The sequence below is a fragment of the Argiope bruennichi genome, chromosome 11, assembly GCF_947563725.1.
Source record: "Argiope bruennichi chromosome 11, qqArgBrue1.1, whole genome shotgun sequence".
In the NCBI taxonomy this organism is placed as follows: Eukaryota; Metazoa; Arthropoda; class Arachnida; order Araneae; family Araneidae; genus Argiope; species Argiope bruennichi.
In genome coordinates, this window is record NC_079161.1 from 25,158,836 (window position 1) to 25,379,802 (window position 220,967).

The window sequence follows — 220,967 nt, forward strand, 5'->3', positions numbered from 1 at the left end:
ATGTTTATATTAGCAGACATATGCTTGGAATCAGCATGACGGAACGGAACATTTCATGAAATAGCGTGAAATACAGTAGAACGTCGGTGTTGCCAAATGTGACGTCATTTCGCTGCTCTTGCAGAATTTTTGTTACACTGTATAGGTAAAAAAGAAAAGAATACAGGAAAAAAAATATTCAAGCTAAAATAACATTGGGATGGTAATTAGAACTGCCATGAAGAATTGGGCTCCAACTATTAGACGCTGATTGGCTGAATCTTAGTTTAGCAGTTTTTACGTTTCTCTCAAACGAATTATAGAGTTTTGTATTGTAATAATCAAAGAATTTGAGCTCGAGATTATGACTAATCTCCAATCGTTAGAAATTCGAAATTGAATTCGAAAAACACATTTTTGGTATTATGACTGTCTGATTGCCCTTCCGTCTGTCTGAATGCCTGTGATAATGGTAACTCAAAAACGCTTTGAGCTAGATGAATGAAATTTGGCATGTCGTATTTCTATTAAGTTTGTATATTTCTGTCAAATTCGGAGCAAAATCTTTCAGAAGAAATCTATCTGTCATGATAATCGATTATAAGTTAACAAGGGTACAAAGTAAAGCGAGCTAGATGGATAAAATTTGGTTAACAGATTTAAAATCCAGACACCTCTCAAATGTTGACCCAGATCCAACGAGGGATTGACCGTCTGTCAGTCTGTACTTTCAGAAACATGTAAACGCGATCATTCAAAGACGCAATGATTTAAATATCAAATTTGGTATGGGACTTTGTGATTGCAGGTGAAAGTTTTGTGTCACATCATTGTTCCAATTGGTTGAGAAAAAATGCGTCTAAAGCACAAATTCGATTTTCGGCTACTATTAACCGCATGCCAGGGATTCATCTCCAAGGATCACTAGGTCAGTAAAAAGACCAAATTCACCTCAAAGGCTACTAAGACGCAATGATTTAAATATCAAATTTGGTATGGGATTTTGTGACTACAGGTGAAAGTTTTGTATCAAATCATTGTTCCAATTGGTTGAGAAAAAATGCGTCTAAAGCACAAATTCGATTTTCGGCTACTATTAACCGCATGCCAGGGATTCATCTCCAAGGATCACTAGGTCAGTAAAAAGACCAAATTCACCTCAAAGGCTAATAAGACGCAATGATTTAAATATCAAATTTGGTATGGGATTTTGTGACTACAGGTGAAAGTTTTGTATCAAATCATTGTTCCAATTGGTTGAGAAAAAATGCGTCTAAAGCACAATTTCGATTTTCGGCTACTATTAACCGCATGCCAGGGATTCATCTCCAAGGATCACTAGGTCAGTAAAAAGACCAAATTCACCTCAAAGGCTAATAAGACGCAATGATTTAAATATCAAATTTGGTATGGGATTTTGTGACTACAGGTGAAAGTTTTGTGTCAAATCATTGTTCCAATTGGTTGAGAAAAAATGCGTCTAAAGCACAAATTCGATTTTCGGCTACTATTAACCGCATGCCAGGGATTCATCTCCAAGGATCACTAGGTCAGTAAAAAGACCAAATTCACCTCAAAGGCTAATAAGACGCAATGATTTAAATATCAAATTTGGTATGGGATTTTGTGACTACAGGTGAAAGTTTTGTGTCAAATCATTGTTCCAATTGGTTGAGAAAAAATGCGTCTAAAGCACAATTTCGATTTTCGGCTACTATTAACCGCATGCCAGGGATTCATCTCCAAGGATCACTAGGTCAGTAAAAAGACCAAATTCACCTCAAAGGCTAATAAGACGCAATGATTTAAATATCAAATTTGGTATGGGATTTGGTGACTACAGGTGAAAGTTTTGTGTCAAATCATTGTTTGTTTGTTTCTTATGGCACTTGCCACTGACAAGCCCACTGTTACAAAGACAGCGATTTAAGCCTGAGGGGGAACGTCTCTTATTTTTTATAGCAGCGCCAACTGGGGCCAAGAGTACGACTTTGCCACTCACGCATCACTCATTCGTTTGCACAACCCTTTTTTACAGGAGGGCACATTCACACATCTCACAGATAGAACAACAGAAGAACAACCAAGCCCAAACCGGGACTCGAACCCGGGACGCCCAGACCACGGGGAAGAGGCGCTACCCCTATGCCAGGACGCCGGCGTGTCAAATTATTGTTCCAATTGGTTGAGAAAAAATGCGTCTAAAGCACAAATTCGATTTTCGGCTACTATTAACCGCATGCCAGGGATTCATCTCCAAGGATCACTAGGTAGATTCAGTAAAACGACCAAATTCACCTCAAAGGCTAATATTTTATAACTTTTGACCCGACAGCCAAGCAAAGTGTTCTCTGCCTTACACAGAGCCCATATTTTTTTGCGGGGGTAGGGACTAATACCTATTTTAGAGAATAGGCCAAAACGCTTTGAAGAGGCCACTCCCGCTGGCTTTTGTAAGTTTAAAATTTACAATGGCAGATGATCATTATTAGTTCCTTTTTGCAAGTTTGCTAGCCGTCGTTCTGGCATAGGGATAGCGCGTCTTCCCCGTGACCTGGGCGTCCTGGGTTCGAGTCCCTGTTTGGGCATGGTTGTTCTTCAACTGTTCTATCTGTGAGATGTGTGAATGTGCTCTCATGTAAAAAGAGGTTGTGCAAGCGAATGAGTGATGCGTGAGTAGCAAAATCGTACTCTTGGCCCTAGCTGGCGCTATTATAAAAACAAAAGACGTCCCACCGCCAGCTTAAATCGCTGTCTTCGTAACAGCGGGCTTGACCATGGCAAGTGCCATAAAAAACAACAAACAAAAACTGATTTGCCAAGATTATTGCGCGCGAAAATTCCAATATAATATTTTATACGTCTCTTACGCTTAAGAATTCTAAGTTTTGTAAAAATTTAAAATTTTGTAAGGAATTCGACTTGGAAAAAACTTGCGTTAGTTCTTTTGGTACATGTATCCTATTTGACTTTTTAATTAAATTATGAGCTCTAATCTCAAATGAGAAATGATTTAATATCCAACAAGTGAATGGATTTTTTTTAACTGAGGACCAACAAACTCATTAAATATGTAAGGATAATAAGTAAAATTCATTTCGTTGCACAGTTTTTCATTTGAAACCGTATATGCTGCATAACTTCGTAATATCTTTGAAAATTTAATTTATTGATACAATAAAATTTTCTGTGCCGCGCAATCAGAAACAAAATTCTAACTTAATGTCTTCATACATCCAATTATATTATTAAAAAAAAAAAAGCAGCCGCCGTCCTGGCATAAGGGTAGCGCGTCTTCCCCGTGATCTGGGCGTCCCGGTTTGGGCATGGTTGTTCTGTCTGTGAGATGTGCCCGTCTGTAAAATGGGGTTGTGCAAGCGAATGAGTGATGCGTGAGTAGCAAAGTCGTACTCTTGGCCCTAGTTGGCGCTACTATAAAAACAAGAGACGCTCTCCCACCGGCTTAAATCGCTGTCTTCGTAACAGCGGACTTGTCAGTGGCAAGTGCTGTAAGAAGCAACAACAAGAACAAAAAAGTAACGGATTAGAAATTATCAAATATTTTAAAAAATCATCACTGCTTGCTTCTGATGTCATACACGTTCTATGATAATCCAAATTAAAAACTAGAAGGACTGGTCTTCCAGAAACTTTCTCGCATTCTTTATAATAAGGATGTCATCCGTCTCTGCCACTCATTGTGAACATTGGCTGAAGCGATTTAACGTTATGAACCCTCAGTTTCATTTTCACTTAATAGAACTGTATGCTTGTAGTATAATAAAGAAAATCGGAATTTGTGATTTTCTCCTATATGAAATATAAAAAAAGACCCCCCCCCCTCCTCTGATTTCGAAAAATTCCCTTTTAGCATTATGATTGACTCTGACAAAGATAACTGAAAAAACTTTGAGTTAAGTTAGAGAGGATGAAATTGGATATATGACGTTATAGAAAATTTTCAAATTTCTATCCAATTTAAAATATAATCCATCCAAAAGAAGTTTGTCGATCTGTCTGTTTAAATAGAGTTGAACTCTCTAATTTCCAGACGTGAAAGGCAAGATAAGTAAAATTTTGTGTAGAGGTTTAGTATCTAAAATGTAGCCTTTTTTCAAGTTTCGAATCAATTCAGACAAATGGTTGACCGGCTGTCAAAATCAAATTTTGGTTATAATTGGTAAAATCAAAGACGTCCAAAGTGCATATTTACACGATAGATTCGGTAAAGATTCTAGAATCAAGCCAACAATCTATATTTCATGACTAACGCTCATCGATGCCACGGAAGGCCCTCGCTGTCGTGTGGCCCAAGATCTATAATTTTATGCGGGAAGGGGAGATAGAGACCTTTATTGCAGAAGATGGGAGAAGGTTTCAGGAGATCACTGTCGCTAGTGTAAAAACTGTTGGCGAACAAAATTACGAAAGATAGTACTTTGGAATTTACATGGGTTTTCCTGCAGTTTCCCCTGATTTTTAAGAACAATATTTGGTGATGAATCGCTTAAGTGCAATTAATACACAAGTGCCAGAAAATCGAATATATATTTTAAACACTCATTCCTTAATCGATTGATGATGGTGATGTCGTGTCCGCGTTACCACGGAAAGGGGGTGCAGTAGCTTCTGAGGGTAAAAACCCTGAGCACCCGAGGGCAGAAATCTGACTTCTAGCTCATATGAAGATTACACACACAGATTCGCTTGCATAACCCCTTTTTATAGGGGGCACATTCACACACCTCACAGAAAGAACACAGCCTTGATCGATTAAAACGAAAATTAGCCATAAAGTACAATCGTAAGTAATTGTATGTCGCAAAATTTGATCCATTTAAATTTGCATTTTTGAGTTATCGTGGATACATGCTTGCGACAGTACAGATTGACAACTTTTTGTCATATTTGGCTCACAATTTGATACGTATCTGTACTTTAAATGCTAAAAACTGTGTAACAATTTACATCTAAGTTGTTGTGTCTTTGAAATATTGCATTTACATAATTGGAAAAATACAGACCGACAAACGGTCAACTTCTTGATGGAGTTAATTCAATCTGTGTGTCAAATTTTATCAATTCAGCTCTTTGCATTTTGTAATCATAGTATTCATTAGTATTGATAGACAGACAGACTTCCTGTGAATGGATTTCGTTCAAAACCTAATTAGAAATCTACAAATTTTACATAAAACTTTGATATTGTTACGAAATTTCCGGGGTTCGTTTGGATAGTGGGATAGTGGATATATGCTGTGGAGAACACTCAATCAGCAGGTGGCAGTAGAAAAGGAAACAACGGCGTTTATTTACACGAAGACACACAGGACAGCACAAAGACGACAACTATATACAGCACAGAAGACGATTATCTTCAGCCGAGACGTGCAGCTTACAACAGTATACACAGCAGCTCTACTCCGTCGCTGCTCCGCTAGTCCCTGGAAGACGAGTCCTTCGCCGTCGCTTCCGACTACTCTTCGACTCCACTGGTCCACGACTCAATTCACCACTGGTTCACAACTCCTCTGCTCTGCTCTGCCGCTTCCGACTTCTCCTCAATTCACCACTGCTCGGCAGCTGCGGGTGCTTCCTTTTATAGGTCTCAGGAGGCAGAGCTAGAAGCCTCTCAACCAATCAGGGACGTTCGAGGCGTATATCCGTTCCTACTGGACGGATTGGGAAAATTCTCGATGTTTCGGGTATAATCTATTTTGGCGCCAAAGTCACCAAATTCGTCGCCAAGTCGCCAAATGGTCGCCAAGTTTGTCGGCAAGCTCTGGGACATCCCATGGAACCAACTATGCTGGAAAGCCGCATCGCAGATTCGTAACAATATATATATTTTTTTCGTTTGTCTCAGGGTGATCTGAAATGTGGAGATTCGTCAAAATCTCGAAATTTTTGTTGGGAATTACAATACTTTCTATTAGTATATAAAACATATCAGATTTTAAAATTTGTTAATAAACTGGGAAAAAAAGGAATTCACATATGCAATAGATTTTACCAGACGCTGGAATCTATTTCTAATAAAATATCTACAAATTTGCTAGCTTTTTTACTATTTTGTGTGCGAAGTATAAGGAAAGTATAATAATCATCTAGCAAATTCTAACTCCAGATTTTGATAAATCCCCAAGTTCTAGACCTCTCTGAGATCGAAAAACACATCTTTGGAAAATGTCCGTCAGTTCGTCTGTCTGTGACAAAGGTAACTCAAAAACATTTTGAATGAGACGGATGAAATTTGGAATACAGTTTTTATACCAAATTTGTAGATTTCTATAAAATTTTGAACAAAATCCGTACAGAGGAGGACTGTCTCTCCGGTTCTTTGAATATAATACAATAACTGCAAAACGAAGAGAGCTAGATGAATGAAATTCGGTACACAGGTTTAACATATATAATATAAACACCTATCAAATTTTGAACCAAATTGTCTGTCAGTCTGTACTTTCAGAAACATGTAAAAACGATAACTCAAAAACGCTAAGACTGAAATATATCAAATTCGGCAATTATTTTGTGACTATAAATATAGTCCTGTGTCAAATTTTCGTTTTAAACTGTTGTTAAAAACGCGTGTAAAACACAAATTCATTTTTCATATACTATTAACCATGTGTCAGGGATTAATCTCAAAAAAAACTAGCCAAGGATCTCACAATATATTCAGTAATTTTACTGAATTCACCCCAAAAGTAAATATTTTGTAATTATTGCATGCCATACACGGCGTTTTCTTTATTAGAAAGTATACACGTAAGTTTTGGGCAGATTACTCTTGCAGCTTGCCAAATTTATTTTATTACTTTATTAAACTTTGACGCGAATTTGTTCTCTCTTTATTCTAATTACTTTACATTCGCAAAAAAAAAAAAAAAAATTAGGCAAGATTATTTAATTTTATTATTTAAAGAAAATTTCACTTATAAATTAATCAATAGATGGCACTGGCACCTCGCAAAAATTCTTTTTTCATTTCATTGCACATTAAAAAAAAAATAGTTCTTTGTAGTGTTTATAGATGGCAGCACAGTGGCTGTTTCATTTTTATTGATTGAAATATTCATGATTTTAATGAAAAACAAATAACGGCAAATTCGACCTAGAAACACTCTTCTGTTTACTTCCGCCTTAATCGAGCTAAACCAGTCTAAGAAACGTGAAACAGAAATCGAAAGTAAAACGCGTAAGAAAGAATCACCTTGTGAATTGCTGTAAAAAGGACAATTTAAGGTAAGCAAAGAATTTTATTAAAAAATAAATAAAGAATAAATTAAAGCCCATTCGCAAGAGAATGTATCATTGCTTTTGCCTTTCAATGTATAAGTTATAAAGAAGTATATATTATATGTTCATGCAGTTGTTTTTTTATTTTGGAAATACTAAAAGTATGATAGTTTTGATGCCATTCAAAATATAAAAAAAATATTTCACGGCAGTTTAATACTTATTATTGCAATGCAATGTTAAAATACATTAAATGGAACGTTTTATTAAAATTAGAAGAAAAAAAACTGTCAATACTTTTCATATGATGAATTAATTGTAGATGAAATCGAGAGTTCTTGCATTTTTAGTTCGTGCAAAATTTTCATATTAATTTCTCTCTATTCTTTTTTGCAATGAATTAAAAACCTAAATAATATTATTTGCTTATATATTATGTATTATTATTATTATTATTGTAATTTAGTGCATTCTTCTTTCATTGCAAAAAATTTGCTAAATATTATCCGTTGCAAAAAAAAAAAAAAAAACCTTTTTACATTTTTTTTTCTATTTTACTCCGCAGAGGGATGATGTACGGTGATAAGAAGAGATTATTAGGCGAATTTTTCTTTTAGTTATTTTTTCCAATTATAATATTCATTTTTCTTTTGGATCGTAGTATTTCGTTTAACTAGGATATTAATATAATATTACTATATATCGTTAAGTAAAAAGTAGCCTCCTTCCTTTTTTATCTCATATTTATTTTACTAGAATCAAGGTCAGCTGGGGCATGCGCAATAGCATGGAGAGTGCCCGTATTTAAAAATGAATAGTACTTACATATAATTGGCGACTGGATTTTGGACATCTTTTATTTAATTTACGAAATTATCATTTTATTTAGAAAAATAAAACAATCCGTTTTAAAATTTTGTGGAATCACATTACTTCAAACCAATTGATGAGAACCACTGATAAGCCGGCAAAAACACCTCTCCCATGTAATTAAATTTCAGATATCATGCTTGGATTTAGATTAATTGAAGTTATAGCTACATAATTATTTCAACCTTTCATCTCACTAGAGGTCAATTTTCCGCCTTATCTCGGTCTAACATTTGCATAGAAATAAAAATCTGAGCACTCGTGGCATTTACGATTTTTCCCAAGATCCACAAATTTCATGTACTTTGGAGGGTTGGTAACACTTTTATATTCCAATGAGGTCAGTACCACTAACATAAGAACTATACTTGATCAGACACACGATTAAAAGATAAAAAAAAAACTTCATTAAATTTTTTTGAAGTAGTAGAGTCCGATTAATAAAACTGCAAAGTAATGTTTTAACATTAAGTTCAAGATTAAAATGACAACAAAGTAAAATACTAAATAAAATGATAAAAACCAAAAATGTTTTTGTGAGTTTATTCTTTCATTAGCATCCTGTAATGGAGAGTTAAAAAAAAAATTCAAGCATTGAAGACCAAAATCAGGACATTCAATTAGAACGTGAACAACGGTTATTATACTTTACAATACTAACTCAATGTTTACTCTAATGGATTACATTATGGACATCAAAATAAATGTCATACTACGGCTAATATTTGGTGAAAAAATGATTACCTCAAAAAAAAAAAATGAGATAGCCAGTAACAACGGAATGCCCAACAGTATTTTATGATGTATTCCAGATATTGTCCGATATTCGATATATTGGAAAAGCATTGAGGAAATATCCAAATCTATTAAAGAAAAAATTGTGAAGTTACAGCTAAGAGCATTTTGCTTTCTCATAGACGTAGTGTAAATTGAGTAAGTATTGTAACTGTCAGAAAACTGGAACACGAGATTTTGACGAACCTTCACATTTCGGACAACCTAATTCGAAAAATATATTCTAAGAATCATGTCAATCTATTTGTGAATACAATAATTCAAAACCTTTTTGAGCTAAATAAATGAAATTTGGTAGGGTCTTCACATTAAATTTATACATTTCTGTCAAATTTGGAACGAAATCCATTCAGTGGAAGTTTGACTGAGACCAAGTGAGCATGATGACTGGAAAACATAAGAAGCTAGATAAGTAAAATTTGGTACACAACATAAGCATCTAAATTGTAGATTGGTACATCAAATTTAGAACCACAGCCATCAAGTGATGGATCGTCTGTGGGCTTGTGCTTCCGCAACTTATAAACGCAATAATTCAAAAACGAAATAAATTAAATAATTAAAATTTATTTTGAGATATTGTGACTATAATTGTAACTTTATGTTAAATTTCGATTTCAGTCAACAACAACAACAACAAAAAAAAAAGGCGTTTAAAATATACATTCGGTTTTCTAGCTTTTTTTTATTGTATACCAGCCATCGATATTTAGTTACCGAAAATCGATATTTTGTAACCATAGTTCAGCAAAAACATGCAATTAATACACAAGTACCGGTTTCTAGTCACGTGACATGCGCAGAATGCTTATAATATGGCCGCATACCATATGTATCGATTATTATTTCAATGCAGTATTTCCATATATCATAAGCTATCGTGCAATGAAATAATTATGCATCAGATAAGAGAATATTGATTTATTTTCGTGTGCGTGCCATTGATACAAACAAATATTACATTTTTCACGAATCCAGATGGATAATCATTCTGATTTCAGCGCACGTGACGATTCGGGCACGTGTATAAACCTAAAGCGACATCTGTTTTTGCCTTCTGACAGTTGCGTATCGAAGATCGATGTTTTTGTCATTACTGCCTTAGCCGTTTAAGTCGTGTAAGACACATACACACATATATGGATTTTTATCACATTTCTATTTTTGAAAATATACATTTTCTCTCTTGTATTGATGAAATTTGATAAGTATTTTATTTAGAACATGAGTGGATATTACTTTTGAATTTTCAAAATCCAAAGGTTTTAATTAAAGTACAAGTTAATTCAAATTTTGAAGTTTTTGATAATTTTCAGCCATATATTTCGAAATAACTGTCACACAAAAATGATTTATTTTACTATCCTACGACTCGAAACAATATTTGTAAATGGTGTTAATTTTATTTTCAGACAATTTTTTTTCCTCAATTTTAATATTTAAAAAATTTAATTCTATGCACAATCAGCAATATTTTTTTTTATTATTCTGATGTATTTAAATTTTTTTTCATTGTTCTATCAAACTATTCGATTTTGAAATTTTGAGAATGTTAAATTTAATATTAAAAATTTCTTTTTTAGACATTTTAATTAATTAATTAAATAGGTTTTCCGTTTTCGCATTTATTTCGTAAAATATTCATTTTTTAATTTAATTAATTAAAAAATGAGTCATTTGTAGTAGATTAATTCCAATAAATTCGTATTTTTCAAAGAAAATAGTGAAATTTTAATTAAATGCTATCTGTATCAATTGTTTCATAGCCAGGGAAACCAATATACCTGTTGAACAAGCTGGCCGCCAAAGGTTCATTTCAAATATAAATGAAGTGTTCCATTTTCTGCAGTACGGGCGAAGGGTATCGCGTTACCGACAAGTCGAACACTTTTTCCCCCCGTCTAGTTGAAATAATAGATAGAATAGAATAATAATTCGAATAGATCGTAATTACAAAAATTCAAAACTTTTGTGCCGATTTGAAAAGCCAATTAGTGGTAGTTCTTCACGATATCTTATATTGATCAACAGGTTCCTCGTTATATCAAATTATATATCAATAATATAATTGCTCTTATTAATTGAATTAAAATATTAAATTATTCCGAAAATATTGTAAATAAATTTCGTCTCTTGGCTTTTAAAACTTTAGTCAGTTATTTAATTACCCTATTTCAGTTCTGCTTGATAGCGGTTTTATAATACTGAAAACTTTCCTTCATAAAGCTAATATAATTGAATTACAGAAAATAAATCTATTCTTATTTTCAAGGAGAATTTATAAAAACAAGGTTGTTTATGTTCCTAATTTTGATTTTCCTTATTTCAGAGGAGCTTAATAAATGTAATATAAATGTGACAAAAACAGTTGTTTTGAACACAGAAATGAAAAAAGAGCTAGTTTTTTTCTATCATTATTTATTAAATAATTGGTTGCGTTTTCTTGATTCATTCTGCTTTTATCAGAATGCGAAACATTCTGCTTTTATCAGAATGCGAAACATTCTGCTTTTATCAGAATGCGAAACATTCTGCTTTTATCAGAATGCGAAAACGTATTACTTGTAACAATAAATAAATAAATAAAATTTTAATTATGCATTTATTTTCATTCCTTAAAATCTACTCTACATTTGCAAACGATTTTTTTTTCGTTTCTTTATAAACAACAATCTAAGCCTGATGACACAAATGGACGTTTCTGAAATATTTTTTCATGAGAATGAGTTTTCAAACATTTATTTATTTTTATTAATAAATATTTAAAATTTGTTTTTCAGCTGGGATGATTTCAATATTCTTTGGAATATTGAAAATAGTATTTTTGCTTCTGGAATTTTAAATAGATTTTCAGAATAGCTAACAAATGTTTTTATAGAATATTGTCCCGTGCTGTAGAATCAATTTATAAAAAGTAATAATCACCGGATTAAAAGAACTAATTTAACAGTAGCTAAGATCCAAAATTAAATCAGAGTAGAGTACTTTAAACGAATGAAATGAGCATTAATTAATGCTATTGTTCCATTATTCTTTCTTTCACAATTACGGGATAAAAAATTCAAAATTTCATTATTATGATCTTAAATGTACAAATTTCATAATTTTATATCAGATATTTTTCAATTTATTATTTATTTATATGAATTAAATTCAACAATAGAGGAAATAATAATAATAAAGATAAAAAAAATAATGAATAAAAGAAATCCTTCTCAGTAAATGACTTGTTAAATGAAATCAAAAATGATAGCAAACAATAAAAATTTCTATCTGATTGCAATCTGCTAATAAATTTGGCTATTTTTATGCAATATTATTTATTGGTTGGATATTATTCTTAAATTGTAATACGAATGGAAATATCATGCAAAAAGGTGGGAAAAAGCATTCAAAACTCTTTGTAAAGCAGATCTTTGGACCTTGAACTGTCAAATTTAATTTAATGCTTGGAAATTAATTGAAATTTTAATGCTTTTTTGAAAACAGTTTTGGAGCACTTTATTGCTCAAAAGGTTTTTTGAACACCTTGAAGATTTAAAAAATTAGATGTTTATTTATATCAATTTTATATCATTGCATTTTTTTTTCTAATTTTGCTAAATTTTTCCAAAATATTTTAAAGTATATTTTACATCAAAGTTGTTTCTTATTTTATTAATTTAATCGCATGCATCATATTTATTTAACTGAATCGCTTGATTAGAAATAAAATTGTGGAAAGTAAATAATTCCAACTCGCTTTTTTCCCGCCATTTTATATAAAGAAAAATAAAAGCTATTTGTCTCTATTTTTAATTTTTAATATGCTTAGTCATATCAATTTTATATTGTTTCATTTCTTCTTCTAATTTTGATAAATTCTTCCAAAATATTTTTAAGTATATTTTATATCAAAGTTGTTTATTATTGTATTATTTTAATCGCATGAATCATATTATTTAATTAGTTAGAAATAAAGTTGTGGAAATCATATCATTTCAGCTGGTTTTTTTCCCCGCCATTTAATATAAAGGGGAAAAAACTATTTGTCTCTATTTGTAATTTTTAATATGTTTAGTCATATCAGTTTTATATTGTTTCATTTCTTCTTCTAATTTTTCTGAATTTCCCAAAATATTTGTAAGTATATTTTGCATCAATATCATTTACTATTTTATTTTTTTAATCGCATGAATCATATTTATTTAATTAATTTGCTCTATTGGAAATAAAATTCTAAAAAGAGAGATTAAAAGAATTCATAATTATTTTTCACTCGCCATTTTATATAAAAATAAAACTATTTGTTTCTATTTGCTTTTATTTTTAACATGTTTAGTGGCATCAGTTTTATATCATTGTATTTCTTCTAATTTTTCTAAATTTCCCAAAATATTTGTAAGTAGATTTTACATCAATTTCATTTTCTATTTTATTATTTTAATTACATGCATAATACTTATTAATACTGACTCACTTGATTAGAAATAAAATTTTGGAAAGAAAAATTAAAAGAATTCAAACTTGCTTTTCCCCCGCCATTTTATATGAAGAAAAAACTATTTGTTTCTACTTGTTTTAATTTTAGTTTTCAATCTTTACACAATATCTTTCAAATTCATTTAAATAGATAAAAATTAACTTTTAAATAACAGAAATATTGAATTATTTTGTATTAATTATTACGGTTGAAATTTAAAAGAAATGTATTTCGAACGAAATAATCATTCTAATCATATAAAAATAAAATTAAGCAACTACATAAATAAACAAGTTCCAATAAAATGCGATTGAATAAAAATTCGAATTAATCATCGCCTTTAATCCCATTAAATTGAAACCTCTATGTAGTAGCAGAAAATGGGAGCATACCAGTAGATTAATTGCATTTTTTTTTTCTTCCCACATAAAATGAGGCATACTTGTTCCACTATCACAATTTCTTCGTCAGAGGCTTGCTTGCTTGAATGAAGGACTTTCACCAGGAAGTATCACCTGCTTTCAAAAATAAATAAATAAAAATTTTAAACACTTTCGAAATGGATGTAACTGTGAGCTAATTTGTTGGTTAAATAAATTTGAATTTTTTTACTTTCGCTTCTATGAAGTAAAGGCAAAGAAAGCTCTATTATTGTCAAAATCACGGTAAATTCCACTTACGGGAAAAAGTTAAAAAAAAACTTATCAAAGACGTTTATATTATTTTCATACTTTGATTCTAAAAAGAAAAAAAAATGTATTGATTTTACAAAAATAGTTTGAAGTTGTCATTCTGTGCATTGAAGATGTTAAAAATATTATTATTATTATTGTCATTTTCTACGTTTATTTATTAATTTGTCACTAAACGTCAATAAATAGTTAACATAATAACAAAATTAAATTGAAACATAATTTTATAAACATTCAGGATATGATTTATATTGATATATTCAAGGGATTTAATAGCTTCGTCTTTTGACAAATGGCAACTGGGGAAACTTGTTTGTTTACAGACAAAATGGCGCCGTGCCATAAAAAAAATATTGCACGTCTTCTGGTTATAGGAAATGTCCAGTTTTCCGATAATTCAAAGGCAATTCCGATGTAATTAAATGAACTGTCATTACTGTCATTGGGGTGCGCATTTACTTCTTTCCTAGAACATTCCCAACTCGCTGATTGGTAGAAATGAATCACTTTCATTGACTCTACGTTTTCATGAACTCACACCACTCGACTTCTTTTGCTGGAGTATGCTTGAAAAAGCGAGATTATGTTGCAGACGTTCGCAGATTCGAAAAGAATTAAGAAATCGAATGAAAACGTATGCAAACAAACGTTTAGAAAGAATTAAAAAACAGCCTTGATATTCTACAAACAACGAAAGATATTCATGTCAAAGTGTAATAATACATTTTTTAAATTTTTAAATAAAATTCAGTGAGTCTTTTCTCCTATCTCTTAATTTGTATTAATTATATCATTACACAGCGAAAGTTTACGGACGCAGATTGTTTAAATAGTGTATAACTGGAAGATCGAGTTTATGTTGCAGAGCTTCACAGTTTTAGAAAATTAAGAAATTGAACTAAAACGATTACAGATATTGTGACTACACAAATGCTTAATAATGTTTGGAAAGAAATGATAACAAAATAATATTTACGTTAAAGTTTAATAATGTAAAAAATAATTTTTAAATAAAATTTAGTAAGAATTATTCCTTGTCTCTTATTCTCTAATATTTATAGTAAATCTTTATCTAGCGAATAATTTATGAACATCCTTATATTTAATTTCGTTTTAATTATCATGTCTACGATTAAAAATTATTTTTTTAATGTTATGGTGTATTTAGAGGGAAAAAAGCTTGAAAAAATTTAAAACATTGAACAGATAAAGTTTTGAATTATAAAAGGATATTTTTGGATGACATCATCATCAAAAAAATATCAAAATTACAAAATAAAACAATGCCATTAGTTAAAGTTCTATTAGTTGTTATTATTTTTTTATTAAATAAATATCTGTAAGGCAAATATTCATGCCTAAACGAGGACAGTACAAAGGTATGATTTATGCATAAAATCTTTCCTTTCATTTGTTACAATGTACACGTACCTCTTTAATTTGTTACAATGCATTCATCAAAATTATAAGGCAGACTTTTTTGAAGATTAGGCCACTTTTTCTAATTATTTTCTCCGTAGATGAATGTTACAACTTCTAATGGATCAAAACTGCGATAAGATTCGTTTGAAAAACAAAATATACTAGAGCATAATCATAAATATATTTAAAGTTTTCACAACAATCGATGCCAAAGAATGTTTCGTACCTCATTATCCATCTCTAATTTTCAAAAAAAATCATTGATTTCAAAAAATTAAAAAAAATTAATTAAAAAATCATCTTAAAAATTAATTACATTTTTTCATTAATTAAATTTAATTTTTTTATTTAAAGAAAGTGCATTTGCTTACGTTAGAATTATGCTGGTGTATAATTAAGAATTTTATATTTAATATTATTTTTTATAGCTAATATAGTACCAGAGATGTTCGTATTTAGAATACTTGTATTAAATTAACGTAAAAATTACTTTTGTATAAAATATTAGGGAAGATAGGGGACTTTCTGTTCACTAAAAATTTTTTTAATTGTTAAATTTAATAAGGCTTTTTCACTGATTCATTTTCAGTATTCATTAAGTGCGAGTGCAGTGCAGTTCTTTATTGTCCTACCAATTCACTACTTTAAAAAATAACATATTTTCTGAAAAGTACATTTGCTCCTCTATGATACGTGATTCTTCGCGCTGCGTGGAGGAATGTCACACATATGGTTTTGAACTCATATTTTGTAAACTATGAGTAAAAGCACTTTTTTATGAATTTATATGTAAATAGTAATCTTATATTATCTGAAATACGAATATTTTACTGAAATTAAGAAAGAATTATTAAAATAACGTACATTATTAAGCAAATTTAAGATAATTAATCTGAAACTCGCCCAACTTTCTTACTGCAACAATCTTTATAATTTCCACTAGTGCAAATTTATATAAATTCATTTCCATCTTTTTTTAATTTTCAACTTTATATTCTTGATGCAATGAAAGCGCAAATCACTGTAACGGGTTTTATATTTCTCGAAAATCTAAGGCGCAAAACTATTTTATTCTTTTTACTTTCATTTGTGCATAGAGTAGAGAAAGTGCAGTAATTGTCAAAAAATTTAAACTCGAGATAGTGACGAATTTCCTGATTTCGAAAAACGCATTTTTATTAAATGTCTGTCTGTCTGTTACAAAGATGACACAAAAACTCTTTGCGCTAGACGAATGAAATTTGGTACACATTTTTTACACCAAATTAGTAGATTTCTATTAAATTTTGTGTAAAATCTGTTCAGATGAAGTCTGTCTGTCTTCGAATACAAGTTAACACGATAAGCACAAAAAGAAGAGAGCTAGATGGATGAAATTCGGCACACGCATTTAACAGCTATAGCGTTACCTTTCAAAATTTGAGCCAAATGCAACGACGGGTCGACTGCCTGTCGGTTTGTATTTCAAAAATACGTAAACGCGATAATTCAAAAGCACAAAGACTTAAATATATCAAATTTGGTATGAAATTTTTAGACTACAAGCCCAGTTTTGTGTCAAATCTTTGTTTGAATCTTTCAAGAAGAGCATGTGTAAAGCACAAATTAGATTTTAGGATACTATTAACTGCATTCTAGGGATTGATCGCCAATTAACTCGCCAAGATACGATAAATTCCTGAAAAATGCTAAATTCACGCTAAAAATTAACATTTTGTAATTATTGTACGGTAATGCCATGCAATTCGTTCTCTGTCACGGCAATTTCATTAAAGAGTATCCGAGAAAGTTTTGGGTGACCACCCCCACTGGTTACCCCAATACTTTGCACCGTTGTAATTCAGTTTCGTGTACTGGTCGATACATTTTTTCAATTAATTTGTACTTTTCAAAAATTGCTTGTAAATTTTTGAAACAGTTTTGGATATGTTAATTAAAAACGCTGATGCGATTTATGCTTTTCAAGTTTTTTTAAATTGATATAAGCATATTGCGTTTAAGAAATAACATCAATTCACCAAAACGGCTATTTTTGCCGAATTATTGCCATCAGTTTGTGTAAATTAGCTTCAGAAAAATTGTACATCAAATTTCGAATGTTCACAAAACAGCCTGGCTATTTTCAAAGGTTATTCAGGGTGTTCTTGTTCCTGTGTAACTGAAAAAATCGGTTTCTTTCTAAAACGATTTTTTCTCAAAAAATTAGATTGTCGAAATATATCTCGTATATGGAGAAATCAGATTTTGTAAAAAAAATTTCCTATTTTCATACTTTTTTTGGCTTTTCTATAAAACAGCTTCAATAACTGCTTTTGTTTGAGCCTGATTCCCAAGATCCTTTCGTATATAATTTCGAAGAAACTGTAAAAAAAAATAAATATCAATAAAATGAAAGAACTTTTGTTGCGAATTTATTTATTCACTGAATTTTCTTATTCAGCTCTTATACTGATTTTATTTATTCAGCAGGTATTGTTTCGGTTAAAATTCCCTAAATTAACTAAAAACATTTCCTTTTATATTAAAATCAGATAGGTCCTACATTTGCAGATGGAAGCTATTTTTATTGCATAAGAGTCTTATTTTAAAAGCTGGAGGTGGACAATTGTAAAAAATATATAAGTTCCCTTCAATAAAACAGAAAAATTATAGATGCAGATGCTATAATAAAACAGAAAAATTATAAAGTACAACACATATCTCTTCCACTAGGTAAAAAGTGGTCAAAAACCATTTCCCACGCTTTTTCTTTTTTGCCGGAAATAACTATACGCGGTCCATTGCGTGGTATTTCCCCATTCGCCTCTAAATGTTGAGTTATTTAGAATTTAAGAAATGAGTTTAAACGGCGTCGCAAAATAAAACAAAGAAGAAAAACTTGAAAAAAAAGTACAAAAAAATCAAAATGATAAATTATGCAAACGATCAGAAAGGTCGAATCAATAAAAAAATAAAATTGAAATCTTAAAAATACGTTGATTAAAGTAAAATATTCTTGAAATAGAATTCTTTTTTATACTTTTCAAAATAAATTACTTATTAATGAACTTCATCAAACCTTGAAACATTTGTGAAAGCTCTTACTGGTAAATTTATTTTCATATCCAAATAATAATAATAATATTTTTCCAGAACATTTTTATATTTGTTTCATTGAATGTGTTTTCGTTATCGTTTGCTACTAAAATCTCTAATCTTAGTGAAAATAATTCCTTTAAGTAATAAATGATAAAATAATTGAATTGTTACCTTGAAAATAAGTTTTTTTTATCGTTTAGTTGACAGTGATATTTCATTAAATGGTGATATTCATTTAGTTTTTTATGAATATTTATAAAACAAAAAAAATCGTATTTGAATACCATTTCGAATTGTATGAAAAAGAATTGGTTATTAAATGTAGAAATATGAACTATCAATAAATCATTTAATTATTGGGTGCCGATTGTTGTTTATATTATAACTTAGAATATTTAATCAATTCTTTGTATTTAAATTTTCTTGTGTTTCATTAACAGCAGAAAACAAATTTAAAAAGTGTTTTATAAGAAAACTTAATTGAGGCTATAAGCTAGATAGTCAATAAAACTATTTCCTTTATTTATACCTATTAATTCCAGAAGACCTAACAACTTTTTGGGTTCAATGGAGGTGAAAGCCGATGCTTAGAAAGTTTCTCTTTGGAACACCACAATTGGTTTTCCCTGTGACCGTAACATCGAAGTTTCCGTCGAGGAAGGGAAATCCTTTTTACCGTTCGTTTTCTTATGGGAAAGTAGACACGGTTTAGGATTCTGTTAACTGCGCTTCCTGTTGAACATTTGTGTACAAGAATACGAACAATTTCCCTCTTCATTCTATTCTATTCGCAGGAATAAATTCGTGCTTCACTGGAGCAAAGAATGCGTTCGCGCGCATCAGATGTAAAATCGTCTGCTCATCTTAGCGGGAAGTGAAGTGACATTAAGCTACAAGAAGTTTATTAAGTAATTCGGTCCCGCTTTTGCAGTAATCGTTGCAATCCTTTCATTTTACAGTAAACACTTTTTTCAAAATGAAATTGATAAAGATGGGAAACATCAGATTACTTTTTAAATGCTCGATCGACTGCAAGCTGTTGTTTTGTTTTATACAGCTTAGTTTAAACGTTTCAGACATGATAAACCTTTTTCTAAATACGTACTTTTTTTATTTTCTAAATATATTCGCAAACACGTTATTATCGTTGTTTTTTTAAAGCATTGTTTGTCGAAAGTTAGTAACATCGCAATTATTTTTTAAAAATCCTTCAATGACGAAATAATGCGTTTTCACGTATTTAATACTTATGGTTTTAATTCGTACAAGTTTAAATTAAATCAGTTGTAGAGATTAATCTGTTTGCTTTAAACTGAACAAGGAAATGAATCACTTTCCAGTAGAAACTAGTTATATCCAATTTCATTTATAATTGTTAATTGTAATTTTTAATTACTGACCTAAAAGGGTTTGATTTTAAACATTTTGATTATCAACCTGTGTTTTTTAATATTAAACACCCGGTAAGAATAATAATTAAGCCTTAAAAATTTTACACCAATAAAAAGATCCTATACATTATTTGTTATCCTTGAAAATTACGAGTGTATAATTTTTTGCTTCTCGTATAAGTAGTGTAGAGAAGATGTAGTAATCGTAAAAAAATTCGAACGCGAGATTTTGTCGAATCTTTACGTTTTAGATTTCTCTTAATTTGAAAAACACATTTTTAGAAAATTCCCGCCCTCCTATCTGTGACAAATATAACTCATAAACGATTTGAGCTAGACTTTTGAAATTTGGAATGCAGTCTTTACATCAAATTTTAAGATTTCTCTCAAATTTTGTATAAAATCCATTCAGAGGAAGTCAATCTGTCCGGTTGTTAGAATATAAGTTAACAAAATAATTACAAAACGAAGAAAGCTAAGTAGGTAAAATTCGGCACACAGATTTTACCTATCTAGCTCTCTTCGATTTGTAATTATCATGCTGGATTATGGTGTAGATATCGCTCGTGTTATAATATGGTAATAAACATCTATGGTGTAGATATCTCTCAAATTTTTAGCCAAATCGAACAGCGAGTTGATTGTCTGTCGGTCTAACAGGTAAATGCTGTAATTCAAAAACGTAATGACTTAAATATATAAAATTTGATATGGAATTTTGGCGCTGCAAGCACAGTTTTGGTGAAATCTTTATTTCAGTCGGTTGAGAAAACGTGTCTAAAACGCCAAATTCAGTTTTTGAATACTATTAACAGCATGCCAGGGATTGATCGCCAAATAACTCGCCAAGGATGACACGATGTATTCAATAAAAATGCTAAATTCACGCCAAAAGTTAGTTTCTAGTAACTATTGTACGCCAATGCTATGTAAAGCGTTGTCTGGTGTGATAAGTTTATTAGAGAATATGCGAGAAAGTTTTGGGGAAACTACTTTCTCTGGATAAATTTAGTTTCTTCACAGCGAAACTAATAGTGGTTCATAAAACATTTAAAGCATATTTTTTTTAACAGAATTTAAGCAAACACTTATTAATTTTTTCAAAATTTTTCTGGGGAAATAAAAGTTTTTATCGATTGCAAGTAATCCTATTTGCAGAAATCGTAATTACTTGTTGTCGGACTCAATAATTTGTTACACCAGAATTCATTTTTCTTGAAGTAAGAAATGAATATTTAGCTGAGTAAAATTTTATGTATTTCTTTCTTGTACTTTTCCTTCAATTCCCTCGGAAATTATTGCAATTGTTAAAATATAAGAAAGAAATGAATGCAAGAAATCATAGTTTATGTGTTTTTCATCCATGCATCGTCTCATAACAGTCTTTGATCTGTCCGTAACCATTGTAATGATAGACTACTTCATTTATACAGTGCAAAGCTTCGGTTATATGTCATTTTCCTTACTCGTTTCGAAAGCGTGGTGTAAATATAATACTGGTATCGTGATTTTAGAATTATTCACTATTTATAAATCAACCGAAAATATTATTTGGTGCTATTTTAAACGACTACGAAGAAGAATGTAAAAAAGTTATTTTATTTTCCTCCAAAGAAGCAGTAGTTTCCAAAGAAAAACTTCGAACTAATTTTGCTTGTCAACAAAGTAGAAAAAACAATGATTCGATTCTTTAAACTGTATTTTATATTCACAATCAGCATGTTAGACAATAGTTAAAGATATATTTAATTAAGCATTCACTAGGAAAGCGTGAAAATAAAGCATTCTATAAAATAAAAAGTTATACCAGCCGCCTTCAGCAACTAACAGTTCGCCAACAATAGTAATATTGTTAATCTGGATATATGAATAAAATTGAATGAATAGCATCTTATCAAAACAAAAGAAAATATTATTTTAAATCAGACTTGAAAAAAATAAACGCTAAACAATCTGATTGAATAAGAATGTCTTAGAAAGTGGCGACATCGGTGCAATCGCTAAGGCGGGGAACTCTGCCAAAGTTTTATTTTGTGATATCTCCCGAAACTTTAAGATGGCGGGGAGAAAGAAGGCGACACTGAGGACGTATCATGAGATTTGTATGATACGATATATATAGTGGTTATAGCTGGGGAATTCTGTCATAGTTTTTTTTTTCCATAGAGAATGTACAATTAAATAGATTTTTTCAGATTCCATTCGAAAATGAAGATTGGAGAAGAGAAACTTGATCATTGATGACATAGGTCATGAGTTTTCGCATGAAATAAAAATTTGCAAAATCGGACCACGTGATTGATTGAGACTGGATGACTCATTCTTTAGTTTTCTTTATTTCCTTTTTTGAATATATATAGTGTAAATACTGAAACGTTTTATCACTTTTATGATAAATATTTGAAATTTAAATATTATTTTCAATACTAAAAAAATATTAAATTAATATTTCCTTAAAAAATGTTAAAATAATATTTTAAAAATTTGACTTTTTTAATGAATTAGCACTAGAAACATTAAACGTGCAGTAATATTTTGCATAAAAATTTTGATTATGCGTCTTTTTATTTATAATATCGCTTCACACCACTCCCTTGAAAAATGTATAAACAACGCTTAACAGCAAATAAATATATCGCGTCTCTGTTTCACAAATATTGGATTCCGAAAATAAAAATCTGAGCACTCGTGGTTTTCACAAAAACGCCCTCTTTTTTTTTTTTCAATAGCTCGTGAAAATGTTTGTTATCTTAATTTTTTTTATTAATGCTTCTAATTTCCGTCATTCGCGTCTGCAAATGCTCAGTTTTTACAAATAAATGATAATTAAATAAACAAAAAGAGAAGATTTTTTTTATGACTTAGTTATATTTACGCCCCAATTTGTAGCAAAACTAGAGCTGTTTTGGTATGGATCTCATAATTTAGAGCTGGGATATGTATTACAAGAATAGTGGTTGGAACCAGTAAACCTTTCTGTAAATTTCCTCACCATACTGTAGGTAGGAAGTTATGCATGAAATCGAGTTTCAAACCTGGGTCCCTTTGGTTCCAAAGCCGAGGCCTAGCTACCGGGCTCCTTGAAGTAGATTGGAAATGGCTAATAATTTTACTTGGAGATGTTTGTGTCGATATTTTCTTCTTATTATATAATTTATAGAAATTGTAAATTTTTAAAAATTTATTTAATTAATAACTACAACAAAAAAGTGCTGATAACAAAATAACGCGCTTTGAGGTATTTAATAATTATAGTTTTTCCAACAACACATTTCCTGGACATTTCCTGCAACAAAATATCCTGGCCTAGGGGTAGCGCGTCCTCCTTGTAATCTGGGCATCTTGGGTTCGGGCATGGTTGTTCAATCTGTGAGGTGTGTGGAAGGGCCCTCCTGTAAAAAGAGATTGTACAAGTGAGTGTCATCTTCGTATGAGCTAAAGTCAGACTTCTTCCCTCTGGTGCTCAGGGGACTTTACCCTCAGAAGCTATTGCATCGCTCTTTCCCTGATCTCTTGCACTTTGTTTGCATTGGTGTTCAATCCGAGGGAGATAAGAAGCAACAACAACAAAAATATTTTTAAGTGACCCATCTACAGTCCCTATTCAAAAATGGGAAATCCAGTCATGTGAAAAAAATTATGGTAGAAATGTGAAATGATATGAAATATGAACCGTGGTAGAAATGAATGAAGTGAAATAGTTGTCTAATCAGAAATCTATTACTGTACTTGCGTGAGAATACCTGAGAGGGTCAAAATGAAAATGTTCTCGAATTTTTCACGAGACACTCTCCCACCGTTTGATCTAAAATTTTTACCACAAGTTACAGAGATCACCCCCCCCCTCCACACACACAAATCATGTTTTGGAACCTCAGTGAACAATATAACGACGTCGTACATCATCTTAAAGAATTTCTCAATTCATTTTAGGAAAAGGAAATCGACTGCGCGAAAATTTCCCTTTCAAAATAATCGTGACGTTAAAAGCAGACGATTTTTTTTTCCGCTACAGGAAATATTTCTCATAAACACCACATTTGTAAGAAGATGCAATGAGAGCATGCGTGTGACGTAAATATTATCTGCTATTTAGATTAACAGATAGTTCCGAAAAAAAAAATGATGTCATGGAATTCTTAATCGTTTTCTCTTTCGTTATTTAAGAATTTAAAATGTCGTCGGAATTTTTTTTTCTTTTCCGCTTTCTTTTAATAATAAGCCATTTCTACATATCGCGTGGTGGCAATAACAGCGGTATGTAAATAGGGTAGTTGGCTTATACTAGATCCGCTTTCGCAAGTAGTAAAGTTACTGACAGGAAATGAAAATATCTACTTTATTTGAACTCGAGATTTTGACGAATCTCCACGTTTTAGACTTACCTGAGTTCGAAAAAGACATTTTTGGAAAATGTCCGTCTGTCTGTCTGTGACAAAGATAGTATAAAAAGGCTTTGAGCTAGATGGTTGAAATTTGGTATACAGTATTTACACCTCATTTGCAGATTTTTTAAATCAAATTTGAAGTAAAATCTGTTCAGAGGAAGTCCGTCTGTCCGGCTGTTTGAATATATGTTAACACGATAATTACAAAATGAAGAGAGCTGTATAAAGCTTCTGTACACCGATTTCACATTTATTTTGTAGACATTTGTCAAAGTTTAAACCAAAACCAACTGACTGATTATTTATCTGTACTTTCAGAAGCATGCAAACGCGATAATTGCAATGACTGAAAGATATCAAATTAGGTGTGAGATATTTAGTCCACAATTGCAGTTTTGTGTCAAATCTTTATTTCAATCGATTAAGAAAAATGTGTCTGAAGCACAAAGTGGATTTTCAGATACTATTAACCACATGTCGTGAATAAATCGCCTAAAAACTCGCCAAGGATGACGCAATAGATCAATAAAAATGTTAAATTCACGCCAAAAATTAATATTTCGTAGCTATTGAACGTCAGTCTCATGCATGGAGTTCTCTGACATGACACGTTTATTTGAGAGTATCCGAGAAAATTTTGAAGAGACCACCCCTGCTGATTTTATTCGGCACGTGTTGATTTAAACATATGTGAGATAAATACGAATTTGAGATAACAAAGCCATGTATATTTCTTAATGACAGCCCCTAAAATTTAAAAATACTAAACATATGACAAAATCTCATGAAATTTTTAATAATTTAAAAAGATGAAAAGATGCCAATACAGAAAAGACATCGGAAATAGTATTATAGAACAAAAGACAGCAATTTGTCGATTGATATTTGTTTCATCGCCTTTAAAGATAGACGCTTTCAGACAGTTTCAACCATAGGAACACGGAAGAAATCACATGGTGCTATATCGAGTAAATAAGAGCTTGTAAAACCATATTTGCTGATTTTTTTTTTTGTCAAAAATTCATGAAAAAGGTGTATTATTGTGGTATACAACTCATGAATTCGAATCACACAACTCAAGCTGTTCTATATAGGAACTTCTTCAACAATGTCATTAATTATTAAACTACTATCAATAAGCAATAGTGCTCTGATATGATCGACATGTGATTAGACGAAGTCAATGATCTTCCATAACGTGAAACAGCGATTATGGATTCTCAACTTTCTTTAGGTATTTTAAATCATTCAAATACTCTTATTTTTGATAAACTGGTTATCTTTAAAGATAACTTATACATTTTTTTTATATTTTTGATAAAATAAATCCCTTGTGCAACTCTCTTGTGCTCTTTGCTCAGCTGATCTGCCATTTTGTAAAAATCAACGAATTTAAAATTTTTATCACATTATTTATTTTCAGATGATAATATAAAATTAAATTATGTCTGTTAGGTGATGTTTATGTAAGTCATGCAAACCTGTAATATAAACCAGCTGTTAAAATAACATGTTTTCTTAAAAATGTATGTCTATCGGTCGCGAGAATACTCAATTACTTAAAAGTTAATTACTCTATTTCTTTATCTTCGAAATGACATAATTTTTAAGATACTTAATTAAATAGTGAACATTTAGATAATTTCCACCGTTTTCTTGCAACAATTTTGAAAATATTTATCTTTAATTATCTTTAATTAAATATTTATCTTTAATTTATTTACAGTGGGTTTTTTCTATAATTTTAACTATTTCTTCAAAATATATTTTAAACGCAATTTGTAAGAATTAAATTCAAACGTATTAACTGTTTCATCAAATAAGAAAATTATTGGTCATGGTTGCTAGGCAACAATGAGTCTTTGAATTATTCTGCTTTTACTTATTAATATTTCGCTTATATTTTTTAAAAATATTTTTGGCAACGTTTTTTTATTTCTCTTAAATTAATTCGAAAGTTAAAAAAAATATCGCAGTCAAACTTAATTATTTTCTCAAAGTTTCGGTCAAATAAAAATTAAGCTTTTTGCATTTTTCGACGATAACTTCCTAAAATATTATCTCGCAAAAATCTAATTTTACATCAAATTAAAATTCTAAAAAGTATATTTTCAATGATATAAATTTCAATTTGTTTTTCTCATTTTAATAAATTTATGTATATATTTTTTTATTTTTAAAAGAAAAATTATACAAACAAAAAATTATCGGTTGAAACAGCATAAATGTGGAAGAACCCCAAAAGAAAATTTTAAAGGCAGACGATTTATATCAGGAGTAACTGCGAGTACTTATTTGATTTATCTTCACGTTTTTTTTAACAAAAAATAAATTATCTGCCTTAAAACACTCATTAAATTCCCAGCTTATTAAATTCCATTAAATAGAAGAATTCCAAACAAAATTTTAAAATTCATCTATTGCAAATTTTAATAACTTATCGAGAAATTATCTCAGCGCGGGTGTTAAAAATTGTCCTTTCCATAATTCATTTGATATTCTGGTTTTCAATCTAAAAAAACATTTCAAATGATAAAAGATTTTGTATATTAAAATGTCTTACACAAAAATAGTTTTGACTTTAAAAATATGAGACACATAAATATTTTATATTCGAGCAATGCCAGTTACGTCAGCTATTATTTTCTAAAAATTTCAAATCAAATCATTTCTAATATTTTGTATTTTAATAAAACGTTTTCAAAACATTTTAATCACAAGTGTATGTTACCATTTTCAATTCATTCCCAAATTAAGCTAACGCAGACATTTAATGAACATCACATGAGAGTAAATTTAGTACGATGATTCTTCTAAAAAGCAAATGCTATTTTCGGAAAAGTATGCCAACAAAATCATTCTTCAAATTCAGCCAATGTTTAGACTTTCAGTTTGCTAATAACAAAAAATAGCCGCTATTTTAATTGTATGTTAAAATCAGAGTACTTTGCAATACTTTCTCTATACCGCGTATCCGAGAAAGTAAAAAGCCGGTAGAAAAGGCGTTTTGTTATCTCTGTTGATAACAAAGAAAAAAGCGTATGTGTGATTTTAGAACATATCATCATATCTGGAGCTATTTAATTTGATACAGATATACTTTGGAACATTTTAACAGCAAATTTTCAAAAATTTCAGATGTTATTTCTTAATAAAAAATTAAGCGAGATTTTAGCATTTTGCCGTAGTAATTAAAGAGGATATCACTGAATAAAAACGAGCTTTATTATTATTATTATTTTAAACATAAAAAAATGTTCTTTTTAGTAATATCAATTGATATGTTTTACAAAAATTCTTGTCCTGAATTTTGACAATATTTGAAAAAAAATTTGCATATGTTTCAACAAAACATTTTATTCTAACAATAAAATTAAAAGAGCTTCCATTTTTTTATCAAATATTTTATCGACTTAATTAATTACTAAACTATCGACTAATTTAAAATTAATTAACTAATTATAATAAATTGCTTTATTATTAGCAATTAATTATTAAGAATTTATTATAGCAATTTATTTTACAATTAATTGTTAATTATTTGTGTGTAAATCAAAAATAAAAATTACATTAAGAGGAAAGACAATGCACAATTTGAAACAGATTGCCGAGACACTTAAGTTTTGAATCTCACTATGGGATATCATGGGACTCGACTCCATTAGGAAAGTTCATGCAGACGAAAAACAAAATAGGCTTAAGGCTAATAAAGTGACTTTTCTTTGATATATATCACAATTTAATGCTTAAAAATAAATAAGATTCTATGATAAGAAAAAAGAATGTGGGTATTTGTTGGTATTTAGTAGGTCAGTATATTAAAATTTAACTCGTATAAGCTTATATTGAATATTAATTTATGCATAAATGAATTCGAAATCAAACGCAACCAATATTCCAGACATACCGGATGGTCGCTGCTGATTTTGAATAAATTTAATCATAGAGGAATTATTTCTTTTTTCGTGCAATATATTTATTTCGAAAGCAAATTGTTACTATCAAAATGAATATAATCCGATAATTATCTTATTTTACAAAACGCTATCTTGTAAACAAACAAAATGTCCACCATTCAGATAAAGAAAGATCATTTCACCGGCTCAAAGACCATTTCCTCGGCCACAATGGACCGATTAGATAGATTTCTCAACCCGGGAGTTTTGTCTAGATTTTCAGCTGCTTTCTTTTCTTCCACAGTTTTGAAACATGACCGTTACGCACGGTGCATCCGGCTGCAACGCGCAAGAAACAGAGCGTGAAAAAGAGTCGATCTCTCCACCTTTCTGGTTTCTGCCTCTTTTTTTTTCTTTGCTTTGTTTTATTGAATCAGTCATTGAAATAAGCAATAGTTTTTGATCAAAAGAAATGGTGAATGAAATGATTATGATCGCGATTTCATGCTAAAAAACATGGGATTCGTTGTTGCGGATTCGTTAGCATGATCTTCATCGATGTTTTTTCCCCCTTTGTTTTATTTATTTAATTTTTTTAACTCATTAACTACTTAACTGTTTTATTTTCTTTGCTATCTAATAAGATGATGCCTTCTATTTTGGGAATATTTTCTTATTTTGATTCAAATGAAAATCCATTGAATATTTAACTTATCTATGTATTCGAAGTAATTTTAATACTGAATTACAATCGTTATGAATGGTTTATTTTTTGCTTACCACTAGTCAAAATTCGATAAATCGATGCACGTACGGCACTCGGGCAAAACAGTTAAGCGGTTAAGGAGTATACATGTATATGCAAGCTGATTGTAAAATAGTGATATTTTACATCATTTTATTATTTAATATTTTACGTTGCTTTATTGTTTAACAATAAAGGAATTACAATACTTTATTATTTTACTTTATTTACTCTATATTTTATTTATTAATGTACTTTTTTAATTTATTGTTTTATTTAATTTTTTACACATTTAGGAATACACTTGTAAATGCAAGCTGACCTTAAAATAGTTAAATTTTGCATTACTTTATTATTTTATTTATTTTTCTATTTTATTTATTCGGTATTTTATTTATTTCGTATGCTGTTTTATTTTAATGTTTTATTTAATTTTTACAAAGTCAGGTGTATACATGTATATGTGCTAACTGACCATGAAATAGCGATATTTTACATTACTTTTTCATTTAATCTATTATTCTATTTTATTTATTTCGTATGCTATTTTATTTTATTGTTTATTTTAACTTTATACGCAACAAGGCATACGCATGTATATGCAAGCTAAACGTAAAATGTCGATATTTTACATTACTTTATCATTTAATATTTTATTCCATTTCATTTATTTGATATTTTATTTATTTCGTGTGCTATTTTATTTTATTTTTTACACAGTCAGGTATACACATGTATATGCAAACTGACCGTAAAATAACGATATTTTAAGACAAGGCAATAAAAAAGTTGCTGTCAACTTTTCAAAAGTTAATTAAAATATAAGTCAATTAAAGAAATTACGGAAATTTCTAGTTTTCAGCTATCTTTTTCAAAAATATTACCTGACAAAAAAATACTTTGTTTCACTATTTTTAATTTCATTTCAAATTTTTTCATTGTTTTGATGATGAAGAAGACATTTAAACTAATTTCATTGCTCCATCAAACGATATAATTGTCTGCTTTTGCCAGTATTAAAACCATGACAAAGCAAGATTGCTTTCTTTCTATATTAACTGCAGTTTCGTTTTTATTTTGTAGTTTACACATTTTTTTAATTTGCCCGTGCACAAATTTGTTATATATTGACTTGTATAAATTCATATTTAAAAAAAAACCTTATTGAAAGAGCAATAAGATTTTAAATAAATGCCTTCCATTCTAATAGTTTAACGGCCAGAAATGCTAATATTTCTTGCCAATAAATAAATGCGGATGGAAGGAAGATAATCTAGATTGATTTAATCTCACATAATTTAATCATATAAAAATATTTATTGTAAAATTAAATGACTGATTTTGCACAAAAATGAACATTTAACCAAGAGAGAAGAATTATTATGGCGAATTATACTTTTTACTTCTAAATAAGTAATTTATAGAAATAAGTCAGCGTGCTGCCATCTAGTGAAATTAAAATATGCTATTTAACAAAAAATTAAAAAAAAAATATTTGAATTCCTTGCTATCAATTGCAATATAGCGCTATGCATGAAGTTGGTGCCATAAATTAATCGATAAAGTTACAGATTTTACAATTTTTATTTCACATTTTATTTTGGCATCATTTGTGCACATGGCTTAAGAAAAATGATGCTTCCTGGACTTAGACGTGCAATTTATAGTTAATATAAAAGTTGAATATCTTATGTTTTATAATATCCTATGAAGTGATGAAGGATATGGAACAAAGATATAAAGATAACATGTTACAGAGGTATATAAGGAAAAAGAGGTGAAAATATAATTAATAGTTAAAAACTTTTCACGTTTCCATTTCTACAGTGTAAATACCATATTTTTCCGAAAACAGAACTTAATTGATGAATAATGTGGAACCGATCTCTATAATATTTTCCACTCGATGTCCTAACAAGAGTGTCATTTACCCAAACAAAAATTATGGATCTATTAAAGGAGCTTAAAAACATCTACTGACCTCAAAATCGGGGACACGGATAAGGAGAAATGAAGATAACGAGCTTATGAATTTGTAATATAACTTCCCTGCACAGTCAATTTCATAATAAGGAACAGAGCTTTACAGGTAGTTTTGCGGACACTGAACGAATACTAGATTAATAACCTTCAACTTCGGCGACTTGGCGAAATATTTGTCGGCTTTGGTGCTAAAAACAAGGATTCCAAAACAACTCGAATGTTTCCATTAGGACTCGAGTTCCAAGTTTTCTCTAGAACATTCGAACTTGTCAAAGGAGCTATAAAAAGCAGAGGCGTACAATGGAGAGAGAGTCAACAGTCGAGTTGAGAGAGAGAGAGAGAGTAGTTGAGCGAAGTTTCTCTTGGAATGTTGATTTCCAGAAAATTCTCTCTTAGCAATTCCAATGATTTGATTTCTGTAAATGCAATTTACTGTACGCTTCGTGTGCATTATGTTACCTGCATTTTTGTGCCTTCCAATAAAATAAAGTATCGCAATTTGTTATTAAATCTACTGGACATTTCACAATATACACATCGGGAGGATTTCTTTTTCCGTGATTGAGTTAGGTTCTTTATATAGCGAGTTTGTGCTAAGTAAAATCTAGAAAACCAAAAATTGATTTCAGAACCTTATATTACTCTGATTGAAATCACTACACAGATTTTCAATTTGCACTTCAATATCATATGCCAGATTTCATTGCTCTAAGTCATCGCGTTTTTGATTTTTTAATCGTGTTTTTTTTTCTTTTTTTTTTCTTCGTTTATATGCATGAGAATATACAGACGACTTGCCTCCGATTTACCGTAAAGGGCAGAATACTCGTATGACTGTCACACGATAGCACAGAGACCAGGAACTAAGATTGAATTTTTCTATCATCACCGATCACGACTCAACTCCTCCCTTAGGAGAAGCAACTTATCAGGGAAGTGGAAGTAGCTCGACTCCGCATCCTTATTGTTCCCATTCAGGAAGTGAGAACCAATCACCAGACTATAAGCTTTCCATCAGCGTATCTGCAATGTACCTGGATGGTTCATTCTTGTAGTATAACCTTATCTCTAAAACAACTCTAATTAATAACTATGGTCAAAAGCTTATTGTAAAATTATCGGTCTGAATTCATTTGCAATGCCTGTGGATAATTAATCAGTATCTGAAAATCACGTACACCGCCTTGTGAATTCAAAATATTTTCGCCCATTTGTTCTGGGTCCTTATCGGCGGCACAAATCCCACCTTCTGTTTTACTGCAAAGAGAAGCAAACAGATTTTTTATGCTAAAATTGATTAATTTATCTACGTGCGAATAAAGCTAAGTATGAATATAAATTAATTATGGGATCATAAACTTCCCATTCTATCTACATCCTTTACATGGGATTTTAGCAAAGGTCAATGAGCTGAGGTATGTCATTTTTATTATCTTATAATTATGCTGATTCATTATATTCTCACTTCATGGACCAAATTGAATGTTATTGTTTTTTATTTGATAATGCATCCTTTTCTGTTGGTGGATCACTATTTATTTCAATTCTATTTTAGTGATTAAATTTCGAGTATTCAAGGAAATATTGGATAGAGGAGTTCCACTTACAAAGAAGCAGTTTAGTGAGAGAGAGAATTGTGAGACGGAAAGCGAGACAAAAGCAAATAATATTTAATCAAATTTCAGATAATATAAAAAGGATAAGAGCCAGTCTAAACGGGCATATATTTAAGTAGATTTTAATATTTACGATAATATCATTCAATAAGCGGATAAGAGAAATAGTAAGGAGAGTAAATGCAAGTCATGTTGGCAACGTGATTTCCTGAGTTGGAGGATATTATTCTGTCAGTGCATTGTTGAGTGAACAGTAAAGTGTTAGGTTGACCACTGGGCTGATAATCAAGCATTTGTCCTAGTAATAAATACCATTACCAGTACAAATATTGCTAGAAGAATTCAAAGCATCAGAAAAGTAATTAATAACTATTAATTTTCAACTTTCTTGTATACGGAATATGTAAATCATTGTAATCGTTAAAAAAGTTAGAATTCGGGATTTTGACTGATCTCTACGTTTCACACCTCCTGAGTTGCAAAATGATGTGTTTTTGGTATTATATTTGTCTGTTTGTGAATACGACAGATTAAAAACGCCCCGCTCTGGACATATGAAATTTGGTATATAATCTTTACATCAAATTTCGAACGATGACTACATATAGAAAATCTTACTTTTCCGTCTGTCCGAGTATAAGGTATCGGACTATCAAACGAAAAAAGTTATTTCGATAAAATTTGGTATACAGATTTAATACCTAAATTGTAGATATTTACCAAATTTTGAACCAAATTTATCAAAAGATTAACTGCCTATTGGTCTTTACTTTTGCATGCATGAAAACACTATAACTCATAAAGACGACGATTTAAATGTCTGAAATTTGGTATATGATCTTGTCATAATGTCTAAAAGGATAATAGACATACAGACTGTCAGTCTCCTGTTGGATTTGTCTCAAAATTTGATAAATGTCTGGACTTTAGATGTTGATTCTGTGTCTCGAATTTTATCCATTTAGCTCTATTCGTTTTGCAGTTACTGTTTAAATTATATTTGAACAGCCGGCCAGACAGACTTCCTCTGAGCGGATTTTTCACAAAATTTGACAGAAATCTACGAATTTGGTGTAAAGACCATATACGAAATTTCACTCGTCTAGATGAAAGCGTTTTTGAATTATCTTTGTCAGAGATGAACATTTTTCAAAAATATGTTTTTTTAACTCAAGGAAGTATAAAATGTGGAGATTCGTCAAAATCTTGAGTTCGGATTTTTTGACAATTACTATATTTTCTCTGTACTACGTATACGTGAAATAAATATATGAATTTCAGCTAGGCAATATTTCCAAAATGGGTGCTGCCTAGGACTGCTAAGCTGAGAAAGAGTCACTGGGTGAAACAGACCTGCAAACAGGTCGATGAAAAATCTTTATTTTCTTAGTTACCAAATAAATAAATTTGTAAAAGATACAAGTTTTTTGAGAAATAAAATATTTGGATAATAGTAATAATATATGAAATAAAACTGAACAGGTTTCTATATATTTTATTAACTTCCATTATTTATTAGAATACTTATGAATTCGAAAATTCTATTTCAATGATATTTTACACAGATATGGATCTGTATCATAGGAGATAAATTAAAAATATTAATAAAATAAAAAATATATATATTAGCCTAAAATAAATTATAATGATGTTAAAATGAGCTAGAATGTGGAAATAAATTGATAATCTCGTTAAAAGAAGGGCTTCTTAATGTACACTGCCAGTGGGCTGTAAAATATTGGATATAATGTCCCCTGAAAATAGCTGATAGTACATCTTTTGTTGCAAAAATTAATATAAAACCTTGTTTCATTATCTGGAAAATACACATAAACATTTATTTTTACCTTCTCTTATACGTAATATAGAGAAAATATAGTAATAATCAAAAATGCAAACTCGAGGTTTCGACGAATATCCATGTTTGAGTCCGGAAAACACATTTTACGGAAAATGTCCGCCTGTCTGTCTGTGACAAGGACAACCCAAAAACACTTTGAGCTAGACTGTCGAACTTCAGTATACGGTCTTTACAATAAATGTGTGATGGCCGAGATAGCTGGTTGGTAGGTTATTGGATTCGCGGCCCTTGCGAGTTTGAACCTCGCCGGCCGAAGACTCCCCGTTGTGTGGTGGCTGGTGCACGTATAAATCTGTCGTGGTCACAAAGTCCTCCATGTCGAGAGTAATACCACTGGGGGTACTGGATCAGGGGTGATCGTTCTCTGATTCAGGTCTAAATTACGATCTGTGGATGAGTGAATGGAATGTATGAATGAAGTCCGCCCCATAAAAAAGGTTGTGACGTGTGTGTAGCTAAGACGTACTCTTGGCCTTAGATGGCGCTACTGAAAAACAAGAGACGCACCCTTGGCTTAAAATCACTGACTTCTAAAGTCAGTGGGCTTGTCAATGGCCAGTGCCATTAAAAACCACAATAATAAATGTGCAGATTTCTGTCACATTTTGAATAAAATCTGTTCAGAGAAAGTTCGTCTCTACGCCCTGTTAGAATATTAGTTCACACGACAACTATTAAACGAAGAAGCTAGATAGATAAGATTCGGTACGCATATTTATCATCCATAGTGCAGACACTTGTCACATTTTAAGCCAAATACCACAACTACTTGACCGTCTGTCGGTCTGCACTTTTGGAAACATGTGAACCGGATAATTCAAAAATGCAGTATCTGAAATATATCAAATTTGGTATGGGATTTTGTGACGACAAATGCAGTGTTTAGTCCAATTTTTGTTTCAATCGGTTGAGAAAAACACGCCCAAAACACGAATTCGATTTTCGGATACTGTTAACGGCATGCCAGGGGATTAATCGCTAAATAACTCGCCAAGGATGATACAATAGATTCAGTAGGGCGTTCTTTGGCATGACGAGTTAATTAGAGGGGATGCGATAAACTTTCGGGGAGGCCATTACCAGGACCGGCCATCTTGGGGGTGCTGCGGATGCTATGCACCGGGGCTCCGCGATTGAGGGGGGCTCCAGCATAATAGAGAGCTAAAATAATGTTTCTGAATGGTAATAGTGGGATGGAAAGAAGAGATGAAGAAAATTAAAAACGATATAAAGGAAGCCACGTATAACAGTATCCAAATGGATTTTGCTTCTGATATTTCCCATAATAAACAAACTTCAGTCTTTATTAGGTATTTTGAAGAGAAAAGATTATGTATAAATAAGTCATTTATAGGGTTTATTGAATTAACCGATGTGACCGAAGAAGAACTAGCAAAAGCTGCATAGAAAATATCAAATGAGAATTTTATATTCTATCTTTATAGTAATTTGAATCTTTCAGAACATTTTCCTGAAAAACGAATTCGAAAAAAGAGAACTAATATAATTTGAAATAGCAGAAGATGAAATTATAGATAACTCGGTTGTGGAATTTAGATGTTATATTTTTAACTCTGTAACAGATACTGCTATTGTACAGACAGAATAGTGATTTAAAAGTATTTCAAATTAATCACTGATATAAAAACTTTAGAAAAACATGAGTTAGAAAAATGTCCCAAAATTTTGTAAAGTTTTATAACAAAGATGTAGATGAACAAGAAATGTTCATCTACAATGCAAGAATGCAATGAAACAATGCAAGAAATTGTTTTGTTACGGAGTTTGATTTTGAATGAAAGATATGTAAATAACACATAAGATTAAATAACACATAAGATATATTGCGATACATACTAAAATAATTATAATGAGTTATTTCTAAATGTATTAACCGTGTTAAAACTTTTCTTTACATTGCCAATTACAATAATAAATATTGAGTGTTAGAAGATATTTCAGCAAATTAAAATGAATAAAAAGTTGTTTTCGGTCAAACATGTGTGAAGATCACTTAAATGCACTTGCTATAACTACGCATGCAAAAAGAAATTCCAAACAACTGTAATTTTCCTCAAGTAATTAATAGCAAAAACAAAATGACGCATTAAATAAACATGCAATAGTAATATGAGCTCGTGTTTTTAATTTTTTTATTTCCTTTGCAAAAAATTTAGGATCCGAAATGGTTTTTTACACCTGGGTCCCTTCATAGAGAAGGCCGGCTCTGGCCACTACCGCTGGTTATTATGAGTAAAGATTAATTTTTAAAGTTTTTCCGAAATTCTCAAGCTTTAGTATAGATTTTAAGAACTGTGAGGATTTAACAAATAAAATAAAGAACTGCCGAATCCAAATCTAAGATGGTATTTTATCTTTATTGGGATAAGATTTGTTTTTATTGTAACCACAGAGTTTTTCTTTCTACATTTTTCTAATGAAAAAATACTTGAATCCAATTATTTAGGTAAGAGCTGTCATATGAATATCGTTTTAATTTCTGTTTTCGTTGTTTCATCTGAAGTTTTGAGTCGCGTATCTTTTGATTAAACTCGCTTGTTTCCTTGTTTTGCGTGATGTTTTATTTATTTTTCTTTTGCGTGGAAACATTAATTAATGTTTATAAAATGGAATCAAGGTTAGGAAAGGCAATAATTACAGCTGGAGCCAGTTTGATGCAGGTAAAATAGTATAATTTTGTAAAAGAAAAAGTCCGAGTCATTTGTGGATCATTTTCATTATGCAGTCAGTTCGTTCGATATATTTATTTTTCAAGCCACCATGTCGCCCTTGAATCCAGGTTTAGAAGTTCTTTACTTTATTGTTTAATGATTCACGGTTTTTAAAATCTATTTTACAGGGGGAGAATTACGGAATAACTTTGAAAATCAATAGTAAATAATAAACTAATATAGAAAGTCCATTGGATATGAAATCATGGATATGAATGGATATTCCATGGATATGAATGGATATTCCATGGATATGAATGGATATTCCATGGATATGAAATCATGGATACGAATGGATATTCCATGGATATGAAATCATGGATATGAATGGATATTTCATGGATATGAATGGATATTCCATGGATATGAAATCATGGATACGAATGGATATTCCATGGATATGAAATCATGGATACGAATGGATATTCCATGGATATGAAATCATGGATATGAATGGATATTTCATGGATATGAATGGATATTCCATGGATATGAATGAATGTTCCATGGATATGAATGGATATTTCATGGATATGAATGGATATTCCATGGATATGAATGAATGTTCCATGGATATGAATGGATATTTCATGGATATGAATGGATATTCCATGGATATGAAATCATGGATATGAATGGATATTTCATGGATATGAATGGATATTCCATGGATATGAAATCATGGATATGGAATCATGGATATGAATGGATATTCCATGGATATGCAATCATGGATATTTCATGGATATGAAATCATGGATATGAATGGATATTCCATGGATATGAAATCATGGATATGAATGGATATTCCATGGATATGAAATCATGGATATGAATGGATATTCCATGGATATGAAATCATGGATATGAATGGATATTTCATGGATATGAATGGATATTCCATGGATATGAATGGATATTCCATGGATATGAAATCATGGATATGAATGGATATTTCATGGATATGAATGGATATTTCATGGATATGAATGGATATTCCATGGATATGAATGGATATTCCATGGATATGAAATCATGGATATGAATGGATATTCCATGGATATGAAATCATGGATATGAATGGATATTTCATGGATATGAATGGATATTCCATGGATATGAAATCATGGATATGAAATCATGAATATGAATGGATATTCCATGGATATGAAATCATGGATATGAATGGATATTCCATGGATATGAAATCATGCTTACTTTTCCGCATACGAAGGACAGAGAAAATATTGCAATCGTCAAAAAATTAGAATTTAAGATTTTAACGATTTTTTACTATTCAGATCATTTTAAGTTCGAAAAACACATTTCGGGCGTCTGCGAGAAGGACAACTGATGATGTTAATGATGATGTCCGCGTTACCACGGAAAGGGGTGGGGGCCGTAGCTTCTGAGGATAAAGACCCCTTAGAACCCGAGGGCCGAAGTCTGACTTCTAGCTCATATGAAGATGAAACTCACACATTCGCTTGCACAACCCCTTTTTATAGGGGGGGCACATTCACACAACTCACAGATAGAACACAGATTAAGAACAACCATGCCCGAACCGGAATTCGAACCCGGGACGCCCAGATCACGGGGAAGAGACAAGGACAACTCAAAAATGTTTTGAGATAGATGGATGAAATCTAGTACATAGTCTTTAGATCAAATAGTAGATTTCTATCAAAATTTGAAAAAAAAATCCATTCAAGGAAGTCTATCTTTGCATCTATTTGAATATAAGTTAACATAATAACTAGAAAACGAAAAGAGCTAGACAGGTAAAATTTGGAACACAAATGTAATGTATATAGTGTAGGCACCTATCAAAGTTTGAGCCAAATCCAACCACGGGTTGACTGTCTGTCGGTTTGTACTTTCAAAAACATGTAAACGTGATGGTTTAAGTATATCAAACTTGATATGAGATTTTGTGACTACAAGTGTAGTTATGTGTCAATTTTTTGTTTCAATCGGTTGAAATAAGCGTATCTAAAACACAAATTCGATTTTCGGATACTATTATGTGCATGCCGGGGATTAATCGCCAAATAACTCGCCAAGGATGACACAATAGATTCAGTAAAAATGCTAAATTCGTACCAAAGGTAATACATATTTCATAACTAACTGGGAGATAACACCTTTAGTAAAGAGTATGCGAGAACGTTTTGCGGAGACCACTTCTACTGACCTATTCTTTTCCGAATATTAAATTTACAGAGAAGAAATGATGTAATTTTCAGAACATTCAAAATCCGAGATTTTGATGAATATCAAACTTTACGAATTCAAATAACTCAATTTTTGAATTATATTTATATGTTTATTTGCCGCTTTGTCTGTGCAGTAATTAATAAAATGTATTGGACTAAACCGGTAATATATTATTTTTAGATTTAATATCAAATTTGTACATTTTTTCGGTCGAAATTGGACACAGTATATCCAAGAAACGTTCATATATCTGTTTATCAACCTACTTGCAAGCCCGAGATAACACAAAAAAGCTTGGAAATATAAGAATGAAATATAATATACTGATTTATCATTGTAACTGCAGATGACTGCTAAATTGACGGCATATCTCTAAACAAATTAACCCTCCACGGACCTTTTCATCAAATTTGCAGATCTTTCGAGTTTGGCACAAAATCCATGCATGAGAAGTCTATATGAACATATTAGCTTAAAAATACAAATGGCTTAAATGGTTTGATGGATAAAATTATATTTATAGATTTATCAACAGTATATATAACCATCCACTGCAGTCTGTAATGCTCACACCGATATCTACTCAACACATTTACTCAAAAATGCAAATGGCTTGATTGATAAAATTATATACATATATTTATTATCAGTATATATATATATATATATATATATATATATATATATAACAGTCCACCCTATCTGTAATGCTGGGAGGATCTAAAAATATCCTCCTTTTTTGGTATGCTCTATTAATGGATACAAAATTCTAATTTCTATTTTGACTTCTAGCAATGGAGGCAGTTTTTTTATATTTAAATTGACTGATAAATCGATATACGAATAAAGTAGATGTATGTAGTTATTATTATATTATGCTGATTCATTATATTCTCACCTCGAGAAAGACTTGGAGTAATTGTAAATATTTTCTTTCAGCATTTGTATTTTGTTGTTATCGCTTTTTGTATTAAATTAAGTTCATTGGTTTTGATTTGATTATTCGAAAATATTATGGATAGAGACAATCCCAATGCAAAGAAACGAAAAGTATAATTTTACTGTATATTTATATCTAAGCCGGGCTACAAATAATATATATATTAAATTTCTTAAACACTCTCCTAGCATGCATGAGATTTCCTATTACAGCTTTCGTTAGTTAATATGTAATAATCACATCTTAGATCTCTGAGATATTATACAAACTGAGGCTGAGATTGTTGAAATTTCAGATATTGTTAACAAAGTAACAATCCGTCAAAGCGGGCACTTCTTCTAGTAAAATAATGATAATTATAATATTCTATAATAATATGAATTTCTTAAATATTTTAAACTTCCCCTTCCGTTTATTCTAATTTTTTTGTAGATAGCCATAAAAATAAAACCAAACATTATAAAAATGTAAATAGAAATAATGATATGATATTTATTGGCTGATTGTCACAAGCAAATTGTGTCATGAGTGAATCAATAACACATAATAAATATGAAACGATTTAAAGGGCAGATAATTGTGCTGAAACTACCATATTCGGTCTAAAGTTAGGTAGAAGAAGCCAATTAAGAAAAAGTTCTTCAAAAATTTATTTGAATTTCTAATTAAAAATTAATTGAAATTTTAATGCTTTTCCTCAATAATTTTGGAATATATTATCCTCCTCTTCCCCCCCCCCTAAAAAAACCTCCCATTTACAACCTCTTTTTAAAATATGTTATTTTAATAATAGATAATAATAATAAGTATAATAATTATAATAAATAAGAAATATTATTTGCTTGCATTTTTTTAACTTTCTTATTGTAATATTAAATGTGAATTCTTTATTACGTTTCAACACAACTCTAACGTAAACAAATGCACCTTTCGTTTCTTCTTAGAAAAAATGTTTAGTCAATTTGAGTCAACAAAGCAGCATAAACAGTTTACTTCAAAAACTGTAGACGGATAAACAAATACAATAAATTTTACGGCATAAAATATTTACGGAGCGAATTTATTCTTTTATTGATAACGAAAAATAATGCGCATTTGCACTTTTTCTCCTTTCAAAAACAAGCGATATATGTATCGATTATCTACCAAACGATATTTTTTTCTCTAAAATATTAAATGATAAATTTTCTTCGAAATAAAATAATATTAATTTTAAAATTACAGAAGAATAGATTCCTTAAAATTATTTAAATGAAAATATAGTAAAAAGAAAAATATTTTTATAATAGCAATTTAATGTATTCGATTTTTTTTCAAACGTATCTTACTGCAATTTTGACCTCTTAGAAGTTATAAAATTCTTCTGTACGGTAAATATTTAGAACTCTAATCTTCAAAAAATTCAAATAAGTTATTTTGTTTGATTGAGACAAATGTTTAAACTTAACTTACAAAAAAATGGAAATTAATCTAACAAATGATTTAAATGAAGCTAAATGTATTGCAGATTAATTTAAAAATATTCAAATAATTTAGATATGACTTATTTTAACAATACTGATTATTTTAAAGGCAAATAGAATGCGACATTAAGTTAAGTAGAAAAAAATTATACAGTTAATAAAATAAAGTTTAAAAAATTATATAAAGGTTTCTAATAAAAGTTAGAATTCCTTTTTTCAAATAAAATATAAAGCAAAAAAGTGAACAGTATTTAAAGATAAATAAAAGTAATGATTCTGAATGCTAGGAACAGCAAATTACAATTTTTATAATACAAATTTTGACCTTTGACTAATGTAAATTTTTAAAATTGTAATCCAATAGTATTATTTCACTTATAATTCAAGTTAATATATTTATTTCTAGAGAACATATTTAATTATTATTTAAATAAAAAACGATATAGAATTAATCAAATAAAGTTTTGAAACCAAACGCGTACGCACACGCATCTTGGGCAAAGTCCAATATTTACACAAATTATAGGAGAAAGAAAAAGGTGAAAAATACTTTTTTAGAATTTGATTATAATTATTTGATGAAAGTTTAAGTGCTTTTTTCTAATGTTGAAAATATTTAAGTAAAATCAAATAGTAATGGATTAATATTTTATTTCAAAGAAAATCATATTTGAAATATTTCTTTCGTTTAACGTAAAATTAGAATATTTTTTTTTTTAATTTTTTTCTCTTTAAAATTTAGTCCAAGATTTTTAATAAATTGATACTCAGAATAATCAACTTCCAAATAATAGAATTTTAGAGAATCAGTTATAAGTATTCAGTGAAATTAAACATCCAAAATCGTAAAAACGTTGACAAAAATACTTTTCCAAGAATTTTCTGCTGGGTAAATTTCATTCACCAGAATATTCTGGCAGGTGTAAATAATATCGTTTGCGTTATTGTTTCAGAGAATCGCAAGCGAATATTGTTCAGACTAAGCTATAATTACTTCCACAAGAATTACCGCCAATTTTAAATAATCTTTTCAGAACACAATATTGCACAAGAACGAACATTCTTCCTGAACTGCTTTAAAGAACACATCGCAGATAGAATATTTTTCTTATTGATTTCTGAAACAAAATGGCGCAGATCTTCAACTCACGTTCGAATTCCATTCATGCAGCCTTCATCATTTAGTAAAACAAAGGAAAATTCACACACTTTAAGCCACGTGCGGCTCGCTTCTATATTGATTCACCGTAACTTTATCTCTGAAATAAACACTGGCTTTCACTACGTACTTGGCAAAGGATTAAAGAATCACAACCATAATTTCCAATTATTTGTTCAGGTAACTAACGTATTTACTGACCATTGTTCATTACTGCGTCCTGGATGTCAAATGACGAATTTAGAACTGAGTTGCTACGCAAAAGCAGAAATGAATGCGTCATGAAAAAGTTAAAACAATGTTTGATTTCAGTTTCCGAATGTTGATTCAATGCAGTCAACTCATCATCACTTGATATACATGAAATGGATGGCAAATAAATATGCAAATTTAAATTATGTGTCCGTCTATATATATAGGTGAATGCTTGTATATCTTTTATAAAAATCTATCATTTTTATAGGATAAAATTCGACACATTTGCTCTTCGACTAGAGAAAGGTTAGTATTAACTTTTTAATTCTAAAAGTGTATTAAAATATTAAGGAATTAAAATTTATGGAAATTTTGGGTGTTTTCAGTTGTATTTTCCAAACATATATATCACAAAAAATTATATTTTTACAGTCAGCATTTTCATTTTCTTACTAATTTTTCTCTATCTCTAATTTTTTTTTCAAAATTTAATTTGATCTGCGATGAGGGTTTTATTTTTATGATGAAATTCATACTAATTTAATTGAAAAAAAACATTCAATATATGCCATTACTATTGTTAAAATTAAGGCTAAAAATTGTTTTTTTATTACATAAATTCTGAAGTAAGATTTTCCCTTTTGTTTTAAATTCGCCTAAACACCATTTTATAGAAATATCACAAAGAAAAAAAAATTAGCAAAGCCCCTATTTTTAATAATTGGTCCAATTTTACCAATTAAATTTTTCACTTTGCAAATTTAATTAACCAGTCAGAACGCTACATACTTATTGTGCAAATAGAAATATCGCAAAGAAAAAAATTAGCGAAACTCCCAGATTTACTAATTATTACGGTTTCGCCAATTAACTTCACTTTGCAAATATATTCAACCAATCAGAATGCTCTATGTTTATATATATAAACATAAAACTTATAATTTAAAAGAGCACTTTCATTTGGTGTGATAGAGTAAAATTCATGGAAGTTGGTTGGCATGAATTAATTAATGCTATTGATATAATGGACAAGCAACTGGTCGATGAAAGTGGATACTAACATTATAAAAACTACAATATGCAAACTGTAATTTTAATTTTACGGAAGGAAAGAAATGAGATAGTTAAAGTCAGTGCATTGTAGTTGTGTTTAATAAGTCAAAAACTCAACAGCTGCACGCGAAGAAATATTTTCAAGGCCATGTCCGATTTTCCATCTGCATTTGATGATATCTCACAAAGCATTCAATTACAGCAATACTGACCTACCATAACAAAGGGGGAAAAATCGATGCAAGTTTTCCGTTTGGAACAAAGGCTTTACGGTAATCAACAAGCTTGTCCGAACTCGTTCTTCTCTAATGGTTTCCGCTGAAAAAATGAAAAAAAAAAAAAAAAAATAATCTGTAAACATGTCACCCAGTTTTCGAAAACGATGAACAACTCCCTTAACCGCACCCTACAGTCAACTTCTGCAAATGAAAAAGAAAAAAAAAATGTACAGGTGGTCAGATTTTTATCAGTGAAAATTTCGCAGAAAATGACCTTGACTTTTATAGATGACATTGTCGATAAGGGCATACAAAAAAAATGGGACCTCGTTGTCCTAAATTTAAAGTACAATTAAAAAAAAAAGAAACGAAAAGTTTGTAAATTGAAAATCACATTGCGTGAAATGTAGTTTTTCAGTTGTGTAAAAGTTTTTGTAATGAAACAAAACAAAACAATTTTTTTTTTCTGAATGAAATTGTGTTTCTGAAAGCAATGACTTTAATCTAATTATTTAGATTTTTAAATCTATACAGTATATAAAAATGAATGTTAGTTTTTATGCACTTTTGTATAATATTATAACTTTTGTCCGTTCTTGATGAAATTAAGCATGTTTGTTCTTGGGGGTGGGGGAGGAATGCTATTATCAATTTTTTAACGTTATAAAATCTATTTAAAATTTAAATAAGTTTTAAAAAATCGTCCGTTAATCGTCGTTATCAATCTCTTCTAATTTTTATGATCTTATTCTTTTATTTTTTAATTAATAGTATACAAAAAAAGAAATAGAAATTATTTAATTCGTCAAAAAATTCTATCTTGAGATATTGATGTATCTTTAGAACGTTTAGATTCAGAAAACACATTTTATATATCGTTCTGTCTGTCAATATTTAAAGACGAAAATTTTATAAAGCTTTGAACAAAAGTATTTTAATTTGGTATAAAGTCCTAACAGTAAATTGGTAGACTTCTGTCAGACGATATTTCTTTGTCTTGAGCTCTATCGCCCACTAACGTATATTCCTTGAATTTAGAAACGCCATTAATAGCAGAAACTACGTGAGAACACACGCACGCACAAAAAGAAAAAATTTAAGATCGTCTGAAAATGCTCGAATATAAATCCAGTTATTAAAACAATGAAAAGCATATTGTAAAAGGTAATTGAAAATATTTTAATATCTTAATTGAAGAAAAATGTAAATGAAAATTAAATCAATATCAACAAATAATTGTAAGAATGGTTTTTGTGCAATAAGGAGATACATTACAATTTCGAATAATTTTTAATTAAAAAGTTAGTAAAATTATAAAAAAAAATTTTAATGAATATTTTCTGACTAAAAAAATAGTTACAGATAAAATTTATATACTCTATGTCCAACTTGTAAACTTGCAAAGAATTTTAATAATTTTTTTGTCATCGTTTCATATCACAGTTTACAAAGTCAAGCCCAAATCCTAGATTTTAGAAAAATTTAGAGTTAATCTTTGATGTTTTGTATGAAATCTTCAAAATTTATTTTTAAAAAAATGTCGGGGAAAATAAATTATAAAACGTGAGCGCGCTGTTGTCCACGCAAGTAGAATGAATTCTATTAGAAAAAATAAAAATAATTCATCCTGGTTTTCGAATAATAAATATTTTTTTTAAAAAAACATTTTTTTGAAATGCCATTCATTATCAAAAATTATCAAAACTAATTACTAGAAATCGCAGAATCTAAAATAATTTAGATTAAAGTTTTGAATGAAGCCTTCAAAATTTATTCTTAAAAAATGCCGAAAATAAACTATAAAATGTGATTTCGTGCTTTATTGTCCAGCAAGAAAACTGTTAGAAAAAAATAAAAATAATTCGTTCTGACTTTCGGATATTTGTTGGGAAATTTTAAGAGATACGTCCTTGACTCTAGTAGATGGCTCTAGCGATAAACAAAATCCCAAAGCTAGGCCCCATTGTCCCAAATAACAAGCCCTTAAAAAAAGAAAAAGAAAAGAAAGAAAGAACAAAAGTCCCAACATTCGACTTCGGTTTTTAGGGTTAGTAGCATGCATAAGCACCCGCGGGCATACAAATGGCGCTTCCGTAATAATATCAGGTTACTTTGCGCAAGACTTTTTGATATCACGACAATAAAAGAAACTAAACGGACCGTTTTGGCGATAAAAAACGTTTTCGTAAGAGGCTGATTGTATTTATCAAGCAACTTTTGGCTTACTTCAGATCCAGCCAACCATCAGTCATTCAGTAAATCAGTTTTGCAATTGGCGAGGTTTTTTTTTTAATTATTTATTTATTTATTTTGCACAACACTCATGCCAGACGGCTGTTTAAAATCAAACAAATTGCATTTTATAACCGTTTTTAAATTTTGCGTAATGAAATGTTATTGACATATAAAGTGTTCTATTACTGGCTTGTGTTTGGGGAACGTCTGGCCTCAGGTGTTTCGCGCGTGGCTGAGTTTTAATGGAATATAAAATAAAAGGGTTCAAGGTAGAATGTTTATCTGTTCGTTGAATTCGATGGAATGTTTTATTTCGCGGTGGATATTAAAATTTTTGATGATAGGCATCGGTTTCCTTGATTGCTTCAGGGAGCTTTTTATGACTGCTGATATTTCACAAGCTTTGGGGTGTCTATTTTCTGAAAAAGCCAGCGGGAGTTTTCCTTGGACTAAACAGCGGATTTCTGACAAGGTTTGCGCCTAGGATTGTTTACTAAAAAAGGTCTAGAGGGTTTGATTAAAAAATGTTATTGAAGTTGAGAAATAAACATAAACTCTGCAAGTCAGAAGATATTAGAATGATTTTAACATTTTTATCAAGTACAATTTATCAGACTCATGTATCTTTCTCACGCACACCAAACTTATTATAGTGTTTATAATCATAGAACACTATAATATTGAAAATAATATTATTTCAAAATGTGAATATCAAATGTACATGAGTCATCTATATTGATAACAAGCCGCCTTTGGCGACCAGCTGGTTCGCCAATCTTAATGTTCGTTTAAATTTTAATAATTAACTATTTTACGCAATTCCTACTTTAATAGATTCTTCATCAAAATATTTTAAAACTTCAAATTTTGATAGTCATATAATTTACTCATAATATTATAAAGGCCTTCAGCCATAACGTAATATGTATCTCTCTCATTTTCTGTTAGCTCCTGTAGGATGTATGCTTTAAATTAAAGTGGAAATGATTAAACTGCAATAAATATAATAATATTTTTTTTTACTTAAACGAAGCATTTTTTTTAATATGAGTATTGAAAACAGAGTCGCTGAGTATTTAAATCTTATGGGCACTAAAGAATATTTTTCTTAATTTATATAATATCACAAGAAGTTTTCAACAAAATTTTCTCAAATTCATCATGAACAGATCGATTAATGAACAATATTTAGTTTTAAATGCATCAAACACTAAAAAAATAAACAGAATCGTTTGAAATAATCTGTCGAAAACATATTAAACCATCAAAACCAAGTCCTATGCGTTGAAAATAGTTGTCAACAATCAGAACACAATGCGCATGCGTGAATTTTCAACTCCAATTATGGTAACGCAAATGCGTAAATTTTCTACTCCAGCTGGGGTAACGCTATGCAGATTAGACATTTTTAATTTCCTTTATTCAGTTTTATTTTAATTCAAAAGTACTTCAGAATGAATCTGAAAGATCGATTAATTAACAATTTTAACTTTAAATTGTTAATTAATCGATAATTAAAGTTAATTGTTAATTAACTTTAAGGTTTAATTAATAAATTAAACCTTAAGAAAATAAACAGAATCCTTTGAAATAATCTGCCGAAAATTTCTTAAGTCTATCCTCTTTAGCGTGGGAAAAAAAAACTGAAGCCTTACTCATTTGGCGGTGGGGAAATGAAAAGATTTTTTTTGGCGGGAAAGTTAGTTTTTAATTATTAATTAAAATTCTAACTAAAAATTCAAAAAAAAAAAAGGGACCCCAGGTGCACATTCCCGACCTCTAAGTTATGCATGTACCAAATTTGGTTGCTGTAGGTCAAATGGCCTGGCCTATAGAGTGCCAACACACACACACACATTGAGCTTTGTATAAGTGTAGATAACCAGCGAGAAGGGTCTCCCCTAAACTTTCTCGCTTAACCTCTAAGAAACATGTCATGCCAAAGAAAGCGTTGCATGGTTTTGGCATACAACAATAACTAAATATTAGCTTTTGGGGTGAATTCGGCATCTTCAATGAATCTATCGTGTCATCCTTGGCGAGTTATTTGGCTATTAATCCCTGGCACTTAATCTTCCACGAGAGCTTTTGGCGATTGAATCCCTGAGATGCAAATAATGCTATTTAAAAATCGAATGTTTTCTTTAGACGCGTTTTTACCAAGAGACTGAAACCAAAACTTGACATGAAATTACATTTAAAATCGCGAAATAACGCCCCAAAATTTATATATTTAAGTCACTGCGTTTAGGAGTTATTACGCTTAAATATTTCCGAAACTACAGACCGATAGACAGTCAACGTCTTGTTGTATTTGGATTAACATTTCATCAGTGTTTACACTATAGACGTTAAATCTGTGTACCGAATTTTATCTTGCCAGCTCTCTTTGTTTTGAAATTATTGCATTAACATGCATTCGGACAGCCGGACTTCCCCTGAACGGATTTTGCTCAACATTTGATAGAAATATACAAATGTGACGTAAAGACCGTATACCAAATTTCATCCGTCTAGTTTAAAGTATTTTTTAATTATTTTTGTCAAAGACAGACAGACATTTTTTTAAAATGTGTTTTTGTGTCTCTGGAAGGTCTGAAACGTGCAAATGCGTCGAAATCTCGAGTTTGTAGATGATGTGATGCGCGAAGGATAGAACCTGGGACCTTTTGGTTCGTAGTCCAGTAACATGACCAGTATACAAAAGCGTACGCTCATGTAGCGTAGTTGTTAACTGACTTATATGCTATTCACCACAAGTTCTTATCTTTTGACGATTACTAAATACTATGTGTACGAGTAAGTAAAAATGAATATGAGTTTGTATGTTAGCGCTCTACAGGCCAGATTGTTTAACCTACAGTAACAAATTTGGTACTTGTATAACTTGGAAGTTGAAAATGTGCATTTCACAGCGATTGTTTTCGAAATTTTAATTAATTAAAGATTAAGCAAAATTTTGGCGGATTTTTTTCTTAATAACTTCTGAAAATATTACTGCACACACACACACAAAAAAAAATGAAATTTTATTTCCTTTTAAAATATAACAAATTGTTTTTTTAATGATACCAATGTTATTAATAATCTTACAATTTTTTGAGAAATTTTGGCAATTTTTAAAAAATAATTTTTTTTCTAATTTCTAACAATAGATTAGATTGTTGCCCTGAAATTTAAGCCATTTTCATTGTTTCATCAAATATATAAACACGTGATTTTCTACCATTGCTGAAAGCTAAGAAAGAAGGATCGTTTAATATTTGTGTAATTTTTAAGACAAATAAAGAGATGAAGTTAAATACGCTCAATTTAGAGTTAGCTGAACCAAGTACTTACATTTTTAATAATCCTATGATGTTATGGAATTGTCTCCATAACAAAAGTTCAAGCACTCAATAGCTAGAACTAAAATAAAACAATTGTAATAACAAACAGCTTTGGCGGATTAATGAATATAAAGTTACATTTAAACGAGTTATCTGAAAATAAATATATACAATATTCCTAGAGAACCAGCTGGTAGCCAGAGACGACTAGTAATAAATAAATTAAATAAATAATCGTCTGAGTGATTTTTTACAAAATTCCTAAAATAAAAAAAAATGAATTTAAAATAAATTATCAATTACATGTGAGCAGACATTTGTTTGATCAAATTAAAAATTTGCTGAAATGTGAGATTAAATTAGCAAATTTATTAAAATTGGTACCTCATTATGTGCACTGTCGAACTAAATCCTTTATTGACCCTATTCTTCCTTTTTCTCGTTGGCATATTAACTTCAAACGATTACATATTACCAAATTAGCTGCTTTTGTAGATTTGCGTGACCTTCTTGACATACACATGGTCGGACAGGTAGACAGACATAATTCTAAAAACAGAGTTTTCGATTTTGTGGATGTCTAAAAAGGCCAACGGTAATATAAGACCGATTTATATTTTCCGAGAACACTATAATTTAAGAGGAAAGCGTAACAATTGGTTAGTTAAATCATTTCGAAATATTTAACTTGAATGAATGGCATCGAGATTCAAATTTACGCAGACTGCGTTGCTAAATGGCTTTTGTAACATCCCATGTTTTATTCAATTCAGTTGTATGTGCCAGTGAATTTCAGCATTTCTTAACTCTTCACTACTAAATCATTTTTCCAAACATCTATTATACACAGAGGAAAAAAATCAAGAAACAACCGATTCAAGTCAGTTTGGGAATAATAGATCGAGTTAACTTAGGAAGAATTTACTGCTTCTGTCTCGCCGAAATGGCTCATCCAAAATAAGCGAACGTCACATGTTCAACAATGTGTTTGGTTTTGAAAATAATCGGCGCCGTTTTCACTGTTTGGTTTGGAGAATAAAAATTCTATTTATGAAAAGTATTACTGGAAGATTTTGAATCGTAGGAAAGTGAAGGAAATTTAAATAACACAAGGCTGCGTATCAGAAGTCTGTATATTAATAAAGGAAATAACGTGTGTGTGTGTGTGTATTAGTGGTCTAAAGGACAGATCGTTTGACCTAAATCTATCTAAATTTGGAATACATATAATTAGGAAAATAGGAATGTACATCTAAGAGCTATTATTTTAAAAATTAAATTCCTTAAAAATTGAGCGAGATTTTGACGTTTTTGTGCAATAACTTTCGAAAATATTAATGCACGAAAATAATTCTCGCACCATCTCAAAATTTAAAAAATAGTCTATCTTTCCTTGTCAGGAAATACCAAGCCGGCGCCCTGGCATGGGGGTAGCTCGTCTTCCCCGTGACCTGGGCGTCCTGGGTTCGAGTCCCGGTTTGGGCATGGTTGTTCTTCCGTTGTTCTATCTGTGAGATGTGTGAATGTGCTCTCATGTAAAAAGGGGTTGTGCAAGCGAATGAGTGATGCGTGAGTAACAAAATCGTACTCTTGGCCCTAGCTGGCACTATTATAAAAACAAAAGACGTCCCACCTCCAGCTTAAATCGCTGTCTTCGTAATGGCAAGTGCCATAAGAAACAATAACGAAACAGCTGGAAATATCAATCCGGTTTTTGTGCTTTTGTTTTCAGAATGTTGAGAAATTTTACTTTCTTGTATATGTAGTATAGAGAAAGTATAATAATCGTCAAAAAATTCGAAGTCGAGATTTTGACGAATCTACACGTTTTAGAACTTCCTAAGTTCGAAAAACACATCTTTGGAAAATGTCTTTCCGTCTGTCCGTGTCTATATTTAATCATTAGAACTCAAACGCAAGCAGAAAAAGCAAATCTTCTGCGGGTAAATGAAATATTTTTATTGATGTTGTTGTTGAAGGAAAAGAATACAAACGAAGAATTGTTGCCAGAATCCATTAGCAGGATTCTGAAAGAACAATAAAATAATTTAAAGCAAACGGTTTAGAATTTATATCAAAAACAGCTATTGATTTTTTTTTGTTAATGAAAAATTAGATATTAAGCTAATGTATCCAAACGCTTATTAAAATTATAACTCAGTGTTTGTAAGTTTAAAAGATTTTTTTTATGAGAGAAATAGCAATTGTCGGTTTTTAAAAATCGTCTGGTTCAAATGATACTTCCATGTTAATTAAAAATATGCATAAGTATTTCTTGTATTATAATTTTCATGAAACCTACATGTTATACCTATATATAATATATTTAAATATTTCATTCCATCTAGCATTTTAAGCTATCGTATTCATAAACAGGTTGACAGATATAATTTCAAAAAATATATATTTCTAACTCGGGAGGTCTGAAATGTGGAAATTCTTTAATTCGTCTAATTTGAATTTCACGACAATGATAATTCTTTCTTTTTGTATATGAGAAGGTAAAAATAATATTTTATCAAAGTTTTTTCAGAAACATTTTTAAGCTATTCATTTAGATTTCTTAGAACAGATTGCTCGACTTTAAATTCCGATTAAATTCGATTGCAATGAATAGTCCGTTCACTCTGATGGTTTGATAAACTGCTTTCTACATTGAGAAATTAAATTAAAATTAAATTAAATTTAATTTTAATTGTATTAATTTTAATACAATTAAAAAAATTTCCATTGATTCTTTTTTAAAAAATATACATAACTTTTATTGTAAGAGAAACTATATCCTGTCTCCAACTCATTAATTCAAAAGTAGTCACAACTGGCTGGCAATTTATATTTTTTCGCCAGAAAAATTTAATTATTTTCTCCAAACTAAAGATTTTATCGAAAATATATCATTTGTATAATCATTATTGTGAATATTTAAAATTAATTCTTGATAGCATCGGTGAATATATCTATAATAAATATTTTTTTCATTTATTCCATCATTATCGATATTAATCTGAGGTCAAACGCTATTTAAAAACCATAAAAATGCGGAAGTATAAATAAAATAAATAACTCATAGTAAAAGGACCATTTTATAGCTTTCTGAAACAATGGTTAGAAGAAATAAAAAAAATAACCCTCTTTCGCATAAACGGAACCGCCAAAGCATCCGTCGTCCATTATAACATTGCCTTTTCCAATTTACGAATCAATTGCGTAAAAATACGTATTCCATTTGTAAATTACACAAATTTGGCGTGTACGCAATGACACCGTCGCCAAATCATATCCTTGGAAGAGCCTTATTGCTTATTAATGTTATCAGCTTCCATCTACGTCGCCAAATGGCTGCTTACCGTAGCGGAAAGAGGCAATTTACATTTCCCAAGTGTCATGTCGAACCGTATGTCCTTGATTACAATTGGATTGTGATCGTGCCAACCTTGACTTTTTATGGTTTTGTATTCTTTGCCAGTCACTACTTTCGCCAAAAGTGGACGTTTTCTAATAGCAACGAACGGTTTTTATTAGGCTTCATTTGGCGATTTTTTTTCTTTGTTGTTTCTTTTCACACGTCTGGTATTGTTTATGTCATTGAATAAAAATAATATGTTAAACTAAGAGTTAAGAGTTAGAGATGCTTTGTTTTGGTGATGAGTTTATTACAGTTTGTCATCGGAAGGTTTATTTTTGAATTTAAAAGCAGTTATTGTCCTTGACAATAACTGCTTTGTTTTCTTTGTTTTCTTTGACGATGTTTAAATAAACGAAAAGAAAGATAAAACAGCACTTTTAAAGTATAAATAAATTTTCAAAAATGAACTTTTTTAAAAAATTGGTTATATAGCAATAGTCTTGAGACTGTCATTTTACTGTAAAATTTTCTGCTATTATATAACAATATAATAGCAGAATTACAACTGCAATATTATAACTGCGTTTTTATACTTTCTTATACACGTAGTATAGAGAAAGTACTGTAATAAAAAAATTCGAACTCGAGATTTTGATGAATCTTTGCGTTTGAGATTTCCATATGTGTGGAAAACATATTTTTGGAAAATGTCCGTCTGTCTATCTGTGACAAAGATAACTCAAAAACGTATTGAGCTAGACGGTTGGAATTTGGTCTTTACACTAAATTTGAAGATTTCTATCAAATTTTGAGCAAAATCTGTTTAAAGGAAATTCGTCTGTCCGCTTGTTCGAATATAAGTTATCATGAAAATTATTAAACGAAGCTAGATAGATGAGATTCGGCACACGTAGTTAACATCTATAGTGTAGACGTCTGTCAAATTTTGTGCCAAATCCAACAATGGGTAGAAATATTTTGATAGAAATGTAAAAACAATAACTTAAATATATGAAATTTGGAATAGAATTTTGTGGCTACAAGTGCAATTTTGTATCAAATCTTTGTTTCAATCGATTGAGAAAAACGTATCTAAAGTATAAATTCGATTTTCGAGTACTGTTAACGGCATGCCAGAAGTAAATCTCCAACTAACTCGCCAAGGATCATCAGCAGAAATACTAAATGGACGCCAAAGGTTATATTTCATAACTATTGTACGCCCATTCCATGGAAGATGTTTCCTGGCGTGACAAATTTATTAAAGAGTATGCGAGAGCGTTTTGGAAAGACCACTTCTGCTGGATAATTTAAGTGACTATTTTATGTTTTCTTGTTTAATGTTATTTATTTGCAAAGAAAACAAGCTGAAAAATATTTGAGCTTTTATTCAAATACTAGCCGCCTTTGGCGACCAGCCGGTTCGCCAATCTTAATGTTCGTTAAAATTTTAATAATTAAATATTTTATGCAATTTCTACAATAATAGCTTCTTCATCAAAATATTTTAAAACTTCAAATTTTGATTATCATATAATTCATTCATAATATTATAAAGGCCTTCAGTCATAACGTAATATGTATCTCCCTCATTTTCTGTTAGCACCCGTAGAATTTATGCTTTAAATTAAAGTGGAAAGAATTTATCTTCAATTAATATAATAATATTTTTTACTGAAACAAAGCATTTATTTATAATCTTATTAATGAAAATAGAGTCATTCAGCGTTTAAACTTTATGGGCACTAAAGAATATCTTTTTAAATTTATGTAATATCTCAAGAGTTGGTCAACAAAATTTTCTTAGATTCATTATGAGCAGATCGATTAATTAACAATGTTTAGATTTAAATGCATCAATCACTAAGAAAATAAAACGAATCGTTTAAAATAAACGGTTGAAAACGGTAGAATTTATGCTTTAAATTAAAGTGGAAAGAATTTATCTTCAATTAATATAATAATATTTTTTACTGAAACAAAGCATTTTTTTATAATCTGATTACTGAAAATAGAGTCACTCAGCGTTTAAACTTTATGGGCACTATAGAATATTTTTTTTAATTTATGTAATATCTCAAGAGTTGGTCAACAAAATTTTCTTAGATTCATTATGAGCAGATCGATTAATGAACAATGTTTCATTTTAAATGCATCAAACACTAAGAAAATAAAACGAATCGTTTAAAATAAACGGTAGAAAACAGGTTTTAAAAAAACTACTTAAAAAACGTTGTACTTAAAACTATAAGCATATACAAAAAATATATAACTAACATAAATACAATTTACTTACAAAAGCATGCAACTAACCCAAAAATAATTTAAATCATACATTGATAACGTTGTCATGGCAACAATCAGAACAGAATGCGCATGCGTGAATTTTCTTCGCCGGTTACGTAACGCAAATGCGTGATTTTTTTCTACGCCAGTTGGGGTAACGCTATGCGGATTAGAAATTTTTAATTTCCTTTATTCTGTTTTATTTTAATTCAAAAGTACTTCAGAATGAATCTGAAAGATTGATTCATTAACAATGTTTAATTTTAAATGCATCAAACATTAAGAAAATAAACAGAACCGATTGAAATAATCCGCCGAAAAATTTTAACCCTAGTCTCATTACTGTTGGGAGAAAAAAAAAACAACTGAAGCCTTTCTCGTTTGGAGCTGGGGATAATAGAAGATTTTTTTTGGCGGAAAAGTTGGCGGTGGGGAAAATGGAAGATTTTTTTGGCGGGAAAGTTAGTTTTTAATTAATAATTAAAATTCTAATTAAAAATTCGAAAAAAGAAACCCCAGGTGCACATTCCGAACCTCCAAGGTATACATGTACCAAATTTGGTAGCTGTATGTCAAACGGTCTGGCCTGTAGAGCGCCAACACACACACACACACACACACACACACACATTGAGCTTTATTATAAGTATAGATATAGATATAGATATAGATAAGACAAATGTTTCAAACAGGAAATGTCCAGATAAATCTAAATCGTTTGGTCCTATATCTAAATGAATCATCCTAGAAAAAGAAATATTTTTCCACTAAAGATGATACTTCAAAAGCCAAATTAATTTATTTTTAATATTCTTTCCGCTTTTGAATGTACTAGCTTCAATATATTACATCAACCTAACTAAACTATTCTAAATAAAACTCTCCCAGCTCTAATCAGATATACACGCTAAATCTTCTTTTTTTTCCATGTTGACAAGCATGCAAAAAATTGTCATAGAAATTGGAAAAAAAATTATTTTTCTTGCCAAATTAAAGTGACATTATGAGTAGTAAAAATTGGAAGAAGAATTTTCTGAAATTCTATTTTTAAAGAATAACATAAAAAAATTAAATGTCTTTTAAAATAATTTAATTTATATTATATTTATGTGAAATATTTATTTAAAATTTTAAAATAAGTCCGGAAGGCAAGCTTATGAAATTAGAGCCCAATGGATTCGAAATAGCTGGTCTCTTTATTCAACGCGCGATGCTTACACATAATATGCTTTATAAAGCTTATTTCCCATTTTTAATCCTAGAAAAATAGCTCTCAAAAATATTTTACGTCTTTTAAATTTGACAAAGTACAAGTTGCTTCTGCTGTTAATACATCTAAACCCAACCGAACAGGTTAAAAGTTGAAGAGTTACAAATATAAAATCTTGAAATCTGCGCAGAATTCCTGATCCAGTTCATCAGCAAACCGATACAAAAGACATGCAACTTCCTTTTTTGGATTGCACAAAATAATATTGATTTAAAAAAGATAGTTAAATATTGTTCAAAGAAGCAGAACGAAAGATTATGCGTGTTCGTACGAATAAAATGACACAACATAGATTGATATGGCAGTTAAAAGTTCTAAACCTTACTGCAAACGATTTTGTATTAACAGACATATGCTATTTTGTCAAAATAAATATCACCTGCTAGGTCAAGCATAAATTTTTAATCGGATGTTTAAAGAATATTTTTTTAAATATCGTTGATATTTCAAATAATTATTTGAGAATCACAATTTTATTTAAATTTCTTTAAATAAAAACCTATTCATTTTATGAAGAAACCAAAGCTTTGTGAATTTTGTTAAAGCTAATTGATTCGTAAAAAATATGCAAGAAAAAAATGGATTAAAAAAATCGATGCAAAAGTTAACTTATTCCGTAAATAATCCAATGGAATCGTTTGTTACTTCTAAAAACAATTGCTTAATAAATCATTCGTGTCAAGGCCGGTGCAAGTTTAAATGGTAGCATTTACCTTATTCAATACAAAGGATTTCTTATGAAATTTCATTTTAAAAAAGGATTATTATTTAATAAAAATTCAATACATTAAATATCAAGAAAAGAAATTCTCTTCTGTAGTCTGAAGAATATTAATGACAGTTAAATATCGTTTGCAGATATAAAACAAAAGAAAATTATTTTCCGCGCAACTGAAATCAAAACAGAATTGCTTCTTAAAAAGATAGATAAATAATTTGAATTTTTTTTTTACTTTCTCGTAAAAAAAATTCAAAGTGAAATTATTGTAAACTTTAAAAATGTTCAAATTCGAGATTTGGATGAATTCACATTTTGGATTAGCTTTAATACGAAAAACATATTTTTGGAATTATGTCTCTCTGTCTATCAATTGGCCACAATAACTCGAAAACGCTAAAAAAAAAAAAAAAAAAAAAAAAAAAAAAAATCTGGTTAGTAGATTTTTCACCGAATTTGCAGTACTACTCCGTTTACCTATTTGTCTACTCGTTCAAGTTAATTTGAACACAAGTCAAAAACACGTTTAGAGAGATGAAATTGAATGTTTAGATTTTTAGATCTGTATCAGCGTTTGGACACAATCCGTTAGAATTGACCACCTGTTGGTCTGTATTTATCAAATATGTGAACGTGTTAAACAACGTAAAAATTTTGACTAATGAAATTTAGAATGCAGTTTTGTCAAAAATACAGTACATATCAGATTTTGGATCTAACAAGTGGGAAAGAAGGTACAAAACATCCGTACGAAGTTTTCTTTACTCTACTTTGAAGCACGAAATGCATCATGTTGCATTAGCATGCAAGAAAGTCGAAAAGAGAGCGTTATCACTGGTTGCAAGAGGATTCCTTATCTGTTTGACAATTACTAGCCGCCTTTGGCGACCAGCATTGCGTCCATTGTATAAATAGCTTTAATATAGTCATGTCAGCTAACTTTTATAAACTACAACTTATCGCATCAAATTATTATAAAAATTATTATTATAAATTATACTTGCCTATAATAAATGCTTCTAAATGGTCAACTATGTTTACAAAGTGACAAAATAAATTGGCAAAATCTGCAAAGTTGTTTAAATTGGGAGTTGCGTCAAAGTTTTAATTTGGAATATTTCGCAAAATTAGGGGAAAGAGGTGGGCCGGCTGTTATTGATGGCGTATTTAAAAATCATAAGCATTCAAATGAAATAAAAATTGGCGAAAACTTTACTTCAATTGAAGATAGGAATATTTGTTGAGAATTTTTCTATAAAAACAATTGTACAATGAAGCACTGTTTTGAGATTTCTATCGGAAATTGGGAATAGGTAACCGCTTATGAAATATACTTTCACATGAATCAAAAATTGACGAAATCGGACCAGTAGTTGGAGGTGGTGGACTGGTTCTTTATTTTTCTTATTTGTTTTTAAGAACTAAAAAAACCAATAAATTAAAACTCAAGCAATGATTCGTTCAGAGACAGTACGTTCAGTTAATAATTGTGTTCAGAGACGCACACCAAACGATAATCTTTGTTTGTTGGATAATTGTAGGATAATTGCTATCTAATAAAAGGATAATTGTAATTTCATAATACTCATTAAAAGTTATTAGCTCCATACTAGACTATTTTCTTCAGGCATGCGCAAACAATTTCGTCAAGCTGAACATCACCTGTTAGACGAAGCGTAATTTTTAATCGGATTTTCACGGCATCTGTCTTCAGATCACTCATTGATATTCTCAGCAATTATTTGGAAAAGCATACATTTCATTTAATTACGCCAAAATCAAGGTTACGGTAAAACAGAAGTAGGTTAAGCTTCCATGAGAAATTTTGTGAGGGGGATGTTTTGCAAGCGGATGGTATTGTAATATTTCTATTTGCAAGGATTGTGATAGTAGAGACACCTTCTACAAGCTCATCCATATTTATGAAGAGGGATTAGGATAATTCATTGATTCTATTCAGATTTTTTAGTGAAATATTAAAATTTATAGCTTAGTTATTTATGCATTGCTTCTGATTTCTCTAACGTTCCGTTCAGTTTTGAAGGCTGTCAGTGAATTGAGACTTATGGCATAAATCGAAAGGTTTTAAATTATTTGTTGACTTCTGGTTTAAAATCATTTTAAGTTTTGAGAGGACAGATCTCGGTTGGACTTTTTTTAGAAGTGATTCTTGGATTTGAAGATATCATTGTAGTATTTTTTGGTTCTGTGCTGCTCAGGGCAGGTGTTTCTAAAATCAAGCCATAGGATATATTTTCTTTCTATCTTGAAGATTGACAGATAAAACGAAGGTAAGAATATTTTATTGAGACTTTTCACAAGTTTAAATTTCTTAAAATTGTTTGATATCAATTTGATCTTAAAAGATTGGTTCAATCTAATAAAGATTTTCTCAATTAGTAGATTACTATTTGACTTATACAAATGATAATAAATATTGTTTTTTGACAATGAATGAACTTTAAAAGCTTTGTTAACCTCTGTTTAAATTTTAATTCTTTTTAAATCATATTTATCATTGCAAAAATTAATAATTAGACCATAAATGAATCTAATTATATAAATTATTGAGTAATGTCGCCTTTGAAGACCAGCTGTTACGCCAGGAATATTGACTTTGTATAATTTCAATTATGTCTGTTATATATGACTGAAAAATCACAATCTCCCTAAAGAATCATTTTTAAAGTAATAAATTGTGTTTATTCTATATTTAAACCATCCTAAAGGAGTCAAATCCCATGACGTCATAGCGGCAGTAGAAATTAAACTTTCTCACAAAATGATTTTTTAATTATTGTTTTAATTTTTTTAAATCAAATTAATTGTCACAGAATTGATAAGTATGTCAAAATTGAATCTATTTATATAAATTATTATATAACCAGTCGCCAGGAATATTGGCTTTGTTTAGTTTTAATTATGTTTGTTATGTATGACTGAAAAATCAAAATCTCCATAAAGAATCATTTTTAAAGTAACAAATTGTGACAGGCATTGATGCCATGGGTTATTTTAAAGGCCTTACACCTATTCTGTTCATTGTGTATGTAAACCATCCTAAAGGAGTCAAATGCCATAACGTCATGGAGGAAATAGAAATTAAACTTTCTGTGAAAACTATTTTGTATTAATTGCTTTAACTGATTTTAAATCAAATGAATCATCACAGAATTGATAATTATGCCGTAATTAAATCGATTTATATAAATTATTATGTAACTAGTCGCCTTTGACGACCAGCTGTTTCCCCAGATATATTACTTTCAATTATTGTCTGTTATGTATAAATTAATTTACATGACTCCCCCAATGAAGCCTTTTTAAAGCGTCAAATTGTAGTAGACATTAATATCATGGGCTATTTCAATGACCTTACACTTGTTCTGTTCATCATATACATAAACTGGTTTAAAGAAATCAAATCTTATGATATCTTAGCGACTACATAAATTAAACTCTCCGAGAAAACTATTTTGTAATAATTGCACTTTGTCTTTCGCAGTCTTATTCCTTAGGTAAACTGTGCAGATAATAAACATAATCTTTCATCTTTAACAGCGGGAAAAAATTATACGTCTAAATCGTGGGTTCGAATTTTGGAAACGAAAAGTTCGAAAACAAATTAATGCGATTTTGTGGCAACAAATTAATTAAAACAATTTTGGAAATTATGCAAAAAACTTTTAATTGCATTCGTTTAAGAAAAGATTGTAATAAAACTAAATTGGTATCATTGGATATATATATATTTATATTTTCAATTATATCGTGGATAACATAAAAATATTTTTAATTATAGCAGCATAATTAATATAACAAAGCCATGGTGAGCCCATTTTTAAATATAACAAAATTTAAAAACTTGTGAAGCTTAAATTTTTTTTTCCATTTCTTGATTCTGAAATTAAACCTTAACTGGGGATACAATAAATTTCCAAAAGTTTTATTAAATACATAAAGACATTCCTTATACTGAAACCTATTCAGCATGAAATAATAAACCGAATCTCCATATCATGATCATCAAAAATGTAAAAAAAAAAAAAAACCGAGGGGGAATATTAATAGCAATAATTAAATTGATATGAGTTTCACTTCATCAATGAAATATATTGCTCTAAAATAAAATTACAATTTTTTTAAAAATTTGATTAAAAATTGAAAAGAATTACAATCAAAATATTGGTATTATTGAGAAAATAATGTTTTAAATTTTAAGTTGAATAAAAAAAAAAATTACGTTATATTATTTTGAGAAGTTATGATGAGAAAAATATCAACGTTTTGTTGTCGGAAAAATAGCAAAATTTTTTTTGTGATATTTTAATTAATTAAAATTTCACAAAAAAGAAAAATCTCTCCTATGTGCGCATTCTCACCATCCAGATTATATATATGCCAAGTTAAATAGTTCTAAGTTTGGCTTGGAAACTGCCACTTCGCACATAATCATTTGGTTTCTAGCAAATGCCTAAGAGCGAACAATCTGTCAGCGACCAACGAGGGGTCAATCGCTATTAATTGCTGCGGTTAATAGACAAATGCCAGAAGACATAATAATATTTTGGTCTCATTTTTTTTTTTTTGACGATTAAAACAAAAATCTGTGGCAGAACTACAATTTTAGTCACAAGATCATATATCAAAGTTAATTTATTTGCGTTTTTTGCGTTTCCACTTCTTGTCAGATTTAGCTTAAAATTTAAAGTCAATTATGTTAAAAATGTTAAACCTCTCTACCAAATTTTTTTTTTATTTTGCTCTTTACATTTCAATTTTATCGCATTCTCTTGTAACAGGAAGACTTTTTATTAATGATTTTTTTTTAATTTGATAAAAATCTACATATATGGCGTAATGATGTTGTAATGATGACATACAACTAGCGTATGAACCGTTAATCAGCGATGAATCGCGGAAAAAATTGCCAAAGATGACAAGCAAAATTTAATAAAAATGCTAGATTCAAGCCAAAGATCGGTCTTTCATAACTATTTCTTGGCATGCAGTTAATACACAAGTACATTGTCTCTGTATTATACTACAAAGCATGCAGCTCTCATGTGAGTGGGAAAATAAAAATCTGAGCACTTGCAACGATTTTGCCTAAGGTCTACAAATTTTTAGGGAAAGAAATAACTCTTTTATGAGAGAAAGTTTCAGAGAGACCTTCTTTTGAAAATTTTAATTTTCTAATGCATTTAAAACTGCGATGATCTCGGCACACTGTTCTTAGCTCATGTGCTTTTAAGCTTGGCAACCATTTATTAATTGCACTATAAGTTTCACAGCAGCCGATTACATAATGAAAAATTTGAAATTAGTTAAAGAGAATTTAAATTTGATATTAGTTCGAAAATTTTTAGAATTCAATTTTTGGAAAGAAGCATATAAATAATTTCCGAACGAAAAAAAATTATTTATATGCTGCATTTAATTTCAAAAATCAATTCAGGAGAATGCATTCCAAAAATTTTTAAATAGCTGATTTAATGGTAATAATGTTGGCAGACGATAAATTTTTAAAAGCCGTTCTTGATAATTATCTTTTTAGAACGAAAGATAAATACTTACAATTTTTTTGTTGTTATTACAAGATAAGAATATTTATTTTCTTCACTCGACAAGATAAATCAGGAACGGATTTTTCATTCCCTATTTAAGTTTTAGTAAATATTAAAAATTAAGAAAAGCTTTTAAAATATTTTCTTGGACATATGATCGAACAATCCTGTTGGCATGCATTTGTATATTGCATTTTCATGTAAAAAATAATTTCTTCATATTCTTTCTTCATCAAGATGTCACTCTTGTCAAATTTCAAATCTTTAAAATGCCATATTTCAAAATAATCTTTTTTGAAATAAGACAACATAATAGATTTTTAAATGTGATATGAAATGTTTTCAAAAAAGCATTCGAAAATAACACACTATCGAACTTTGATTAAAAATGAGATAAACTACATACTCAAGTGTCAGTTTTTCATACAATTCATTGTCTTTTCAATCATATTTAATTAAATATTCCTGCAAAGTGTGTTCATCTCTACAACAATTGAAACTGAGTGAGGTATGAAATTTCAAATTCCATTACTTTTTATCAATCAAGATCTCCTACAGGAAATGGAGACACTTCATTACACGATCTTCCTTGAAGGCAGCCACTGAAATGGTTTAAAATCATCTAAAACAGAAATAATCAAACTTTGAACAGTAGCTTGACTTCGTCTCAATACCATAGATTCATTTCGCTTTCTTCTCCAAGGCCAACAAAAATCAAGCAATGATTAAATGAAAGAAAAGCTGTATTTAGACTTTCGCAAAAGGGAGGTAGACTCTTAGAGAGCTAGGCACTCCCTAAAACAAAAATAAACAACTATAATAACATTTTTATAATTCAGTGAGTTTTGATCGCAAAATGGTCTTTTTTATCATGTGAGGACACGATGTTTTGATTTGGTGTTTTTGAAGCCTCAAAATGCACGGGTAGAAAACTGGCGATTTATCGTTTCTGGTGCATCAATTTTTCGCTTTTAGGGTTAGTTAATGATAAAGAAGGTGTTATATTTGGCGACTTATCGTCAACAAAATGTTACAATTTGGTGCGAATGTCCGCCATGTACCTGATTCTCCTGTCTGGCCAATAAAGGGCAGGATTGTAAGAAGTTATCACCCGAAGAAACGCAGAGAAGAAAATGGGAGTGAGAGCGAAACAACAGTGGGGAGGGGAGGTATCAAAACTTTTTTTTAATTTTCAATTTTTCTAACTGGCAAAGCAATTTTTGGAGATCGAATGTTTTTGAGATGGGGGGGGGACATCGCTTTTCTAAAAGTTGACGATTACGCAATACAATAGTCACGTGATCATGATCATTCCAAATCAGTTTAAACCGAATTTTCGCAACAATAAAAATAAAATTCTGGACACGCGAAAACATTGTAGAACTCAATTGATTTTGAGATGGTCAAAAACCATCGCTTTTCTAAATTTTGGTGATTGTGAAATCTGAATCAGGTCGGATTAATACCACGTGACTTTAAAAAATAATGTTCACATAATAACTTGAAAATTACGATAACAATTATTTTTCTTTAAAATGCTAATGTATTTAAACATTATGTAAAAATATGTAAATTTAAATGCGTCGTAACAGGATATTTTGCTAAATATCACTAACAGTATCAGAAATTATGCAAAAAAATTAGAAAATATACTTTTTTTCAACACTACATTTATTGGTTGAATTAACAAATAATTCTTTATATCAATTACAGTGTTTTTCCAATTGTAAATATATGTTTAACTATTCCTCCTTTCATATTTAAGATATTTTTATTTTATTTCGAACAATTCCAGTTTTTTGAGCTGGCTTCTTCAAAACAAAAATCTACCTCGATCTGTCAGATGCCTATGTTTACTTGCAAGTTTACATAAATCATTCTTCGGATTCGAATAATAACCATAATAAAAACAGGTAAAGAGTTGCAACCTTTTGATATCTGATGCAGGCAGAATTGCTTCCGGCTCAATATGCTGTGTCAGTGCAAAAGAGCATGCTGTCTAGGTTATTTGCATGATCATCGTTCACATCAGCCCGCAGTGAAGAAGACACCGAAATGACCTCATTATATTCGAAATTGTTTTACTTCCGCACTAACCTCTCTGCCTTGCTGGCGGCTGAATAATGATACACAGCAGAATAAAAGAAGAAAAGAAGAAAAAAATCGTCATTATCGGTCTCAATTTCGCTCAAACGAAGATGAGACTGTCGTAAATAATTGGAGCCTTAAAGCACAAAACCTTACTTCTTTGCAATTCTAACTCCATTGTTAAGCAAAAGCCTTTCGCTTCGGAACAAACAAAAGCGCGGGAAATCTGACCTTCTTTCCTTCCGTTGCCAGAAGCATTTGCTTACCTCTTAACCGGAAGCAGAAAACTCAAATAACAATAAAAGAAAAATCCTTTTTCAAACAAAGAAAATAAATGAATATTTCGGGTTCTTCTGTTTTCAAGGTTATTTGGGCAGAAAACGCAAATGGTTGAAATTCGGCAAGCAGCTGGTTTTATTCTGTTATTCTAGTAAACTGTTCTTTGTTCTCTGAGCTTTTCTTTCTTTGTTATTCCGTCACAGAATCGCAGTAATTTAACAGTGATTTGTTATCAGTGATTTATCTCATTTAATGGATTGCAGAGAGAAGTTACAGTAATTAATTATTATAAGATTTTCATAAAAAAATTACGAAAATAATCCTATAAATCTTTAATTCTTTGTTCTTTGAAGGATAATTGAAAATGTAATAAAGATAGAAGGTTATTATAGTGTTATCTTATACTTGCTTTGAATAAATGTTTTTATAAAGCGATAATTTTATAATTAAATAAAGGTTTGATTCAGTCGCTGTCAAATCAATTCTTTTAATAGGATTTTATTTTTGTCCTTATACGAAATTATACAAAATAAAGAAATAACTATCGATTGATTTGATTTTTTTTATAGTACTACTAAAAGATTTGGCTATGCTGCACTAAAAATTTATTGAATATGATTTAATTTGCTAAGAACGAATAAAACACTGTGAAAATGCAAAATTAAATCTCGTGTAAAATTTGAATACCTTTTATAAAGGTAAAAATATTTTAATTCATATTATCTCCTAAAATATCATTTAAGTAAGCAATAAAATCTATTTGCTCCAAACGCTCGACATTTGTGTAGGATTTGTTTTGCAATTAAAATGCATCTGTATTTATTACGAATCTATGCAAGATCAGAATGATTAGGTTATACGAATATGATGTGTTCGTAATCTCATTATAATTGCATTCTTCTTTTTGGGTAAAAATTGGCTTTTAACACTTTTGACAGAAGTTATATTTGGTGTCATTTATTTATAGATCGCTTTGCCCTTTCTACTGAAATTTCGAAATATTCAAATTTAGGATTTTAATGAAATTTAAAATTCTTGAGTCTGAATAAAAAATCATTTTTGAAATTATTTCCTGTATGTATGTGAACATTTTAGCTAAAATTTGGGATATTTTTATAGTACAAAAAAAAATGCTAATATTATAGATTTATTTCGTATTTTGGACTAAATCCATCAATAGGAAAACCGATTGTTTACCCAAGTATATGCAGGTAATGTAATTGAAAAATTCTACAAATTAGATAAATAAAACATGAAATATTTTTTTGGCATTAAATTTTTTTTATCTGTTATAAAATATTCTAAACAAATCTTTCATTGCATGGACTATTTGTCTATAGTTGCGTATTTTCACAAAATAATTCAAAGGCACATTAATCTATGTGAATGAAATTTGGTAATAGTATTTTCAATAAAACTGTGGAAGTGTTTCAAATTTTAAATTAAAATTATCGGAAGAAAGACTATTTTTCAGATTTTCAATGAACTAACTGTGGAATGTGGTATTTACATCAAAATTATAAATTGGTTTCAAATCTTGAACAATATTCTTCAGCGGGATGAGAACCCTTTTCAATATTAGATTGGCTTTATTAATTTCTTATTAATTCTTTATTAATTTCTTCGTAAATATTGCAACCAATTTGCAATTCTGCTTTCATGTGTAGTATATTATATGGTATCGATGATAATTTTACAAATATTGGAATGGCTATTAAATGAATACCAGGTCATTGACTGTTTGCCTTGGCGATTATTTGGCGACAAAATGAAGTCACCCGAATATTTGCAGAATTGTTCTAGAACATTTGATGCCCACGGAAACTATAAAAACAGAGGCACACAGACAAGTGAATGAGTTGAATCGAGAGAATAATAGAGTGGAGTGCTTATATCTAGTGAGTTGGCCCTGAGAGCTTCTGTTGTCGAAGTTGCTTAAGAGCAATTTGTTGCTTGTGTATCGTTGGTCTCTGCAAGAGTTATTCGCTGTAAACTTCGTATGCGTTTTGTTATCTATATTTTGTATTTACACATTCAACGGATTCAACTCAAGCACTCAACAGAAGAATTTTTCTTTGACAATGTTGTTACGAAAATTTTACACGAATTGATGATTACAGTGTTCCCACTTTGTATACTTCATATACGAGAAAAAAAACTATATATTTATAAAATTTAGAAATAAAATGTAGATTCTTGTCAAGTTACATATAAAATCTATCTCAGCGTTGACAGGCACTCGGCATGTATAACCGTATGCATGTAAACGCGATGTTCAAAAAAGCAACGATTTCTATATAGGTGATTTGATATACGATCCTTTTACTTAAAGCATAGATATGTGTTAATTTTGCTTTCAATTGGCCTTTGCTTTCAATTCGTTTTTATTTTTATTGCTATAGAGCACAAAACACTCATATGCAAGATTCTAGATCTAAAATTCTGAGCAATCGTGAAGTTTAAGTCCTTGTCCAAATGTCTGTATTTTTTGTACGGGAAAGTGTGGAAGGCTATACTAAAGAGTTCTGGGGGAAAATAAGTTCCGTGTGTTTTTGGAAATAATAGGCATTTGTTATAAGTGAAATTGTTTTGAATAACCTTGTTGTTAATAAATTTTAATAGCGAATGTGTAATAAGCAGTTTACAAATTTCAGACACCTCATTTCGACACAAGTTAGAAAAAACAACGAACGTAAAGATACATTTCACGTTTTACAAGCGACTTGATAGCTGAAATACCTTATATGTTGCAGCTATTTTATCTTTAATGCCTTCTATTATTATATCTAAGATATACAAACAAAAATTAAAAGGCTCTCTATAAAAGAGATGTCACGTTCAATAACATGTGTATTATTTGAAGAATCCAGCTGATAATGTAAGCTGATCTTTTTATTTTTTTATATCTTTAGATATCCCTTTTAGTTTAATCGGTGATGGATTGTCTATTAGTGTGTCTCTAATCTTTGGAATCATTTTAACAACTTAAGTTTTCACTTTCGTAACATTTGATTCTGAGTATTTGTAGATAATGGATGTAATAAAAAAAAGGTTTAGGTTTTGGATTTATGCCCAAATCAGTGTAGCAGGGGGGGGTCTTGTATTGCTTTTGTTTATGTTGGACATACCGCTCTATGAAATGGAGATATTAAATATATCTATTTTTGTGTAAGTGAATGTGATTGCGAACCATGCATACACCAGAGGGAGTGATAATCTTCCCTAAATTTTCTCGCATATCCTCCAATGAAGATTTTATCATCCACCCCCCCCCCCCTCATAAAATTGTCACCCTTGAATAAGGGTGTTAAATCCTTGCATGATATTGGCGAACAAAGTTACGAAATACAGTACACTCCTGAGTATCCGGCTTAATGTAGCTGAAAGTCAGATACGGATAACAACAACAAACAAAAAAAAAACCCGGATAGAGTTTTATGAACTCATTTCTTTGCCTACCAATAACAGAAGACAAAGTTTTTATATTGGGTTGGCAACTAAGTAGTTGCGGATTTTTTTAGAAAATCAAAGACAATTTTTTCATGGAACTAAATAACTTTATTCTGTAATGTATTGCCCATTTTGATCAATGACCTTTTGCCATCTTTCAGGCAGCATCATAATCCCACGTTCTGGTTTTTATTAGCAAAAAACTGAATCAGGTACGATTTGACATCATCATCATTATTGAAATTTTTACCATTCAAGGAGTTTTGTAAAGATCGAAACAAAAAGTAATCAGATGGTGCAAGGTCAGGACTATATGGTGGATGTGGCAAAACATCCCAACCCAAACGTTATATTTACGTATACGAAACGTATTACGTAATACGAAATTTTCTCACTTCTTATTGAGTATTTAGCCTTCCATCTATCTCAAACCATTTAAAATGTGAAGGCGGCCGCTGCCGGGTGAATCATAGAAGCAGTTGCTGGTAACGTGTCGAGTTAAAATAGGAGGCTCTGTACTGGTAGTTTATGTACTGCACTGCACGTTTAAAGAATTTATCAGATAAAAAGTAAGTTAAAGGATATAAACTATTCACTTTTTAACATAAATTCTGTAATGCCTAAATTAAATGCAGGAAACATAAACGAAATGTTAAATCGTAGGCATAATTCTTATGAAAATTGACACAAACTGATCTTATTTTTCACTGATAAATGATTATATATATATATTAAAAGGTAACCTTAAGACAAGAGTCAAAACGTTCTTTCTTTTTAGTTTTTGAAAAAGTCCTTAATAGATGAGTACTTCTACAACACCTTACCTTCCTCATTTGACTAAGATAAAAGAAAACTAGGTCTGATAGTAAGGAAGCCGGATTATCGTGAACCAGATAATCGAGAGTGTACTGTATACATATTTGGCGAGAATCTAGCAATTTTACTGGATCTATCGTGCGAATATGTATTTTGGAGGTCTTCAGACCGATTGAACCCAAAATTTGTCGCGGAGTTACAGATGTTATAGTAATACTAAGATAAACAAACCTTGACCAATCCAAAGGCCAAATGGGGGAGGGGGTACTAGATGACTTCGCCACAAACCAACCCCACCGAGTAGAAAGACACAAATGACACTTGTCGATGACGAAAATCGGAAACTGACATAAATTCCAAAGTCCCGAAGGAACACGCTCCAAATGTCTCAAGTAGAGTAACTGCCGTAAAAGGTGTAATCATAAGATGGTGTACCGAATTTTATTTATTTAAGTCATTGTGTTTACGAGTTGTTGCATATAGACCGCCAGATAATCAACCCTTTGACAGATTTGGTTCAAGATTTGGTATTTTAATTACTAATGTTGGATACCTGCGTGTTTTGTAGTCATAAGGCTGACTTGTGTACGATAAGCCAGACAGACTTATTTCCTCTGAACGGATTTCTTTTAAAGAAATCTACAAATATGGAGTAAAGTCCACACACCAAATTTCATTCTTTTAGTTCAAATCAAAGTGGGTCTGATACGTGGATATTCGACAAAATCTCGAATCAGAATTACAATAAATTTTCTGTATACTTTGTATACGAAAAATTAAAAAAAAAAAATAAGTGTTTGTGTGTATGCGTGTCTGTATTATCGCGACAAATCCATTGCACTTACATTCATGAAATATGGCACTCAAGTAGTCGTAGTGGTGATACAATTCACTAAGTCGCTTGAATTTTAAAATTGAATGTAGAAAATTTTTATTTAATATTTGTGTTGTTTCGAATGATTTTTCGTGCTTATTTGCCTTTAGTATAGTTTTTAAGGATTTCAGAATAAATAATTAAATAAAACTGTGCATTTTTGAAGAGAGCAAGCAATTATCGGTCTATAGATATTTGTTTTGCAACTTTAATGTAATTTACGGAATTGGGTAAAACTAAAAAAAAAAAAAAAAAAAATTGCTAATTGCCATTTTTTTTGAAGAAATTTAGGAATTCAAACAAATTCTTATAAACCTGGTATTCTTATTCCGTCATCTTTTTTCAAAATTTTTTTAGTCATTAATCAAATATTTCTCTCTAATTTAAAATAAGAATAATCAAAATCTCAGAATTAATTTATTTTTAATTAATTCATCTCTTGGATGAGTTCAGAATTTTTTCTTCGCAGATGTGCAAAGAGAATATCCGCAGAGAGAATTTTTATTTCTTTGCAGATTTGGCAAACTGCCAAACTCATGAAGAAAAATGATGAAAATTATATTTATACAATTTAAATTCTAATAGTATCGTTTGCAGAATAGTTTCTAATTTTGTTGCCACTCACTCTTTTTCTTTTTTTAGCATCTTTCTTTTTAGTTCATTGTTTTGTTTTTTATCGTTTGCAGTTTATAAGGCGCAGAAATGTAAACACGAAAAATCAATATTATTCTTTACTTAAAAAGCTTTATTTTATGTGATTGTTTCTTTGCTAACATTCATGAAGTCAAGGGAAAAGCCATGCCGTTTCTGTTAGTTAAAAATAAGTTTTTAAAATTCAGTTTTATAATAAAAAAATATAAATATGAAGCTTAATTTATATTATTTAATTAATGATTATTTAAAAAAAATTATAATAACGTGAAAATGATAATTTTATGTCATTATGATAATTTTAAAATAACATAAAATAATGTTTTGATGATGATAATAACATGATGATTTTTTCTAGAGAAGCATCTAACAATGAACTGGAAAAATGAAAAATTGAATTTCTTCTAAACTACGAAGCTAATTATATAACCCAATAATCATTTTAGTAGCCTTTGGCAACTAGCCGATTTTCACGAATTGTTTGTTATGTTTGATTTCAAATCAATCTCGTATGTATAACCTGGAGTTCCTAACAATGTATTTTTAAGCTTTAATTCATGATTGACATTAAAGGTATATAATTTCAAAAAATTTACATTGTTCTTTTTATTATGAAAATTAGAAAACTTAAAGAAGACAATTTTCTTGATGGTGCCATTAAAAATGTAATAGTCCAGATTTTCCGTCTTTTAATTGCTTGTTGTTTTTCACGTTATTGTAACTTCACTTTATTATACCTGATCTACATTTTGCAAATAATAAACAGAATCTTTTTTCGTTAGTTTAGACATTCATGCCATTCATTATATGATGAAACAATAAAAATAATTTGAATTTTATTGCAACAATCAAATATGTTACAAATTATGCAAAAAAATAACATTTCTTAAAATTTTATTAAGATGCATTAAAAATTTGTTTCATAGCTAAATTGGTATCAGTAAAAAGATTTTTTTTAAATTAAAAAAAAACTTTTTATAATTGTTTCGGAAAGCGCTATTGAGATACCCAAAATCTCTCTAGTACTTGTCGGTTGTAACGGCGACCAAGAAGCGGCAAGAAAAAATTTCGCCAATTTGGCGATTTCCATCGTCAAACTATATAGCATGTGATTCCCACGTTCAAAATCTTTCATAATAAATAATAATGCACTTGAGTGTATTTTGATAATTTGGCGATATTTTTTCTTGGCGATTTTTGGTCGCCATTAAACCCGAGTTGTACTATCTCTCTTAATTATTAATTCATTAAATTTCTAGAAAAATCCCTTTGAAATACACATTTCTATCGTCCAAAATATATCTTTACCAAGTTCGGTCATTATAGGTCAAACTGTGAAGCCTGTACAGCTACAACACATACACTTTCTTTTATTAGCAGTAGCGATTAGAGAAAATTTAAAGAAGAGCATTATTTGTTCCATTTTACTGTTTCTTTATCTTTCTATATAGGAAGTAATATTATTTTGATAGAGGTTAAATCTGTTTTCAATTTAAAACAGGATTACGGATAGGAAAAGACAACTCAGGATAATGAGTGAACCGATGCACCCTTTACTCACTGTAATAAAAAGAAGAAAGAAAAAAAAAACTGCCACTTTCAAAATAAGTGATCTGTCAAAGAGTGAAAGCCTGACCCAAATAAACGCTAGTATTTTTGGTGGGCTAATAAAAATGCAGTAACCCACCAGAAAGGGGGAAACGTTTTTATCTCTAAATGCGATAAACCGGCGTTAAAGCTCTGGGGAGAAAGATGATTTGCAGCATTTACTGTCCCATATTTCAAGTTTATGAATCGGAAGGAAATAAAAGTAAGTAACTTACTGCCCCTTTTTTGTTGTTGTGACAAAGTAAAGAGGTTTGTTTTTTATGCAAATCATGATAAACCTGGTTCATCGTTTCTTTTAGAGTGACACAATGGGGTTTAGTTGTTTTAGTTTTGTGCTAGTGCCCTCTGTAGTTATCTCTCTTTTAAATACGGTTACAGTGATTAGATTATTTATGTGGTGTTATTATATGAGATGAATTCCTTTAGTAAAAAAAAATCCAGAGTACCCTGATATAACTATTTATAACTTAATTTCTTAAAAATGACAAAAATCCAGTTGTTTTTAAAGCTTTTCTACTAATAATAACGAAGAATGTGTGTGTGTATGTACGTGTGTAACGGATAGACCGTTTAACCTTGAATTATCAGATTTAATACAGTTGTACTTCGGATTATGAAAACATGGACCTCAAAGAAATTATTTTGAAATGTTAATTAAGATTCTAATTAAATAAAAATTAAGCTGGATTTTGGAGTTTTTTCACAATAACTTTCAAAAATGTTTACATAATAATAATCCACCCAATCCACAATTACTTTAAAAATATAATTAAATGTGCCCCCTACGGGAACTGTTGTATATCATGGGCAATGATGGTTCAACCACAGCTCCTCTTACGCTGTCGTGACGGCCGTTCATTCAAATATTGCGTATACCTTTGGGATGGAAGGCGGGGGTCTCGGAGTTGCCAATTATAAATTATCCAATTACATTACTGTAAAAAGCAGCAACTTTTAAAAATGAAAGCACTGTAAGAATTTTTTTAACCATTGTCTGGTTCTGAAATTGAACCTTAAATGTAAAAATAAAAATATTTAAAGTATATTTTATATCGAAACATTCTCTATATAAACAGTATGCTGGATCTTTATATTTTTATCAGTAACAATAGGTAGAAAGTTATGAGGAAATAAGCATGGAAACAATTTGAGTTTCATTTAAATAATGAAACATATCATTTTAAAATGCGTTTAAAATATTGTTTAAAAATTGATTAAATATTGAAAAAATATGTAGCTATTAAATTGATATGACTGAAAAGAACGTTTTTTTTTTAAATATTAAAATTATGTAAAAATGGTATTTAGGCTTTAATATTTGTGGAAGTTATTGCGAAAAAACATTAAAATTTTCCTTACATTTTAATTAGTCAAAATTCTAATTAAAAATTCTAAAAAAAATCGTTCCGAGGTGCACATTTTTATCATCCAAAATATATATTTACAAAGTTTAATAGTTCTAGATCAAACGATCTGAAATGTAAAGTATTAATACGGACACAAACCTAGAACCACAGGCACATTTTATTATAAGTAGAGATATATTTCGTGAAAGAATAAAAGTATTTTCCATATTATTTTGTTTACCAAATATTAAGAAAGACAACACGAACAATTATGCGCACAAAATTCCCCAAATCAAAGGCGATTAAATCCTAAAATAGGCATAAGTACGTTGTTTTATCCAATTCGATGTAAATCAGTTAAAAACACACATTTTTCTGTTTATTTAAAGAGAAAACATCTGTCCTTGCTTTCTGACGTGAAATCTGCTCACTGGAATAATTTGAATAAAATATACAGCATAAATGAATTCTTCTCAAAAATATGAGTTAATAGAATTGAGGTCTTCATAAGAATATGAGATAAACATGGCAATATATTTATTTTATTGTTTTAATTTCCGTTTACGGATTTTGTTTCTAAGAAGTCATTCGTTAAAACTATTTTCAGACGATATTTTTGCATTCTTAAAGAACATGCAGAAGAATATTTCTTTAGGAAACGCGTAAGAACAGAATAAATTCGTTTTATCCAATTACAGAATACATTATTCCTCTTCCGAAATTAGATTTTGCTTCGCCAAATTTCGTTGGAAGCGTAATCTGCTTTGTTTAGAAGAATGGTGGAACCGTTTAGAAAAGTGATTTATCGCGGTTAAATGGTTGGGCCTAACGAAAATTCAATTTAGAGGAAAGATGAGGTGCTTAACTTAATTATGGAAGCACTGAAAGGTTCGCAATTATTCAAAAATGCATAGTGAAAAATTATACAAGATGTCTATTTTTAATCATGGCTTAATTGCTGGTTTCTAAAAGGTTAGAGGTTCGTATATACTTCCAGTTCGAACAAAATTCTCTAAAATGGTATAATAAATAAACTTTCATGTAGTTTGAAGCAATAAAAGCACTGAAGGAAAAAAATTCTGTAGTCAAAATAAAACCTCTAATTCATTATCATTCCCTCGGCATTATAAATCAAATTTAGAAAAAGATTTTTCTTTAAATATAATTTTTTTCCTTCATTTTTTGACTGAAATTGGCCAAGTTATGAAGTTATGAAGATCCAACAATCAATGGGTACTAAGGCGTCCGTTGTTTGACATCAAATAATGACATTCAAAGCCTCATAACTCAGCCGGTTTTGATCATATATAGTAACTAAATGTAACTAATAGAAGCTGGAAGTGTATAAAAATTTGACTGTAGCTTTTTCAGAAGTTTATGCATTAACTGAAGCCTCATAAGAAAATGATGCTTTACTTCATTTAAATGATTCTCCAAACTGATCCTGAAATCATTGTCTTATTTTATTGGGATTCTTATGGAAAAAAAATTAGTGAACGGAAAAGAATTATGCTTGTTAAGCAAGGTTCCGCTGTATTATATTTGCGATCATATGAACGCGATACCTTAAAACGCTATTATAGAGACACATGAAATTTGGTATATGGTCTTTTTGCCAATATTATAGATTTTTATCGAATTTTGGATTCAATCAATGAAAGAAAAACACCCTATTTTTTTACTCGTTTTCTTTTTTACGCAAATTATGCAGCAGATAATCAGCCATTTTAAGTTTGCATATATAAAATAGAAAAACATTCCTATTTGTTTAGTTTCACTTTTATATAAAAAAAATCTCTTTCCTCCATTAATATGCTTCAAAAGTTATCGCCTTAAAATTTATCAAATTCGAAATTTCATCCAATAATATGTTTGAATGTTATCGCCTTGAAATTGATCAGATACGAAATAACAAAAATGCTTTACCATTTTTGGATAAAATAATTTTAAACCCTTTTATGAAATTATCTTTTGATGGCAATTGAGAAAGTTTAGTTGCATAATACTTAGGCAGAATCATTTTCATTTACACATTGGGAGTGGCATTCAGATGCAAACGGGGAAGTTGTGGGGAAACACATTCAACAGTTTAATTTTTTTCAGTTTAGATTATTTCTGTTTCTCGGTTGTTGAACTAACTACACCTTGCACATCCACTTTGCGTTGGATGAAATACCATTGCGTTGGCGTATTACTTTCAGTTTTTCATTGCCAAATCACAAGTCTGAATTTTCTTTCACTTTCAGTATTTCAGGAAACAAATATCTTAAATGTAGTGATTCATAAGATAATTATTACTGTATTTGTTTCAACTTATGATGTTTAATTTTGTTACAGATATTCGTCCTAGAAAATTTTGCTTTGGATTAATGATTTTTTTATGGTAAGTGATCTACTTTCGTTTTCCTATTTGAATTGAAATGAAAGCTATTCATTTTCTTTAGAAATACAAGGAAAAAAATTGCAAAAAAAAAATTTGATTTAGAAGTAATTTAAACACGCATAGTTCGAATCTTAACGTAAATTTATTGACGGAACAAAAATTCATGTTAAAAAGTGTTTCATCATTTTTTTATTTATTTGCTGCACAGATTTGCAACATTTGATACAAACAGACACTCGGCATCGTCCTTAATATTAAAACAAAATGTGAAAGAAATTAAGAATGTAAGCAAACAAAAATAAAGAAAAAAGTTTTTTAAGTAGCAAAATAAAAAGGAAAAATACAAATATTTGTTCTTTAATTTCTACTTTTTATGAAGTACTTTTTTATTGCCATTTTTTTGAAAAATTAAATTTTACTATAACAAAAATAATAATTCATAGATATTATTCTATTTTATCAAAATAGTCTGCGATTCATTCTCTATTAAACAAGACAAGAAGTAGCAAAAGTTATAAAAATGTTTCAACTTCACAAAATCGTTTGCTTTATTTTTGATGCTTGATTAAATTTAATAAGAACTAAGATAATAATATATATTGATATAAAAAGAGAGAAAGGCGTAAAAGACACATTTGGAACCTACAAAAAACATAATCAAATATAGCACCTTTATTGTAGTAACATACACCTCCAAAAATAATCTTGATTCTTGTATAATATCACAAAAAATCGTCTTGCCATAATATTTAAAATTCATTTTTTTTTACTAACAGCAATTAAAATTATAAAGAAATCACCCGTTTTTATACTTCATTGATAAATCAGATTGCTTTGTGAAATTGTTATCTAATCGATTAAAACAACTCCGTTAAATGAATCTATAAAACTTTACCGACAGGCCCTAGATATTTAATTGCTAGCTACTAGGAATATTTTTCCCATTCTTGAGAGACAAAAATATGTATAAGTAACGAAGAAAGAACAAATGTGGCTTTTGATTATTTCTGAGTAAATTCAGTAGTCCGAAATTCTTCTTTTAATAAAAAAATTGTTTTAGAATGTAACTTCTAATTAACTAATGAATTTTTCAGTTAAAAATCATGAAATCATTCAGTTTGAAGAACAACTTGATATTTTAGGAGGAAAAATAGAATGCCATCGATTTTTTTAGAACAATAATAATTTATTATTTGATTTGTATCTTCTTTTGAATTACTTCATACATTTTGTTAACAGATTATATATAGTATCTCTTTTTTTTCTTAATATGTTTTATAGGTAGGTCCTTTGGTAAAAAATATGGACACAAAATAAATTTTTTTCAACAATAATTTAATATAAAAGATTTAAACAACTTTGTCATGGTATGACTGATGAAATGCCAAGAATAGATTTTTATTGAATAATAAAATAATATAGAAAAAATGTCACGAGAATAAAAATTCGGCCACGAGTAAATTTTATTGCTGTTACTATGACAATACCGTTAAATTACTACTTACTTTCATAGTAATATTAATAAGATTTTAAGATTGATAAAATTTCGAAAGCAATAAGAAAATATATTCTATACTGTAATTTCATTCTTCTTCGAGATACATTATTATTATTTTCGAGATACATTAATTATTTATTTATTTAAATTTTAAAAAAAATAGGATGATTAATAAAATCAAATTAAAACCTTTTAAAATATTTATAGTGTGAATAATTCTTAGCCCTGAAATAAAATTATTGTGAAATAAATTTTTTTCAAACTACATTACGAAATTTGTCTGCAATTCTCGTGGTCCGCAGGCATTGTTTTATCTAGGATAATTTTATAATTGTGATTACATTTTTGAGAACGAATAAGTTTAAAATTCTTATTTTCTTTAATTACAAGCAATTCATAAACATCCTTAAAAGATCAACTATTAATTGTTAATTATAACATAATACATAAAAACTCTTCTGAAAGTAGAACAAAACTCCAAGCTATAAAATGCTATAATTCTGCAAAACTTTTAACTCGAACTAAAATTAAACGATATTTTGATCGTCTGTAAAAAGTTGTTGCCGAAATATAGTTTATAAATACATAGTAAATAATAATAACCTAACAACTGCTTTGGGAATTATGTCATCATTACGCACAAAAAATTTACATCCGTGTTTACGAATTCGATTATTTACTAAATTTAAAAACCTTTTTAAATAAATAAATTTGCTTCGAATATAATTTTATTTATTTATTATTTCGGATCTTTAGAATAAATTTATTAAACTCTCCCAAAAAACAATAGAAAATCAGCGATTGTTTAACGAAATCGTCTGCGAACGTATAATGTTTATGTTGTTTGATGCTGCTATTTTTATCCTCTGTAACTAATAACTTTTAAGAAAAACATATTTTAGGATGTTTTGATATTTTGTTTTCAGGTACGATGTTTTTTCCTTAACTGAGTTTTTAAAAAAAGACAAGGAAAATATTATTTTTCTAGCGTTAAATGGTTTCTTTATTCAGTAAAATTATGGATTCGTAATTCTTAATCCCAAAAGGTTGTTAAAAAATTTTAGACGAGAATTAAAAAAGAGTATTCTAATATTTTATATATATATAATATATATAATAAAAAAGGAAAAGATTTTGTTTTTGTAAAGGCAGTAAACCAACAAACCCTCAGGTCTAAATACGTCATTAGCAAAGGGTTTTTCATTCTACATGGAAGAAAGGAATAAATTAGGAAGATTTTAAAGCAGCAATAGTATAAAATAATTTTTTCTTTCAAATTAAATTAGATTCGAATTTTTTTCTTTCAGACGATTTTTCTTTTGATGATGATATGTAATTAAAATTTCCGACCAGAGGGTACGAAATAATATGGCGATCTACTTATGCGAGTGTAATGCTGGTAATGATGGAAAAAAATCCGCAAGGATAAAAAAGCATAAAAATTAAAATATTAAATGTTAAAATATAAAAAAATTTAAACATTTTGTTTTCCATTGTTTTTTCACAAATTAAATGCTCTATTGGTCCGAAGGTTTACTGGGTGGCTATAAAAAATTGTGTCAAGAACTCTGCATTAAAGCGATAAAATCTCTATTATTAATAACGATGTGTGTGTATGTTATCACTCTGCAGACCTGACCATTTGACCTATAACTATCAAATTTGATAAACATGTACCTTGGAAATTAGAAATTTCTAGCTTGGAGTAATTTTTTTGAAATCTTGAGTTTTAATTAATTAAAAATTTTAAAAAAATGGCATGTTGACTAATAATTTCCGAGATTATTATTTTTGCACAAAAATCAATTTTACTCCCCTTAAAAATTGAAAAATATTTTTTAATGAGACCTTTTAACAGTCAAACAATTTTTTTTCTGAAGTTTGGCTATTTTTTTAAAAAAATTTGTCTTATTTCCAGCAATTAGCTGACGAAACAGCTGATTGCCCATAATAATAAAATAAGATAAAACCTTCCAAAATTTATTAATTTCCAGCATTTGACTTTTAAATTAAATTAATTCCTTAACGTTATTAATAATAATTTCTTTATTCAAAGAAATTGTTGTGTGGGAAAACAGATTAAAAGAAAGCACACGAAGATTTAAAATAAATTAATCTAGGGGCTCAAAGTAAAGAAAGTTTAAGGACAACTGTTATAACAAGATAAAAATCCTATATTTATTATTTGAATTATTTCAGAATTAAATGCATGTCATCATTATTAAAATAAAAACCTTTGTCTTGTTTGCAGTCATGATATTCACAAATCCTTGGATATAAAATAACTTTTTTAAATGAGTGAAACGTGCTACGATTTTGAATCAGTTGAGACTCAGTAAACAAAGTTTCACCTTGAGAGTCTAATACTACAGGTTACCAACGGTAAATTGCTGCTCTATTACATAGCCGTAAGGAAGAATTTCCGCCAGTGTGTTCAAGACATCACCAATGACGAATACTTTAATTCAAGAATGTTCTGGAAAGGAACATTCGAGAAAATTATTCAAAATGGAAATTACATTTCCCGATTTCCAAACGAATAATAATTAAATTTGATGAGATTCTGTCTACTATTTTAAAAATGGAAATCAAAATGATTATCATTTGTTTCTTGATTGTGCAAACGATATTTTATAATTAAATAGATTAAATTCTTTGAATTCATCTTCCAGAATGAGTCTTGAGTAATAACTTTTGGTATTTATTCCCCATAAAAGAAATAGCAAATTATTCTTTTAGTTTATAGGTAAAAAAATTCCGAAAATATAGTAGATTCTTTATATGTATTCTGTTATTACATTTTTGGATTTTATTATAACCGAAGAATTTCTTTGGCATTTTTCGTTTAATTAAATGTAACTGGAGATTAAATATTACCATCCAAAATAATTCTGTGATCTATTTACAATAATAATGAATTAAAAATTATATGAATTTTAACAATGTGCGAATTCTTAAAAAAATCATTATTATTGGCGGATTAATTTCCGTTTGTTCTTTCGTCTTAGACAGTTCTAGTTGCAAATTTGCAGAACATAACTTGTTTAAAATGCTTGATTTTCAAGAATATTTTAATAAACACAACTAATGGAACCAACAAACTGTATGAAATGTAAAGCATTTCTTCAGATTTTAGAATTTTTTTCGCCATTATTTTTACTGACACAAGCAATTTGAAACTTTTGTTTCCGCCATTTTCTTTCTGAAAGTATACACTTATCTGTAACTATTTAAAAATAAACAAATATTTAGAATAGACTTCTGCATTTTGGCAATTTGTGTACGTCTGAATAGTTAAAGAAATTTCTAATGGTCAGTAATTTAGTTATATATCACCTCTTTTCTATGAATTGAATTTCTTACTCGAATAATTTTAATAAATAAAATGCAGGACACTTTTTTTTGTTTAAAATATTTTTGTGTCATGAATATTTTACTAAAATAACCAATAGGGCCAGGGGTTATATAAAAAAATTAGACTCCACAATTATTTCAACAATACATTTTTAACTCAAATAACATAAAATGCTATTGTTTTAATCATTTAAAACCTTTTTCCTTTTTTGGAAGTATATGCCTATCTTTAATGGCAATTAGTTAACAATTAGTTGTTGGGCCAAAATTTTCTCTATAATTTAATAGCTGATTTTTAACTCAAACACATGTATTTTTTCGAAAAAAATCTGTGTTAACTCAAACACGTGTATTTTTTTTATAAATTCGATAAATTTTTTAACTCAAACACGTGTATATTTTTGAAATTAAAAATAAAAGTTTTCACTGTTTTATGAGACGACTGAAATTGGAAAATCGACTTTTGACAGTTCAAAAGTTTATTCCCTTAAATATGCAATATTTAATGTCTAAATTAAATTGCTGTGAAATTCCAAGTTGAATATAAGATTCATTTTTGAATCAACCTTAATGGGAAGGTACAGAGAAATCGAGTGGATTATCTGACAGGTGGTCGCAAGATTTCAGCTTTTTTTGTTCTTTCAACGCTCAACGTGGGCAACTACAGTTAATCCTACACACGACCAACCCGCCGAAAACCAGCTGTCATTGAAAATGATTCGCCGACCGTGATTCTCGCACAGAAATCACTTCCTTGTTTTGCAGTAAAAAAATAAAGAAAGAAAAGAAACTACCATTATATAAAAAACAGAAATGACTCGCTCGAAAAATGGGTGAAATGTGTGACCTGAATATCAAGTGCTTTCTATAGGGTCACTTCGCAAAAAAATAAAAAATAAATAAATAAATAAAAGCTTACTCGGACACTTGGATTCGCATCTGTTGTTCGAGAGCTGTTTCTTAATTTATAGGGATTTTATGGAATTGGGAGATTGGATTTCGAGGCTGTGTCCCAACCCTTTTTGAGTGAAATTGGAGTGCAATTCTTCGGGCAATAAATGGCGTAAAAAGAAGATTTTTGTTCTAGAATGAAAGCGATTTAAAAATGAAAAACTCTTTTTAAAATTGAAAGTGACCTTAATCGTGTCATGAGATTTTTAAAGCAATTCATCTTTCCAAAATGTGAACTATATTGCTCTGAAATTTCGCACAATTTTTTTTACATTAGTAACTGCCAGTTGATTCTCTAGAATACTGACCGCGTATAAGTTGAATTAAATCTCTTATAATTTCTTGATATTTTTTGTTCCTTCAATAAAATATTTTGTTATAGATATTAAAAATGTTTTATTTTAATAGGCTTACATCTGTGATATTTATTGTGTACTTTGGCAACCAGATGGTTTATCTGAGGTACTGGTGGTATTTAATTTCAAATAAATATCTTAGACAAAATCTCAGTCCTTGTTTGCATCAACAAATAATTTTCAACCATTAAATTTTTTTAGATATTAAAGACTGGTTATTTTAATAATTTTCACGTATTTGGAGAATTATGGATATGAACCTTTCTAAAGGAAATCAGTCTCATGACGTCACCGCGTTATTAAAACGTAATTGTTTGGTTCATTTATCTTTCGCTGTACTGTAAATTCGCAGCTTTGTTCGTCATGTAAACTATACAGATATAAACATTAGTTGTCTCTGGCGACCAACTGTTTAGCCGGGAATATTGGATTAATTTAATTCCAGTCAAATCTTGAATGATATAATTTCATGTCCATGATTCCGCCAAATTGTTAGATATTAAAGCAGTTTTAATATAATTTTTAACAAATATTATGTTTATTGTGTACATGGATCTTTTAACTAGAGATCAGTTCCATGACTTCATAGCGCTATTAAAAAAACCCAAAAAAACACCATTAATATCCGTTTAATCTATTTTCTAAATTTCGCCGCATTGCAATTTCATTTCTTTAAATTCGTCTCGTAAACTATACAAATACTGAACAAATTAAACAAATTATTTATTGCTCGGTGAATAAAATACTGTCATAAAAAAGAGAGTTTTGAAACTTTAAAATAATTGGTGCTTTTCCATTACATTGGCGCAAATCTCGCCAAGCAGACTTTTTGGCGACAGCACACAGTCGCCGGAACAAATCACTCCAAAGGTTACCAGCGGCGATGTTCCGTTTGGCGTCGGTTGCATCATTATTGGCGACTTTATCGCCTGCGCTGGTATAATGGAAAAGTACCAAATGATATAAAAATCTGTTTTGTATAGTAAAATTTCCGGGATTTATCGTAGGAAAATGCCAAAAATTTCGCTTTATTTTAATTGAAATTTTTTCAAAAATTGTTTCGAATTGTACATTTTACTTTCCAAAGTATATTATGCCAAGTTTAGGTGTTGTAGGTCTAACCGTCTCCTTTATAAAGCGCCAACATACAAAAACATAGAAGCACACCTCATCCATCTTTATTATTAGTAGATATGTGACCCTTCTTCGCGGAAATGAATCACGTGAATTTAGTATTGAGTCTATTGTGACTGTTTGTTGTTTTATTGAGTCTATTGTGTAATGCTTGGCGAGTATTTTTGGCGATTCATTCCTATATCCTTAAAGTATCAAGAAGTTGAATTTGTGTTTTAGACACGTTTTTCATATCTGACTGAAACGAATACTTGACACTGAGCTGCAATTGTAGTCACGAATTCATATACCAAATTTGATATATTTAAATCATTGCGTTTTCGAATGATCGCGTTAACATGTTTTTGAAAGTACAGACCGACAGACAATCAACTATTCGTTGGATTTGGCTCAAAGTGTGTCCATGTCTACACTATATATGTTAAATCTGAGTGCTTAATTTTCTCTATTTAGCTAGCTCTCTTCGTTTTGTAATTATCATGTTAACTTACATTCGAACAGCCGGACAGACGGACTTCCCATGAATAAATGGTACTCAAAATTTAATAGAAATCTGCAAATTTGGTGTTAAGATCCTATACCAGATTTCCTCTCCTTAGCTCAAAGCGTTATTGGTTATCTTCGTTACAGACAGACGGACGGACATTTTTCAAAAATAAGCTTTTCGAACACAGGGAGGTCTAAAATCTCGAGTTCGAATTTTTTGACGATTATAATATTTTTTTCTATACTACGCATACGAGAAAGCAAAAAGGGGGTCCAAATATATATTCAGATTTTCTTCACCATATTACGAAGTACAAATTCTTCATCTGCGGGTCTCTGAAGATAAAAATCTGGGAAGTCGTAGCAATCAAGACCCTGCGGAAAGCCCACAATTTGAATGTCAGGAAAAATGAATGATAATTAGGATACGTGAGAAAATTTTGGAAGGACCATTTCCGTTGGTTAATATTAGAACAGATTACGTGCATGTAATGAAACAAGAAGAGCTACGTAAAATTTTGAGAAATATTGAATTCTAATTTCCGTACTTGCGAATGGAATCAAATTTTACTTCCTGACAAATCAGAACAAATACTTCACTGATGGTTCCTGATAACAGACAAATATTAAAAGAATTTATGAGTTATTTGAATTTTAGACTTCCTTGTTAATCAGGAAGCACAAATACGAGTTTTTTTTATTTTTGAAATGACCATGAATTTATGATTAGGAATTTTTATCCGGATTTGTGTGGTTTTATTCTCATGTTAATACAGATATCTGCATGCACGGCTCCGACCATTCAATGCGTTTAGACCGATTAACGATTTATGATTTTTTTTTTTAATATCCTTATCTCGGACAAAACTTTTTTTATTCCTTTTGAAAAATTAATCAGTTTGGAAATTCTTTTTAAGAGATCTGGATTTGAACTACCTGAATTTAAAACCTTTCTTCAAAATTGCTTTATCATCAAACGTTTATTAGAATTACGGTAACCGCTCATTTTTGCTGTAATCGAACAGGTTTACTTTTCAATTAGCTTTTTTTAAATAATTTTAGAATACTGCTAATTAGTCTCTAACATATAATATTATAATTTAAAAAATTATAACATGATAGGATTAAAAATTATTATAACTTTAATCACATGCAAAAACTCAACTGTTATTTTGAAACAACGAATATTAATAATTAATAATTAAATAATAATTATAAACTTTTAATAAGTATTTTTATTTAAGTTAACGTGTTTTTTGTTTGTTAATATGGAGTTTTCTGATCGAGTTTCACAAACTTTTTGCTGTTCGAGATTTTTGAAATTTTTTATTCCTGTTAGTTCTTGATGTCAATAATTTGTTTTAATATTTTAAAAACTTAAATCTTAGCTAATCGACTAATTTAATTGAATTTTGATTGATTAAAATTAATGATTTGAATTTTGATTAAAATTAATGTTGACATCAAACAAGAATCTGAGAAATAATTAATTTAAATCTTATATTAATATTTATATTAATATAATCTTATATTGACATAAAATATATTAAATTAATAAATTATTAAAATGTATTAGTAATTTATTAATTAAAGACTAAAGATTAAAAATTTATCTAAAAAAAGAAGAATTAAATTAGAAAATTATTGGTAAATTCATCATTTTCCTTAAATTTTGATTATACAAGAATGGCGCCATCTGGTGACGAATTTGATAAAGCATTGATTTCAAGATTTTTCTGTGGTAGATTTTGGGAAACACGAATTCAAATTAATTGCTTTGAAATGAGAACGGCTTACCAAATTTAATTAATTTTATCGGTTTCAGTATCATTTCACAAACAAAATTCTATCAGAAGTTCTTTTTTTCGCCCTTCTTAGACTACTGAATATTTCGATATTTTTTGATATTTACTTATACTAAAGAAACTGAATCAAACTAAACTGATATTTATTTATACTAAAGAAACTGAAAATAAAAAACTGTATTTGGCACCACCTTCAATAGTCCTGATGACATGCAATCAAAATAAGAAAAGAGAATAATCAATCTTCCATTTTGAAACTTTCGTCCAACAATTATTCATCGCTGATTAACACAATTCACTGTCACCTTTTTTTTATCAGTACAAATTCAGAACAATCAAACCAAACGCATAATTAAAAATTTAATTTTTATTTTCTTCTGGTTCGTTTTTAGCAAACGATTCCCATTAATCTTCATTTTAAATGAAACACGTGTTTTTTCAGAAGACGAACATCTGTCAACCAATCCGGATCAGACGCTTGCTAAAAATAAAATGAGGAAGTGAGCCATTTAGAATTAGAAACGACAAACTTCACGTTTAGTTTATATGATTCATTTATTCTATATTCATACGTGAAATCAGTTTTTTTTTTTTTTTTTTTTGTGTTTACGATGTATACGATAGAAAGTATAATAATCATAAAATAAATAAATAAAAATAAAATAATATATGCAACCAATAAAATACGCCGCTTTTTCATACATACATAAGAACACTAAGTAAGACAATGCCTTGCATGTTGAGATTGGTGATAGCGCTACCTAGTGCCAGAATGGACTTAGTGTTCCTGGCTCAAAAATAATGCAAGATACGGGAAGATCAAAGAAAAATTTTTGATTTAGTTCGAAAATTACCTGCATGTGCATTTGTTTGGTTTTATCACTATTTTATTTCCAGAAATGCATTGAAATAAAATAAAACAATTATTTATCAGCATATATTTTTATTTTCGAGAATGGAAATTTGTACCCCATCATGTCGACTTTTATTATTTAAAAAAATCTTTTCTCCTGCTGTCGAGAGTTGTTAAGTCATAGGTTTGGAAAATCGCTACCAAACAAATGCATGATGCCTTTTACACGTTTTATTAACATTATCGTGTTTAGGGTGTTGTTGTTTTTTCATGTTAAATAGAGACTCTCTGCAATTTTGTAATTCAGTTCTTTCCCACACCTTGCACCATTTTCAAGATAGAAATACTTAACTCTGTTGTTTATCGCTAGATGGTGTTGAAACCAACCCTACTGCGTATCACATGGTCCCTTTACTATATCTAGTTACCACGTTTGTAGTAATAAGTATCATCATTCGCGAGTTAATGTGGTGTAAAAGGACTTTAGTTAATATCTTGTATATTTACAATTATACAGGTCTATAAATGGTAAACTATTGACGTATTTGGTTTGGATTTAATTTAAAATTTCATAGAGGTATAAAATTCTAATAATAAATATATTTGCTTAGTTTCATGCATTTAAATATTTACGTTGTTTAGTTTTTTTTTTTTTGCTTGAATATGGAATAAAGAATTGAGAGATTTTTCCTATAGACTTCATATACTTTCTCTCTACTTTTATACAATTTCTCCCAAAAAAACTCTATATGATAAAAACCTGTAAATTTGGTGAAAAACCTGATAACAAACTTCGTGCCTCTAAACTCATTACGTTTTTGAGTAATCATGTAAACAGGTTGACAGACAGACAGATATAATTCAAAATGTGTTTTTTGGACTCAGAGAGGTCTTAAACGTGGAGATTTGCCAAAATCTCTAGGCCAAATTTTTTGTCGTTTGCAATTTTCTCTTTGTATACTTTGTATGCAAGAAAGTGAAAACGTAATGATCTAAATTGATGAAATCTTGATGTGGCTGATACGATAATATCGGAAATACCTATCAAATTTTGATAGAAATCTATTATAAAGGGAAGCTCCGCAATATGACAATCCTTTCTTCCATGTGCATATAAAAACACAATGAACAAGATACATGAAATGTAGCTCATTTTTTAAACAGTAAAATTGAGGGCATATTTAAATTTGGGATTTTATCTATTTTTGGTTTGTTTATTTCAATTTTTCTTTTCGTTTGCTTGTTAGAACTGCATTTCAAAATTGCTGCAAATTAAAAATAATAACTTTTGGTATGTAATTTTTCAATCAAAAATATGCATGAGCGTCAATTTTTAAATAAATCTGTTTAAAATTAAACTATACGTTTAAGCGTCCATTATTCCTTTTTAAGGTTTCACTTTCAATCGGTTTATTTATATATATCTTAACAATTAACTTAAATACTCATCTAATACTCATTTAGTGCGCGATTTTCGAACAAAATTCGAGATCTGTGTTTAATTTTGGAGTAAATATTTTGAGAGAAATTCTGCTGGTTTTGTCGTTCCGTGATCAAGTATCGAAATCCCTATAAGTAATATATATATATATATATATATATATATATATATATATATATATATATATATATATATATATATATATATGTAATGATATTTTAAACTCTTAATTTAATCCAAATTAATTTCCAAAAACTTTATCTTAATTTATAGCCCATCGTAACTTCATTCTAAAATATTCTCTTATTTCGTGATCCAATTCCACTTTCGGTTTAATTATTACCTTTGTAAAAATAATGCGCCATCAGTACTACGTATTAAATGAAAGTGATACTTTTACCCTTCAAAAGGTGTCAAAGGTCACACGTGTATTGAATTGGCGCCTGGCCAGAAATCCAATGTTATATACTTCTTCCTTTTTCTTACTTCTGTGTGTGCCGCACTGCGTTTTCTTGTATATAATCATGCCTGCCACTCGGAATAGAATAAAACGAAATTAAAAATACCAAGTCTCTTCACTGTTTCGAACCTGCATTCTACTTCAATCAAAATATGTTACATATTATTTAGCCGACAGGATTCGACGAAATTCATTATATATATATATATATATATATATATATATATATATATATATATATATATATATATATATATATATATATATACAAAAGTATTAGAATCAAGTTAATAGGAAAAACAAAAAATCAAATAAAAATTAAACCAAAAAAATTATAAAAAATATAAAAAAAGAATCCGGCCTGAAGACTTTTTCAAGGGTCACCCTCAGGCAGGGATTCAAAGAAAGGGATTTTTTCTGTGAGGAAATACAGACATTGTCTAATAATGATTCCTCGTGACCCGAAAATCCCCTGAAGTTATGCTCAAGAGATATACCATTTTAACAGAAAGGAAATATAAAACAACAAATTAGAAGAAATTAACCACAACAAAGTAAAAATACAATAACAAAAAATAGCACTAAAATTAAAAATTAAAAACGAAAAGGCCAGTACATACCATCAACAGTCAAGGAAACTTTAAACTATCGATTGTGATTCCCTGTTTTTAAAAAACTAGCGGTAAATTATGTAAACAGATGAAGGCTCCCAGCGCCATCTATTGAGTGATCCAATATGCAAGGAAAGTTCTATTTTTATTTAATCCAAAGGATTAATCCCAAACCATACCTTGTTTAATTAAAAAATTGACATTACAGTAATTTCTAGGAAATTCATTTTTAATTAAATTTTTAAGGAGGTTGTTTGATGCTTCAATATAAGAATTTTTATTATTGCAAACCCTTTTGATCCTGTTAACTTGTGAGAAAATTAGATTTTTGAAAATTTTAGAGTTTAGATTGGAATGGTAGTTACATAGTTTTGTTATTTTAAAGTTGAAATCATCCCTTTTATCGTATATACCAACTACTGTTTTATCATTAGCAATTTCGATTTTTAAATCCAGAAAAGTAGCCTCAAGTTGATTTTTATTTGTATCTTTTAGAATTAATGTTCTTTTAGAATTAATTAAAAAATCCCTTTCTTTGAATCCCTGCCTGAGGGTGACCCTTGAAAAAGTCTTCAGGCTGGATTCTTTTTTTATATTTTTTATACTTTTTTTGGTTTAATTTTTATTTGATTTTTTGTTTTCCCTATTAACTTGATTCTAATACTTTTGTATCAATTCATCCGTGTTTTAGAAGTAGCTGCAATTGCGCTCTCTAAATACTATGAAGTTCCTTTTTGGTTTTAGTTTAAATAGGTTATAAATTTTAGTTGCGATTTCGAAACTGTTTTTGTTTCGTTTTCATTTTAGTTTCGTTTTCAAACTTTTTCTTACTTAAGATTGGTTACTTATATATATATATATATATATATATATATATATATATATATATATTGTTAACACTTTGCAGCCCAGATCTTTCGATCTAGAGCTATCAAATTTCACCAATATTCTTTTGGGTGTGAAAACGTGATTGTTGGGAAAAAAAGTTTGGAAATTTTGATGAAATTTTTTATTAAATAAAAATTGATGGAGATTTTGATGTTTTTTTCCGTAATAACTTCCGATAATATCGCGACACAAAAATAATTTTTAACTATTTCAGAATTCAAAACACTATGTTTTTGATGAGCTAATACAGTTGGCATCAATCTTTTTCTTAAATTTTAAAAGTTTTTGAAAACAATTTCGTCCTTTTAAGCAATAATTTTCATTGTTGCAATGAAATTCGCAAATTTTTACTGATTCATCAAAGATTTAGTAGTATGATTTGTTTCCATTACTGAAAGCTATAGAAGAAAGATTCTATTTATTTCTTGTACACATATTTTTCCATATACTCAATTATTTGATAAATAAAGAAATAAACCTATAGTATTATGAAAAACATCATTTAGAAGATGTATGAATAGGGTAGTTGCAGTTTTAATGGCAGCGTGATATCATACGATTTACTCCATAGGAAGGTTCATGCACATAATAAGCAGAAAAGGTGTAAAGCTATGGAAATAACACGGCCTTAATCATAATTAGATGCTTAAAATTATTTTGCTACAGGAAACATGAACATACAACGTAAAACTAACATAAGAGATTTAATTGAAACTAAACATAACCAGTATTCTCAGCGTAGCAAATAGCCGCTGAAGAGACTTTTTATTCAAAAGGGTGACATGCAGCATGAAGGAATATGGAGTGCGGTTTTGCCATCAAAATAATGTATCTATATCAAATTTTGAATTCAGTCAGTCTAAGAGAAGAAGTGGGGTTACGGTGGCCTTATGTAAAATCTCGATCTTAGTGCCGGACGGTCTTAGACACGAAACCCGATTTCACTGAGGATCCACCTTGGATAATGTCCATCCCGCTGGTGTGGTGCGGAATTTTGGAGGTGGAGGTACCAGCTAAGGCATCGTCCTCGTCATCTGACTACCATTCGAAAGTGAGAAGTTCGTCCCAAAATAGAGCTAATGTTGCTTTCAAACAGAAATTTAATATGACTAATTAAAGGAGAAGGACTTAAAGATCTCATTTTTTTTCTATACTGCGAAGTTCAACTTAAAAAAAAGTCTATATATGTATTAATATCGTTGGTTTTATCATAAAAAAGAAAAGTTTATTTTTTATTAATGTAAAACTTTAAAATGGTGGCAGAAGTACAATCCTTACTTGCGGCAAAAACAATAGATTCGTCATTAAAATTATGAAATATTTCAATTGGCTCGTTGCCATGATTTTAAGTTCTTGGAGCTAAAAGAAAAAATATTTTTACAAATATATCATATCCTACACAGAAACAATGCAATTTTTATAGATTTAAATCATTTCATCTGCTTTTTATATCTTGACTTCCTAGATAAGATAAAATCTGCTTCACTTTTTGATTTAGTGATTTTTCTAAACAATAGTATTCGAAAAAAAAAAGTTGCTAATGACAGGATGCCGATTTCCGGTTGCCACGCCATCACAACGGAAAAAAAAGAAACATATTCTACAGCTGGAACAGGTATTGCACTTTACGAACAGGTTTATTGTCGTCAAGGTATGATTATTTTGTTCGATACACCCACAACATCCGCTAGCAAAAACGGTGACATCACTTCATTTGAAAGTAATGGGAAAGTTGCGCCTTTTCATGCAGACGATTTTAATATTTTTTTTAACTGAGAAAAGTTTCGAAAACATGTTGCAAATTTTTACTCATGCATTTCAATTAAATGCATTGCAGTAAATTTTTGTAATTTTCTTCAAAAAAAAATATTTCTAAGAATTTTTTTTACATAATGTAGATTACGTTTCTTGGCAACTCTGTCTTTCACAATATGAATTTTTTAAAAAGCAAAAAGATATTTGAAAAACAGCTTGTTTAGAAACCGTTGTTAAACAAACAATTTTGGTTGATTATTTTATTTTATAAACCTGACTCATTTGCAATTTTTATCCAATAAAATAAAAGTGAATTGTATAAATACATTGTACAAAGTCGAAAATCAAAATGCAGATTATATTTTCTCTCAATTTTGTTTCAAAGAAAAAAAATCATTACATTTAAATTATCTTTCACGATTAAAATCTATTTGATCAAAAAAATTGCTATGTTAATATTGGCATTTTATTTAAAAATAAAATTTCAGACGATAAGAGGATTTTATATATTATACATTTTACCTAAAAGCATTTTTTTATTAATGTGTTTGTTATACATGTTTTTATTAATGTATTATTATTATATTTAAAAAAAAAACATTTAATTACGCGCATTCGTGAATTTCCTTGCATATGAATATTAAATACATTTTTATCTCTTGACCTTTACATTACGTTGTCAGCAAACAGTTATTTGATATGTGACAACCGTAACCTTTGTTGTACTAAACTTTGTAATGCTCTAAATTCTCTAAATTCATTCGCAAACATTCAGTCATAAACAACGTTGTATTAAATATCACATGACAATTCATGAAATAATTAACGTATTATGTATTATATATTTAATATTAATGTATTTTTTTATTAAAGTGTTACACAGATTAAAAAAAAAACATGCTAATTTATATGCTTGTTGAAATTTCCTTGAGTGCAAATATTAAATACATTTTTACTTTCTGACCTTTATATGACCTTTACGCTATCCTGTCAGCAACAGTTTATCTAATATGTGACAATTCTGAACATTGTTAAGCTATATTTTGTAATACTATAAATTCTCTAAATTTAATCTCACATATTCAGCCATAAACAACGTTGTATTAAATGTCAAATGACAATTAATTAAATAATTATTGTATTATATATTATATATTTTACATTAATGCATTTTTTCACTATAGTGTACAATAAATATTTCAAAAAGCATGTTAATTTACGTGACAATTAATTAAATAATTAAGGTATTATATATTTTACATTAATGCATATTTTCATTAAATTGTTACACATATTTTCAAAAAGAAGGGGAAAAAACGTATTAATTTACGTGCGTGTTGGAATTTTCTTGAGTGCGAATATTAAATACATTTTTATTTCCTGACCTTTGTATGACCTTTATACTACATTGTCGGCAAAAGTTTATTGGATATATGGCAACTATAACCTTTGTTATGCTTAATTTTGTAATGCTAAAAAATTTATTCGCAAATATTGAGCAATAAACAAGATTCTATTAAATGTCACATGGTAAATAATAATAAAATTTATGTATTATGTATTATATATTGTACATTAATGCATTTTTTCCCGAAAGATGTTATGTATATTTAAAGAAAACATGTTAATTTACGTGCGCATTGGAATTTCCTTGATTGTGAATATTAAATATATTTTTATTTACTGACATTTGTACTAATTAAACTGCTGTCAGCAACCCTTTATTTGATATGTGGCCACTATAACCTTTGTTATGCTTAATTTTGTAATGCTATAAGTTCTCTAAATTAATAATAAGGAATTAAATAATTAATGTATTATATATTTAGCATTAACGCATATTTTTCATTAAATTATTATACATATTTCCAAAAAAGAAGGGGAAAAAAAAACGTTAATTTATTTGCGCGTTGAAATTTCCTTGAGTGCGAATATTAAATAGATATTTATTTCCTGATCTTTGTATGACCTTTATACTGCGTTGCCAGCAACAGTTATTTGATGTGTGACAACCGTTACCTTTCTTATGCTAAATTTTTTTCTCTAAATTTACTCGCAAATATTGAGTTATATTGTATTGAAGGTTTTAATAACGATTAATTAAATAATTAAGTGCTTGTTAACAAAATATATGAAAACAGCTTTTCCCGCTCAATGTTGGATGCATTCACTCGTATCATTTGTTATTTAGAAGTAATACAAACTATTCCTTTCAGACGATAATCTGTAGATGACATATTGAAATCTTTCTTTCTGTTTCGTCTTCATTTTATTATTTAAATCAAAACAAGGACATCGTTTTTGCTACATTTTAGATGTATTTAAACTAAAACTACAAATTTCAATCAGCTATTGAAAATCAAACATTTCCAACATTGCTTTTGTTTTTGTTTTCGAAATATTGTTCGACATATTTTGAAATTATCACCAAAACAAGAGAAAAAAGGAAAATAGAACAAATATAAAAATACGTGAGGACAGAAAATTTTTAACATTATTTCTTTATTTGCTCAAATAATATCTGTTGTGTATACACTTTTTATGTCCAATTCTAAAGATAATATGAGCATAAGTGAAAAACAAAAACCAGAAATTATTACCTTGTTCAGGTAAATAGCTCAGATAAAGTTCAATAAACTTCGGAAAGATCTGATTTTTAGTTCTTTAAAGAAATAAACAATAAACATACCTTTCGACTTGAATGATAATTGCTTATCAGTTTATTTGATTAGATCTTCGGTAAAATTTCTTTTATTTATTATTTTATAAGATTTCACGAAATCGTCTGAAAAATCCAATTATAAACTGTGGGTTTATAACTGTGTTTAGATGTTCTTTTTCTAACGGTCACATTTAAGTTATTAAATTCTTATCCGAATGCGTTTGTTGGAAGTGCGGAAGCTATTGGTTGTTATTACTTTTTGGTTTATTTGCAGTTCATTATTTTAAGTTGTTTGTTTTGTTTATTGTTCAAGTTCCGTTATTAAATTTGATTTTTGATTGATGTTTTCCACTTGTTTATTCATTGAATTTGCTTCATTGTATTTGAAAAGATGCAACATTCTGTTATCGATTTTTCTTTCTTACCCAGATATATTAGAGTACTGAAAGAGTTCCAGATGTATTAGATTTATATTACTTGACGGCAATGCAATATTCCAATTTTTTTTCAGAACTTTATTCTCAGTGAATCGATTAATTTGAGTTCAATTTTAATAAAACAAAAGAAGCGACTTTATAACTGAAATAAGAAAAATATTAATTGAAAAATTCCATAATATTTAAAATAAAAATGAATTAAAGAATATCTCAAAAAATAAAAGACATAGAATAAGAAAGATATTAACCGCTTAACTGTTTTGCCCGAGTGCCATGCGTGCATCGATTTGTCGAATTTTGATAGTTTAAGCAAAAAATAAACCATTCATAACGATTTAAATTCAAAATTAAAATTATTTCAAATGCATAGATAAGTCAATTGTTCAATGGATTTCCATTTGAATCAAAATAAGAAAATATTCCCAAAATAGACGGTGTCATCTTATTAGATAGTAAATAAAATAAAACAGTTAAGGGGTTAAAAAATATGTCTTTATTTTTTCATCAAAAATTTTGGAATTCAAAACGAAATCCTAAAAGCGTGATGTATTGAAAACAATATTATAAGAAAATTAAATCTCAATGAAAATAAAAAAAAATTCTTAATATTCATAGAAAATTAAAAATATACTAGCCACTTTTGGTGATTAGTTGTTTTATATTAATAGCAGTAATCTAATTAAACCAACTAAATTTAATGGTCAACATCTTCTCATAACAAATGAAATTACTAATTTAAATCATACTATAAACCTATTCTGATTGGCTATGTGCGCAAAAAAAGGAGAAATTAATTGACGAAATCGACCCGGTTGTTGAGGCTGGGAGTTGTATCAAGACTTTTTTTTCTGATATCCTCGAAATTGAAGGAAGAGGTACAGATGACCACTGATGATATATCCAAATGTTCTAAACCTTTAAAAGTATTAAAAATCTGCGAAAGCGGGTCATTATTTGGCGTTAGGGTTCTGGTTCTTTGGGATTTTTAAAAATTTATTTTAAATGCATGGATTATTTTCAAATAAAACTAAATATTCATGAATTAAAAATTAAGTATTGACTTATTTCAAGAACAATAAAATGATATTAATTTTTAAAAAAACTGTGTACAGAGATGCATATCAAACGATAATTTTTATTTGTGCAAACAAAATAAATAACTTTAAAAGTCATTAACTTCAAATGAAACTATTTTTCCCCAGATAATAGCCAGTAAATTATTTCATCAAGCATCACTTTCTAGTCGAAGCACAACTTTTTAACGGATTTTTGCGGTACTTTTCTGCATATCATTAATATGGTCATGACAGTTACTAGAAAAGCACATCCTTCATCTAAGCAGTTCAAGGTTGCGTTGAGGGGGTTATGAGCCTTTATATGGAAAAAAAAATGACAAATCTGATGAGTGAAACTGGTTCTTTTATTTAAATCCATAATTATTTTAAATAAAAAGATATTTAATTAATATATGACGCAAATTCCAATCGATTCAGAACACTATCACCAGCATAATGAATTAGAACAGTGAATCACTCAGACATTAGGTGGGGGGAGAGGGGGGAGTCAAGATTTTCAGGCATTTCCGAGAAGCTAGAACTATTAAAATCTAAATTCACTTCATATTATTATGAAGTTGAATATCTAGATAACAATTAAATAGGTAAGTTGCTCGCTATGCGAATATAAATTATATGGAGATGTAGACACATTTTAAAAATTTAAACGATGCCATTCAAAATTTAAAACTAGTGAGAGTTGTCTCTTCAAAACTTTCTCTCATACTCTGCAATAAACTTGTCACGACAGAGAACGCCTTGTATGACATTGGCGTACAATAGTAACAAATAATCCTTGCAGAAATTTTTTTTGGGGGGGCGACAGCAATCCTTGGCATGCGGTTAAAAGTATTCGAAAATCAAATTTGTGTTTTAGAAATATTTTTCTCAATCGATTGAAACAAAGATTTGACGCAAAACTGCACTTGTAGTCACAAAATCCCATACCAAATTTTATATATTTAGGTCACTGCTTTTTTTTAATTATTGCATTTACATGTTTCTGAAAGAATAGACCGACAGACACTCAACCCGTAATTGGTTTTGGCTCACACTTTCAGAATGTCTACAATATACATGTTAAATATGTGTACAGAATCTTATCTATCTAGCTCTCTCCGTTTTGTAGTTATGTTGCTTACTTATATTCGAGTAGCCGGACAGACGGACATTCTCTGAACAGTTTCACTCAAAATTTGATAGAAATCTGCAAATTTCACCCATCTGGCTCAAAGCGTTATTGAATTATCTTTGTCACAGACAAATATTTGAGCAGCTTTTATCTCTTCTTTACCTTTTACCGAACCTCTGAGCAGATTTTACTTTCAATTTGATAGAAATCTACAAATTTCGCGTAAAGACCCCGTACTGAATTTCAACCGCGCAGCTCAAAGCGTTCAAAATTGTCATAGTCAGACGGACAGATGGACGGACATTTTCCGAAAATGCATTTTTCAAACTCAGGAAGGTTTAAAACGTGGAGTACTGCCAAAATCTTGAGTTTGAATTCTTTGACGATTATTCTACTTCTCTATATCCCTTATATGAGAAAGTAAAAATGTCAATAACATACTATTTAAGAATGTTAGTACATAGTGTTCACAGATTGTCATGTACCGGGATAGCCTGGTTGGTAGAGCGTTGGAATCGCGCCCCTCAGGTTGCGAAGACTCTTCGTGTGTGTGGCGGCTGGCGCGCGTATAAATCTGTCGTGGTCTCAAAGTCCTCCATGTCGAGAGTAGTATCGCAGGGGGTACTGGATCAGGGATGATCGGTCTCTGGTTCAGGTCTAAATTACAATCTGTGAATGAAATGCGTGAATGAAGTCCGCCCCGTAAAAAGGGTTGTGACGTATGTGTAGCTAAGTCCTTCTCTTGGCCCTAGATGGCGCTTCTTTAAAAGCAAGAGACGCTTCTCTTCCGGCTTAAAATCGCTGTCTTCGTAGCAGCGGGCTTGTCCCTGGCAAGTTCCATAAGAAACATCAACAGCATTTAAAGCCTTAAGTAGAGCATATTATAAGATGGCAAATTTAATTTAATATTTCAGGACATTTTTTAGATTAAAATTTATTATTTTATTATTGTTGTGAACATGTACTTGCTTTCATTTATTGACTATGACTTTAGACAGCCCGGCTTCCTTTTTTGTACACTTTATTATTAAAATAGAAGGTTGAGTTAATAAATAGGTAAACATATTGAATCATATTAAAGCCTGACGAGTTATATTTAATAAATAATTAACATTATCCAGTATTTCATCAATCACAGAATATGCAATATTTATAAACTTACTTCTTTTGCAACTAGAAAAAAAAAAGAATAAAGAGGAAGTAAGTCTTGCGGTCCTTCTCAATCCAGCAGCTCTAGGCAGATGTCTAGTAGGAAATCTACTACTGTAAGGAAATAGACCTGGATAAACCAAAACAATTACCAGAATGAATTAATAACGGATTATATTTGCATTGCCTTATTTTCCCTGTGTCAAGAAATAGTACAAGAAAAAGCGCACAAGCTTTTTACTTTCTCGTAGACGCAGAATATTGAGATAAAGTATTGCAATCATCACAATATGGTTATATACATCATCACAATATGGTTATATACATCATCATATGGTTATATACATGATCACAATATGGTTATATACATCATCATATGGTTATATACATCATCACAATATGGTTATATACATCATCACAATATGGTTATATACATCATCATATGGTTATATACATCATCACAATATGGTTATATACATCATCATATGGTTATATACATCGTCACAATATGGTTATATACATCATCATATGGTTATATACATCATCACAATATGGTTATATACATCATCATACATATGGTTATATACATCATCACAATATGGTTATATACATCATACATATGGTTATATACATCATCACAATATGGTTATATACATCATCATATGGTTATATACATCATCACAATATGGTTATATACATCATCATATGGTTATATACATCGTCACAATATGGTTATATACATCATCATATGGTTATATACATCATCATATGGTTATATACATCATCACAATATGGTTATATACATCATCATACATATGGTTATATACATCATCACAATATGGTTATATACATCATCATATGGTTATATACATCATCACAATATGGTTATATACATCACAATATGGTTATATACATCATCACAAAATATACATCATTTGGTAATACCAAATTTGTGAATTTCTATTAATTTTGTTAAAAATCCGTTGAAGAAATGTGTCTGTCTGTGTGCATGCAAATACTATAACTCAAAAATGCAAAATTTTAAATGTATGAAATTTAGTACATAATTTTATCATCAAAAATGTAGATTTGTATTTAATTTTGGACCAAATTCGTTAAACAGGTGACCATCTAATCTATATATTAGTATGTACACTCATGTCCAAAATTAAGGTCACAAACATAAAATCTGCGAAAAATGAAAAACTATTCACTGTGTTGTCACGAAATTTGGCACAGAGGTACACTACAATGGAAGAAAGAACATAGACACATAAAAACATGAAAAAGATTTTAATTGGGAATTAAGAAACAGAGTATATCAAAAAGTGTTACATTATGAACCAGGGATAGAGCATTTATCTCGGGAATAGTCTGTCTAATATGGAGTGTGACCACCGTGCACTGCTATACAGGCTGCACAACGAGCTTTCATACTGTTTATGAGGGTGTCAATAAATGCTTGTGGCAACAAAGCCCATTCTCCCAAAAGCGCGACTTTTAAATCTTGGAGGGTATTAGAAGGGGGGTTACGCTGTGCAATGACTCTTCAGAGACCATCCCAAACATGTTCAATAGGATTGTGATCCGGAGACCTCGAGGGCCAGTCCATACATCGAATATCCTCTTCCTCAGGAAAATCATCAACGATCTGGACTCTGTGTGGACGCTCGTTATCGTCCATAAACAAGAAGTCTGGGCCAAAAGCACCCCGGAACAACCTCACATAGGCTTCAAGGATCTCATCCCTATAGCGATGTGCATTGACAGTACCCGCATTGAAGACGTGCAGTGGTGTACGACTGCCCAACATTATGCCACCCCAGATAAAGATTCCTCTGCCCCAATTCTGTCGATTTCTTTTATGTAGGAGGGATGATAGTGAGCTCCTCGCTCTCTCCAGATGAAAATTTGACAAGTGTCACTCTGTGTGGTGAATCTCGACTCATCACTGAAAAGAACACGCCCCCATTCTTGCTGTGCCCAAGACTGATATGTTAGGCACCAGAACAACCGGGCTTTTCTGTTGGATGCAGTCAAAGGGACGCACTCAACTGGTCGCCGGGCATAAAAAGCCCTCTCTGCTAGACGTCTGTATACTTTTTGTTTGGAAATTCTTATTCCAGACGCAGCAGCAAGGTCACGAGCAAGTTGAGGAGCCGTTGTCAGCCTATGCCGTCGCGCGCTTAAGGCCAAATAGCGATCCTGTGCAGGCGCCTTTGCTCTGTGACGGCCTTGGCCGGCCTTCCTGGTTACAGTACCACTTGTTTGGAATTGATTACACAACCTGGATACCACTTTTGGTACCACTTGTAACCATTGAGCCACCTCCGCTTGAGACTGGCCAGCTTCAAGCCTGCCAACGGTTCTCCATCTCAAGGCATCGTCTAAACGATTATGAGAACTCATCATCACTGGAAACAGGTTAAATTTTTTGTTTTAATTCAATATTCACAAAATTTCAGGCAAAACTCCCAGATGCCTAAACGGTTTAATTTCAGTAGTTCCCCCAAGAATGCTAAATAACATTTTTTCCCACAACAAAGGTTAATATCGTGCTAGCTGTCCTTCACAATATATAAAATATAATTTGTTTAAATTTTACTGGTAGCCATTTAGAATTACTTTGAAAAACATTTTTGTGACCTTAATTTTGGACATGAGTGTATGTAAACTCGTATTGTGATATCAAAGTTGTAGTTATATCTCCAAATTTGAACTCAGTAAGTTGAAGGAAGGATGCCCAAATACAACAAGTGTTCAAAATTCAACACTTGAAAGATAAGTGTGAGGGGAAGACTCACTCTTGCGGACTTATTATGACTTTTACTTCTTCCCTCTCCTCCTAATTGCCGATTTCTCGATTTGAGATTAATGTCACGGAGTTCTTGAACTGAAGGTTCTTAACCTCCGGACACAGCAGGTGAATAGAATAATGGTATAGCAATGAGATTATTTAGTAAATGGTTCCACCCTTTGGCAGGCTCGAAGAATGCAGACTTTTATAAAAAGAATCGAAAACGAAATGGCACATTATCTAAGTTTATATGAAATTCGAGGGAAGAATTCCCTTGCTGGTTTATACTGAATTTGTAAAACTGCCTATCCAAGATTTCAATAAAATTCTTATGGTTAATGCAGAGATGAACAGTTCCTGTATTTTACAAATTTTTTTAAGGAATAAAAGTACTCGAAACACAGAAAGATGAGTCTCTTGTGAACTTTTCCCATAACGATACCATTTCTAGTTGTCGTGGCGACCTGGTGTTAAGGCTACAACTTCGGTGCTAGAGGATTCCATATTCGAAGAGTTATTATAACATATAACAATTTCATTAACATATAACAATTTCGTTTCCTGTTTAATGTTAAATCCGTCTTGTTGGTATGGTGTAAATGTTTGGTGAAAGAGTGTCCCCTCATGTATCGTTCTCATCATCAGATAATGGTTCAAAATTGCAAATTTTGTCTTGTGGCTTCAAGGTTAGAAGTTAACCTTACAAATCTGAAGTAAGCCAAATCCAACTTTACAAATATTTTACAACTTGTTCAATAATTAATCGAACACTCCTTGTGCATCAATCAGAAAAAAGTGAATGAAGTGAAGTGAGTGCAGTCTCGAAATCATTGACCTCAATTTACAATTGAAAGCAGGCAGTGGGCCCTAACCTTGGCATAGACACCCACCTGTCTTGCCGTTCCTTTCTTTTCTTCCGTCTTATTTTGTTTTAAGAGGAGGCGGTTGAAAGTAGCTGTCTGTCTGTCTATCTGTCTCCAGCTCGCCCATCGGCTTCGCTGCAAGGTCGCAGAACTTTCATTGTTTCTTCAAGCTGCAGCACGAACTAGTCCGGCGAGCTGTTGTTGTAAAGCCGAGTGATTAATTCTTTTGTTATACAGCAACATAGGTCAGATTTTGAAAAAAAACAACATTAGTAGTAACAAATAAAATAAATATTTTATATGGATTTATATAAATAAAAAGGAAAATTTATTTTAAATGTATGAAAAAAAAATGTTGCAAGGAAAACAAAAAGAATTCCAATTCTAAATTCCCTGAAGTAATTCATGAGTGAAACTAATAGTGGAAATTGAATATTTTTCGAAAAAATAGCGAATTTTTTTCTGAAAACGACAGTAAACACACACACACACACACACACACACACACACACACACACACACACACACACACACACACACACACACACACACATATTTAAAGAATTTTTTCTGAAAATAAAAATAATATTTTGTCTGAATTAACAATCTCTATTATAATAGAGTAAAATTTTTGATAAATCAGAAACATAAAATGAAGAATTGAACCATAAAAAATCAAATTATTATATTATATTAATTGTTAATTGTAATTAAATTATTATATTAATTGATATTTTTGAGAAAATAAAATTTCTATCCTTTTAAAATTAATTAAAAATCGTATAAAAATTTTGATAAATAAGTTCTTAAAGCGAACATGACCCCCAATGAGGGTTTTACATTGTAACATGCTTTACATGTTACAATGGTTAAAAAATGAAACCCAGCTTAATAAAAATACGGAAAATGGTTTGAAACTTAAAGATTAAAATTATGAAATTTCAGCAAATATGCTGTTAATAGTTGAAAATCCTATGAAATTTCCAAATATGTTATTAATAGTTGAAAAATCATATGAAATTTCAACAAATATGGTATTAGTAGTTGAAAAATCATATGAAATTTTAACAAATATGGCATTAATAGTTAAAATCATATTAAATTTTAAGAAATATGGTATTAATAGTTGGAAAATCATTGTTATGTATAGATATTTAAAATAATTTTTTTTTGCTACTTTAATTTATTTTTTCTTCTTTGATTCGAATTATTAAAACAAAAATAGTTTTAAGAGAATAATAAAGTAGTAAGAAAATTATGAAATATTTGCAATATATTTTCTACATATTGAAATTCCTACATAATGAATTTTACTTTCTTCCAAGTTCAATATATAAATCGGGATTCGACATAAATTCTGGCGAAAAACTGCATGATATGGATTGAACAATGTGTCATCCTGATATTTATCAGTTTAACTAACCTTCATGTGTCATAACAAAACTATTTACTTCTATGAACTGTTTGATTTCAAGGTCACAGGATATGATAGTCTGAGGGAAAAAGAATGTAAAAAAAAAATAATAAAAAAAATAACTGCGGCGAAGAATTTCGAAGGAAAAAAAATTGTATTGTCAAGTGAAATACTGTGCAATAAATTTTGTAGAGTAGAATTTACTGTATTGGCGTCATAATAATTTTAGTGTTGGCTTCCTTTCATGGAAAAAATTTTAAGGAAAAGGAAATTGAATAATTTTTAGAAATGTTTATGTGATACCGCCAACGCAATTCCACGCCAGTCTTTGTAATCATTGATAGTGTTTTCTCCGTGCTTTTGCGCATGCGTGAGGATTCGTTTATTTAGTCAAAATGGGGGCGAGAGGAAAGATGAAAGGAGATGTTTACATTTAACAATAAAGTGAACTCGTATTGTGCGCTGACTTAGAAGGTGTAAAAGTTGAAGATCACTCTATAATATTTTCAGAAAAAAATGCTAATTTACAATAAAATGCCTTAGAACAATTTTTGTTTACTGTAATCTGTGTAAATATTAAATTATGGTGAATAAATGGAAGATTTAAGATTTCTTTGTTTAGAATTTGATAATTCACTTTTTTGCAAAATAATAATAATTTTTTTGCCTTAAAAACCTTTTTTATTTATTATTGAATATTTTAATAACATTTTTAGATTAACATAGGTAGATAATCTTGGGCATATTTAATCATATTATATATAAAAAAAATATTCTTCGTGTTACGCTGCTTTCTTGCCACTTGAGTTAGCCACATAATCAATCAGTACTCAATTTTGAGTTAAAATAGTATGGTTGGAAAAGACAGGACTATCAAATACACATGAGAGAAAAAAAAACCACCAAAAAAAAAAACTAATGTTATCTAAAGTATCTAATGGAAGAAGTAATCTTATAAGGTCAAGAAAATGAGGAAGAATTCCGGAAATACACTTATCCGTCCATGTCTCATCCCTTAACGAGGTAGAATCCTCGAAAAGTGGCAGTTTCAGGATACGGAAACAGCATTTACTCATATAATCACAGAATATGGAATGTTTTGTCCTTAATTTCGTTCTATGGAGAAGAGAATTGAGAATGCATTTCGGCACCTTTCCATTCAACTTTGCGTCCAAAATTGGGCAAAAATACACAATTTTGGTGCAAAAAGCATATTCCAAATTTCATTAATTTAATTTGCTATGTTTTTGAGTTATTGTGATCCTATATACACAGAAACAAACATTTTACTCGCTGGTGGATTTATTCCATAGATAATATTAGATAATTTTGATGAAAAGGCCGTATGCTGAAATCCACCTATCTAGCTTCTTGCGTTTATGGGTTATCGCATTTACGAACATAAGAATAAACAGACCAACAGAAAGTGATTCTTTGATTTGGCTGAAATTTTGATACAGTTGTAAAATTCTAGATATAAGACCGAATGTTAAATTTCATCTAGTCAGTTCACCGCATTGATGACTTAAACTATTTATATAAGCACAGACCAAGGTCTTTTATTTGAAATATGATAGAAATGCACAACTTTGGTGTAAAGATTTTTTATTTCATTCTACTAGTTGTTTCCATTCCCGAATTATCGTGTTCATAGACATTATTCCATTAAAGGGTTTACTGGGCTCTGTAGGGTTTAAAAGATGAAAGATCTTTAGCATCTCGAAGTTGAATTAAAAAAAATATTACAATACTTTTTCTTTGTAAAATTCGTGAAAAGAATAGAAATAAAAAAAATATCGTCAACCGGAAAAATAACAAAAAAGAATTAAAAACATTTTAAAATAGTGTAGAAGTGGATTTAGACTAAAGAATCGAATCTTCAGATAATTGCTTGCAATTTTGAAGATTAGATAACACGAAATGTTATTGTTATACCTTTTTATAATTGAAATTTAAAATTATTGATTAAAATTCAATAAATGGTTTATGTGACATTGCAGGGCAAAATTTCTTTTCATTATAAAGATTTAAAGAAAAAATTCAATTAATATGTGACAATCAAATTTTATGTATATTCTAAAATCATTTTTTGAAAATTAAATTTTTTAATGCAAACTTATTTTTATATAAAGCTGTTTAAAAAAATACCTTTCGTTAGATGCAGAATCTTTTCATTTTGTGTCATCATGGAAACTGACTCCATTAAAAAAACAAATGAAACTTCTAGCGAATTATTTAACTGATGACTTGAAGTGATTAATCATTAAAAAAATTGCAAAAAGATATGACATTATTTTGATAATGAAACGACTTTCTTAATGTTGAATTTAGCATAGTGGAAGTTGCTTACATAAAATAGAAAAAGGATTCATCGAATTTTTAAGCCTTTTTTCTGTCATTCAGAACAATTCTTGGATTAAAACTTCGTACAGTATAAAATTGTCTGCAAATAATTGTATATCAGTTAAATCAATTTAAATAATTCCATGTTAGAATATTTTATCTTTTATATTATGTAACAAGTTTAAATATAATGTTCTTAAATAACGCCAACTTTTTAATTTTCATTAAAACAAATAATTAAGTAGTTTTATTCTTGAAAATAAAAAAAACAGTGAAATAAAGAATAGGAATTGAATTAAAATGGAATTATTTATTGCATTTCCATGAATGAATTTTTTTGCAACTTTCTTTTCTATTCTGTTTTTCTCTGGATTTTATTTTTACACAATAAACATAACTTTCCATAAAGAATATAAATTTATAGAATATTATTCTTAAAATTATGAGAAGATAGATGTTCCGTTTTGATTGAACTGCGATTGCGATTACAATGCACAAGCGAATGCATTACAAAGGACAAAAAAATATTCTAAATTTTTACGAGATTAAATTGTTTGTCTATAACTGTCAAGATACCATTTTGAACGATATCGCACGCTGACCTCTGGCCGATGACCGGCAAACACGCAGTCGTAAAAGAAATATTGGTCTAAAATAACGCGCCAATTGAATCATCGAAGTTCATCGCTCTGGAAATTCTGTTGGACGAACAAAAAGAATAACGGCTCTTGAAATTTCCTTTATTATTTATTCCTATCAGCTGTCAATATGTAAATACTTATATTTTGAAAGTTTTCAGCTCGATCGAACTATTTTCTTGATTTATGTATTTATTTATGCAGAATAATCATATTTAATTGCAGCAAACGATATTTATTCTTTTCAACTGATTCAACGTGAAGGACGAATACTTTTCAACTCCACTGACTTGTTTAGATATTTTTTGGTTTCATTTACTATTCTTTTATCATTTCATTTTTTTTTTTTTTTTTTTTACGGAACTTTTTGCAATTGTTCGTTTTGTTGTATCTGTGAACACTGTAGAGTTCTAACTAATTGCCGGACGCTTGGCTGGGCGGCACGCTTCGGGAAAATAGATTCTGAGATGGAAAATAAAAAGTTCATTTCAGTTTGAAGTGAATGAACTTTTGCGGTTCGCTTGATTTTCCATAATGGGCGTTGAGAGAGAAAAAATTTCTCTGCTTTTAAACACGGGTTTTTACAGATTAACTGATGTTTAAAAACTGTTCTTTTTGTTAGTAAGTAGAGGAAAAAAGAATAAATTTCATTACGGGAAGACAATAGCTTCAAATGAATAAAGAAAAGGAAAGCAAAAGAAGGCTAAATAAAAGAAGTTAGCTTTTCTGATGTTCCAGGAATACCAATATGATTTTTCTTTATAAAAAGTAAGGAAATTATTTAAAAAAAATGAGATTGAAAATTTTATTTTTTATTCATTTTATGAAAACAATCCTTTGGAAAATTTAAAGTAACTTAATATTTATTCGAATTAGAACGTGAGATATAATTTTGTGGATTTTATTTTATTTTATGGATATTATTACTAAAGTTGATATTTAGATTGAAAATCTAATTTAACTAGAACAGAATTCAAGTCAAAAATTAATTTTGAAAGAAAATCTCACCATCTGCTTCATATTTAAAACTCAATTTAATTTAACTTTCTTCTTTGAAAGATGACAAACTCAAAAATCGTCAGTTGTTTTGCATAGTTTTTATCACTACAATAAGCTAAATTAGAAAACTATTGCCTTTTAATGTAAATTATGAATATTAGTAAAATTTTTCACAATCACAATCACAGTTTTTGTGTATTATGTGCAGTAACAGTATGTACATAATACATAAATGAATACGTTGATTTAATTACTATAAAAGTTTTAGAATTTAGTTTATATAAAAGCAACTAATATTAAAATTTAGACTGAAGATTTGACATCGGTTTTTGATTTTGAAATTTCGAAATCTTTCAATGTCGGGATCAATCATACGACGAAACCGATTTATCAATTATATGTTAAATAATACCGGTTAAATTGTTCAACCATTTCTTATTTGATTTTCACAGTTTTTAACTAATTATTCATAACAGCTTTAATAACTAATACGTATAAATAAATACATTTCATAACTATCCAGACGAATTGGCAACACGCATGTGAACAATATCACTAGTTAAAAAATATAATACTTTCTTTCAAAGCAATGGCAATGTTTTGTCAATAAATAATTGTAAGAGAGGTTTCAATATAAGGCATACTTTAAAAAATTATTTTTTCTTTGTATTTATAACGAAGGTTTAGCTTGAATCCCCTTTTAATTATTGCTACTCTTGCCTATGATATAAGAAATTGAAGGAAATGCATTACACAGTGTAAGAAGAACGGTATAAGGTTTCTAAAATAGTATTCCAACAAAATTTGAAGTTTAAAAATATTTTAACAAGAAAGCCATTAGACAAAAAAAATATTTAATGAAAGCCTTTAGCAACTATTAATGCCGGAAACTAACTGGTTGCTAAATACGGCTAGATTTCAAATACACTGTTTTAGGGAAAGGAGAGAAAGAATTACAGTGCAAAAAGAAGCGAATATTAAAAAGTAAAAGAATATTTTCCCTCTACAATCAGGTTTCATTATTGTTTACAAAATTCGTTCGATGGGTTTACGGTGAATGTAGTATAGTAAGCTGGATAATAGAAAGAGATGCTTTATTACTGGCTTAACAAAAAAGTGCAACTTTCGAATAACAAAAACACAGTCGAAGCGTGCACAAAGAACTGCACTTGCAGATATTAAAAATACACAAGCAAACACAAATAGTTAATTAACTAACAGAAACAGAAACTTGGTGTTTACAAATTATCAGCACATAAAAATTACTCATTTGAGCAAATCAATATTATATAACTTTCTAAAAAGTTGTGACGTCACATCGAATTGTCAAGATGAATCTGCTGATATCTGCTCCTAAGATGGATAGAACCGTAATTCTTGTATTTTCCATAACTCTCATTTTTGAAGCGGAATTTGATGACATATCAGAAATGGTTTGAAGGACAATGGTTTGACATATATTAAGATTCTGCAAATCTCTCTCTCTTTTTTTTTCTTAAGACAAATATATCACGGAAATTGTATTTTAGATTTGTAACAACATATTTGTATTATAATCGCGTTATTGTGTCTGGCTTTCCCATGTAACAAGAGAATCATATATATATTTTCAGTTCAGAGTTTATTCAGGATACAGAAACTTTATATTAATTTCATATACAAAAATTCTTGAGCTACCGCTTTTATATACATAATGGATAGATTGACAGACAAAAAATATATCGGATTTTGATAAAAAAAAATTAATATAAATTTACAGTTTTGGTGTCCGTTGCATATCAAATTTCATTCGCCTGCAATTCGAGTATTATCATGTTCTTACAGACAAGGATTCTTGTCTGTCTTACGGATTCAAACAAGTCTAAAAATTTGCAAATTCATCAAGTCTCGAAATTGAATATTTTGATGATCACAACGCTTTCCTTTTTCTTCTTTTATACATTTGAAAGTAAAAATAGATATCTGGATACTGTTGCTGTAAAATTTCAAAATTTATTCGAAGCGGCTGTTGAAACAGAAAGAACATTTTTAATTCGAATCTCTAATCAGAAACTTCAAGGCATGATAATATTTTAGGCTTGATTCGTCTATCATTATTTGAGTCTTTTAATTGTATTTTAATTATATTATAACGATAACATGTATGCAAAAAATTTGTTTTATATTGTCTAAAGGCACATTGTATCGTCTAAATATATATTTTATATCGTCTAAATGCATGTATAAAATAGCTACTAAAACAGTGAAAAGTAAAGTTAATAAATTTTTTATTAAAAATAAATTTATTAATAATGATTTAATTAAATAATTGAATAATTAAAATTAATAAATTTATTAATATTAAAAATTTATTAATAATAATTTTTTTATTAAAATTATAAAAAATAAAATGTAAGGAAATAAAATTAGTATTAAAAAAGTTTGTTCCTTTAATTTTAAGATAGAGTAAAAATAGTTTATATGCAGCAACAATATGTACCGAAATTTCTGAAAAAAGAAATTAACAGTTTGATTGATAAAAAATCAGAATTAAAGATTAAAAATATTAAAAGATTAAATTTTGAAAATTTTTCTGAGAATACATCCTATCTGAATAATTACGTATCAAATTTAGTATCTCTGTCTTGTAGACTTTTTTGAATGCTTTTTTCCTTCTTTTTTTAGGCATTTTGTATCATGCAATTCCTAGTATTGCAGCTAATAAACATTATCAAATTAAAAATTATCGTAAAGGAAATATGATTAAATCCGAATTTTCAAAGCAAGTTTCGTAATCCTAAATTGTTGAGAAAATTCTTATTAATTGATAGAAATATATTATGTTATTAGAATATCTTTTAACAATGCAATTAATTTGGATGATTCATCCATGTCGTTGAACCTAATTTAAATCTCATAAACAAAAAATATATATCAAATTTAGTTCCCCTTTTGCTCCAAAGAATGTTTGGAATTCCATCAAAAACTAACCTCTTGAACTCAATATTTTTTACAACTCAGATACAAGAATCTGTAATCTAAAAGAACACGATAGCGCAATAGAGATAAATTCTCGACGGAATAAATTTTTTCGAAAAAACTAGAATGATTCATCCAGTCTGCTTCGAGTTACGACTCGTGTAAAGCGGCGTGATTTAGTTGTTTCCAGGCTGAAGTATAACCTGGTGAAAAAAATTCAAAATCGCTTGGTCTTGAATGATTGCCGTACTTGTTGCAGGTGAGATTTATCAACTAAATATTTAAATTGACTCGATGCCTTGCTTAACTATTTATAAGACATTGTGTCGTTCTTTAACAAATCAGACAATGCACGTGTTTGTAAAATGACGTTCTAATACTGAAAATTTTGCAATGAAGATTTTGTTAAATTCTGATATTTTATTTCGGGAAGAATTTTATAATTGATATTTTTAATAGGAACACTTTATTTGTTAATAACTGGAAACTGGTTTTATTTTGATTTTGTCAGTAATTTAATGTTTTCTCCGGCCTTATAAATATTTTATTAACATGAGGAAATATCGTTTAGAATTCGAGTGTTTATTGGTTAATTTGAAGTTAAATTGTAAAAGGAGTTTTTATTTTTTATTTTTTTCATCGTTTTTATTAGAGAAATATTAGGTATATTATATTCTCAGTAATCAGCGAAAAAGACCCATTTTTTAAGGACCTTGACACGTTCGGGGACTAAACTGTTGTATAATAATATATTTATGAAAATATGTCTATTTTTTTTTCAAAAAAATTTTGCACGTGTAAAGTTTAGACGTAGTTTTAACCCTCAATTGCAAACAAAGTGCTATGAAATCTATATAAAATTTAATAAGTATTTATTATTATTTATATTAATTATTGGCAGTTTTTGAAATTGTAATTATTTTTGCTTTATTCATAATAATTACATACTGATGATGTATTTACTGGAATTGTTAATAAAATTATACCATTATTGCTATTTTCTGTTTAAAAATTGCTGTTTTTTATTACAATATTCAATTTTAGACCTAGTTTTAATTCAATATTCATTTTTAGACCTAATCTTAATTTGAAGTTTGGAAGAATTAAAATATTTATTTTACTTTGAATCATAAAAATTCCATTTTATATGAATGATTTTTTATAGAATGTATTTTATATGTTAGTCATCTAATCTACACTCCATGTCTTCTAACCATGTCGTTTGGCATGTAAAATAAACGAATCCTAACAATATCGCCAATTTTCATTGCTGTGCAATAAAAATCTTAATATACCATTAGGAACAGAGAGCTTGAAATTTCTGTAATGAGATCTGTCACAATTTGCCGTCTGCCGTCGTATAAATGCTATCAAAATGTTAAAAAAATGCCCATGAATAAAATTTAATAAGTGTTTAAATATAAAAATTTGATTAAAATTAATAGTTATTAAAAAGTTAAAATAATTATATTACTAGCTGCCTTTAGTGATCAGTTTGTTCGGCTCTTTAAGATCTTAAATATGAATTTATTGTGCATATTTTCTTAATAATTTCACCTTGATATTTAATGAGACCAAAAAACGAAAAACGTGAATTTAAATGGAAATATCGATAAGAAATCGAAACACAATGCATACAAATTAAAAAACGTATATTCTACAAATTAAAAACGAAAGTGAAAATCCTATTTTTGAATCGGCTCCAAAGAAAGCATTTTTAAAAATCTTAATTTTAATATTGGCAAAAGCACGCAATTGCATGTTTTTATGGATGAATTAAAAATTTTTTCCATTAAAAGATAATCATTACAAATTGTATATTACATTAAAAAGTTTTAAGATAAAGAAAATATTTACAGAGAATTAAATATTAAAGAAGTAATTTTTTTCAGTTTTACGATAATGCAAAAATTATTTTTTAGATGATATTTTTAATATATAAGGTCACCAGTTTCCATATCTATCTGGCTAAGAATAAATCTATTTTTGCGAACGAGTAAGATTTGTTTGACGCCTATTTTTGCTATTTCTTTCGCCTGTTATTTTTTCTGAATGAGTAATTTCTGGTGAACTTCATTCAGAGTATTTCGAGTAATATTTTGCAGCTTCATTCATTTACGTAATATTGAGCTGAATGCAGCTGTAAAAGTATTCGCACAGTGATTTATTTACATTTGACTGTTGCAACAGTCAAATGTATAATATATAAATAAATAAGAATTATTCTTTCTCTAATCTTATTTAAAAATTTCGTATCTCTTTCGTTTCGTAAAAATCTTTGCATCTATTATGTGTTTTTTTCAATTTTAATTTTATTTATAGAATAACCATTTATATTTTTACTGTTTAGTACGATTAATTATTATAACTATATAGAAATAATTTTAATCTTATTTAAAAATTTCGTATCTCTTTCGTTTCGTAAAAATCTTTGCATCTATTATGTGTTTTTTTCAATTTTAATTTTATTTATAGAATAACCATTTATATTTTTAATGTTTAGTACGATTAATTATTATAACTATATAGAAATAATTATCAGAACTGGATGAATGTGTCACAGAATGGATTTCATGTCCGCTAAATACATTGCGACAATTTAAGGATTAAAATGATTGCGACTAGCGCAAGTTTAACAATAAATAATTAATTTTAATTAAAAATATAAAATTAATTAAGAATAAATTATAATAACAATTTGAAACAAATTTAATTTTTGGTGAATTTATTATAAGGAAACTGAACTAGCAATCATAGTTACTTAGAATCTAAAATCTAATTTTTGAAAAATTTTAAAATCGTTTGATTTTAAATGCTCATCTCTGATGCGTTTTATCAGTTCAATTCTGCACGTTCTCGATGTTTTTCTTAACTATGGTGTTGAACAATTCTTTCTAAAAGCAAAAGAGTTTCTAAAAATAGGAATAACATAACCTTGGCTTTCTAATGTTCTTATTCTTGTAAAAATTTAGTAAATAGTATATTTATTCTAGGTACGAATATTTTATTCTTTGTGATAGAAACAAAGAGTAATATTTCTTGATGTACTTTATAAATGGATCAAATAGCTTAAAGCACATTAGCAAAAAGCGAGACATACTATATAACAACGAAACGCATTTTTAAAAAAAATTCTTTATCTTGTAGTTAGGATAGAATAATGTCACTGAAAGTCGTAACCTTTTTTTTTTTTTTTTGTCTAGACAGCTGATATTTATGAGCTCATTGTCGTTATTATTGTTCGTTATTGCCTTTCAAGTTTTACAAATTCTATGGCAGAAAGAGTTTACCAACGATGGTATTATTTAATTGCTGTTAATTTTGAAAAAAAAAGTGAAAGAGTTTCCTTTTTTCTTATTCTACTTTCTCTATGCTGAAACATCAAGCGTTGTTAGACGAAATTTCAATATTTTTTTCATGAAAAATTGAGGATTTAATTAATTAATCACAAAAATTTCATTAGAAACTTGCTTATGTGTCAACATTAAAGAGTAAAATTTAACAATGAATCACATTAAAAAGTAAATAAAATCTAATGTTTACTCGGCAAAATTCCAATATGTCTGTAAGCAAACATTTTTCCAGTAAATTATATTTATTGAAAAAGTTTATATTATATAGAATATTACAGTACAGAAAATTTTTTCGCTATCTGTCGTTTCATTTTCATTAGTGAACTTTCGAATTCTTTAAAAAAAATGTAAACGTTGCCGAAATTTTGTAATGAAAATAAAAGAGTAATAATAAAAACAAGTAATGTAAAAAAAAATTTTTAAGTCAATTTCTATTTAGATCAACAAAGAAAAATTTTACTTTAGTTACTTTTTATTAAATAATTATAATTAATATTAATATGTATATACATATGACAGATTCGCAATATTAAGTGGCAAAAGAGAAAGCGAATTTCCTTGCAATTGCCCATTTTCCTTTCTATATATGGTGTTGGACTATTATTTTTGTTTGTTACTATTTTCTCCCATATAAAACTAAAATTAATTAATTAAATTTAATAATTAATGAATTAATATTTGAAAAAACTGTATTAATATCAAGTGTCATCCACTACAAGTTTTAAAAAATGTAGTTGAACTTGAGTGGATGAATAAAAAGTATTTTATTAACGACTGAAAATTCGAACAAGGTATGTAAATATATATAGGGAGAGTGTGAACTGATAGAAGGAATTGAATGAAATTGGAGTAGTTCAAAGTTTCACCGTTACTTAGCAACGAACAGCTTACGTTCTTTCTTATTTCCTTCTTTAAATATCGTATGCATTTATTTAATTAATTATTAAATTTCGAAAGATTTAGCAAAAAAATTTTCGGAAATAATACTGGTTTCATTTAAATGGTAATTATTTTTACTTTTAAGATCAATATAAAAATAATAAGATATTATAAAATAAAAGCCACAAAATTTCTGTTAGTGTCTAATTAATTGAATATCTAATTAATATTTGCACTTTGAAAAATTGAGAATATTCTTTTTCTGGTCTTAAATAGATAGTATTAAAAATTTGATTTAATTCGGGGCATTTATTTAGATAGAAATGTGAAACCTATATACATAGATAATTAAAATGAATTTTATTTATATTAATTATTCGATACTTGCACTTGCATTATAAACTAAAGCGGAAAATAATTAATTGCGTAATTTCATCATAAATCGAGATATTATATTTTAAAGAGAGACAGCAGATTAAAAATGTTAGTTAAAATGCAAAACGGAAGTTGGTTGCATTTAGACACGTTATTTGCAATTTAGCATTATCATTTGGTTTTTAAAACTTGTGGAGCTAAAAATGATTAAAAATATTTGAAATATTTATTCAATAAAATTAAATCAGTCAATTCAAATAATTTTTAACGATTAAAAGGTTGTGGAAAAAATTAATACGTCTTGTGTAAATTATTGAACATCATTTTAAAATGATTCGAAATATTTTATGAAATGAAATGAAAATTAGTACGAAATTTTACTTTTCAACTTTTTTGTTTAAAACTTTCGATTTTCCGCTAGATTATTATCATTATTTCAAAATGTTCCAAAAAACTTACAAATTTTAAATTATAATTGCAAAATTGTGTTTTAATGCCAAAAGATGCGGCCATTTTTTTTAATGAAAAGAAAGTCAAAAATCTGAAAAGAAAAAAAACACCAGATATTTACTTTTTATTACATTATAACTATTGTATATGTTTCCTATTTGAAAAAATATTATTGAAAAATATTTTCTTTTTAATTTTTATTGTTTTTTTTTTCGCTACTTTGCGTTTCATCCGCCACTGCAGCGCCATATAATAGAAAATTTGCAGTACATAATAAGAAAATCAAAGCCCAGAAGCCATATACCATTACTTGTCATTAAACTCTTTTTATTATTTTTTTTGTCACTTGAAAAGTATAAATTGAAAGAAAATAAATAAATTGAAACACATTTTGCATTTTTATTGTACAAAGAAAGTTAGAAACACCCAAATAATAATAAAAAGAATTCTTAGAAATATGTATGATTTATCAAAGTAAATTCTGTATCATATTCTGTAATTAAATTTCTAAATTATACATTCATTTTCTTTTTGTTTTTCTTAATCCAGCAAATTACGACTAAACGTGAGATTAATATGTCCAAGAACACTTTATTTATCAAGATAAATATTCCATCGAGAATAGTCAAGTTATATATTTTCAATTATAATTTGCAATACGGCCTTTACAGCGGAATTTCCATATTCTTTTTCGTTTTTCGAAATCGTCTGCACGTTAATATTCTTTCTCCCCCCCCCCCTGGGAATGCAGACGATAATAGATAAAATTCTGATGAATTATTCAAATCAATTTAATCCCTATACAAAGGTCAAATATCGTTATTAATTTTTATTTTTTGACAATTATTATTATTATTATTTTGCTTTATAAAAATGTAATCATTTTACACAACGATTATTATTCACAAAATTTTTAGTAATCCTGCTACAATTCTGATAAAAGCAAGACAATATTCAGTCACGTTTGAATACAAAGTACAAATTACGAGATGATCATTGAACCTTAAGATTAGTTATCTCACATTTGAGACAAAAAAAAAAAAAAAAAATTGACTCGCAAAGAAACAGTTGCTGGAAAATTCCAATATTTATATTCAAATTCTGGCTAAATCCTTTAATAATTTTTTTTTCATGAAGAAAGATTTTGTTTTGTTTTTTACGTTATTTATTATGTGTTTGTATCTGAAGTTGCATAGAAATCGTGATGAGTTAATAAATGAAGTAATAGTAAATTATATGATAATGAGATGCTTTTATCTCTTAATTTTTTTTTTGTTTTTATTATTTTAATAAGCGTCTGAACAACTTTTATTTTTCTTTGATATAATAATTCGATAATAATATTTTGTTTTTCATTATTCTTAGTAAATCAGTGGTTAAAATTTTTCTGCTTGGGAATCAAAGAACTAGATATTCTATGAAAAATAATTTAGTAAAATACTTTTGTTTTGCTTTTTAAAATATAATCATAAAAGATTATTTGTTTGTTATATTTAAAGTTATACATTTTATGAACAAATTCTTACTAATTTTTTAAAAATTTTATTAATATTAAAAGTGTTCGATGGTAGTTTGAATTTTTGATTTAATAAAATAGTTTTTGGAATATTTAGGAACTAAAATTTTTATGTTTGTTATTATTTTAACTAAAAATATCTAATGAAAATTTTTGACCTTCCAAAATTCTCGTATGTATATACATTTACAACATTAACAAACTTTCCGTGCTAAATTTGATAAAACCGACATAATCTTTGCTATTCTTTTCTCATATACTTAGTATAGAAAAAGTATAGTAATCGTCAAAAAATTCGAAATCGAGATTTTGAGAATCTCCACTTTTAAGACCTTTCTGAGTTCAAAAAACACATTTTTGGAAAATGTTTGTATCTTTGTCACTGACAAAGATACAAACTCTTTGAGCTAAACGAATGAAATTTGTTATTCGATCTTCATACCAAATTTGTAGGTTTCTATTCGAATCTACAAATTTGTTTTTCTGTGCGAATATAATTTAACACGATAGCTGCCAAACAAAAGAGCTAGATGGGTAAAATTCGATATGCAGAATTAATATATACAAACGAGACACCTGTGAAATTTCGAGCCAAATTCAACAAGGGATGGACCTACTGTCTGTAATTTTAGAAACATATAAACGCGATAATTCGGAGTCGCTTAATATATCAAATTAAGTATGGGATTTTTGTGGTTACAAGTGTAGTTTTGTATCACATTTTGTTCTATCGGTTACAAAAAAAAACTCCTCTTGAATATAAATTCAATTTTTGGATACTATTAACTGCATGCAAGGGATTAATGGTCAAATAACTCTCCAACTATGATGCGATAGATTAAGTAAAAATGCTAAATTCAAGCCAAAGATTAATATTTCGTAGCTATTATATGCCACTGCTATGCAAGGTATTCTCTAGCATAACAAGTTTATTAGAGAATATGTGAGAAAGTTTTGGAGGTTAATATAAGTATTCATTAAGTTTTTCAACTCAATGGATTTTCCAGACTCTTTAATGGCTATTAAGTAAAACTTTACTTTGTAAACCAGATTGAACGATGAGTATATAAAATAAATACTCAAACGTAAAGTAATTAATACTAAACAACGATCCGTTATTTTATTTTTATGATTTTAGAAGCAAATTTTTACTTTCAGTTTATGCCTTCAAAATATCTATAAATAATTAATTTTTTAAAATTATTTTTTTATTTGTTTGATAATTTTTTTTATTGAGAATTTACTTTTATTCGTTTGCAGTTATATAACCACAATTAAAGTCAGTTATATAACCAAGCGAAAAAAAACCCGAAAGAAAACGATAATATCAAAAATATACACAAATGAAAGAAAATACATAAAATAAAGCACAACGAATTACAAAAAAAAAAAACAAAAAACAAGAAAAAAAACCATGAACCAGCAAAAGTAATTTCCTTGCGTTTTCTCTCATACTCAAAAAAAAAAAAAAAAATGTTTGTCTTCACTTTTGCCGCATAAAATTGTGAAACTTGGCCAACATCGTGAACGATGATAAAAAAATAATAAAAGCATTTTTTTTTTACTGAAAAATACGAGACAAATAAACGCCCACTTTAATCAATTATGAGTTTAAAAATTGCGGCTGGATTTTGTTGACAAGTAAATTTTAATTCATGTTGCAGCTGATAGAACTTAACTGTGCGCGATCTGATTTTTGTAAACTTATTTCTTCATTTGCGTCACACATTTTATTAGCAATTAACATGTTTAATTTTTATAGAACTTTTTATACATTTTATGTACTAATCTTAAAGAATAATAATCCTTATATGGACACCTTAGCAGAATTTCCGTGACATAAAAATAGGAACACAAAAAGCAAGCCTGGCGCCATTCTTGTCTGCATGGCTTCATGTACGTATCATCCACAAGCAATCCATTTGTTAATTAAACACATAAAAATTCCATTTTGTTTGTTGTGCGCAGATTGATGACGGTTGCAGTTAGAAAAAATCATTGCGGAGCAGATTGGCTGTGTTTGCATTAAACAGATGTCCCTTTGGAAAACACCTGTTACTTAGAGATAAGCTGGTTTTGGATCATGGGGATGTATACTTCATGAGAATTGTCCCATTTTCGTTTTTAGATATATTACGGAATATTGTTAATAAATTTTTGGTGACAAACTGGCGATTATTAGGACATGAGAAATAATTAGTTTAGCGTAGTTATAATAACTAGCTGCCTTTGGTGATCAGTTTGTTCTTCCAGATTATTGGGTTCTTAGGCTGTTAATTACTAATATGAGATGTATTTCTTTAAACAAAGTGCATATTACAAAGTGTATATATTAATTACTAAATAGAAACGGAAGTGAAAATTCTATTTTGATGAAGATTTTTTTTTTGTTTGAATACCATCATAGCATTTAAACATCGTTTCCGATAGTTTATCAAATTAAATTAAAAATATTAAGATTAAATAAATAATTGTACGAAAATAAAATTTATATCATAAAAAAGTAATATTTTTTTAAAGATAATATAAAAAGAATTTACATAAGATAATTGTTTTGGAAGATATGAGCATCAATTTGCGTAGGTAAGTCATAATGATTGCAGCCAGACTTAAAAATTAATATATTTGCGCCAAAATTGCTATTTCTCGCCAAATATAATTGTGACAGTTTTGTATTGCAGTTGTTTATTAGCATTTCTGGTATACATCCAGGATTGCAGATTTTTAGAGAGTTTTTTTTTTTTTTTTGGACGATTGGCACGATTTTTAGGTGTTTGGCGAGAAACCATACATTAATCTTAAGTTTTACTATTATTACTTATCTGGCAACATTAAAGCCTAATTTTGCACTTGATTGTACTTTCTGTTTTAAGTCTGTTTCTTGATTTATTTCGTATCTTCGTTCCTTCGTCTGAATATCCTCTTTGATGACATAAGGAACTATCTCTAGAAGACAACAAATAATATTTTGCAGTTCCTGAGCATTTGGACAGTACAGCTGTAAAAATGTTCGATTAATGACGCAACCTGAAATGTGTTTGTGTTTATATTTGACTATGATATTGTATGATATTCCGTTTATATTTGACTTCTGCCATTCGACAATTAGTAATAAGCTAGATTTCTCGTACGTTAGATTATATATATATATATATATATATATATATATATATATATATATATATATATATATATATATATATATATATATATATATATATATATATTACTAACACGAATTTATGATTAATATGAACTGATGATTATTGGGGTGTAAAATTAATTAATTGATTGTAGTTATAATAACTATTTTCAATATGTCTCGTAATTTTGAATCGTGATCAGAATATGAGCACTACACCTGAGGTGGTACTCCATATACATACTTTCACACCACACTAGAGGAAAATCCATTGTTCCCATGTATTTTCGGGGAAAAAATTCGAAGTTGGTTATTACTAGAGAAGTATAGGCCGTGGTGGCGTGGTAAGATTTCGGCTTCGGAACCCTAGGAATTCAGGTTCGTGACTCTATTCCACCGAATATCCGTCGTATTAGCGGGTCTGGTGCACGTTAAATACGTCATGGCCAAACGTCCTTCCGCTGGTGTGGTGTGGTGTAGATAGGCGGTTGCCAGCTCAGGTGTAATCCTCGTCATCTGACCAAAAATTCAAAAGAATGAGGTCCGTCCTTAAATAGCCCTAGAGTTTCCTTAAAACAGGATGTTAATGTAACTAAACTAAAAATATCTAGAGAAGTATACAAGAAAATGGGAAGGGTGAAAAATCCTCTGCCTTTAATAGTTATAAAATTTGTTATTCAATATTTTTAAACTATAACATTCTGTCGGAATAACATCAGTATGTCTAGACTCTTTTTTTCACTTTCAGAAAATGAATTTTATTTGGAAATTTCGCATAAGAAAGACCTTAATCGTAAAAATCGTTTGCCATCTTTCTCACGTTCCATGGCAGACGATCCCAGTCTAGTAATTACACGCAGAGTGATTCTAGATCTGGGAAATGCAATTCCAATGTTCGAACGGGAGAATAGCTTCGGTCGGCTTCCGAAGAAAGGTTAGAGGAAATGGTTTCGGGTTACCTGAACAAAAGAGAATGGGTAGGCTTTCGCGATCGAACACAATAGTCGGCGAACAAAAGGAAGAAAAAAAATAAAGCCGTTGTGAAAGTGGCAGGTTTATGCAGTGCATCATGTATCGTTGCCACCTGCGCTTACTTTCACTTTTGGATTTTAATTGATTGAGCTGATAATTTAGTTTCATAAAAAAAAGTGAAAGTTTTGGTTCATTTACCAGCTATTGATAGAAGAAAAAAGGGGAAGTAATTTTTTTTCTTTACTTTTCAATGAAAACAAAAGTGGATATGAAGCATTTGTTGCGAACTTGATTCAATATATCTCTATACTTACCCCTAGCAGACTCGGCTTAATAAGATATCCGACTACGTTGAAAACATAAATTTAGATGGAAATTTGCATTTTTATTTATTACTAGCCGACTTTGGCGAACAGCCGGTTCGCCAATCCCAATGCTCGTTCAAATTTTAATAATTAAATATTTTATGTAACTCCTATTTTAATAGCTTCTTCATCAAAATATTTTAAAGCTTCAAATTTTAATAGTCATATAATTCCTTCATAATATTATAAAGGCTTTCAGCCATAACGTAATATGTATCTCTCTAATTTTCTGTTAGCTCACGTAGAATTTATGCTTTAAACTAAAGTGGAAATGGTTAAATTGCAATTAATATAAGAACATTTTTTACTGAAACGATAATATCTCAAGAAGTTTTCTACAAATTTTCTCATATTCATCATGAACAGATCAATTAATTGACAATGTTTAATTTTAAATGCATGAAACTCTAAGAAAATAAACAGAATCGTTTGAAATAATCGGCCGAAAATATGTTAAGCCTATCCTCATTAGTGTGGTTAAAAAAACTGAAGCTTTACTCATTTGGTGGTGGGGAAATGAAAAAATTTTTGGCCGGAAAATTAGTTTTTAATTAATAATTAAAATTCCAATTAAAAATTCAAAAAAGGGACCCCAGGTGCACATTCCCGACCTCCAAGGTATGCATGTGCCAAATTTGGTAGCTGTAGGTCGAACGACATGGCCTGTAGAGAGCCAACACACACTCACATTGAGCTTTATATAAGTATAGATGATTATTTTACAATTTCAAAAAATTGGCACATTTCTGTTTCCAGTAATATATTTATTTTATCTCTATTCCAATTAGAAGCCAAGTTATAACAAATAATTGGCACGTAAGTGATGCTTATTTATGAGCTTTTAAGAACTTTTAAGTGCATTTTCTGAAGAGCGAGTTTTTTTCATAATTTTTACTATACGATTATCGTCATATTTCAAAAAATAATCCCAATATCATAATGAAATGAAGTGCTCGTTATGTTATGCAGAATGTAATGAATTGTGGGTTTGAAGCTGAATGCTCTAGAAATGATTTTATGTTTGTTTAATGTAAATATTGTTGAAAAAGAATCTAAAATTTCAAAGGTAATTTTCTATATTACACACAAAAATTTTATTTTTGAACATAATTTCTACATAATAGTGAGTTACATTTTAAGGTATGTTACACATGTAATGTTACGAAGAAAAATAAAAAACTGTTACAATTTTTTTCTCATAAAACAATGATAGTTTTTGTAAATAAATGCAAAAATTTGCGTCAAAATATGTTTTTTCTTCGAAAGGTACATATATATTTAAATAATTTCGTTTTTATTCGTCATTTTAACCTTATATTTATAAAAAAATTCTTATAAATATTAAAGTGGGTTTTTATAAGAAATCCCCTCCGCACATAGTCTCGGATACCTGAAACAAGCAATGTAGGCAATTGACTAGGGGATCACTTAACTTCGTAGGGCCCCGAGATTCTCATTTATTTCTTTTATAATGAAATGAATGAGAATTATGCTCTCATTTCATTTATAATGGTCATATGCTTGGTCATATTTAAATTAAAGACAAATATTGCTTAAATTTTAGAACATTATTCTTAGGATTATTATTATTATTTAAATTTTTTAAAGTCACTTGCAAATCAGGTTCCCACAAATCGACAGCCTTTTTGAATTGAATTGAAGGGTTTAGAATGGGTTAAAAAATTTTTACCATTTTATATACAGAAATTAAAAGCAAATTTTAAAAGAAATTTAATCTAATTTTGCTTAATCGTGACACGCAAAAACCAAATGGATGGAGGGCGCCTCAATTAAATGTTCATTAATTCAGTTTATCCTAATATACGTCAATTAAAAACTGCTTATTCAAAAATTTCGTATAAAAATATTTAATTAAAATTATAATAAATTTAGACGGTGAAAAAAAAGAACCCGTAATATTATATTGCCTTAGCGCCTCTATAGAGCTTAATCCGGGTTTGATTTCTATTAATAATAAAAAAGAATATGTGTGTGTAAATTGACGTTTTTCAAGACAGACGGTTTTACTTGAAGGCTACCAAATTTACCATAGATTTATTTTGTAGATGATTACGTGCATTTCAGAGTGATTTTTAAAAAAAATTTTAACTGGAATTTTTGAATTAAAAATTTTTAATTAGTAGTCATTATTTTTTTAATTAATAGCGGTTTTTTAAATAAAAGCCGCTATTATGGCATTTTTCTGCCGTAACTCTCGTAAACATAACTGCACTAAACTGACTTTTACACCATCTATAATTATAAAAGAAAGTATTTGTGTATCTTTCTGCGTGTCTGCGGTGTCCAGACAAATCTGTCGCACTTACAGACATGAAATTTGGCTCGTACGTAGTCGTAATGGAGGCAGAAAATATCTCCAAGCAAAAAATTTTATTTCAATGTAGAATTTTTTTTATTTCATATTTCGCGATGTTTTGGATGATTATTTTTGTGAATATTTACCTGTAGTATGGTTTCTAATGATCGTATGGAAAAAAAATCTTTGAACTGATAAAAAGAGAAAACAATTGTAGTTCTAAAGAAATTTGTTTGGGGGCTCTGACTTAATTTGGTGAATATTAAAAAGATTTTTAAAAATTAATCACTTTTCCCGAATATTTTTAAAAATTGAAACTAAAAATTCGATATCCAACATTCTATTTCCATTAACGCTTTAAATTTTTTAAGATGATTATCTCAATATTTCTCTCAAATTTCAAACAAGAACGATCAAAATATATATATATACACTAATGCCACATGCGCAGTTGCCCATCGTCAGAGTTCTGTACCGAGCATAGAATCCTCTTTTCCCAAAGTGAAAACATTAGCAAGATCCCAAAATAGAGTTATATTTGTCAAGTGATATCACGTGGATTGATTCCACTTCTCTTTCTACATAAGTACTATTTTCTGCACATGAATTATAAATCCAAGTTGGGGAGTTATTAATCCTTCCTCTTTCTTGCACATTTCGCCAACCTGGCACTTTTTTTTAATTCTTTTTTCTATACTTCCAATTATTTGGTGAGTTTGTGTTAAATAAAGAGGGAGGTTTCTACGATTCCAATAGTTTGCTTTTATGCATTTCTTATATGAGAAAATAAAAAAAAATTCCAAATATTTGATCTGAAATGTGAAGATTCGTCAATATTTCACATTCGAATTTTTCTACGATAACAATACTTTGTCTTTATGCATTTCATATACGAGAAAATAAAAAATATTCCAAAAAATTGATCTGAAATATGGAGATTTGTCAATATTTCGCGTTCGAATTTTTTTACGATCACAATACTTTGTTTTTATGCAGTTCTTGTACGAGAAAATAAAAAAAAAATATTCCAAAAATTTGATCTGAAACGGGGAGATTCGTATTCAATATTTCGCATTCGAATTTTTCTACGATTACAATACTTTGTCTTTATGCAATTTCGTATACAAGAAAATAAAAAAAAAAAAAATAAAAAAATATTGGTTCTGATTTATTCTGATACCAAACAAAAGTTGGAAATGTAACTTCAACAGAATGGCATCAAATGATGCAGATCTAAATTATGGCGCCAAATTTAGCAGCATCAGAAATTTATTACAAACACGTGTTTACTATAAACGATAAAGATATGCGTTTTGTGATGAGTCTAGCACGATCTTTGTCATGAAAATATTCATCGCGTTCCATCCCATTGGAGAAAGAGTGATCTTTTATAACCTTGACTCACAGGCACTCAGTTTGATTTCATTGCATCTTATGTGTTCGAAATGATGCGTTCTCTGCATGTGGACTGTCCAACTTAGTGAAATAAATATTGATTTTAAGTCTAACTGTTCGGGTGGTTGAGATTATTACGTGAGAATTTTGGATTTTATATCCAAGAAGAGCATTCTAGAATACATTTGTCGTGTTCAGATTCTTTTGCGACTTGTTTTTGAGATACAGTAGACTCCCGATTATCCGCGCTTGCCGCACTAAGTGTTGTTTTTTTTGCTTCCAAGCAAAGAGAAAATGCTTCCAAAGCAAGAAGCAAACACAAATGACTGATTTCTTCAAAAAGGTGCAGTTTTACAGTTATGCTTTTGCAATTATATAATACATAATAGTATTAAAATAGTACATATGTATTAATTTTTCTGTGTATCCTTGACGCCTCTCGTAAGTAAAAAGCGCTTTTCTATTTTCATTAACAAAATGCATTTTAGGTTAGTTTTGAGTGATATACTAAAATATTAAGCGTTAGTTAAACATTTCCTGCTGTTTATTTTACGTTTTAATGTACATAAAACGATTTTTCAAAGTTGGAATGGCTGTTTTCTCTTTTGCTATATCCGTTTTTAGCTTTTTTCGGATTATCCGCGATTTTTGTTATCCGCGGCGGACGCGCCACCCAATTCCGCGGATAATCGGGAGTGTACTGTAGTTTATATCAGCCATTTTTATCTTCGTTTGTAGATTTATGGAAGTTTTGATTTTTAATGTTGGTTTAATTGTTTTCTTATAAAATGATACTTTCTTTTAGAACGAAAAATTTATTTTCCTTCTTTTCAATAAATCATAAATTAAATATTACTATTTGAAACAAGTAAACGAGAAAAAAAATTGTTTTTGTTTCAATTACAATGAAATTAAAAAGAAAAAAAAGAAAGAATTATCGTTTGGAGATTATTTAATAAATTATAAATTAATATTCCTATAAAGCGCTGAGCGTAAGAAATTTTATTTATTTATTTACATTACTTTCTTATTTTTGCTTTATTTTTTGCATAATAAATTTACATAGAGAATATATTTTGAACTATATATAGCTATAGTCGTGTTTGTGAAAGAACACATATACAATTATATTTTGAGTCAATTCTGAGGAAAAAAATATATTAAACTCACAATAGATTATCTTCAATGTATTAAATCTGTAAAAGATCTCCTTTATCAGCTTTTTCCAATACTTCCATAATATGTCGCATTTTATATTTAGCTTCATCATACAGTAAAGAAAATCAAATGCATATTTATGAAACTCTTCTCATGGTCTATTTTACATAAATTTAATATAAATCTTCAATCCTTCTAGGTTGTCGCATTTTTTAATTATAGCCTTACACATGCATACAAAAAAGACAGATTGTTAGGTAATCAATTGTTTGGTGAATTTGAACAATATTTGATATATTTATACAATAATGGTGATAAAATTAAATGCCAAATTTTATCAATTTTGTTTTGGGTTGTTGTATTTACACGAAATCGGACAAGCAATCAGAAAGGCAGAATGTGTACTTCAGAATTATTCTTTTCCGAAATTTAATAAGAATTTTAATAAATTAAAAATTAAGTATAGCATTTTTTTTAGTTATTTCCTTAGATATAATTGAATAAAAATGATTTTTAAATTCGTTTTATAATTCAAAAAATTATCTTTTTTTATAATAATTTATTTGTTTGTAATTTTTTTTCTAAATTTTTGAATTTTTAAAATTATTTTTTGTTTTATTTTCAACAATAGACTTTATTATTCAACTGAAATCCAAACCGTTTTCAATGTTTTGCCAAATAATCGTGTAATTTTTTCTATTAATGAAAGCTAAAGAAGTATTTTTTCCCCGTCTCAGTTTATATAATGAATAAGAAAGTAAAACTACAGTACCGCGAAAGGCAATGTGTAATTAGAAAATATATTATTAGAATAATTCCTTATTAATGGCTCTTCAATGTTATGAAAATCCATTCCATTAGAAAGGTCCATTTACTCGACAAATAGAAAACGTTTAAGGCTATTGCAGCCTCTGTAACAATTTGATCTTCAAAATACCTTTATAAGGATTTCATGAATGTCCAACTAGAACATAAGAGATTTAAGAAAAATGAACAAAACCAGTATTCAAACGAACCATTTGGAAACCAAAGAGAAAGTTTGAAATAATAAAAAATTATAAATTAGTGAAACATAAAAATAAAAAAAAAAGTGAAAGTTGAGGAGGCTATTTCCCGTAAATCGTACTACATTTTCTCCTCGTTGCTACGCAGAAAGCAAGAGCTATAAAGAAATATAAAAATGAATAATCTACTCTTCGTCTAATGACGTCATTTATAACTGATAATCAAGCCTGGTTTCACAGTTAGAAATCGCTTTCATCGTTTTATATCAGAAAGATAAATATCGTTTGGCGGATTTTTCAAAAATTTATATTTTTTATTCCTGCAAAGTTCAGATAGGTTATCATTTGTGAACTCCTTAATGATATTTTAGATAAGTGTCTTACTCATTTTTCTTTTCTATTTTTATTTGAATGAAAATTGTGATAAGTGTTTTATTTATCTTTAAAGCAGCTGTTGCAATTTATAATCTTTTATTCGAAGGAAAATTTACTTTCAAAATTTATATGTATTCTTATAATAATCACACTGTTGCCATATTTATGTAACAATTTTATAATTTAGTTTTTCTTTCTACTTCTTCAACTATAAAAATATATATGATAAATGGAATCATGCTTTTTTTACTGAAAGAAATGTTCGCTCACATGAATGAATGGATACCATACATCATACATGGGTAATAGGCAGACTGACTATCTGTATTACTATTATTTTATTTTGTACATTATTTATACAATTAGATATTTCAAACTTGGCATTATTGGGGAAGATATTCCTTTCCTCTCTTGATTATATTATTATGCTATGCACATGAAACAAAATATCATGCAACATGCAAATTTAAAGTGCTTTTAAATTGAAATGTAGATGAAGTAAGGGTCGTAATTTTTTCCCTCTCATTTTGAGATCGGGTGAAATAGCATATATTTTTATTTTATTCTTTTACTGAGATTTCAAGTAAAAATAATTGATTTGCACACTTAAAGTGCGATTATTGAATTTTATTAAAAAATAGCTTGACTGCATTTTGTATTTTCAGTTTTAATGAAAAATAATTTTTTTTCTTGAAATTGGAAAATATTTTATGACCAGTTTTTGTGATTCATTGACTCCTAACTGAACTTAAAATGTTTTTTTTTGTTTTTTTTAAGGATTCTGATTGAAAAGTAGGATACAAGAAAACTTTTCCCATTTGCAGAGTGGCAACAAATGCTAAATTTTACCTCCTATATCGTAAGTACTGCAGATTTCCATCAATCTATCATTTACTTTATAGAGTACATACTTTAAAATTACATGATATGTGATGGAAAAAAAATTGGGAACATTGTTTTTTTTTTTTAAGTATTTTTCATTGTTTGTTTTTAACTGTTTGCTTTCATTGTTTGTTTTTCAAGTATTTTTTATAAATACTTAAAAAAATTCACGCTTAAAAGTCCTTGATGCTTTTTCATATCTTGTTGTTTATTTTTTTAAATAAAAAATGTTAAGTATATTTTAGCATAACAGAACAGAACAAGCTGTTGAACAGAATAAATTGTTGTTGACCTAATATTTCTTTCTGTTAATCTTGATTTCAAGGTACTGTACCCGATTTATCGCCTTTGGGGTTGATATTAGCTCAACCACTTGGCATCAATACTTGCTTTAATTGTGTCATGAATTATCTTAAAGATGAACCCCTATCATTTCAAAAGATAAGGTCAAGCATCTGTATTTAACTTTTGTACATAATTTAGTTTATTTACAGATTTAAAAGTTTAGATGCTAAGCAACTGGTGAAGATTATTCGGCATTATCTAAATTATTTTCTAACGTGTCACAAAAGTGGGTCAGTTTCTTTGAAAAGTTCTCCGAAAAAGTTGTTTTTATGAAATTATTTCCGTTTCTTTATACGTAGAAGTCGGAAACAGGATATTTTCAGATTCTCAATTTTACTTTGTCATATACAAAGTAAAACAAAGAGATATTATTATAATCGTCAGAAAATTTGATTCCAGATTTAACCTTGTTCATAATTAAATTATTTACAGTTTTAACAGTCTAGATGATAAGCAATTGATGAAAATCATTCGGCATTATCTAAATTATTTTTAACGTGTCACAAAAGCGGGCCAGTTTCTTTGAAAAGTTCCCTTTTAAAACTACGCCTGTCTGTTAGTGAGCATAATATATCAGAAACGGAACGAGTTAGAAGAATGAAATCTAGTAAGTTTTTAACGCTGAACTAGTTTTTAAAGTAAAATTGCAAATATGTCTATCAAATTTTAGTGGTAAAATCCCCCAAAGGGCAATTTGCTTGTCTGATTGTCCGCATGTACGGAATTTATAGGAAGAATCAGAAATTATGCTATTGTAAAAAGCAAAATGCTATTCGTATTTAGAAATCTATAGTCTATTAGAAAAGTTTCAAGTACAGAATAAAATAATATGGTTTTCTTATCTATCCCAATTTGATGTTAAAAATGTTTTTTTGGAAGAATCATAATAATAATTTGTGTAAAAAATTTAATAAACCTGCATTACAGGCGAATCAGTCAGTCGCCAAAGCGCCTATTCAATAATAAATCGGACATGTACCTCTCAGAAAGCACACAAGCTAATAATGATTCTATTTTTAAGGATTATGGTTCTCTTTTGGACACGAATTAATGACAAAAACTCTTTTGTCAGCCTTGATGGTGCCCTATATTCCAAACGATCGCAAAATCCTCTTTTAGTGACAATTGACAGTCAATACTAAATGGAATATTGAAGATTAGATCATAGATGACACGTCTGAGGTTTTGTCAGCTGACTCACTGTCTATAACAGGATACATAAACACTTTTTACACCCAGGTTTTCGTCCTTTGCTATACGATGTTGTGAAATAAGCTCCGTTTTCCATCGGCTGGGTCGAATTCGTTTGAGTTTTGACCTAAAAACGAAGCAGGTGCTTGTTAGCGCCAGTTCCGGCTCTTAAAATCGTTTGGTAAAGTTTAATGGTTTATTTGCTGATATTTCAATGAGAAACGAAACGAATGTATTGTTTTTGGGGCTAACTAACAGCTGTGAAATCAGGGATAATTTTTGAATTTTTGCTATGTTACATGATTGCTTTGATGTATTATATAATTATCTTTTAATTGGAAATCGTGTTCTTTTGAAATCGATGAAATAGATTAAAATATTATTTAATCAAATCATTAACATCAGAATTGTTTCTGTCATTGTTTTCTGTGTAATTTTTCTGTTCCAGATTTGAAAACAATTCATTTTATAACATTCAAAATAATCATCAAGCTGGAATGTTGCCAAAAAATGCTATGTTAAAAAAGTAATAAGTCGTCATATTTTTCTTATTATTGTAAATTGAAGAATGTGTATTATAAATTCAATAAATAAATCAAAGTTAAGAAATAAAGATGATAAAAAGAACTCCCACCTTAATTTGTGAAATTTAAAAAAAAATAATTTCACCTATTCAGACAGATAGTAATAAAAGTAAAATAGAATATAAACTATAAATTAAAAAGAAATAAATATAAATTTAATTCAATGCATTTAACGACTTGCTTCAAATCAGAAATACTTTTTCATTTAATTCGTTTCATAATATTGAGAAATTTTTAATAGATTTAATAGATTTTAATTTATTTTACCATTTGCTTTTATAGACAAATTACTGTGGAACTCCCTATAACGAATTTCTGTAAATCAAAAATCTCAATATGTCGAATTTTTATCAAAAATCTTGGTTTGTAGCTGCTTGGAAAAATAGCTTCTGTGCATCGAATAAGATTTCTATATATCGAGTAAAAATTTTCTCTTAAAATGTTATTTATACATGTTGTTGATACAAAAAGAAAAGTTATAAAGTAACTAATAATAAAGATTAATGCGTGCGTATTGTTGCTCTATAAATTAGACATTTTGATCTATAGCTTCCAAATTCGGTACATCTACATCTTGCAGGAAGGAAATGTGCACCTTGGAAAGCTTTCTTTAAAAATTAATTGAAATTTTAATAAATCAAGCGTTAAACAGGATTTTGTTGTTTTTCCGCGTTAAGTTCCAAAATCATTATTGCACAAAAATGCATTTTACGCAGTTTCAAAGTTTAAAGAATTTCTTTTTTAATTATATCAATTTAATATTCACGAAAAGTTTTGTTGAATTTTGGCAATTTTTTCAAAAATATTTTTTTAGCCTGAGATTAGATTGTTGCTCTGAAATTAAAACCGTTTTCATTCTTTTATCAAATATTTAATCGCATGATTTTCTCCCATTATTGAAAGCTAAAAAGAGAAGGATTTTATTTAATATCTGTGTAGTTTGTGAAGAAATAAAAAAGTGAAATTACAATATAGTGAAATTAAAAAAATATGGTAATGTTTTTAATGCTTAAAATCAAGACTTAATAATATGCAAAATTATAATAAGTAATGCTACATGTTAGATTAAAATTTTATTTCTGGTATTACCTTAACAGATATAATTTAAAATAATAAATTGTATTTATAATAAATTTACTAAAAAAACGATGTAAAAACCCACTTTTATTAGTGTGCTAAAAATATCTTTTTATTTTAATTATATTCTGCTGTCTAGTTCTTAGGATTCATTATTAGAAACACATAGATTTTGGAAATCATTTTCTTGTCAGAATCAAACTTTAGCTAAACTAATCAATAAGCTGAGAATTAAAGATAGAAAATAATAAAAATAAGTGGATTGTAAGGCGAATACATAAATATCCCCAAAAAAAAACCCAAATATCCCCCCAAAAAAACCCACTTAGACAACAAAGAATAAATCAAAAATTCCATCTTTATGAATATAAAACAGTTGTGATTAAATAAAAGTGTGTAATCAAATAATTACAGCAAGAATGGAAGAATGAAAAAATACTAATTAAGTAATAATGTTTGGCCTAAAAAAAATCCGCATAATTTATTTATTGTCGCACTTTAGTTTTTTTTTTCTTATTTATAATCGGAAGAACAATTTCTATTCCCTAAGTGGCAACGTTTTACTTTCCAAATCAGTTCGCGTGCATATCAAAAATAAATCGTTTGGAACTCTGTATTATTCATTAAAAATATTCGTATTTTTTTCATGTTTTTTTTTAATTCTTTGTCTATAAATAAACTGCTTTTATTATTACTTATACTAAATTTATGTTCGTGTAATTCGAAAATTTATTTATGTGTATAGACAAATATATTTTTTTTAAAAAATAGGGCGAATAGATTATCAAAATAATTAATCACGATTCGCCGTTATATAACAGTCTTTTCTTTTTCTTTTATTGAAAATACTTGAATCTCATTCTTCTTTATTCTTCTATTATTGTTCTGTTGTTTCCGCTAATTTCTTCGTTCAGAAAAAAAAATCTTATGCAACGAATTCTACTCCAACGAAATCTACGACACACGTCACAAAGAAACAATGACATCGGATCCAACAAATCTGAGAACCTATTTGAAATGCACGATACGTGACCAAAAGCACGCGGATTTTGCTCGGTTTCGATCGATAATTTACCGTCACCTCGTGCTGGTTCAAGTTGCCCATGATAAAACTTGAGCTTCATATCTATATGCATATTTTTTTAATACCAAGTAAATGTTGAGAAAGTATTTTTATCTCTTATAAATGCCAAGATCAAATTATTGATGAATTTTGCTCTTTTAAATATATCCAAGTTTTATTTGGTCGTCTTTAATCCCAATTTGAAACAACAAGAGAGCTATTTTGGGGCATACCTAGTAATTTTGAATCGTGATTAGATGCACCACCTGAACTTGCACGCCGTTTTCAAAATTGCCACTCCATACCGAAAGGGAGGATATTTGCCCACTTAATATTCAACATGCACTAGACACATTTACATGAGGGTTCGTTTATGGGATAAAGTTTCAAACCTGGAATCCTCCGACTGTAAAGTTGAGATTTACTGTTAAGCTAGGAATAAGCTGCGGCCTATTATCTGGAATTTTATTTATCTGTTAAATTGAATACGATAATTAAAAAAAAAACTGAGCTAAATACATAAAATTTGGTATAGAGCCTTCACACCGAACTGTACAATTCAATACCAATTTTTGACAAAATTTGTCTACAGGAAATTAATCTATTTAAAAATCTACTTAGAATTTCGAAGAATTCTTTCTCAGAGAGCCCCTACTATTTAAGAAGTAACTACGTATCAAATTTAGTAGCTCTAGTTTTCTCAGTAGATCTATTTTTGCATGATTCAATCTGGCATGTTGCATGTATCCAACTCATTAGCATTATCATGTCAGAAAACTTGAAGAAAGAGTTTAAATTTTGAACTTTCGATAGATAACAGAAATACTGAATCATCTGAGATCCCAATCCTTAAATTTCCACACCAACCAAACATGCTTAGCATACATACATTTCTCATACTCAAGATTTCCTGTGGAAATAATCTCGAACGCAAAATTCTCTGTTTTGTAAACATAAAATTACATCATAATTGCATAATACAATTAATAATAATCTTTTATTTGTAAAATTTTTAGAGTAGCTAAGTAATAAAATAGATAAATAGCTTTCAAATATTTATAAATAAACTTTCTTTCTTTCTTTCTTCTTTCTTTTCTTCTTTCTTTCTAAATCTTCTTTCAAATATTGCAGTTACGTTTTTCTTCTTTTATAAAAATTTAAAAGAAGTCAAAGGAAAACAAAAAAGAAACATCCCTGCTTTCATCGATTGCAATTAAATGCAAAATCCTTTAAAATCTTGAACGAGATAGAACAAAAACATGACTACGAACACGGTTACAGATAAATGCTTTTTAAGTAGCAGATGATACTTTTCATTTATCTAAGAGAAATAGGGGGAGAAAAGAGGGGAGGACATTGACCTTGCGCACGCTCAGATAAATCGAAACCGAAGAACAATACGGAACTTTTCCGCGGAACTTCTTTTTCTCTCGCCCCTTGCCGTCACGTGATTCCACAAATTTGCGGTTGTTTATTCCGCTGTGTCACGTGACCCCCTCTCTTCCTCTCCCGGAGCTGAGAGCTCTCGTTCGAATCCGCAGACGATCAGAGCTGCATCTCCAAACGATATCGCCAGGTGTGTGCTGTGTATCTAACTAATAGTGCTGCCGTTTTTTTTCACCGGACATTTTAAGTAACCTGGGACGTATTTTGTTCATTTGTGGATTCTTGATTCCGGTAAGTCATTGTATTTTCTATTAGTTAGTCTATGTGTTTTTTGCCAGTTAATCGTTGTATATAAATTTTATAATACATATTAGAAAACAGTGTTGAAATTCAATGTTTTATTGGTAGCAATTTATATTTTCTTGTGATTGATATTTGCTGCTTGAGGCTTAACAAAAATATTGTTATTCAACCTCTGTTAATTAACACTTTTATTTTTGAAAATATATTGTTGTTTTGATTCAGATAACAATCCATAGAATATTGGGAATATTTTTGCGTTCCACTCAATTTTTAAAACGGTTTATAATGTTTACAAAGTACTTCATTTTAATTTAGAATGCGATAATTCGATGCATTCAAAATAAAGTCAAATTAGTTAAATGATAAACTATAAAGAAGTCAAATATCTATTGGAAATATATACAAAAGAAAAAAATCAATAATAAGATATATTTCATTGTTATTACATTTTATAACATATTTCATTGTTATGAAGTTTAAAAATTAGAAAGAGATAAAAAGAATTAAATATTTTATTATTAATTTGAAAGATTTTCCTTACTTATTGCACGGTAATCATATTAAGAAAGGCATACTAAAAATCTGGAACAAAATTTTTTAAAAACTAACTTTAAAAATTTAAATATATACAAAAGAAAAAAATCAATAATAAGATATATTTCATTGTTATTACATTTTATAACATATAAAAAAATCTTTATTTTAGTATGATTCGCGTTTTTAAAATAAAAACCGACAAATATGGAATATTTAATTAAAAATAAAACAAAGCTGAAAATCGGAATTGTTCTGATTGATCAGGGATATATGATCAGTTTAGCATTACCTTTGTTTACATTCCGACATAATACTGACGTGACATTAAATTGTTTGCTAAACTGTCTAGAATTAAATATAGTATATTTTTTCAGTTTCTAAATATTTTTTAATTAAAATACTGAATCATTTGAGACGATTGGTTTTAGTGTCTAATTTGTCTTTTACCGATGCAATTTTTAAATTAATAAATTTTGTTATAAACAAATTGGTAACGATTTTCGAAGCAAACGATTTTTTTTTTGTTATTGTTCTATAATGTTAGTATAATTTTAGGAAAATAAGAGAATGGTATTTTTGTTTAATAACTAACTTATAAAGCAATTTGTATAGTAATCATTCTAAAGCAGATATTTTTAATTAACTACTTTCGAAATTTCTTGACAATTAAATGCTGGCAAAAGATAATAATAGTATTTGAATAAAAGTTGAATGAACTTTAAAATCTGACCTTCTTTAAACATTATATTTATTTTGTATTTGAGTATTTGATAATTTTCACCTATTATAGACCGGTTAAATACCCTTTATATTTTAAGAAATACAGAAAAGATTTTTGCTGAGATTTTCGAAATTTTAAATGTTTTATTCACATTAATGGCGTAAATTATGAAAAAATCTATGAAATATTTTGAGTTTCTATGGTGGTCATAGACCACCCTCAACAACCCTCAATTTTTATAAAAATAATCTTTTGAAATTCTAAATGATAAAATACATGATTTCAAATTATTTTTTAAAATTGAATTTACAAAGTTGCGCGATCAAATACTTTTATGTAATTAAAATATAAATTTGAAAATAATTCTTTTGATAATTGTTATTTATCATGTACCGTTGATCTCTTATGAAGATGCCTGATAAGAATAAAATGTAAAATAAATCTTACGATAAATAATTTTTATTATCGTAAAAATAATTTTAAACCACTTCATAACTCTTGTTACTGTATGCTAATAAAAATTTTAGAAAAAGTAGTTTAATCAGAACAAATTCTTAAAAATATTACTATTTTTAATGTTTAAAATCTTTCTTTTAATTAATCCTTCCACAAACGATTAATTTTTGATAAATATTTGTGTTGTTCTTGTTTAGATTAAAATGTATTTTTTTGTTGAAACAGAAAATGAAGTAATGTTGCTAATTGTTTCATACATTTAAAAAAATAATCATCTGCTATTTATTACCAATGATAAAAAATGGAAAGACTTCTGACAAATTGCTCGCAATATCTATTGTTCGCAAATAATAAAAAATATGTCAATGTGGAGAGAAATATCAGATCACATTCTTTAAAAGCATTATCTTCTTTTTTTGCATTAAAAAAAACTTGAATTTTGGATTGAACTCTTGGATAAACATTCCAAACACAGTGGATTTAAGATAAACATTCGCATTATTCATCAGTTAAAATGCAATTTTCTGTTCGTACAGAAAAAGAAAAGTCGGTTCGTGATGATTTCTCAGATTCGAATCTGAATAGTTTGACACATTTCTCTGACAGATAAATGCAAGGATGATTGAAAATCCAGAACCAAAACTAAATCGTTTTCATGACTGAAGTATTGGTTTTTGTGTTTAGTTACGTTAACAATGGTTGAAACTGGAGCGGATGGTTACAAAAACCGGAACTTCTGAAGGGAATCGCAGATCATTATCAACTTGAAAGCTTGCTAGGTCGCAATTTAAACTTTATTTATTGTTAAAGTGTAGAAGTCAGCGTTTTTTTTTTTTTTAATTCATTCCATTAATGATTAATAGCGATGTTCGCTGTTCCGGATTATTCGAATCTTTGGAAATGTACTTTTAGATTAATTGCTATGGATGAAAAATTATTTGATTTTATTTATTAAATTTCATGTTATCGAGAATAACTAAGAAAAAAAGATATATAAAATCTGGCATTTTGACTGTGCAAATTAATTATATATTACCTTAAAATTATACTTGTTTATAAACGTATTCAAAAAGTAATCCCATTACATGTCAAAAAATTTCATTGTAATCTGAATTTTGTGAAACTGTTGTCTTAACTGTGAGGTTTAGTCTAGAATTGGAGTGGATCAAACGTTGTTCTGTTAGTATCGATATGAAGGATCTGGTTAAAGAGTTGAGTATGCATCTTGCCATTTTTGAAAATTGCAATTAATTCTGTTTATAATACTATCGTTCATTTATTTATTTATTATCTCAAATTTACACTCAAGAAATATGACCGAAATAATATTAGATCCAAGATTAAACCTTTCACTTGTCTGCAATCGTTGTTCATATATACCTTATATCTTTTTGTTCCATCTTTTTAAGTTTAAATAAATATTTTCTAAGTTTAAAATTCTTTATTTTTCAAGTACAATAATTAAAATATCGAATTCCCCGATAAAAAAAGCGGAATATTCTTAAAATTTTAGATCGCTTTTTCATAATTTTCGTTCTTTTATATATCGGGAAGTGTCTAATAGAAAGCTTTATGTTAGAAGGCTTAAGCGATAAAGAAAAACAGAATTTCAACCGCGTCAACAATTTTTATTGTTCTTTAAACACGCGTTAAAGACTGCAAAATCATCAAAGCACGCGTGCTGAAGACATTTGTACTCGATATTTATGGATTTTTTTATTCCTGAACCAAAGACAATGGACTCGATAAATTCAAGGATTAAAAGTGTAAATCATCAAACACGTAAGAAATTTATCTAATTATTTCTTAATTGGCAATTACTTATTTTATTAAAACATTTGATACTATCACGTAGCTTGAAGTTGCTACATAATAGGTTATGAAATGTTCCAAATCTTCATGTAACACAGTGATTAAAATCGTCATTGAGATATTGGAAACGAATTCTGGCAATGTGGTCATTATTAAAGGCCAAGGACAAGATTAAAAAATACTACGTGATCGTACGTGCAGATCTAATCGGGACTGTGGCTATTTTTCTTTTTGTCAATCTTTTTAAACCTCTTGTGGTTTTATAATATAATTTCGTTTCATTTTTACTTTTTTGTATGTGAAAGCATACACAGAAAAAAAAATGTAATTATTAAAAAATTCGATATCACAGTTTTGTTGAATTTCCATGCTTTGGCAAAAAAAACAATGGCGCATTTATGTCTAATTATCAATATGTATATATCAATATGGTAATGCAATATTAGTTTTGAATCCTTCGTATTTTTTTTCTATTCAATTTTTATCTAAAATCTAATGCATCGCAATATAGAAAATAGGGAGATTTCAGCAGTTAATTGATTAAAATTTTGATTATTCTCATGTGATTGAATAAGATTAAATATTGGAATTTTCAATTTAATATCGTTTTGCTATATTTTTTGCTCTATTTTATAAATAAGACTGTCTTTGTTGTTCTAATTTGCACTAGTTAATTTTTAACGTATATCTTTCATATTTCCTGAGAATATTATAGCTCAAAGACCATTTTTCCATCATTTTAAATATGAGCTTTCCCATATTATCAGTTTTATGTTCATATAATTTTTCCACCCTAATTTTAATAGATATTTAAATAGTGTATATTTAAGAATATATAGGGCTTATATTGATTTAATAATATATAGTGCTTATAGCTTTTTAATAGTTTTTTTATATGGACAGACACTATGGCTGTTATATAATTAAATGGAAATTTCAAAAATACGTGATACACAAATCAAGTCTAAATTATTATTATGTTATAATGCTTCGATTAGAAATTCGAATCTCCCCCTCCGCTCCACTACCTCCCTTATTCTTTTATTGAGCATCGTTTCTTTTCGAAATACAACTGTTTAATGTAATTTTTTTTATATAATTTTTATTTATTTTTCACGCTATTGAATATTATTATTCCACAACTATAGTGCGCTAATATCATGTTTTTTAAGTGTGGAAAATATGAAATAAAAACACTTGAAATGACCTTTTACCAAACATTTCAAATCTTCTTGAAACACTTCGACATTCAATCGTTGTTTGACGTAATAAGACACGGATCTTGGCATTGTGGTCACTAGTAAGACCTAGTAAAAAAAAAAAAAAAGTTGAGGGGGGGGGGAAGGAAAGCGGATTTTATTGATGTCTTTGTGGCACCCTCTGTAGGCCACGAGGCAGCGGTTTCAGAAAGGTGAATCGTCTGCCAAAAGAGGTTGACGAGAGATTTTCGAGCAGGAAGTTGGGCTGACCTTGAACCCTTGTTCAACCAACATTTTTTTTTAATTTTATTTTTCATCTTTTCTTTTCAAGTGTTAACTTTGTTCAGGTTTTCTAAGAAATTTTGACAAGTCAATGTAACCGGAACTTTTCGAGCAACAAATATAGGTTATAAGATTTTCAAGATCCTTTTTTTATTACATAGGTCACAACAGACGATAATTTTTATATGTCGGATAAAATAATGGATTCTGTTGCTATCGCGAATGCGCAAGAGTTGTAATTTTCGAGTACCTCTAAATCAAAATACAACGGCAACGTCGTGATGTTTCGGAAGACCCCTTAAATCAGACACCTTACTAGGGGGTCTGATTTAATTAACTATTTTGGTTTATTTATTTTCAAAAAGAAGAAAAAAATTAAAAAAAAAAAAATTCACGCGTGTAGCTACCTAAGGCCGAAACAGAAATAATTTTGAAAAACTTTAATCCATCAGATTGGCAACGGAGTTAGATATTCTCGATCTTTTTACAGACGGAAAATTAATATAAATATTGTCGATTGCAGCCTTAGGTCTTTTCCTAGAGTTGGGCACTGCAGGATCATATGTTGGCAGTTGACGTAACTCGTTGCGAATTTGGGATAATTACATAGAAATGGTAACTTTAAACTAAAGCTATCTTTTCTCGTCTGTTTTTCTTATTTACAATAAATAAAATTTGAGCAAAATAAATGAAAACGACTTTGAAAGAGTTTTCTTCGTTTAAGGAAAAAAATATCAAATTCAGTAATTACGGTTGAAGCTAAAATATTTAATTAACAAAATTAATTTTACATTTAAAGATGTGCCAACATTTTCTTAAAATCTTGCCCTTATATTTCTCAAACTTATTGTAATCTTGAGGAAGAATAATAACAATAATAAAAATGATGCCATGACGCAAGGAAAATGATGTAATTTTATACCTTTCTTACAAAAATACAGGATATTCAAAATTGCGTTAGTGTTGTGAAGTGGTAAACCACATCTCGTTGAATAAAATGACTTGAATTTCAAATAACTTTGAAATTCGTTTGAATACATACATTCCATATTCGTATTCTTATTTATATATTAAATTACAATTCATCCAGTTTTCTTATTATTTCTTAAATGCATTTATTTTTCATAATATTCAAAATAGCAACTGGAAGTGATATTAAAAAAAAATAACGGACAAATATTTTTGATGTTTATCAAAAGTTTCGGCAGAACTTTTAAAATTGTTTGCATTTACTTTAATGGGTTTTTTTAAAGAAAGTATAAAAACATTTTTTTTTTTTGAAGAATAGTGACTAAATCGTTCGAAAAATTTATCATTGCCATTTCGAGTAAACTTAATTAAATTACTTAATCAATCGTTATGAAAGAATGTTCTTAAATGAAATATTTAAAAATAATTTTGTGCCATTTTTTTTCTTTGTGTTGAAAGCGTTCATTGATTGCCAAACAAAATAATTTAAGAATAATTGTATCTAATTAAAAGCCTATAATGTTTGAAACTCCATTAAACGACGCAGCTATCGTCTGACGCATTTATTCATTTGTTTTCGTAAAATGATCTTACCGAATCTCATTTTTCTATTTGAATGACTGCGTTGATAGGATTAGATGTCGGAACAAATGTTTTCTTGCAACGTTCTCTCCGAATTAAGAATATTTCTTGACAGATTTATGCATGTCCAATAATATAATATGGATGATCTTATGTATTTATTATCCATTTTAAGAATTTTTGTTTAATTTGTTATTTGTTGACATTTTTTTAGTATAATATATACATATGTATTACTTAAGCAGTAAAAATATAATATAAGCAGTTTGTATAATATATACATATGTATTCGTTTATTTAATTTTATGTCGTGCATTCAACTTAATTTTTAAGTAAGAGAATTTTACTTTATTTTTCTAAATGCTAACTTAGCAAAATTTAGTATAAGTATGTAGTATTAGCATTTTTTTTTTTTTTTTTTTTTTGCTTTATTAGGGTAGTTTTGAGTACCCTTTCTCTCTGTACTTAACATATAATATAATGTTTTTATATTATTTTATTATTATTTTACTTTATATATTTAAGGTAACAGAAGTTTTTTTTTTTTATAATTTCAAAACTTGTTTGGAGAAATGCTACATGTTATACGAAGTCTTTACGCCGAAAGCATATATTTTGTATTCACTGTCTGTTAATAAGACCTAATGTAATAGATATTCGTGTTTTGTTTATTTATCGAGCACTTGTATAATTTATACTTTTTACTGACATACTTTCTGAGACTGGATTTTCTTCAATATTTGATGTAATTGCCTTTATACCAAATTTTATCCGTTTACAGCAATCTGAAACATACTTAGAAATCCTTCAAAATTTCGAATTCATATTTTTTGACAATTATAGTATACAGTTAAACCTCACTTGAATGATTCGCATATTTATTAAAGCAATATAGAAAAAAGTGACTCGCTTAGCGAATGCTGTTTGGTAGAACGGGAGGTGATGAAATACCTTGACGCTACTCGCTGGATTGGCCTGTATCAAGCATTTATTTAAAGAGTACTCTGAACATGGGTACTCTCATAGCGTACATAAGTATTTTCTGTACACAATGTAAATATCTACGGATAGCGTCGTCGAACTCGACTCCGAAGAGTTTGAGCAAATACCAACAAAACTGTGTCTCTGGCCAAAGTTATCGGACTGAAAGTGAGTACTAATGACATCGATAAGCTAGTGGAAGAACTTATTAATCAACATTTTCTGTCACAGTGAAATGTTGCGGAGGAGATTTAGCCAGGAGAGGCGGAAATAATTGATTCAATAGTGCAACAACCTTCTAATGTAATAAGGGATATGCTAACAGCTTGGGAAATTACTGAATTGTCCGCTGAAAGGCACCACCCGAATAAGGTAGCGTCGCTAGCTAGACGTACTACAAATTCATTTAATGATAATGTTATATTTCATTTTCGCTAATTTTTGTAACATAGCCAAAAACAAACGTCTTTAGATAATTTTCTTGAAAAAAAAAAGCATGCATTATAAATAATTAATTGCATTATTATTATTATTTGGAATGGTACGCGTTGTCCTACAAAAAAAAAAAAAAAATGTTTCGTTTAATGCGTGTTTCGCTTTACGAATAAGATTCAGAAACGAATTAGGCTTGTTAGCGAGTTTCCACTGCATTTTCTTTTTATATACTTCGTTTACGAGAGAGTAAATAAAATTAAAAAAAAGGTCGTATTGTACTGAACGCTTATTACCTTTCGGGAAATAGTTAAGACTGCATTCTTTTTAAGCTAACACAGCCAATATTAGTCAACAAGGACATAAAAATTTCCCTTTCCAGTTATAATTACTGCGGCAGACAGACTCCGCTAAAATCAGACGAGTTTAATTGCGCAGCTGCTGCTTCTGCAAAGAAGAGAATGTAATCTGTTTTTTGAAAAGATTTAGATCGTTTCGCTCGTGTTATGTGACGCTGTATTTTTTCATGTAGTATTTCTCTGCACCGCTGCGCATGCGTAGAGGGTAACTGGAGCTTTCGGGCGATTTTTACACTCGTAAGGTCCATCGAAAGGGAAGAATGCGGGTGTTAAAAATAAATCTGCTTGCGACGCCCACTAGCTTTCAGATCTATGTATCATGTAAAAATAATCTTTTATTGCGCTTTTTTTACGGTCGATAAATTCAACTCGCAATCGAAACAGCAAAGATATCTGTATTTATTGTATTCATATCTAACAAATTGCACGCTGAATGAAGGGTCATTGTACTGAATTTGACCACTGCTGTTTCTAATCCTTTATGGTATTATGTCACAGTTCTGTTTCAAATCATTTCAATGCTCTAAAATTCGAAACAGAACCCTTAAATTATGGATCTATACATATGTAAGCAAATAATTCTTAAAAACAGAAGACAGATTTGAAGAGACATTTTGAATTTTTAAATTCGCTTTAATCCATCCCGGGAAGACATAATATATTTACAAGAAGGCGCGGACGAAACACGTCAGCCACAGTGCGACACAAAAGCAGAAGTGAGGAAGAGAGAGAAATAAATTATCCCTCGCCTTATATAATATGAGATTTCCGCCACGTGTCGATTCAATATACATGTTGACCTTGAGAAGGGCAATGGAGGGATCATTTCCACTCGGCACGTGGAACTAATGGCGCATTATTTTTACAAGGCTTCATTTGAATCAACCTAACAGAAAAAGTGGAATGGGATCAGGAAACAAGAGAACATTTTAAAATGACCCCGAAATGGGGCAAATTAGGCAAAAATTTAGGAAATTAATTTGGATTAAATTAGATATTAAAATATCATATATAACATAACCAGAGGGAGTGGTCTGAACCAAACTTTCCCGCATGCACTCTAATAAACATGTCATGCCAGAGAACGCATTGCATGGCATTGGCGTGCAGTAGCCGTAAAATATTAACGTTTGGCGTGAATTTGGCATTTTTTACTGAATCTATTCTATCATCCTTGGCGAGTTATTTGGCGGTTTTGTAGTTATCGTGTTACCTTATATTTGAACAGACGGACTTCCTCTCAACAGATTTTACTCAAAATTTGATAGAAATCTGCAAATTTGGTGTAAAGATCATATACCAAATTTCAGCTGTCTAGCTCAAAGCATTTTTGAGTTATCTTTGTCATAGACAGACAGACGAAGGGAAATTTTCCAAAAATGTGTTTTTCGAACTCAGAGAAGTCTGAAAAGCGGAGATTCATCAAAGTCGAGTTCAAAGTTTGTGACGATTACTATACTTTCTCTAGAATACGTTTACAAGAAAGTAAAAAATGCCTACATTGTCTACATTTTTTGTGTGCAATCTTATAAGTACAACAAAAATGTTGAAATATTTTACTCTTAGATTTCTTTTAATAATTTTGTGACAAAAAGGCTACAGGGTGTTTTGTTTTCTGATTCTTTTCCTTAACTTTATTATTCAAAAAAAAAAATATTTTTAAATGTTATTATATTTTTAGGGGTCTAAGAAATGCACATTTTAATATTTGAGGCAAGTTATAGAAGTCAATCTATAACTTTAAGTCATCTTTAAAACAATAAATATTTTGTCGCTTTTAAGGAATTGTATCGGATTCAATATATTTTGAATGGAATATCATGTGTTTTTATTCTATTATCGGAAGATAATATAGGTTCATAGGCAATCAAATGAAATAATTAACTTTATCTTATTGTTATTAACCGAAACAAAAAGACGTTTATTGGCGTAAATTCATAATGTCAGTTTTCGAACCACACCAAAAACATCACTAATTAACCTTTATTCGCAATTAACTTTTTCCCTAGCAGTACTGGGTATAATTTGTTTAAACTAAATTTTATGTCAGTATCTAGAGTATTTAAATTAATGCTCGCGAGTTGGTAGACAGACATAATAAAAAAAATTATTTGAATAACAATTTCCCAAATTTTCAGACTCTGGAAGATCTTAAATGTAAAGATTTATTAAAATATCGTGCCCGAATTTTTTAAAAATCAATTACAATATTTTTTTCTTTGTATATTTGGAAAATAAAATAAAAGTAGGGTTTTGGTATAATTTTTTATAATTTAGAATTTAAACGAATATCTTTAATAAGATTATAAACTGAATCCTAAATATATGGTAATACGAACTCGAAATAATTATTTTTCATTTTCTTCTTATTTTCTTATATCAATTATTTCCTTCCCTTCAATAGACCATCAATCAAATAAAAATCCAAACAAATATTTTTATTTAATTATATTATTCTTTCATTATATTGTTTTTATTTTATTATTTTATGTCATTATAATATTTTCATTACATTGTTATATTATTTATATTATTTTCTTATTTTATTTGGTATCAGTTGTTAAAATCACGAAATTTAAACGATTATCTTTAATAAGCTTAATCTTACGTATATGGTAATGCGAACTCGAAATAATTCTGAGTTCAATTAATTTTATCTCCAGTCAGTCATCAATAAAATAAAAATTCCAAAAATAATATTCTCATTTCATTATATTATTATTTCATTGTATTTTTATTTTATATTGTTTATTATTTATATTATTTTTTTAGTTTATTGTATTTGGTATCAGCTGTTAAAATCCTTGATAAAACTATTTTGTTCGCATAATTATATACCGGTATTTTCCGAAACATCGTCAACGCCCGGGCCATTTTGTTTGATCACAGAAAATAAGTAGTTTAATTTGTCCCTGAGCCAGTTATTAGCTATCTACTAACACACATAGTCATCGAAAACCAAACATTCACATGCAAGGCTATACGCCATCAATAGGAGGAAGTTATAGAAGGCGAGCGAGCATTCTTAATTTCCTTCCGCTCCTGGGTTTCCTTTTGTTTATGGATTTATTTAAATAAGCGACCTGACCGTCGAAGGGGTTGACGGTAAACAAAAGCGACCTCACCGCACGCGAAAATCGAACCTTAAAACCGGTCCTTTTGTGGATGGGAAGTTCTTTTCAACCTTCCCGCTCTTTTTTTGCACGCCTAGTTCTTCCGTTATTGACATATTGGCCTTGCGAGTAATTTTTCTTTTGTGTATTCATTTTTTTTTCAGCAGACGATATATTTTTTAAGTTCTAGCATTGCTAATGAGTCATCGGTTTTGACAACAAAGTTCGAGATTTTAAACGAATGCAGTTTTTCTAAAATTTGTGTGCATGTTCCAGGAAAGAGAAGGGTGGAGGGGGGGGATAAATAAATAAAAAAAGCTGTTCGGTAAACGAGAGTTTTGTTGATATGGGTTGTTTGGACAAACTTTTAGAATGTTAGACAAGTGAAAAAAAAAAAAAAAACTTTCATTGAATTTATAAAACAAAAATAACTTTTTATTATTTTTTTTTTATTGCAGACGATTTTTCTGACAGAAAAAAAAAATGTTCTATTCTAATTAGTCATTGGTTTTCGTAGCGGAATTAAAATTCGAAAAAAAGTTGGTTTTGTACATAATGCTTTCCCCGTCTTTTATGTGTTCTGAACGACGAAAATTTTTGTTGTGTAATTGAATTAATTTCTGTTGACATGACATTTTTATTAATTTCGTTTTATAGGGTTTTTTTCCTTCGAATTTTAAGAAAGATTTATTTAATAGAAGAAAAAAAAAATGTTTCATAGAAATTGTAAAATAGAAAACCGATTTGGATAAATTTTATTGTTCTTTTAAATTTTAAGATATAAATTAAATTTCCGTTTTTAAAGCAGAAAATATATTGATCAAGGAATTTCTTTTTTAAATCATGTACTTTTCGAAGAAGTTTTTAGTAGAAAACTTTTTTTTTCCTATTAAAATTTGTTTAAAAATTGTTTCACAGATTTCAATATTTTTTTAATGTTCTTTTGTGCATTTTCCCATTTTTTTTCCATCGTTAATAGAATTTAATTAAAGAATATATTACAAATTAAAAAAAATATTTGAACTTTTTATATTCATTCAAATAATTACTAAATGTTAACCTATTTATTAAAAAAAAAAGGTGGGCTTTTTAGCTACAGAATTTTTTTATTAAAACTGAAAATAGTGTTAATCATTTGTGTTTAAGCAATTGATTACTGTAAAACTATTCATTTGAAATTAAAAAAAAAAAAGTGTTCTTACAATTCAAAATTGTCGAATTTTAGAATATTTTGTGCTTATTGAATTTAAAATAATAATAATATAATTTCGATTTTAAATTTATAAACCTATACAAGAAAAAAATTAAATTTTGTCTGATAATTAATCGCTTTGTGTCTTTGGACATTTTACATATTTAATTTAAATGACTTATTATAAACAAAAATATATTTGCATGATCTCAGCGAGATCCCGAATAGTGCACTCTGAGTAGTGGCACATTTCGCATTTAAAACCGATTGGATTAAGATGGCACGGGCGAGCAACATCTTGTTGGCTTCTGTTAAAGCGAGTGAAAAATTTATTTGCTAAGCAAATCGTGTACTTGAACGGCTTAACAGAAAAACCAGGTCATCTTTGACCAAAACTTGTTTCGCAATATTAACGGACCATGGAAAAAATACAGTTAGTTTTGAATGAAGTTTAAGTGTGTTCGCTTACAAAAGATAACTTCTCAGTGATGTTTTTTAAAAGATACTTATTGTATCAACTGCTAATTAAAATATCTTGAAAGTTTTATTTTAGGATGAGAATTTTACGCAAAGACTTCTGCATAGGTGAAAATAAATAAAGCAACCTGTGGGATACATACTCCCTATTAAAAGTGATATCTTCCCCCTCGGATGAAAATTTAGGACCTTTGTGAAGATTATGAATGCTACTAATGCTCAGGTTTTTATTTTCATTGTCGTATACATGACAGCCATGTGATTAGTAGTATAACGAAGGAAAAAGAAAGTATGCTTTTCTTCTCAACCGACTGAAGCTGTAATTTGACAAAATAAATAAATAAATAAAAATGCAATTTTAATAAAAAGATCATGTACCAAATTTTATTTATCAAAATTGTTCGTTTTTGAGTTATAATTTTTATGCTATCTCTCTCTCTCTTTGTATAAATATATATTATACCAGTATTATTTCTTGCTATTTTATTTTTCGTAATGCAAATATTAGACTATTTAAGAAAATTTCCTTTCACGGAAAATTTTATTTAAATTAATATATTTAATATTTAACTGGATAGAATGGCAACACGCATATAGTTGATAGACTTGGTAATTTTTGGTCAATCAAAATACAATAATCTATCTATAATCCGGCATTTCGCTAATCCGGGAGGTTTTCTGTAATCCAACATTTTGAAATGAGCGATCTTGAAGTATGGGAGTAAGAAAAAAAAAAGTAATGGATATAGATATTTTGTAGATCCAAACATATACACAGTATATGACGCCTCTTTTTAATAAACTGGCCAATCTAGTTCCACATTTCAACGTATTTTTAACTCAATCGATTTATTTTTTTTATTATAGTAATTTTGTAAAAATAGACATGTATTTATTTATTTTACGCATGATTGTGAGTAAAATAAATAAAATGGCAAGAATGAAGAGGGCAATTATTATGATTCCAGAATCCGTGAATAATCTGAGTTCTCCATATTGATAAATGTAAACGTCTCCTTTTACCTTTCTTCTCGCCCCTTTTTTGACGAAAGAAACGCCTCCTGACGCATGCGCAAAAGCGCTGGGAGGGGGGGGGGAGTCTGAATCCGAGAATGAACAGTATTTTATATATTTTTTAAGCGGATGCTCAGCTTTTACAAATATTGTTACAACTAACTGAGTAAAATGATAACCTAACAAATGATATTGATTACAATGTCCGAATATTTCTTTTAATTCATTAAATTTGTATTTTTTTATTACAAATTTATTTGGCAAATAGGCTAAATGTTTTTTAACTGATTTTCTTAAGACGTTGGGCGACTGTTTAGTTTAACTAATTGAAAATCGGCTCCTGGAAACAAAGTCACAACCTTTTGATGTCGGTGACCTTGTTGCGATGTAAACGATATATTTTTATTCAGATATTGTAATATTTTTTCATACATAATTTTATATTAAATTACATTTATTAAAATACGTTTTTTAAACGAACCCTTACTATTTCGATGATATCGCTAATCCGGCAGTCCTCTAATCTGATAACTGCTGGATTGTTGTGAAACTACTGAATGACCGGATATGATCCCAGAAAAGGCCAAGACTCGATTGATTCCAGGTCACTGTACTTTGCTATGAAATTATTTGCATTATAAAAGAGACTAGACAACATCAAACTTCAGCTTTTCACATCGAGCCATGAAATAATTGACTTCTTCACAAATACTCCACTCCATTAACTATGTTAAAAATCAATCTAAATCTGCATGGAAGGCCTTAATTATTGTGTACCTTTGTCCTCACGTCGGTTCAGCACTCTATGTTCTATTTAGACGTCATGGAAGGTGAGTGACGGGGGACTTCCTTAAACAATTTCACATTCATGATACTTGTAGTCTTTAAAAAAATAACAATAAAATATGACTGAAGGGTTTTCCATGTGTTGAATGCACTCGACTTGAAAAACTGACCTTTTCTTCTTGAAAATAAAAATAATAAAAAAAAATTGTTCGATCTGTTTTTTTTTTTTTTTTTAATTCTTTCAAACTTCTGCTGCAGAACGCTTTTCAAACAAGTTCTTACGAACGTCACTCGAGCAGTAGGTTAGATCGGGTCGCATCTGCTGTGTTTCAGCAGCGCTTTTGAAAAATCGTTTGGTGAATGTTAAAAAAGCTTGAAGAATCTTTTGGTTTGAATGCCGAAAGCGACAGCCTTGTCGAGTTAAAAGAATTCTGAGATAAAGATCTGCAGCGTAACAAAAGCAACATGGTTTCAATACAAAGTGGCGAAAAGGTCCTTTTCGCCACGTGCACGATACGATCGCACGAGATTTGTTGAGGTAATTTTTAAAAATGTTTGAGTAAGTAAATCTTTTTGAATAAGAATTGACCTCGAAGTGTTTACGCGAAGTAATACTATTTATCAATAGTGATTATTTATTATTTATGGTAAATAGAACTTTAATAAGGCTGTTCTGAATGGAATAACCTTATCTAAAGGTGTGTGCTTTTTATTATTAATTGTATGATTTTAATTAAATAGAACAGATTTGTTTTTAAATGCTAATGTAAAGTCATTTTAACATTTGAAAATTGGAAGAAAAATTATAACAATTCTTTAATCGGTCGGTCTTCTCGGTGTCTGTATACCAAATCTCATCAGTATAACCTTAAGCATTTTTGAGTTATTGCACAAGAAAACATAATTCCAAAAATGTACTTTGTAAGACTCAAGAAGATCCAAAACGGTTTCATTCGTAAAAATTAGGAGTTCGATTTTTTTTTTTTTTTTGACGATTACAATATTTTCTATTTTGTAAGTAAAATAACCATTAATAAAGAAGTAAGAAAATGAAATGAAATTTTACTGCTTTGAATTCAGAAAGGAACTTTTTGACAAATTATTATATGAAAACTACAGTCATTATATATGAAAGTCAGTCAAAACATATATGAAAACTACAGTCAAGTACAGTTAGCGAGCACCTCTCTTAGCAAGCGATTTATTTAATGAGTAAATCAAATTGTAAAAAAATGGCTCCCTTGACGAACGATGTTTCGCAAAATGTGTGATGAGGCGTCATCGTGGTGTCACTTTCAGAATCTCGGCTGTCAGTTTGAGTTGAGTCAATTTTGTTTGTTGATGGTTTTTATTTTTATTTTTTTAATTTTTAGATAAAGACCCTTTAAAGTTTATAGTTTCAGATGGTGATATGAGGGAGAATTATTTCAATAATATGCGAATATATTTATTTTAACAATATGCTCTCGAATATCGAAGAGTTTCTAGAGCTGCATTATATAACACAGCAAGAAGTTGTTGGTATTTCATCAAGAGAGGAAACCTGTTGCATTGTGCGTTGAAAAGTATCGCCCTAATAACGCGATTGTTCAGCACGCTACAAATTTATTTAACGATAACAACGCCAAGTCTTATTTTCGCCAAATTTTGTAGTATAGCCAAAGATGGGTAGCTTTCTTATAAAAAGGACGTATTATTAATAATGAGTTACATTACTGCAAATATGTTTGCGTATCTTTTTTCCGAAATGCAACTCGTTACCCTATTTCACATTAATTCCTATGGAAAAAAATTGTTTTGCTTATCAAGTATTCAGTATTACGAGTAAGATTCAGATACGAATTGTGCTTGTTAAACGATGTTTCACTGTATGTGATATTCATATCAATAATTTTATGTGTCTTGGCATTTTTTTCTCAAATACTTTATGGTAATAGGCCGAAGGATATAGATTCATATTTTTATTGTCAAAAAACTGAGGGGGGGGAGGGATCCACCTTTCAATTTCTATTTAAAATTTCAAAGACACGTCATCCATTCGGCGATTTTTTGCATATACAAATATTAAAAACTTGCTAATAACGAGCAGTTCTATTAATAGAAGCTTTCCGATATTAAATAATTTAAAAAAACCCGATTATATTTTTCGAAATGATTGAATTTGCGCTTCTCTGGATACCCTTTCTATCTTTAAGCCTAAATATCTCAAAATGTTCAGAACATCCAACAAAAATACCGAACGAAAAAAATTCACCCTTGAAAACTATTCTTTTCCGCTTTAGCAGCGAAAGTAGAATTTTCTTGGGGGAAAAAAAATTGTTTTATCGTCGACAAGGCAATTTATAAATAGGTGACCTCTTGAGGCAGTGACATCCCTACCTATCTCCCCTCCCCATAAACCCCCATATTCTCGTATAAATGTCATTTGCAAAAGGAAGTCTTTGACGTAAAACATTTCTCCTATCCCTTAATATAAGCGTTTGGGAGAAGTCTGATAAAGAAGATTTTAGATTATCACCCATTCTTTTCTTTTTTTTTAATGTTTTCCTGTAGTTACAGAACTTTCAGATATTATAAATAGCATGTTATAAAATATTTAAATAACAATGATTTTGAAGAATTGAAGTGTAATGTCGGAAACGCTTTGAACTTGGGGTATGGTACTTGGTATTTGGGAATTTTGAACCTGGGCTTGAACTGTTGGAGTAGGGAAATAGAAGCGACATGTTGTAGACCGGATAAAGAATCTGTACCAAAATTAAGGTATGGTCTATGGAAGGCTTTGCATGGTCGTTTGCAGACTAATGAATGATGTCAATGCACTTAGGAGCTGAAATTTCTATCGTGATTTAAAAATGAAGTAAGAGAAATTGTTGAGAAACAGAGAGTATCGAATAGTTTTTTTTTAATCGTATAGGCAGCGAGAGAAGAGAAAAATACAATAAATTCTTGCTTATTTGCGGCTGACAAACTCAGAATATCAGTAAAAAAAAAAAAAAAAAAAAAAAAAAACTTCGATCATAATAAATAAGAGGTATTAAAAAAATATCAATTATTTTTTGTTAAAAAGTAAATCCACAAAGTTGCACTTCAAAAAAAATCATTTTTCTACTAATCTTAAGTTTTTATTTGCATATGCAGGCTTTCTGCTGCAAATAAAAATTATTCAAAAACATTTTTCGTGGTTTCTTTTTGCCGTTTTACAGCTTATTTATTACCACGTTTCGTACTTCCGCGGAAAATTGGTACTTTGTTATATTTTATAACTTTAAACGAGCAAGTATTGTGTATATATAAATTTATTTCTTGTTTCTCGAAAAAGGCTATAACGATTTAAATCCAATTTTATATTTAGATAAAGGTTTTGCTTTTTAAGTTTATCTATATAAGTGACTTTCCTGAAAAAACGCGATTTTACACACGCACGCACGCACGCACACACACATACACAAATTTATATATATAATTTCATAATTATTAAAGCCTTTTTCAATTTGCACTCATGCTGACAATGTCAGATAGGGCCATCTTGTACATTTTGGTGGCACTTGCATTGTGTTAAGACCCGATTTCACCATGGTAAAACGGAGTAAGAATTCAAAAATATAAGCAATGTTAGATAAACTATAAAATGAATACTGTAATACAGCGGATTCTTTCGAATAAAATGCTAAACTAAGTTCATTCGTGATTTTTTTTTTATTCAACTGACGATTTTATATGTAGATAAGATTGAAAAAATATTCATATAAAATCAATATGTGATTCATATCTAGATATTTTCTCCTAGAAAGCATAATTTTACAAAAGAAAAAAAAACTTCCGAGCGAAGCTTGTTTTTCCAGGTACTGTTTTAAATAATCGTCAGAAAATCCAACCGTGATATTTAGATAAACCTGTGCCCGAGATCCTGCTCCGTTTACCTCAGTCGGAATAAAACAATATTTCGAATTATGCCGGTTTCTCAAACAAAGAACTGAATGGATAAAATTTGGTATATGACTTAAAAGAAAATTTTAGATTATGCCAAATTTAAACTTACTACATGGATAAAATTTGTCATTTGGTTTTTGTACTAAAATCTTTCTCAGTTGGAAGCGATTCAAAATGAGCAACGAATTTTCTTCACAATGCTACGAATGTTAACACAAAACCGCACGGTATTCTATTTGGGAGCGAGCATATGCAAACACAATTATGCGAAGGCACTACCAGCCTTATATTCGCTTTCATATCCTGCTCTGACGAAACACCATCATGCTCTTGACCCTTCGTACACGACCCCACATCATCACTTCTAATTAAACGATACCTAAACAACACTTTTTTTAAGTTTCCGGTTCCCTTTCAAATCCAGAGAGTGAATCGTACCACCCACCACAGCTCAATGCGTCCATAAATCAAATATTAAAATAAACCCGATAAACAATGCAGTATAAACAACCCTCTCCCCACCCGAGCGCTCGTAAACAATTAATACAACAAAACCTAAAAGACCGCGCGCCAGATGTCAAAACAAAAAACCTCGTATAAATTCAATCAACGGAAGCGTAACGTCACGGACAATTTTTGCCTATCAACCTATCGTCGTCCGTTTCCTTTATCCGTCGAGGCCAGTCATTCCTGTCTGTAACAGCATTAGTTAGAATGAGCTCAGTGTGGCTAGAAGCAGTAAAGTCGTACGTCTCTGATTGGAAGTTGACGCAGACCGGCTTTCTCAATATTGAAGGAAAAACATTTCAGCTTGGATTAGTCATACATAATCTTGGAAGAAATCGTTTGTGACGGACGAATAACGTGTTTAGTTAGCATATTTGTTGGATGATCTGTGTCTTTTGTGCGTGCTTTTTGGATTTTCGTTTTATTCAGCCAACATGGTAAGTTTATTTTTTAAGAAGGTGGTGTTTATTATTTGGGTGAAGATTTATGTTCTGTTGTGTATTGTAGTACCCGAAGTCCCAAATTAATTTTGTCTCGGATTTTTTTTTTTTTTTCAAATGAAATGTTCCGAAAAGTTAAGTTTTAAATTATAACTGTTCTTAGTGCATTTTTTTTAAAAAAAAGATTTGCTTGGTTTGATTTGTAAAAAAGCTTTTGAATAATTAATTGAATAATTTGTAGCTTTTGAATAATTCTCTTACTAAATTTTTAACTATGCATGCTATGCATTTATTTATGTAGAAATTCAAAATAAACATTTGTTGAAGAATTGAAAATGTTTAATTCCTTAATTTTAGAATTTATTCATTGATATTAAATAGTTGTAATATTTGCTTACTGCTATTTAATAATTGTAGACATTTTATTTTAAAAACATTAAAAAATAGATTTATAAATATCAAATCAGAAAATTTATTAAAAAATTATAAAATTAATTTAAAGAGAAATTTCAAGTGTAAGTAAATTTAACATTTTCAAACACAAACTGCTGTTTTTAATGTATTTGTAGGAGCCAACATAATGAATGTAGTAAAATATGCCTATGTAATAAATTACTTTATTGTTGACTGTATTATAAAAAAGCCTATAAGAAAGAGCTCTTCGATTTTCCAAATTAGGAATATCAAAAATTATTCGTAAACAAATTTAACTTGAATGTGACAAAGAGTTTGTTTAGAAAAATATATATGTGCTTTTATTTTTTATAGTATGTCATAAAATATATTTATATGCAAATAATTCTAATTCTAAATAAGTATAGAATAAGTAACTGTCTTTAATGATTAATACAAATCCATATCGTAATTATTTTGATTATTATTATATTTCGCATACATGCTATTATGAGTATTAAATGTCACTGGTAAAATAAGATGGCAAGACTATTTACCTTGGCTTGATGTCTGCCATCTTCTGGTCCAATACCTAAAGCGTTTCTAGTTGAAGTTCAGAAATTTTAAGTAAAATATTTACTTGAAATTTTAAATTGATATTCTTGTATAAAATAATTAATGCGTTTTGTATATAATTATCTAAATTATCAAGGATATGCTTTAAAAAAAAAATCTAAAAGATTTTAACTCGCCATGATATTTTTTAGGTACTTGTTATGGTAAATTTAAGCTACATTACTTTTATGTTTATTGATGAGACAGTTAAAAGCTTTTCAGGAAATAATAATGAATATCAATATATATTGTTTCTAAATATCCTCTTGAATTTAACTATTAATTTTGTTGGATATATATATTTTTTCTTTCTTAACCTGTTTTTTTTTGTTTAAATCGCGTCTTTCAAAGGTGAAGAATTATTGATTTAAGCTAAAGTTCCGGTCAAATGTAACGTATTTTGATTGGCAAATTTTTACTAAATTCAATTAATGAATTAACATAATATAATTTGCTTTCGAGCTGTTGAAAAATCTGGTTGTATTTTTTTTAAACAAAAAGAAAGATTTGTTTATTAATTGTAAATTTACCAATTATTATTGAACTTGGTTAATTCGTATGTTTTTAATTTAAATTCATCAATACTTTGCTTTTTTTGTCAACAGAATTTCCTTTTATCATGCTTAAAAGATAATCAATATTTCGAATTTATTTTGACTAATTTGTAGCCAAAGTTCATGTGAAAAATTGTTAACATTAGTGAAATAAATTTTCTGATCTATGAGAAACCTTATTGGTATATTTAATATGCTCTATACTGTTTATTAAATAAACATACGAATTATATAAGTAAATAATTTTAATAAATTTTATTAAAATTATTTACTTATATAATTTGTCTTTTTTAAAATTATAATTATTGCAATTTATTAATTGTTTTTCTTTATTAAAATTGTTAAATTTTTACCCCTATTTCCTATTTTTAGCTTAAAACTTTTCTTCTCGTACTCATTTTTCGTTCCCGTTTTTCTTAATTCAAATTTTGATATAATTCGAATCTATTGTGGTTCCTTCAGTTTTGAATTACCCTAGTTTCCCTATAATTTTATTGTTTATAGTTAAGATTTTAATTTCTAAAAGTTGTTTACCTAATTTATTTTGTTCACATGATGCAAAACGTAAAACCCTAGCATTTTCGCAATAACATTTAAATTACATTCTAGAATGCAGTTTTCATTATAAAAAGTGGGCTGGATCGGTATATAAAACTATTGAATGCCATATAAAACAATAAAATTGATTCTAATTTATCTGAAGAACATCCAACCATGATTGTTTTTTCCTGTTTGGAATTGCGGAAAACGTTTGTTGCCATGGTGATCAATTCGTCCTACGAGTCATGCGCACATGCTATTCAAGCAAGCGATATTTTTAATTTGGCGAGATTATTTTCTACAAGTTTTGTTTTTGGTGGTAATTTTTGCCACATTCTTCTAACTTTTACAAATTATTTCAATTTTCATTAGATTTTTTTCATAACTTTTATGCATATTTTGATATAGATATAAAAATGCCATTTTTCTTCATAATTTAGCCATTTAAAAAATTATTATAGTTTTGAGATTACAATTTTTTTGTTGTTGCATCTTTGCCATATCAGTTTGCTAAGAATTCATAACAATCTAAATGTTATTTTCGGCAATCTTAACTGGCAGTGAATGTTATAGATAACAGTATCTACATTTAAACTTTTGCGGTAATTATTTATTCTAATTTTTATGAAATACCACACCTGTATATTAAGCTACAAATTTTTGATTTTTAAATATTTAAATTAGTGGCTTTGAAACGTAATAGAAGTAGCAAGATAGGATTGTAAAAATAAAATGTGAAATTCAAAATAATATTTGCCGGATAAATTCTTGAAAAAAATTACATATGTGGTTATGTTGTCCGTATAAAATTTGTACAGTACATATTTTGATATACGCAATTGTTTTCTGTTATAGAGATAGCATTTTAAAACAGCATGAATACATTAATTCATTTCATTTATATTTTTATTTTCTCATATTCGTAATGAACTCCATTATATCAAATTTGATACGGGATTTTGTGACTACAAATGTAGTTTTGTATGAAATTTTTATTTCAATCCACTGGGAAAAATGAGTCTAAATCAAAAATTTAGCTTTCGGATACTCTTAACAGCATGCCATCGATGCCAAAAAAAGTCGCCAAGGATAACGCGATAGATTCAGTGAAATTACTAAATTCACGCCAAAGGTTAATATTGCGTGAATATTCTACGCCAATGCTATGCAAGGCGTTCACTGGGATAACACGTTTATTAGAGACTATACGAGAAAGTTTCGGGGAGACAACTTATTAGAATAAAAGCGATATGATTTTATTGTCACGTTTGAATATATCTGTAAATTTTTTTATGGAATTTGTCAATATATTAACTGTTTATTGTTTTACTTTTTGTATGTATGCAAGCAAGAAGGTGCTAGATAAATGAAATTTGCTCGTGCTAGATAAATGAAATTTGTCATGTGATCAGATTTGTGGATCTACTTCAAATTTTGAACCCGATCGAACAAAAGGTAGACTTCCACCATACATTTTTTTTTTCATTATATGACAAAGTAAATAACAATGCATATGAGAAAATACACCCACTTGTCTAAATTAAAGTTGAAAATACGTTAGACATTTTCATAATCCCAATGCACATCCGCTAGTTTTCGTGTTGTTTCATCATAGCTAAAAAATTTCCTGCTTCTTTTTTTTTTTTTTCTTTTCTAATTTTATTTTCACAAAAGGAAGCAGTTTCTTTTAATGTGGTCTTAATAAAAGTTACTTACGCAAGTAAGATACGTCTGATTGACTTGTGAGTAATAAAATAAAGAAATTCCAAATAAGTCAAATCTGACTTTTAGCTGGTATATTGAGACGCATAAAGGATTGTCATAAAATTTATGGATACCATACCTTTGTTGGGCTGCATATAATTTTATTTTAAACTTCATAAAAGAAAACTTGCGATTGTCAACTTCTGTGAACTTTTTCATTGGCGTTTTATCTGAATCGAACTTTCCTTATTTGGTTCCAGATACGCCCGGATAAATATAAGATATGTGCTATATATTTTTAAAAGGATAAAAAAATTTTTAATAGATTTTAGAATAAGATTACATTTTTTTTTAAAACAAAATAATTTAACAGTTGATATTTTTTTCTAAAAAAATTATCAACTGTAAGATATCGGTTTAACAACTCTTCATGAAATTTTGCATGATACGACATATGCATAATTCCTCAGTTAGAATTTGAAATAAACCATTTTTTCATAATAAGATTTTACTTTTAGTTCAAAATAAAAGCTAAATTTTTGTGATAATTAAATTTTAATAAAATGAAAAAAACACTTTGGAAAACAAATTCCAAATTTTGATTGACTGTATGTTTCTATTTAATCTTAACTAATTTTATGTTGATAAATATGGATTCTTGAATTCGATTTTTTATTTACTTCCTCAAGTGCGAGAATTATAAAATTACGTTTGCTTGTGCATTTTCCAATGACAATGATATATTTTAATATTTTCAGAAGTCAACTATTTAACTATACTGCTTTTATATTTGAAAATATCGATTTGCCGATTATTTTTTTATTTTGCATACATATGCACGGGAGTATAATTTTATAATTTGGCGAAATTTTTCCTTGGCGCTTTTTGGTCAGCATTAAAACAGAATAGTACCAAAAATTAAAAACATATTATTAATGCGATTAGTTTCAATTTTCTTATTCTTATCGGGGTTCTTTATTTTTAAAGTATTTGTTTTAATTGTATCTGCTGTTTACATTACGGAATTGTAGCCATGCATATAAATAATTAAAATAAATAGAACCGTCAAAAAATTCGAACTCGACATATTGACAAATCTGCACGTTTTAGACCTTCCAGAGCTCGAAGAGCACAATTTTTGAAAATTGTCCGCCCGTCTGTTTGTTACAAATATATCTCAAAAAGGATTTTAGTTAGACGGTTGAAATTTGGTATATGGTCTTTACATCAAATTTGCAGATTTCCACCAAGTTTTCAGTAAGATCTGTTCAGAGGAAGTCCGTCTGTCTGGCTGTTGGAATATAAGCTAACATTATAATTACAAAACGAAGAGAGCTAGATAGATGAAATTGGGTGCACAGATTTAACATCGGTATCCAAATCCAACTACAGGTTGATTGTCTGTCGGTCTGTACTTTCAGAAACATGTAAACGCGATAATTCAAAAACGCATTGACTTAAATATATCAAATTTGGGATGGAATTTTGTGACGACAAGTGCGGTTTTGTATTAAATTTTTGTTTCAATCGGTTGAGAAAAACGCGTCTAAAACACAAATTCGATTTTTAGATACTATTAATCGCCTGCCAGGAATTAATCGCCAAAGATGATCCGAAAGATTCAGTAAAAGTGCTACATTCACACCAGATGTTAATATTTCGTAACTTTTATACGCCAATACTATGTAAAGCAAATATGCGAGAAAGTTTTGGGGTGACCGCTTCCCCTCTTTCAAAAATGTTTGTGTTTACAAATATCACAACTAAATTGTGATTAAAAATATTTTGCAATCAGATAGTTAATGGAATAAACAGCACAACTGTTTTCTTAGAATAATTGGCTCTAATTTTGTTTAAAATAGTTTTTAAATTATTCACCGATAGTCCGATTCAATTGTTCGTGTTCTTGCTTATGAACTCCAAAGTAGTCTTTACGTCACCAAGATTAGAAGTCAACGAAAAGCTAAATTTCCAGCCTCCTTATTAGATTTTTCATTTTTCTTTTCTTTTTCCGTTTCCGCTTTTCCTTATTTTTATTTATTCAAATACACATGTAGCGCCTCGTTAATGTTATACCCAGCTGCGATATACGCACACATTCGCGTGCAAACGATTTTTTAATAAAATATTCAGTTCGATAACTCCTGCGATGGCAATGCCCTCTTTGAAATGGAAACCTCTCAATACAAATGAGTCACAATGTAAACTTAAATGCGGAAGAAAGTGGCTGACTTTTATTGACTCTAGGATTTTTGTCTTTTGCACCCAAAGGAAACAACAGGTCGTAAAAAAGAATGGCATTTTGCCGTTATGGATAAATTATTCATAAGACGCAATCGATGAAATTATTTTTCAGGAAATTATTTGTTTGAGATGTCTGGATTGTTTACATAAAAACCGTGCCCTTTTCTTAGTAATATTTTTATTGATGCCATTCACAGTTCTAAATATATTTTATTTTATAAAATGTAAGGAAAAAATCATTTTTTTATGGAAAAATTATTAGAAGTCTCAAATGTTTGTTCTTTTCTCTACTTTTCTTGTAGAAATTTGATATTAATTTTGGTCCTTTTATTGATAGTTTGTGTCGAAACTTTATTATAGTTTAAATGTCAAAACTATATAATAAATTTTGTCCAATTTGATCTGTTTTCGAATTATTGCGTTTGCATTTATCAAAATAAATCAACAGATAATCAATCCATTTATCGGTTTGGTACAAATTTTGATACAAATATACAATTCCGGCGATGAAATAATATGCTATTTTTTTTGTATAATTATGTTTAATTATCTAAAAGTTTCAGAGGAATAATCAAAATCACGAAGTGAAATTTTCCGATATTAGATCTTTCTCTTCGCATTTCACAACGAAAATTTTGAAAGTTTGTGTTTTATTTGTAGATAGAGTTGATGGTCTAGGATTGCGTTATCCAATGATTTCTTAGAAATGGTGATGTTCTAATAATAAGAATTTTCTTGGTTGTATTATCTTTGATCGATGGACAACGCAGTTGTTTTACGTGACTGACATCACGTGATAAACATAACTGTGCTTGCTATCTTATATCTGACTTATATCCCCCCCCCTTTTATGAGAGTTGCAGTGGGTTTCAAAATTAATGCTAATCAGTTACAAGCTAAAAGAGCGGCTCTAATATAATTTTGAAATCCACTATTGCATCTTACAGAGTGGAAAAAGAGTGTGATATCGAAAATAAAATGCAGATAGGATTTAGATAATATGTGCAATAATATTGTCATGTGACTATTTCATGATTCCATTACAGAATAAAACTGAAATTATAAAAAAATATCACCAAAGAAATAAACTCATTTTTCTAACGACAAAATGCGAAGAGTCGTTTTTTTAACTGGTATTTTTTCCCTTTTTCTTTTAAAATCCATGTACATCATAACCATACTTTCATGATTTTATTTGAAATCAATGATGTAAAATTATTGAAAAGAATTAGAATTTTTTTGTAGAATTCATAAGTTTCCCGTGATTCAGCAAAATAAAAAGCAAAATTAAAATTTTTATGTCTTACAAAAAGTTGACTTTATGATACCTTTTTAAAGAAAATGAATTTTTAAAAGATCCCCATAAATAACTGCTTTTTATAATAACGAAATTGTCTTTTCTGACTGCTTGAATCGGTTTTACAGATAAACAAATCTGCCATTTTGTGGTTTCAAACAATGGATTTTGCTATCGTCTACTTTAATTTTAAGTGGAATTTCTGAATGGCATTTTAGCAAAATTTTCTTGTCAATGAAAAGGTTGCTTTTCTGTTTGTTAATGGAGTTTTCCCCAATTAAGGGGAAATTATTATTCGAATGGTTTGATTGTGAAGTGCCATTTCATTTTCAGTGACGTATTCCGAACGTCACAGGAACAAACCCATTCATTCGAATTCCGTATCTTTCTTTTGATAAAACTCTGATCATTTTCATTTAAATTTGTTTTTTGTCTCACATTATTTAGCTTTCAAGTGCTTTAAATGTTTGTAATTTTATCATAAATTTATTTCGTTTTTTTTAAATCCATATTTATTTGTTATTTGAAAAATCGTTTGGCTTTTTGATATCTTTAATGAGAACAATTTAATCGGTAAGTTTGTATTTTCAGAATGAATTTCAGTAAACTAAATGTTTAATAATTTTTTTCATTCATATTTTTCCTTTTAAAATATTTTCAAAAATAAATGTTTGTTAAAGAATATGTGTATCAATTATTGGTTACGTTTTTATTTCATAATTGCATTTTTAAAAATATTCTTCCCATTTCATAGAAACGGATATTTTATTATTAACGGATATTTTATTTTTCAACTGTTAGAAAATTTTCTTTTATTTTACTTTATCATAATTTGGATGCTGATATTTTCTCCCGTGCAAAATACAATAGAAAAAAAAACCCATTTAAAATTTATTCTACAATCATTGTTTTTTCTTTTGAAATTGCTATTTTTTATTAAATAAATTTATTTACATTTTTTTGAAACATTTTGTATTGACCTTGTTCAATTTGCCCTTAGTTTATTTGGAAAGTAATTTTATTCGTTATTTGAAAGGCTTAATTTCACTCTTATTTTAAAGCTTAAAAGATATTTAATACCTGTAAAAGCATTTTAATTAATACTGTTATTAAAAAGTTCTGGAAAAAAGATTTTATCAACTAGACTTGGGTCACAAAAATATGAATTTAAAAATGTAAATTTTCTTCTTACATCATTAGACAAGTAACAGATATGTATCTGCAAAAGATGCCAATTAAAACTTATCCTTTTTATTTTTACGTTATTCGATATTTAAAGTGTTGATTGATTGAAAATAAATACAATAGATGCCTTGTTTCTTATGATGTCTGACGCAAATTTAAATACAAATGAAATAAAATGTGTTATAACGAAAATTAAATTATGTAACAGCAAAGACAAGGTCAATGCATTTTTCTTTATTTTTGAGTAAGTAACCGCTAAGTCGCTCCCCCCCCCTCGCAAAGTAAAATTGAAATATCGTATGTTGTGGATTTTGCTAGCTTTTATATCTGTAGGAATTGAGTTTGTAATTTTTTTAAAATATAAATCCATTTCCTAGTTCACTAGGGTCCTAAAATATTGTTCTTTTTTCTTTTATGATAATAATAACGTATTTAACGTTTTTTGTACATGGCAATTATTCGATTGATTTTAATGTGAGAGAATATATTTTGATAGTGAACTTGAAGAAAAAAATCGATTATTAGCTTCCATAATGATTCTGATATTGAATTGTGAATAATATTAAAAATAGAAAATAAGTAAGCAAAATATCTAAACGCTCTTTTAGGTGCGTGTTTTAAATTCCACTCTTTTTTTTTGTAATATTTCTCTTCGTACCTCATTTATTTAAGTTTAGTTTTTAATTTTTAGTAAGCTAATATAAATTGTTTTCAACCTTGCTCCAACGTTAACCCTTTATTTGGCATGGTTGCTCGGAAAGCAACATCAGTTTTCATTGGCTCTTATGGGAGATCTACACCTCCAAAGATTTTACACAGGTATTTTAAACATGGCATTTCCATACGCAGATTTCCGGTAATAGTTAAATTAAAAAAAAAAAATTCTTGAAGTTAATTAATTAAGAGAAATAAATTTCTAAGAACACGTTAATACATTATATGTATCTTATTTAGTATGTGCAATCAAAACAATTTTTACTACAACTTTTCATCATTTGCCGATTAAAAGGTTAAATCAATCGTCGCTCATCATCCGCATGTTTTCACAGCCATCTTTGTCACTTGGCTCTTTTCTTTTCTCTTCATTTCCTAAATTATATGACAGAATTGAGGTAGGAGACCGCAGTTATATAACAGGATTTAGGAGACCGCAGCACGTTTTTTTGTGTGGAAGGTTGTAGATTCGAAACCTGATTTCATTGAAAAACTGTCACCCAGGCGTTGTCAATAGGCATTAAATTGCCTGGGGCCAAATATCCTCTCATTGGTGTGGCATGGAGGTTTGGTGAGGATTAAGCCGGTTAAATATTGTTACGAATTCTGTAAATTGGTGTAATTTGTCTTATGATAATGAATGTTATATGTATCCCATTGTATTTCAATAGCAAGTCGCCAAATTGGCGAGATATTGGCTCATTGGCGATGTATTAGGCAACTAATTTTTGTCGCCAGATTTGGCGACATTTCGCCAAGTTTGGCGACGGAAGTTGGAAACCTTGGCGACAGAGAGAATTTTCTAGAGGGATCCTGATTTCTTGAATTCTCTCCAAGGTTCTGGATTTTTCTAATATGACATAACTTCCTGTTAGTGACGTCACTTCCGGCAGAGAGCATATAAAAACAAGCACGAAAGATTAGGAGTGGTATTGGAGCCTTAGACAGCAAGCAAGCTGTAGGCTGGTGACTGAGCTATTGAATGCGCAGTGTTATTCTTGTAGTCTTCGTTAAATAAATAGCTTTATTTATTTTTTTTAAAAGGATTCTGCTTATTGAATTTACTCTAAGCACGTCGCAGAAAATTCGTAACAATATTATTGTCATCATTTGACAACGATTCAAAATTATAATATCCATCTCCAAAAAGCACTAGTTTTGTTTCAAAAGAAATCGTTAATATAACTAAACTGAACTAAACTCATCTCTGTCTTTATGAAATCCAAACAAATTGGCACATGCGCAAACGCGCTGAGAATTTTCATATCAGAAACAGACAAAAATAACTTATACTATTTTGTTTACCATTTAACCCCTTAACAGTTTCATTTTCTTTACTATCTAATAAGATGACACCTTCTATTTTGGGAATATTTTCTTATTTTGATTCAAATGGAAATCCATTGAATACTTGACCTATCTATGTATTCGAAGTAATTTTAACATTGAATTATAATCATCATGAATGGTTTATTGTTTGCTTACAATCGATAAATCGATGTACGTATGGCATTCAGGCAAAACAGTTAACTGTGAAAAACTACCCACTCCTCTTTAATTGCATATTATTGATGATAATAAAATCAAAATTTCATTCAAATACTCGCTTATCCTAAAGTCAAAAACAATTAATATTTTCAGATAATTATATAAGAGCGTTGTCCTTGCGCGCTTTTGTTTCTCTAGTAAAGGACAGGTGGTTTTCCGAACCGTGACTTCTTACCACGTGTATCGCTCGCTCTGTAGGCACACCTGCTTCTGTGTTTGAAATTTGTTGGGATCTCCGCAACGTGAAATCTTTTATAGAATATATGCAATTCAAATTACATTCTTTGAGCCCGGATCACATGTTTCTCTTGATATAAAAAGCATGAATAAATGGATACATTTTAACATATCGTGACCTTTTTCCCGCAGAATGTCATTTTGTCTCGATTTGCTCGAGAAAGACTTTTATGTTATTCGGATATATTGGGAATGGAATCGGTTACTAAGCACTGTTTATTCTTTTTTTTTTTTTTTTTTTTGCTAAGCTATTGAGAATTTTATATATGAAATACTATCTTAATTCTTATAATGGTATTTTAAATTTGAACTATCTCGAATATTATGAATAAACCACACACACATCTACCCCCCCCCACACACAGCTACCCCCACACACGCTCATTTGGGGAGAAAAATGAAAAACCGCTTTTGGAATTATGTTTGCCTGCTTGGCTTTCTAATAAATACGATAACTCAAAACGGCTCAATCTAAGCGAATAAAGAAAAATCTCGCCAAAACTGTAGATGTTTGTAAAATTTAAAAAAAAAAAAAATGAAAAAACAAACAAACGAACAACAACAGCAATATAAAAAAAAATTGAACTGAACGTCTGTTTGCCTAAACTCGCGTATGTGAACCATGAATTAAAAAAAAAAAAAAAAAAAAAAAAAGGTACTTACGTATTAACGCCACCGCAGCTATAGATTTGGCGTTTTTTGCGCTAATGCGCCAATAAAGAGCAATTCTGTTGTTCTCGCACAACATTTAAAAACCGCCAAATCTGTAGCTGCGGTGACGTTGAATTTTGAAAGTGATTGGTGGCATTTAAAAGTCGCCAAATCTGTAGCTGCAGTGGCGTTAATACGTAAGTACCAAAAAAATACAAAAGGCTAAGCATATATAAGTTATAAAATGGTTTCATCCATAAAATATTAGATCTGTGAACCAAGTCCATATATGAACAATATGAACACTAAACTAAACCAAGAAGAGTGGTCTTGTCTAAACTTTCTCGCATATTTTCTTATAAAGGTATTATTCCCTCCCCTTCCCATGTAGACGTTGGGCAAGGCCATCAATATTAATAGTGCTCAGATATTTATTTTCAGAGTCCTATACAAGAGAGTTATGTGTTTCATAATAAAGAAAATCTCTATTTGATTGTTATTAATCATATGTTACTGGCGAACAGTAGTTGCGAAAATGCTATTAGTATGCGCCAATTGGCGACTTTTTGGATTTCATTTTTTTTTTATCACGGTAAATTGTATTCCAACTTAATTTGAATGAATTTCGTTCAAAATTTGATGAAAATATACAAATATGGTATTAAAGTCATATACCAAATTTCACCCTACTAGCTCAAACAGTTCTTCTATTATTTTACTCACAGATATATAATTCCAAAAAATGTGTTTTCCGGACTTTGAGGTCTAAAATGTGGAGATTCGTCGAAAATCATGAGTTCGACTTAATTTTCCGACGTTTACAATAGCTTCTCTTTGTATATTGTCTTATCCTCGCACGGAAGGTTCCAGGTTCGAGACCTTGTTCCACTGAAGACCCGTCGTGTAAACGGGTCTGGTACACTTTAAATCCGTCAGGGTCAACTGTCCTCCCGCTGGTGTGATGCGGAAATTTGGAGAGAGGGGTGCCCGCTCAGGTGTTGCCCTCGTCATCTGACCGCGGTTCAGAATTATGCGGTCCGTCCTAGTATTGCTTTAAAACGGGACGTTAATATAATATAACTAAACTAAACTACTATTTGTTTATTGCGTATACGAAAGAGTAAATGGACTTTAATGGACAAAATTTGATATACAATTTTTCTGACCGAAATTGTAGATTACATCATTTTTGATCACATTTGTCATCAGGATGGTTGTCTGTCGGTCTGTATATTCGCGTGTGTGTCAGTGCAATAATTCGGACTTATAAACAGCACTACGAAGTGGGTATGAAGAACCGCTATGAACCATCGGAGTGGTCTCTCTAAAGTTTTCTCGCATACTTTATTATCTCAGTGACGCTCTGCATGGCATTGGCGTACAATAGTTACGAAATATTAATCTTTGACGTGAATTCAGCATTATTATTGAATCTATCTTGTGACCCTTGGCAAGGAGCTTGGCGATTAATCCCTGGCATGCAGTCAAAAGTATTTAAAAATTGAAATGGTGTTTCAGATGCGTTCTTCCCATCCGATTGAAATAAAAATTTGAACATAAAACTACACTTGTAATCACAAAATCACGTACTAAATTTAATATATTTAAATCATTGCACTTTTGAGATCAGTTTGTAGATTTCTGCCACATTTTGAACAAAATCCTCTCAGAGGAAGTCTGTCTGAAAGAGACTCGAGAAAGTCTAAAACACGGAGATTTCTCAAAATCTCTGCGATAAATTCCTGACGATTACAATGTTTTCTCTGCATATATAAGAAAATAGAAATACGCTCTCAACAAACCCGAGAATGTCGCAATTAAAAAACGAGAGCCAACGCCACTTAATTAAGAGAGCCAAACGAGAATTTCGGGTGGAAATGCTTCATCGTGGCTTACACAACCGGTTGTGATAGGCGTCGTAATTAAAATATCAAACAGACATCCTTCGCAAATAGGAAAATGAGGGAGTATTTTTATCGATTTGTCCTTCAACTAGGAAATTCCATTTTGCACAAGAAATGCTTTCACATATCCATGCTTTTAGGGGGGGGGGAGGGAGCCGAATTGTAGAAGGGTTAAATTAAGTAATGCTCTCACAAATTCAAGGTTAAAGTTATTCAGTTAAATGTAAGTGGTACTATAGTGACAAACTTCAGATATATAATGAGCCTCAGTGTAATATTCCCTACGTCGTTTTACTATCAAATATTGGTATAAAGACCGTGTACCAACTTTCATTCGTCTTCTAGATCAAAGCGTTTTTGAGTTATCTTTGTCACAGACGGACTTATTCCAAAAGTGTGTTTTTGGAACACAGGGAGGTCTAAAACACTGAGATTTAACTATATCTCCAGATCGAATTTTTTGACGATTACTATACTTTCTTTATACTACGTATATGAGAAAATAAAAGCGTGTTTTTCCCGACTCTGGGAGTATAAAACGTGGAATTTGTCAAATTCTCCAGTTCGAAATTTTGATGACTAAAAATCGTCGATTAAATTTCAAAAACTCGCAAGTCCAAATTTTTACGAAAATTTGATTTATTTGAAGTCTAATGGGCCGGGGAGGGGGATGGAGAAATATTATTTTAAAATATACATAAAATACTTAAATGAATTATAGTTTCTATGTCAAAAAATCCGAACACGAGATTCTGACGAAGCCCCTCGTTTTAGACCACCCGAGTTCGAAAAACGCATTTTTGGAAAATGTCCGTCCATCTGTCTGTGACAAAGATAACTTAAAAATATTTTGAGCTATACGGTTGAAATTTGATATACAGGTTTAAAGCCAAAATTGGAGATTTCTATCAGATTTTGAATAAAACCTATTAAGATGAAGTCCGTCTGTCCGGCTGTTCAAATATAAATTAACGCGATAACTACAAAACGAAGAGGGCTAGATACATAAAATTCAGTAGACAGATTTAACATCTGTAGTATAGACGCCTTTGCAAATCTTGAGCGAAATGCAACTAAGGGTTGACCGTCTGTCGGTCTGTACTTTCAGAAGTATGTAAACCTATAACTCAAAACGCAATAACTTAAATATATCAAATTTCGTATGGATTTTGTGACTATTATTATAGTTCTGTAGCGAGATTTTGGTTCAATCCGTTGAGAAAAACATGTCTGAATCACAAATTCGATTTTTGAATACTTTTGGCGACACGCCGGGGATTAATCGCCAAATAACTCGCCAAGGATCACACGATAGATGCAGTAAAATGATAAAGTCTGGGAGAAAGTTTTTCAGAGACCACTCCCTCTGATATATTGATATCCTCCTTAATAATAATAATAATCTGTTTAACGTTAGTTTCGATTTTTGGATATTGTTAATCGCCAAGTATCATTTTTAGATATTATTAATCGCCAAGTATCATTTTTAGATATTATTAATCGCCAAGTATCATTTTTAGATATTATTAATCGCCAAGTATCATACAATACGCCAAGTATCACCTAATACGCCAAGTATCATTTTTGAATATTATTAATCACCAAGTATGATACAATACGCCAAGCATCATTTTTGGATATTATTAATCGCCAAGTATCATATAATACGCCAAGTATCATTTTTGGATATTATTAATCGCCAAGTATGATACGATAGATTCAGTAAAAATACTGTATTCATGCCAAAGAGTAATATTTTATAACTATTGTACGCCTGTGCCAAGCAAGGCGTTCACCGGGATAACATCTTCATTAGGGAGTATACCGAAAGTTTTGTGTGACCACTCCCACTGGTTTTAATGTATTTCTTCAACTTGGTTCAATTAAAACAAGGCTTTTTACAACCGCTATTATAAATCACTGACGCTTTATGCTTGCTGTTTGTTTTCAAGGACCAATTTTTGCCATTAAATAAAGAAAGAAAAAAGTGGTCCAATTAATCTGAAGCAACTTCCTATGCTGTTATTTCCGTCTTAACTCGCCTTATCGACGTGATTCGGATTCGCAGACCCTCAATGAACCAAAATAAAAACAAACCCGTTTCATTTCGCGTAATGCAAGTTCCTATGCTATTCGAATTATAAGCTGATTATCATAGATTAAACAATCCGTTGATGAAACTAGCAGTAAGCTCGAACCCGAAGGCCTCGGCTGTTCCTTGGAAGGTACAGAATAATAATTAATGCGATAAAAACTGGAATGAAAAAAATCCAAATGTGGTTTTATCATATATTTTATAATTGCGGGAAGCCGTTATGTGAAATAGAAATGAGGAAATAAGGATTAGGATAAGTTTAGATACGACCTCGGAGCGATTTGGCGGCATTCGTTCACGAAGTTGAAGTCGAGCCGAGTTGAGTAGACATGACCTGCGGCCTTCTGGTTTTCCAGCTGGATTTGTTTATTTGTTTAGGAAGTGCTCTTTTTCCGTTTTGAGCTGACGGAAAAAAGGCTGAAACAAAGTTTGCAAATCGTTTAACTGAGGCTTTCGTGAAATCCTTGAATTTAATTTGTTGAATTTGGATTCTAAAAAAAAACTATTGAAAATGCCGGAAATTAGGGCAGTTATTGAAAAAAAAATTTCAGCTTTTTCCCTTTCAAAGTCTTGTGAATGCAGAAGTTAATTTGCATGTTCTTCAGAACTAGGACTTTTGAATTTTTTCTCTTGGATGACTTTTTGCCACAATGCATACAAGACATCTTGGTAAAAAATTAGTGGGGGCTTTTGTGATTCGATGAGAAGGCTGGTTTAAAATTAGACATTTTGTGGCCTATGGTAGTGCAAATTGTAAAGCCAGTATTTCAATTAAACTGCCTGATTTTGTTTAATGTTTCAACGCATTTTTTTATTAAAAGATTTATTTTAAGCTAGTTTTTTTGTTTTAATAAATTACGCGGCACCCAAATATTATTTAAACTAAAATTTAGAATTGATAAAATATTGAAATAAATTAAAAAATAAGTAATTGGTTGATTCTGACAGAAATGTTAATACTTATATTTTATAATTCATAAAATTATTTTTTCTTTATTTAATTATTTGGTAACCAGGCTAGTAATATCTTTATAGTTGAACAGTTCGCAACCTACCTCTCTTAGCCCAGCGGCCTGAGTATGCCTCAACTGTCTAGTCAGAAATCCGCCACTATATGTCATCAATGGTCATCTGCCTCTCATACTCCATTTTGAGCGAAATATTAAAAATACTATTTTACTGCACATTCTCTGTGGGAAAAAATGGCAGTCCCTGTCCCCAACTATTGTACCGATTTCGATTATTTTTATTTCATATGAAAGCTCATGAACAGTAGACATGTCATTAATAGCCCTTTACCTTTCTCCTTTCATTTCCGAAAAAGTATCGCATAATAAAAGTCTTGATGCATCTTTTATATTCAATAACTGAACCAATTTCGCCAATTAGTTTCCGCATTTTACGTGTTTAGTTAATTAATGAAAAGAATCTATTTGAAGCGCAAGTATAATTTGAAATAAAATTTTGAAATGCTTTGAAGCGATGTCATTTATCTAAGATGGCCGAGATTAGGAAATTAACGTTACATTACGATATTAAATCTGTTGTACGAACTGCTGGTTGTCGAAAGTGCCTTAGTAAAAGTAACAAAATATTCATAAAATTACTAAAATAAAAAAAAATTAACTTTTAACATTTCCATTAGTTACAAATTTCAACATATTTTTAATTTAAATTGACCAGCTGAATGAAGAAAAGAATCCTCATAACGCGCTCTATCTAGAGCTTCAAAATCCCTAAATAATCTGTTTCTATGACTGGCAACGTACTTGCTAAATATATATATATATATATATATATATATATATATATATATATATATATATATAATATAGTATAAATACTGCTTTTATTAATTTCATTGCACGATAAAGATTTAGAACGTTAGCTTCTAAATAGTTCCTATAAATATAATTCGACTCAGTCAATTCCAAATTACCGACTTGTTAGTCAGAGAAAACTGCTTGTATCTAAATGTTCTTCAAATATATACGAGACACTTTTAAGTATATTAAGGACGAATTCAAGGCCATTTAACCGCACATCATGACACACTCGGTAGATTTCGCTATACACCCAACTTATGTTTTCATTGACATTTAGAGCTCGTGATTAATGGGTTTGTGAGTCATCACATGACTTATTCAATCTGACCGTGACTGTAACTTAAAACTGTTATTTGTTTGTTGCGCATGCTATCAAATGTCGTCTGCTTCATTTGACTATGACTTTGCTGATTTGCGTCGTAAATAAATTGTAATTAAGCAGGATTGTTCTTAAAACAGCTTAACACGTTAAGCACCGAGTTTATTTATATGTCCTTCGTATTTTGGATCGTGATATTCGATTTCATCGATATGTTGGCGCCTTGACGAAATAATTTTATATGGTTGAACCCAAATAACTTTAAATCTGATTAATCTAATTAAGTGATCTGATTAATCTAATTCTTGTTAAATTAATTAAGTTCAGCTTGCAAGAGCTTCAATGGATTCCAAAATTAAAATGGTTCGATGGGCTTAATATGGATTATGTTAGCATAAGTTTACTTTATAGAAAATTATATTCGCTTCCTCCTTTACACATACCAAGGTGCGTCACGAGTATGTGGATGAAAAACGACTTATTTAATGACGTAGTTCTCGCTTTTTTAGTGCGTATAATTTCGTGGAAACGAATTACTTCTATAAGAGGAATTGTACCGTGGAATTAAGACTCGCCCCCAATATCTTGTCTCTTCAGTTTACACCGGATGTTTTGGCAAGGTGGGAGTAACTTCTTTGTGATTATGCCTCTGTGATTACTTATTGAGCATTACAATAAGCAGCTAAAACAACGTATTAGTATAGATTACTTTTTTGACGCATATATCAGCTAATGGAGTGTTCAAATTTGGAACTTTTTCAAATAGTAAAGAAATTTATTTTAAGTAAGAGAAACGTTAATACAAACGGTTTTAAATAATCATTTATAATAAATCCCAAAGAAAAGACCAAATCGCTAAAGTAACAACCACCATCTTGACTGTCTGATTTAGCTATTTTTGCTGGCTTAAACCGTGTACATTATGAAATTTACATTAAATTGATTTAGTTTCGTATTTCCTGGTATTCTAAATTAATCAACGTGTTAATAATTTATTTAAATATATTTTAAATTTTTGCAACTTTATCTCTCTATTTTTTTCAAAAAAATTTATTTATGAATTTTCCAGAATGCCCGATATCCACAATCGTACACAATATTAATTTGGACAAGAGCGAAAATGACAGAAATTTTCCCTTTCGTGATTTTATTCCGATAGGGATTTATTTATTTGATACTTATCGACTTAGGATAGGGAAAATTGGGTATCTTTGAAATAACTATGGAGGCACCAGGGACTTTTATTCTTTCGTTTGTGGCGTGAGAAAATAAAGAAAAAAAAATTTTTAGAGCACGTGTTGGCAATGATTAAATAAAAAAGTGGGATTTTTATCAGGAAATAATAGAAAATTTTAGAATGAAGTTAACACGGGTTAATTTAAGATTAAAAAAATTAGAAAATCAATTCAGATTTAAATTAAATTAAGGTATATCATTTTATTTATTAAGATTACTAACTGCATTATATCCACTTGGTGAACTTAATGAAACAGATAGGAACATGACCAATTATACTTGACAAATCGTTTAAATTATTCTGATAATTTGCAATTCACAGAATTTGCTTGCTTAAAAATTTCTATAGCGGTAATGCTAATTAGGTCATTTTAAATTGACCTGCTTGTCCCCCACCCCTCACTTTCTCAATCAACTGCCTACCTGGAAATCAGCCATCCATTCTTCTTAATACTCTTTTATTTTCTTCCACGATTAATAAATGTAACACAATAGATGACTCCATTGCGTCATTTGACGTCACATGATGAATGTTTATGATGAAATTCTTCAAATGTTCTACATCAGAGCTCACGTTTCATCCTATTTTTGTTATAAAATGACATAAAACTGGGCTATATTTTTTTAAATGTAAGTTTGCCTGGATGACAAATGCTTACGTAAAAGAATTTCGTCTTATATATGTGGTTATAAATATATTAACGAGAATATAAAATAAACTATCATCGCAGTTAGAATGCCTCATTTGATGGTATCAATACAGCTGAACTCGCTGTTGTAATAGTTGCTTGTAATCACATTGCGTATTAGCCGCTGTGTGTGTGCGTGTGTTCCCGTCAGCGTGTTTGATGAATTCCAAAATCAAACTCGGCTGACGCTTTAGTATGACACGAACAAGGACTGAACTTCCTTAAATAAGAACACAATTCGTATATGGATATAGAGAAAGTATAGTAATCGTCAAAAAATTCGAACTCGAGATTTTGCCGAATTTTTTCGTTTTAGAACTTTAGAGTTCGATAAAAACATTTTTGGAAAATGTCCGTCTGTCTGTGACAAAGATAACTGAAAAATACTTGAAATTCAGCATGTGATCTTTACGCTAAATTTGCAGATTTCTATTAAATTTGAGCAAAATCCGTTCTGAGGAAGTTCGTCTGTCCGACTGTTCGAATATAAGTTAACACGAGGATTACAAAACGATGGAGAACTAGACAGATAAAATTCGATGCACAAAATTTATATATTCTAGACACTTATCAAATGTTGAGCTAAATCCAACTAGAGATTGACTGTTTGTCGGTTTATATTATCAGAAACATGTAAAATCGATAATGTTTTAATTATTTAGGTATTTTTTGATATGGCCTATTAATCAAATGCATTAATTTACAAACACAACACATTTTTACTGTGTATCACATATAGAATTTATTTATTACACAGAAATTATCTAATTTTCTGAATCTTTATTAATCGTTTATTTACATAAAGCAATTTTTTATACGTGAAAAAAGAAGGAAGGAAACGTAAAACATTCCTTTAAAATATTTCTTTCTGTACTTATTCGTAGAAGACTATTCAAAACGCATTTACGTGCTTTTAGAAATTAAGAGATAAGGAAAATACCTGATGTTATCTTTCAACCGTTAAAGAGCTCTTTGTTTTATCTCTTTAATTTTATTCATTTTTTTTTTTGTATTTCAACATCTGCGTTAGATTTCTTCAAGTACTGTTAGCATAAACATATTCTCAGATTACTCAAAACATTTTCCCGAAAATACTGAATCGTATTCAAGCGTTTAGAATTTTTCTTCTGTTTATTTTTATGCCAAGGTCGACGTCTTTTCATAACGCGAGAGTACTTTGCGTAAATTCCAAATACCGAATAATCTAACCGTTTAATTCATTAGTTCTAAGATTTTGATGCGTAAAATTTAATAGCAATGAACTTCAGCATTATGATGTAGATCAGAATGAATAGAAGTTCATAGTTCAATACCTTTTACTGTTGAGTGGCTTATGTCTTTTTTCTGCTGAAGTAGTAAAATAAGCAGGGCATGTCATTTTCTGGTACTTGTTTCGAATACTATTTTTCTTAAAATTCCTGTGTCGGGAGATATTTCCTGTAATATTCGAATGTTTGTCACGTAAAATATTGCTGTTATTTAGTTCAGAGTTCAAGCAGCTCAGGAAATCATTAGACAGATAGTAGTTATCTAGGAAATGTTTATATCACTTCAATGAATACTTCTTTTTTGAAAACATTTTAAAAAGAAGATTAAATATCGGATTAGATTTTAAACAGTATTTTCTGAACTTAAGCGAGTTATAGCAAACGATAATTTTAAAGATTCTTTTTTAAAATATAGATTTCGGAAATAATATAATGAATTAGGTAACAAACGATAATTTTTGATGAATATTTTCAGGCGATAAATAATTATTTTTATAAAGTAAGCCGTATAATTTTTGATCAGACAATTATTTTCAAATTTTAAATCTACAAATTTCGGAAAAAAAGCTGATATTTAATTTCTGTTATATTTAACAATAGAAAATGACCACAATTTTGAATTGAATGGAGTTTTCTTTCCTTCATTTAATAGACAGTTTTTCGTTGATTTAATATATGCTTCGAATACCAGTTGAATATTAATCAGGTATTTTTAAATGTAGCCATAGACGAAAATATTCGTGTAGTTGAAATCATAATACGCATTTAAGTATTTTATCACTGTATAATAAAACTTGCATAAAAATATTTTGTTTGCAGTTGCATCTGTTTTAGCTAAATTTTATATTCCTTTTATAATTTTTCCACTAAAAAAATAAATAACAGCTTATTAAAGTTTTTTTATGATTTCAAATTTAAGTTCCATCAGCGTGTATCGTTTTAGTACGCTATTTTGAATATAAAAATAATCTAGTTGACGTAATAAAGTCTTTAACAAGAAATATGCGAATTACCATTTCTTTTTTGAAAGTAACTACCGACTTAAACAATGGTTTAAGTTGGTAATATCTTAATATAATTTTTTATTATCGAAGTAATAAAATTTTTTTGCATAGATCATTAGTTGATTAAAAAAACACAGAAATTCTCGGTTAGTTAGCGTTATTAAAAATTTAGTGCTTTGACAGTACAACAGTAATTCATTTTATATTTTTAACTGTTTCTTTCTTTCACTAATTTGTTCGTTTAATAAATAATGAATAAAAAAAATTCTTGAAACCAAAATCATTCTCATCTTCATGAATTAAGAATAGTTTCGTTTTGGCAAACGAATTATTCTTCTCAAAATTTTGAGAATAAATATCAAGGAAATATTCATGTCCCAATTCTTTAACATAACGGTTATGCTGTCTGTGTAGCTTGCAAATATGGGGGAGGGATAAATGAGTACGAACTTTAAATTTACTATATAAACGCATATATGTTTTTCTTCCATTTTAATTTTATAATGTATTTTGCTGTTTCTTTTTTTTTCTTTATAATTAGTTCCTTTTGAAATTTATTACCAATTGCATGCATTGTATTATATACCAAAAATAATCGTCAAACAATTTCAAAATGCAACATTAACCTTTTAACCGTTGCTTCTATACACTTTCGTGCATCGAATTTCTGATTCCCAAACCTGTAAATTAAAATATTCAAAAATGTTACAATTTATTCCAAAAATTTTCACTTATAATCAGCAAACACGTCAAATATTCTGCTGGTTTTTTGTTGAATCAGTAAGTAGAACATTTCCAAAACAAGGTAAATTCCTATAAATAGTTAAAAAAAGAATTATTCTGACTACACTAAATTCAATATTCGTTTAAAGATGATACTAAAATTTGAAAGCCAAATAAAAAAAATTGAGAATTATTGCTACAAAATTATTTTATATTTTTATAGACTGACTGTATAAATTAACAATTAAATTGAAAATTTGCTCTTAAAGGTTGCTATTGAAATGTCGGTAATTTATCATTTAGTAGAATTTTCTACAAGTTTCCCCATGTAAATAAAAACATTACGATTTTTTTTTTTTAATGTCAAATCTGCCTTTAAAACGCATGAAGATCCACGTGTAATTTCCTCAGAAATAACGGCCAGTCACGTTGAAGAGCGCGTGGATTTTTTTTTTATGGAATATGATTATCCGTACGTATCATCATTGGTGTCGTATTTTTCGCGCGTTTTCGACTCTAAGTTTCCAGAAAAAATGCGCGAAGACCTTCTAGACCTCGAGTCATCACGCGAGGACTTCTTGGGATCTTTCCAACATGCAAAGAAGAGTTTGCTGCATTTTCTTTAGAATAATAATAATAATAAAAAAAAGTTCCACTCGGATTGTCATTCATTGTTATGGAAGGTCGTTTGCGCAGCCTTGCGGTTGATGAGGACGTGTTTGTTTACACGCGTGTTTTTTGGCACTGAAGAGACGGAGAGTTACGATCGCGTGCATGCTTTTAATTGCTGGAGAACGCACTTTCGAATTAGAGATGATTGCAATTTATAGAAGTGTCAGATGGAAAAACAATACAAGAAATAGTATTGCATTCAAAACTGCATTTTTATTAATTACGAATTCTGCGCAGAGTCACCAGACAAATTTATAATGGTATCAAATGGAATTTCTTGTTTTTGAATTCAGAATGCAGCGCGATATTTCCCACTTGTTCTAACATTAATTTGCAAACAATCTTCAACTTTTCTTACTTTTTTGAATTTCTGATGGAATTAATGCAATGGAAGTATTTTAATTTTGGGATATAAAATTTTTTAACTTCCGTTGCAGATTTAGTTACCGTTACCTTACATAATTTTTAATAATTCTGGATTGATAAAAGAATACCTATTGTTCAAAGCCTCATGTCTCCTGAATTCTTAGAATACATCTCAATTAACCAGGAAGTGCAAGTTTTACATCAACTTTGTTGTATTGTTCCAAGAAGAAAAAATAGCTTTACAATATTTAAAACTCAATTTATGTACTTACACATACTCACGTTAGACAATGGAATTATTATTCGAACCTTGTTATTTTTCTTTTAGATCATTGTATGCATATTTCAGTTAATTTATAACCAGAGGGAAAACATACCTCCATTAGTTTTTCGTTAAAGTTTGTAATTTCAATTCTGTGTTAGGCTTCTGTTCGCTGACATGACATCATAGTTCAGGAATTTTAAAATTAACATCTAATATTATTAACAATCAATAATATTCTGTTCGAATATAGATTGAATATAGATTCTCTTTGCTCATGAAATGAACTTCTTTGCGGTGAATATTTTAGAAAAATATTAAATTTTTTTCTTTGCAACAAAGCATTTTGGATATTAGTATAAATATCATTTGAAACTGGCAACCGAAATTCTGTTTGGAACGAAAAATGAAATAGTTTCGTATTGGAGCGATGGAATAGGGTGAAAAAATTCGTTAGGTTTCTAGTTTGAAATTGGTTCCTTTATGGAGGTCTGGAGAAAACGCAAATTTGATTTTGCCACTCGTCGAGGAAAGAACCAAATAAAATTCAATTGATAATTAATGAAATTTGGCGTAAGGATTTTTATTGTTAGACTTAATAGACATAATTTGAAATATTGTTTAGATTACAGTGACTGAAAAATATATAAATCTATCTAAATATTTGATCATTTTATTATTAAAATCATTATATTGATGATAATGTATATTTCATAAGTATATTTTTTAATTTTTTATACCTGATTTGAAAATTACAATGGGAAATATTTCATCTCTGTGACTAATATGCAATAAGTTTTGTATTTACGGAAATGATGGGCTTTATTGCTTGTAATATAATAGAATATTGGAAAATGAATTTTTACTTGAAAAAGTTTAAAGCTGAATTCTTAAATTATCAATTTTGTTCCATTTGAATGCGAAACATAAGTCAAAATACTTCAGTTAGATTTCACATTGATAGATAAAGATTGTTGAATTGCTTATTAAAAAAGAAAGCATATATTGTGGTATTTATATTTTTAGTTACAATAACTTACAGCAGATGCTTATTTATTATTTAAGTAATGTTGTATTGATTTTAAAGAAAATTTTAAGGGAGTCTTGTTTAAGCAAACTGAATAATTTAGATTTATTTTATGAATGTTTATTTTTAATTTTCAATAAAATTAATCAAAAATAGAACTGTTTAAAAATGTGAAGCAAGAGATGAAAGATTCTCACAGATTCTGTTGTATTATTTAAGCTATGTACTATGATAGTTTTTATATGCAGAAAAAAAATAATCTATAAGAATTATTTTACTATACATTCATCTTATTATTCAATTTTCTGTATGTAAATAATAAAAAAAATATTCAAATTCCTGTTTTTGATCTGTTGATTCCTACTATTTTATATCCTTTATCAAAGCCTTTCATTTAGAATTGTAGATCAGAAAATAATTTTCTCTTGTATTGAAAATTTGTAATCTTTTTATACATAATAAGTAAATGCTATGATGAACTTCTGTGTGGTTTTTTTTTCTTCTCAATCTGCCTTTTTCTCAGAGAAGAATATTATGGCTATTGTTATGAATAAACTTTCAATTTAATTACTGGTACTTTTTAGACATACTGAACTCTTCTTTTATATAGTTTTTCGCACATTAATATTAATATGTTCCTTGACATAGCTGTTTGATGTTGTAGCTTCTTTTGTACTATAATGAGTGTGTGTTTAATGCACATTATCTTTAATTTGTTATGATGTTCTATTTCATTTCTTCAGAACTATCAACATGCTGAAAGAAACTTTATTATCAATACATTCAATTTCCTTAGTAATTTTTTATACAGTGACATTGCCCTTTAAATTAATTCTTTTCTGAGAACTTCAAACAGAATTGTTGAGAATCAAATATTGAAAAATTTTTTAAAGAGATTTTGTTTCATTTTGAAACCTCTAAAACATTTTGCTCTGAAAATTAAAGTTTATTAAAATTTCAACTGCTATTTTTTTAATGAATATGCTTATACTTCAAATAATAAGTATATGAAATATCCTTAATAGTAATAATAATCAGTTTTTAAAAAAATTCCCTTTTTCCCCCCTGAAAGTTACAAAAATGAAATTTTAGTTTTGTTTTCTTCATTCTGTTCACCACTCTAGCAGTTGGTGAATGGATTCTGTCCAGCAGAATTTTAGTCTACAAAATTCAAATATTATAATGGCAATAGTGCTGAAGAATGAAATTGCATAGACAATTTTTTTTATGTTTACTTTTGGGTACCATTTGATGTGATCAACCAATTGGACAGTTACAAAATGAAGAGTCGTGTGTTCGTAAAATACATGAATGACTGTATTGCCTTATATTCATCAATCCCACTTTACCAGAAATAGCTTATGTATGAAAAATATTTCTTGTAGTTCTTTAAAAAATTTAAAATATTCTTAGAATATGTTTTATCTATACCTCATTCACTGCTTGTAAAAGCCAAAAATGAGAAAAAAAAGTAATATTTGATTAAAGAAAAATTTTAGTGTCGCATTTCAACCAGTCGGGATTCAAATTGTTTTACTTTGGCACTAGAAAGATATTATTTGACTATTTAATAGAAGTTGAAGTTATTTCTGTTTTCCAGAATTTTTCTAGGAAGTTTAAGAAAGCTTATATATTGACTTGAAAATATCTCATTTGAAATGGATTTTACATGGAAAAAAGTTAGTTCAGATATATTTAAATTCCTTTCAATAAATTGTTTATTTTAATCCAAATTCAGCTAAGGTTGTATTAAAAGAGTGAAAAAAAAAAATGTTTTCTTTATAGTGTTTAATGAAAATTTTAGAATGAAATACACCTTTAAAATTTGATTAATATTTTTGTGTTTTGCATATCTTGATGCCTTCATTTCTGTTTTTCCAGGAACTGTGCCATAGCCTATTATCTGTATGTTGGGCTGGGATGTAGGATACGTATGGCCATTACTCGAAAGTGCAGTCGCTCCACAATCCAACCGACCCCTTGATTCCTGGCAGCTTGTGATGGGCAACCCCCACGAAGCTGCACAGGCAAGCAATGCATCTGGGGAAACTTCTGCGACAGCTGCAGCAACACCAGCTGCGCCAGTACGTACCCCACCTGCAGCTGCCCCAAGAGTCGACCCACCTCCATATGAAAGTGTGGCCAACGAATCCCCAGAACAAAGTGTCACCACAGCTACAAATCAAACTAGAAACTCTTCTGTTTCTAACACTACAGTTGATGGTGGTAGGAGGCATAGAACTAGCTCTTCGGGAGCCACAAGGACTAGAACCACCAATGGCGGATCTCAAAGGATGAGACCGCCAAAGTGGCCTCATAAGGCATCATCTGTGTTTGCTTGTCTGAGTTGTGTTATTGGTGTTTGCAATGTGAGCAGGTTCTCCATGCTTGTGTATATTTTTAAGGGTAAGTTTTTTCTATATTTTATTGTAATTATCATGTCAGAAGTAGCCATATACTATCATTTCAGATAGATTGCAACATTTGTAGAAATGAAGTCAGAATTTTATCTTGCATACGGTAGTAGACAGTAAAAACATCAGTTGCAAAGGTGTGGAATATTTACCAGTTTAGCATAAAATGAATCTTCAGGCACTAATAGTCTAATTAAAAACTTTGAAATGTTTATTTCATATATAATTATTTTATACCATGAAACTATTGAGGAAATACAGTATTTTAAGATGCTGGAAATCAATTATTAGAGTTAAAATTTGCTCAGAAATTTAGGTGAAAATACAGAAATGGCTACTTACATGATTAATTTTTTGGTGTGTTTTTTAATAGCCAAATTCACTCTTGCATAGTTTCTAGAGAAGTTGCAATTCCATTTTAAGGAGACAAGACATAAGAGTGTGCCATGTTGCAAATTTTGAAAATCACACCAAGCTGTGTGGATTCTGCAGTTTTATCAAAATATGTGTAATAACATAGCACATTATGAAGAAAGAGATTAAATAATGTTCTTGAGGTATATTGCATACTGATTATGTCGTTATTTATACACTTGTCATGAACAAGCCTGCAAGTCAATGATTTAAGCCGAGTTTGTGAAATAGCTTCTGAGGCTAAAGACCCCTGAGCACCCAATGGCAGAAGTCTGACTTCTAGCTCATATGAAGATGACACTCACACAATGGCTTGCACGACCCCTTTTTCAGGGGTGTTATCTCACAAATAGAACAGGGGGGGGGAGAACAACCATGCCCAAACCCGAGACGTCCAGATCACTGGGAAGACACTGACACATATCGGTTATTACAATGACAAATTCTAGATAGTGTTTATATTTAATAACAATTTCAATACTTTATCAAACTATCAGTATGTAATGGATGAGGATTTTATGCTAAATCGGCAAGTCTCTAAGCTTTTGTTGTTATTTTTGCCATCACAATTTTTGAGATATTTTTAGAACATTTCTCTTGAAAAAGCTGTGATTAATCTTGAAAGATAACACACAGCAACTTAGATTTGACATAACTTTTATATTTTAACGCTTCGTTTTATTCTTATTTCTCTGTAAAATGGTACAAGCATGTACTTTTGTATAAGCTCATATCTTTATACAGAGAAATGATGTATCTTTTATTTTGTATAGCGCTCTTGAAATATTCCATCTCTTTATTTCCAGTTTTATTTAATTTACTTTTATTCTATTTCAACTTGCAATATGAGTGATGTTCAAATATCTTGTTAGTTATATTATATGTTGCGATTTTCAAAACCGTTTTAAGTATTTTTAAAATTTTTAATGATGATATGAATCTTAAAGCTACTTTGTAGAATTGCTTAACTTTTTTATAAATTACTGCTCAAAATGAACAATCTTTAAATTTTACTAAAAGTTATAAAAAATGTTGTACAAACTACATGAAAAACATTTTTATTTTCATTATTGATAATGATAAATAATGTATAAATAGTACAGCATAATTAGACTAATATTCTTTGTATTATTATAATATATATGCAAATACTTTGATTTTTTTTTTTGTATATATCTTATTTAAAAATTCCTGAATGATTCTAAATGACGTATAATTTTTTCCTTAAATAGGTCAGAAAATATGCATGTTCATTTTGGATTTTTCAAAAATTTATGGACAAATTTTTGTGAAATTTACAATTACTAAGATTTAATATTTTTTCTGTTTAATTATCATAAAGATAGTAAAGATTTTAAAATTTGCATTTCTTTAAAATGCCTTATATCTTTGCTTTCCCTTAAATAATAGTTTTTTTTAATTATATTTGACTAGTAAAGTGTTAAACTAATATTTTTCTTAAGTTTTGGTTTTAAAAAAAAACCTAATCCAACATGGAAGCTTATTAAGTTTGATATTTCAGAATTATTATGTTTGATATTTCAGTCAAAACTTATTAAGTTTGATATTTCAGTCAAATAAAGTAATATATGTAAATGAGAAAAAAACAAAGGTCTTTCCTAGAAAACTGGATTGATCTATCTCTAATATGGAAATTATTTAAAAAGTTTGAAGATTTCATGATTCAAATGAACAACAACAAAAAAAAAAGTATGTGAACCATGATACTTAAGGGCATTAGGAATTTACTGGTATTTAAATTGCTTCCTTTTTGCAAACTAAACTTGTATTTAATTTTAGGTTTGAAAATCTAATTATTTAAGCATCTTAAATGACATCATATGATTATTTCTAATAAGAAATCATCAAACATCTAATTTAAATTGGATAAAAAAGTTAACAATAAAAATCAAATAAGAAAGAGATTAATCTTTACTTTATTAAAATTTATTTTTAACTTTTTTTTTAGTAGGAAAGTTCTTTGTACCCTTATTTGGCATGAAATTTATTGTTGCAACCCTGTGCCTTATATATAAACAAAAAAGTAGAATACATTTTAATGTTTATAAAGGATTTAAATTATTTAAATAAAAACATACATTTTAAAAATTCCTGAAATCTTTTAAACCACAGTACTTGTCGTAAACATGTTTAATGATATTAAAAAAATCTAGGAAGAAAATGCTCTGAATTTTTTTTTACAATGTAGTAACTTATGTCACTCTAGCTCTCAGTTTATAAAATACAATAATAGTTTGTATCATGTAATAAAATAGTGATGAAAAATTAACTTTATTGGAATGATCTTCCACCTGAGTTGAAACTATTTCAAAATGAGCAGTAATTGACTTTAAAGGCTTAAAATGTTCTGCTTCTATACATTCTAGTCAATGAGCATCAAACTTAGACAACAGAATCAGGCCATTGTATGAAAGTTTTTTTTTTTTTTTTTTTTGCTGATGTAATATATATATTTTATAATTTATATTACATTATGAAACATAATTTCATGTGTAATGTCCTATTTTAAATATACTAATAACTCGGTTCAAGATTTATCAGATTATTTGTTTTAAGGAAGCCCTTGTACATCAATTAATTTGCTAATTTGAAAGTTTATTTTGACTGAGTAGGTTTATTAGGCATGAAAATGAAACAAGAAAGCTAGGAATTTTTCTTACTTTATTTTTTAAATAGTTTTAAAATAAATATCTTTCAAATGATGTAACAGTAGGTACTTTTTAAATGCTCTTTATCTGTGCAAGGTTGCTTTGTGATCACTATGATTTTAATGAATAGTGCTATGATTTTAATGAATATTCGAGAAAGAGGAGGACAGTTGTTTTTGAGGAGTGCTTCCATTGAATTTTGGGTAAATCTGAGATATATTTCCTTCATTAGCTCTCCTGACATAAAAATTATTTGAATAAGATAAATATTTGATTATTTCATATGTATTTGTAAATTTTATCGTTATAATGATAATTTTATTGCATTTTTTTCCAGGATGTTTCATTTTTCAATTTCTACTTTTATCACTTCTCATTGGCATTCCAGTTTTATACATGCAAATGGCTCTTGGCCAATACTTAGGAGCTGGAATGCTGGATATGTGGTTTATATCACCTGCATTCAAAGGTTTGTATTTCAGAACGTTTTATCTGCATTAATATACTTAGTAAATTTTTTAAACCATGCCACTAGCATAACTGCTTTGAAAAATTAACTTAGAGTATTAGAGGCTATTATTATAGGGATTTATAATCGGACTTCTTTTTATTTATTTATTTTTGCTACAAGGTGGGATTTATTTGCTTGTAAACATGGCAAAATATGTTTATTTGTACTGTTTAAATAATAATCTGATTTTGTTATTTCAGTTCAAGTTTGTATGTTGTTTTAGAATGAAAATGTATTGCATTAAAATTTTATTTCTGGCTATTTCTTTGTAAATTGAAAGAATTTCAGATAGTGAAAATGGCAATTGTTCAGATTCAGAAATATTGAAAGAATGAAATTCAGCTGAACATCATTTTTCCACTTAAAAAATTTCATCACAAAGAAAATTTGTTCAACAAATTTGACAAATTATGCAAAAAGGGGAGAAACAACTGAAATTTGCCTTTCCATTTTGTTATCTTTAGCACATATCCTAAATTGCAAAGAAGTCTGTAATCCTGATTCGTATGAGTAAATTATAAAGTACAATTTTTTTTAGCTATAATGCTTTTTTATAAAAGACTGAAAAACATTATCTGTAAAATGCTTATCTATAACATTTTCTTTGAAGATTTCTTATTGTATTAAGTACTGTTGGTATATCTTTTTGTGAAATGTCTTAATAATCTCTTAATTGTTGTTTCACTTACTGTAGAATCTTTATTCGATTTCTTAATATTTTAGAGTATACATAGGTTAAAGAATATTCTGCAACCACAATGCCTTCATCAATACAAAAGAAATTATACAGCTCTATATTTTATATTCTGTTATTTTTCATTGCATCCAATTTAGTTGAATTTGTTATAGCTTCAACAAATGAGAAATTGCAAAATGTTGCAAAGTCATAATGTTTTTTTTTTTTTTTTTTTTTTTTTTTTTAAATTACATAAAATGGATAATAAGTAACATGTTATTGATTTTCAATCCTAAAATTTGTTGAAAATTGGATAAAAAAAATTGTTAAATATAAGTTTACTGAATGGAGACTCCATTGTTTACTTATACACACCCATCAAATAATTTAACAAAAACTCAGTCCAACTTCAGTTTAGTATTTAATATAATGCTTAATATTTTTAATACACTTTCAAAAAATATTTTTTAATTATATGAAAGTAATATTGGTTTTTGGCAAATTGATTGTTTAAAAATTTGATAAACTTTTTTAAACAAATCTTTTATCATGAGTTTATTTTTTTAAAAAAAATTGATTGCTATAATCTTTTTAAATATTATAAAAATTGAATGTTATTATTTTTTATTTTAGGTTTAGGTTTTGCCATGTTGTATCTCTATGTATTATTAGGAGTTTACAATGCTGTACCTCTGTCTTGGCTCTTCATTTACTTCAAAGATTCTTTCATCACTCTAAAAGATTCATACAAATGGGGGCGATGCCATCACACATTTGCAAGAAATGGTATTGAACAATTTTTTATATCCACTTTTGTATTTAGTCTTTTAGTTTAATGCATTTAATGCTAGCACATTTGTTTATTTGATTATTTTTAATAATTTACTGCTGTTTTATATTGTATTGCACCAGTATACAATTTTTTATGTATTAAGCATTGTCATATCTGTTTTATCAAACATGTTTTCCCCATTATATTTTCTAAATTTTTCTCTAAATAATAGCCATCAACATATTTGTGGAAACTATTCAAGTGTTATGATTAGAACAGAAACTTTGTTCTAAACTATTTTACATGTCAGAAATCAAGTATTTTATCACCAGTTTTTTTTTATTTATAAGTTTCTTTGATTAGTTAAAAAATAACATCTTTGTATTTAAAATGAGGAAGTGAAATAAATATAGCAACGCACAGCTTAGATGCATATATTACTAAAAGTTGATTTCATCCAGTTTGACATGTTTGAAATAAGCATCGAAAGTAAAAGCACCCCACATTAAATCTCTCTCTGTATATATATATAATATAATATAAGGTAAATAATTAAAACTTTATTTTGTGTAAGATTATTTATTTTGAATTATTAACGATTTTTTTAACTCTGCGTCTATTTCTTTGCTTGTGTAATGTTGAAGAATGATTCTCAATTCAAAGCCTTAAATATTAACAAAGTCTAAATTTAAAAAAAAAAAAAATCTGTTTCTGACTTCCCTGTTTTTTAATAATACCAGTTAGGTGTTACAATACAATGTTAGGTCTGCAATCATTAGTGAAAGTATTTCTGTATAAAATTGTTATTATCTGTTTTACATTTAGATTATCTGTTTTAGATTTAGTTCACTTTGTATTATCAGTTCATACAAAAATAGTAAAACGACAATCGCACAAAAATAAGTAAAGTTTAAATATTCATTGAGTATCTAACTACTTAAAAATGGAAGAAGAATTTTTAATACAAAAAGTTAAATTTTAATTCTTGTGAGTGAAGACAGAAAAAGAATGTTTCATATAATGCATAAAAATATCTGTGTGTCCAATGGTTATTAAAAAATTAAACAAACCAACATTATAGTCCCAAAAACGTTAATGTTTGTTGTTTTTGTTCAAATTATGCACTGGAAGTTTAATTTTTGTTCATAAGGGAAATAGTTTAAACAATAAAGTAATATATATATATATATTTAACTGTTATGGCTTAAAAAAAGCATTTTTTTTGTGTGTACTGAATATTTTTTAGGTAATAAAATATTTCATTAAAAAATCTTTTTATTACTGACTGAAATTCAGTAACAATTTTCTACCATTCCTTCATAGTTTTTACAATATATTTTTTTCTTATTAAACCCTGTGTAATATGTTTATTAATAACTTCTATATTATTTGATAATGTGACTAAATATTGATGAAAATCAAATATTAATTTGATGTAATTTGTTATAGCCTGTCTTCGAGCTCTAAACTCATCATCAGCAGACTTTTATGGTTGGTCTGTTCCATCTTATTTTCAGTAAGTTGTTATTCATTATTATTTTTTTTTGTTAATTGAAAATTTAATAAGTTAAAATTTTTAAATTAAAAAAGTTTTTTCTTAATTAAACTAATAATTTTATAAACAAGAAATGAACTATTTGAACAATTCTAATTTTTAATTACATTTTAATTAGTACTATTTATTAGAAGCATAGTTTTTCACTGATTTTTAGTTTTTACCTTTGTTACAATTAATTGATAATTTTCCAACAGTGGGCGAATTCTCGGAAGAAAACCTGGAGAATTTCAAATTGGAGAACTGAAATTTGAAGTTGCTTTTAATTTGTGCTTAGTGTGGGTTATCATTTTTGTCTGTCTAAGTCGAGGACCAAAGACTTTTGGTAAGGTAAGGTATTCTTTTATCTTCAAGATAAATATATTTTACATTATAAAAAGTTTTTATTTTTGTTTAGTTTGCTCAAATTTAGTCTTTTATTCTTGTATTGTATTTAATAAGCAGATATGGTTTAAAAGAAATGGATTATTTTAGTAAGCATTTGTGTATGAAAGAAAATTTAAGGAAACATTAGTACTTTGAATTTAGGTTACTGATATTTTACTATTCAAAAAAGAAAAAAAAAACTTGATATTGATTTAACATTCTTCTGCGAAATTTTGAATAATTAACATTGAGAGATGTAGATTTCGTTTAAGATTATAATCATCAATTATTTAAAAGAGCAACCTTGTAATATTCTTTCAGTTAAAAAACAATTAAAAAAATATAATGGTTTATTTTTTTTACTGTTTTAATTAAAGATGAATGGCATATTAGTTTACACAAAAATATGTAATATGTAAATATGTACCAATTTTAATTTGTCATTAAAACTTCAAATCTTATTAATGACTGTTTGATTATCTTGATTTAATACTTAAGAGTTTGGTCAAAGTTGCAAAAATAAATTCTGCTTAGTGATATCTCACTTTTTTTATTATAGTTTGAAATTGCATTTAGTATTTAAAATTTAAATAAAACTAAAGAATTGTTTTGTTTATTGATTTGGTAATTTTATATAATATTTTTGGAAAATGGGAAATTTTCTCATTTATTACACTACAGTCATCAAAGAGTGAGGATTTTTTAAGTTCTTATTCTTAAAATTCCACTTTGTTATATAAAATTTTATATTTATAATGATTTTTATTTAATTTTATTAATGAGCCTTATTTTTTCACAGGTTGTTTATTTGTTTGGCATGTTGCCTATAGCCCTGCTAATGATGGTAACCATGCGCATGGGTCAACAATGGAGTGATGGCATTTTAGAAATATTTGCTTCTTCGTGGAAACCTGTTTTATTTGATTCTTCTGTAAGTATAAACTTCCACATCTGTTACAAATTTTATATTATCATTACTTTTAAACCTTATTTTTATTATAGTTTAGTTATCTTTTTTGCTTTATGAATTAATTTTGCATCTTTGATTTTGTAACCAATTTGATTGATTCTTCAGTAATATAAAGATGATTATTGTATATACACTATTTTATATTTTTCACATTAAATATTATTACCAGTAGTATTTTTTATTTGTGCTTGCTGACAAACAAATAAAACAAAAAAGTAATTTTTTTGAAAATCTTTGACTTGTAATTTGATTCACTTTGACAATGATCATTGACATTTAATGACAATGCCTTTTTAAAAAAAAATTCTATAAGTGTTAAGTTTCCATTGAAAAAAAAATATTAGCTGAAGATGAAACATGTTTGATACATTAATTAAATATCGAATTTCAGAATATTTCATTAGTTTTTTTTTAGCAGCATAGTTAAAAAAAATAACTATAGCTATTTACTTACTTTGATTATGTGTTTGTTTTCTTTTCTTTTATTTTTATTCAAATTTTGTTCTTAAATGAATCTTAATGCTAGACTTGGGAAATATAATAAAGCAATATTCTTTTCTTTTAAACATAAACAAATTCTTGTGTTTTGGTTATCATTTTTCTGCTATATAAAGATCTTTATTAAAAGATCTACACTATAAATAAATATTTACAAGCATTTCAAAGCGTTTAAAGGTATTTACATATGTTTAGTAATCTTATAATGCTCTGAATTCTGGAGATAAAAATATTTACAATATAATATCTTGATAGACAGATATTATCAACTAATGTATGTTTCATAGTATTTTATCCTTAACAATGGAACTCTGTTTAATTTCCCAATGTATATTTTATTTCATCCCTAATTGTGTGTGTGATTATTGGCAATTTTATTGAAAATAAAGCCATTTTCTTTTTTTAGGCTTGGTGGCTGGCTGCCAGAGAAGCTTTCATCACATGGGGTCTATTGGGAACAGTTGCTTTACATATCTGTAGTCACAATAAAACATCAACTAATATAACAAAGTGAGTGAATATCTTTGGAATGCTTTTTTGAAGTAGAACTCATTATTCTTTCTTGTCTGAAAATCATTTTCATTTTTATAACCGTTCATTTCCAATTCTAATAACCAAATTTTATATAATACTGTAAGTATTAGGATTTCTTTCTCAGTTGCAAGTGGATGGTGTCCATAAATTTATATAATTCTATAAATTTTGTGTACATCTAATTTTTTTGGATATAACATACAAGAAAACTAAATAGCTTTGTTTTCGATTTTTTATTTTTAAATCCCTTTAAATTTTGATCTAAGCAATTTAACTTAGAAATGACGTTCTTCATTGTTAAAATAAATAAATGTTTTTAAAAGTTTTTAAAATTAGAACTAAGCTCTTTATAAAATATAATATGCAATGCTTATAATCAATTTGAATAAATTTAACAAAATCTGTAGTTAATTTAGATTTATAATTAACGAAATAAATTAATAAAAATATTTTTCAGGTGTAATTTTCTTGAAAAATAATTCTTCTCTGTTGAATTCCTAATTCCTTTCTTTCTGTATTTTTAACTGGATAAACACTTATATTCCTCCTTTTTTCTCTATGCATTATATATCTGCATATTCAGAGAGTTAAAAAACATTTTCAGATGCTATATAGCAATATTATTGTAATAGTCGGATCTATTGTCTGTATTTGCAATGACATTTGAAATAATTCATAATAACCATCAATTTTTTAAAATCTCACAAGAGATTTTGAATGGAATCTTATAGTTTTGATAGAAATCAAGCTGAATTAGGCTGGATTAACAAACTCGTTGAAGTTTTAGATTTTGTGATGAATGTTAATCTTGATTTTTTTTATTTAATCATGTTCCAAAATATTAATAAGTTAATTACGCAAGTCTAACTATGGCTTTTAAATCTCGGTTATCTTTTTGTTTCTGATAAATCACTTTACTGAACATATTAGTTCATTATATGTTTTGGATTAAAGATTGTGGCATCTACAAAAATATGTAACAACAGTTAAAGAATTTTACATTTTAAAACTAGCAGCTCACTAGATTGAATGCAAAATGAACTTGGGTAGAGACTAACCAATATTTTTGTCTGATTTAATTGAGAGTTTTATTTTTCAGAAATAAACTATTTCTGTTATCTTTTACAAACTCTTGTTCAAATATGTATCATATTCTTCCCCGCACCTCTATCTCTTTTAAGATTTTTCCTTGAAGTTGCTGTAATTTAACTTTTTAAACTATAGTATTAATAATATACTAAGGATATTATAGTAAACTAAGTATAAATTAAAAAAAAAATGCTTTTAGAAGTTTGCTTTAATAAAGTGATTTAATTTAGAATCAATATGAAATAAAAAGCATTCCTGGATAATACTTTAATTGCCTTGCAAAATATATAGCTTCTACTGTTGTCTGTGGTTTTTTTTTTTTTTTTTTTTTTTTTTTTTTAATGAATTAAATGGTCACTATTTGCTTAGATATTTTGTATTATGACACAATGTTAAAATTATTTGATAGATTTTTAGAATATTCTTGTAATAAAAATATTATGTGTACAAATTGATGTTGACATGATAGTCTGGTTCAGTGAATTTTAATATTTTTATGACACTTTCAGTTGGACTTTACTAAGCAGCAAATAATATTTTGTTTTTTCTTTTTTATATACTTTAAATTTATAACACATTTATGTCTTCTGAATTGAAAATTTCAAATACTCAATGTTTTAGAAGTATGCAATATATTTGTGACTTTGTAATTAGTTATATTTAATACTTTATATGTGTTTTCTTGAAATGTGGAAAATCCACTAATTTTTCTAACTCAAAATATTGAAAAATGGCTTTTAGATGGTATGTTCAGAATAAAATAAGAATTCTTTCAAAAAAATCATCTTGTACACAATTTGGTAAAATATGTGATATTTGAAACGTCAAATCCATTTTGTAATGTTCATTGGTTTAATATTTTCCAAAATTAAAAATGGAATATTTCAATAAAAACTTTTGATATGTTGAAAATATAATTTTTAGATATTATTAAATTCCCTTACATATTCTCTTTTTGTGGAATTTCATTCTATTTGCAGCTTAAATTAATTGATGGCTGGGTCTAATTCTATTTATAAATAAGAATATTAATAATTATTATTGGTCATACAAACGGTAAAAATAGTTTTAATTATCTTTTTCTGTAGAATTATTATAAAATTTTAAAAGGAAGGGTGAATCTTTGGCAGAATATTTGACAATTGCAAATATTCTTTTCACATATACTATATAAATTCTTACACTTTTAATTGTAAATTAAGATAAGATATATTTGAATCTGTTTTATTTTTAGGAACTTAATTTCCATTGCTGTTACTGCTATAATTGTGTTGGTCACATCTTCTTTCTTGTTTGCTTGTGCTGCGAATGTTTTTCATAAAAGAAACCTTTCCTTAGCATATTCATCTTATGGTAAGTATTTTGAAAAAATGTGTTAAAGAATCCATTTACTTTTCTTTTAAACATATAACTCAAGAATGACACATTGTAACACATTATGTTCAAAATTTGTTTATTTAAAAACTGTCATTATGAACTCCCTTTTTTATTAGTCTTTAGTTAATCATTTTATTAATTGCCTTGTTCAGCTTTGGAATTTTTGAATGGAAAATAGCTGTTTTTGGATATTTATTGAGAAATATTAATATTTCTTTTGTCTATGGTGAAATGAAATTTGTTATCCATGAAAATGGTTTCAGATGTGAAAAGAAACCTTAATAGACTTATTATTTATTCTCAATTCGGAATTTTTTTATATGAATGGATGATTTTTTAATAGAATGTACTAATGTTGTATAAAAATAATTTAAAATAATTTTCTTATTTTGTTGGAATTATTTTATCTAAATTTTAAATAGTTTTTATCATTTTTGTATATTTATTTCTTTGTTCTTTTCTTCTGAATTTTAAAAAAATCTCATTTACAGTGTTATATTTTTTGTGCAGTCACTAGTTATGTACTGTAATGCAGTAATACTACTGTATGATCTCGCAGTAATAAACATATTGTCTATTTTGTGATTTATATGATGGCACAGTGCTTGATTATTATAACTACACATAAACTTGCATTTTATTATGATTTTATGTCATTTTTCCTCTTACAAAACACCTGATGGATTCCAAGATTAATTTAACTTGCTATGTTTTATTTGTATATCTAAGGTAAATTGACTCCATTGGAAAATTATAAAATATAACCAACATTATATTTTATTTATTATTACCAACATTATTAAAAATTCAAAAGTAATTATATTATATGTAACATTAGATATAGCTAATGAAAAACTTTTATTTCTTCAATATTTAAAAATAATTTTTGAGCAATGTATTTTAAATGTAAACTAATTTAACATTTAAATTGTGTCAAATCATAATTGTAGGCTATATTCACATACATTCAAATATCAATTTTTGATTACTCCTTTAATGTGTTTGTTTTTAATTATTCTTTCTAGAAGAAGAATCATCTGTGAAAGCATTGAAACCTGGGATTTGGCACCATAAAAATGTTTCAGTGACAAGTCTATTGTTTGGTGTGAGTGTTATACCTAAGGAGAGTTTTGTATATCAAAGTGGCTATCAGGTTTTGAGATTAGCAACAGAAACCTTTCCAGCTGCTCTGGCTGTCGAAGGAGTTCGAAGCATCTCATCCTTTTGGTCGATTTGCTTTTATACAGCCATGATATTGTTTGGATTTGGACAACAGGTTAATATTCTACTTATTTTGATCATTTTCATCAGTTTTTTTTATTGATTGTTATCTTTCTATTATCTGATTACAAGCTTAAAATTTTGTGATTTTGTTTTTAAATTAAGGAATGTTTTTAGCTTGAATTTTAGCATTATTTATTGTAAAACTTTAACAAAAGAGAATTTTGTCTTGTTTATACTGAACTAAGATAATTTTTTAAAAAAGAAATCCATCTTTAGTTTTCTGAATGATTAGCTGGCTCCTTTCTTCATGTTCAACTTCATTGTAGATAATGCTTACTTTATGCATATTCTTGTTAAGTGCTATAAATTGAGAAAGCTATTAGATTTGCACAATTCACTTATATAAAAAGTTATGATTTAACTGCTACACTAATTTCTCAAGCTTAAAGTTATTAGATCAAAATAATTTATAGCTTCAAGTTTAAGTTCAAAAGTTCAATAATTTGAATAAATAATGATTAAAGCTCTCAATATCTCTGACTTATTTTTTTATATAAGTAATTTCAAATGTTTTACAAGTATACTTTTTTGATGTATTATAATCTTTAACTCTAGATATTACTTTATTTTATATTAAATATTAATGAATTATATAGATATAGATAATTAGATTCTTGTTTCCTTAATGTGCTGCATAGAATTTGTTTTGTCATGTTACAAATGGTTTTTGTAAGATTGAAAGCTACTTATTTTACTTGAATTCTGCATAGCATTAAAGATATTAAATAGTTTTAAATATTGACCATTTAAATTTTCCTGTGACTTATCTAAATTTTTAAAATGCATTCATTGCATATGTATGTATTCATTGTATGCATTCATTGTATATATATTTTGCTGTGCAGATTTTATGAATTGTGCTTATGTCTTTTGCATTTTCAGGTGGTGATATGGTATTGTGTTGTAGAATCCATCATAGCTGTTAATTACAAAGTCTTCAAAGCTTGGCATACAACATTGACATTTATTACATGTAATTTAGCTTTCCTCTTAGGACTTCCAATTACATCAAATGTAAGTTTTTTTCCTTCCTGATTTTGTCTTGTTTGATAGTTTTTCCCTTTTTTAGCGAGTTTAAAAAAAATTTAATATTTAATATATTTTGATACTTCACTATAATTTTATTTTTGATGCTACTTATTTTCTGATAAATGCGAGATAAATGTTTACCTGCCAAAAAATAAATATATGCAGCAATAATTCTCAATTCAGAAATATTTCATGCTTAATTAGTTAGCCCTTCATAGCTTTTTAAACAGATAAGAAGATAACACACACACTTGCATACACACTTGCTTATTCCCTTTAATATTAACATTATTAAATATTTTTCATTAAGTAATACTTCATTTTTTTATTTCATTATTTATTTATTAATTTATTATAATGATTTTTATTGTTTAATTATTTTATGTAAAGTAAATGTATACAGCTTTGATTAAAATTAAGGTTCTATTTTATCAACTATAATTTTTTAAAATTATTTTTGCAGATGGGAATTTATATTGTGTATTATTTGGATTTCTGCATCAGTTCTCTATGGTGGATAGTGTTGATGTATTTCATAATGTTGTTTGCTATATTATTTATTAGAGGTAAACAAATCTCCATTCATTTTTGAAATGTTATTTAGTTCATTTTTTCTTTTAAAATATATAGTATCGAATTATGTTCTTTTGAGTTGTGATTTTGAACAATGAGGCTTGCTGACATTTTCTGCATTTTGTATATCAGTAATTTGCTTATTCATATTATATGCATTCTTTATCATATTTTAAGAGAAAAGCAAATACCAATATTTTACAAATATTAAGAATAATTGAAAACAAGGTAATGAATTTGAAAGGGAAATGAAATGTTTTTATAGTATGGATTATTTAAAAGTTTAGCTTTTTACTTGCTGTTTTGAACAATGTGTGAAATTCTCTTAATTTTGTTTAAGGTATTTTGTGTATATTTAATTTAAAACAAAGTTCATAATTAACTTTTATTCATTTTAATTTATAGAAGTAACTGCTATCCAATATATATTATGATCAAGTACATTTTTATTTAAATGTATATTTTTTGATTTGTACATTTTCTGTTCACTCTTACCACAAATTGCAGTGGGTATTTGCGTCAAATGTTTTCCCATTTAATTTTATGTGCATTTCGGTAATATTTTGCTGTTGGGAGTGGAAAAAAAAGGAACTCTATAATTATGAAATTTAAGTTTTCCCTTGTCTTTTTTATTTCTTTCAGAGCATTAAAACAGAGCAATTTAATCAGACATTTATTATAACATATAAAGATTATGGTATAGTTAATTGTTTATGTGTCATTAGAAGGGGTAATTAGTTCTTTCTTTTAAAAAAAAATTACAACTGATCCACTTTTTTAAATTTTAATTATTTTATTTATATATTTTTGTTTCTTTTATGCATATATTTCTGGTATTAAAAATATAGAATTAATTTATTTCTTCTTTTCTATAAATTTTATTATAAAAATATTGCAAATCAAACTTGTGATTTGCTTGAAATGTTTCAAATGGAATGATTTAACTGAATATTCTCTCTAGGTCGGCCATTTGGCACTGATCAGCTAGTCACAGTCATAAGTCACAATCCTATTAGAAGAACAAAGCTCTTGCCATTCTTTACTTTCATGTGGAATGTCGTTCTTCCTCTGTCTTTTCTGGTAAGTACTCTGAATATCAATATTCTTGAAAATTATTTGAATAAATGACATAAAAAAGTGTAGTGGTGGAAATATTTTATTATAAATTGGTGCAATTTAACAAATAAATTCAATACAAATTAAAAATTAAGCACTTTTAAAAAGGATTTTGTATTAATTTCATAAGGAAATGTGAACTTCTGTCTAATTATAGTGCATTAAAAACATTTGTGAATTTCATATTTTTATACACATATTGAAGATATAGTGACATTTCTAGTTTTAAATATGTTTCTGCATTTTCCTAGAATATTTTCTGTCCCTTGAATTCTAAGTCCCAAACTTATATTTTTCATTAGCAATTTTTTTTTTGTTTTGTTGTATAAACTTACATTATTTAGTATTAAAATAGGTATGCAAATTATGCTGATATGCAACTGAAGTTTTTGATTTGAAATTAGATTAATAACTTAAAAAAAAGGATAAAAATGTCAAGAGTAGAAACTGATATTTTACAGATTTTAAATTTTTAATAAAAAAAATACATATGTTTATGATACATATGTTATTATTAATATACATATGTATATTAAATTATACATATGTGGTATAGTTATATTATTGTATAACATTTTTTAATATTTTATTACAAAATTTATTAAACAATAATTCGCAAGTTCAACTAGTTATAACATATATCTTATCCCTGGATGATCCCATTTCTTCCTTTTGTTTCTTTAGATGCTGACCATATCATTTTTAAGAACAAGCTCCATTGACCCCAATTCTGCCATGGGAGAATTGATGGACAATTACCGATATTGGCAGCAATGGGCCAAAACTTTGAATCTTTGTATTCAGATGTTCCCTTTGGTGCTGATTATCACTGTGGGGGCATACCAAGCCTTCAAGGTTTTTGCTGTGAGAAGTGATAAACCTTTTATGGAGGTAATTTATCTTTATTAATTTTCATTATGAAATATTTATTAAATGCAGTGTTTGGTCCAAGGATATCAAACTTATAATCCAAATAACAAACAAAACAATATTAACAAATTTTTAGTAAGAACTTTGTAATTTAATTTTTAAAATTCCTTGTTGCACATAATTATTTTTTATATTCCAAATTCTAATAAAATTCCTATATTCTTGAACAAATCTGTATTCTGTTATTTTATTAAAATTCCTAAGCACACACAATATTTTAGAAGACTGTTTTACTTTTCATGATTTCTTTTATAAATACTGAATTACTTCCTAATTCTATAAAAGAAAGGTAATTGAAATCCAAAGCTGTTTCAGATTCAAAGTGAAATTCAATAAGGTTTGGATGCTTGAATTATATAAATATTAGCCTGGAAAGGTTGAAATCAGTATTGAAATTGTTTCCATATTTTAAAGTACTTCTCAGTTTCTTTTTATAAATTAAAATATCAGATCCAGAATTTCTGTTGACATTCATCTTGGATCAGTCTTGGAAATAATTATTGTGTATAAGATATCTCCTAAAATAAATAAAATACTGACTGAAATGGAATGCCACCAGGACGAAAATATTAATTTTTTCATTGCCCATGTTATTTACATTCTGTGTTTTAAAAATAAACCTATGTTTTTATAAAAATTGGGAGTTTCTGTGCACCTAAATATAGATCTTGTTTATTATCTTTGATGCTAGCAGCTGAGTTTGATATCCTTAATTGCTATAAGTTAATGGACGTAAAGCATTCAAAGATGACATTTATTAATCATTATCGAATCAGAGTTTTACCATAAAATATTAATAAGAAATTGATATATTGGCTCTGAAGATCCAATAAATATTTTCTTATTTTCATTACATATAAATAATTACAATAATACATAGTGCAATGTTAGTAATGTGTCAGTTGTTAACTTGCTGCATAAACTAATTGCAGTTTAGTGGTTTTAAATAAGCACAGTTCTTGATACATCACTTTTTAAGACCTTATAATAATTCAAACTTTTTAAAAAATTAAATGCTACAACAAAGAATTTATGAAAGATAATAGATTAACCTTTAAAAGGCTTAAAAAGTTTATCTAGGAGATGGGCAGAAATGTATCCCGTGGATACATAACAGTTCACACTTCATGTGAACTGTTTGCTTCATGTGAATTTTAAGTCATGGTTTCCATTTGACTTTATTATGGTCTCTTGATGAGTTTGCTGCTAATGCAAACTCTGTAGCATTACACTTTTATTTCTGCCTGTGCTTTACAAATTATTTGTAAAATTCATTCTTTGTGTGAACTGCTCATTAAACATCCAATTATTATAGACAAAAACTGATAATTTAGCATTATATTGATTCAATTTGATAATGATTAAATGAAAATTTAGTATTTTATGAAATTATGTTAATTGGTATACCTCAATATATTGTTACAAAACATATTTCTTTGTGTATATAGTGAAATAACAATAGCAATAACAGAAAATAAAACCACCTTTTATTTTATAAAACGTATTACACAACATTACAATATATATAATAAAGATTTTAAGCATAAAATTTTGTTTTTGAAATGGTATAAAGAAGATCTTCTAATTTTGCATTTTAATTATTTTTAACATTAGATTGCATATTTTTAATATATATCTTCAACTTAATTGCACAAATGGATGTAGTTATACTACAAGCAACCAATCCCAAATTGCATTTTGGATTAGTCGCTTACAAAATGGAATATAATTGTAGTTATATTACATTTTGTAATAAAGCTTTTTTTGCCAAACATTGCAGAAAATTTTTTTTTTTTTGGAAAGCATTGTTTTTTTCAAAATTAATTACTACATAATTATTCATAAGCAATCTGCCGTGCATTGAATAGATATTGGTTTAATATTACATAATAAATTATATACAGTTTGGTTAAATTTGCATTGATTGCTTGAAATCCACAAAGTAATTGTTGATTCCTGATAATATAACTTCATATATAACTTTGCCCACCATGAAAAAGGTGAAACTCAAAAGTTAAATTTATGTCAGATTTTATTGTAAGTTATATTGTTCTAAATTTTTTAATAATATTTTTAAATATATATATAGTTTTTTTTTCAACTTAAGTTTAATATTTTATTAAATTTATATTTAGCGCCTGAAGCTTTTGTGCTGCCCAATGGTTCCTCTGCCTTCATCAAACTCAAGGCATTCCTACAACTCAACTTCTTCCATGAGTCAAGGATCTACTAACAGTGCATTCCTAGATGACCCTCCCCCTAAATACACACCACCTCCATCATACTCTACAGCCACTTCTCGAATGTTGGCCAAGCAGTTGGACCTTCAGAACCAAAACTTGGACAATGCTTGCAGTGTGGACATGAACTTGGACAACGATCCTACGTCTACTGTAAATTCCATTGAGCGAATTTTGCCGCAGCTGCAAGACCTACAAAGGCCACCCGTTATTCGATGACTTTTGAGCTGAGATTATCTTGACAATGAATGCAGCTTGGTTATTTTTCATGAAACTTCATTATATACTTACCAGCAAATCAAATTGTGCAGTGGATATCCAAGTGAATTCAAAGGCAACTGGAACGTTTAGGTTTCTGATTTCAATGGTGTAAAGGAATATGACTGGCTATTTATTACTTGATATGTGGATTGTAATTGTTCTATTTTATATTAATGTGGTGTTTTTTAATGTGTAAGTGTGACTATGTGATTATTTTTTAAATCTTAAAATACCTTACCTTATTTTATAAAGAAGCGTACCATTAAATGGTATGGCAAGTTTTATAAAAAAATTTCTATAAGAAAGTTTATTAAAAGCTATTTATACTAGTCTATAATTTTCTGTGATGAACATATTTATGTTTGATAAATGTATAAAAAATATTACATTTATAAATGTCTAATAACACATTTATAAATGCAATTTTAACATGGAACATAAATATTTTCAAAACAGGTATTTGTTGTTTGAATGTAATTTGAAATTTAATAATCTAAAAATTGAAGTTATTGTTTTCTATTTGAAATTTAATGAAACATTTTTCTTAGTAATGAAGTGATTTTCAAATGTTTGTTCTATGTTTCAAATGTTATTTCTTTTTAAAAGAAAGTTAAACACATGTTAAAGTTTGATTTTAATATATTATAAAACAGCATAATATCTTTTATAGAATGTTTTTAATTGTAAAACTTGAAATTAATTCAAATTTTGATTGCATAAAATTATGAAAAGTATACAATTTATAGAAATATAAATTGAAATTTTCAGTTAAAAAATATTATATTGATTTTTTGTCAATCAGATAAAAATCTTTTATGCAACAAAACTAAATATTTATGGCATAAAATTATTATTAATTAGGCTTAGTAAATAAACTGAAATTTATCTTTAACACATTGCTTGCAGGAAATGCACTTACAAATCTTTTGCAGTCTGCCTCTAAAGTATGGATAACGTAAAACTACATATTTAATGAATTCGTGCTGGAGAGCCTGCGATGTATATAAGTGTGCAGTGAAGTATACCAGCATGCAATGTGTTAACTAAAAATGTTCTGACTTTTTGACTATACTCAATATACTTAGCTGATTTAAGATAACTTTAATATGTTTCATTGTTATTTCAGTTATTTTTGAATTGCATGATAAATGTACTCGAACATTTTACCATATCAGGTATTTTAGACTGCTATATCAATTTTTCACTCCAGGTAACATATCAGATCTGTAATATTTAACTTCACAAATGAAATTATCGAGTGTCTGGGAAAAGGTTCAAAAGTATAGGTAGCACACAGGATCAATTATAAATTTAAATTGAATAAAAGAGAGCAACTCTTTAGATTTTTTTTTTTACCAATAAGTACCAGCCAGAATTAAGTTCGATACCAGCTCCGTAGTGACTTTGCAGATGCCAAAAATCAATCTTTTATATGGCATGCTATATGCAATATTCTTGAATCAATTAATGAATTGATATGGAATTTTAATTTATCTGGGAAATGAAATTTTCATTAGTAGTATACAGTTGTACAATGAAGCCTCTAGCAACAGGGTCATTAGTGATATTAGATCTGGAAATCTAGGAGACCACATTCGTAATGACAGTAAGTATGTGACGATTGCTGTCAGCAACCCAAAATGGCTGTCGTAATCTCCATGCTCGGTAAATTTTAAATAAAAATAAATTAAATAATTAATATAAATAAAAATAAATTGAGAATTTTAAATAAAAAAATATTAAAATTTTAATAGAAAAATGGCTTTTTAATAGAAAAATTGCTTATTGTTGGTGCACCATTTGCATAACTAAATGGCTATTTTGGTATAAATTATTACTTTTTATGCCTTTAATCAGGATACCCTGTTCCGAATTAACAAATGTAATTAACACAACTTGTTTGTTTTTACAAATTTTTGTAAAAAGTGCCTGTATTAGGTTAATAAGCTGATGTATATCAATGGACCACTTGACATTAATTTTTTTTTGAGTAGTAAGAGTTGATAAAGTTTACTGGTCACTTTTGTATAACTTTACATTACTGCTGGTCAGTTTCCTCAAGCACTGCCTATGGCAACTTTGCCATTCATTGTTGTATGTTTGGTGTTCTTATGATGTTTATGTACCTAAAGAACTCTTGTGCCACATGTAAAATAATACTTGCGATTTGCTAGTGGTTACAACAAGTGTTTTGTATTATTGAGCATTGCTGGTATTTTCTGAACTTTTGGTTTTTCTATCAATGAATCGATCGTCTTGTACAGCAACAGTTTTATTCTAGTGTGATAATTTTTGTACAAATTTTGTGTCTTTTTGAGGTGTAAAGTCAATAAAAGCATTATTTAAAGTTTGTGTCATGTTTATTATAATATTTAATCACAAGATATTATAATTCTTGTAAGAGCATTATTTTGCAAGAGGTGTTCAAATGAAAAGGTACGAAACGTCGTAACATTGTAACCATTTAACATATTTGCCTATTCCACTATGGCAGAACGTGGCGGGACATCTAGGGATGCGATTGGAGTTTCCGACGTAGATCAGAGCATGCGTGGGAGAGAGCAGAGACTCTTATAAAGAGCGCCGTCCAAGGTCCACCACTTGTTGAATTACTCGAGCACAGAAGAACCATTAACGATGTGTACTGTGAGATGCTCGGAAGACTACGCAGGCCGATCAAGAACAAAGGACCGGTGCTACTCGCGGAGGGCGTGGTTCTGCTCCATGATTTGTGGGAGCAGCTCGATCATCCGCCCTACGGCCCGGACATGTCGCCCTGCGATTTTCATGTGTTTCATGTTTATTTTCTTGTGATCTCCTGAAAGAACATCTGAAAGGCGAGCGCTTCAACTCGGTCGGCGGACTCGAGGACGCTGTGAAGGACTGGCTCTCGTCACGGTCTGAGGAATTCTGGGAACAAGGAATCCTTTAGCTCGTTAATCAGAGGGACCTCTGTGCTGAGGCCTGTGGTGTATACTTTGGATAAAGTTTTCCTTTATACCCTCAGTGTCGTTTGGTGCCTTTTCATTTGGACACTCTTTGTTTTAATCTTCAGATCTACTATGTATAATATATAAGCAAAGGATATGTAAAAATGTCTTGATTTATTCATTAATTATCTGGATTAACCCTTTAGGGTTAGTGTTCTATTTGTTGAACAATAATATTTTACCTTCTATGATGGAATATAATGCCCTCTCTATTTTTTTTTTTAATTTAGTATCCTTTCCAAATTCTTTAAAACATTTCAGCCAGTTTGCCCCATTTATTAATCAGATTTGAAGTCCAAGTATAATAATAATTTTTTTTTTGCTTTGATATATTTTCGAGATAATCTAAAAAATAAAATAAAAATGAAATATTCTTTCTTTTTTGATATTTTATTATATTTTAGAATCTAATTTAAAAAGAATTAGATAAATAATTGTATAGATTCCTTTTGATGATATTCTGGGAAAAAGGATAACCATACTAAATTTAATTTTACTTCACAATTATTTTGTATATTTTTCCTCTCAATGTAATAGAAATTTTTTGAAATCTGTGCTTTAAATTAAATCGAACATTTGCAGACTAATATTTTCTTAGTGGTCCATACAGATACAGTGTCAGTAAATCATTAAATTTCACTTCCCTTACAGAATTAAAATATTTTCTGCCTAGCATCTTGTAGGTACCTTCATATTAGAATTATATTGTATTGCTTCTTGTAGCTAGTTTTATTTCAATTACATAAGATAAAAATAGGGAACTCCTCAAGTGATCAAAAGAGGTTACAAATCTTGTATTTTCATGACCTGAAAAGAGAAAAAACACCTTTCTTGTTTTTTTTTTTACCAGCATCTGTATGAGGTAAAAAATTCTTAGAATTTATACTTGCTACAAAATTTGATTTGAGGAACTTGATGCCTTTCTAGTAAGATGCCATCGGATAGTGGATAAAACAACCTTTTCACCGACGATCTAACATATTTGTGGCCTTTCTGTTAAATATGCCATCATAAGTTGAATGAACTATCGCTGTGGTGCTGCGAAAGTTAAAAATGTAGGGTGCTTATTAATGTGGATTTTCCTCGTCATTTAGCTGTCATGATTCAAAATCATGTCATGTACTACCACAAAAATAACTTTCGTGTAGTTTTAAAATGGATAGTAAACTATTGAAACTAAGTCGAAAATTGTTTTGAAAATATATCGTTACGGAAAATCTTCGGATTCATTGGGTGTGCACTAAAAAAGCCCAACAATGAGTCCCAATGAAGCTGTCACCAAGATTCTGGAATATTCAGGATCCTTCATTTTTGTTGCCAAAATCACTAAATGATAGCCAAGTTTATCGCCTAGGCCTGGGGTCGATCTCCGTTCAATTGCCATTACAATATCTGTAAAACTATCTTCTTGATCAGGAGATTTACTGTGGAGCGAAACAATATTACAAATTCATAACAATATTTAAGGACTTGTCCTCCTGCAAACTCAAAGTGAACGGTTTGATGTTATTCCGAACCAGTATAAATATTCTATTTTTGACTCTATTATATACTTAGTAGAATAGATTTTGTGCTATATATAGTATATTAGAACTGCAGAGCTTTTTGGTTTTCTTAAGCTATTTTCGAGTATTAATTGTAACTGATCAATATTAAATTGCAAAATTTGTCATAGAACAGCAGTTGTAGTCATAGGATCATATACTGAATTTCATCGCATTTGTGAATCATAATTTTTACATACTTTTGACAGTACAAACCGATATATTTTCAATTCTTTGTCAGATATGATTCAAAATTCGATAAGAATTTGCATTTCAGATGCTAAATCTGTGTGCTAAATTTCACCCATGTAGCTCTTTAAGTTATGTAGTTATCGAGTTCGTTAGTACTCGAAAGGCCATTTCTGGCATTTCATCCGTCCAGCTCAAAGTTTTTTTACTTTTTCATATATGTCTCATTTCATTCGCCTTCATATATGTCTCGTTTCATATGTTCTTATATGTCTCATTGTCTCATATATGTCTCATAACTCATTGTCTCATATTTCATTGTCTCATATATGTCTCATATCTCATTGTCTCATATATGTCTCATTTCATATGTACTTATATGTCTCATTGTCTCATATATGTCTCATAACTCATTGTCTCATATATGTCTCATTTCATATGTACTTATATGTCTCATTGTCTCATATATGTCTCATAACTCATTGTCTCATATATGTCTCATTTCATATGTACTTATATGTCTCATTGTCTCATATGTCTCATAACTCATTGTCTCATATTTCATTGTCTCATATATGTCTCATATCTCATTGTCTCATATATGTCTCATTGTCTCATATATGTAAAATTCTCATATATGTGTCATTGTCTCATATATGTAAAATTCTCATATATGTGCCATTGTCTTTTCATATATGTCCCATTTCATATGTTCTTATATGTCTCTTATATGTCTCATATATGTCTCATATCTCATTGTCTCATATATGTCACTCTCTCATTATCTCATATATGTAAAATTCTCATATATGTCTCATTTCATTCGTCTCATTTTTCATATATGTCACATTTCATTCGTCGCTCTCACTCTCTCTCTTTCTCTCAAATTTTGAACAAAATCCATTCAGAAGTCTGTATGTCCGGCTTTTCGATTATAATTCAATACGATAACTACAAAACAAAAAAGACTTAGGTAGATAGAATTCGTTATACAGATCTAATGTCTACAGAGTAGACAATTGACAAAATTTTAGCCATATTCAACAAGGATTTGACCCGTATATCTGTTTGTATTTTCAGAAGATGATGACTGAAAAACGCAATGACTTAAATATGTCAAATTTGGTGTATGATTTTGTGACTTCAAATGCAGTTTTGTGTCAAATTTTTGTCTCAATCGTTCATTTTGTTCAATCTCTCAGGGACATCTCAGGTGTCGTCCTCGTCATCTGACCGCAGTTCAAAATGACGAGGTCCGTCCCAAAATAGCCCTAGTGTTGCTTTGTAAAACGGGACGTTAATATAACTAAACTAATACAAAAACTTGTATCCTAACTCGAGAGCTTGACGAATTCCGAAGTCCTCTCTGACTTCCAATAACACACTTTATAAATTATGTCTGTCTGTCTTCGAACAAGGTTAACTCAAAGATGCTTTGAGCTGGAGGTGAAGTTTGGTACGCAGTTTTAATATCGTTTATAGATTTTTACTTAAATTTCGTCGAATTTCATTGACAGAATGTCTATTAGACTGCCTATAAGCATGAAAATACGATAACTCAAAAATGCAAAAAATTATATAAATGAAATATGGTGTATATACTTTTGTATGGAATTATTGATACACATTTAATTTTGAATCAACTCTGTCAAAGGAAGTAGAAGGACACTTATTGGTGAAAATATTCAAGCGTATGTGAAAATAGTAATTCAAAAGCGTCCCGATTTAGAAAAAGGAATACTGTCTTGTAATCAAAATTGTAGATATACGCCGAATTCTTTATGATATTCGTCGAATGTTTCTCTCTCCATTGTAATTATAAAGGCAACAAAATATTTTTGCTGTTTTGTATAGTGACTTGATAGAGAATTTAATTTCAATAACATGACAACAGAGTTGCGTGCGTGTATGGGGGGGGGGGGCTCTAACGAGAGAAAGTTTTGCAAAGGCTTACTTTTTTTTTTTTTAAACAAAAGCTATTAGGTAATCATATGAAATAACTGCAAATTGATTTCAAAAATTTGTTGGCATTTCAAGTGAATTTGAAATAGTGTTTCTGCGGCTAAAAACCGTTTTGTGGAATACGCAAGGGAAAACGGCACTTTCATGTGTCTTTTGGAATTTGCAAATTTTACTTTCCTTCCAATCCAAACAGAAAGTGGGGGTGGGGGAGGCTCTCTTCTTTCAGAACTCTCAACTTTTATTTTTTTTTAAATTTCTCGATAAAGTCTTTTCTTAAGTTTTATATTTTAATTATTTCATTTTAATTTTCTTCAAATGAGAACATTTGCTGCTTATTATATACCAGCGCCTTTGGCAATTGGCTTATTCATCGAAAATATTGGCTCTGTTTAATTTCAATGTATTGATTTATGCATGACTTGATGTGCACTATTCCTTCAACAAGTGCTTTTTAAGATTCAAATTTTGGTATTCATTAATTAGTTAATAAATTTAATAGTCTTACATATTCCCTGTCTGTTGTGTTAAATGTACAGTACGGCCATAAAATAACTTTCCCTGTTTGGGGGCATCTGTAGCTAAATGAACGAAATAAATTTCATATGCAGACTGTTAAAGGCATGGGGTAATGAATTAGGCAGAAGAAAAAAAATAGTATCAAAAGTTGGCACTAGGGGAAATACTGGCGCTGTGGGAGTACAGTTATGAATGAATTCATGAAATTGATAGAAAATAATTCTTTATTCATCAAAATTTGGGCCCCCTGGAAGCCGGGCAACATTTTCAATATGCTGACCTTCTTGTGATGTGCAACATATTGCATGACGTTCTCCACTGTTGCGTATAAACTGTCAGTCTCGATGTTCATAACAACCCTTATGTTCTGTTTCAAGACATGCAGGTTTACTCAAAGACCAGCCACAGCATTACTATATCTAGTTTATAATAATTTTAGCAGTAAAGCACGCTGATGTAACATACATAGGGCCCATATTAAGAACACATCAACAATCAATAACAAACAACAGTCAAGAACACATCAATTGTCAAGAACAAACAAGTCGTTTGCCCTTCTCTTTTTGTAAGAAATGCATGGTGCTGCTATCACGCACGCACTAGGAATTTTACATAATCCATCCCCATATGTAAATTTCCTCGTTCATACGTTACAACAGCGCCAATATTTCTCTTATTGGCTACTTTTAGTACTAATTTTTTTTCTGCGGAATTCATTTTCCCATGCCTTTCATAGTCTGTATATGAAACGTGGTTTCATTTCGCTTTAGTTGTAGATGCTGTCAAACATTGAAAGTTATTTTATGGCCACTTTGTATATTTCTATGTATACCAATATCATGATATCTTAGAGCCGTTAAAAATGTAATGGTCCAGATTATCTGTTTTCTACTTGTATGTTGTGTTTTGCAGCGCCGTAATTTCACTTTCTGGATACTTATGTAAATAATGTGCCAAAATACAAACAGAATCTTTCTTCCTTAGCTTTTAATGGAAAAAATAATTCACGTGTTTATATATTTGGTGAAACAGAGATATATAATGTTGAAAATGATTAAAAAAGTTTTTCTTAAAAAAATTGGCATTCATTTTTCTTAAATCTATATCGTTAAAGGGAAAATTAATTTAATGCAATAATATTTTCTAGAGTTATTGTGCGGAAACATTAAAATATTGCTAAATTTTTAATTAATTATTTTAATAAAAATTTCAAAAGAAAATCCTTTTTTTGTACATATTTCCACCATTCAAAATATATTTGTGCGAAATATTGCAGTTCTAAGTCACATGGTTTACTACTATACAGCGCGAGCATCCATCGTGTAGAAATGATTCCATAAAACTCCTAGTTCTGAACAGAATTTCTCACTGAATATAATATTTCAATATGGAAATTGATTACATTAAAATTAATCAAATGATCCATACATCAAAGAGATGAATATTTAATACATTTTTAAAAAAAAAAATAAACACGACATAATTCCACTTAATTCAGTGACTGGATTACCTGATTCCAAGCTGGAATAAGATACAATGGGAACTCTAAAATGAAAAAAGCAAAAAACAAACAAAAAAAAACAACAGGAAATATAAATCTTATTAGAAGTGGCAACAATTAACTACTGAAGGTAAAATGATGCACTCTGTAATTAATTTTTGACCAGGTGTATAGTGACGCAGATAAAATGTAAATATCGGTAACAGAATGGTCAAAACTTTGACGTCTTTTAAATAAATAACAACAAAAAAAATCACTTAAATGAAGAATAAATTCACAAAGAGATGAAAGTATTAAAAAAAAAAAACTAAGAATAACATATTTTTACAAGCAGATGAAACTTTGCGTAATAGAAAATGGATTTAAATTTTCGCTTGCCAGTTGACAGCTGATTTTTGATTTGGTAGACAAAGTTATAGTTTGCATTTAGAAGTGTAAATGCCTTTCTTTCTTTCTTTTTCTCCTTATGAATAGTTGAATTTTCCTATTTTCTTTACTGTTATTAGATGTTTTAAAATTTTGAACACAAAATGTAAATCTTTTACTAAGATGAATGCAAAAATTATTTAGTTTTATAAGGTTCAAATTAGAAGTTATTCTTTAAATAAAATGGCTAAAAAATAAAATAGAATAAAAGAATAATTTAAAAAAATAACTGTAAATGAAAAATACTTTTAAAGTCGTTGTGATATGTTTGAATGTAATGAATTTGATAAAAATCAAAATTTTATAACTTAATGATGCATAATCACACTTTACAAATAATCTTTTAATATCTCTCTCTCTCGTGGACACAAAATTATTTATGAAATTCTTCTGAGACAATGATTTTCAAAGTTTCGTTACTCGATCAATTTTAGTCGCAGAAGAATGATATTTTTTTGTAATGATTTAAAGGAGGTGAATCCTAAAATAATCTAAAATAAAAATCCAAGTACAGTACACTCCCGATTATCCGCGGAATTGGGTGGCGCGGCCGCCGCGGATAACAAAAATCGCGGATAATCCGAAAAAAGCTAAAAACGGATATAGCAAAAAAGAAAACAGTCATTCCAACTTTAAAAAAATCGTTTTATGTACAATAAAACGTAAAATAAACAGCAGGAAATGCTTAACTAACGCTTAATATTTTAGTATATCACTCAAAACTAACTTAAAATGCATTTTGTTAATGAAAACAGAAAAGTGCTTTGTATTTACGAGAGGCGTCAAGGATACACAGAAAAATGAATACGTATGTACTGTTTTAATACTGTAATGTATTATGTAATTACAAAAGCCTCACTGTAAAACTGCAACTTTTTGAAAAAATCAGTCAAAAAAAAAAAAAAAAAACTTTCTGCGGCAGGCGCGGATAATCCGCACCGCGGATAACCCGCCCGCGGATAATCGGGAGTCTACTGTAGTTCAAAATAAACATTGAACAAATTTGGTGAATTTTTTTTAAAAATTTAAATATGCTCATTTCGTACTGATGATTTTGGGAAGATGTGTATAACTTCTGCAGTACTTGCAGTGTGTAACCTTCATAATTAAAAAAACATTAATAGTTTATAACATTTAAAACTGTTAAAAGCGAGGTCCCAATAGAAGATAATCTGCTTTCAGACAGTTCCCATTTTTTCTGCGGTATGGTCCCTAAATTTTTCGTCATATCTATAAGAGAGTAATAATGCTGCACTATAACTTGCAAGTTGCGAAAAAAGTCTAATAGAAAGTTATTAATTCTCGCCGAAAGTCACCAGGGCCAGCAAGACTGACCATATTTGAAGGTCATTGATTTTTTTTTTTTGCAACTTCGCTTTTGTTGCCACCTTTCTTAATAACATTATTTTGAATCCTATTCGAATTCATATTGTACATGCGCGCTATAAACTTTCAAAATGGCTGCATAACAAACAAGTGTTTCTCATTTTTTCTTTTTAAAGATGTAAAAAAAAAAAAAAAATGAACGTTTAATTATTGGTGAAGATGAGGGCCCCATCAGGTTGTGAGGAATGTGCGTCTACGAGGAAGAGAATCAAGGTTTTCGTTTGGTTGTTTTAAAATTACTAAATGAGCTACTGGAAGTAGAGCAGAAACGTTAGGAATTTCTCGTGGAACATCTCTTTTTCTTCTCTTAGTAAAATTCTTCTTCTCCTTTCAATGGATTGGAAGCTAAAGATATATGAGAGATAAATGATATGAGATAAAGATCTAGATATGATTTATAAATAAATAAATATGAAGTATGTTAAGATAAAACGAAGATAGTATAAACACGAGATACGAAGGAGGTAATTCGAAGATAAGATGAATATGAGTTTTGGTGAGATAGGTAAGAAAATTAAATAAATATGAGATAAGATAAGATAATATGATGGTAAATGAGATAAGAGAAATACAGCATACGCCAAAATATACAGTACCGAAACTCGCCCATCTCGAATACATGGTTGCTTTTGTCGATGAGGCCTAGCTACAGCTACACGTGTTCGCAATAGTGAAAAGGAAGTTGTGTTATGCAGTTGTTGTAGGAACTGGGTCTCTCGACGGAGGAAAAAGTATTTATAATTGAGCATTATTTCCCCTCATACGGAAGCGGTCGCCAAGGTGGATCAAGTTTCAAAAAGATGGCAGAACAATTCCAAGAGAAGTTTAATAAGACGACACCAAGTAACACAGTTATGCTGTCTGTTGTTACCAACTTTCTCCGTTCCGGTAGTGTACTGTGCCAACGGAAGGGGGATGTTAAAGGAAAGTGTATTCAGCTGTGAAAATCCACCAAGAACTATGCCTGCATTACGTGAGAAAAGTCCCTCTTTTTGCAGGAGTCTGCAGCAACCTTTGGTTCAGGATATTCTTGAGAATCTGCGAGAACGATATGAACACTGTCTACAGCGAGGCGGTGCACACTTTGAACACTTCCATTACGCATAGAGTGGTAAATCAACAAGCAAATAGTGTGTATGTATGTATGTATGTATGTTAATTACTTTTTAGAAAAAATAAACTTGCAGATGATAATAATGTAATTTGTTCATCTTTTTATTTCAGTGCTGTATATTTTGGCGCATACTGTAAATATGAGATATCAGAAAATAAATAAATATGATATATACAAGATAAATAAATAATATGAGATACGATAAAAGGAAGATCTTGATATGATAATATGAAATAAAGGTGTAATCTGCGATGGAAGATAAATGGTGACTAAATTCAGTAACAGATATTGGGAAAATTCTTTTTCTCGTTTTCTGCTCTGTTAAAATGAAGTTAATATCGTTCCTATAACAAGTAAATTTTTTCTTTTAAATAGTGATACTGAAACTTGAATACTTTTTTTTGGACGAATTAAATCACGCACTAAGTTATTTAACTCATCTTTTGTAAATTGTCGTGTTAGAATATTTGATTCTGGGCTTAACTTTTATTTCATTAAGGCTTAACTCCCTAACCACTTAGCTGTTTTATTTCCTTTGCTATCTAATAAGATAACACCTTCTATTTTGGGAATATTTTCTTATTTTGATTCAAATAGAAATCCATTGAATACTTGACTTATCTAAACAAAATAGAAAAAAAAATATTAAGTTTAATGCAAAAATAATCAAAAAGAAAGAAATGATGAATCCTGCCTTAAGTCTTTCTCAAGGGTCACCCTCAGGCAGGGATTCAAACTAGGGATTTTTTTTTCTGTGAGGGGTCTGACTTTCGTCCAAATATATTGACCCCTCGTGACCCGAAAATCCTCAGAAATTGAGGCCTTAGAGATAAACCAGTATCACAAAAATAAAAGACAATAAATCAAATTATTACATCCAAATCCAAGCAAACCACAATAGAATAAACACAAACTACAAAAGACCACTCAATCATAAAACCAAAAAATATCATAAAAACGAGAAAGTAAAAAACGTACCAGTTGCCACCAAAACTAGCATTTGAATCCCTGCCTGAGAGTGACCCTTGAGAAAGTCTTCAGGACGGATTCATCGTTTCTTTCTTTTTGATTTTTTTTTTTGCATTAACTTAATATTTTTTTCTAATTTGGTTAAATTAATCTGTGTTTTAATCGTATCAGCATTAGCGCGCTCTAAATACAATGCATCTTTTTTTAGTTTGGTTCAGAAAACATTTATTTTTAATTGAATTTCATAATGATTGCATTTTTGATTACTTTCTTGACTTATCTATGTATTCGTAGTAATTTTAATATTGAATTATAATCGTTATGAATTGTTTACTTTTTTGCTTACAACTATCAAAATTCGATAAATTGATGCTTGTATGGCACTCGGGTAAAACAGTTAAGCGGTTAAAACTAAGAGATTAATCAATGGTATAGAATTGTAGGTATATTGACCACATAGTGCAATTTCAATGCACCATTCAAAATTCTAGCTTACTTACTCTGGTTACTTTATATTTATTATTGTCACTTCTCAGAATTATTTATTACTCAAGAATTGATTCTTAATTCTAGCAGCAATGCATTTTATTCTACAATATTTCATATAATTTTTTTTAAATAGTCTGTCATCTATTCTGCTTTTGCATATTTATATATATATCCTTTAAAACCCAAATAACTTTAATAATTGAGGATGCACGGTTTAGATAAAGCCAATTAACTGGTCATCATTGGAATAAGGGTTGACAGCTCAACGATCCAAGGGGTACAAGAGTTAGTGTTATAAGAACATCTTGTACCATGATTAGTATTGCTTGCAATTATAATTTTTCTTTTTTAATTAAATTTCCTTATTTTACTGTTTATAGATAGATAGATTTTTATAGATTTTTATTTTACGTTAACACAACTGATTTAACTAAGAAGCTCTATGTAAATGAAATAAAATCTAATTTATTTTGAAAATATCGAAAGAATGGAGTGAAAATATTTAACGATGGAATATTCTATTTTTATTAACGATATTACTATTTTACTATCATTACTATTTTTATCATTATATCGAACAAATTAGTCATTGTTTTCGTTAAATTAATTTTTACTTCACTGCTGTTGTTTATTGCAAAACTTTTATTCATAACATAAAATAAAAAAGTTAGATAATTTTTCTAAATTATTTTAAGATCATAATTAGACCTGTATGCAATTTGTTGGATTGTCTAAAAAATTTATTTTTATTGTTTTATTGTCATTTTTTTATTGGACTGTCTAAAATATGTTTCAGAAATATATTTACTTTTAAATATTAAAGTGATTATAAATAATTACTACCATTTCATAAATTTTTTTTTGATAAAATATATGAACTTTCCTTGAACTATTTGTAATTATAAAGGAACTGTATGCACATTTCAAGTTTAGATTTTTTTCAAAAATTTGCAAAGCTAAAAACTAGTGAAATATAAATTAATAATGCATTCCCACACATAAAGCAAACTGTATATATTTTTAAATAAATCAAAATTATTTTACGCGAAAAAGATTAAAATCTTTTAATTAAAAAAACGTTCCATATAGATTCAGATTTTTTTCTGTTTTACTGAATTGTTAGAGATAATTTTTTTTAAAATTTTCATTAAAAATTTTTATCCATGAAGAAATTAAATCAAATATTTAGATGGAATTAAGAACACGTGAAATTTAATTTTCTTCTGATATTTATTAAAAAAAACACATCATTTTAAGTCCTCTCTTCCTCACAATTTGACACCAAGTTTCCAACCCAAATATTTCTCCACAAAACTTACTGTTTAAGATCTTAAAAGCAAGTAAAATATTTAACCAGAAAACACATACTTCCTATTTCCTCCAGAACCCAACCCTTTTCCACCTCCCAATAATAGAACAAACAATTTATCCAGGAAAAACAGAGCAAAACCCTTTTTCCAGCCATCAGCTCGGAAAATGGAATCATGGGAAGGGGATGAGGCATGCCGGGAAGCTCGATCCAAAATGGCAGCTTGCCATATGATCATCAACGGCTGGGACATAAAAGCCATGTGCGTTTGCTCTTTCTGATCACATGTAGTCATTATTGATTCTGGTCCTGGTTTTTTGCTATGTGTGCACCCAAATGGGTGAATTGTGTGTGCTCGTCGAAGAAACAATTCAAGAAAGGATATATTAAAGAAAATTGATGGTTTAAATTATACTCTAAACTATATAATAACAAGTTGAGTGATCTTCCTTAACATTGAAAGGGTAAAAATGATTGCTTTTTATTATTTAAGTTTTAGACGTTGAAGGTTATTTATTGATGATTGTTTTAGTTTATTTGTGAAATGAAATTTAATGTAAAGTTTCAAAAATTAATTTAAGGAATTCATGTTTTTTGTAAAAGAAGTAGAAGAAGATTTAGGGGAAAAAAATGAATTTAGAGTTATATATGTATTTGATGCTGTATCGTTTTCGGATAAAATTGGCTGATATATTAGAGAATTATAAATAAGATTATGAAATTGAGTATAGAATTAAAATTATGTTAAGAAAAAATGAATGATTTTGGAAATAAAAATATTAATTAAATTAATTTAGGATTATTTAAAAAATAATTATAAAAATTATCATCTTAAATCATTAAAACTATTTTAGCATTTGTAATTATTATATGACATGTGATTTTGCTTAGTATAAAATTTATAGCATAATGCAAAAGGATAATTATTGACATATCAACAGGTTGGTGATATTTGGAATTTAGTCATGAATTTACTAACAATAAGATTCATTTCTGAAATTTATGTATTATTGTATATATGTGATAATATTTTGAAGATTATTTTTTTACATTTGTTAAAAAGTGTAATTTATTTAAATTGTGTTAATAATTCTTGAAAAAAATCTCTTGCTATTGACTAATTTTTAAGCAGATATCAAACGATACAAAAATGATAGAATGTTTTTATATTGATTTAGTCTAATTTTTGAAAATATTATGCATTTCGAATATTGTACATTGGAGTGTATAAAGAATATTTTAAGATGCGGAAATTTTGCATTTTTAATGCACTCCTTCGAAATACGTTAAAAAATTAATTAAAGTTTTCTGACAATAAATTTTTGACTAAATATTTTTTACTTATTAATCATAAGAAATTTTGAAAAGAGATTAAAATAAATTGTCCAAACGATTTCTTTCATTAAAAGTAATTTTCTTATTTAGCAAAATATTTCTATTTAATAAATATTACAAAAAATAATCCAGAAACTAAGATTCTTAAGATTTTTAATTTAATTAATGAATAATTAAATTAAAAAAAACATTTTAATGCATAATTAAATTTAAAAAAATTTAATAAATAATTAAATCAATTAATTTTTTTGCAATAAATTTCTGATTAAAAATTATTTACTTGTTAATAAAAAAAAATTCCCAACAAAAATTAAAAGTAATTTTGCTAACGATTTTTTATGAAATTAATTTTTTCTTTAACGAATGAATTCTTTTTAATAAATATCTCAAAGAATAATCCAGAAATTAAGATTTATAATTAAGTTAATAAACATTGAATAATTAAAGTAATAAACATTTTTATATGATAAAATGAAAATAAGTATTTTCTTTACAGAATATCTTATCTAACGTCAAATGCTGAAATATACTAGCAACTAATTTCATTTCTTAAACATATTTTTAGGAAAACAAACGTTTGCAGTTACTGTATAAAGCGAAACTGTATTCCAGAATTCAATTAAAATATGAAAAGATTAGTTTATATTTAAATAATGTTAAGAACATCTTTCATATAGGTATAATAAGATGTCACTTCTTAATGAAAAAAATAAACATTAAATTCGCTTTATAAAAGGGATACCACAGGAAAAAATTCGGATGTTGAATAAGAATCTGAAAAAAACTAAAAAATTCTTTTTTAGGTCTAATTTTAATAGCTTTTTGTGCTTCTTTATATGCATTTAACAGTAAAAAAAGATAACAAATCAAACTCTCTGATTTAATAATTTTAGGTAATCGTTCCAGCTTGAAATAAGCGGACAGTAAACTACATTACAGAAACAAATATTTATTATAAATTATTTTTTTATTTTAAATTTCATATTTTAAAATGAAATATTCTTTAAGAGAATTGTCTAAATGCGCATTGCAGAGAAATTCTTAATCCTTTCTGACGAATGTATAAGATAGAGGTTCTTTTGTTAATATTTTACATTGTTTTTATAGATAAAAGATTAGTCATTTAAAATTTTTGATTAAATTTTTTCAATAAAAAGATTTGCTTTGATTCAAAACAAAATAAGATATTTTTTAAGCAACTGTTGTAAAATAACTTTGTATATTATTAAATGGGCTAAAATTAAAGTATTGACAGTGATTTTTTTAAAGCATTAATTTCATGTTGTAAAAAAAGATACAAATATCAAATCGAAAAGTTTATTTATTTTATAAAAAAAACTTTGATAAAATAACCTTTTCGATTTAACAATGTTTGCTACTAAATGCTAAGAATCCATTAGAGTTTATGCATTAGCATTACATATTTAAAAACAATTTATTCTACCCAAGACATGTAGATTATGTAATCAACACACATCAAAACAGTTACTTGTAAAGTTTAAAAAAAATATTTTTAAAATGTTAAAAAAAAAGATGCATTTTTTAAAATTCCTGTAAATATTCATTTATTTTTTTTCCCTAAAAAAATTCAATTTATAATTTTTATTAGTTCCATTAATAAAAAAAAAAAAACTCTCTGAATTACTTAAACTCATTTTTAAGTAATATTTTCTGCTTTTTTTTAAAACTATTTTGGAGTATGCAATTTGCTACGTTTTGTTTGTTTAATGTTTTATTTGACAATTGAAACATATATTGTTCATTTTTACCGCAATTATTTAGGGGTCAACTTTTATTTTTTATTATTAAATTTTTTTAATGTGTATATGGGTACTTTAACAGCAAAAAATTAATAAGTAGTGATATGAAATAAAATCAATGATTTTCTTGTAAGAAAGGATTCTAGTGCTCATTTGAATTTTCATAATTTCAAACAAAAAAATAATATGAAAGTTGAAATGAATAATTGAATTTTATATAATCAATCATATTGATAAGTGCGTCTCTGTTGGTATGAAATTATTATGTGAATAAGAGTTGAAAGCAGAATTTGTAGAGGTGTTTTTATGACAATAGTTATATACTTGTAACAAAAACTGTTTTACAGGTAGTGGGGGAAACAATTGTTCAGAATTCCGGCCGGCATGTTAAAACTTCTTTGTTATAATAAATAATTTATTTAAATTTATAATAAGATGTTTGCTCTATAAGACAATAATTATTTCACCCTAGAAAATGTAATTTTTTATAATAGTTCGATAAAAATTGTAGGAATTAACTTTTTTTTTTTTTTCTAATTAGTTAAAATTTAGCATAGGTTTGCTTCATGTTAAGTTTTAAAATATCAGTTTGATTGTTTCTATAAAACATTTTGGTATTATAAAAAAAGAAATCAGGTATAATTTATATTTTTATTTTATTATATAATTTCAATGTTCCGAAGTACCTATCCAAAAATGCAAAAAAAAAAAAAAAAATTAAAAAAAAAAAAAAGAAATCATTTTCTTTTCTGAAAGCAAACGTGAAGTTATTAACAAATATAGAATTTTTACTCAAAATATAATATCTAATTTTGATTAATATTAATGTTGTAATGTTGTAATATATATGTCTTGTGCAATTAACAAAGTCCATGAGAGAATTTTAATTCATATTTTCCCAACAATTCTCTTAAATAATAAAAAGAGTTACATAATCATTTAAAAAAAATAAAATTGTTGATTGTTTTATAATATTGCCATTAGTCAATTTATTTTTCAAATTATCCTTCATGTCATTTTATTTTTATTTTAAATCAAAATTATTAAATGAAGACATTTTTGAAACTGATAATATACCGCAATTAAATAGGCTAAATAGTTATGAGTATCTTCATCTACAGGTACCTGATATGAGTAAGCAAAATATTAATTAAGATAAGCGAATGAATGTAATAGGTTTCTTTGAAAAATAATAAGCGTTTTTTAATGGAAATCGATTCTGGGCCACATGTTTTTAAAACATCTATGACCTGCTGCCATCTGCCGACAGTAATAAGAAACAAAGATCTCAACTCCATTATTCAAGAGTTTAAAATATTAGATATTTTATTAAAATGATTTCCAGAACTTGATATTATTTTTCATAATAAACAATTTTGAAGGCAAAGAAGTGTTTTTAAAGATGAATTGAAATTTTATCTGCCCATTTGAATATTGTATTCTGATATTTTTTTTACTGTGTTCCGATTTAGATAAAATTTAAATTATCTTTAAGTATTTCCTCATTAAAAATGAAAAAATAAGTAAACTCTCAAAAATCACTTCACTTTGTGCAATAAAACATATTTATTGCATCCCATACAGATCAAATTTCCTGCATTTTTTTAAAGACTCAATTTTATTTCTAAAAAGGAAAATCTTTACTGTTGCCACGACTTAGCTTCTAAAATAAAATTAAAAAAAATAAATAATGTTTTCTGATGATAAAGAAAATGCATATGTGAGTGCCCATTTATGTGTTGGAAATTTACAGGGCTATTTATGCTAAAATTACCGAATGCACAGTAGAGTGATTATTTACAAAATATTAATTAAATAAAAACTAAACGAGTCTTCACTTTTTCCGCAATAATTATTGTAATTATTATTGCAGAAAACATGTTTACACAGTTTAAAAATTTAATTTCCTTAATATAAAGACTATTATATTTATTATTAATAGCTATCTTAAATACACATGTAAATTTTAAATTTTTTTTTTTTTCAATTTTCAGCATTTTATTTTTGCATTGAAATTCAGATTGTTTTCACTATTTCCCAAAATATTTAAACGCATGATTTTTTTTTTATTTAATGAAAGTTAAGAAAGAATGATTGCGCTAATCATCAACATAGCTTACATGAGAAGTTAAAAAGTGAAATTGCATTACCTCAAAAGACAACGTGTAATTAGAAGACAGGTTACTCGAGTAATTAATTTTTTAATGGCATTTAAAAAAATATGAAGTCATTGGATTCGATTCGGCAGGTAATGTTTGTGCATATAATTAACAGAATATATATATATGGTTATTAGGATAAATGGCTTTAATGACATCCACAATTTGCAACATTATTAAAAAAACTTTTTTGAGCAAATCATGAATATTCAAGATTTTATTTAAAATTAATTTGATAAATATTCTACAGAGCCAATTGGTCATTAAAAACAATAATTCAAACATAAAAGCTGCGTGTGCTATCCAAAAGGAAGAATTTACTTTTCAAAATAATCACTTTTAATAATACTCTTTCCAT

At 28.8% G+C, this 220,967-nt stretch overlaps 1 protein-coding gene across 4 annotated transcripts; it reads left to right on the forward strand.

Moving 5' to 3' along the window:
- Nucleotides 1-7,117: 7,117 nt before the first annotated feature.
- Nucleotides 7,118-203,310, forward strand: LOC129957203 (sodium-dependent transporter bedraggled-like). Of its 4 annotated transcripts, XM_056069419.1 has the most exons (17): nucleotides 7,118-7,227; nucleotides 76,601-76,646; nucleotides 128,764-128,845; nucleotides 181,564-182,088; nucleotides 185,517-185,648; nucleotides 187,000-187,152; nucleotides 188,588-188,654; nucleotides 188,891-189,023; nucleotides 189,859-189,990; nucleotides 190,934-191,037; nucleotides 193,385-193,503; nucleotides 194,553-194,803; nucleotides 195,694-195,825; nucleotides 196,304-196,406; nucleotides 197,375-197,493; nucleotides 198,214-198,420; nucleotides 200,595-203,310. In XM_056069419.1, the coding sequence occupies exons 4-17, from the start codon at nucleotides 181,590-181,592 to the stop codon at nucleotides 200,916-200,918; spliced, it is 2,475 nt and encodes an 824-aa protein (XP_055925394.1). In that variant the 5' UTR covers nucleotides 7,118-7,227; nucleotides 76,601-76,646; nucleotides 128,764-128,845; nucleotides 181,564-181,589; the 3' UTR covers nucleotides 200,919-203,310. The 4 variants fall into 4 exon arrangements, with proteins under 4 accessions (XP_055925394.1, XP_055925392.1, XP_055925391.1 ...); XM_056069417.1 differs by lacking the exons at nucleotides 7,118-7,227; nucleotides 76,601-76,646; nucleotides 128,764-128,845 and adding an exon at nucleotides 134,665-134,805; XM_056069416.1 differs by lacking the exons at nucleotides 7,118-7,227; nucleotides 76,601-76,646; nucleotides 128,764-128,845 and adding an exon at nucleotides 154,364-154,606.
- The last annotated feature ends 17,657 nt before the right edge of the window (nucleotides 203,311-220,967 follow it).

What these genes read in the sequence shown, in the direction of transcription:
- LOC129957203 (XM_056069419.1), top strand. Translation starts at nt 181,590, where the DNA reads ATGTTGGGCTGGGATGTAGGATACGTATGGCCATTACTCGAAAGTGCA. An exon ending in ACATCAACTAATATAACAAA is followed by an intron (nt 191,038 to 193,384) that starts GTGAGTGAATAT and finishes TTTTATTTTTAG; the next exon opens with GAACTTAATTTCCATTGCTG. An exon ending in CTTAGCATATTCATCTTATG is followed by an intron (nt 193,504 to 194,552) that starts GTAAGTATTTTG and finishes TATTCTTTCTAG; the next exon opens with AAGAAGAATCATCTGTGAAA.